The sequence below is a fragment of the Protopterus annectens genome, chromosome 8.part0, assembly GCF_019279795.1.
Source record: "Protopterus annectens isolate FY-2018-M chromosome 8.part0, PAN1.0, whole genome shotgun sequence".
Classification (NCBI taxonomy): domain Eukaryota; kingdom Metazoa; phylum Chordata; order Ceratodontiformes; family Protopteridae; genus Protopterus; species Protopterus annectens.
Genome location: NC_056741.1, coordinates 1,503,536,048 through 1,503,824,405, shown reverse-complemented (window position 1 = coordinate 1,503,824,405; position 288,358 = coordinate 1,503,536,048). Strand labels below are relative to the sequence as shown.

Here is a 288,358-nt window from a genome sequence, read left to right as displayed (position 1 = left end):
AAAAGAGTGAAAGATAGAGAGAGAGTCAAGACCCTCTAACTTAAACGGGTACTTGACCCAAGAAATTACACAAGCAGCAAAATAACAGGGGAAGGCCCCTCTAACTAAAACGGGAAACCTTCCCTGACTAAAAAAATCACGAATTTACTAACACAAATTCACCAAACACACTAATATAACAACAATAGCTGTTAAAACAGCTTTTGGGTTCAAAGAAAGGAAATTTGTGACAGGAAAAGCCTAATAACTAGTACTTAGCCCAGCCAATGTTGAGACCACGTCTAAGCTTGATAGCGGCAAACGAGATCTGGGGGATTAGTGGTGGTGGTGCATCCTGGGATAAAGATAGCTCAGCCAATTAGAGGCCTCGCTCTATAGCATAAGCGTGCTGAGTCGGAGCCGAGGGATCGGCTCAGAACCCATCAGTTCAGAATGTAGGCGAGACAGGATCACATAACATCTCACTCCCACCCACAATTACCTCCGTACCATCATGCACCAACTTCAAAACTTTATTAAAAGCGCACCTAAAAACATGCTGGCTATGCCCTTGCAACTCCCACACTAATATCATCCACCCCATTCAACTACTACCTTTCTTTCCACTCCACTAACTACCTTGAATATAGCAAGCTCAGATGCTCATAAGCCTAGTACTTATTATACAGCAGGAACTTCTCATTGTTACATTTGTTAATGCCTGTTATGTACTTCACAGATAAAGATTCTAGTTGTCTACTGATGTACTATGTTCTTCATCTGTAAATATGTTGTAGGTAATTTCTATGTTAAATTGTTAATCGCTATGTAATCCAATGTAACTACTGTCTGTTTATTTTACTGTGGAGCTTTTCTCCCCGGGCCTCCGCTGAAAATGGACCCACATCCAGTCGGACACTCCCGGTCAACAAATTTAAATAAATAAATAAATAAAAACTAACAACGGGCAAAACTGCTATTCAAATTATAGCTTGCTACAGATCACCCACCATGTCCCAGGACCCCCACTCCACATTCCTGGAAACACTGGGAAACATAAAGGTCCTACCAAATACCCTGATATTGGGTGATTTCAATTATCCAAACATTAACTGGGAGAACTACTCAAGTATGAACTCCCTGGCCCAACATTTCCTAGAATTTATAAACTCAAACACCCTGGATCAACTGGTTAACACCCCCACCAGAGGTGACAACATATTGGACCTGCTCATCACCAACATGGGCGACCAGTGTTCCACACCGGAGGTCAACTTCTCACTGGTTAGATCTGACCATAAACTAATCACTCTGGATATCCACATTCCGCCACCACCCCCGGTCAAAGAAACCACCGTGAAAAACTTTTCAAAAGCAAACTTCACATTACTTAAGACCGAGGTGGGAAGTTTCAAAGCCCCCATGCTAAAGGATAACGCTGTCCAAGCTGCAAAATCCTTTACTAATGCACTCTAGGGGCACCTACAAGAAAGCATGGATTGTGCTATCACAAGCAAAACCAAGACTCACTCCTCCAAGAAAAGGAAACCAGTCTGGTGGACCCCTGCCATAAACAAGCTATACAATAGAAGGAGGAAACTAGTACAGAAAAGAGCAAAATCTCAAGAAGGGAAGACATCCCTAATCAGTATCAGCAAGAAACTACATTCCCTTATAAAATCATCCAAGGCTAGCTTTGAAAGAAAAATTGCCATGGACTCCAAAAATAACCACAAGGCATTCTTTAGCTATGTCAAGAATCTAAGTGGCAATTCTCAGATCTGTTCGGAGTTAGTGCAGAATGGCACAAAATACACTGAACCAACCAATATAGCCAACATCCTGACAGACCGGTTCAGTGCAAACTTCACCCCCCTCTCACCCCCAAAAGGACCCATAACTATATCAGAAGAATGTAGTGCCCCTGAAATCACAAACACTCAGGTTAAAACAGCCCTTTCCAAAGCCAAAAAACACAGCATCAATGGGACTGGACGGTGTCCCAGGCTGTGTCCTACACGAGCTCAAAGATGAACTAACCCCTCACCTAAACACACTGTTTAAACTCTGCCTCTCCACAGGCTACGTGCCCACAGAGTGGCACACAGCAACGGTTATTCCGCTCCACAAAGGTGGAGCCACAATGAACCCTGGAAACTATTGCCCTATAAGCCTGACTAGCTTGGTCTGCAAAGCTATGGAGTGCATCATCATGGATCTCATTAACAGAGACATTGGAAACCTCCAAACACTGGACCCAACCCAGTTCAGCTTTGTTAAGGGCAGATCATACCTCCTAAACCTGGTGGACTTCTTTGAGACAGTTACCAAGGCTATAGACGAGGGAAAGGTGGTCCACACAGCCTACCTAGACCTCGCAAAGGCCTTTGACACTATTCCCCACTCAGGTATTATAGACAAGCTCACCAGCCTGAACATAAACCCCTACATCACGAGATGGGTTGCCAACTGGCTCATGGAGAGAACCCACATGGTAAGAGTTGCAGGAGCTAGGTCTGACTCTAAACCTGTTACAACTGTTATAAGTGGCATTCCCCAGGGCTCAGTCCTAGGACCCCTCCTGTTTGGCATATACTTTTCAGAGGTACAGGAAAGCACAGGAGGACTATGGCTCACCAAGTTTGCAGACGACTGCAAACTAGGAGCTATAATTGACTCTCCGGCTGACACAGACATCCTCCAAAAGGGTCTCACTGAGACAGATACCTGGTGTCAAAACCATGGTCTCAAGCTAAATGTCAAAAAGTGCATAGTCATCCCCTTTGGAAAAAACAAAGTACCCACAAACTACCACATGGGTGGTAGCCCCCTAAATACGGAAGACGTAACAAGGGATCTGGGGACACAAGTAGACAGTAACCTCTCCTTTGATAATCACATTGCCAAAGTGGTTAGAAAATCCTTCTATGTGGCCCACCTGATCATAAAAGGGTTTGCATCCAGATTGAAAGAGGTCATTGGACCCCTCTACACATCACTCAACAGACCCATCATAGAGTACAATGCCCCATTTGGGATGTACCTTACGTAAGACACCTGCAACAACTGGAAAGACCACAGAAGTTCCTCACCAAGAGAATCACTGGCCTCAAGCAGATGCCCTATGCAGCTCGACTGAAGAAACTCCAGCTGTACTTGGTTGCATACTGCCTACTCAGAGGTGATCTCTGCCTGACATACAAGGCCATGTCCAACCCAGAACTGATGGACATGCTCCACCTAAAGAAAACCATATTCCCTCGAGCCACACGCTCTAGGGATCTAAACCTCACCACAACAATAAATAGTACATGCTGGAGGGATAGATTTCTGTCCCAGAGACTTCCCATGCTCTGGAACAAGATTCCAATCTACATTAAGCAGAGCTCCTCACTAACACTCTTCAAGAGAAACCTTGACGAGTGGATGGGAAACAGAAAGTTTACCCCAGGGATCACTTCAATGGCTCTGCTGGACAGAGGCACAGGGAACTAATCTATAAGGGGTGGCAAAAGCCAACACATTCCGGCTAGGCTTATAAATACTTTCGGGCAGATAGCCTAGTATCTACCTATGAACCTATATCAAATGCCACCATCTAGTGGCTAAATACTATAACTCTTGTACTAAATCACACAGTGATAACACAAACTCAATAATATGTACATATCCTAATACATGCATAACTCTCAAAATTATCTAAAATATCTACAGTTTATAAATACTTAAAAAAAAAAAAAATATATATATATATATATATATATATATATATATATATATATATATATATATATATATATATATATATACCATAAAATACATACAAACAAACAGAATAAAACCAAAACTAGAAAACATTTCAATTTTGCTGACCTTAATTTAAAAACTGGTTTTAGGGAAACCGAGCCATTAAGCCCAGGGGGCGTTGTGGCTTCCAATTACAATTGCCAATAGAGTTCTTTATACTCAAGTCGGGGTTCCCATGGGCCACCCCTAATATCCTTGAGTACCACTTCCAAGACATAAAAAAAAAATTTGGCTTCTTGGCATTGTAAAGTATGCCTATACAGCGCATTATTTTTACAGTTATTCCTAATGTCATAATAATGTTCATACATTCTACTTTTTAACTTCCTCTCTGATTTTCCTACATAGAATGAATCACATTTATTGCAGGTAGCCAAGTATACTATCCCGTTTGTTTCACAGTTTGCAAAACTCTTATTAACAGCCTATCCCTGCTTTTAAGATAAACTATATCTGTTTTATTAATCCATGCACGTTGAGAACAACATCTACATTTAAAAGTACCAACTTTGTCTTTTCTACAAAGTGCACATTTTTATTTTGCTCAAGAATATTTTTAATACTCCTTCCCTTATGGTAAGTGCATTTAAAAGGTTTGTTAAAAATAATAAAAACGAGGAGGAATAGATGTCCAAAAAGTATTTAATGTCAACAGCAGCAAACCAAGTAAAACAGTTTAACACAATATTATAAAATTCTGTCCGGTGGTTAACCTGGTTAACCCAGGTTTTGTCCTTTCAATAAGGACTTCTTCAGAACAATGAACAAACCAAACTTTTTCATTTAAATATCCTTCTAATACATCACTTATTGATACAATTATTTAATTAACTGATTAAAACCTGTTATTTGATTTTAAAAATAGTTTTAAAAACCTCTTAAAGGAGCCACATTGTAATATCACAATATAATACAATACTCTACTTCCCTCCATTTAATTACTACCCATGTAATATTTGTATAAACTATATACAAACTTGTACAAACTTATTACTATAATAATTAGTTTAGTATCAAAAATGTCCATTAATATGATATCAATGAATGTATGGGTAAACAGGTAATTATATACAGTACATGAAATACTATTGATAAATAACTACTGTATGAATAAATATAAAAATAGATAAATTATCCTAAAATATGTTTTAACTTTAAAATGGGTGCTATACTAATACTTTCGTTGATGCCCGGATATTTTTGGGCATCTAACCGCAATTGCCACCTTACAAAAAGACGTATTGGTTATTTCAAATGCTGACACTATGGATGTAAATGTTACTATTAATGGCACTAATAGTGCAACAGGTTATAACTGTATACCATGCAAATATAGTGATAGAAATTGATTAGTTACTATTGAAAACAGTTCTAACTGAAATGCACAACAGGAAGTTATGGCAGCATTGGTTTACAACAGTATGTATGAAAAAAGCTTGGAAGGAATTTTTTCTGATGGTTTGGTGAAGTATGCTGGTTTAGAAAATCAAAATGTTAATCGGGAAAATGTTGTTTTAAATAACACTCAGGATCCTTGCATGGATTTAAGTGTGTATTCAATCAATGATAACAACGGTAATCCGTTTTTGTATGGTAAGAATCTTGATGGTATTTCTGAATTTAGTAGGGACAATTATTATAATGCGCAATTAATGAACAAGGAAATGTATTTTAATTATTGAGGAAATAATGAAGTTAGTATGACAGTTGAATTACTGTGTAATCAATTGGAAGGAATCTTAAAATCAAATGCACTCAGTGACCCTAAAGTGTTTCAAAATGTATACGGTGATTTCAAAGTTTATAATTATTCCAAATGTGAATTTAACATAGAACACACTAATTTATTATTTAAAGGGTTCACATTTGTTCCTTGTAGGAAAGGTAACATCACTAACATGTTAATAGATTTAAAAACTTTTGTCCGAAAAATGAATTTAAGAATGTAGTTCACAGAGAGGATGGAAAATAATGGATGCGGGGAGTTAACAAAACCGAGTCAATTTAATCCCCCTACTAACCAGACAGTTGCTCTACTTGAAAAAGCACGTGAAATGGATATCGGAGCACACATGAATAAGTCTGGTAAATGGGGATATACTAACTTGACAAAAGAAGAGAGTGACTTGCTGAGTCTGTTAGTGAGTAATAAAGAAATACGAATAATGTGACCGGATAAAGGGAATGGGGTAGCAATAGTTGAAAAGAATGATTATATCAATGCCATGATGGATATGTTAATGAAAGACAGTTACACCGAGAGTAGTATAAATTAAATTAATATTAGTCATCAAAAAATAGATCTGCTCTTGGATGATATGTTATACCAAGGACAGCTTAATAAAAAAGAACACGAATACATGAAAAATTATTTTCCAGTAGTGAGTAGTATATTTGGGATCCCAAAATTAAATAAAGGCCTAAATAATATAAAATTTAGGCCAATAGTGGATGGAAAAAGGAGTAAGACATGTTTTAGCAGTCAATTTTTAGATCATCACATGCAAAGGGGATTGACTTCTTTTATATACATTACAAGAGATTTGTGGAATTTTTTGGAAAAATTAAAAACAATTAATATGAATGATAATAATATATTTCTCATGATTGATGTATGTAATTTATTTACTGTAATTCCCCACGATATGGGTCTAAGTTGGGTGGAAACACAACTGGCAAAACAGGACTATATAATCAAGATCAAGTCAATATATATATTACACTCATGGAAGCTGTCCTGTACAACAACTGAATATACTTTGAGGGTCATTTCTTCAAACAGTTAACAGGAGTTGCTATGGGGGCAGCATGTGCCTCCATTTATGCAAACTACATCATGGCATATTGGGAGCAGGAATATGTGTTCCTGACCATCTATTTCAAGTACATTAAACAATACACACGTTATTTGGACAACATTTTTATCATATGGGATGGTAGTTCAGAACAACTTGAAACATTTATTAGGTATATAAACAACACTGTAGAATTTTTAAAATTCACTCATCATTTTAGTAAGGAGACAATATCTTATTTAGACGTAAAATTAACTATTGACAAGAAAAATAAATGTATAAAATCAGATATATTTAGAAAGAGTACATTTTCCAACTCCTATTTGGATTTTAATAGTTGGCATCCTTACCATCAAAAAAGAAGCACAATAAAAGGTCAAATGGTAATAGCAGCAAGAATGGTGTGTGATAGCGATGCATTTATACAGGAATTAGATTTTATGATTACCATGTTTAAAAGAAGGGGTAACCCTGATGATTTATGTAACAATGTAAAGAAAGAAGTGGTGCATAAAAGAGAAATAGGTTTTTATCAAGCCATAATCAAGATGAATGCAAGCACTGATGAAAGTTAAAGTTTGAGAATTAATCAAGATGCTAGTAGAATGAACAAAAATATGAATCGAATATACATAACTACCTATAATCAGGATGTGAAATGGTATATAGGGAGGGTCAAGAAAAATTGGGGCTTCCTACAATTAGATAAACAAGTTAACCTAAAAATAGGGGGAATCCCTAAGTTTGTATTTTGGAAAGACCAATCCTTTAAAGAACTGTTACAGACGAATGTACAGTTAAACACAGTCACAATAGGAAGGAAGTTTGGAAATTACAAATGTGTTAGATGTTCCACATGTAAATTTATTATGGTAATGGGAATATATTAGGGTAAACCATAATATTATCCCCATTGTAGAACATCACGACTGTTACATGCAAAACGTGGTATATATTGCACAATGTAAAAAATGCCCCGTATTTTACGTGGGCAAGACATCTAGACATTTTAGGGAAAGAATAAGGGAACACTTATTGGATATAAAACACAGTAAAGTCACTAATGCTTTAACCAGACATTTAATGGCTAATTCTGACCACGATTTTAAGTTTTGTGTGATACAGCATATTAAAAAAGATATTCAAGGAAAAATTTTAGACATACATCTTGATATAAGTGAGTTAAGGTGGCAATTGCAGTTAGATTCCCAAAAATATCCGGGCATCAACAAAAGTATTAGTATAGCACCTATTTTAAAGTTAAAACATATTTTAGGATAATTTATCTATTTTTATATTTATTCATACAGTGGTTATTTATCAATAGTATTTCATGTACTGTATCTAATTACCTGTTTACCCATACATTCATTGATATCATATTAATGGACATTTTTGATACTAAACTAATTATTGTAGCAATAAGTTTGTACAAGTTCATATATAGTTTGTACAAATATTACATGGGTAGTAATTAAATGGAGGGAAGTAGAGTAATGGAGGGAAGTAGAGTATTGTATTATATTGTGATATTACAATGTGGCTCCTTTAAGAGGTTTTTAAAACTATTTTTAAAATCAAATAACAGGCTTTAATGAGTTAATTAAATAATTGAATCAATTAGTGATGTATTAGAAGAATATTTAAATGAAAAAGTTTGGTTTGTTCATTGTTCTGAAGAAGTCCTTATTGAAAGGACGAAACCTGGGTTAACCACCAGACAGAATTTTATAATATTGTGTTAAACTGTTTTACTTGGTTTGCTGCTGTTGACATTAAATATTTTTTTGACATCTATTCCTCCTCGTTTTTATCTTGTTTGTGGAACGGTTACAAGTTGGTTGTTAAAAATAATCCCTAAATCTGATGTGGCACTAAACCTGGCCCATTCCTTTTTTAATATTATTCTAATTGTGTTCAAGTCAGCATTAAAGTCAGTTAAAAAATTACTAACCAATTGACCATTGTCCTTATTCAAGAAATCTTGTTCCTCCACTTCACTACTAGGGAGGCCATCACCCAAGATGGGCTTACATTTTTCCTTTCTTCCTTCTCTTACTACTTGTTCCACATTCTTAATCAGATCCACAGCTTAGCCTCTTTCATAAAACATACCAAATAATTTTCTATATTCGTCCTCAAAATCTGCATCATTTGATGTCATCCTACTCCCTCTTAAGTATTGTCCCTTAATTATTCCTTTCTTCTGATAAAAGAGGTATGCACTATCAAATGCTAGGTAGGAGTTGGTACATGTCTCCTTTCTAAATACCTTCAAACTGAAACTACCCATCTGTTCAGTAATAGAGATATCTAAATATCCAAGCTTGTTTGTATCAATTTTGCATGCAAATCTTAAAAATTTAGTTGAATCTGATAAAGAATAAATTCTAAAAATCTTTCCACGGTATCCACCCATAAAAACACATATCATCCAGGTATCTTTTATACAGTTTCCAACAGTTAGTATACCTGGAACCTAAGATGAATTTATCTTCCCAAAAAGACAAAATAATATTTGCATATATGGGGGCACATCTACCCCTCATTGCCACACCTTGCTGTTGCTGGAAGAATTCACCTTCATAATGGATAAAGTTATTTTTTAACACAATTTCCATTAACGTTAAAATCAAATAAAACTCCTTGTTACTAACTTTTCCGTATTTCACTAGTGCTTCTTCAAACAATTTTATCCCTTCTATATGTGGAATAGAAGTAAATAAGTCTACTATGTCCATTGTAATAAATATCATCCCCTCCTCAAACATACTCTCTTTAATATTTCCTAATAAATCCCATGAGTCCTTAACAACTCCTTGCCCACGCATTGACATTTTCTTTAGTTTATTATCTAAAAACTTGGTCAAAGGGGCAGTTATTGACCCCTCAGAGGTAACAATTGGTCTCAATGGTGGATTTTGGACACTTTTGTGGACATTTGGGATTCCAAATATGGTGGGGGTGACAGGCTTATCTACATGCAAAAAATTATAAGCATTTATATCAATGGTGCCTTCTAAAAATAAATCATTCAATACTAATTCTACTTTTTTGTTCGCTGTATTAATTTAATTTATGGAAACTCTTCTATATTTTAAAGTGTCTTCTAAAATATCCATCATCTTTGTTTCATAAGTTAAATTATCCATGAGTATAGCACCCCCACCCTTATCTGGCCTCATTACCCTCACTGTTTTGTCCTGACTCAATTCCTTTAATAGTGTATTTTCTTCTCTCGAAAGGTTGAAACCGGTTTTATGTTTATTGATTTCAACCCTTAATTCCTTTTCCCTCAGGGCCTCAAAAAATTTTAGCTGAGGGTGTAAGGGTGGGTTAAAGATGCTTCTTCTTTTTAGTTCTGTGTCCATTTTTTAATTCAATTCCTGACCAAAAAAGAGTTCCAAGTTTTTCTTTCTAAAAATAATTTTAAGTCAATAAGCACTTTGCTAATATTAGCTTTATTCTTATTTATAAACTTAAAAGATGTTGATAATAAATTGAAATATGTCTCATCTACTTCTCTACTATTATAATTATAGATTTCAAACCCTTTAAAACTGCATACACTACCATCTTGCTCTGTAATGTTAGCTGGTAAGGGTTCTGTCTGTTCTGATGGGAAAATCTCCTGCCCCCCATTCAATCCTGACATCAGTTTAGCCAACCCCTCTCCTACTCCTAAAGACATAAAATCTTGAATAAAAATGTGAAAAACATGAATGTGGATGATTTGTTTTCACATTTTTATTCCAGATTTTACGTCTTTAGGAGTAGGAGAGGGGTTAACTAACTAACATCAGGAGAACAGTCATATGATGTATTCGCTGGTTATTTAAACCTGGATATTTTTAAACTGTTAACTGATGAAGTTCATGGTTACACTTTATGAACAAAAGTGCTAATGTTTCTAATAAAATACTTGAAATGAATTATTAGTGGAGGTGGATTCTTCTCATCACCATAATGTCTGTTATTATTTTTTCTGGGTTTTAAGAAAAATTAGATATGGGGCCTCATAGACAAGGCTTGAATTTCAGAAACTCATCTGGCAGAAGTAATGGCCAACAAAAAAGAAGAAGTTATGTACTTACCATAATGTTTCATCTGTGCTGTTGATCTTCCTTCATTGTCAACAAGTGTTTCGGATCCGATCCATCGGATCAAACTCGGCCAATGCTAAAGCTCACAGCCACCAAATCTCTTGAGCTTTTCCCTTACTCACAATACACCTACCCAATTACTTTAAATCTTGCTTTCTGCTACATTAGCATAGGAAGATTAAGAGAGTTATGGAAAAAGCCATATCCAGGAGTCATATATAAAAATAAATGTACATAGATACTGTGCAAATACTAGTTCCTCCAGAAACCATAGAATGGGGATTGGTGGGAGGGGAGTTGAGGAAGAATGAAGATTGATAACACAGATGAAATGTTAATGTAAGTACATAACTTCTTTATCTGATGTTGGCAATCTTCATTTTATCCTCAACAAGTGGGACAATGTCCCTAGCTACCTGTATATGGGGTGGACTCAAGGAAAGATATTCCTGAGCATCATAGAACCAAATGACGTCCTATCTCTGGATACCAGATCCAATTTGTAATGAATGGCAAAGGTATGGGGAGTAGCCCAAGTTGCTGCTGTACAAATATGATCCATGGACATTCTTGATTGAAAAACTGTGGAAGTAGCCATGGATCTGGTGGAGTACATTCTCAAGGAATGTGTAGAGAAATGCTCAGTTTAGCACAGACAAAGGAAATAATATTTGGCAACCACTTTGATAGGGTAACTTTGGAAACTGGTTTTCCCAATGTCGGTTCAGAGAAAGAAATAAGCAGTTGGTCAGCTTTCCTGATTTTTTTCTGTTCTATGCAAACAGAATCACAATTGCCTACTAACAGCCAGTAAAATGTAAGATATATTCTCCTTTGTTGGTAAACATGGGGAAAAAGCACTGGCAGATTGATAGCTCTATTGATGTTGGATTCTGACACCACCTTTGGAAGAAAGGATGGATTGGTATGTAAGATCACTCTGTCTTTGTGGAAAACCAAGTATGGAGGTTTAGAAGATAATGCTTGGATCTCAGAAATTTTTTTTGCGGAAATAATAGCAACCAAGAAAATTGTCTTCCATGTAAGATATTTAAGGTCACATGTAGCTGCTGGTTCAAATGGAGGTTGTGTGAGAGACTGAAGCATTAAATTTAAATCCCATGGAGGAGTAGGACCTTTAAAAGGAGGCCTTAGAAGAAGGGTAACTTTTAAGAAGGCCTTGCCCAATTTGTGAGAAGTTATGGGTGCACCATTAAAACTTTTAGTTATGTACTTACCATAACTTCGGATGTATGGGATCCATCTCGCCTACATTCATGACAGATGGGTTCGGAGCCGATCCATCGGCTCCGACTCGGCAACTAATACACTAGCACGAAGTCTCTCATTGGCTGGGCTACTCCCTATCCCAGGATGCACTACACCTGCTTCCCCAGATCTTGTTTGTTCGCTTTCATACACCCATGTAAACACAGAAAAAACTAGTAGTCACTATAACCAACTAAAGTTCTTCAAGAAAGAACGCCAAGAAAAAAGGTGACTACAGCTCCTCTAAATCCAAATGGAAGGGGGAAGGAGGGTGGGTACTTATGAATGTAGGCGAGATGGATCCCATACATCCGAAGTTATGGTAAGTACATAACTAAAAGATGTAATGGGATCCTATCTCGCCTACATTCATGACAGATGGGACAGCGTCCTAGCACCTACATCCCGGGTGGCTCATTGGAACACACTCCTGAGAACTGTGGAACCAAAGGAAGCTCTGCCTCGAGAAACCACATCCAATTTGTAATGAGAAATAAAAGTGTGCGGAGAAGTCCAGGTTGCCGCAGCACAAATATCATCTATTGATAACTTGGAGTGAAAAGCTACGGAAGTAGCCATTGCCCTGGTAGAATGAGCCTTGACTGGAAAGGGAAGGTCTTTATTAGCCTGTGAATAAATAAAAATGATACAATCTTTAATCCATTTAGATATGGAGGCTTTTGTTACTGAATGACCCAATTTGTTCACTGCAAAGGAAACAAACAATTGATTTGATTTCCGCGTTTGAGCGGTTCTATTCAAATAAAAACGTAGTTGTCTATGTACGTCCAATTGATGCAAAGTATATTCTGCGTTATTGGAGAATTCTGGGAAAAAGACAGGGAGTTCTATAGTTTGTTGCATACAGAAAGAGGAGGCCACTTTTGGTATAAATGCAGGGTTTAATTTCAATGAAACTCTATGCTTGTGAAAAATCAAATAGGGAGGATCAGAACAAAGAGCTTGAAGTTCTGAAACTCGCCTAGCAGATGTTATGGCTACTAAAAAGGCCGTTTTCCAAGACAGAAATTTTAAATCACAAGTAGCAGCTGGTTCAAAGGACGGGCAGTTAGGGCAGCAAGAACTATATTCAAATCCCAAGGGGACAGGCTGAGATAAAGGAGGCCTAAGGAGCCAAGCCCCTTTAAGGAAAGCCTTACAAAGTTTGTGAGACATCAATGAAGGTTCAAAAGAAGCATGAAAATTAGAGATCGCTGCTAACTGAACCTTAATGGTAGAAACTGAAGAGCCCGACTGAAAAAGGGAGGCCAGAAAATTCAGAACCTCCGATACTGGTGCAGTGAGAGGATCTATACCCCGTTCTTGAGCCCAGAAGGCAAACCTTTTCCATTTACTGGAATAAAGTTTGATGGTGGAAGGTTTATGAGAAGAAGACAGTATGTGGACCACGTCCGGCGAAAGAGCATTGTCTCGAACTAAGGATGGAAGTGGAGTAACCATGCTGCCAACTTCAAGGACCTGAGAAACGGATGACGCCGTCCTGACTGGTGAGTCAACAGGTCTGGCACCGGATCCAGAAACCATGGACCTTCTATCGCATGCCTCTGTAGGAAGGGAAACCAAACTTGACGAGGCCAGTGCGGGGCAATCAAAATCATCTTGCTCTCCAAGTAAATGGCCTTCTGTATCACCCTCGGTAGGAGGGGGAACGGAGGGAAGGCGTAGAGAAGACCGGGGGGCCAAATGTGAGTCAGAGTGTCCCTGGGAATCTGTCCCTGAGAAGGAAACAGTGTGAAGAACTCTCTGCATTTCGTATTGTGAGGGCTGGCAAACAGGTCGCAGCAAGGAAGACCCCATCTGTCGAAGATCTTCGCAGCTATACTCTGTTTGAAGGACCACTCGTGGGGTAAAAGAATGGTCCTGCTTAATCTGTCCGCAATCACATTGGACTTCCCCGGTATGTGCGTTGCCATTAGAAAGCGGTTGGTAGCTACCGCCCAGTGCCAAAGTCTCATGGCTTCTCTGCATAGTGGGTAAGACCTGGTTCCACCTTGCTTGTTTATGTACCACACCACCGACATGTTGTCGGATAGGATAGTAATTGGGCCCTGTGGGAGAGCGTGATGGAGAGCTTGGAGTACCAATAGTACCGCTCTCATCTCCAGGACATTGATATGCAAATGCGTTTCCTGGATCTGCCATGTGCCTTGGACCGACCTGTCCAGGTAATGACCCCCCCACCCTACCTGGGAGGCGTCCGTAGTCACAGTGGCAATGGGACGTTGAGGTATAAAGGGTCGCCCCTGGTCGAGATTTGATTGGAGAAGCCACCAATGTAGATCTCGACGGCAACTTTCCGTGATTATGATTAAGTGGTTCAAGGGAAGTTCCTGATAGGACCATTGAACCGACAGTAGCCATTGTAAAATTCGCATGTGAAGTCTGGCCAAGGGAACTAAAAGTATGGTCGATGCCATCGAGCCCAACAGTTGTAGGATCCGATGGGCCGGGGCTCTTTGTAGGGGGAGACAGGATTTGACTTGATCTTGTAAGACCTGAATTCTTGCTGCTGGTAAATAGGCGCGCGTTCTTTTTGTGTCTAAGTCTGCGCCTATGAAAGTAATACGCTGAGATGGCAGTAGTACAGATTTTTGCAAATTGAACGTGATCCCCAAGAAACGGCCCAAGGTGAACGTGGCTCTGAGCGCTTGGAGTAGTAGATGCTCGGAGGTGGCAGTAAGGAGCCAGTCGTCTAGATAAGGAAACACCTGGAATCCCAGACTTCTCAGGTGAGCAGTTACCACTGCCAGACATTTGGTGAACACCCTGGGGGCTGTGGTGAGACCAAAGGGCTGTGCTCGGAATTGAAAATGTCTGGCTCCAGGTATGAAGCGTAAATGTCTCCTGGACTCTTGAGCTATGGGAATGTGATAGTAAGCGTCCTGGAGATCTATGGAGCACATCCATGCATCTTTTTCCAGCAAAGGAAGAATAGATTGAAGAGTGACCATTCGGAATTTGGACTTCTTTGAAATGATTCAATGAACTGAGGTCCAAAATGGGCCTGAAGTCCCCTGTCTTTTTTGGTACCAAAAATAATTTTGAGTAAGTTCCTGATCCGATCTGGTCGATGGGGACAGGCTGGATGGCTTTTTTCTAGCAGCTTTGAAACCTCTAATGCTGCCTGATCCCGCTGACTGGGTGGTACGTCCGGGATTTCCCTTAAAGAAAGGGGGTTTGTTGAAGGGGATGATATATCCTCCGGTAATACGAAGCACCCACCGATCGCTTGTTATGGATTCCCAAGCTTGTGGGTGCGCCAAAGCGACCCCGACTGGCTCGGAGTTGCACAGTCGGGCAACAACTCAGGAACGGCTGGTTGTATGAAGAACCACAAAAGGAATCGCGGTCTCCAGAGTTACGGGGCCTCTGCCACCTCTGGGCGGCGTCTTCCAAAATCCCCGCCTCTGGAGGGAATCACTGGGTGGAGTAGAGAAAGACTTTTGGGATTTTTAAACCACATTTTCCTCCTCTCCCAGCCTTGGGATAAGGCCTGGAAGGAGCGGAAAAACGGGCCCCAACGGCAGTCAAAGTCTTGCCCTCCTGCTCGCACCGAGTTAGTGTGTCCTTCACCTTGGGTCCAAACAAAGATGACCCATCAAAGGGGCGAAGGAAGACTTGAAGGCCTCCGTGAGCGAACACAAGCGTAACCAGGCTTGCCTCCTGAGGGCAACGCCTGTTCCAGCTCTACTCGCCCCTTCGGCCGCATACGAAATGAGCCTCATGGACGAGTTAACAATAGAAAAGAGGGTAGTCATCTGTGCGCCAACAGTCAGGCCAGCGCCTCAGGTAGATTACCAACAAGAGAGTCATTTAGCTCTTTGAGAAGATCCCTTTGGAGCCTCGTAAAATGACATAAGTAGTTCAGCGACCGTAAGGTAAAGGCCGCTGAGGACAGGGTACGCTTCCCGTACCTATCCATACTCCTAGAATCCTTATTAGGAGGATGAATAGACGTCGAAGCCACTGCCACGTCCTGCTGTGTGGCAGAAGCCACCACCAAAGCATCTACAGGCACACCCTTTGTGAGAAATTCTTTCTGGGGGGGGGCTGACAAAAATTTATTGGGCCTCGCAGGCACCGGTTCCACAGAATCAGGGTGTTCCCACACCCTTCAAGAAACCAAATCAAGGAGTTCATCGAAGGGCGGAGACATCCAGGAGGCGGAGGGCTGGGCCCCAAAGGCCTTGAGGAAGACTGACTCCTCAGCTGAAGGGGTTTTGGCTTGCCAGTCACCTCTCTGTCTCAGAATCTCCAAGATATCTGAGAAGGAGATATCATCCGAAGATGATTTGGGGGACCCTTCTGCGTCATCGAGGTCAGTATCCGATGTAATAGACTCATCTTGGGAGTCTACGTGCTTCCTCTTACACAATTTCTTCCGTGGGGGTTCGTCCGAAGCAGTTTTGGAAGGACCACCCAGAAGAAGGGAACCCCCGATGGGGGTATCCTCAGGCCCTGGGGCCCCGCTGCCGGGGGGCTGCAACACAACAGAGGCACCAGTCTCCAAATCTAGGGACGGTGAGGTAGAATCTAGTTGAACCGGCAAAGGCATGGCCAGCGCGCTCCTCATGGCCTCAAAGGCCGGACCTCCAGAATCCAAGGAGGTCACTGGTCTAGAGGCCACGATGGCACTGGGAATTCCAGCAGCCGATGCTCTGAGAGGAAGACTAGGCACCGAAGCACCTAATCCCAAAGAATTCCCCTCGGGCCCGGCTGAAGAGGTCGCAGTACCAAACCCTGAACCGGAGGACAGGGTAGGAAGCATAGTCGGAGCCGAAAGGCCTGTAAGGGGTCTCTGCTCCAACCGTATGGCTCCACATTGCTCCACCACCACCGGCTCCAACGGCTCCAAAGAGGTTGGAGGAGGAATCAAATGTGTTGGAGGGGGGATCGGCTCCGAAGCAAACTGTGCTGGAGCCGAGACCATTTTAGTAAACACTGGAGATTGGAAAAGCCTCTGTAAAACCCTATCCAGGTCCGAATCTGACAGTCTCGAGGATTTAGAGGAGGTAGACACTCGAGAAGACTTTCCTCTCGGCTCCGAAGGGGACCGGCTCCAAAACGGCTCCAATACTGTCGGCGCCGACTCCACCACAGCATGGACCACCATCGGCACCGAAGGAGCCTTCTGAGCAGAGGGGGAAGAGTCTGAGCTGCACACTTCCACGGGCTGCGAAGCCATTGGAACGGATGGAGGTGATTCACCTCGATACTCCAACTTGCGGCTCCGAAGGCAATGGAGCCGAAGTAGGAGGTACCGAGGCAGACCCTTCGACCCTCGGCCCCGAAGTCAGTGGAGCCGAGGAAGAAGAGGTCAATTTAGTCTTTTTTGAAGTCGGCTCCGACGGACTTGTCGGTGCCAACGATCTTTTCTTTTTGGAAGCAACAGGAGGATTTAAGGCTTCCTCAAACGAAGGTTTTATAAGTCCTTTCAAAATCAACTTGTTCTTGCGTTCTTGAAGAACTCTAGCAGAGAAAGCATGACATACGCTACAAGTCTCTTGTAGATGTTTCGGCCCCAAACAATAAATGCAGACTGAATGACTGTCTGTGATGGACATTTTATAACTGCACCGAGTGCATTTTTTAAAACCTGACTTGTGTTCCTTGAACATAGTACAGCCCCAAACAAGTATGACTTTACCACAATTAGTAAGCACTATCACAAAAATGCGCCAACTGACAAGCGCGAGACACACTGGCGCGAGTACTTAAGAAAAAAATTTTTACCTCACAAACAAACAGACAAAGCAAGTCCAACGGCCCAAAGCCCTCTAATTTAAACGGGCTTGGCCCAAAAACAATTAACCACAAAAGGTAATAAAGTTAAATAGCACACAAAGGTAGGGCAAAGGCCCTCTAACTTAAACGGGCCTTGCCCGACTGAAAAAATAAAGTACCAGAAGACACTCAAACACTCAAAAGTAGCAAATAGTAAGGAATAACAAGGAATAGCTGTTAAAACAGCTGTTTGGTTAATATATGACAAAAAACCCCAAGGTCAAAGACCAATAAAGGTAAAAAGAACCACTTAGCTCCAGCCAAGTCGAGACCACGTCCAGCTTGTAAAGCGGCAAACGAGATCTGGGGAAGCAGGTGTAGTGCATCCTGGGATAGGGAGTAGCCCAGCCAATGAGAGACTTCGTGCTACTGTATTAGTTGCCGAGTCGGAGCCGATGGATCGGCTCCGAACCCATCTATCATGAATGTAGGTGAGATAGGATCCCATTACATCTTGTATGGTAATTTGAAATTGCTGCTAGTTGCACTTTAATGGTTGAAGAACCAGTACCATTTTGAAATACATGTGGAAGGAAATCTAAAATGTGATCGATAGGAACTGAACAGGGATCAAGATTGTGTTGCTGAATCCAAAGGGCAAATCTTTTCCATTTACTGGAATATGCTGTTCTTCTTCAGGGTTTATGTGAAGATAAAATTATGTGCCAGACATATGATGAGAGCATAGATTGTCTGGCTACTAAGGGAACTGGAGAAGCCAAGCAGTCAGCTTGAAGTTTGTAATGTCTGGGTGTGGCATGCCCACTGGGTGAGGGAGGAGATCCGCAGTCAGATCTAGGTTTCATGGTGGTTGAACCAGGTGAGGCCATAGGAAGGGAAAACAAATTTGTTGAGGCCAATAGGGGGCAATGAGGATCGTTGTGCTCTTTGACTTGGCAGCTTTCTGCAGTAATGCTGGAATCAATGAGGTTGGTGGGAAGCCATAAAGAAGAGCGGAGGGGCCAATCATGAAGTAGAGCATCCCTCAGTGATTGTTCCTATGGGGGAATCAGGGCAAAGTAGAAGCTGCACTTGTTGTTTAGGGAAGAAGCAAAATGACTGTAGCATGGCTGGCCCCACTTGATGGAAAATCTTGTCTGCCACTCTCTCACTGAGGGATCACTTGTGTGGAAAAAGAATGCACCTGCTCAGTTTATCTGCAATCACATTGGCTCTCCCCAGAATGTGCATTACTAAAAGAAAGCGATTGGAAGAGATTGTCCACTGCCAGACCCTGACCTTGAAAGCTTCTTAACACAATGGATAAGATTTGGTTCCCCTTGTTTATTGATGTACTAGACAACAGACATGTTGTCTGTTTGAATTCCCATCATCCTAGATGGAAGAACATTTTGAAATGCAACACCAAAAGCACTGCTCTCATTTCTAGGACATTTATATGCAAATTGGCCTCTTCAGGGGACCAAGTACCCTAGACTGTCTTCCCCTAGATTATGCCCTCCCCACCCTATCTGGGAAGCATCCTTGGTCACTATGGTCTTGGGCTGTTGGGGAATGAAGGGATGACTATGGTGCAATTGGTCAGATTGGATCCACCAATACAGATCTCTTTCGCAAGTGTTAGTAATCCTTATCTGGTAAGACATTGTCTGATTGAAGATTGACCATTGAGTAGCCAGCATCCATTGAAGGATCTGGATGTAAAACCTGGCCAACAGAACTAAGGTTATCACTGCCACCATGAGGCCTAGAGTTCAGAGAACTGTGCAGGCTGAAATTGAAGTGTTCTCTATAACCTTCTTGACCTGTGACCTCATTGTTTGAACTCAGTGAGGAGGAAGGGAAGCAATGGCAGTCTTCGTCTTGAGAAGTGCTCCAATAAATTCCAATGTCTGAGTTGGTTAAAGTTGTGATTTGCTGCAGTTTATGGTTATTCCTAGGACAGTATAGGTGTGGAGAACCTGATCCCTTACATGTGTGAGTTGATGCTTGGTTGGAGCGGTAATGAGCCAGTCAGACAGATAGGGAAACACCCAGAATCCCTGCAGTCTGAGGTAAGCTGCTACTACTGCCATGAATTTGATGACCACCCTGGAGGCTGTGGTGATTCCAAAGGGCAGTACTCTGAATTCATAGTGACTGACTCCCAGCCAGAAACATAGGTATTTTCTGGATTGCCTGTTCATTTTTATGTGATAATAGGCATCCTGAAGATCTATCGAGCACATCCAGTCATCCTTGCCAAAAAAAGGGAGAAAGGACTGAACCTTCATCATCTGGAACTTGGTTCAGTGAACAGATTTGTTTAGCTTTGTGAGAGCCAAAATTGATTTCCAGTTCCCTGTTTTCTTTGGCACTAAAAAGAACCTTGAGTAAGTTCTAGATCCTATCTGGTCTGATGGGAGCTCTTGGATGGCTCTTTTTTTTTCTAGCAGCTTTTGAATCTGAATTGCTGCTTGATCCCTCTGACTGGGTGGAACACTGAGGATTTTTCTTGGAATTGGTGGTGGTAGGGAAAATGGTATTATATAATCTCTGGATATCATCCTCTGCACCCAAGTATATTTTGTTAAGTCTAGCCAGGCTATCTGGTACAGGGATAACTGTCTCCCAACTGTTTCCAAAGGTGGACAGTCGGGCCTCCATTAAGGAGCACTGGTAGGGTTTATCAATGAAAGATTCTCATGAACCCTGGTTTTGCACCCCACCTCTGCCTCAAGGGTGATTACGTCTATTAGAGTTCCCCCTTGCCCCTGTGGAAACCTCATCCACACATGTCATGGAAATGACCTTGGGACTTTTTGAACAACATGTTTTGACCACTCCGCTGAGCCCTGGAGTAGGATCTTTGGGGGGGATGTATGCCCATGGCAGACAAGGTCTTCCCATCCTTCCCACACCTGGACAGCATTTCCTTTACTTTAGAGTAGTTCCGTCAAAGTGGGCATTGACAAAATTGGTCTTAAATGGCTCTGCAAAATTGCACAAGTGCATCCAGGCATGCCTCCTCATGGAAATGCCTGAATCTGCAGCTCTTGGGGTCCCTTCCACTATGTTGGAAACTAACCTTATAGAGCTATTGGATATAGACAGTAGCATTACCAACTGAGAAGTTACCAAGCTTTGAACCTCTGCAGAAATAGCTCCTGAGGGAGTATTTGATACTTTCCTGGTCAAATCTCTCTGAAGTCTGATAAAGTGTGCTAAATAGTTCAGAGACCATAAGGCAAAATTCTCTTAAGCATAGAAATGCTTCTCCAGTCTGTCCATCACCCATGACTCCCTGTTCAAGGGATGGACAGTAGAACTTTCATAAGTTACCAAGCTTTGAACCTCTGCAGAAATAGCTCCTGAGGGAGTATTTGATACTTTCCTGGTCAAATCTCTCTGAAGTCTGATAAAGTGTGCTAAATAGTTCAGAGACCATAAGGCAAAATTCTCTTAAGCATAGAAATGCTTCTCCAGTCTGTCCATCACCCATGACTCCCTGTTCAAGGGATGGACAGTAGAACTTTCATCAGTTAGTTCCTTTTTTGTGGCCACCACAATGACCATGGCATCAACTGGAACCCCTTTCTCCTAAAAGTGCCCATCCACAGGTGGTGCCATTATCCTGTCCAGTCTCCCAAGGTATGGGTTGTATGGAGTCAGGTTCCTTCCACACCCACCTAGAGATCATGTCAATGAGTTCATCAGTGGGTAGAGTCACCCAGGAGATAGAGGGTCCTGCAACAAAAGCCTCCAGGAGAACAGATTCCTCCAGCATAGAGTTGGAGGGATCCTAGCCACCTCTCTGTTTAAGGATTTCTAGGATGTCTCCAAAGGGGACATCTTCAGGAGGTGACCTTAGGAACCCTTTCCCCTTATCAAAATCAGTGTCTTCAATGAAGGACTCCTGTGCGAAGTCTAGGTGCATCCTCTTGCACATTCTCTTCCTGGGCACTTCCTCAGTGGGATGCTCTGGGGGAAGTCTTGGAAGAAGAAATCAAAATTCCCTGAGAGGGAACCTGAGGCTTCAGTACTGGATGCCCCTGTGTACAAGGGTGGTGAGGATCTAGATGCTGATACATGATGCTTGAATATCTAGGATCTGAGGGGGAAGGCTCTATTAGGTCTGCCAAAGCAGAAAACACTCTCTTTGCAGCCTCAAAGGCAGAGATCAAAGGAGGCAGAGAGAGGCTCTGATCTGAGAGAGCAAGTTTCTGAATCATCCCCTCTCTCAGTTCCATTGACGTCACCCCTGAGAAGGAAGCTGGAGCTGAACTGTCCAGTGCTGAGGCTCTAAGGAACAGGGATGGCTCCAAAACCTTCAGAGTAGAATGCTGTACCTTGGATCTGGCAGGCAGGCTTTGGGTCTGAGAGCTCTCCAAATCCGAATGGATCAGAGATCTCAGAGATAATGTTGGATCCAAGAATACAATGATCCATGGATCCCAGACTGATGGATTTGGACAGCTAAGATCCTATGACTCTAAAACAACAGAAGGTGTTACAGGAGGAACTTACAGGGGGGGTGTGGTGGAAGGTCAGGTAACCTGACCCAGAGGGTTTGGCGCTGAGGGAAAATTAGAAGTTATGTACTTACCACAACATTCCATCTGAGTAGGTGTATTCATTTGTCTGCAACCTGTGGGGTATGGATCCGATATCGGATCCGAACCAGCAGGGTTTATCCAGCTACGGATCCGAGCTCCTAGCTCCTTCCCTCACCCATAATGCCCTGCTCTCCCTACATGACCTCAGATCGAGTTTGCCCTGTATCAAATACCCTAATAAAGGGTAACACACTCTATGCAGGAAACTGACAAGGCCAGGGGGATAGGAGGGAGGGATGGTTGCAGACAAATGAATACATCTACTCAGATGGAACGTTATGGTAAGTACATAACTTCTAAATCTGAAGTAGGAGATTCATTTGTCAGCAACCTGTGGGACAGAGTCCCCAGCTACCTGAATCTTGGGCGGCCATCATGGAAGGATATTCCGGAGCACCGCGGAGCCAAAGGATGCTCTACCTCTAGATGTGATATCCAGCTTGTAATGAGAAATAAAGGTATGAGATGAAGCCCAAGTGGCCGCTGAACAAATGTCATCCAGAGGTATCCTAGCCTTAAAGGCTGCTCTGGTAGAAAGGGACCGGGTTGAATGAGCATGAACTCCATCCAGTGCGGGCCTCCCAGAAGCTTGGTAAGCTAATAAAATACACTGGGAAATCCATCGTGACAAGGAGACTTTTGAAATTGGTTTACCCAGATTAAATTTGGCAAAGGAAACGAACAACTGATTGGATTGCCTGTGACCAGCTGTTCTGTTAAGATAAAAACGAAGCTGCCTGTGAACATCCAATGAATGCAGCTTGTACTCGCCTTTGTTCTGATAGTTAGGAAAGAAAACAGGGAGGTTGATGGACTGATTAATGTTTGCTTCTGAAGCTACCTTAGGGAGAAAAGAGGGATTGATCCTGAGGTACACACGGTCCGGATGGAAGATCAAGTAAGGCGGCTTTATGGAAAGGGCTTGAAGTTCCGAAACTCTTTTGGCTGAAGTAATGGCTACTAAAAATGCAGTCTTAAGAGATAAGAATTTTAGATCTACAGTGGCCGCAGGCTCGAAGGGGGGAGCGGTCAAGGCCTGAAGAACCAAAGAAAGATCCCATGGTGGGACTGCCTGTTTGACAGGGGGTCTAAGCAGAAAGGTGCCTTTTAGGAAGATTTTACATAACTTGGCAGACATAAGAGGTCCAGAGTCATGACCAACATGATAATGAGAAATGGCTGCTAGCTGAACTTTGACCGTGGAACTACTGGCACCATCATTAAAAAGAGTGATAAGGAAATCTAGGACCACGGGAAGGGGTACCGGGAAGGGATCTAGACCTTGCCGCTCCGCCCAGATGGAGAATCACTTCCACTTACTGCGGTAAGTTTTTCTGGTAGAGGGTTTGTGCACCTCTACCAGGATAGCCTTAACAGGAGATGAAATACCAGGAGTCCTAATTAGGAGTGGAACTGGAGCAGCCAAGCAGTTAACTTCAGGTTGTCCAGGTTCGGAGATGGTAGGTTCGATGGGTGTGTTATCAGATCCGGGATGGGATCTAGAATCCAAGGTGGATTCACTGAGTGAGACCTCAGGTAAGGGAACCAGATCTGCCGAGGCCAGAATGGGGCTATGAGGCTCATTCTGCACCCCAACCGAGAGGCTTTCTGAAGAACCTGGAGCATCAGAGGAAGAGGGGGGTATGCATACAGAAAACCGGGAGGCCAAGCATGCACCAGAGCATCCCTCGGGGAATCCCCTGGAGGAGGGATTAGAGCAAAAAAACTGTCGCACTTGATGTTTAAGGGAGATGCAAAGAGATCGCAACAAGGAGTTCCCCACCGTGCGAAGATACGTTTCGCTACTTGAGCATTGAGAGACCACTCGTACGGGGAGAGAATGGTGCGACTGAGTTTGTCCGCAAGGATGTTGGACCGACCCGGAATATGCGTTGCGATGAGAAAGCGGTTGGTGGAGATCACCCATTCCCACACTCTCATGGCTTCCCGACATAAAGGGTAAGACCTGGTTCCCCCCTGTTTGTTGATGTACCAGACCACTGACATATTGTCCGATTGAATCGCAATTGTTCCCAGGGGAAGAAAGGCCTGCAGTGCTTGCAACGCCAAGAGCACGGCCCTCATCTCCAGAACATTGATATGCAGGGAGGTCTCTGAGTCATTCCACGTGCCTTGGACTGTCCCGAGGCGGGATGCGTCCGTGGTCACTGTGGCAAGGGGGGGAGATGCACAAAAGGGGCGGCCTCCTAGGAGATCCTCTGAATGGAGCCACCACAAAAGAGACCGCTTGCAAGCCTTGCTGATTGCAACGGGATGATGCAGAGGAAGAGAAAGGTAAGACCATTGTACTTGAAGTGTCCACTGAAGTACCCGCATGTTCAAGCGGGCAAGCGGGAGAAGAGAAATCGCTGCCGCCATGGACCCTAGTGCCCTCAGGACCAATTCCACTGGAACTGAGCTGGAGTGGAGGATGGCCCGCACCTGGAGTCGAAGATTCCGAATTCTGTCGGTTGTGAGGAAGGCTCTTAACTTCCTTGTGTCTAACCTGGCACCTATGAAATCTATCAGCTGAGTAGGGGCCAGGTTGGACTTTGCTATGTTTATTGTGATACCTAGCCAGGGAGCTAGTTGAAGAAAGGAGTCCCTTGCTAAAGATAGTAGATGCCTTGTTGGGGCGGTGAGAAGCCAGTCATCCAGGTACGGAAAGACCTGCACCCCCTGAAGCCTCAGGTGGGCCGCAACCACTACTAGTACTTTGGTGAACACCCTGGGGGCTGTGGTGAGACCAAAGGGAAGGACCCTGAACTGGTAGTGACTGGCTCCCAGAAGGAAGCGAAGAAACCTCCTGGACCGTCTGTCCATTGGTATGTGGTAGTACGCGTCCTTGAGGTCTATGGAGCACATCCAGTGATTCTCTCCCAGAAGGGGGAGGATAGATTGTAAAGTGACCATCCGGAACTTCTCCTTGGGAACTGCCAGGTTTAATAGGGACAGATCTAAAATGGGTCTTAGGTCCCCCATCTTTTTTGGCACTAAAAAGAACCTGGAGTAGAACCCTGATCCAATCTGGTCTGGGGGGACGGGCTGGATGGCTCTTTTCCTCAGTAGATAGCCAATTTCTGCTGAAGTGGCCTCCCTCTGATCAGGTGGAACGTCGGGGAGGGATTTTGGTTTTGGGACACGAAGAAAGGGGATTTTGTATCCTCTGGATATAATACGGAGGACCCAGTGGTCTGTTGTTATGGACTCCCATGCTGCTAGGTGCTCTGAAAAACGCCCCCCGACTGCCTCCAGAGTGGAGCAGTTGGGCAACCCCTCAGGGTTGCTGCGCGGGCCGCTCAGAGAAAGGTTCTCTGGACCCGAAATTCCTGTGAGCCCCTCTGCCCCTGGGGCGGCGTCCGCCCTGTCCTCCTCTGCCACAGAAGGACTGGTTGTCCGGAGCGGGTTGGGATTGCTGCGACTTCCGGAACCACATCTTCTTCTGGCCCTTTTGGTTCCTAGAGTAGGACCTCTGGGGCACAGAGAAGTGGACTCCGATGGCAGACAGCGTCTTCCCGTCCTTCTCGCTCTGGACCAAGGTGTCGCGAACCGTCTTGCCAAAAAGAGCAGAACCATCAAATGGGGCGTTCACGAAAGACGCCTTGAAGGGCTCCGTGAAATTGCAATGGCGGAGCCAGGCCTGATGTCTCGTGACTAGGCCTACTCCTGCAGCTCTAGCGGCTCCCTCAGTAGCATGGGAAAGCAACCACATAGAGGTATTTGTAACAGACCGAAGAGTGGCCATACGGGTGGAGTGCAACACTTTGTCCTCCTCTGACATGGACTCTGGGGGGGGATGCAGCGTATTCTTTAATAAGATCGCGCTGCATCCTAATAACATGTGCCAGATAGTTGAGCGCCCTCACTGAGAAGGTCGCTGAACTAAACATTCGCTTCCCCAAGCGGTCCATCATCCGAGACTCCTTGCTCGGAGGATGGACTGAGGGACTCTCCTGGGCGAGTTCTCTCTTGGTGGCTGCTGCCATCAACATGGCATCTACCGGAGGACCCTTACTACAGTGGGCATGGTCAGCAGGGGGGCTGAGAATCCTGTCTGGCCTTTTGGGAATTGGCTCCTTCCACGCCCTGGTGGTAATGATGATGGAAGCCTGACCCAGAGCAGATGGAGTGCGGGATGGAGCCGAAGCAAGTGCTGGGGGTCCGGATGCCCTCAACAGAGCCCTCTCCACTACATCAAAAGCCGAAGGGGAGCCGGCCTCGACCAAAGGATCCGACAGTCGGCTCCTCCTTGGATCCAAGGAGTGGATCGGAGCCGGCGCCGAGCCCCTCGGATCCGAGGGGCCAGTGCGCTCCGACACGGACAGCGCCGAAGGCACACTGAGTCCCTCGGATCCGAAACTCGGGCCAAGGCTCTGAGAGGTCGGATCCGACACACTCGAGGGCAGGGTCGGATCTGAAGTAGCCAGTACTATCGGAGCCGACCCACCCCTGGCTCCAAAGCTGCCCGGCTCCGAGCGCTCCGAACCCGGGTAGCGGGTCGGAGAAGAAGCAATGGGCTTGAAAAAGGGGGTTGAGCTCCCCCCGGGGGGGGGAGGAGCACTCCCATCTGCATCTGGGCCTGGATGAACCTTCGCATCATCCGGTCCAGATCGACGTCTGAAAGACTATATGTGGACCTCGAAGAGGCTACCGAGGTAGGCCTAGAGTACCGCCTCGATAGCCTCAAAGGAGGTCGGGTCTCCTCCTCCTCAGGTCCCGGTGAAAAGGTCGGGGACCGGAGCCGAGGAGTAGGAGAACCAGTAGCTAGAGAGGCCGGAGGAGAAGCCCGCTTAGCCGGCGGGGCCGAGACGGAGGTCTCGGCCCGCTGCTTGTCGTGCTTCTCTCTCCGGTCCTTCTTCCTAGCTTCCCTGTCCTCTGAACCCGTAGAGGGAGTTTGAGTCCTGGGAGGAGGAGCGGGAGCAGGTAGGGCAGGTACCGCAGGAGCGGTAACTACCAACGGGGCGGAGGCCGAAGCCGAGTCTGGGGGCAAAAGTCCCGCCAGGACCAGCTTCGACCTCTGCTCCTTCAATGCCCTGGGGTTGAACCCTGCACAGATTGAACATCCAGAAGTGAGGTGTTCAACCCCAAGGCATCGAATGCACTGAGTGTGGCCATCAGCAGGGGACAGCTTATGGCCACACTCGGAGCATTTTGAGAATATCACCTTTGGGGCTTCTGACATTTTTTTTTTTTTTTTTTTTTAACAGAAGAAAAAAATTAAAAACTAACAAGTTAACAAAGTTAACGACTCAGACACACTACAGGCCCCAAAGACCATGCACACACAACTATGCTACCAGCGAGGGGAGGGAGTTACACAAAAATTTTTTTTTGTAAATTAACCAAAAACAGTTTAAAAGGATGAGGAACCTATAACTTTCACACAAAGATACTATTTAAAGATCGAAAAAACCCTTATTAAAAAACAAATTTCCACTTAGCTGTAGGAGCTCAAAGACCAAGCTGTCACCATGAACACGGCAAACTAGATCTGAGGTCATGTAGGGAGAGCAGGGCATTATGGGTGAGGGGAGGAGCTAGGAGCTCGGATCCATAGCTGGATAAACCATGCCGGTTCGGATCCGATATCGGATCCATACCCCACAGGTTGCTGACAAATGAATCTCCTACTTCAGATCCAATCTTCCCTGTGCCAAGAGGATCTTCCTCACCACTCCATCCACATCTTCTTCTGTGACGATTTTAAAGGAATGAGTAGAGTAAATGGAGGGGGATGCCAGTCTCTGTAAAATAGTGATGCAAGTCTGTCAGGAACTGGGGCCACTGACAGACATTACCTGGTCCGAGGACAATACAGAGTCTCCGAGAGTTTTGTCTGATCTGGTTAAGATAGAATCCAAAGGTTTTGAGGTCTTCTAATCTGACTTAGCCAGTGTTGGGTTTGTAATGTTTTGATTGGACTTAGGATCTGAGGAAGTAGTCAGGATCTGTACTCTTTGTTTCTTCTGACCTGGAGTTGAGACCAGTTTTTTTTAACTTCTCTTCCTTGAAGAGTCTGACGAAGATTTTGATGAGGTAGAAGGCTTCGACTTTGGAGACTGGGATATGGCTTCCCCAAAAGAGGATGGAATCAGGCCTTTCAGAATCAGTTTAGTTTTGCATTCAGTAAGAGCTCATGGATTAAATTCATGGCAACTAGAGCAGTCCTCTTGTAAATGTAGAGTGCCCAAGCATTACACACAGAGAGTGTGTACATCCAAAAGTGGCAATTTATTCCTGCACTTTGAGCACTTTTTAAAACCTGCAGGCTTGTCAGCCATCATGCAGTATCTAGTTAGAGAAAATAACAGATATACTAGAGAAAAAACATACTAGAGAAAAAAGGCAATCCACTACAATAAGCAAAATTTTTTTAGGTACGAAAAAGGGAAAGGAACAACAAGGACAGCCGCAAATATAAAAAACTTATAATTATAACACAATAAAAGTATTAGTTATGAGAAGAAGAATAGCAAGGGAATGCCAACAATGGTATGAAAGAGATTACGAGAAAGTCGTAAGGGCAAGGGAAAGCAAATAGAAAAGGGAAGAATAACAATAAAGATATTAGTCACAAAACACTGAAAAACTGTTTAACGGAAAAACAGAGAAGTTTTGCTTATTGAACACAGCTTGAAAGAGATTGGTAGACCATGTCCAATAGCTAGAAGTGGCCAACGAGATCTGAGGTAATTGGGTAGGTGCAATGTGGGTAAGGGAGAAGCTCGAGAGATTTGGTGGCTGCAAGCTTTAGCATTGCCTGAGTTGTATCCGATGGATTAGATCCAAACCACTCGTTGAGGATAGAATGAAGACTGACAACATCAGATCAAAGTTTTCCAAGAAAGAAATTTAAGATCACAATCATTTGCAGGTTCAAATGGTAGATGGATCAAGGCTTCCAGTACCAAATTTAGATCCCATAGAGGAGTAGAATCTTTAAACAGAGGTCTTAAAAGGAGTGTGCCTTGCAAAAAACGTTTTACAAAGTTTATGAGAAATGAGTGAAGAAACATCAAATCCAGTATGGAAATAAGAAATTGCTGCCAACTGAACTTTAACTATTGAAGAACTGGCTCCTTGATTAAAAAGTAGCATCAAGAAATTCAAGAATGCAATGAATCAGGGCAGAAAAGGGTTCTATATGATTTTGAAGCAACCAGTGTGCACATCTCTTCTATTTACTAGCATAAAGTTTCCTTGTAGGTGGTTTAAGGGAAGATAACAAAATGTGGTGAACAGAAAACAAGTGCATATGTTGTCTGGCCATTATTGGAAATGGAGAAACCAAGACATCAGCTTGAGATTGGGGGAGGTTTGGATGAATCATGCCTGTCAGGTGAGACAGCAGATCTGGAGCTGGGTCCAGAATCCAGGGTTGATAAATTAAATAAGCCCATAGAAAGGGGAACCAAATCTGCTGAGGCCAATAAAGTGCAATGAGGATGACTTTGCTCTTCAACCTGGCAGCTCTCTGTAGCAACTTTGGAATCAAAGGAATTGGGGGATAAGCATAAAGTAGACCAGGGGGCAGTCATGGAGAACAGCATTCATCTGTGATTCCCTCCTAGGGGTATTAGGGCAAAGTAGCTGCTGCACTTGTTTTTCAGGGGCAATGTGAAGAGATTGCAGCAAGGCTGGCCCCATTGTTGGAAAATCAATTCCACCACATTCTTGTTATGGAACCACTAATGAGGTAGTAGGATGTAACTGTTCAATTTGTCTGATAAGACGTTGGACTTCCCCAGAATATGCATTGCTATAAGAAAGTGGTTGGAAGAGATCGCCCATTGCCAAACCCTGAGCACTTCTCAACACAAGGGGTAAGATCTGGTTCCCCCTTGTTTGTTGATGTACCAAACCACTGACATGTTGGCTGTTTGAATCACTATCATTCCTGAAGGGAGAGCATTCTGAAAGGCTTGCTAAGTTAAAAGCACTTCTCTCAACTCTAGGACATTGATATGCAACTTGGCCTCTTTGGGGGACCATATGCCTTGGACTGTTTTTCCCATGTAATGCCCCCTCCACCCCAGCTGGGAAGCGTCTGTGGTTGCAATGGCCTTGGGCTGAAAAAGGATGAATAAACAGCCTTGTAGAACTTCTTCTGACTGAATCCACCACATTAGATCTTTCTTGCATATATTGGTAATTCGCATCAGAGTAGATAAAGAAAGATGAAGTATTGACCATTGTGAGGCCAGAATCCATTGAAGAATTCTCATATGAAATCTGGCTAAGGGTAGTAATGTTATTGCTGCTGCTATTGACCCAAAATCCTGAAGGACCAAGTGGGCCAAGATTCTAGTACTGCAAATTATATTTTTTGCTTTTGATTTTATTGTCCGAACTCTGGAGAGGGGAAATAAGGTTATTGTCAATGTTGTATTGAGCAGTGCTCCTATGAACTCTAGACCTTGACTTGGTTCTAGATGAGACTTTTTGGAGTTTATGGTTATTCCTAGTAGGGCACATGTCTGGACCACTTTTTCTCTTGCCATAATGAGCTGATGCCTGGTTGGGGCAGAAATGAGCCAGTTGTCTAAGTATGGAAACACTTGGAATCCCTGCAGTTTCAAGTGAGCTGCTACTACTGCCATGCATTCGGTAAACACCCTGAGGGCTGTGGTGAGCCAAAGAACAGAACCCTGAACTGGTAGTGACTGGCTCCCAGCCAGAAGTGTAAAATCTTCTGGATCACCTGTTCATCTTTATAGGATAGTACACATCCTGAAGATCTACTGACCACATCCAACTGTCCTTTTCCAAAAATGGAAGAATGGACTGAACTATGACCACCCAGAACTTGGTCTTTTGAATGGATTTGTTTAAGATGCTGAGTTCCAGAACTGGTCTCCAGTCCCCTGCTTTCTTTGTCACAAAAAATAACCTTGAGTAAGTTCCAGATTCTATCTGGTCTGGGGGGACCTCTTGGATGACTCCATTTTTCTAGCAGCTCTTGACTTTGAATTGCTGCTTGTTCCCTCTGATTGGGTGGAACATTGGCGGATTTTCCTGAATTGGGCGGATAAAGGGAAAATGGCATTATATAACCTCTTGGAATGATCATCTGCATCTGTTGTTATTCCTAGCCAGGGTCTCTACTGCAGGGACAAATGACCCCCAATTGCCTCCAGAGGGGAACAATTGGGCCTCTTTTCAGGAGCTCTGAAAGGGTTTACCAACAAACAATTCTCTGGACCCTTGGTTCTTTGGGCACCCTCTGCCATGAGGTCTGCATCAACTGTTAGAGTCCCCCCCCCCGCCTCTGTGCAGGCTTACTCCACGTGTCCTGGAAAGATCCTTGAGATTTTTTGAACCACATTTTACCACTGCCTCGATGATTCCTTGAAAAGAATCTTTGAAGGGTGGAAAAATGTATGCCCACAGCAGAAAGGGTCTTTCCATCCTTCTCACACCTGGACAATGTGTCTTTTATGTTGGAGCCACAAAGAGACATGCCATCAAAAGCAGCATTGATGAACAAAGACTTAAAGAGCTCGACAAAATTACATAAGTGCATCCAGGTGTGTCTCCTAATGGCAACATCTGAAGCTGCTGCCCTTGAGGTTCCTTCTGCTACATTAGAAATGAGTCTCATGGAGGAGTTTGATATCAAATGCAGGGTAGCCAACTGAGAGGTGACAGATGCTTTCACCTCTTCAGAAGCAGATCCTGAGTGGGTGCCTGGTAGCTCCTTAATCAGGTCCCTCTGTAGCCTTGTGAAGTATGCCAAATAGTTCATGACCTTAAGGCAAAGATCGCTGAAGCATAGACATGCTTCCTGAATCTGTCCATCACCTGAGACTCTTTGCTGGGGAAATGAACAGAAGAACTTTCTTCTGCAAGTTCCTTCTTAGTGGCTGACCCTATTACCATGGCATCAACAGGCACACCCTTGGACCAAAACTGTTTATCTTCTGGAGCTATCATGCTTTAATTGGACTTCCTGGGAATTGGCTCAATGGTGTCTTGATCCTATCATATCCGCCAAGAGATCAAGATAATGAGCTCATTGACAAGCATGGTCACCCAAGAGGTAGATGGGTCAGTACTAAACACATCCAGAAGTACAGATTCCTCTGACGAAAGGTTACTGGGCTCCCAGCCACCTCTCTGTTTCAGTATATTTCTAGATGTCTCCTAATGAGACATCATCAGGAGGTGATCATGGGGACCCTTCACCCTCATCAACATCTGTATCTTCAGTGACGTATTCATGGGAATCTAAATGCTTCCTCTTGCATGTTTTCTTCTTAGGGACCTCCTCAGTAGGGTATTCTGGGGCGGTGTTAGAAGAAGTGGGGATACCCTGATGGGAAGCCTGGGGTTTCGGTACAGGCTATCCTTGTGGACAGGATATTTGAGATTCCAGATCCAGAGACAGAACAAATACAGAAAGAGGATCTGAGGGGTAGGCATCTTCTGAGTCAGGGGTGCAGACAAGGCTCTCTCCATGGCCACAAAGACAGACCCCCCCCCAGTGAGGGATAGGATCCCAGATCCGAGACAGGAAGTCTCTGATCCATGATCCCACCATGCCTCGATGACAGTCCACCCAAGGCTGAAGTTGGAGCTGAGCTAACCATTGCTGAGGCTGTATAGTCTAGAGGTGGCTCTAAAAACCTCAGAGTGGAATGAAGCCCCTCTGACCTGACAGGGTAGAATCGTCTCCAAGAGCTCTCTGGATCCAACTGAACTGAAGAGCTCAGAGCAAGCCTCAGATCCGAGGATAAAATTATTCTCAGATCTGAATTCGATGGGCCTGGGTGACTTGGATCCAAGGGCTCTGAGACCTTGAAAGGAGTTAGAGGAGGAACTGACAAAGGTGGAATAGTGGATGTACAGCTCTCCTGACCCAATGGGGTAGGAGCCGAAAGGCTAACTGGCTGGATCTGTGCTGAGAGAATTTTTTCTCACTAACCTCTCCACATCCTCTTCTGTAAGGCTTCTAGAAGAGTGAGTGAACATCCCTGAAGGAGATTTTGTTCTCTTTAAAAAAAGGGAAAGGGACCCTGGAGGGAATTGGATCCACTGAGGGTGAGTGTCTAGTCCTGGGTAAAATTACCACATCAGCAGTTCTTTGTGTCAGATCTGAGGGGGTCCGATCCAATGTGTCTTTAAATTTTGAAGATTTTGGAGCTGAGGATTGTTTCTTGATATATTTCTGATCTGAAGGAGAAATGTAGGTCTTTTCTTTTTCAGATCCGAGGTAACTGATGGATCTGAAAAAGATGTTTTTAAGTCTTAGAAAAGGCAGTTGAGATGCTTGGAGAAATGGGAGACATTTTGCAAGTTTTTTGTGAAGAAGCTCCAGATAGTGCCTCATTAAAGGAAGACAGAAGTAATTTCGGACTACCTTATCCTTTTCAATGTTCCTGTTCCTAAAGTCATTCCTAAAAGCCAAGCATTTTTACTATGGTCTATCCTCTCTATAGCAAGGAAAATTGTTACTAAAAATTGGAAATCCCAATCTACTTCTGTCTTTAAAGTTGAGTATATGAATATTGTGAAATACATTTATAAGAATGAGATTGCTACTATAAAATCAAAGACTAACAACACAATTCATCATTTAATTGCTTGGACAAACACAAGAAATATTAAGTGTTCTCCTGTGTATATTGCTTTTTTATTTGTTATGGACATTATATATAGTTTATTTGCTTTTTTCTTGTTACTATACTGTTACGTTATGGTGTTATAAAATGAATAAAAATATTTTGGAAAAAAAAAAGAAGTAATCCCTTCAATATTAATTTGTTCTTGCATTCAACCAGGGCCCTTGGTTGAACGCATGACAAATGGAACAGTTTTCTCGGAGATGAAGGGGTCCAAGACAGTATACACTAAGATGTATGCACATCAGAAAGAGGAATTTTCTGACCACATGTACCACATTTTTAAAGTCTGCTAGGCTTTTCTGTTTTTCAGACATCTTTAAAAAACATCAACAGCAAGAAACACTCCAAAAAACTGTAACTATAAGATTAACTTATTATGGTCCAGTTAAAAGCAAACTATTCAGAAAAAAACTATAAGGATTTTTTAAGGGAAAGAAGAAAGAGGAAAAGCTACTTACAAAGGGAGCTAAGAACTATGATGAGCATAGGAGACAGGAAAAAAGGTAAAAGGGAGAAAAATTACTAACAATAGTAATTCACAGAGTACTCTAGTACAAGACAAGAGAAAAGACACTCAGGAAAAAACAAGAAAACAAGAGATTATTAATGAGAAAAAAGCATTTATCTAAACTTTAACCTTGAGAATCTAACTACGTCTTTCACTGTGAGGCGGCAAACAAGATCTGAGGTAACTGGGGTCAGTGCTTTCTTGTTAAGAGAGAAGCTTGAGAGTTCTAGGTTGCTAGAAACTTTTGCAATGGCCGTGTCAGATCCCATGGTTCAAATCCGAACCCATCAATTGAGGACAGAATGAAAACTGACAACATCAGATCAATTTTTGACATGAAAAAAGGATTAGTGCCTAAAACAATACTGTCCTTGTGAAAAATCAGAAAAGGTTGTCCCATCATGACAGCTTACAACTCACTCACCTTTCATATATTAGAGCAATTAGCAAAACAGTTTTCCAAGTGATGAACCTCAAATCAGGTGGAATGGCAGGTTCAAAAAGAGATAAGATCAATGTTTCAAGAACAAAGTTGAGATCCTCTAGTGCAAGACACCTTTCATAAACCATTTGACCACAGGAAAAAATGAAAAGATGAACTCCATGGGCAGACAGCTGAGATGGCTACAAGGTGCACCTTTATAGACGCATAAGATAAGCCATCACTGAGTAGCTGACAGAAATATTTCAAAACCTGTGGGGTAGACATCATACTGGGCCCACTGATATCAGTTAGACTGACACCACCTACAAAATCTCTTCCACTTGTAAACATAATATTTTCTAGTGCAGGTTTTCTTGTCTCCTTCATTACCCGATGGAAATCCTCATGGAACAAGTGTCTAAAATTTATCAAGATAGAATCATCCAGGCTGTCAGTACCAATTGCTATAAGCTGGATTGCAGCAGTTGCCCCTAACACTATGAGAGCAGATCCAGAGTGTGAGGAAGCTTGTGGCAATTGTCCTTGGCCATTTCCATTAAAAGGGAGAGACAACTTTGCCTGGGTCAAAAAGGGGTCACCATAATGATCTTTAGTAGTTCTTTCTGACTTTTCAGAAGTACCTTTGGTATGGGTGGAAATGCATAAAAGAACATTCCCATCCAAGGGAATGAGAATGCTTCTGCCCTCCAAGCAAGATTGCAAGGATGTCTCAAAATAGAATTTTTCCAACTGACAGTTTTGAAAGGAAGCAAACAGATCTATCTGAATTGTGCTCCACATCTGAACCAAATCCAGGCAGACCTCTGTCCCAAGTTTCCACTCATGAAGGTCCATCTGGGATCTGCATAGTCTGTATGCCACAATGTTTTTCTCTGGCAAGATGCATGAGGCCTGAAGCATCACATAATGCTGTAAGGTTAAGCTACCAGGCAATCACTGCCAACCAGCAAAGAAGTTGAACTCATACCCTCTTGTTTTGTTCCAGTACCACATAATTGTGGTGCTGTCTCTGACCAATGAAAGGGACCTGCAGACTGTAAGTGGTAAAGACCTTTTAAGGTCTGAGTCACTGCTAAAATTTCTTTGGTAATTATGTGCATTGTATCGCACAACAGACTCATTCAGTTTGCTGTTGAACTCCCCTGTACATTTTTTCCCATGCAAAATCTGGCAAGTCCATCTGAACTTGTTGAACTGGGATCTGAAGGGAGAATGGTAGGTCTAGACTGAGAGGCATTTGATTTCTCCGCCAGTTTAACTCTCATTTTGTGAAATCCAGCACTTATACCTGGAACTCCAAGGGAAGCTGATGCTGGGTCCAGCAATTTCTTACCCTTGAATCTTTCTCATGTGGAGTCTGGCCCATAGCGTCATGAGGATCATTGATGCCATGAGGCCTAGAATTTTGAGAAAAACTCTTGTGGAGGCAGCTTCTTGAATAGAGTAATCCCTGAAAATGTTCTGGACAGTCAGGACTATGTCTTCTGATAGGAAGGCCATACTTTTTTCTATGTCTGTCACATACCCCAAGAAGAAAATTATTTGTCAGGGTATCAGACAAGACATTTGTAGGTTCAGCTTGAAGCAGGGAGCAATTGGAATGTGATGATAAGCAGCCTTCAGATGTAAAGTCATTATGAATCAGTGGTCTAGAAAAGGGATAGGACCGTTTGCAGGGTGAGTATTTTGAATTTGGGTACTTTAAGAATGGCATTTCGGTACACCAAATCAAACACTAGGTACCAAAAATATTCTGGTGTAAAATTGGTTTCCTATTTAAAGTGCTGGAAGTGGTTCAATAACACCTGCTTGCAACTTGTGAAGGAGTACCATAGTATAACAGGTGTGTTTGGTCTGAAGGATGTGGCGGGGAGGTCTCCTTGAAGGAAAGAGGATTTTCTGTCCACTGCCAAGAGTAACCTCACCGAATTATTCTCAGCACCCACCTGTCTGAGACTACTTGTGGCCAGGCTAAGGGAAGATGAAAGGGGAAGAGGAATAGGAGGAAGGGACTGGATTCCCCTGAGTCTTGACATAGCCATTCTTTAGCAGGGGAAATATCTTTTTTTTTGGCAAAGGACCCTTTTTTATTTATTTGGAAGCATTATCCTCCTGCCATTTCCTCTTGGTACCCTTATTCTTGCTAGGCTGGGATTTTTGTTTGTTTGTTCTGCCTTTGAAGTTGGATGACTTGTTAGGGAACAGTCTGGGAATATGAAGCATTCTAGATACCACTTGAATCAATTTACCTCTGTCATCCCATTGTTTTAGAAACTGGGTAGCAGCAGGACCAAACACAATTTCAGAACTTAAAGGAGCATTCAAAATCTGATTTTTAAATGCCCAGAAAAATTCTGGTTATGTAACCAAGCAAACCTTCTCAGTACAACAGAAACAGCTGCATTACTAGAAACAATGTCCACACCTTCCAAAACACTCCAAACATATTTCAAAACCTGAGTCACATTAGAAACAATTTAATTCATATAACCCTTCTGTTTAGAAGGCAGAGCACTAAACCAACCTTCCTCCCAAAGGTGGCATCAAAGGGGAATCTGAACCAGACTATAAATTTATCAGTCTTCTTACCAAAATTTTTTGGTAAAGGCGAGTATACTTTATACTTACTAGATGTTCATAACTTAGATTTTATCTGCACTGGACCAAAGATATTAGGAAATCTGATAAACTCTTTGTTGCCTTTTCCAAAGTTAAGTTGGGCTACAGTGTATCTAAGGTCACACACTCTAAATGACATTCTGTTTGTATAATCTTTGTCTACAACACGCTGGGACCAGCCTTACACAAGAACCCTAAAGCTCATTCAGCAAGTGCGATACCTACCTCTACTGCTTTTATGTGGAGAGTTCCTATTAATGAGATTTGTGCTGCAGTGACTTGGGGTATTGTTCACATCTTTGTGTCCCACTACAAGCTGGATATACAGTTCAGATCCCAAACATCTTTTGGCACCACCATTCTCAGGAATATCCTTCCACTTCAGATCCACTTCCTCACTGAAGAGTCACTCATGAAGCAGAAGAATGAACCTGTTCAGCTTGTCCACTAGAACACTGTAAGTCCATGGGTCCTAGGGCCCCATGGTGGTAGTGGGGGAGTGGCAGCCACAGCCACAGCATTAAATTTAAAAAAGTAAAGTTTTCTTACTATTTGAGTGACTGTGTACTGCCTGCTTTTGGCCAATGAAACAGGAGCAAGCAAAACAAGCAGAAAGTATTTGGATTTCTGGTAACTTTTTAAGTGATTTAGAGTAGACTGCCAGAGAAAACCTAGGCAGGTCAAAAATGAGATGCAGATGTCCTTCAAGTATGTAACTCTTAACACAAAACATAAATTCATGCTATATGCATTAATATTTCTGATTTGTGTATGACTTGTGGATTGTTGAACAAAAGGTACTGTCACAGAATTTATATTGTCTGTAATTGTTTTGCTTTATTCACTGCACTAAGGAATGAATTAATTCATTAATAGGCCTGGATTGAGTAATACAGTCTAAACAAGTTGCATTTTGGGAATATATTTTTGCAGCACCTTCTTTACAGCCTCCATCAAATGCAAAGGGTTTTACATTTGTCAGGTCATATAGCCTGCATTGTTTAGTGATGATCAGAAATGTATGATCTTCAGTATTCCTTATGTAGCCATTGTTGTATATTATTTTGATGCCATCTTCTGTACAAGATCAGATTGTAAAGGATTTCTGCATTTAGTTAAAAACTGTTAGTCTGGCAGTTAGCACCAAGGACTAAATCTCCAACTTGTTAATGAGCTGCTTCCTGTGGCAATGGTGCAGGGTTTAAATCTTTCTGCCATCGTTTACCTACTGTGTGACATTGAACATGTCATTTAACCAGACAATGCTCTGGAGCAATTGGGAATTTGTGCTAGGCTCCTTAATGATCTCCAAGACTACATGCATAGCAACCATGAATGTGTTCTCATTGTTTGCCAGACATTTACTATTGCAAAACTGACCTAGTTCAGGAAATGTTTGGGCAATATCACTGGCATACTATGTTGTAATGCAACACAGGCAATTTATTCTTCAAGGGCAACAGGCACCGCATTTATTGATGAAACACTTAAATGCAAAGTTGTTTGCCAGTAGCAATCTCTGCATTAGTAATAGCACTCTTCAGATGAATTTTACTTCTGCAGAGATTGTGTATATTGACTTAGCATACGTTAGTTATTAGGTGGTGGTTATTTCTTATGTTCTTATAAATACTCATATTTAAAATGCATTACACATGGCTGGATCTTATGGTATAATGCTAGTGCTCCTTAATGTGTGTGGGGGTGAGAGAGAGGGAGAATTAAGCTGGAATACTTTGGCTACTGTGTGTTTATGTGAAACAAATTTGAAATGTGTGACACTGGTCATTATTATTAATTTTTCTGACAATGGCATCTGGGAAGATGTACTCAACAATGTAGCTATAATTGCTGGGTTTGGAGGTGTCTGTGGATGTAAATGTATGGCTTCACTTTATATACTCGAAATACTGAAATGTCAAAATTCAGTATTTAGAAGCTATAAACTCGAAAATTTAAAACCACGAAAACTCAGAATCGTGAAATTCAAAATCTCATACACTGGAGATTCTGAATTTTGCGCTTCTACTCCACACACACACAAACACACACCTCCCTCCCCACAAACAAACACAAGCTCTACTACATAAAATCAGGGGGGCAAGCCCCCCTGCACCCCCCACAGCTCCCCACTTAAATATTCTCACTCCGAGGTCGCACTACATGCAAACACACACAAAACACCACCACACAAGTTACATTCTCCACGCACAAACACATCACAGCAACAAAACACACTGACACACACCACAGCCTCTACCCAAAACCCTTAACACACACACACACACACACTTACCTGAATCCATAACCATAGCGAAACCTCAAAAGCGCGAAATTCAAAACCTCCGGTATTTGAGGTTTTGAATTTTGCGCTTCTGAGCTTTTGCTCTTCTCAGGATTCCACTTAATGGGCTCAAAATACTGAATTTCGATATTTCAGTATTTCGAGCTTCTAAACTGAATCCAAAAGTCCACATAATCTGTCACGCCAGATGCATTTTCAATCAATGTGAGTTTCAAGGGAAGAGAAGTTTACTGTTGCTCATGCTAAATCTGTTTTCAATGTGAGACTATTTAGTTTTGTTTTCCTTAGCAAAAAGCAAAAGTGTTTATGCTATAACATTTGAAAAAAAAAAACATTTGAAATCAAATCTCTGTAAGCACTGTAAAAGTAAAGAATAAAACAGTATGCACACTGAGATTTTGAACAGTGTTTATGGTAACTGAGGAGAGACAGCCAAATAATAGTTCACTGAATTAGTTGCAGAGGGAGAGGTGAACCCTGGTTCATTATTCTGCCTAGCTCCATATTTGACCATGACCTAGGTCTACTGGGATACACGTTGACATGAGAAAGATGCAGGAAGATACCACTCATTGCCACACTCTCATGACCTCACGGCAAAGTGGATAAGAGCGGGTCACCCCTTGCTTGCTGATACACCAGATTACTGCCATGTTGTCTGTCTGTATGGAAATCACACTCCTGAGGAGAAAGTCCTGAAAAAGCCTACAACACTAGGAGAAGACTGGCCTCTATGTGTGACCAAGACCCTTGGACCATCTTCCATTTGAAATGCACCTCCCACCCCAGGAGGGAAGCATCTGTGGTTGCTGTGGCAATAGCAGTAGACAGGACAAATGGTCAACCCTCCATGACTACTGAGGAGGTTAACCACCACCTGATGTTATTTTTGCAAATCTGAATACATAGAGGATGTGTCCATTGTACTTATAGGTCCATTGAAGAACTCTCAAGTATTACTTGGCTAGGAGAACTTAGGTGATTGCTGAAGCAATTAACTCTAACAGCCGGAAGATGAGTCTCATGGAAGAGAGGGATGCTGAAGAACTAGAACAGCTACCTAATGTAGGAATGAAACTCTAAAGTGGGGAGTTTGGCTATTTGAGTAATCATATTGAGGAGGCATTTGATGAACTCAGTCTCTTGTGTAGGTGTCAAATGACTCTGCATAATTGACTGTAAATCTCAATTTCTCTGCAAGTTGTAGCAAGAAATTCTATTGCTGGACTGAAAGATACTTGGTTGAAGGGTGAGGAACCATTCATATAGGTATGGGAACACCTGGAACCCTAGCAACATCATATCTGCCATGACTTTGTGGACACCCAGGGGAGCTGTAGCGATACCAAATGGCAGTGCTCTGAACTGGAAATGATTGGCTTCCAGCTGGAAAATGAGACATCTTCTGGAATGCCTTGCTATCTTGGCATGATAGTAGGAATCCAGGAGATCAATAGAGCACATCCAAACATCCTTCCTTGACAGAAGTAGAATGGACTGCACCATGACCATCCAGAACTTCATCTGTTTTCCAAACTGATTTAGGTGGCTTAAGTCCAAAATTGTCCTGAAGTATTTCTGGAACTAAAAAGAACCAGGGATAGACTGCAGATTCTATTTGGTCTGGGAGGACACACTGGACAACTCTTTTTTCCAGCAGATTAGATACTTTTACTGTTGTGGATTCCATTCGACTGGGTAGTACGTCAAGAATCTTCCTCCTTTTTCTTAAGAGATAAAGAAAATGGAATAGTGTACTCTATGCTGACTACCTTCAGCACTCATGTGTCTTGTGTGATGGCCTGCTAGACTTGAGGGTGCAGTGATAATCCCCCCCCCTCCAACTGACTCTAGAGTGCAACACTGGGCAACCCCTCAGAAGAGCTGATAGAATGTCTCAGTGAAGGGACCATGAAATCCCTGATTCTGTGACCTGCCTCTGCCTCTAGGGCCACATTCCATTGAAGTCCCCCCACTGCCTCAGAAGGGTCTGTTCCCAGGACTGTCTTTGTAAAAACCCTAAGATTTTCTGAACCACATCTTCTCCCCCTGCCTCTGGTTCCTGGAAAAGGTCCTCTGCAGGGTGGTGAAGTTGATTCCAGTGGCAGACAAGGTTTTGTCATCTTGCTCATTCCTGGTGAGGGTCTCCTTAACTTTGGTCCAAAAAGTGTCAAATCATCAAAAGGGGTACTAAGGAAGGTCATCTTGTAGCCTTCCACAAAGTCACATAATTGCTTTCAAACAATTCCGCTGGTTGCTATGTTGATGCCTGCCTGCTGCTCTGGCCGTCAGCTACATTTAAAAGCAGACACGTGGGTACAGTGGACACTGACTGGAGGATAAATGGGACTACACTATTTTCTGGATGCCTGATGGTAGGTTACCTGCAAGAGAATTGGAGAGCTCCTTGGTCAAGTCCCTCTGGAAATGTGTGATATGGGCAAGGTAGTTCAGCTCTGTAAGTGCAAAATGTCATTGATGCATATGTCTGTTTCACAAACCTGTCCAATGCCTAGGACTCCCTGTTAGAGGGTAGACAGATGTACCTACTTCCCAGAGTTCATTCTTTGTGGCCACCACCACAACCATGGATTCTACTGGGGGACCCTTGCTCCCATGTCCTCTGTCCACTGTGGTGACCAAGATTTTATCTGATTTCTTAGGAATTGGCTCCACCACATCAGGATCTTTACAAGCCTACTGAGCTGCCAGGTCTATGAGTGCATCAGAGGGCAGTACCACCCATGAAGTAGAAGAACCAGCCCCAAAAAGTCTTGAGAAATACAGACTCCTCAGGGAAGGATGCATCAGTGGACCAGTCCCCTGCCTGTTTCATCAACTTCAGAATGTCACCAAAGATGACATCTTCCAGAGGATCATGTGGACCCTTTACTATCATCCAAGTATGTGTATTCTGTGACTGACACTGGGGAGGAGTCCAAATGTCTCATCTTACACATATGTTTCCTAGCACCCTGTGTCATTTGGGCTTCTGGGAGGGTCAGAATGAGACAGGTAACTCAAGTGGTGAGTAAACCCAGGGCTGTATGAAGCTGACTGTCCCTGCCAATCTGGATGTGTGAAGTCAGAAGCTGTATCCAACAAGGGTTGGGATGGAACTGAGCACTGGACAGACACCTCTTCTCTTGCCCTGGAGAGAACCTATTCAAATGCATTAAAGGCTGAGGCCACAACTGAAGCTGAAGAACCACTCCTCCAATCTAAACAAGAAATAAATGGAATATCCTTCAGTCTAATCCAACTCGTCTCCAAGGCTGACAATGGGTCAGCACTAGGTAAACTATCTACCACATAAAGAGTGGTTTCTGGCCCAGAAATTGTAGTTATTGGCCATTTGGGCAATTTTTTCCATCTCTTTCAACTTTCTGATTTAAAAGCCTGCATTTGCACTTGTTCTTTCCTGTAACTAGTCTAGTTCAGATACAGATTCTTAGTTTTAGCACTTGAATTTGCTTATTCGTGTTCAGCACTTGTTCAGAACTTGTTGTAAGCACTAAATAAGCTACAAATTACCATAGCACTCAGCCTTCCTCGTTACCTAGAGGAAAACAGTTCTTGTACTTTCCTCACTTGCTTAGGGAAAAAACAGCTCTTGTACTCACTTGTCTAGAGGAAAATATTTTTTTATTCCGGCATGTCCAAGGGTCGGCTCCCAGTGTTCTCTCCTGTCTATCTGATGAATCTGGGCATCTTGGGGCAATGCAGCAATTGCCTCATGTACACAGACAACCCTTTCCTCCTACCACCCAACACTACAACCTGTAAGAGATGCACTTATCTAGCCAAACTGGAGGTAAAGCTCTTTCCAGCCAAGACTGAACTTGACAGCCAAGAGGAGAAGGTAAACAGTTTCACCACACCACACTCATCACATAGTTCTACTAAACCTACACCACCAAAATCTATACATAGAAACACAAAAACATTCATGGAGACTCTCAATAATAATCTGCTCAAGCAACAGAGACCTCCAAAGCAGAAATGCAAGCAACCTCCACCCCCCAACACAACCCAAATGACACATAGCCCACAGACTCAGCGTGCCACTCAACCACAGCCCATAAGGCAAAACAATGTACCCAACACACTACTCATAGGTGACTCTATAGTCAGGCACACTGATGTCCCACTCACCAGGCTAAACAAGGAGAAGGTTACCGTCAGCTGCCTGTTGGGTGCCAGGATCCGTCACATAACCCACGCACTCAGGTCACTCCACAACAACTACAAATATGACTCTGTCATTGTCCATGTTGGTGTGAATGACCTGAGACGTACTTCCCTGGACTACATGAAAAGAGACATGGAAGAGCTCTCCGAACTTGCAGCCCAGGCAGGTATGACCCTAGCCCTGAGTATCATCCTGCCATCACCAGAATGATGCCACAGTACAAGGACAAAATGATTGACTTCAACAATTGGCTAAGCTTCTGGTGTCATTCTAAGGGAATCCAGTATTTGTATGCCTGGGACGACATGATCAACAGACCACGATGCTTTGCCAGAGATGGCCTGCACCTGTCACCCCTGGGATTCCGGATACTGGCTAAGGCTCTTGCCACCCCTATAGTGCATTTTGCAGGCAAGGTTCAAATGACAAATTCACCACCATAACAGGAACAGGCAAGCAAAAACTGAGAGTAATGCTACTCAAGGCGAGAAGTCTAAATCTCTAAATGCACTCCCTCGAGGCACTCCTTAAAATGGAGAACATCGATATCTGTGCAGTGACTGAGACCTGGTTCATGGCTCCAGACAGCACCCCTGCATTACCAGGCTATCACTCATGCCACACTTTTCGGCCATGTAACCTGGACTGGAACACCAAAGGCAGAGGTGTATCCATATTCATTAAGGATATCCACACCCCCAGGCTAGTTGCTCAGCATAATGTATCCAAGGTTAACCAGTTTCAACTAACTCTGGGCAAAACTGCAATCCAAACTGTAGCTTGCTACAGATCCCCCACCATGCCCCAGGATTTCCACTCCTCTTTTCTTGATATACTGGAAAATATTAGGGTTCAACCAAACACCCTAATAATGGGTGATTTCAACTACCCCACCATTAACTGGGAAAACTACTCATGGACCCACTCCTTTGCTCAACGCTTTCTGGAATTCATAAATTCCAATGCCCTGGATCAACTTATCCACACCCCAACCAGGGACAACAATATCCTAGACCTAGTCATTACCAGCATGAGTGACTGGTGTTCCACACCTGAAGTCAACTCCTCACTGGTCAGATCCGACCATAAGCTAATCACCCTAGATATCCACATCCCACCCCCACCCCCAATTAAGGAAACCATGGTAAAAAAATTTCTACAAAGCCAACGTCATGCTTCTTAAGACAGAAGTGGGGAACTTCATGACACTCATGCAGATGGACAATACAGTTAAGACTGCTGAATCCTACATAAATGCCCTCTATAAGCACTTACACGAGTGTATGGATCGTGCTATCCCAAACAGAACTAAGATGCTATCCTCCAAAAAAAGGAAGCTAGTCTGGTGGTCCCCTGCCATAAACAAACTCTACAACAGAAGGAAAAACCTGTTGCAAAAGAGTAAAATCCCATGAGTGGAGGAGCTCACTGGTCAGCCTCAGTAAGAAGCTGACATCCCTTATAAGATCTTCCCAAAGCAAGCTATGAAAACAAAATTGTCACTGATTCTAGGGAAAACCACAAAACATTCTATAGCTATGTCACGAATCTCAATGGCAGCACTCAGATCTGCTCTGAGTTACAGCACAATGGCAGAAAAATGACAAAACCAACTGATATTGCCAACATCCTGGCAGATAGGTTCAGTGCTAACTTTACCCCCCTCTCATCCTCTAAAGGCCCCTTATCTATACAGGAAAAATGCAGAGCCCCTGTAATCCCAACTACGCAGGTAAAAGCTGCACTCTCTAAAGCCAAAAACCCAGCATCCATAGGACCAGACAACATCCCAGGCTGTGTTTTACACGAACTTTAGAACGAACTGGGTCCCCAACTAAGCACCATGTTCAATCATAGCCTCACATCAGGCTGTGTGCCCACTGAATGGTGCACAGCAACAGTTATCCCACTCCACAAAGGGGGAGCCACCACTGATCCCGGGAACTATCGCCCTATTAGCCTGACGAGCCTGGTCTGTAAGGCCATGGAACATATCATTACGGAACTCATAAACAAAGACATTGGTAACCTCCAAACTCTGGACTCCACCCAGTTTGGATTTGTGAAAGGCAGATCATATCTCCTGAACCTGATCGACTTCTTTGAGGCAATCACCAAAGCCATAGACGAGGGTAAGGTGGTTCACAAAGCCTATCTTGACCTCACCAAGGCTTTCAACACCATCCGCCATTCTGGAATTATAGCTAAACTCACTAAACTAGGTATAAATCCCTATGTCACAACATGGGTTGCCAAATGGCTCACTGACAGACCCCACACTGTAAAAGTTGCATACTCCAAATCTGACTTCAAATCAGTGACAAGTGGAGTACCACAGGGTGCAGTCCTGAGACCTCTCCTGTTTGGTATCTACTTCTCTGAAGTACAGGCTAACACTGAAGGCCTTTGGCTAATGAAGTTCACAGATAACTGCAAATTAGGAGCCATAGTTGAGTTCCCAAATGATGTGGACATCCTACAGAAGGGCCTCACTCAGACAGATGCCTGGTGTCAGAGCCATGGCCTCAAGCTCAGTGCCAAAATGTGCATGGTCATCCCCTTTGGTAAAAACTCTGTACCCATGAACTACCACATAGGTGGCAGTCTACTTAATGCCAAATATGTGATGAGACCTTGGGACCCAGTTGACAGTAGTCTCTCCTTTGATAATTATATCATCACAGTAGTCAGGAAATCCTTCTACATGGCACACCTCACTGATTGTCAGTGAGATCCATCCCCCATTGCCTCCTCCTCAACACTCCTTAGACCCCCTCCCCTTTTGGAATGTACTTCGCAAGACCTCTGCAGCAGCTGGAAAGGCCACAGACGTATCTCACAAAGAGGATTACTGGCCTCGAACAGATGCCCTACACTGACCATCTCAAAAAAACCTCCAGCTTTACTCCATAGCATATCGCCTACTCCAAGGTGATCTCTGCTTAACATATAAAGCTATGTCAAAGCCAGAGCTGTTGGACATGCTACACCTAAAGAAATCCCAATCCCTCTGAGCTACACGCTCTAGGGACCTAAAACTTTTCACCACAACAAACAGGACATGCTGGAGGGATAGATTCCTGTCCCAGAGACTTCCCATACTCTGGAACAAGCTACTCATCTATGTCAAGCAAAGTTACTCCTTAGCACTCTTCTAGAAAAATATTGATGAGTGGATGGGAAATAGGAAATACACCCAGGGGATTACTTCTGCGGCTCTGCTTGACAGGAGCACAGGAAAATAACTTTCTTGGGTGGCGTAAGCCAGGGAACCTTGTTGGCTAGGCTTACTTAGGCCCTTGGGCCGATAGCCTAGTACCTACCTATGAACCTATGAACCTATGGTGCAATCTGCTGAGTGCTGAAGATCTGAGGGAAAGGGATGGATCCAATAATTTCAGAGTTGACTCAATCCTCCAAGTCCTGACACAGAGGCTTCAGCTCCAAGACTCATCCTGATTGGGTAAAACTGGACTCAAGTGTATGGGATACAGTCAAAGTCAATATGATTGTCAGTTCCAAAGGGGGTGTATTGGGGGGGTTTAGTCCCATGGGCATCAGATCCAAAGTTCAGACCAGAATAGGAGAAAGCAGTGGAGGGCTAGCTGGACCTGTACCTGGGGTGCTCAATGGGGATGGCACTGGGAGAACTCCTTGTTGGATCTGCCTCTGGAGGAACCTTTGTATCATCCTGACATAATCTTCTACAGTAAGGATTCTTGATGACCAAAAAGACCTCAAGCCACTGATGGTGGTCTTGAAGAACACCTGTAGAAATGGGCAATGGAGTGAAGGGTTCACCAGTTCCAGTGAGAATCGAGAAGGAGGCAATGGGGGATGGATCTCACTGACAATCAGATCTTCCTGTCTCCAAATTATAGGTGTTGGACTATAAGCTGAATTGTTTTCCTTGTACTTTTCCCTCTCTTTTAACTTTTCTCTCCCTCTCTGACTCTCTCTCTCTCTCTCTCTCTCTGGGGGCTTTCAGTTTATCCAGTCTTTTTGCTAGAGAAGCAGAAGGAGATGGTTGCAGAAGCAATGGTAGCAAAGGGGTTCCCACTTGGGTAAAAGTTATACCTTTAAGTACCAGCTTGTCCCTGTGCCCTTACAACGCTCTTCCACTAAAAAAGGCAAAGGCCTCACACTCTACTTGCAAATAGGAGGCTCCAAAGCAGTAAAAACAAAAAGAAGTTGGGGTCCTGCAGTGCAATCTTATGGCCGCAGGCCATACACTTGAAGCCTTGAACCTTGTCAGCCATGACAAAAGTCCTATCCTCCAAATCCAAGAAAGATCAACCAGATACAACAAGGTTAACTACACTAACATAAAGGGCAGAAAATACCCTATTTATGAAAAACAACAAAAGAAGACATGAATGGTAAACAGCAACAACAGAAGACAGATAACTAATTTTTTTTTACTCAGGGAGGGATATAAAAGGAAGGGAAAATCATACAGAAAACAAAAAACTGTATAGACAAAGCTATTACAGGAAAAATACGGAAATAATAAAATGCTTAGTTCTAGTCAGAGCCCTCGAAAACACATCCTTCTGATCAGGGGGTAAATGAGACGAGAGGTAATTTGGGGAAATACAGGGAATTATGTGTATGGGAGGAGTCAGAGCACTGGATCCACAGCTTTTAAAAGATGCCAAAATTGGATCTGATCAGATCTGATAACCCAAAGGTTGAATCAGATGAAAAAGGACAATATTGGATACTAAATTATTTAAGACAGATTTTTTTCTCATAAGAGGAAAGTACAGACAAAACATTCTTCATGTTTTCACAATTAGTCAGAATAAACTTTAATATATAAGCCTGATTATTCAAAATTCTGTAAATGAAAGTTGCAGAAACATACACTTTGTACTTGAGTATTGATTAATTTGTACATAGTATTTTAAGTGCCTTGTCGTTTAAAAAATGCAAAGTTATGTTTTTGATTTTTAAAGGGCTTGTGGCTGGAGCACTAAATTTGCTGGATCAGAGCCAAGCAGTGGATTGCAGAGTTGGATTGGATGGACTGAATGAATAGGATCTGGTTAAGAAAGAAAATTTAACTATTCACAGAATGTAATACTAACAAGAAAGGAAAGTACAGTTGTATAAATTAACTTAGCATAACAGTAGATATTTGAATAGATCACTGTTGCAGGAGCCTTAACCATATAGGACATATCCTGCCAAGGATATTGGATGTCCAACCAGTCTGCAAAGCTTTGGGTGCCTTCCTCATACACCATACATCTGCTCTAAGGATGAGATTATGTGGTAGTGAAAGAGGGACATACTGACATGCTAAAAATAACAGCACTCTTGCCTAAAAGGAATGATAAAGCCTGAAGCTCTACAACAATTTAGTCAAATCCAGTAGAGAATGTCATGTCAGAAAAAAACAAGGTTACCCCATCTCAGCCTGGGAAGAATACAAAGGAAAGAAAAGGGGATGGTGGGAAGGTACTAATACTGCAACAGTGATCTATATGAACATCTACTCTTACAGCAAGTTAATTTATGCAACTGTACTATGTTCTTCATTAGATCACTGTGCAGTATAGTCATAACTGTATGGAAAAGTTTGTGCTGTGCTTTTGTGGATTTCTTAGGAAACCATGTCCATTTTGGCACCTTACTTTTGATGTAGTTCACCAAATCTAACTTTTCTCCTGCTTCCAAAACACCATATATTTTCCTGTTCACCATTCTCATTTTGTTCTTTATTGTAATCGAATTCTGTTTTATTTTGTCAGACCGTGTTGATTTGCTTTTCTTTGATATTCATTAAGTGGCGCTGAATAGAACACGTGGCTTTTTGCTATTGCTGCAGATTTTTTCTTCATCACCTATGGCCACATCTGAAAAACCCATTAAACAGGCATTCATGGTTCAACTTTTGTCACTTTTAAGTTGTCTGTAACCTTCTTAACATCCAGTTGCAAAACCATTTAGGTTATTTTGACAGAGGAAATCTCATGTGTAGTCCCTCTTGACTTATATGCCACCACATCTTTGTATCTGTCTACTTTTTAATCACCACCTGTTTCACAGTATCATTGAAAAGACTGCACTGTCACTCATCCTCATGCTAGAATTCACATTCCATTTTGCTAATATGTTTTCAGTGAATGTTTAATTTTATCTTGTTGAGCAAATCAAAGAGACAGCCTTCGTCGGTCAAGTGTATTGATTGCCTAACTGTTAACTGCTTCCAGATGTCTAAATGCAGTTCTAACAAATCACTTGTACTGTCTCCAAATAATACAGTTTGTGGCATTTCATACTGCCTTGTGGTTGTGCAGTTAAGTAAGGCACATGGGGTGGAGGGGATGGAGGGAGCATAGCCATTTGCAAAAGTACATTTTAGTGATTTCACTTTGTTTTATCTAGTACAACCTGCCACAGTGTTTTGTGATCATTTTCCAGTTTCCCACTTTGTAGCCTGCTTGCTGGCTTTTGTGTTCTAGGACTTTCTCTTATTCAGATGCATTGATGTATGATGTCCAAGATATTTGATGTGCCCAAAACTGTAGTGACATGAATCTCGTATGCACGCTATATATATATATATATATATATATATATATATATATATATATATATATATATATATATATCTATATATATATATATATATATATATATATATATATATATATATATATATATATATATATATATATATATATATATATATATATATATATTTATATATATGGGTCTACCTGATAACACCGACATGCCAAAACACCGACAACGAAATCACTGACACCACAAAACCGAAAGTTCAAAAATACGAAACTTCACATGCCCAACAAACCATAATCCCGACAATCAACGAAACAAATACCTGTTCTGAAAAACACACACACAACACAAGCACACCAACAACCTTACAAACCTACACTAAACCTTACATACACAACTATCTATGCACTAACCTTAACCCAAACCCTAACTCTAAGGTCTGTCACTATCGCACACTTACCTTACCCCACACCCTAACCCTAACTCACTTAATCCGCCCCTAACCCTTAAGTCTGTCACTATTGCACACTTACCTTACCCGCACCCTAAACCTAACTCACTTAATCCGCCCCTAACCCTTAAGTCTGTCACTATCACACACTTACCTTACCCGCACCCTGACCCTAACGTCCGTCCCTATCACACACTTGCCTTAACATGTCGGTGTTCTCAGCGTCAGGATTTTCAACTTTTGGTCTTCTCCATTGTTGATCTTCCGGTGTCGGTTATCTCGTTGTCATTCTTCTCAGCTTTCGGCGTTATCAGGTAGACTCATGCATATATATATATATATATATATATATATATATATATACATACACACACACACACACACACACACACACACACACACACACACACACACACACACACACACACACACACACACACACACACACACACACACACACACACACACACACACACACACACACACACACACACACACACACATTCTATACATAGGTTAGAGGGCTTTAAAGAGGATTGCCTCAGCAGCTTGGAACCGACTTCCAGAGGTTGTAATAAATGTGAAGTACTGTGCTGCATTCAGGGAAGAATTAAAATAACACTTGATTGAAGAAAATAAGTATACATTGTTATATATAAGACTGGATAAATTCACTAATTTTTTCTTAACGACAGTACCACAATAGTGACTTTACCAATGCATCTCTGCCAACGTAGACTTAACTTCTGCAGTAGTGTAAGAAGCTCTTATAAATCAAATTTGCATCATACATTTAATAAATTGTAGTAGTCACCCTGCTTGTTCACATATTTAAAGCAAATTGAACATTATAGCATGCCCACATAAAAGTGCAAATTATTATAGAATTTAAGCTATCAGCTCAAAATTATAAAATCAAAACAGTATGTCTTTGCATGAGTGGGATGTACATATCTCACAGTAGTTGACTGACTTAAATACTTATCTCTAAGTATCCTAATGAGCACTGTATACATGTGATCCTATCCTGCCAAGTTCCTTCTCTGTAAAATATCACCATAAATATTTAAAGATACTTGCAGTGTTGTGATATTCATTTTACTGTGTGTACCTAAGGAACATGTAAACGTTGTTATGCTAGATGAATGTTCATTATAATAGTATGTTAATATTGTATGCATTGTCACTGTGGCTGTCTTTGATTTGGTTCACAGCTGAAAAGGTTTTGTGTATCATATAACTGATTTGTTTGCAGTTAAAAGTGTTTGCCTTACAGCAAGAGGTTCTTTGGTTCGATCCTTGGCTGGGGTGCCTTCTGTGCGGAGTCGGCATGTCCTCCCTCTGGTAGTGTGGGCTTCCTCTGGGTGCTACGGTTTCCTCCCACATCCCAAAGACATGCTGTAAATGGATTGGACACTCTAAATCAGCCCTAGGCATGAGTGCGTGCATATGTGTGCCTTCTGTGGAAGGTTGGGTGCGGGGCTGGCAACTTGACACTGTAAAAACTCCACTGCCAATCATGAGCGGATAGGTGATCCGCTGTGGCAACCCCTAACCAGGAAAAGTTGAAAGAAGAAGAAGAAGAAGGAAGAAAGGGTGGATGGAGAAGAATCAGAATTTAGAAGACCTTGTAGAATAATTTTAGCAAAACTTGTTCTAATTCTGGAAACCGAGTCTAACTTACAGTGCCTGGAAAAAGTGTGCACTGAGGACAGACAAAGTAGCTGCCTCTAGGATAGACCTAGAATTCACCATTTTACAACCAGTTTCAGAAGCAGTCAACCTGCTGGTAGAATTAAATTTGACTTTCTGAAGAAGGCTTTTGTCATGGTGATAATAACAACATTGAATAGCCTAAGACAGCCATCTGGAAATGATTTGTTTAGATATTGACTGTCCCTTTAGCTTTCCATTAAAGGAAAAAAAGAAGTTATGTACCTATCATAACGTTCCATGTCAGTTGTCTTCATCTCACCTTCTTTCTTGCTGGTTGGGATCGGAGCCAATCCTTGGCTCAGACTCCGCCATCTTCTATAGCTCGAGAGCCGTTTACTGGCTCGAGGCTACCCCTTATCCCATGATGCCTAGCGCTAGCTACCCAGATCTCGTTTGTAATAGCTAACCCCAGACCCTAGACATAGCCAGAGAAACAAACTGTCCAAACAAACAGGTTGAGCATACCTGTCATACTCTCTAAGTCAGTAGAGGAAACAAACCAGAGAACACTCAGCCAGTGAAACCAAAACTCCTCTCGATCCAATAGGACAAGGGGACGGAGGGTGGGACGCAAGAAAGAAGGCGAGATGAAGACAACTAACATGGAACGTTATGGTAGGTACATAACTTCTTTATGTTAAGTTGTCTATCTCACCTTTGTTCTTGCTGGTTGGGACAGCGTCCCTAGCACCTACAATCCTGGGTGGCTCATTGAAACAGACTCTTCAGAACAGTGGAACCAAAGTCAGCTCTGCTCCTGGAGACCATATCTAGCTTGTAATGAGAAATAAAGGTATGAGTATTTGCCCATGTAGCAGCTGCACAGATAGAATCCATGGGCAACCTAGATTGGAAGGCTACAGAGGTGGCCAAAGCCCTAGTAGAATGACCTTTTGCTTTGATAGGCAACTCTTTGTTCCTCAATTGATAAATGAAAGTAATAACGTGAGACAACCACCTGGATAAGGTCACTTTGGAAACTGGGAGATCTTGTTTGCCTAGAGCGTATGAAAGGAATAGTTGGTCCGACTTCCTTATATTCTTAGTCATATGCATGTAAAAACACAATTGTCTATGAGCATCCAATTGGTGTAATTTGTATTCTGCCTTGTTGGTGTGGTTAGGGAAAAACACAGGAAGGTCTATAGATTGGTTTAAATTGTTTTCTGAACAGACTTTCGGAAGGAACAAGGGATTAGTCCTCAGAGCAACCCTGTCCTTATGAAAAACCAAGTATGGAGGACGAACACATAGTGCTTGAAGTTCAGAGACGTGTCTCACTGAAGTAATAGCTAGCAGAAAAAGTGTTTTCCAAGATAGAAACTTAATGGAGCAGGATGCTGCAGGTTCAAAGGGGGGCATAATTAAGAAGGTTAGTACCAAATTAAGGTCCCAAGGAGAAGGGGGGTCTCTCACTGGAGTTCTAAGGAGAGTAGTCCCTCTTAAAAAGGCTTTACAGAGCTTATGAGACATAATGTTTGAATTAGACAACCCAACATGAAAGTTAGAAATGGCCACCAATTGAACCCCGATTGTAGCAGAAGCGGACCCAGAATGAAAAAGTTGTGCTAGGAACTCCAAAATTTCATGGACTGGGGCTGAAAAAGGATCTACGTTCCTAGCCTCTGCCCAACAAGAAAAACGTTTCCATTTGCTAGCATAAGTCTTTCTAGTTGTGGACTTGTGGAGGAGACAATAATCTCACGCACGGCCAGGGAAATGCTGGGAAGCCTGGCTAAGGTTGGAAGTGGAGCAACCAAGCTGTGAGCTGTAGTGTTTGGAGAGATTGATGCAGCCCGCCTGATTGATGAATCAGTAGGTCTGGAATCGGATGCAGAGTTCAGGGCTGATCGAGAAGGTAATGGTGCAGGAACGGAAACCATATCTGTCGAGGCCAGTAGGGGGGCAATGAGTATAATTTTGCAACCCAACGATATTGCTTTCTGTATGAGTTTCGGTATCAGGGGGAATGGAGGGAAGGCATAAAGAAGTCCCTGAGGCCAATCGTGGGCTAGAGTGTCTCTGGGTGTGTGACCTGGAAGTGGAAGAAGGGATAAGTATTTGCTGCATTTGCTGTTGAAGGGGGTGGCAAAAAGATCGCAGCAAGGCTCTCCCCATTTGCGGAAGATCAGATCCGCAACTACCTGATTCAGAGACCACTCATGAGGCATGAGAATAGCTCTGCTGAGCCTGTCTGCTATGACGTTGGACCTCCCAGGGATGTGCGTCGCAATCAGAAATCGTTGGGAGGAAATCACCCTCTGCCAGAGTCTGAGTGCTTCTCGACATAGGGGGTAGGACCTGGTTCCGCCCTGCTTGTTGATGTACCACACCACTGACATGTTGTCTGTTTGAATTGCAATGGTCCCAGAAGGGAGAGAGTCTTGAAGAGCTTGCAACGCTAGGAGCACGGCTCTCATTTCCAGGACGTTTATATGCAGGTGGTACTCGTGAGGCTGCCAAGTGCCTTGGACTGTCCTGTTCTGATAATTCCCCCCCCCCACCCTATCAGGGAGGCGTCTGTGGTCACTGTGGCAACCAGAGGGGGCTGAATGAAGGGTCTGCCCTGAGTCACTAGTGGGGAGAACATCCACCAGGAAAGGTGCTTTTTGCATGCTTCTGTAATCATGATCATGTGAGACATGGGCAGCTGTTGGAAAGATCACTGTGTGAACAGAAGCCATTGAAGGATCCTTATGTGAAAGCGGGCCAGTGGGATTAGAAGAATTGATGCTGCCATGGAACCCAGAGTTTGAAGGATGAACCTGACTTGGATCCTCTTGCTCTGCATTATAATTTGTATTTGCTGGCGAATTGTAGACAACCTTTCTGGAGGTAGCCTTGTGGACATGTTCCTTGTGTCTAAGTCTGCTCCTATATAGGTGATAGATTGACAGGGCAACAAGGCAGATTTTTCGAAGTTTATTGTAATGCCTAGCTGGGAGCAGATTGTGTAGTCCTTGGCTTGCAGAAGTTGATGCCTGGTAGTAGCAGTGAGGAGCCAGTCATCTAGATATGGAAACACCTGGAATCCTTGACGTCTCAGGTGAGCTGTGACCACTGCCATACATTTGGTGAACCCCCTGGGGGCTGTGGTGAGACCAAAGAGCAGAGCTCTGAACTGGTAATGACTGGCTCCCAGCCAGAAGTGAAGGAATCTCCTGGAGCGCCTGTCCATTTTGATGTGGTAGTACGCATCCTGAAGATCTATGGAGCACATCCAATTCTCCTGACCCAGAAAGGGTAGAATGGACTGTAGTGTGACCATCTGAAACTTTGTTCTTTGAACAGACTTGTTTAGTCTGCTGAGATGCAGAACTGGTCTCCAGTCCCCTGTCTTTTTGGGTACCAAAAAGAACCTTGAGTAAGTTCCGGATCCATGTTGGTCTGCCGGGACGTCTTGAATGACTCTTTTTTCTAGCAGTTTTGAAACTTCTATGACTGCTTGGTCCCTCAGATTGAGTGGAACATCTGGAAGGGATTTGCTTGATGGTAAGGGGGGTAGAGAGAAGGGAATTTTGTAACCTCCGGATATAATTGGCCGTACCCATTTGTCTTGTGTTAAATTTTGCCAGGCTTTTGGGTACAGTGAAAGTCTTCCCCCGACTGCCTCCAGAGGCAGGCAGCCAGGCAACCCTTCAGGGATGCTGAAAGGGCTTCTCAGAGAAGGATTCTCTGTTGCCCTGGTTCTGCGGACCCTCTCTGTCATGAGGGCAGCATCTGTTGCTGTTGTTTTCCCCTCTGCCCCTGGAGGAAAAATTGCTACATGTGTCAGGCGAGGCTCCCTGGGGTTTCCGGAACCACATTTTGCCACTCTTCTGACCCTTGGGTTATGGTCTAGAAGGAGTGGAAAAATGGACTCCCACGGCAGAGAGAGTCTTGCCTTCTTGCTCACACCTAATCAAAGTGTCTTTCACCTGTGGTCCAAAAAGAAAGGAACCATCAAAGGAGGTGTTGGTGAATGGTGCTCAAAAGGATTCCGCAAAATTACACAGCCGCATCCATGCATGCCTGCTAAGGGCCACACCCATACCTGCAGCTCTACTCTAACCATCAGCTGCATAGGAAATGAGCCTCATGGAGGAGCTGACTACAGAATTAAGGGTAGCCAGCTGGGAAGCCACTTTAGCTTGAGCCCCCTCAGCTGATGATCTTGAAGGGTATCTCCAAACTCTTTAAGGAGATCCCTCTGAAGCCGGGTAAAATGGCATAAGTAGTTCAGTGACCTCATAGAAAAGGTCGCTGAAGCAAACATTCACTTCCCGTATCTGTCCATGGTCCTAGACTCCTTGTTAGGAGGATGGAGTGATGAAGAGGTTTCCGCTAACTCTTTTTTGGTGGCTGCTGCTACCACCATGGCATCAACAGGAACACCTTTGGTAAGGAACTGCTTATCATGGGGTGCTGTGATGAACTTGCCAGGTCTCCTCGGAGTTGGTTCCACTGTATCCGAGGCTGACCAAGCCTTTCGAGCTACCACTGACATAAGTGGATCAAAAGGCAGAGAAACCCTGGAGGTGGAAGGTCGGGAACCAAACGCATCCAGGAATACAGACTCATCCTCTGTAGGGGCTAGGGGATTCCAGTTCCCCCTCTGCTTAAGCATTTCTAGGATGTCCGAAAAGGAAACATCTTCAGAGGGGGATCTCGGGGACCCTTCCAAATTATCTAAGTCTGTATCAGAAGTGACAGACTCAGGGGAGTTAATGTGCTTCCTCTTGCACTTCTTCTTATGAGGGGGCTCCTCTGAATGATCAGGGGAGGCCTTGGAAGAAGAGGAAACACCCAATGTGGTGCCCTGGAGTGCTGGTTCCCCACGCCTGAGGTCTGGAGGAGGAGCAGAGGTTGGCACAGGCACTACAGGGGATGGAGCCGATGGGGCCGATAGTGGAGCTGACGGTGGCCAGTACACTCCTCATGACATCGAAGGTGTCCCTGCCATGATGCAGAGAAGGCTCCGGTTCTGAGGAAATCAGAATCCTTCTCCACACTGAAGGAGACTGCTTCGAGGCCGATGTAGGAGCTGAGCTCACCTGCGCCGAAGCTCTGAGAGGGAGAACGGGGTCGGACAAGGGTCAGATGCCACTCGCCCCCCCTCGAAGCCAACGAGGGAGCCCCGGCGCCCAGATCCCTCGATGGACAGCACCATCGAGGGAATCGGAGCCGAAGATGGAACCAAAGGAGATAGAGTTATCGGAGCAGACGGTTCCACTACTCGAACCCCAATGAACTCCGGCTCTGAGCTCAATGGAGTCGGAGAAGGAACATCGATAGAAGTTGACAGAGCTGACACCTGTCGAGGAGGGCTGGACAACATTTTTGCAAGTGCGTGCGACTTTAGCAACCTACTGACTACTCTCTCCACGTTGTGATCCGAGAGCCTAGAAGATCGAGAGGAGTGAGAAGATCTGTGACTGCGCTCACTCTGGAGCAGAGGAGACCAAGGAGCCCAATGTATCGATTCCAGAGATGGGGACCTCAGCCTCTTGTGGCTCCGCGAAGGCTCCGAAGTTTCTGATGGAGCCGACGAGGAGACAGTCTTATTGGTTCCAGCCAGAACCAAAGTAGCAGGTAGAGTCTGAATCAAAGACAGCTCTGAACTTGAAGCCGACGATTTGGTAGATTTGGGGGATTTCACAGGCTGAGTCTTGGCCGGTGAATCCTGGGGCTTTAAAAGACCCTTAAGAATAAGCTTATTCTTACGCTCCTGCAGAACTCTTAGACTACATGCATGGCATATAGAACAAGAGTCCTTCAGGTGCACGGTGCCTAAACAATAGATGCAAGAAGTGTGCCCATCTGTCAGAGACATTTTGACAGCATGAGTCACACTTCTTGAACCCAGACACCTTGGATTCTTTTGATATCCTGTAACAAAAAATACAACAATAGCTAACAAATCAAATACAGTCTACAGAAAAAAACACAATACTACAAACTAAAGCTACACAATAAATACAAGACTAAAAGTTAACAAAAACCCCTAGGAAAGGACTATTTCTAGTAAAAAAGTTCTATAAGGAAACTTTATACAAGCCTGAGCCAGAAAAACGACACCTCGCAGCTGAAGCGGCAAATGAGATCTGGGTAGCTAACATTAGGCATCATGGGATAAGGGGTAGCCTCAGTAAACAGCTCTCGAGCTATAGAAGATGGCTGAGTCGGAGCCGAGGATCAGCTCCGATCCCAACCAGCAAGAACAAAGGTGAGATAGACAACTTAACATCATGTAGTTGCTTTAGATTTCCCAAAATATTTAGTCTTGTCCAGATAAAAAATTAACTGTTTGTGGACATCAAAAGTATAAAAGATTCTTTCTCCTCTGTTTTTTGTGTTCAGGAAAGAAAGTACAGTTGCGTAAGAGCTTAATATAACAGTACATGACCAACTGATCAGTGCTGCAGTATTACTAACAGTTTGGAAGTCCTGCCAGGAATACCTGTACATCCGGTAAGGATATCATAGCCTAGGCATATTCCTCTCTTGTACATCTGACATATGGCCTAAGCATGCCAAAGCTATAAGAAATATAAGGGACATATGGGCATGAACTCAAAAGACAACAAAGACAAGAAGTCACAAAAAACAAATATCAAACAAGAAAAGGGAGAAGGGCAGGATACCATCTTGGCCCAAACAAACAATGGGACAAAATAGGGAGAAAGAAAGAGGGAGGAATGTAATACTGCAACAATGATTGGTCTGACATCTACTGTTAAGGTAAGTACTTACACAGTTGCACTATGCCCTTCATATACTCACTGTTGCAGTATTACTAACAGGTGGGAAGAGTGCCAAAGCTTTCTAAGAGTCTAGAGAGGAGGAATGAGGTAGAGAGCTGGAGACCAAGATTCTTGGCGTGATGAACCTAGCAAATCCTGACCTATCCCTGGCCCTAGAAATGGTATAAGTCTTGTAAAGCTTTGCAAAGGTACACATATGACCAAGAAGCAACTCTGCCATAAAAGGAGTAATAAAACAAAATAGTGAAGGAGATCCAATTGGAAATGGTTTGTGTGGAAAGAGGAAAGCCCAACTTTTTATCCTGAAAGGAAATGAAATGCTGGTCAGACTTTCTAATATATTTAGTTTTGTCAAGATAATACCTCAGTTACCTGTGAACATCTGAAGAGTGCAGTATCTGTCTATCTTATTTTGAGTTGAGGGGGGAAGGTAGGGAGAACAACAGTCTCATTCAAAGACATCTCATTGACAACTTTAGGCATAAAAGAAGGGCTAGTTCCTAGTATAACCCTATCTTTATGAAAAATAGGAGGTAAGGCCAAGAGAGGTTGCAGCTCAGAAACCTTTTTTGGCAGATGTAAGGGCGACTGGTAGGACTGTTTTCCATATGGAAAACTGTAAAATAAAGCAGTAGAGTTAGGCACAAAACAGAGGGCAGTCAACTTTTCCAAGACATAAATCAGGACCCAAAGAGGAGGCATGGATTTTCTACACAGTCTAAGGTGAAGAACACCTTTTGAAAACTGTTTGACCTCAAAACATAAAGAAAAAGGTGGACCTAAAGGCATGCAGTCAGAAATGTATGTCAGATATGACAACCCTGAATTGAGTAAGTCACATAATTACGACAGAAGAAGAGGGATACCCACTAGATAAGCATCCTGATTCTTCTTGTCGCACCAAATAGAAAATCTTTACCATTAAGAAACATTAGGTTTTCTTGCATCAGGTTTCCGAGATTCCTGTAATACTTGTAGCAAGTCCTCTGAAAATTGGTGCCTAAAGGATATTAAAACCTGATTATTCAGAAGGTTAGGTTCAGAGTGTGGAGATTCAGATATACTAGAGCCCTTTTGCTGAGAAAGTAAGTCCATCCTGTGAGGTAACTTGTGGTGATTGCCCTAGACCAGATGAAAGAGAAGGGGAATCGATATCTGGACCAGAAGGAAATCACCAGCAAGATTTTCGGCTTGTCCTTTTAGATTTTCAAGAGATTCCTGAAACTCAGAGGAAGGGGAGAGGAGAGACTTAAAGAAGTTTTCCCTTCCAAGAAAAATACTTGCTGTCCATTTTCCAAGCTTCTGAGCATAGAAATCTTGAAAAAAAAAAAAAAACAGCCTGATACTCCAATCAGAAGAGCATCTCATTGATGAACAATCCATGGGAAGACCTCCATGTTCAGCATCCATTCATGTGGATCTTCCTGGAATCTACTCACAGAATATTCTACTAAATTGTTCTCCAAAGAAATGTAAACAGCTTGAAGAAAGTACAGTTGTGTAAGTCCTACTTACCTGTGACAGATGTTTGTAGAGCACACTGCCTTACTGGCATATGGGTAGTAGTGCCTTACTACCCTATCTCTGGCAGTCTACCAAAGTTCAGATCTCCTCCCTCTGCCTGTCTGTGGGTCTGATGGACCAATCACCTGAGAGTATAGGGACTACCTTTCATCCCTCAGCTCTTATTTACAACTTGAGAGAGAGAGAGAGAGAGAGAGAGTCAGAACTATAAAAGAATTGCCATAAATGGAGTTCACCAAAAGGGACACATGTTGTCCTTGGGGATTTTCAAGATCTCATTCCTCCAGAAGTCGTTTGTGAGAAAAGCAGGGGAATGGAAGGTGGGGAGTTGAAGAATGAAAATGGACAACATAAATGGAACTTTATGGTAAGTATATAATTTCTTTGATGATGTCAATTTTCATTCATTCCTCAACATATGAGACAGAGTCCCCAGCTACCAAAATTCCTGGGTGGACTCTTAGGAAGGATATTCCTGAGTACAATTAAGCCAAATGCCACTCTTCCCCTCGAGACTAGATCTAGTTTGTAATGAATGATAAAGGTATGAGGATTTGACCAAGTAGCCGCCGCACAAATATCGTGCATGGATGTACTGGACTGGAATACTTTGGAAGTAGCCATTGATCTAGTTGAATGAGCCTTTAATGGTTTTGGTAGTGGAAGATTCAATTTAGTGCAGACAAATAAGATGCATTCCATCAACCATCAGGCCATAGTTACCTTTATGAATGATTTGTCCATCTTGTGATCTGCAAAGGAAATGTCTTTCTAATTTGTTTTTCTCTGTGCAGGTAGAAATGCAATCGTCTATGAACATTCATTAAGTGCAGCATATATTCTCCTTTATTTGAAAAATTTGGGAAGACCACCGGCAGGTTAATGGCTTGGTTAATGTTGGATTCTGATACCACCTTACGTAGGAAGGAAGCATTGGTACGTATGGTGACCCTGTCCTTGTGAAAAATCAAATATGGGGGCTAAGACGATAATGCTTGAAATTCTGAAACTCTTCTAGCAGATGTAACTGCAACTAAAAATAGGGTCTATATTATTTCTTCGACAGCTTAGGTTGTCAAATGCATAATGATCGACACCTAAGCATCGAAGTTTCAAAATCGCAAATGGCCATATAAGAGAATTCTTTCCTCGAGAAAGAATTCTCTAGGCTGTCCAGAAATAAAATTAACTTTTCAACCTAAATATAGTGGGGGACTTCACCCCCCACACACCCTGATGTGCGGGGCTGTGCCCTCCACACCCCCCCCCAACTAAATATACCAACTCTGAGATCGCTCTACATTGGGGAAAGGGCAAATCTCCGATAACAGCCAAGCGAATTCTTTCCCGAGGAAAGAATTCATTTATATGGCCATTCGTGACTTTGAAACTTCGACGCTTAGGTGTCAATCATTGAGCATTTGACAGCCTAAGCTGTTGAAGAAATAATATAGACCCCAAAAATATAGTCTTCCAGGTTAAGAATTTTAAATCACATTTAGCTGCAGGTTCAATGGGAGACTGTGTTAAGACTTGCAACACCACATTTAAATAGCATGGTGATATAGGATCTTTGTAAGGAGGTCTAAGTAGAAGAATAACTTTCAAAAAAGCTTTGTATAGTTTAGAGGAAGCCAGGCAGTATTCTGAAATCCCACATGGAAATTTGAAATGGCTGTGAGTTGGACTTTAATAGTAAATGAACTAGCACATTCATTAAATAAGCTTGCAAAAAAATCAAGAACAGTATGTAGCAGGGCTGAGAAAGGTTTTACCTGATTCTACTCTGCCCAGTAAACAAATCTTCTCTATTTATGTCTGTAGAGTTTTCTCATAGATGGTTTATGGCAATATAACAGAAAGGAACAGAGAGGCAAAGACAGAATAGGTTGCCTGGCTATTAATGGAATTAGAGAAATCATGCAGTCATTTTGACATTTGAGATGTCTGGGTGAATCATGCCGGTCGAGTGAGAGAGAAAGTCTGGAGTCAGATCCAGAATCTAAGGTGGGTATAGAAGATGAGGCCAAAGGAAGGGGAACCAAATTTGTTGAGGCCAATAAGGTGCAATGAGAATGACATTGCTCTTCAACTTGGCTGCTTACTGGAGGAATTTGGGAATTAAAAGAGTTTAGAGATAAGCTTATAGAAGATCGGGGGGGGGGCAATCGTGGAGTACAGCATCCCTCAGTGACTCCCCCGGAGGGGGGATCTTGGCAAAAAAGCTGTTGCACTTGTTGTTTAGGGGAGATGCAAAGAGATGACAGCAAGACTGGCCCCACTGATGGAAAATTATGTTCGTCACTTTGTTGCTGAGAGACTACTCATGAGATAGTTAGATGGACCTGCTCAGTTTGTCTGCTATCAAATTGGACTTCCCCGGAATATCCATGGCAGTTGGAAGAACTCACCCATTGCCATACCCTCAGGGCTTCTCAACACAAGGAGGTATGATCTGGTTCTTCTTTGTTTGTTTATGTACCAACTACTGACATATTGTCCATTTGAATTGCAATTGTCCCCAAGGAGAGAGCATCTTGGAGGGCCTGCGATGCTAAAAGCGCTGCTCTCATCTCTAGGACATTGACATGTGAGTTGGCCTCTTTGAGAGACCAAATGCCTTAGATTGTTTTCCCCAGATAATGCCCCCCACCCCATTACCATGGCCTTGGGTTGAGGGAGAATGAATGGATGGCCTTGTAGGACCTGATCCAACTGAACTCATCACCTGAGATCTCTCTTGCATGTGCAGGTAATTCATATTGGAGTTGACATTGGCTGGTAGAGTATTGACCATTGTCTTGCTAGTATCCACTGTAAAATTGTCATATGAAATTTGATTAATGGTACTAGAGTTATAGCTGCTGCCACTGAAGCCAGAATTTGAAGAGCCAAATGGGCTGAATTCCTGGTACTGCAGATTATTTTTCTGACCTGTGATCTTATTGTCTGAACTACTGAAGAGGGTACTGAAGCTATGGTTGATTTTGTGTTGAGAAGTGCTCCTATGAATTCTAAATTGTGAGTTGACTCTAGTTGAGATTTTTCATAATTTATGGTTATCCCCAGAAAAGAACATGTCTGGAAAACTTGGCATTTTTCCTTTAACAGCTGATGCCTAGTTGGGGCAGAAATGAGACAGTCATCTAGATATTGAAACACCCAGAATCCCTGCAGTCTCAAGTGAGCTGCAACCACTGCCATGTACTTGGTAAACACTCTGTGGGCTGTGGTGAGACCAAAGTGCAGAACTCTGAACTGGAAATGACTGGCTCCCAGCTGGAAGCGTAAGTACATCTGTTCATCTTTATGTGATAGTACACATCCTGAAGGTCTATCAAGCACATCCAGTCATCCTTGCCCAAAAAAGGGGAATGGACAGAATTGTGACCACCTGGAACTTGGCATGTTGAACTGACTTGTTGAAGTTGCTGAGATACAAAATTGGTCTCCAGTCCCCTGTTTTCTTTGACACTAAAAATAATCTTGAGTAAGTTCTGGATCCTATCTGGTCTGGCAGGACCTCTTCAATGATTCTTTTTCTAGTAGCCTTTGTACTTGAATTGTTACTTGTTCCATCAGACTGGGTGGAACATTGGGTATTTTTCTTGAAGTTGGAGAAGGAAAGGAAAGTGGTATTATATAACCCCTGGAAATGATCCTCTGCACCCAAGCATCTGTTGTTATTTCTAGCCAGACTTTCTGGTGCAGGGATAGTTGACCCCCAATTGCCTGCAGAAGAGAGCCACCAGGCTTCCTTTCTGGAATGCTGGAAGGGTCTGCCAAAGAATGAATCTCTGGATCCTTGGTTTTGCAGGCCACCACTGCCACGGGGGCAGTCTCTCCCATTAGAGATCCCCCCTCTACCATTAGGGGAACTAGATCCACATGTGTCCTGGAAAAGTCCCTGAGACTTTTTTGAACCACATTTTTCCACTACCTTGTTGATTCCTGGAAAAGGATCTTTGATGGGTGGAAAATGTACACCCACGGCAGACAGTCTTTTTGTCTTTTTCACACCTGGATAATGTGTCTTTTACCTTGGGCCCAAACAAAAACGTGCCATCAAAAGGAGCATTGATGAATGAAGACTTGCAGACTCCACAAAATCAAATAAGCACATCAAGGCGTGCCTCCTTATGGAAACAGCCTGAACCCCTTGTCCTTGAGGTTCCATTGGCTGTGTACAAAATGAACCTCATGGAAGAATTGGAAATCGATTGCAAGGTAGCCACCTGAGAAGTCACAGATGCTTGGTCTTCTTCAGAACTGGATCCTGATAGTGTCTGAAAGTTCCTTAACCAGGTCTCTCTGTAAGCCAGATAGTTCAGTGACCTCAAGGCAAAGGTTGCTGAAGCATAGACATGTTTTTCAAACCTGTCCATTGCCTGAGACTCCTTGTTGGGGGGATGAACAGTGGAACTCTCCTCAGTAAGTTCCTTCTTAGTGGCTGCTGCCACAGCCATGGCATTAACAGGCACCCCTTTAGCAAAAAACAGCTTGTCTTCTGATGCTGCCATAAATTTGTTAGGTCTTCAAGGTATTGGTTGAATGGTATCAGGATCATTCCATGCCCACTGAGAGATCAACTCAATGAGCTCGTCTGTGGGTGGCGTCACCCAGGAGGTAGACAGGCCAATACTAAAATCTTCCAAGAATACAGACTCCTCAGATGAAGGGTTACTAGACTCCAAATGAGACATCTTCAGGAGGTGACCATGGAGACCTTTCAGCTTCATCAAAGTCTGTCTCTTCTGTGATAGACTCCTCTGGGGAGTCCACCTGCTTCCTCTTGTATGTCTTCTTCTTAGGAGCCTCTTCATTGGGATGCTCTGGGGAGGTATCAGACAAAGTCAGGACATCCTCTTGGGAAGCCTTGGGTTTCATTATCAGCTGTCCCTGTGGAAAAGAAGGTTGAGACTCTGAGGGCAGAGATTTTAAAGCTGCAGATTGAGGATCCAAGGGGGTAGGAATCATCTGTGTTGCTGAGATAGACAATGCTCTTTCCATGGCCTCAAAGACAGACCTCCCCAGAGAGGAAAAGGACCCTGGATTGAAAAAAGCAAGCTTTTGGACCAATGTCCCTCCCTGCTCTGAGGACAATCCCCCTGAGGTCAAAGCAGGAGCCAAACTAACCCATGCTGAGCCTCCAAGGTGCAGGGACAACTCCGACAACTTTGGAGTTGACTCCAGTACCTTGGACCCAATGGAGCAGCTTCAGCTCCAAGAGCTCTCTGGATTTGACTGAATTGAAATGCTCAGAGCAAACCTCAGATCTGAGGATGAGTATCCTTGGATCTGAGACAGACAGAGCTGGGTGGACTCTGAGATTGTGGAGGGAGTCAGAGGAGGATCTGGTAGTTGGGGTGTAGTGGAAGATCAGCATTCCTGACCAAAAGGGGTAGGAGATGAAGAAACAGCCATGAGACTCTGCACCAAGAGAATTCTTCTCACCAATCTCTCAACTTCTTATTCCATTAGACTCCTGGAAGAGCAAGTGGAAATTACCAAGAGGGACCTTGGTCTCTCCAAAAAAGGAGCAGGAACCCTGGAAGGAACTTTGTCCACTGAAGGAGAGTATCTGGTCCTTGGGAAGTAAGAGATACTAGAGAAGTTGGAGCCAACAAATCTTTTTTCTTTAGTTTCAGATCCAATGTTAAGGTCAGATCTGATGAATCTCTTCTTTTGCTTCAGATCCAAGGTTGAAGTCTAATCCAATTGTTTAGATTTTTTCTTGCAGGATCCAAAGGGGAGGTTGGATCAGAAGGAGGTCTTTTTCTCAACTGCTCCAAAACCTTGAAAGAGGATGTAAAAGGGCTCAGAGAAGATTTAGGCTTTCTTGATTTCTCAATGGGAGCTCCAGATAATGCCTCTCCAGAATACCCTTTTAAAATCAACTATTCTTGTGTCCAGCCAGGGCTCTAGTGTTAAAAGCATAACAAATGAAGCAGTCTTCTTGTAGACAAAGTGGTCCTAAGCAGTACACGCATAATGTGTGTGCATCAGGAAAAGGTATCTTGTGACCACACTTAAGACATTAATTAAACCTAGCCAGGTTTTTCTCTTTTTCTGCCACTTTAGAATAATTAGCAGGAAAACACCAGATAGTAAACAAAGTAATAGTAAAGGATTTATTTTTTTGTTAGAAAACAAGTAAAATTATGGAAAATTACCAGCAATGGTAAAAAAAAAGAGCTACACAGAGTGTAGAAAAAGAGAAAGAATACTACCTATAGTATTCAAGGTACAGAACTCTATGCAAAAAAGAAAGAGGGACAGATTATATTTTAAACAGGAAAACACTTTAAGTGGAAGAATTAAAGAATCCTAAAAATTTTATTTTTTTTTCACAAAAAAGGAGATAAAATCAGAAAAATAAATCTGCTTGAGAGCAACAGTCATCGTGTATTTCACGCACAGTGGCAAATGATATCTGAGGTACTTGGGTTTGCTGCATTGTGGGTAAGAGTTTCTAGGGTCCACAAGCTTTAGCAATGGCTGAGTCAGATCCAAGGGATTGGATCCGAACCCATATGGTGAGGACAGAACGAAAACTGATAACATCAGATATTAGGTTTTCCATGATAAAAATGTTAGGTCTGCAGAAGAAGCTGGCTTAAAGGAAGGTTTTGTTAGAACTTCCAAAACCTGACTGAGGTCTTATGGAGGATAAGGATCCTTTATTGGTGGATGGAGAAGAAATATTCCTCTGAGAAAGGCTTTGCACAATTTACATGATTCCAAAGTGGTGTTTTAGTATCCAGGGTGAAAATTCAAAATAGGAAGTTAACTGTACCTTGATGGTAGAGTAATTGGAACCTGCATTGTACAGTAATGAATGAAATTATAGTACATCCACAACAGAGGTAGAATAAGGGTCCAATTCTTGGCATGTGACCCAGATAGTAAAATGCTTCCAATTACTTTTATAGACCTTTTGGGCAGATTGTTTCTGAGAAGTGGATAATACCTTTTTTTGATAAGGAGGGATATTTGGCCATTAAAGGAATTGGAGAAACCATGCTGTCAATGTGAGATTGGGAAGTTCCAGCTGAAACTGTTTGGATGAGTAAGAGAAGATCAGGCTGTGGATTTAGAAGCTATAGAGACTTTTTCAAATAAGTCCTGAGCAGGGCAAACCATATCTTCCTAGGCCTGTATGGATAATAAAGGATTGCTTCTGTTTTACAAGTTGAGGCTTTCTACAGAAACTTTGAGCTCATGGAATTGGATGGAAGGCATAAAGAAAGCCAGAAATTAGTGTCCCTTGGTGACTGCTCCTCTGGAGGAATTAGGGTGAAGTAGCTTCTGCTCCTGGTACTGGTGGCTGAAGCAAACAAGTCATAATAAAGCTGGCTCTAGTGACTGAAATTCTCTTGAGTCACTATCAAATTGAGGGACTACTTGTGAGGCATTAGGATATACCTTTTGAACCTGTTCACTAGTCAGCTGACTTTCATCAGTATGTGCGTTGCCGCCAGAAAGCTTCCTGAATCTAATGCTCATTGCCACACTTCATGGCCTCTGTGCAGAGAAGATAGGACTTGGCTCCCCCATTTGTTATTCAACTGTATGGCTATCACTCATAGAGACAGGAGGTTCTGAAATTCCTGCAGCAGTAGGATAACTGCTCTCATCATCCAAGATGATGATGATAAGATAGGCTTCTGACAGTCTCAGAGTTCCTTAGACCATCCTTCCCTTGAAATGCCAACCACCTCAGAGAGAATGCATTCATGATGACTGTTGTCGAAGGAGAGGTGATGCAACTCCTCATCCTGTGTGATTATCTGGGAAAGTCAATCAGTTTAATTGATTCCTTCAAGTCTGAGTTAAGTGGCTTAGGTTCAAAGTAGGATCTGATAGTTGTGACTGCTGAGTGGAAAGCATCTACTGATGAATCCACATGTGGAATTAGGCATATCAGAACATGAGGATGGAGGCTGCCATCAAACCCAGAGCTTTGACAACCAATGATGATGGAGGGGGACTGATGCTGGGACAGTATATGAATTGTAGAATAAAGGGATAATAATCTTTCATGTGTTTGTGTCCAGACAGTACCTGATGAAGGTGATCTGATGAGCAGGCTGTAGCTGTAATATTTCTGGTGATTTATGGAGTTGCCTAAAGATAGGCAGAGCTGAAAAAGTAGTCTCTAGCTGACAGTAAATATTCTTTGGTTGGTGCAGTGAGGAACCAGTCATCTAGATAAAGGAGGATGCACATCCCTTTGAGTCATGCACTTGATGAGACCAAAGGGCATGTCCTTGAACTGATAGTCACTGGTTCCTAGGTAAAAGTGCAAAAACCTTTTCTGCTCCTTTGAAATGTTTATGTGGAGGTAAGCATCCTGAAGGTTTAGAGAGCACATTCAGTTGTTTGCCCTGAGACTGGTCAGGCTCACTGACACCATAGCCATTCTGAAGGGGATGTCTTCTTTATGTATTGGTTTAGGTTGCTGACAGCAAAAATTGGCCCAAGGTCCTTGTTTTTTTTCTTGGAACTAAAAAGAATGTTTAATAGATTCCTGACCCTCTGTGGTCTGGTGGGATATCCTGGAAGGCTCTTTTTGAAGGAGGATGGGCACCCATTGATGGGCTACCTGCAGCTGGAGGGATGGCACATTTGATAATATCAATCTTTGCTATGGTGGTTTCGAGAAAAATGGCATAGTATAGTCTCTGGATATGATATTTTGAACCTAATTATCCTGTGTGATGGCTATCCATGCAGTAGAGTGGAGAGATAAATACCTCCCTGACTGCTGCCAGAGATGGACAGTCAGGCAATCCTTCAAGGGTGCTGGTTCTGTTTTCTGGAAAAGGGGCCCTTATATTCCTGGTTTTGTGGACCCCCTTGACCACAGGGTTGACATCCATTAAAGCGTCCTCTTCTACCACAATCACCCCCATTTGAGGAGGAATCAAAGGGTTGATGCAGGGACATATTTAAACCAAAGAGATATGGAACCCTTCTAATTTCTGCTGAAGGATCAGTGAGGATTCTTATATCTAATGCCCATGGCAGACATTGTCTTCCCTTCCTATTTGTACTGCATTTACTTTTTTTGTCACCGTAGGGTCAAAAAGTGCAGATGCATAAAAGGGGGCATTATTTATGATGCCTTAAAGGTATCCACAAAAAATACAGACAGAGCCATCCATGATGTCTGAGGGTTATGCCTGTGTCTGCTGCTTTTGCTCCTCCATCAGTTCCTTTGTGATATAGGCACATGGCGATATTAGTTATAATGACTCTGGTCTTTACTGTCATCTACAGTGTTTATTAGTATCTGTAGGCTGTTTCAAAGTATCCATAGTTTGTTGTACTAGCAGTATGAAAGTGATTCATATAGGTCAAGTAGTTTAACACTCAAGGCAAAAGTTCCAGAGGTGTAACTACATCCTGTCAGTTATCCTAGATTCCTTATTCAGGCAGTGAACATCTGTAGACTTGCCTGTGAGTTCTGTAGTTGCTGCAACAATCATAGAATCCACCAGAAGACCTTTTGAATAATACTGCCTATTTTTATGTGGACATAAAACCCTTTCAGGCATGCAAGTAATCACTTCGATACTGTCAGGTTCCTACCGTGCCCTCCTGGTAACCAAATCTATAAGATGGTCTGCAGGAGGGACCACCAAAGAAATGGAGGGTGCAGAGCTGCACACTTTGAACAGCCCTTCCATGTTCTGAGGGGATGGTTCTGATGGCCAACGTCCCATCTGTGATCAATTCCAGGACTTCACTAATGGCAATGTCTTTAGGAAGGGGTTATGGGGAGTTGTCTCTCTCATCCAAGTCCATGTCTTATTAAATAGACTCTGAAGGGGAGTTTACATGTTTCGTTTTATACAATCTTTTTCAGGGAATCTCTAGCTGTGACTGGTCAGAGTCTCCAGAAGATTTGACATGTAATTATGGCCCCGCTCTGTCTCTGGGAGCTCTGATGAACAGACTGAAGAGCCAATAGAATGGTATCAAGGAGTAGAGAATGTATTGATGGAGGTCCTGCCAAGGACAGAACATCATCTTCTCCATTTTCTCAAAGGCAGATCTGGAATCCAACAGCAGTAAAGAACCACCCCTTGGAACTGTTCACTCCCCCACTGAAGAAGAGATAAGAGGTGCTGATTAAGGAAGCCTCAATACCGAGGATCTCAAAGGCCCAGAGATGGAGACCTAAACAAATGGATTGGATACCAAGGATTCATGCATCCAAAATGGATCAAAATGAGTTGTCACTGATGATGGTGCCAAGACCTGGACATCCTACACTCAAGCCAGAAAGCCACTTGACACAGAAGGTGTCGGATTCAAGTATATGAGATGTGTGACTATCAACACTGAGGTAGGAACACCTATTCATGCCAAATTGATGGGATCTGTCTGGATAGTTGGCTCCAGGGCCACAGGTGCAGACTCTGGCACTGGGTGAAGCGCTAAAAGTGGTGAAAGGAACCAAACTGATCCACCCTCGAAATAAACATGCATGGGATGATACCCAGTTCTATTTGCAACTTCAAGAATACCTCATCATGGGCTACAAATCTGTGGTAATTTGAAATGACAGCACTGATTTCACAGAAATAGTAGAAGGTGTAGTCAAAAAATGTGATAGCTCTCTTTCAGAGGAATGCCTGCCTGCAAGTCTAGGAGGCGATTTATTCCTAATCAGTATAGTTTCCAAGACTGGAGACTTGCATGTCAATGCTGGAGTGAGAGAAGATTCTTTTCTCTGTGCTTAGGGATGGAGGAAGGACCCATCTCATCAGCTGTTTTTTACTGTCCTTCTCCCTATCTTTTTCTTTTCTTTTTTTCTATCTTATCTGAATAACTTTCATGAAGCAAGCCTTTAATTTGCTTCACCTGTCTGCAACGTAGCTAGTCCCAAACTTTTTACAAATAGAGAAGTCAACTTTTAAATGTTTTTTCACAGGCAAGCCATGCATAAATTATGGCTGACCTGAGGGGGGATTTTATGCCCACATTTAGTGTATTTCATAAATATTTTGTCCATAGCTATATGAGTAAGAACTAAAATAAGCTAAAGAAAGCTTTTTTCATATATTAACAAGAAGATGTTAGGCAAACTGCTTAGATGCCATGAAGAAGCTGAGGCAAATAACATCAAAGGAAAAGTTGAAGTAATTACTTAAAGAACTGGGTGACAGTGGCCTACTAGTTACTAGGCTACTGGCCAGGAGGCCCTTATAAGCTTAGCCAATAAATTAGCCCATGTTCTCACAAGTCAGCACCTGATGCCTGGTCCAGCAGAGACACAGGTGGAATCTCAGGAGTGTATTTTCTATTTCCTATCCAGTCATCCAGGTTCCTCTTAAAGAGGGATAATAACATACTCTGCTTGATGTGGAAAGGGAGTCTATTCCACAGATGGGGGGAGTCTCTGGGAGATAAATCTGCCCCACCAGCAAGTCCTATTGATGTCACAGACCAAGTTGAGGTTTTGTGTGCAGGTCACGTGAGCAGAGTTTTGCTTGTGGATATGCAGCAATTTTATCAAGGTGGGGTCAGAGATTGCTCTGCATGCCAGATATAGATCACCTCTGAGGAGTCTGTCTGAGATGGTGTAGAGGGACAGGCCTTTTAGCCTATCCATGTAGGACAGATTGTGAAACCCTGGATTCTCCTGGTCAGGAACCTCTGTGGTCACTCCAGCTGCTGTATGTGCTTCACGAGGTACATCCAAAAAGGGGCGTTATACTTGATGATGGGCCTGATAAGGGAGGATACAGGGAAGGTATAACCTCCTTGCTCCTGGAAGAAACACCCTTACTAATGAGGTGAGCCATGTAGATAGTTCTCTGTACAATGGAGGCAACATGGTTTTGGCTTGCACCTCAGAGAAGTATATCTCAAACAGCAGGAGCCACAAGACCAATTCCTGGGGTACGCCACTCATTACAGGTCTACTATGCAAGGTAGTTTCTCCTATTCTGACTGAATGAGTTCTATCAGTGAGCCAGTTAACTACCCATCTGGTCACATACGTATTTACTTCAAGCTGGGATAGTTTATCTATTATGCCCGAGTGCGAAATAGTGTCAACGGCCTTGGCCAGGTCAAAGTAAGCAGCGTTCACTGTCTTCCCCTCATCCATGGCTTTGGTGACTGACTCAAAGAAGTCTACCAGATTTAACAGACATGATCTCCCATTGACAAAACCAAACTGAGTGGGATCAAGTGTTTGGAGGTTGTTGATGTCCTTGTTAATGTGGTCCATGATACTGTGTTCCATGGCCTTGTAAATCAGACTAGTTAGGCTGATGGGTGTATAACTGCCTGGATTGGTGCCACTGGATGCTCCACCTTTGTGCAGAGGGATGACAGTGGCCATCCTCCACTTGGCTTGGATGAAACCAGTACTCAGGCTTAGGTTGAATAGGGTGCCTAATGGTGCTGTGAGTTCCTGCCTGGGTTGATGCAGGATGCAGCCTTGGATGTTATCAGGTCCCATGGAAGTTGTGTTTTTAGCCTTTGAGAGGGTGGTAATGACTTGTTCCCTAGAGAAAAGGGGTGGGGGGCAGGTGCTGGGAATATCCTGGATTACTGATGGGGGACAGAAGGGTGAAGTTTTCACTGAACCTGTCTGCCAGCAGGTTGGCTATATCCATGGCATTTGTGTACATGGTGTCCTTGACCATCAGTTCTGAGCAAATTTGGGTGTTTCCCCTTAGACTGCGGATGTACGTGAAGAAGGCCTTAGTAGATGTCTTAGTTCTTAGTAGCAGTCTTTAGTAGATGTGGCCAATTTGAACTCGAAGTTAGCTTTGGAGGACTTCACTAATAACCTTTTTTGCCTTTTTAGGCCAAGGAGAGACTGCTTCCAATTTGGCACCTGTTCCTTCTTGGTCCTGAACAGCAATTTTTTTCCTTTTGTTGTAGGGTTTATTTATCGCCGATATCCACCAGACAGGTTTAATCTTCCTTGAGGAGAAGAATTTTGTTCTGTCATGTATTGCTGAATCCATGAATTAATATAAATGGTCATATAGTACTTTGATCACCATGTGTTCATAGTGCTGATCCATGGTTCAACCTGTAAGTAAGAGCATGAGTTCTAGACCTAATGACATCATAGTCCCACATATATGGTATACCTAAATTACATAAATCTCTCATTGAACCCCCATGAGACCAATCATATCAAGTAGGGGATGGGTCACTGAACCTTTGTCTATACATGTGCAGGATGTCTTGAAACAGTATTTACCATTATGTTCAAGTTATGTTAAAGATACAAATGATTATTTGAAAAAGCTTTATCAATGGTATAAATATAAGAAGACTAATGACACTTATTTTTTGGTGATGTTAGATATAAATTTGTTATTTACAGTAATACCTAATGGGCATGGTATAGAAGCAATATATGAATTTCTATGTGCAAAGACAGGAATGAATGGAACTAGCATAGAAACTATATGTAGTATGATAGAGACGGTTCTAACAAATAATGTATTTCTATTTAATGGTAACCCATATTTGCAAATTTCAGGTGTGGCCATGGGAACTCCCATGGCCAATACCTATGCTAATATTGCTCTGAATCAATGGGAAGATGAATATATCTATGGTGAAAAGAAATATGTATAAGAAAAATGTGCAATTTTACCACCATTTTGTGGGTGACTGCTTTTTAATATGGGATGGAGATGTTAGAAATTTGTTAGATTTTGCTGAATGTTTAAATAATAGCACAGCATTTTTTAAATTTAAGATGAGCTATTCTGCAGAGAAAATAAGTTATTTAGATGTATTATTGTACAGAGAAGGGACAAAATTAGAAACAACAGTATACAGAAAGGATGTACAAGTTAATAGATATATTCGTGCTAGGAGTATGCATTCTAAACATGTATTTCATAGAATAGTAAAAAGTCAGTTATTGAAAATAAGCAGGTCGAATACAAATGTGGAAAAATGCAAGGAACAAATGAAAATATTAGCTGCAGAATTTAAGGAAAGGGGTTATAATGAAGCCCTTGTGTATAGGAATATACAAGAAATATTGGAAGAAAGGGATAGAATGGCATCCCCTGTATTTAGTGACATCCCGCAAATATATATGGGTACAAATGAAAATAAAAGTCAACTAAGATATATTACATCTCAGAATGATTTAAGTAAGAAAAAGGAAAATATTATAGAAAAAAAATTGGCGTATATTATTATCTATGCCAGAGTTGAGGGCCATTGTAGGTGAAAAGCCAATATTTGCACACAGAAACTTTGAATTTAAAGAGAGATTTATGTTATAAAAACTTTAATTTAAATAATAGGGAAAGGATATTGAGTAATAAGAAGGACACAATGTCATGCTATAATTGTAGTTGTTGCACAGATATATGTAGTAAATTGGAATTTGAACATCCTATAAGTAAGGGAATATATAAGGTGGATTGTTATGCAACATGCAACACAGAATTAATAATATACTTAGCTATTTGCACAGTGTGTACTGGATTTTGTGTAGGAAAATATTCTAGGCGGTTGAAAGACAGTATAATTGAACATAAATCAGAAATTAGAAGGATGGTAATGACCAATGCACTAGCTAAGCACCTTAAGGAAAAGGGATTAACACATAAGTTTAATTTTAAAGTGTTACAAGTATTGTATGTAAACATGAGAGGTGGGGATATTGTAAATAAGTTGGATATAGCTGAATATAGATGGTTAACCATGTTAGAGGCAGATAAATATCCAGGCCTGAATAATATGGTCAGTTTAAAACCTATATTAGTAGCTAGACAAAAGGAATATAAATGAATGTCATGCACAAACATATTGAATACTAGAATGTTCATGTAAATATTTTATTTTAGTAATATGACTTTAAAGCCTTGTTAATTTGCTTAATTGATAATTTTTTTATTGGTTGGTTGTATCATGTGTTTCTAGAAACTAAGGCTATTTATACTGTGAATAAGATGCTTAATTCATACTGATGAAGGGTGTTACCCAAAAGCTTTATTCTGTTACTATTGAATAAAAGAGAGTGCTGCTTTACTGCTTTTCGTTTTGTTTGAAATCATAGCCCCACTATACTCAGCCCTCATTATACCAATAAAAAGTTCAAAGCACCTTCCTGCATGTACCTTACCAGGCATCTGCAACAGCTGGTGTGGCCACAGAGATTTCTTACTAAAAAGAATACAGGCTGTAAATAATGTCCTATTCAGACTGCCTCAAAGCCTTAACCCTGTACTCATTCTCCTACAGACATCTGAGGGGTGATTCATGCCTAACCTACAAGGCATTCTCCGATCCAGTTCTGATGGATCTGCTACATATTCACAAAACAAACAGGACTAGAATTACTTGATCTAGATATCTAACCTTTGTATGTGACATAAACAAAACATGTTGGAGGAACAGGTATGTATCGCAGAGATCACCCCTTTGCTGGAACAGACTCCCCATTCATATGAATCAGAGCTCTTCCCTAAGCCTATTTAAATGCAATTTGAACAAATGAATGAGAAATCACAAATTCACCCCTGGGTTGTTGCCTGTCCCTTAGGCATATACCAAAGTCATTCTAGTCCTTGGGCACTGATTTGGGAAAATTGGGGCATGCATGACTAGGCTTAAAAAGGCTCTAGGGCCATTAGCCTATTAACCTCCTGTTGTCCCATGATTCTATGATACACAGAAAAGGCCTATATATACACTAACTACAGAATAATTATTTAGAAGTTATGTACTTAACATAACTTGGCATCTGTGTTGTCCATCTTCATTTTTCTTCACAGATGGGTTTGGATCAGACTCTCGGATCTGACTCAGAACAAAAGACTTCGGATCCAGTTCTTGAGCTCCTCTCTCTACCCACAATGCTCTATTCTCTCTCTAAATCCACAGATCGAGTTTGCTGCCCAATATACCAATTTATAAAAAAGATAGAAACAACATAAGAAAAGGTTAGGTCTCAAAACTGGAACTGAAATGTTCCAATACCATCTAACAGGTACTTCCAAAACAGATAAGGCTAAGGGATGGATGGAGGCGAAAGTGAGGAAGAATGAAAATGGACATCACAGATGCCAAGTTATGGTAACTAAATAACTTATAAATCTGATGCTGTCCCTTTTCATTCTTCCTCACAGATGGGAACAGAATCCCCAGCTACATGGCCCTTGGGAGGCCCTCGTGGAAGGACATGCCGGAACACTGATGAACCAAAGGAAGCTCTACTTCTAGAGACAATGCTCAGTTTGTAACATGTAACAAAGATGTGAGTCTTAGACTAAGTGGCTGCAGCACAAATATCATCAGTAGATGTCCTTGATGAGAAGGCAGATGATGTAGCCATAGATTGAGTGGAGTGAGCTTTAGGGGGTCATGGTAAATCTAATCCTTTTTGAGAATAAAACAATGAAATGCAATCAGTAATCTATTTGGCTAGAGTAAGCTTAGACACTGTCTGGCCCAGGAGACTAGAGCAGAAGGATACAAACAGCTGATCAGATTTCCTGAGCTGCTTTGCTCTGTGAAGGTAAAAAAGTAATTGTCTGTGCATATCAAAGGATAAAGTATGTACTTCCCCTTATTCGAAAACTTTGGAAAAAAGACTGGTAATTGTGTGGATTGGTTAATATTACTCTCCATAGCCACTTTAGGAAGAAAGGAAGGATTGATCCATAGAGCTACTCTTTTCTTATGAAAGATAATGTAAGGAGGCTTAGCTGATAAGGCCTGAAGCTCAGAAATTCTTTTTGCAGAAGTGATTGCTACTAAAAAAATTGTCTACTAAGACAAAAACTTCATATGACATTTGCCTGCTGGTTCAAACTTTTCTGAGTTAATGCCTGAAGAACCACATTAAGGTCCCAAGGAAGAGAGGGGTCTTTTATTGGGGGGGTCTAAGAAGAAAGAGTCCCTTCTTGAAGGCTTTACACAACCTTGACGTAGCCAGAGAAAGGGATTTGTTTCCAGAATGGAAGTTAGAGATTGTTGCCAACTGAAGTTTAATAGTAGAAAAAAAAATAGCTCCTTTCTTTAAAAAGAATTGTTAGGAAGAGAAAAATGGTCAAAATAAGTGTTGAAAAAGGGCTGATATTCTGGTTGGAAGCCCAAATAGAAAATCTTTTCCATTTGTTTCTTTAGAATTTATTGGTAGAAGCTTTCTGGGAGGCCAAGATGATCTCACAAACTAGGCAAGCAAGCCTGGGCTGTCTACTACCAGAAGTGGAGGAATGAAGCAAAGTTTCTGGAGTGCTGATAGGGCCTATCACAGAAGGAATCTCTGAAGCCTTGATTCTGCAGACCCCCCTCTGCCTCTAGGACATCTTCCATTAATGTTTCCTCCTCTACCTCTGAATGAATTATCCCTGCACAAGTCCTAGAAAGGACCCTGAAATTTGCAGAATTACATCTTCTTACCACCTCACTGGTTCCTAGAGAGAGTCTGTTGAGGAGTAGAAAATGGGATTCCTATGGCAGACAACCTTTCCTTCTTGTTCACTGCAGGTAACTGTGTCTTTAACTGATGGTTTGAACAAGGATGAAACATCAAAGGGGGCACAGACAAAGGACGTCCTGAAGGATTCCACAAAATCACGTAACCTCATCTGAGCATGTCTCCTAAAGGCTATGCCTGAACTGCTGGCTCATGAGGCACCCTCTGCTGCATGGGAGATCAGCCTCATGGATGCATTAAAAATGGGCAGAACAGTGGCCAGTTATGAAGAAATCTTTTTTATATCCTCCACAGACGTGGACTCCAAGAAAGTATTTGATAATTCCTTCATCAAATCTTTCTGTGAGTAAATTGTGCCAAATAGTTTAATGACCTAAGATTAAACATAGCTGAGGCATACACTTACTTTCCAAATCTGTCCATCGCTCCAGACTCCCTGTTCAGTGGATGCACAGAGGAGCTTTGTTCAGCTAGCTCCTTCTTGATGGCTGCTGCCACCACTATTGCATCAACTGGGACTCCCTTGCTCCAGTGGGGATCTATCAGAAGAAGGGTCCAAAAATGTGTCCAGGCACTTGGGGACAGGATTGACAGTGTCCAGTTCCTTCCATGCCCTTCAGAAAACCAAGTCAATGTTCAATATTCATCCACTGGGGGGGGGGGGAGGTCACCAAAGACATAGATGGTCCATCACCAAAAGCCTCCAAAAACACTGATTCCAAAGGAGAATGAGGCTGGGAAGACCAGCCACCTTTCCATTTGAGGATCTCAAGGATATCGCCAAAGGAGATGTCATTGGGTGACAATCTGGGGGATCCTTCTTCCTCATCAAAATTAATGTGTTTTGTAAGAGACTCCATGAGTGAGTATATGTGTCTTTTTTTACATGTCCTCTTCCAAGGTACCTCTTCTGTGGGGTGCTCTTGAGAGGTATCAGAAGAGGTGGAAAATTCCTCTAGAGAACCTGTTTGGAGACTTCCCTGAATTGGTTGTCCCTGTAGAACAGTTCTGATGGGCTTAGCACTCAGACCCAGTGAGGAAAGATGACTAGGATCAGAGATGAGAGGACAGTTCTTTATGCAAACAGAAAGCCCTTTCTATCACCTTAAAAGCTGATGGATGAGGTGAACCTCTCTCCACCTCCTTGGAGCTGAAGTCTCTGAGGAAGTAAGGTTGGGGTTGCCCCCAGATCTGAGCCTCTTGGGGAAAATTGGATCCGAGCTGTCCAGGGCTGAGGGTCTGAGGGAAAGGGACAGATTTTATAAAGTTAGGGCTGAACTGAACCCCTCTGACCTGGAGCCAACCTCTCAGATCTGAGACCCACTCTGATCTGAGGGTATTGGAGTAAAACAGGATACTGTCGGAGTCAAACAGGTTACTTTCCTTGAATCTCACTCCAAACCTTTCATGGATCTCATATCCTGGGGCTCCAAAATCACTGGTTGGGTTAGAGAAGGAGAAAGAGTGTGTTTGGCAGGTGCTCTCATGGATCCATGAGGGGACAGAGCTGGCAGGACCCCCATCTGGATCTGAGCCCTGAGGAATTCCCACATCATCCTGTCCACTTCTGCCTCTGTCAAACTCCTCAATGACTTGGAAGATGCAGTAGACACTGGTCTGGAGTGTTTCCTTGGTGTTTGGAAGAGTTGAAATGGTAGAGCTGAAAGACAGGTTTCAAAATGTATTCCGGGGTATGGCTTCCACCTGTCGGATCTGATGGCTTAGGATCCAAAAAGGAGGTAGAATGTAAAGGAGAGACTACAACAGGGACCAAGCCTGTTGGATCTGAGGAGGACTGAGGATCTGTGGGCGGGCCAAAATACTTTGGATCTGAAGAGGTCAGATCCAAAATATTCCTCACTTTCTCTATTGGCTCTGAAGAACCCCTCAGGGACTTCTGAAGAGCCTGCTTTCTGGAGTCCAAGGAAACTGAAGGTGTTTTGGAGGATGTTTGAGCCCCAGAAGAAGCAGGGAGCAAGTATTTTAGTATTAATTTATTGCGCCTATCCAAAACAGGCCTTGGGTTGAAGGTGGCGCAAATGGTGCAAAAAGAATTAAGATGGTCAGCTCCCAAGCAGTAGACGCACTTCTTGAGGGCATTAGAATTAGGGATCTTATACCCACAAAAAGTGCACTTCTTGAAACCACTAGGCTTCTCAGACACAAGCAGTTACCGCTAAGGAGAAAAAGTCAACAATGTACGAAATAACAATTTTTTATGTATATATAAAGAGCCTAGGAGAGAAAGAAACACCTAAAAGGGAGTAAGAAGCAAGAAAAGGAAAGTACCAACAATGGTACCAAGAGTATGAGGAAAAAACAAACCCTGATGCCAGCAACAACTAGAGGGAGGAAAGAAGCAGTTAGTAACTCTAACAGAAGAAGAGGAAAAAGTTTAGCCAAACATTCGAGAGAAACTATACAAAAGGAAATCCCCTACAAGCTTGAGAATGAACCTCCATCTTAGCACAATGGCAGAAAATGAGATCTGAGGAGTTAGGGAGAGAACAGACCATTATGGGTAGAGGGAGGAGCTTGAGAATTGGATCCAAAGTCTTTTGCTTGCGTCCGAGTTAGATCTGACAGTTGGATCTGAACCCATCTGTGGGGGAGAATGAAAAGGGGCATCAGATAACACCAATAAAGAATAATTAGATAATAATTATAGTGGACTATTTAGCTGCTAGCTGAAAAACAACCATTCACAATAGCAAATAATGAGATCTGAAGGAAGAGAACCATGGGGGAATTATTCTGGATTATTTTTAGAACCCAGGCATTGTACAGTTGGATAAGTAAACTTACTATAACAGTAAATGTTTGAATAATCACTGCTGCAGTGTTTTCCTGCCATTGATGAGCACTCCTCTTGCAAACTTTTAAGAGTTTATGGTCAGCCAATGCTTTTCCATTGATGGCCAAATAAGCTTCTTTCAGGGAAAAAAACTTCTACATCTTATTTGGTTGTATAAAGTAAACTTTTTTCATGTAAAAGTAGTATTTTTGCTCTAGGAAAAAAATGTTTTTATAGACTGTCATGTGACTAAGTCACTTTCTACTTTTGAAGAAAAAAGTTGGTAAAATAACAATTAAAACTTCTTTTTTGTATCTGAAACTTGCGGTAATTCACATTTATAGGCTGGGGAATGAGTTTAAAGTGCTTTTCTCTGCGTTATTTGGTGGAAATTTGATTTTGTTTTTATCTTTCATGTTTCACTGATTACTAATATCAGACTACCCACAGATCCAGGCAGCTTTTTCAGCCCCACCATGGAATAATCTACTGGTTCCAAAGTCCTTCCTTTTTCCAGTCGCAAAAAGAAAAAAAATCCACTCAGCCTTTGCCCCTTCAGCAAGACACAAAATTGCCTCAGCAGCAGGTATGACTCTGATGTGGCCATTTCTGGTTCCTCAGACCATTCACCTTTTTCCTTGGCTCCATCTGGTATAGTCCCTGAAGCTGCTGGAGTGTCCTTGGAGGGCAAGGGAAAATCACTGTTGTTGGCCATGGAGGAAAGAGAAGGGGATACCTCTCTGCCTACCCAACCTGGGATGCCTATCCCTAGGGAGGTTTTGCCTGTCAAAAGCAGGTCTGCTTCTTTAGAAATTCCTGCAAAAAAGAAGCACAAAATTAGACATATTTATTTGCCTGTCTCATTTACTTTGGGCAGGAGTGATTTATTTGACCTAGCTCAGACTCTTGACCCTACCACCTTAAGTGTTATAAGTTACTAGTAAGAAAAAATGAATTCTTCACTGTATGACAATATTCAGGTTATTGAACAGGAAAATGATTGTTAAGGTAACAACTTCTGTTTTCTCTTCTCAGGTTTCTGATTCTAAGTAGACTGCTTCTTCTTATAGTCCATTGAAAGGATTTTCTTTTTCCTGAAACCATACTTAGAGTGAATCAGTTGTTTCAGAGGGAAGATAATAAACTTCGATTGTAATTAAAGAAATATCATGATTTATTACAACTGGAATTTCCTGACTCTACTCCAGTTCTTTCTTTTCTTCCATCACTGGAGGATGCATTTATTACAGCCTGTAGCTTGCCTGATAGCCATCCTGCTGCTCACAAGAAAGCAGATAGATTGTAGAGACTTTCCTCAAGCTTATAAGTTTTTTTATGTTCTAGCCCCAGATGTGACCCAGCAGTCATTTCTTTGGAAAATCTTGCTTTTGCCAAATATCTGGCAAATTCCATTCCCTCTCCTGATATAGGTGAAAAATATTTTGAAAGATTTGGAAAAATTGCATTCTTCTGCAAAAAAAGAAGTTATGTCTTACCATAAAGTTCCATCTGTGTTGTTGATCTTAATCCATTCATCAGGTTTCGGTTCCGTCCTCGAAACTGAGTCAGCCTTATACCAAGCTCGTGCCAGTCAAAACTCTCAAGCTAAGCTTTTACCCAAAACCCCCTTCTCCCTGTTACCTCAGATCGAGTATGCCCTAATAAGTAAAGCAGAGGCTGACTCCGAGCAGAAACCTTAATCCAGGAAATGGACCAGAAACTAAGAGTAATGCTACTCAACGCCAGAAGTCTAAACCTCAAGATGCACGCACTCGAAACTCTCCTTAGCATGGAGAACATTGATATCTGTGCAGTAACAGAAACCTGGTTCAGGGCTCCCGAGAGCATCCCAGCACTACCAGGTTATCCCTCATACCATGCTTTTCGGCCCCAACACTTGGACCGAACCACAAAAGGAGGGGGAGTATCGATATTCAAAGATACCCACACCTCCAGGTTGGTGGCAAAGCACGAAGCATCAGAGACTATCCATGTGCAACTAACAGTGGGTAAAACTGCCTTCCAGTTTATAGCCTGCTACAGACCACCCTCCCAAACCCAGGAACCCCACTAGGCCTTCCTGAGAACACTGGAAAATATGAAGGTCTCTCCAAACACCATTATATTGGGCGACTTCAACTACCCAAACATAGACTGGGAGCATTACTCTAGCTCCAACACCCTAGCCCAAAGGTTCCTAGAATTTATAAACTCAAATGCTATGGAACAACTTGTTACCGCTCCCACAAGAGGGGAAAACATACTGGACCTGATCATCACCAACATGGAGACTCTATGCTCCAGACCAGAAGTGTATCCCTCACTGGTAAGATCAGACCATAAACTAATCTCACTGGATATTCACATCCCGACCCCACCCCCTGCCCAGAAAACCACAGTGAAAAAATTCTCTAAAGCAAATTTCACACTCCTCAAAACTGAGGTGGAATCCTTCAAAGCCCCCGGGCCTGTGGAAAATACGGCCCAGACCGCAGAATCCTTTATAAACGCATTCTATGAACACCTTCAGGAATGCATGGATCATGCGATCCCAAATAAAACCAAGACCCAATCCTCCAAAGGCAGACGTCCTGTCTGGTGGACCCCAGCCAATAACAAACTATACAATAGAAGGAGGAAGCTACTAAATGATAGAGCAAAATCCCAAAAAGGGAAGGCATCACTGATCAGTATTAGCAAAAACTACGGGCACTCATAAAATTGTCTAAGGCCAGCTTCGAGAGAAAAATTACACAGGACACTAAGGATAATCACAAGGCTTTCTTTAGTTATGTTAGGAACCTGGGTGGTAATTCCCAGATATGCTCAGAATTAGTCCAAAATGACAAAAAATACACTGAGCCCACAGACATTGCCAACATCCTAGCTGACAGGTTCAGCGCAAAATTCTCCCCTCCCTCCCCACCAAAAGGGCAAATATCTATCCCAGCAGAGTGCTGCCCCCCTGACAGCTCAGATGCTCAGGTAACAGCCGCCCTCTCCAAAGCAAAAAACACAGCATCAATGGGACCAGACAGTGTCCCGGGCTGCATCCTACATGAACTCCAAGAAGAGCTAAACCCAAACATAAAACTACTGTTCAATCTCAGCCTTACTACAGGATATGTGCCCAAAGAGTGGCGTACAGCAACAGTGGTCCCTCTCCATAAAGGTGGTGCCTCAACGGATCCTGGAAACTATTGCCCCATAAGCCTGACTAGCTTGGTCTGCAAAGCTATGGAAAGGATCATCATGGACCTCATAAATAAAGATATTAGGGACCTACAGACACTGGATCCTACCCAGTTCGGCTTTGTTAAGGGCAGATCCTGCCTCTTAAACCTGGTTGATTTCTTTGAAACAGTCACCAAGGCCATTGATGAGGGGAAGGTGGTCCACACAGCCTACCTGGACCTTGCAAAAGCCTTCGATACAATACCCCACTCGGGCATTATAGATAAGCTCACCAGCTTAAATATAAACCCCTATGTCACTAGATGGATTGCAAACTGGCTCAAGGACAGAACCCACATGGTTAGAATTGCTGGAGCCATGTCAGACTCCAAACCAGTTACAAGTGGTGTCCCACAAGGCTCAGTCCTGGGACCTCTCTTGTTCGGTATATATTTCTCGGAGGTACAGGCCAACATGGAAGGACTGTGGCTGCCCATGTTCGCAGATGACTGCAAACTGGGCGCCATAATCGACTCTCCAGCCGACACAAGCATCCTCCAAAAGGGCCTCATAGAAACAGACAACTGGTGCCAGAGCCATGGCCTCAAGCTAAATGCCAAAAAGTGTATAGTCATCCCCTTTGGCAAAAACAAAGTGCCCACAAATTACCACATAGGTGGTAATCCATTAAGTACAGAAGACATAATTAGGGACCTGGGGACCCAAGTTGATAGCAATCTCTCATTTGACAACCACGTGGCCAAAGTGGTTAGAAAAACATTTTATATTGCCCACCTAATCATGAAGGGATTCACATCTAGATCAGGGGAGGTCATCGTGCCTCTTTACTCATCCCTCATCATGCCCATAATTGAGTACAATGCCCCTTTTGGGATGTACCTTACCAGACACCTGCAGCAACTGGAAAGACCCCAAAAGTACCTCACCAAGAGGATCAAAGGGCTCAAACAGATGCCATATGCTGCCCAGTTAAAGAAACTCCAGCTCTTCTCAGTGGCATACTGCCTGTTCAGAGGCAATCTGTGCCTGATGTATAAAGCCATGTCCAACCCGGAATTAATGGACATGCTGCACCTCAGAAAATCCAAATCCCATCGAGCTACGCGCTCGAGAGACTTGAACCTCAGCACTGAAATAAATAGGACATGCTGGAGGGACAGATTCATAACACAGAGGCTCCCTTCACTCTGGAATAAAATCCCAGTCCAGGTTAGGCAGAGTCCCTCATTGACTCTCTTCAAGAGGAATCTTGATGAGTGGATGGGAGATCGTAGGTTTACCCCGGTTATCACTTCTGTGTCACTGTTAGACAGAGGCACAGTATACTAACCTCAAAAAAGGGCATAGCAAAATAAATTTAAAATGGGTGATGAAAGCCAAACACATTCTGGCTAGGCTTATAAATGCCCTAGGGCAGATAGCCTAGGATGAACCTATGAACCTATGAACCCCAGGAACCTCTAGGAGGGGAGAAGGAGGGTGGGACATGATGAATGGATGAAGATCAACAACACAGATGAAACATTATGGCAAGACATAACTTCTTTATCTAATGTTGTTAATCTTCATTCCATTCATCACTGATGGGACAGAGTCCCCACCTATCTTATATCATTTGGGTGGCCCTATGGAAGAACATTCCGGAGTACCATTGAACCAAAAGATGCTCTTTTCCTGGAGACCAGATCCAACTTGTAATGAGTGATAAAGGTATGGGGGGAAGCCCATGTAGCTGCTGCACAGATGTTGTCCATCGAAGCTCTGGAGTGGAAAGCCACAGATGTTGCCATTGTTCTGGTGGAGTCAACTCTGATGTTTGGTGGAACAGACTTTCTTTCTTGGTTATAAATGAAAATTATACAGTCTCTCAGCCATTTGGATCGGGTAACTTGAGAGACTGACTTTCCTATTTTTTGGACCAGAAAAGGATATAAATAACTGGTCTGATTTTCAGATTGTTTTTGTCCTGCCTAAGTAAAATTTCAATTGTCTGCAGACATCAAGTAAATGTAAACAATACTCTCCCTTGTTTGAAAAATTAGGAAAAAATACTGGCAGATCAATAGTCTGATTAATAGAAAGTTCATAGATTACTTTGGGCAGGAAGGAAGGGTTGGGTCCATAGTGATACTCTATCCTTATGGAAAATCAAATAAGGACGCTTGGTACAAAGAACCTGGAGCTCGGAAATGCATCTGGCCGAAGTAATAGCCACCAGAAAAAGAGATTTCCAAGACAGAAACTTGATGGCACACGTGGCTGCTGGCTCAAAAGGAGGCCATGTCAAAGATTGTAAGACAAGTGTGAGACTCCAGGGTTCTCTGGGCTGCATAATTGGAGGTCTGGATTGATAGACTCCTTTCAAAAAGTTTTGCTCAGACGATGAGAAATTAAAGAGGTATCACAAAAAACATTATGAAAATTCAAAATGGCAGCTAAATGAACTCATAGTAGATGCTGTGATGCCCTCTTCAAAGAAGTTAGATAAGTACTGGAGTACAGTAGAGACTGGTGCAGAAAATTGATCTAGTTTTCTCTGTCTAGACCAAATAGAAAATATTTTTCAATTTGTCAGCATAATTTTTTCTGGTGGATGGTTTATGCAAAGCCAGAATAATGTCACATACCGGACAGGGAAGATTACAATGCCTGGCGATCATCAGAAGTGGAGAAGCCAAGCTGTGAGCTTGAGACTGGTTAAGTTTGGGTGGCTCAAACCTTATGGGTGAGAAATCAGATCTGTAGTTGGATCCAAGGTCCATGGTCTACAAAGTAGATGAGCCCAGAGAAAGGGGAACCATACCTGTTGAGGCCAATATGGTGCTATGAGGATCATTTTGCTTTTCAACCAAAGAGCTTTCTTCAGAACTAGAGGATCAAAGGAATGGGAGAATAAGCATAAAGCAGTCCCATGGGCCATTTGTGGATAAGAGCATCCCTCAGGGACTCTCCCTGCGGGGGAATTAGGGTGAAGTAGTTGCTACATTTATGGTTAGATGGGGAGGAGAATAGGTTACAGCAAGGCTGACCCCAACGGCTGAAAATCTTTGCCGCTAAGTAAAGGTTGAAGGACCACTTGTGAGGCAGGAGAATGCATCTGCTCAATTTGTCTGTGATCACGTTGGAATTCCCTGGGATATGCATTGCTGTTAGAAAGCGGTTGGAAGCTAACACCCATTGCCAAACTCTTATGGCCTCTCGACATGGGGGATAGGACTTGGTTCCTCCTTGTTTGCTGATATACCAAATGACCAACATGTTGTCCGATTGGAGAGCAATTGTTCCCAAAGGAAGGGCAGACTGAAATGCTTGCAACACCAAAAGCACTGCTCTCAGTTTTAGAACATTTATAAGCAGATTGGCCTCTAAATTGGACCATGTGCCTTGGGCAGTCTTTCCCTGAAAATGCCCCCCTAACGTATCAGGGAAGCATCCATGGTCACAATGGCACTGGGCTGAGGGAGGGTAGAAGGATCGGCTCTAAAGTTCTGTCTCTGGCTTCATCCACCAAGGAAGATCTAGTTTGCATCGATTTGTAATTCGAATCTGGAAGGACAATGGGTGGCGATTCAGATACCATTGGGTTAACAGAAGCCACTGTAGGAGTCTCATGTGAAGCCTTGTTAGGGGTATTATTGATATAGATGCTGCCATTGACCCTAACAGCTGCAGGACCTGTCGAGACAGAACCAAGTTATGGCAGAGTATCACTTGGAGCTGGATCCTTAGTCTTTGAAGCCTGTGATCTGGGAGAAAGATTAAGCAAGAGCACGTATTGAATGTCACCCCTATAAATTCCAAGGTTTGGGTTGGAGTTAGATTGGATTTCTCCCAGTTTATAAAGATTCCCAGGCGATTTGCCAAAGAGAGGGTGCAGTGCAAGGTTGTTACCAGTAGATGCTTGGTGGGGGCGATGAGGAGCCAATCGTCCAGATATGGAAACACCTGGAATCCTTGTAGTCTCAAGTGAGCTGTCACTGCTGCCATGCATTTGGTGAACACTCTGGGGGCTGTAGAGTGTCCAAAGGGCAGGGCTCCCAGTTGGAAGTGAAGGAACTTTCTGGTGCATTTGTCCATCTTGATGTGGTAATATGCATCCTGAAGTCTATCGAGCACATCCAATTGCCTTCCTCCAGAAAGGGGAGAATGGACTGAATTGTGACCATCTGGAATTTTGTCTGGCTGATGAATTTGTTTAAACAGCTGAGATCCAAAACTGGTCTCCAGTCCCCTGTCTTCTTTGGCACCAAAAAAACCTCGAGTAAAATCTGGATCTTATCTGGTCTGGTGGGACTTTATGGATGACTCTTTTTAAGTACAGCTTTTGTAGAGCTGCTTCTTCCCTTAAACTGGGTGGAACATCTGGAATTCGTGTTGGTGGTTTTGGTTAGGAGTCAAATGGGATTTGGTAACCTCTGGTTATTATCTTCTGCACCCAAGAATCGGTGGTAATTGATAGCCAGGCATTGGGGTGCAGAGAAAGATGTCCCCTGACTGCTTCCAGCAGAAAGCAATCGGGTTGCTCTTCAGGTGCGCTGATAGTGGTGTCTTCTGGAAGAGTTGTCCCCTCTGCCTCTGGGGGTGAACTTGCCATGTGTGTCACAAAAAGGACCTCGAGACTTTTTGTGTCACAATTTCCCACTTCTCTGGTTCCTGAAAAAGGAATGCTGAGGAGTGGAGAAATGTACACCAACTGCAGACAGGGTCTTACCATCCTGCTCACACCTGGCTAGCGTGTCCTTCACTTTAGGGCCAAACAGGGAAGATGGCTCTACTGGAGCATTAAGGAAGGAAGACTTAAAAGGATCCGTGAAGTCACATAGGTGCATCCAGGCATGACTTCTCATAACTACACTTGAACCCGCAGCTCTAGCTGCCCCTTCAGTCGCATGTGAAATTAACCTCATGGACAAATTAGAAATTGATTCTAAAGTCGCTACCTGTGAGGCTACCTTGTCTTTAACCTTGTCAGACACCTTTCCTGATAGAGTACCAGAGAGCTTGGAGATGAGGTCTCTCTGGAGTCTGGTGAAATGTGCCAGGTAGTTCAAGGACCGAATTGCAAAGGTCGATGAAGCAAATACTCACTTCCCCAGTCTGTCCACTGCTTGGGACTCCCTGTTAGGCAGGTGAACAGTATGGCTCTCCTCAGTGAGCTCTTTCTTGGTGGCTACCACCACCACCATAACATCTACTGGTAAACCTTTTGATCAATGTGGATTTTCTTTAGGGGGGGAGAGGATCTTGTCTGGTCTCCTGAGGATTGCTTCAAGAGCATCAGATTTCTTCCAGGTGTGCTGCACTACAAGGTGAACCAACTTGTCTGCAGGCGGGGTCATCCAAGAAGTAGATGGTCGAGCACAAAAAGCCTGCAGAAAAGCGGATTCCTCAGAGGAAGAGTTTTTGGGCTTCCAATCACCCTTCTGTTTCAAAATCTCAAGGATGTCTCCAAAGAAGATATCTTCAGAGGGTAATCATGGGGTCCCTTCCTCTTCATCGTAATCCATATCCTCGGTGAGGGACTCCTCAAGGGAGTCCACATGCTTCCTCTTGCACAATTTCTTCCTAGGAACTTCCCCAGTGAGAGCTTCTGAGGAACTGAAGGAAAGGGCACCCTGCAATAGGGTATCCTATGACTCCTGTGCCCAATCTGAGATGGTGGCCTGAGACAGCTGCAGCTCAGGGGGAGGACATGGAGGTTCCAATGCCGAAGGCCTGCCTACAGAGACAACAACCCTCTCCAACTCCTGGAAGGCAGGGCCGCCCAAAGAGGAATGGGAGCCCGGAACCAAGAAAGTCAACCTTGGAACTGGGGTCACACCCTGCTCCTTTGAGCCCGGTCCCAGGAATGGAGCCTCAAGCTGGATCGGTACCGACAGGGCTCCTGGTATCGTAGGTGGTACCATAGAAAGGGTCGGTGCTGAACCCAGAACTGAGGAGCTTGTAGTCCATTCCCAGGACTGAGGAAGACTGGGTTCCAATGGAACTGAAGGCCAAGGGGTCAGCTCTGGGGCCAAAGTGAGATCCACTATGGGCACCAAAGCCGAGGGTGCCAAAGGCTTTGAACCCTGCAAGGATGACAAAGGAGAAGAGTAAGATGGAGTAATTGAAGCAGAAATCCCAAGGTCTAAAAGGGATTGGGTTTTTGAATCAGAAGGGAGCCCCTGGCTGTTAGCAGCTGGTCCACAAGGCGCACCACATCTAGTTCAGAGAGGCTCCTGGTGGATCTAATGGATATCCCCGAAGGGGGACTCTGGATGCCCTAAGAAGGGACTATAAGCCTGTCCCAAGATGGGGTCCACAAACAGGGAATATCAGGTTCATGCTTCCACGTCTAATGGCACCACTGTCTCCAATTTTGAGATGATAGGGGCAGTAGTGTCCATCTGAGCTAGTGGAACCTTGGGAAGGCTCAGAGCCATAATTGGGGTTGAGGTCAAAATAAGAAGTTATGTACCTACCATAACGTTCCATGTTAGTTGTCTTCTTTGATGGCTAAGCTCGAGAGTCACTTTTACCAGCTCGAGGCAGCCCCATATCCCATGATGCAAGGAGATCTCGTTTGTTGACAAAGGGCAATAGCACCAAGCATAAAATACTTCCCAAAGGAAGAAGAAACTTACAGATGGAAAAAGGACCAGGTCTGAATGGTCTTTAGCATAATAGTTTCTTATACAAGGTCTGTCCAGGCCAGGGGAAGGAGGGAGGGTCGCAAGAAAGAAGGCGAGAGAAGACAACTAACATGGAAGTTGTCAATCTCGCCTTCATTCTTGCTTGATGGGACCGGCCCCTAGCACCTCTATCCTGGGTGGCTCAATGGAACAAACTCTTGAGGACTGTAGAGCCAAAACTGGCTCTGTCCCTGGAGGCCAAGTCCAATTTGTAATGGGAAACAAAAGTGTGAGGAGTAGCCCAAATAGTGTCCAAAGGAAGTCTAGCTTGAAAAGCTGTAGAAGTAGCTAAGCTCCTAGTTGAATGTGCTTTAGGTTTTGAGCACAGCTGTTTTCCCATAAATTTCAGAGATGACAAGAAAGCCATCTGGACAAAGTCACTTTAGAAACAGGAAGGCCTTTTTATTATCCTCATAGGAAACAAAAAGTTGATCAGATTTTCTAAATTTTTGTTCTGTCCAAATAATATCTAAGTTGACGATGGACATCAAGATAATGTAGCTTTTGTTCAGCTCTGTCTGAATAGTTAGGAAAAATACCGGAGATCAATGGATTGATTCAAATTGTTCTTTACCTTAGGTAAAAAGGTTGGGTTAGTTCTCAAAGATACTCTGTCTTTGTGAAAACCAAATAGGGGTCGAACCGAAAGAGCATGAAGTTCAGACACCCTCCTGGCAGATGTAATAGCCACTAGAAATAACGTTTTCCAAGAAAGATATTTCAGGGAACAAGAAACAGCTGGCTCGAAGGCCGGAAGAATCAAGGATCTCAGCACTAAATTTAGATCCCACTGAGGAGGAGGATTCCTGATTGGAGGTTTTAGTAGGAAAATTCCTTTCAAGAAGGCCCTGCAGAGCCTATGGGACATAATATTATGATCTGCTATCCGACATGAAAATTGGAAATAGCAGCCAATTGAACTCTGACTGTGGAAGAAGAGGAGCCTGCATGAAAAATCTCTGCTAAGAAGTCCAGAACTGCCTGAACAGGGGCAGTAAAAGGATCAATATTTTGGGCCTTAGCCCAATAAGAGAAACGCCATTAGCTTGTGTAAATCCTCCTGGTAGAGGATTTTAGTGAAGCTACTATGATGTCTCTAACTGGGTTAGAGATCAAAGGAAGCCTGGCTAAGGAAGGAAGTGGAGCAACCATGCTGTGAGGTTGAGAGAAGGGATTGACCGGTGCAGCTGACCGGATTGGTGAATCAGAAGATCTGGCACTGGGTCCAGATGCCACGGCTGCACCAAAAGGTGATGATGGAGGAACGGGAACCAAACTTGTCGAGGCCAGTAGGGGCAATGAAAATCAATTTGGCTCTCAAACGGTAGCTTTCTGGATCACCTGAGGGATCAGAGGAAATGGAGGGAAGGCATAAAGAAGTCCCTGGGGCCAATCCTGGGTCAGAGCGTCTCTGGGATGGCCTGATAGAGGGAAGAGGCTGAAGAAGTCTGGACATTTGCTGTTTTGGGGAGTAGCAAAAGATCGCAACATGGATTCCAGAAAAATCTCTTCCGCTATAGATTGCTTGAGAGACCACTCGTGAGGCATGAGGATAGCTCTGCTCAATCTGTCCGCTATAATGTTGGTTTTCCCAGGGATATGCGTTGCTACCAGAAACCGATGAGAGGAGATCGCCCATTGCCAAAGTCTGAACACAAGGGGTAGGACTTGGTTCCGCCCTGTTTGTTGATATACCAAACTACAGACATGTTGTCTGTGTGGACTGCAATTGTCCCTACGGGAAGAAAGTCGTTGAGGGCACTGCTCTCATCTCCAGGACATTTATGTGCAGATGGTACTCGAACGGTTGCCACGTCCCATGAACCATCCTGCCCTGATAATGACCCCCACCCGATCAGGGAGGCATCCGTGGTGACAGTGGCTATCGGGACGGAGGTACAAAGCACCTGCCTTGGTGAACCTGAGACGATGTGATCCACCAAGCAAGATGCTCTTTAGATGTCTGTGTCACCAGAATCTGGAAGTTGCTGGTATGACCACTGTGTGAACAGCATCCACTGAAGAAGGCGCATGTAGAATCGAGCCAGGGAAGAAGAGTAATGGCCGCAGCCATGAGACCTATTTAGAACCATTCTGGCCTGTATTTTCTTGCTGGCCAGAATGATCCTGACATGAGTCCGAATGTCTGAAACTCTTTGTTCTGTAAGGGTAGCTGACATCAACAGTGTTTAAGTTTATGAAGGTAATAGACTGGCAGGGCGATAAGGATGACTTTGTTGATTGAGATGCCCAAATGAGAACAAAGGTCTATTGTGTAATCCCTGGCTTGTATAAGCTGATGCCTGGTGGTGGCTGACAGGAGCCAGTCGGAAACACCTGGAATCCTTGACGTCTCAGGTGAGCCGTGACCACTGCCATGCATTTGGTGAACACTCTGGGGCTGTAGTGAGACCAAAGGGCAGGGCTCTGAACTGGAAATGACTGGACCCCAGCGCGGAGAAATCTCCTGGAGCGTCTGTGAATTTTGATGTGATAGTACGCATCCTGAAGATCTATTGAGCACATCCAGTTGTCCTTCTGTAAGAAGGGCAGAATTGACTGAAGAGTGACCATTCGAATCTTGTCTTCCTGACAGACTTGTTGAGTCTGCTGAGATCCAATATTGGTCTCCAGTCTCCCGTCTTTTGGGGACCAAAAGAACCTTGAGTAGATTCCGGCTCTGAATGGTCTATTGTAACTGGCTGAATGGCTCTTTTGCAGTAGTTTTGATTTCTGACTCTGCAATGCCCTTAGACCGGGTGGTACATCTGGAAGGGAATTTGAGGGAAAGGACTTTCCTCGAAAGGAATTATGTAACCCTTGGATATGATCGACTGTACCCATCTGTCTTGAGTGAGGGAATGCCAGGCTTCTGGGTACAGTGATAATCTTCCCCGACTGCCTCCAAGGAGGGACAGCCGGGCAACACCTCAGGGATGCTGAAAGGGCTTGTCAGAGAGAGGCTCCCTGTTTCCCTGGTTCTTCGACCCCTCTGCCTCTAGAGCTGTTATTGTTACCCCTCTGCCTCTAGGGGTAAACTGACCACGACTCCTTGGGATTTTCCCACCCTTCTGTCCTTTGGGATAAGGCCTAGAAGGGGTGGAAAACGGACTCCAACAGCAGAAAGAGTCTTGCCGTCCTGCTCGCACCTGGTCAAGGTTTTCACCTGAGGGCCAAACAAAGCTGACCCATCAAAGGGAGAATTTGTGAAGGACGCCTTAAAGGGATCCAAAATCACATAGCCGCATCCAGGCTTGGCGCCTAAGAGCCACACCTGTGCCGCCCATCCGCAGCATAAGATATTAGCATGGAGGAGTTTGCAATGGAATTGAGGGTTCCTAGCTGAGAAGCAATTTTTCTTGAGCCCCTGCAGCTGTAGGATCCTGAACTACTTCTCCCAGCTCCTTCAGGATATCCCTCTGGAGTCTGGTGAAGTGACATAGGTAATTCAGCGAGCATAGCAAAGGTCGCTGAGGAAAACATCCATCCATGGTCCTAGAGTCCTTATTAGGAGGATGGACGGGCACGGAAGGATCTGCAAGTTCAGCCACCACCATGGCATCAGCGGGGACACCCTTAGTAAGGAATTGTTTGTCACTGGGCAGTGATAAATTTTGAAGGCCTCCTAGGGACTGGCTCTACAGAGTCAGGAGCTGCCCAATCACCTGCATAAGGGGTCAGACACCCAGGAGGTGGAGGGCCGAGATCCAAATGCCTCTAGGTATACTGACTCATCCTCAGAGGGATTGTTGGTGGGCCAGTTTCCCTCTGTTTCAGAGTTCTAGGATGTCTGAGAAGGAGACATCCTCAGAGGGGATCTAGGGATCCCTCTGACTCATCAAAGTCAGTATCCGGGTGACAGACCGGGGAGTCTACATGCTTCCTCTTACAAGTCCTCTTCCTAGGAGGATCTCCAAACATCAGGAGAATCCTCGGAAGAGGGGAAATTCCCAATGGGGAAACCTGAGGCGGAGGATCTCTGGGTCCTGTAGCAAGAGAAGTGGCAGAGATGTCAACAGGTACTATAGAGGGAGGAGCTACGGGAACAGACTGCTGACTGATACCAGTGGCCAGTACACTCTTCATCACAATGCTCCCTCCCAGGCAGGTCCGAGAGAACCCGCCCCAAGAGCTAGGAACCCAGGGACCACCGAAGGGAAGTCTCCGAGGCAGATGTCGGAGCCGAGCTCACCAAGGCCGAGGCTCCAAGGGGAAGAGCGGTTCGGACAAGGGTCCGATGCCACTCACCCCTCGGAGGAGACCATGGAAGCCCGACCACCGAATCCCTCTAAGGAAGGTCTCGAAGAGGAGATAAGAGTAGAGGCTGAAGGAACAGAAGGGGGTATCCGCCCTCCAGCCGTAGCAGTAACCATTCCCGAAGACTCCAACTCCAAGCTCTGGGGTAGGGTTGAGGGAGGAACTGTAACGGGTGTGGACCAACAGTCGCCTGTTGAGACGGACTGTGTAACATTTGGGCCAGTACCTGTGACTTGAGTAATCTACTGACCACTCTCTAGGTCATGATCTGACAACCTGGATGACCTTGAAGATCGGCTCCGATGGCTCCGTTCCGATAGAATAGGTGAAGCCGGGGCGAAAGTATCGGCTCCAAGGAAGGAGACCTCGACCTCTTCCTGGATTGAGCCATCGGAGCCGATACTATAGATCCTGTCGGAGCCGACTTCGGAGCCGACAGGAAGCTCGATGTATCGGCTCCAGCCGGAGCCGATACAGCCACCAAAGTAACGGTGTCGGAGCCGATCGTACATGGGTGTCGGAACCGATCGGAGCCGACATCGGCGGTCAAAACAGATTCGCACCGCAGAATCGGCTCCAGCCGAGCCGATCTCGACTCAGTGGAGCCGAGGCCGCAGGCTTAGATACAGAAGCCTGGGCCTTGGAAGGTTTTGCTGATTTTGGTGGAGCTGACTTAGCCAGAGAGCCCTCCGGCTTAAGAAGGCCCCTAAGAATCAGCTTATTCTCTCCTGCAGGACTCTCTGGCTGAAGGAGTGACAAATAGCACAGGAGTCCTGCAGGTGAAGAGGGCCCAGACAAGGCAAGTGTGACCGCCTGTCAGAGACATCTTCTGACAGCACGAGTCACACTTCTTAAAACCTGAGACCTCTCCTTTGACATGGTGCTGAAAAACACACACACACACACACCAGTCAAAATTAATTAAATAAAATACCAAAAGGTATTCTATAAAACCAACACACACACCCTAACAGGGGGATGGGATAGGAAAAGATTGACTAACAAAAATTAAAGTAGACAGGGAATTTCTGTCAGAAAAGGTACAAAATAAACTTAAAACTATCAATAAAGGTTTTTACTAAAAGGGGCTTAAATATCACAAAGTGAACAACTTACCAGGAGCTGGTAAAAGAAGACCTCCGAGATCTGGGTACTTACCACCTTGCATCATGGGATATGGGGCTGCCTCGAGCTGGTAAAAGTGACTCTCGAGCTTAGCAAGGGATCGGCTCCGAACCCATCAAGCAAGAATGAAGGCGAGATTGACAACTTAACATTCTTAGTTTCAGCCAAAGTCAGTGCCATAGACGTTGTCGGTGCCGACACAACTAACGTAGATGGTACTTAAATCGGTGCCATAGATGAAGACTTCTGGTCCGAAGCAGAAAGTTTTGGAAGTTTTGGTTTCGGTGGTCTTTCTTTCTCATCAGAGGGTGAGGAAGGAACGGAATGTGGCCTCTTTTTCTCTTTTCTAGGAGGGGTTGAACCCTCTGACACAAAGAGAGTCTCTGAAAAGGGCAATTTAAGAGGTTACCTATTACAACCGCGAAACCGCAGTTGCGCGAATACGGAAACATCGACACATATTGAGCAGACCGCAAAAACACTGAACATCCTGAAGCACAAAATTTGAAATGTCGAACTGTCATAGTTGGCCCTTCTTTGGTATAGCTCCTTAAGGTAAGTGTGTAATACTTACGGACCTTAGGGTTAGAGTGCAGGTTAAGGTAAGTGCATACATAGTAATATATGTAAGCTTTAGTTTAGGGTTAGAAGTAGCGTTTTGTTAAGTGTATGTATGTGGATTATTTATTTTGTTTGGGTATAGCTCCTTAACGTAGTTGTGCAATAGTTACGGACCTTAGGGTTAGGGTGCGGGTTAAGGTAAGTGCATACATAGTAATATATGTAAGCTTTAGTTTAGGATTAGTAGTACGGTTTTGTTAAGTGTATGTATGTGGATTATTTATTTTGTTTGGGTAGGTAGTACATAGCAGGTGGTGGGGTTGGCCAACTATGCCGATTCGACATTTTGAATTTCTCAGTCCGGGACGTTCGGTGTTTTTGCAGTTCATTCAATATGTGTCAATGTTTCCGTATTCACATATGTGAGGTTTCGTGGTTATAATATAGACACGATTTAATAAGGCCCTTTAAAAATCAGTTTATTCTTGCGCTCATTCAAGGTACGTGAACTAAAACCTTGACAGATTGAGCAAGGCGGTTGTACAGAGAGGTGAGGCACTCCCAAACAATAAACACAGTCATCATGAGTGTCACTATTCGAAATTTTTCTCCCACACTTCAGGCATTGTTTGAAGCCTGAAGTTTCCTTTTTTTCAGACATGTTAACACCAATACAAATAATACAGTACCAGAAAAAACAGACTACAACAACAAAAACAATATTACAATCACAGCTTAGTTAGAAATCACAGAAGAAAATGCCAACAATGATATTGGAAGATTACCACAGCGGGTAGAGAAAAGGGAGTGTACCAGCAATGGTACAGCGATTACCAACAGGTAGTTGACAGAAATCCATTAGTGTTGAATGGAATGAAGATTAACAACATCAAATCTTATTTTTAAAACTTTTAACTGTCAAGCTCACGTGTTAAGGTTTATGTTTTTTTAAGAATATGAGGAACATTATAGCATCTTGTCCCTCTTCTGAGGAAAAATCATATTTTTTTAATCTTATTGCTCGTGTGTCTCAAGAGATTAACACTCCTTGAAGTATGATTATGATTCAGCTGACGCCACTACCAGAGCTCTGCTAAGGGAACTGTTTTGAGAAAGTTTGCTTGGTTGTATTCACAAAACCTTCCTGAAGATGGTAAAGCTGAAAATTTAAATTCTCCCTTGAGTAGAGGAGTGATGTTTGGACCATTTCCTGCAGAGGTCCTTAAAAGTATGATTAGAAAATGGGAGTTGTTCAGGGAGTTTGTCAGATTTTTCTGCCTTCCTTTTCTAAATATGTCAAGGCTTTACAGTTACCTCTCCATCATTTTACAAAAACAAAATAAGCAGACACAGCAAGCTGCTAGTAAGCAGTGGAAAGGGACTCCAAAAAGAAAGAAAGATCCCCAAAACAAGGATAGTCTAACAAGTCTAAATGAGTATCTACAGAATGTCACCCTCTTCCCACCCTAGCAAGCCAACAGTTCTTCTCCAAAATCTGATGCTCTGTTTCGCTCTTTGGCATCATATAGTTTCCAACAAAGTGGTTCTGAGAGTGATGGCAGTGGGAAACCCTCTACTTTTCAGGGGATTTCTCCTCCTCCACCTGATCAAACTTCTTTTTTCCCTTCTGTCAATCAGTATCTGCTAACTTGGGGAGGGGGTGATAAAAGGTGTTCTTCCTTATTAGAAAGGGGAAAGTCTTTATTCAAGAATGTTTCTAGTACCAAAGAAAGAAACTTAATCCAGACCAGTCCTAGATCTTTTCTTTCAAAAACAGATTGTGAAAGTTCCAAATTTCAAAATGTTATCAGTTCATTCCCATTTAAGTTTTTTAGTAACACTAGATTAAAAAGAAGCTTATCATCACATTCCTGTAGGACCAGATTTTAAATGTTTCTTAAGGTTTTCTTGTGTCTGGATCACACTTTCAGTTCCCTGCATTAAGCTTGTTTTATCCACTCCTCCAAGGCTATTCACAAAGTATCTATCCTACTGCAGACTTAAAGGTATTCACATTTGTCCTTATTTAGATGACTTGATTATCTTTGTAGCGTCTTTTTCAAAGTGCCAAGAATATCTCAGACGGGCGAGAGATCTCCTGTACACACTAGGGTTTCAGGAGAACACCGAAAAGTCTTTCTTGACTCTTTCTCATAGGATTGTTTTCCAGGGGTGTCTCCTAGATTCCTCAGTTCAAAGAGGTATTTTTCCACAGGAAAAAGTGGATCCATATTTCATTATATTCCTGAGGTTCCCCTCAAACCAAGGCCTCAGCAAGGGAACTTCTCAGGATACTAGGATTCATGATAGCAAAATTGTCCTGATTTCTCTAGCCAGAATCCATATGAGACAAATTCAGCATTACCTAAAATCAGAATGGTCCTAACATCAACATCCATTGACATACAAGGTTCCATTTTTGGATTTTTGTAAAGCGAACTTCTTTGGTGAAGAGGCTAGTTTTATCTGAATCATGGTATCCCATTTTCCCTTCCAGCTCCAGCACAGTCTGTAAATACAAATGACTCAGACTTTGCTTGGGAAGCAGTGTCTATGAAAGTAATAGTGCAGGGTCTTTAGAACAAAAAAAAAAAACATATAAACATAAAAGAGATGTTAGCAGTGATATATGTTTTCAACTGTCAATCATTAATGGGTCCGAGGACCATTACAAGTGGTTACAAACAACACCACAATAATGTGGTGCATAAACAGGTGGTAACCAAATCTTATCCCTGCACAGACTAGCCATGGTAGCCCGGAATATAGCTTTTCAGCACAATCTCACTCTACAGGCATCTTACATCCCATAAGAGCAGAATCAAGTGGCAGACAAACTGAGCAGGACCAGGGAAAACCCTCAAGAATGGTAACCGAATCAGAGACCTTCCAGGAATTCATCCAGCTGTGGGGAACACCTCAGAATGATCTACTTGTCTTCATTCACAGGACTGCATGCAAGAAGATCCAGAAAACAGATGCATTCTCATTTTCTTGGACATGAATGTTGTTGCATGCTTTTCTACCCTTTCCACTGATATCGAGGGTCACTCTAAAGATTCAGAAGGACTCTCCAAAGATCATTCTGATGACTCCCTTCTGGTCCAGGAAACAGTGATTCTCCCTTCCTTTGGAAATTGCCAGAACCAATAATCACAATCTTCCTCACAGACTAGACCTATTCACACAAGACAAGGGGAGCATTTGATACATCCCAGTTTAAACTTCAACTTCACCTAACTGCCTGTACAATATAGTTTTATGGCTTTTAGGCTCCTGTTTTCAGGACAAATCTTGCTTGAATTCTCTTTTGTGTGAACATCATGACAACTTGGCGACAGATCATTAATACTCTTTCTTGATGCAGCTTTGCTATCATGGCCCTTGTGTCTAAATCTGCCCCTATGAAGGTAATATACTGACAAGGCAACAAGGCAGATTTTTCATAAATTATGGTGATCCCAAGTTGAGAACAAGACCGAATTGTGGCTTCCCTTGCCCAGATTAGTTGATGCTCAGTGGTGGCAGTAAGGAGCCAGTCATCTAGATATGGAAACACTCGGAATCACTGACGCCTCAGGTGAGCCATAACTACTGCCACGCATTTGGTGAACACCCTGGGGGCTGTGGTGAGACCAAAGGGCAGCGTTCTGAACTGATAGTGACTGGCTCCCAGCCAGAAGCGTAGATATCTTCTTGACCGTCTGTCCATTTGTATGTGGTAGTATGCATCCTAGAGATCGATAGGGCACATCCAATTGTCCTGTCCCAGAAAGGGAAGAATAGACTGCAGTGTTACCATCCGGAACTTTGTTTTCTTGACTGACTTGTTCAGCCTGATGAGAATCAAAATGGGTCTCCAGTCCACTGTTTTCTTTAGAACTAAAAAGAACCTAGAGTAAGTTTGGGATCCGATTTGGTCTGCGGGGACTTCCTGGATGTCTATTTTTCTTAGCAACCATTGAACCTCTAGGTTTGCTTGATCCTGAAGACTGGGTGGACCATCTGGGATAGTGTTGTCTTTTTGACAGGGGAAGTTGGGAGAAGGGGATATTGTGACCTCCGGATATTATCGATAGTACCCATGTATCTTCTGTGAATCTCTGCCAGGCTTTTGGGTACAAGGATAATCTCCCCCCGACTGTTTCCAGAGTCAGACAGTTGGGCCTCCCTTCAGGAGCACTGGAAGGGCCTATCAGAGAAGGTATCTCTGTCACCCTGATTCTGCAGACCCTCCCCTGCTGCGAGGTCGGCGTCTTCCGTTATTATTTCCCCCTCTGCCCCTGGGAGAAAAATCTCCACATGTGTCAGGCGAAGCTCCCTGGGATTTCCAGAACCACATTTTCCCACTCTTCTGGCCTTTAGGATAGGGCCTAGATGGTGCAGAAAAATGTACTTCCACGGCAGAGAGAGTTTTACCATCCTGTTCACACTGGGTTAGAGACTCTTTTACCTGAGGCACAAACAAGGATGAGCCATCAAAGGCGGCAATGGTAAAGGAAGACTTGATGGGCTCCACAAAATGACAAAGGTGCATCCAGGAGTGTCTGCATAAGGCTACTGCTGTGCCTGCCACCCTGTTCACCCCATCGGCTGTGTAAGAAATTAGCTGCATGGAGGAGTTAACCACCGAAGTCAAGGTCGCAAGCTGAGAAGCCGCCTTGTCTGAGGCTCCCGCAGCTGTAGGATCCTGTAAAGTATCTCCTAACTCTTTGAGGAGATCCCTTTGAAGCCTTGTAAAGTGGGACAAATAGTTCAGCGACCTGAGTGTAAAGGTCGCTGAAGAAAACATTCGCTTCCCATATCTGTCCATCGTACGAGACTCTTTATTCGGCGGATGGACAGATGAAGTTTCCACTAATTCCTTCTTGGTGGCTGCTGCCACCACCATAGCATCAATGGGAACACCTTTAGATGAGAAGAGTCTGTCTTCAGGGGCTGTAATGAATTTACTGGGCCTCTGTGAAACTGGTTCCATCGTGTCTGGAGAGCTCCAAGTCTTCTGACTCACCACGTGCAATAGTGGGTCAAAAGGAGGAGATACCCAAGAGGTGGAGGATCGGGACCTGACCCACCAAAGAGGTGGAAGGTTGGGAACTGAATGCATCCAGGTACACTGACTCATCTTCATAAGGGGCAAGGAACTTCCAGTCACCCCTCTGTCTAAGGATTTCTAAGATGTCTGAAAAGGAGACATCTTCAGAGGGGGACCGTGGGGACCCTTCTGAGTCATCCAAGTCTGTGTCTGATGTCAAGAGCTCAGGAGAATTCACATGCTTCCTCTTGCAAGTCCTTTTCTGAGGGACCTCCTCCAAGGTATGCTCAAGGGGAGGTTTTGGAAGAGGTGGGATCGCCCAATGGGGCATCCTGGAGCATGAGTTCCCTATGCTTGAGGCGGAGGGGAGGTTTGAAAGTGAACACCAGCACCGAAGGCAAAGAAGCAAATGGAGCAGAGGGTGGAGCTGTCTCAGCAGACAGCATGCTCCTCATCACCTCAAAGGCATCACGGTCTCTACCTAGAAAGAATCTTCAGTGCCGGAGACTTCTTCCAAACCAAGGGTGAAGGCGCCGAGGCCAATGTAGGAGCCAAGCTGACCTGCATCAAAGCTCTGAGAGGGAGAGTAGGATCGGACAAAGGTCCAATGCTACTCCCCCCCCCCCCAGAGCCGACGAGGGAGTGTCGGCTCCCAGATCCCTCAATAGAAGGAGGTATCGAGGAGATTGGAGCAGTAGTCAGAACCAAAAGACCGGAGGGGGGGGGTGCTGGAACAAACGGTTCTACCACTATGACTTTCATACACTCTGGCTCTGATCCAGAGGCATCAGAGGAGGAATCAAGACAGGTGTTGTTTGGGCTGTCAGCATCATTTCCGTTTGGGATGGGCCCGAAAGTATTTTGGCTAATGCTGGTGTCCTAAGAAGCCTCTTTACCACCCTCTAAACATCATCATCCAAGAAGCTCCTGGATGACCAAGAGGAATGGCTTTAAGACCGGTGACTGACCGCAACAGATTGTAGTAATGGAGACTGTGGAGCAGACTGCACCAGTTCCAAGGCAGGAGACCTGGAACACTTGTGGGACCTTACTGACTACGAAAACACAGATGGAGCCATAGGTGAAAGTGTCTTGTTGGAACCAACAGTTGGGTCTGATTTAGCTTGTGGCTTGCCCTTCTCTTTAGATGGGTCTGAACTCAGAGTTGAAGAGGATTAAGGCTTGACTTTTTCCGATTTTTTTGCTGGTTGAGTCCCCTCCATAGCAGCATCAAAGGGGCCCTTCAGTAAACCTCTTAAGATTAATTTGTTTCTTCTCTCCTGCAGGACTCGTGAACTAAAAGCATGGCAGATAGTGCTCAAATCCTGCAGGTGAACAGGTGCTAAACAATATACACAATTCGTGTGCCTGTCCATAAGGGACTTCTTTTGGCAGCACGAGTCGCACTTTTTGAAACCCGAAGGTTTTGATGCCTTGGCAGTATCTTTGGACATAACACAGAACAGCACTATGTAAAGACAAGATAACTATCCAAAAACATACAAAAAAAAAGAAGAAAAAACAGGAAAGCAGAGAAGGGGGGGGACAGCCTGTAAGTCAAATGGCAAACTCCCCACCTAAGGAGAGCCGCTAACTTAAAGGCAACTCCTTAAAAGTTAAAGAAGGCAGAAAAAAAACAAAGGACCCTCTAAGTTAAATGGGTCTAGAAGAGGGAAAAGGGCCAGAGAAAAAAACAGTTAGTCTCTAACAAACGCAAGTCACTTGGACGGATAGAGAAGGTATAAGAACGAAAGGACAGGTACTGATAACTAGTTAGAGAGATAAATAAGATTTATTTCAACAAGAATAACAAATAGAAAAAAAACACTTAGCCTGAGCCAGTATCTGCAATCTTGACGCTCCAAGAGACAAACGAGATCTGGGTAACTACTGCTAGGTATGCTGGGATAGGGTCTAGCCTCGAGTCAGTAAAAGCTCTCGAGCTATAGTATACGGCTGAGTCAGAGCTGAGGATTAGCTCCGAACCCAAACAGCAAAAGCAAAGGCACAATATGGACAACATACCATCTAATACTTTCAGAAACTCTAATCAGCTATTCATTTCTTATGAAGGAAAGAAAAAGGACAACTTGTGTCATAAGAGAGTATCTCCAAATGGTTATCTTATGTTATTATCTATTGTTATACCCACCACAGTAAAGCAATTCCAGGCAGGGTTAAAGCTCACTCTAACAGGGCCTTGGCTTCATCTGTGGCTTTTTGGAAAGGGTTGAATTTTAGAAGTATTCTAGAAGCAGGAACTTGGCCCTCTGTGCCCATCTTTACAAATCACAACAAAGATTCTTTCTCCATGTCTAGAGCAGGATTTGCTAAGACTTTTCCACAGGGGCTCCTGGACATCCCTCCTCCTATCAGTTTGTATAAGCTGTAGCAGTATATCTATATAACTAAGGTTATTGCAGCAATGAACAAATGCTGAACATAGTACAGTTGTGTAAGTAAAGTTAGCATAACAGTAGATGCTCACTCCCTCCATTCCCCCATTGTTTTCATGTGTTTTTTTATGTCAGGGTGTAGGCATTTTTTTTTTAGTTAATAGCAATGTCCTTTCAAGGCATAGTCTCCTTCTCATAGTTGACATGAAAGCTCTGAAGGGCATGCCACAAAAACCACTCTTTTTATTCATCTCTACTCAAGCTGGTAACAATTTGGCTGCTTACAGGATGCCGTTAAATTTTGGAAGCTAGCCAGTTGTTATATCCTCAGCAGGATATAACCATATAGTTAAGACTACTGCAGCAGAGACCAAGTGACAATTATCTGAAGTTATCGGTTTCCAGAGATGAAGGCAGCATGAGAGAGACAAAGAGTGACTATAATTTGGGAAGAGTGGTTTTGAGGGAGGGGGAGTTAAACAGGCATAGGTACTCATACAGATTTCTTTTGAAAGGAAGGTTCTTGACATCTGTCTCCTTTCCTTTTTTGAAATTTCTGCCATTTTTTTTAATTTGTTTTTGTTAGGCTTTTGCTGGGAGGATTTAAAAGAATTTTGAAAAAAAATGGACAAGAGGAACAAGAGAAACTCCTTTGGTGTTTTGGGATAGGAGACATAGAGTCATTTGACTCCTTGCATCAGCCTTCCCTAGTTTTCTGGTTTCTTTAGTACTTCAGCATAAGAATTCCCGAACAAATGATCCATGGCAAGTGGTATGTATGACATCCAGGTCTTGACATTTTCAGGGAAATTCTATAATCTTGCCCATGCTTTCCTGCACATTGCACTACCTGCAGTAGCAACTCCAGGCACAGCATACACTGCATCACAGACACACTTAATAGAATGCTGAGTGATCTGTGAAGCAAAGTTTAACATGGCCAAAAGACAAGATGCATCATCTGAGTAACACAAGCAACTTAAAGTTGGATGCACTTTTGCACAGATAATATATATTTAGATATGTGAAGTTGGCAATTGATTGCTGTAAACACCAGAGTGGAGGACATATAGACCCTTTCCCAAAACAGTTAAATGCATGTCTGTCTATGTTATTTGGTGCAGGGTTAGAAGCATAAATGGCCTTAGAAATTATATCCCCATCCATAAAAATAATAGTAGGGTCTGCCACAAGATTTTCATAAAGGAAATAGTGTGTGTCAAATACCCTGCAAAATCTGTCAAATTTCTAGAGAGAAGGGGTTAAGAATCTGGGGAAAAAGAGGCAGAAGCAAAAGCATCTTCCAAGGCGCATAACACTGAGGATATAGCCACTAGATCTGAGGAATCCATACTCAACAATTCATAATATCTCTTCTGAGATTCTGAAACCTGCTTACCCTCCAATTAAAAAAAATCTTTCATTTTTTGAAATTGTATTCTCAAAAGATATTTCTTAATTGGAGGAGTCAGAAGACACTGTACCTTCATATCCAGAATCACAAGTAGTTGGGAGGATAGCTGTGAGGCATAGTCCAGACTCTCAACATCAGATTCAGAAAGATCCTCATCTTCTGACAAAGATGGGAATATCTTTTTCCTAAATGGGGTAGAAACTGGAAAAGAAGGCTTGGGAGACTAGACTGCCTTAAACAGGCCTTCAGCAAAATTATACAAATCTCCTTGTGAAGTTTTCTGCATGGAAGGCGTAGAAGGAATGGGCAAATATTTAGTTTTTTGTGTCCTCTTTTAGGGGTGTCAAGCCTTAATGTTTGTTGCAGAATCCAAAGGCTTGACCTCCACTAGTGATGTGGAAATATCCTCTCACCAGAACTTGGGGATTACCTCCCTACCCTCAGAAAGAATAGTGCTAGGTTTCCCTAATCTGCATCAGATGATATATGGTTCGAAAGGACTTACTAAGATCCTGGGCCTTAGCAGTCTCAGATGGTTCATGCCAGATGGTCCAGAAGAGTCAGACTGACAGTCTTAGTGCTGTGAAAGCACCTAAGCAGAGACATCAGACCCAGACTGCAGAAATTAGAAGGATGTCTGAATTTTTTCAGAAACCTCTTTCTAAACATCTTTTCTTCTTCTGGAAGGGGTGCTGAAGTAGGATCAGTCTCAACAGTTACTCAAAACAGCTTCTTAAGGTGTTTATCCTCAAGAAAATTTTTGAAAGAATTTACCCTACTCCTTATGGTTTGGAGAGTAACTGAAAGGCAAATCTGCCAAGATTTTACAATGTGATTATCCTCTATGTAAAACCACAGAAAGAATGGGTGCCCTTTTAGCGAATCTGTCTATTGCATAAGGTGATTTTACATAAACTTTTCCAGAAAAAAGGAAAGTTCCCCAATGGGGTACTTACCTGCTCAAAACTAAAACTTTCCAGCAGATAAGCTGATGAAAAACATATATAAGCATACATATGGCAAGAAAGTTTTGATTTTGGTGCACCATACATCCCTCTTAAACTAACACATAATCTTGTGCATAAAGCAAACATATAGTGGGCAAGAAAGTTGCACAAAGCTTTGTAGACTGGTCGAACATCTGATATATTTGGTAGGATATGTGCCATATAGTTCGGCTACTGCAACAGTGATCCAATGAAAAACATCAGCATATATCTACAAACTAACTGCATCAGAAATGTTACCATCATGCAAACCAACAACACAACAGATGTGAAATGAGAGTGGTACATATCTGTGCCAATGGCTAGCAGCTATATACATTTATATGTGTTTTTATTCCACAGCAATTAATTCTGATTAAAAATCATTTATAAATACAATACTTTATACAAACAAGACCAAAAACATTATAAATAAGTTGCAGGTTCATATTTACTTGCCTTAACATTTGAGCATATGTGGATAACAATTGGTTAACCTGTTTATTCATATCTGGTGATAAAAAAAAGATTTTTCCATTCAATATATTCAATATAATTTATGCTTATCTAATAACATAAATACTATTACATGTACAATTTATTTACAGTATACCATTTAAAATCTTTTCCATGGCTTCCACATTATAAAATGAAACGGACTTCTCAGACTGAATAGCTGAATCTTTAGCCTCTGAAGGTGTTGCATCAGAAACTTCAGATACATTCTGTTAAGAAAAATAATGAAAAAATCAGTTGTTTCATGCTATACTGACTTGTATTACAGAAAAAGATGCAGAAGGATCTTAATGCTTTATTAATGGGGTGTGCCATCATTTAGCTGAGAAATTAAAATGTGGCACAAAACTAGTGCATTCAATTTCTTGTCCATATGTGGGTCGTGGAGTGCATACTGGCTTCTGCCACACAAGCAGTCACCTTACTATCAGCCTCCAGCACTGTGTGTAAAACATTTCTTTGAAGTATGAAAAGTGGTGCATAAGTAAACATTTTTAACAGATCTACAATCAGTTTATCTGGTGATTAAATATTCATCTTCTTGCTCTGTACATGTCTTTTACCGTAGACAAAACTTGATTGATATTCACTATTGAGTCTATGTGAGACCCAAATGTTTATGCATATGTACACACACACATGTATATATATATATATATATATATATATATATATATATATATATATATATATATATATACACACACATATATATACATACATACATATATATATATATATATATATATATATATATATATACACACACACACACACACACACACACACACACACACACACACACAAATATATATATATATATATATATATATATATATATATATATATATATATATATAAAATGCTGTACAAGGAGACCTGGGTGCAGTTCATTACATACAGCACCCTGAAACTACTTGCCCCAAACAATTTAGTGCATATTCCGAATATGTTAAAACCAAAGCAAACCCACACATGAAAAAAAACTTATGTACTTACCATAACGTTCCATGTGAGTTGTTCATTTCGCCTTCATTCTTTACTGATGGGAGGAACAGTTATAGCTGGTGTAAGGGTCTTCTGCTAAAAAGCCATTTGGGTTGGAGCTGATAACATTTTTGCAAAGGCCGGTGCCTGTAACAGCTTCTGCACCACACGATCCACATCCAGATCTGAAAGACTGATAGAGGACCGAGATGAACAGACCGAAGGTGGTACCGACTGTAATAATGGACTCTTAGGAATTTCGGATATCAGTTCCAAGACTGGGGACCGGCTCCGAAAAGAAAAGACTGTCGGCTTTGATGTCTGTGGAGCCAAAATCGAAGATTTTTTTTATTTCTTTGATTCAGAAGTCTTAGAAGACTTTGAGGACTTGCTGGATCCATCTTGGTCACTCAAAGCTTCTTGGAAGGAGGGTTTCAACAAAGCTCTGTCTATTAATTTCCTTTTTCTTTCCTGTAGAACTCTGGAGGAGAAGGAATGGCATATGGAGCAGCTATCCTGTAAATGCAGGGCTCCTAGACAGTACACACAATTTACATGGTTGTCTGTTACAGACATCTTCTGGCCACATTTAGGGCACTTTTTGAAACCTAACTTGGGGTGCATCTCTTGGTCAGCCATTATAACCTCAGACAGAAAATTACTGTCTACTACAAAAGAAAATTCTTAACAGTAATTATTAACAAAGACCCTATATAAATTCAGGCTGAGTCAGACACACACAGAGTAATAATATTAAAGTGACAGAAAAAAAAGTCTGTCTAAAGCACACAATAATAAATATAAGCAGACTATACAATGAAAAAGAGAATAGCTGCTATAAAGACACACTAAGCCTTATCTAAGATATTAAATATATTCTAAACAATAACTATATCAGACAAAAATTACTGTCAACTGCAAAAATCTTCAACAGTAATTATCAAATCCAAGCCTTTTAGAAAATTAAGGCTAATCACACTACACAGCAAATAACTATACACTAAGGGAAGGGATACAATATAGGTAAACACACCAAAAAGCTATAAGAGCTATCTAAACTACCTAAAACTACCTCAATATCAATATATGTAAGAAAAAAATGAAAAGAAAAACAGTTTTACTGGCCCAAGCTAATGCAGAACCTCTGATATGTTGCAGTGGCAAACTAGATCTGGGGTAACTCTAGGTGCTTCATGGGATAGGGACTTGGCCTCGAGCTATTTGAAGACCTGGAGCTTTGCAATTGGCCGACTCGGAGCCGAAGGATCGGCTCTGAACCCATCAGTAAAGAATGAACGGCGAGATAGAACAACTTCACATTCTAATTTAACTTTTTTTCAGAACATTAAAAAAAAACAGGTTCCTTACACTTACTACTTCTTTTTCTTTACAACTTTTTTTTCTGTTTAACTCAGTGACCTAAATCTAACAGAAATTATGTTCCAGAACCACACAACATAGTACTGAGTATTCTCACAGGTCCACTGTTGCAGTAAGTGCACCTTACATCTGTATCTAACCTTAACTACAATGACAAAGTCTAAAACAGAATAGATCTCTTAGGAGGGAGTAAATATGACAACATATGTTTGATACCAGTGCTTCCAAAGGAGATTCTGGCTCTTGAAATCATGTCTAGCTTATAATGCTTTCCAAATATAAACACATAAGACAGAGTAGCAGCTACACAAACACCTTCTGCAGAATTATTTCAAAACAAAAAATGCTGATGTAGCTGATGTTCTAGTAGAATGACCTTTAAGTGTATTTTGGAAGTGTTTGTCATACTTATTGGAGCACAACAGAATAGAACTGGAAAGCACTTAGAATGATGCAATTTAGTAACATTTTTGTCTTCTTGACATTCGGCAAAGGGAAAAAACAACCAGTTAACTTTGCAAAAAAAAAGAAGCTGTTGTGTACAAATAATTTGTCATTGGACTATGAACATCCAAGAAATGTCAAAAACCTCTCCCATTGGTTTGAACTTTTGGGAAGAAAGCCAAACAAATGAATATATTAAGATTTGACTTGATAAAGTACAATTGGGTAGGTAACTTATGTTAGATCACTGTTGCAGTATTCTTAACATCTGGGATTTTCCCCATAAAAATCTTGTCTGCTCAGCTAGCCTTCTAAAGCTCAGGGTCCTTCACCCATGAGGTATATGGTTGCCCTAGGCATGCACACACTGGTAGAAGAAGAATGTAATGTACATTTGTGATATTTTCAGAGTTTTCTTGCCTTTATAAAGAATAAGTAGGAGATGAAAATAACTTCCAAAGGAAAAGTCAGAACCCTAAGATAAAAATATTAAAGCAAAAGTGAATTTTGAAAAAAAACAGGAACTTGTAAGGAGGGGAAAGGAAAGAAGTTAATGAATAATACCCTGGCCACAAGATAAAATTTCAGAAGTATACCCTCTAGGATGGAGGTAGGGTATAGCTACTGCAACAGTGATTTATTTGAACGTGTGTTACACTAAGCTACTCACATGATTGTAATATGCTCTTCATTAAATCACGGTATTCTTAACATATGAGATCATTCCCAGGGCCTGAACAGATTAAGTGGAAGAAGAGGGAACTCCCTCCAAATTTAGGATGCTATAGTATACCCAGTTCTGGCTCTAGACTAACATCCTGTTTGTAATGTTTAATGAAGACATGGATTCAGGACAAAATGCTTGCTTTGAAAATGGTTTTATAGTATACCCTTTGCATGAAAACCCCTGAAATAGCTGCTAGCATGGTAGTGTGGGCTTTAACTATTCCTGGTAACCACTTGCCATGATTTGTGCAAAGTACAGTTGTGTAAGTTGAACTTTGCCATAACAGTATATGTTAGAATAATCACTGCTGCAGTAGTCTTAGCTATATGGTGGTTATGTACTGCAAAGGATATAACAGCTGGCCAGCTTCCAAAATTTCAGGGCACCTTCCATTTACCCAAACTGCTCAACAGCTCAAGCTAAAATGACTAAAAAAAGAAGTTATGTACTCACCATAACATTCCATGTTTGTTGTCCATCTCACCCTTCATTCTTACTGGATAGGTTGGAGCCGATCCCCAGCTCTGACTCGGCCAAATACATTAGCTCGAAGTCTTTCACTTGGCTCATGGATTAATAGCTATCCCATCATGCAGTGGTGTAATTCCCCAGATCTTGTTTGCTGCTAATCATAGCAATGTGTCTACATCCGTCATGCAGCATCAGGTATAGAAGTAACAAGGAAATTCAGTGGAGCTCCTTCACTAAGGAAGAAAGATCTCTCATCTAAGTCCTCTAGGAGCCCTGGGCTGGGGGAAAGGTGGGAGGGTCGTAAGAATGAAGAGCAAGATGGACAACAAACATGGAACGTTATGGTGAGCACATAACTTCTTTATGTTATGTTGTTCTATCTCGCCTTCCTTCTTACTGAATGGGACAGCATGCATAGCACCATTTTCCTGGGTGGCTCACAAGAGTATACCTTTGAGCACAGTGGAACCAAAGGAAGCCCTGTCCCTGGAGGCCAAATCAACTTTGTAAAGAGTAATAAAAGTATGGGGTCTTGCCCACGTAGCAGTGGCACAAATACTGTCCATTGATAAGCTGGCTAGGTCAGCAGAGGATGTTGCTAAGGCTCTAGTTGAGTGGTCTCTAACTTTGAATGGTAATTTCCTGTAGTTTGAGGCGTATATAAAGGTAATGCAATTTGAGAGCCAATTTGAAAGAGTAACTTTTGAAACTAGCATGCCCTTTTTAGCTTCTGAAAAGGAGAAGAACAATTGTTCTGTTTTCTTAAAATCTTTAGTTCTATTCAGATAAAACCTAAGTTGCCTATGCACATCCAATTGGTGAAGTTTGTATTCTGCCTTGTTCGTATGATTAGGAAAAAACACTGCAAGCTCAATTGATTGATTCAGATTGGTCGGAGAACAGACTTTTGGCACAAAGGATGGATTAGTTTGCAGAGATACTCTGTCCTTATGGAAAATCAAGTATGGTGGCTTGATTGATAGATCTTGCAATTCCGGGACTCTTCTTGCAGATGTAATGGCTGCTGACAAAATAGTTTTCCAAGAGAGAAATTTGAGATCACATGCTGATAAAGGTTCAAAGGGAGGGAAGGTTAGGTAAGTCAGGACAAAATTCAGATCCCATGGTGAGAGAGGTTCTTTTATGGGAGGTCTCAATAAGCAGGTACCTTTTAAAAATGCTGGCACTTGCGTATTATCCCAACCAGATTTTTGTGTTAACACTGGTTGCTTCCCATTGTGTAAACTACTATCAGAAAGTATTGAGAAGCACAGAAACCATGTTTTCTATAAGATTTTGTGTGTTTAGGCAGGTGTATGACTTAAATACATGAGAAAGTAATGTTTCATTGCAGATACCCCCTTTAGCGCCACCATCTCATGTCACCATTTACAATAATACTTAGTGGAACATTGTAAAAGATACCTTAAAAATACAGTTTGTACAGCTATGATGAATAAACAGTTTACCAGAAATTTGTGCAAACTCCTACATACTGTTTCTGAAACTGGTGCTGGCTGCTATGTGAATGCAAGTTGTTATAAACATTTGTGTATTTGAATAAAGCATATGTGTATGGCTGTACTTTGTGCGGTGCTCGTCGAACATTTACATGAGCAGAAAACGCTGCCTTGCAATTTGACATTGCTTGTTAGCCATGTTTTTAAAACTGCTGTTGTCTGGAATGTCAGTTTCAGTGATTAGAAACCTTTCTGTATGTATGTAAACCGTTATGTGTAGGGCTGTACTTCATGTAGTTAAGTGCAACACTTTCATCAGCAGTATATGCTGCCTTGGAATATCACACCAGTTGTTAGCCATTTCAAGTGGAAGGGTACGAAATAAAACATTTAAAGTCATTACCAATGCAGTGCATCTTTTTAAAGATCGCATAAAAGTATGTCTAAAAAATAACCAAAGGTTTACCAATAACCCTTTCTGTGTGCCTGTCTTCTCCTTCGCAGCAGAATGCCTTTCACCAGTTGAAAGTAATGCAAGTGACAAATTGATAGCACCCATTACAACTGCAGCGTGTGTGTGTAACACACGCAAAACAGGAAGTGGTTTTCGGTACTTGTTTCTGTTCCTAAAAAGTTGTGGGAAGTTTCATGCCACTACTAAGGAGTTCCCCTGACACTTTGAAATGTTTCATGCGGTTCTATCTGTGCAGGTATGCGTGAACGCAACCGTGAAAATCTGGTTGCGATAATACGTAAGTACCAAAATGCTTTACACAATTTGTGTGACATCAGGTTAGGAGTGTATTCACCTATGTGAAAATTAGAAATTACAGCCAGCTGAACTCTAATTGTAGCTGTGGTGGAACCTTGCTGGAAAACTTCTGCAAGAAACTGTAAAATTGAACTAATTGGGGCAGAAAAGGGATCAATGTTTTTTCCTTTGCCCAGTAGGAGAACCTCTTCCATTTACTAGAATATAACTTCCTGGTAGAAGCCTTGTAAGAAGATATCAAAATGTGTTTTACTGCTGGTGTGAAGTCTTGAAGCCTGACTAAGTTTGAAAGTGGAACAGCCAAGCTGTCAAATTTAGGGTTTGGAGAGAAGGATGAAATTTTCCTGACATATGGGTCAAAAGGTCTGGAACTGGGTCCAGAATCCACGGTTTCTCCTGTAGGTGAGGCCAGAGAACGGGGAATCAAATTTGATGAGGCCAATATGGAGCAATGAGAATTAGCCTGCTTCCCAAGCATTTTGCTTTCTGAATGACTTTGGGTATCAGGGGAAAGTGGGGAAAGGCATACAGTAGTCCTGATGGCAAATCGTGAACAAATGTATCTTACAGTGTCTCCCCCATAGAGGGGATTAGGGCAAAGTAGCTGCTGCATTTGGTATTCATGGTGGTGGCAAATAGGTCATAGCAAGGCTGGCCCCATTTTTGGAAAATCTTCTCCGCTATGTTTTGGTTTAGAGACCACCACGCCCTATACAAACACACTAAAGTTAGCCATGCTGACCATTTTTTTAGATTTGGTATTTTGGAAATTGTAGGTAAGAACTTTAGGGGGGGGGGTGACTGGGGAAACCAGTTACTTTGGGCTGAGGTTAGATGGCCGTTGAGGTTAAATACAACAGTTTCCCCAGGTTTAAACGAACACGTCAGCTTAAAACCTGAATTGAGATATCGAGCAACACAGTTTTGATACTGGTTTTAACTTTTCATTTAACCTTGACAACCTCAGTTTTTCAAAACTTCATTTTTTAGAATAATACATTTTTTATTAGAAAGATTATTTTATTAAAAAGATTTTTACAATTGAATGAATGTTTTATAAGATAAATAGTTTTGTTTGGGTAGTTTAAGTTTTTAAGGTTGAAAACACACTGTCACTTTAATTTTGAATTGGTTCTTTTCAATTGATGGTACTAGGTGCATATAAAAATGGTGTTAGTACCTACTATTAATTGTTCTGATGAAGTCTATCGACGAAAGCGCTTGACCTATCCTGTGGATTATTTTACCATTTTGGATTGTTGGATTGCTGACTCGTTTTGTGTACAGTGGATCATTTTATGTGGCCTGAATAAAGGTGTTTGTTATACGGTGGTCGTAGGTTTTTGGCTCAAGGAGTGGTTCATTGGATGTTATTAGTGGTTGTTGCCACTCTTTTACACACCTTTTTGGTTTACTAGTTACAGTTTGGTGTGTTGTTGAGCTACCTAGACCTACTATGGAGGAAAACGGACTTTCCCCTGTGTTCGAAGATGAACTTGACAATTTTCCTTTTCCCTGCGGACAGCAGATGAACGATGGAGGGGATCGTATTTTGGATCTTATTCTGAACCTTACGAATAAGGTTTCAGAGTTGCAGGAAGCTGTTAAACTACAAAACCCATCATTTCCGGTTAAAAGTGTTTCTGACGTCAGTGTCAACCCGGAAGGAAGGGAATTACCACCTAGGACTGTTAGTAGGCTACACCAGGGGGCTCGGAACAAAAAGAATATTGTGGAGCCTTCTAGCAATGATGCGGAGGTCAGAATAAGTTGTCAAGGGACTAAACAAACACACAATCGCCTAAAAGAGTGGATTAAAAACGACCATTTCTTTTTTCGGGAAGGCAATAGGGTTGAAAAAATGAACTATATAGACTCCAGGTTAGTTGACCTTGAGATGAAACTTTTAAAAGTACGCGGACTTCAGTGTGACAATGCGTATCTTAACGAATGTGTAGATAAAAAGAGAGTCCCTAAGGGACTCAGAGTTTTTAGGTCCCTAATGGCATTAAAAAGGGACAACCCGAATGTTTGGAGCTTTTACAAATGTTTGACAGACACAGGTTGGAACGAATTGAGTTTATTATAAAAATTAACAACAAGCGAATTTCTGAGTATTTAAAAGATGTTGATGAATTGAATAGTTTGATTTTAATGGATAATGATTTTGATAGATATAACCATAAATTAGAAGTTAAGTACCTACCATAACGTTCCATGTTAGTTGTCTTCTTCTCGCCTTCTTTCTTGCTGGATGGGTTCGGAGCCGAACCTCGGCTCCGACTCGGCCACTCTAAAAGCTCGAGAGCTAGTTCCACCGGCTCGAGGCTCCCCTATATCCCACAATGCTAGGCGGTAACTCCTCAGATCTCGTTTGAAAGCTAAGCCCAGCAAGAAAATTCCAAAAGGAACAAAAGAAAAACTCCTCTAGGTCTGTCCTGGCTAGGGGGAAGGAGGGTGGGACGCAAGAAAGAAGGCGAGAAGAAGACAACTAACATGGAACGTTATGGTAGGTACATAACTTCTAAATGTTAAGTTGTCTATCTCGCCTTCATTCTTGCTGGATGGGACCGCGTCCCTAGCACCTTGTCCTGGGTGGCCTATCGGAACAGACTCTTGAGTACAGTGGAACCAAAGTTGGCTCGGTCTCTAGAGGCCAAATCCAACTTATAATGAGAAATGAAGGTATGGGGAGAAGCCCAAGTAGCTGCAGAAGAAATCGAATCAATAAGCAGCCTATCTTGGAAAGCTATAGAAGTTGCTAAAGCTCTAGTTGAATGAGCCCTGGGTTTGGATGGCAACTGTTGATGTCTGATCTCATACACAAGGGTAATCAATGAAGTAAGCCATCTGGAGAGAGATACTTTAGAAACTGGACGGCCCATTCTACCTTCTGCATAACAAACAAACAGTTGATCAGACTTCCTGAACTGTTTGGTCCTGTCTAAATAGTACCTAAGTTGGCGATGGACATCTAAACAGTGTAACTTTTGTTCTGACCTATTAGAATAATTAGGGAAGAAGATAGGAAGCTCAATGGTTTGATTCAAATTTGCCAGTGAAGCCACCTTGGGCAAAAAAGACGGGTTAGTACGTAAGGACACCCTATCCTTATGAAACACAAGATAAGGGGGTCGACTACACAGAGCATGGAGTTCAGAGACTCTTCTAGCTGAGGTGATAGCTACTAAAAAGAGTGTTTTCCAAGATAGTAACTTTATTGAATATGAAGCTGCAGGTTCAAAGGGGGAAAGAATTAAGGAAGCCAGAACCAAGTTGAGATCCCATTGAGGAGGAGGATCCCTGATTGGAGGTTTGAGGAGAAAAACTCCCTTTAAAAAGGCTTTGCAGAGTTTGTGAGACATAATGGAGGACTCTGAGACTCCAACATGAAAGTTCGATATTGCTGCCAATTGAACTCTGATGGTAGACGGAGATGAACCTGAGTGGAAAAGTTCAGCTAGAAAGTCTAGAACTGATTGAATGGAAGCAGTGAAAGGATCTATATTCTTTGACTGCGCCCAATAGGAAAAACGTTTCCACTTGTTATGATAAATCTTCCTAGTGGAAGATTTATGAGAGGCTATCAAAATATCTCTAACTGAGCGAGATATCAGAGGAAGCCTGGCTAGAGTTGGAATTGGAGGAACCACGCTGTGAGGTTCAGAGAGGGAAGGGAGTGGTGCAACTGACCCGACTGATGGGTCAAGAGGTCTGGAACTGGGTCCAGATGCCAAGGTTGCTCCAACAGATAACGATGGAGAAACGGGAACCAAACCTGTCGAGGCCAGTATGTGGCAATAAGGATCATGGAAGCTTTCTGAGCGATGGCTTTCTGTATTAGCTGAGATATCAGTGGGAAGGGAGGAAAAGCATACAGAAGTCCCCGGGGCCAATCGTGTACTACAGCATCTCTGCTGGGGTGGCCTGGTTGGGGAAAGAGGGTGAAAAAATCATCGCACTTGCTGTTTTGGGGAGTAGCGAAAAGGTCGCAGCAAGGCCGGCCCCACTTTCGAAAAACTTTCTCCAACACTGAATTCTTCAGAGACCACTCGTGAGGCATGAGAATAGCTCTGCTCAATTTGTCTGCAATCACATTGGACTTCCCGGGAATGTGCGTTGCTAACAGAAACCGCTGAGAAGAAATCGCCCATTGCCACAGTCTGAGTGCCTCTCGACATAGGGGGTAAGATCTGGTTCCACCTTGTTTGTTGATGTACCACACTACAGACATGTCTGTCTGAATTGCTATAGTTCCCTTGGGAAGAGAGTCTTGTAAGGCTTGCAACGCTAGAAGCACTGCTCTCATCTCTAGGACATTTATGTGCAAGTGGCACTCGAAGGGTTGCCACATGCCTTGGACTGTCCTGCCCTGGTAATGCCCCCCCCACCTGATCAGGGAGGCGTCCATTGTCACTGTAGCAACTGGAGGGGAGGGGACGAAAGGTCTCCCTAGGTGGAGCTGGGGAGATGTGATCCACCAAGAGAGATGATTCTTGCACGATTGAGTTATCCGAATAGGATGGGACATTGGAAGTCATTGGAAAGACCATTGTGTGAAAAGCATCCATTGTAAAATTCTCATATGGAAGTGAGCTAATGGTAGAAGAGGGATGGCCGCCGCCATAATCCCTAAGACTTTCAGGATCAATCTGGCTTTGACTTTGTTGCTCTGCAAGACAAGAGAGACCTGTTTGTGTATGTCTGCTATTCTCTGCTTTGTGAGTCTGGCTGACATGTTGACTGTGTCTAGATTTGCGCCTATAAAGGTAATAACATGACAAGGCAACACGACAGACTTTTCGTAATTTATTGAAATGCCTAGTGCCTGACATGTGTGGAAGGTATAGTCTCTGGCGAGAAGCAAAAGATGCTTGGTGGGGGCTGTAAGGAGCCAGTCGTCTAAATAAGGAAACACCTGGAATCCTTGTCATCTCAGGTGAGAGGCTACCACTGCCATGCATTTGGTAAATACTCGGGAGGGGCTGTAGTGAGACCAAAGGGCAGGGCTCTGAATTGGAAATGACTGGTTCCCAGCCTGAAGCGGAGGAATCTCCTGGAGCGTTGACTCATCCTGATGTGATAGTACGCATCCTGGAGATCTATTGAGCACATCCAGTTGTCCCGCCCCAAAAGGGGTAGAATGGACTGCAGCGTGACCATCCGGAACTTTGTTTTCTTGACAAACTTGTTCAAGTTGCTGAGATCCAAAATGGGTCTCCAGTCCCCTGTTTTCTTTGGAACCAAAAAGAATTTGGAGTAGATTCCGGATCCTGTTTGGTCTGCTGGAACTGGTTGAATGGCTCTTTTTGTGAGCAGCTTTGAAATTTCTAATGCTGCTTGCTCCCTTTGACTGGGTGGAATGTCTGGAAGGGATTTTTTGGATTGCTTCGGAATGAAAAGGAATGGGATTCTGTAGCCTTTGGAAATGATAGACTGTACCCACTTGTCTTCAGTTAGGGATAGCCAGGCTTCTGGGTACAGCGATAATCTTCCCCCGACTGCCTCTGAAGGTGGACAGTTGGGCAACACCTCAGGGATGCTGAAAGGGCTTGTCGGAAAAGGATTCTCGACTGCCCTGATTTTGCGGGCCCCCTCTGACTCTAGGACGGCGTATTATTGTTCCCCCCTCTGCCTCTAGAGGGGAAGCGACTCTGTGCATCAGGCAAATCTCCCTGGGATTGTTTGTGGAACCACATCTTTCCCCCCTTCTGGCCTTTGGGGTAAGGCCTACAAGGAGTAGAAAAACGGAATCCGATGGCAGAGAGAGTTTTGCCATCAGTCTCGCACCTAGTCAGGGTTTCCTTCACTTGAGGACCAAAGAGGGATGATCCATCAAAGGGGGAATTAGTGAAGGACGCCTTGAAAGGGTCCACAAAGTTGCATAGCCGCATCCAGGCATGCCGACGCAAGGCTACACCTGTACCTGCCGCTCTACTTGCTCCATCTGCCGCATATGAAAGGAGGCGCATGGAGGAGTTAGTTATAGAATTAAGGGTTGCCAGCTGAGAGTTCATTCTATCCTGAAAACCCGCAGCTGTTGGGTCCTTTAACATTTCGCTCGCTTCCTTGAGCAGATCCCTCTGAAGATGAGTGAAATGGCACAGGTAATTCAGTGATCTCATGGTAAAAGTCGCTGATGAGAACATCTGCTTCCAGTACCTGTCCATCGACCTAGACTCCTTGTTAGGAGGATGAACAGGCACCGAAGGATCAGCTAACTCCTTCTTGGTGGCCACAGCCACCACCATATCATCAACAGAGACACCCTTGGTTAAAAATTCTTTGTCCTTGGGGGCGGTGATGAATTTTGATGGTCTCCTGGGGGTGGGTTCCACTGAATCAGGAGCCGCCCAGGCCTTCTTTGCCACCACTTGCATAAGGGGGTCAAAGGAAGGGGACACCCAGGAGATGGAAGGGCGAGAGCCAAACGCCTCAAGATACACTGATTCATCCTCTAAAGGGTTGAGGGCTGGCCAATTCCCCCTCTGTTTTAAGATTTCGAGGATGTCTGCAAAGGAGACATCTTCAGAGGGGGAATGAGGGGAACCTTCAGAATCCTCTAAATCAGTGTCAGAGGTGACAGACTCAGGGGAGTCAATGTGCTTCCTCTTGCACTGCCTCTTCCTAAGGGGCTCTCCTACCGGGTCAGGAGAGGCCTCGGAAGAGGAGGAGATCCCCACTGGGGAAACTTGAGGAGCTGGCTCTCTGCGGTCAGGGATGAGAGAGTGAGCAGAAATCACCGGAGGCACCGTGAAGGGAGGGGCAGAAGGAGCCGACTGTGGAGTTGAACCTGGTTCCATCACGCTCCTCATGACCTCGAAGGCACCCCTGTCAGGCAGAGCCAGAGGTCTCCACTCCGGAAAGCTGAAAACCTCCCCCGGCACTGACAGTGATGGCTCCGAGGCCGATGTCAGAGCTGAACTCACCAGCGCCGAAGCACCGAGAGGGAGAGCGGGGTCGGACAAGGGTCCGATGCCACTCGCTCCCTCGGAGCTGACGAGGGAAGTCCGGCGCCGAGATTCTTCCAAGGAAGACATCGGAGCAGACGACGGCACCGAAGACAAAGGTATTGGTTCCGACGCCACCACAGTCTCGGGTCCGAGCCGCCCCGGCTCCGAACTCAAAAGAGTCAGAGGAGGAACATTTTGAGTAATGGGAATAGTTCTTGACTGTTGAGTCGGACTTTGAAGCATCTGGGCTAGTGCCTCGGACTTAAGAAGTCGACTCACTACTCTCTGAAGGTCATGATCCGATAGTCTGGAAGACCTAGAGGAGTGAGATCTATGGCTCCATTCAGACAGCAAAGGTGATGCTGGAGCCGAATGAATGGAGCCGATAGATGGAGATCGGGACCTTTTCCTAGATGTCGGTTCCGACAACTTGATCGAAGCCGACTCAGTTATGTCTTCCTCGGCTCCGGCCGGAGCCGAAAAAATAGTAGGGGCATGTGTTCGAGATTCATCGGCTCCGGCTGGAGCCGATGTTCGAACAGCCTTAGGACCCCCAGAAGACGGCTCAGATACTGGAGCCGAAGGTCTGGAAGGCTTGGAGGGTTTCCCCGAGGATTGAGTCGAGGGACCCTCAGGCTTCAATAAGCCTCTTAGTATTAGTTTATTTTTTCGCTCCTGCAGGACTCTAGGGCTGAAGTCATGGCAAACAGCACATGAGTCCTGCAGGTGCAAAGGCCCCAGGCAGTATACACAAGAAGTGTGACCGTCTGTCAGAGACATCTTCTGACAGCACGAGTCACACTTCTTGAAGCCTGAGACCTTCGATTCTTTGGACATGTCCAAGGAAGAGTCCAAGTGTAACCACAAGCACACACACACACACACACACACACACACACACTGATTACACTTGTAAAAATTTTAAATTAAAATTAAAATCAACTTATAAATTAAATCCCTGCCAACACAATCACTCCAACAATTAAGGAAGGGAGGGACTGGGCCTAAAGCCCAAGGGAATAAAATTAGGAAATTTAGGAGGAAAAACTGGGGAAAAACTGACTATAAAGGGGAGTAAACTATTTAACTATTAAAACTATGAAGAAAACACTAACTTAAAAGGGGTCTATCTAGTGATGAAACCAAGTATTTCAACTAACCTGGCGAGCCGGTTGAAAAAGCACCTCGATTGCGTAGCGGCAAACGAGATCTGGGGAGTTACCGCCTAGCATTGTGGGATATAGGGGAGCCTCGAGCCGGTGGAACTAGCTCTCGAGCTTTTAGAGTGGCCGAGTCGGAGCCGAGGTTCGGCTCTGAACCCATCCAGCAAGAATGAAGGCGAGATAAACAACTTAACATTATAATGTTTTATTCGATAAAGTAGAAAATGAAGTGAATGTTAACATAGAGAGGAAAAAGAAGAAGTTGTCAAGGGATGAATATGAGTATAAAAACCACCTGGCATACGCTCTCCCTAAAGCATATTTGGAAGGAGAAGAACTACTTGATAGACAACTTGATAATGAAGGGAGCCATTACAGGGCTATGCAAGGTGGTAGATTAAACAATATTAATAATACATATGATTCTGACTACCCACCCCTTAGAAGATCAGCAAGGCTCCAGGACAAATACAAACATAGGGAAGACAATAGTAGTTTTTTAGGGGCAACAGGCAGGGGTGGGAGACGGAACAGCTACAGAAATCAAAACGTGTGGAGAAAGAACAGTTACCATCAGGTTTAGATAATGTTAATTGCTGTGACCCAGGAACAGATGAAACAATTGTTGTTCAAACCAACGGTATAGTTTACGCCTATAGGGGATTTAACATTTTTAACTACTCTGAGGTTGAAATAAATAGAGACCTGTTTCATTTGCTTATGAAGGGGGTTAAATTTAAGGAAAATATTTGTGACACATTAATTGAATTAAAATTGTTTGTGAGGAAGTTAAATTTAAAACTCTTATTTAAAGACTCACAATACACTAAGGAAAGAACAAATGTTTGTGTTAAGAAAAAGAGTTGTTTCAACCCTTCACTACACCCTCTATTAAATTCTTTTGAAAATGTATGCTCTCAAGAGATTTATCGTAAGATTAGTGAGCACAAGTCAAAAGTTTTCAATTTAAGTAAGACAGAGAAGTGTCTTTTGGATAGGTTCAGAGGTAACACCGATATCAGGTTCATGAAACCGGATAAGGGAGGGGGCATGGTAATAGCAAACACAGAGGATTATAACAATAGAATCTTTAGCATGTTGCAAGATGAAACAAAATATGAATGTGTTTCTAGGAATGAAATTAACATTTCTTACAGAAAGATTAGATTACTGTTGGAGGATTCACTATACCAAGGTGCAATTAATGAGGAGGTATTCAATTTTTTGAATGTTGAACATCCTACTATCCCCATAGCCTTGGGTATTCCTAAAACACATAAGGATGTTTATGACTCCCCTTACAGGCTCATAATTTCTGGCCCAAACAGTATTACCTACCCACTAGGAGTATTTATTGACCGTATGGTCAGAGAGGCATTGGCACCTATTGACCATATTTTAATTGACTCATGGGATTTTCTCAGGAGGATTAAGGGACAGTACTACAACAAAAATGTTAGTTTTTCCATCATAGATGTGGTTGACCTTTTTACCTCAATACCACATGACAAGGGGCTTGAGTTCTTTTATGATGTTTTGGTGGAAAAAACTAGTTTGAGTCACAGTATGATCAACTTCATTTTGGAATTGATGGAAGTGATTCTTAAAAACAACTTTTTTTGTTTTGATGGTGAGTTTGTCCGACAAACAAGGGGTGTAGCTATGGGAAACAGTTGTGCCCCACTGTTTGCCAACCTTGTAATGTTTAAATGGGAAACAGAGTACATTTTTGGGTCACCTTACAATGGAAATTGGTCAATTTACCTCAGATTTTTGGATGATGTTTTTATTTTATGGAAGGGTGGTGACTTACACGATACATTCTTGGACTATTTGAATGGAATTTGTGATTACTTTAAATTCACTGGTGACAGTGGAAATTCTTCCATCAATTATTTAGATGTGAAACTAATGAAAGAAGAGAGTATTAATAGTTTCACTTCATGTGTATATTGAAAACCAACATTTTCCAATGACTACTTGGAATTTTCAAGTAGCCACCCCATATTTGTGAAGAGGAACATAGTAAAAGGGCAAATGGTGCGAGTTGCCCGTATGTGTTCAAATTTTGATCTATTCAAACTAGAGGTGGAAAAACTGGTCAACATGTTTGGGGCTCGAGGTTACCCATTGAGTTTTATTAACAACATAAAGGACCAGGTGTGTTTCGAATGGAGTACTAGATTTAAACCACTATTAGGTGAAGATGAGGAGAAGGTTAGTCAAGATATATGTGTAGATACAGATTTTACACAAACTATGGTATTAACCTATGGTGAGACATCACAGTATGTTAAAAATATAATTAAAAACAACTGGACGATGTTTAAAGGGAATACGGAGTTGCTTAAAAATATCGGTGATAGCCCTCAATTTACATATCGGGTGAATAGGTACCTAAAGAACCTTTTAGAAAATCCAACATCTGATAAAAGAAGTTTTAGAAGAGATACTCACAAATATGGGGCCTGTGATTATTGTAAATTTATTATTGACACCCCCTCTGTTTTACTTGGACCTAACCAAATAATAGTCAACTTTGTGGCAGGTACATGTACCTCTCAGGGCTTAGTATATTTAGCCGTTTGTCAGACCTGTGGTCACTTTTATGTTGGAAAAACAGAAAGGCGTTTGAGTAGGAGAATATACGAGCACATGTATAGTATTTTGAAAAAGGATGACAACAACGCCCTATACAAACACACTAAAGTTAGCCATGCTGACCATTTTTTTAGATTTGGTATTTTGGAAATTGTAGGTAAGAACTTTAGGGGGGGTGACTGGGGAAACCAGTTACTTCGGGCTGAGATTAGATGGCAGTTGAGGTTAAATGCAACAGTTCCCCCAGGTTTAAATGAACACGTCAGCTTAAAACCTGAATTGAGATATCGAGCAACACAGTTTTGATACTGGTTTTAACTTTTCATTTAACCTTGACAACCTCAGTTTTTCAAAACTTCATTTTTTAGAATAATAAATTTTTTATTAGAAAGACTCTTTTATTAAAAAGATTTTTACAATTGAATGAATGTTTTATAAGATAAATAGTTTTGTTTGGGTAGTTTAAGTTTTTAAGGTTGAAAACACACTGTCACTTTAATTTTGAATTGGTTCTTTTCAATTGATGGTACTAGGTGCATATAAAAATGGTGTTAGTACCTACTATTAATTGTTCTGATGAAGTCTATCGACGAAAGCGCTTGACCTATCCTGTGGATTATTTTACCATTTTGGATTGTTGGATTGCTGACTCGTTTTGTGTACAGTGGATCATTTTATGTGGCCTGAATAAAGGTGTTTGTTATATGGTGGTCGTAGGTTTTTGGCTCAAGGAGTGGTTCATTGGATGTTATTAGTGGTTGTTGCCACTCTTTTACACACCTTTTTGGTTTACAAGATATCAAAATGTGTTTTACTGCTGGTCTGAAGTCTTGAAGCCTGACTAAGTTTTGAAAGTGGAACAGCCAAGCTGTCAAATTTAGGGTTTGGAGAGAAGGATGAAATTTTCCTGACATATGGGTCAAAAGGTCTGGAACTGGGTCCAGAATCCATGGTTTCTCCTGTAGGTGAGGCCAGAGAATGGGGAACCAAATCTGATAAGCATTTTGCTTTCTGAATGACTTTGGATATCAGGGGAAAGTGGGGAAAGGCATACAGTAGTCCTGACGGCAAATCATGAACAAATGTATCTTACAGTGTCTCCCCCATAGAGGGGATTAGGGCAAAGTAGCTGCTGCATTTGGTATTCATGGTGGTGGCAAATAGGTCGTAGCAAGGCTGGCCCCATTTTTGGAAAATCTTCTCCGCTATGTTTTGGTTTCGAGACCACTTGTGAGGCATTAATATCGCCCTGCTGAGTTTGTCCGCTATCACGTTGGATTTCCCCAGGATATGCGTTGCTACCAGAAAACACTGGGAAGAGATTGCTCATTGCCATACTCTCAGTGCCTCTTGACAAAGGGGCTATGATCTGGTTCCTCCTTATTTGTTTATGTACCAGACTACCAACATGTTGTATGACTGGATTGCAATCGTTCCTAATGGAAGAGAGTCCTGGAGTACTTGCAACGCCAGAAGCACTACTCTCATCTCTAGAACACTGATCTGCAAATGGGCCTCGTGTTCTTGTCATGTACCTTGGACTGTTCTTCCCAGACAATGACCCCCCCCCTAATCTGGGAGGTGTCCGTGGTCACTGTAGCTACAGGTTGTTGTGGCACAAAAGGTCGTCCGGTAGTCACGTGGCTGGACGGTAGCCACCAAAGAAAATTTCTCTTGCATGACTCTGTAATTCTGATCTGGCGAGACATGGGAAGTTCTTGTAATGACCACTGAGCAAAAAGAAGCCACTGAAAAATTCTCATATGCATCCTGGCTTGACGAACTAGGGTGATAGTTAATGCCATGTTTCCTAGGACTTTCAAAATTGCTTTTGCTTTCACCTTGTTTCTGCGTAGAAGGTCAGCTATTTGCTGTCTGAGAACAGAGACTCTGTTGGGAGGCAGATGTGCCATCATGGAAATGGTGTTGAGATCTGCACCTATGAATGCGATATGCTGACAGGGCAAGGAGGCAGATTTTTCTAAATTCACTGTTATGCCTAACTGAGAGCAGGTTTGTAATGTGGTGTCTCTAGCCTGTTGAAGTAGATGCTTGGTGGTAATAGTAAGGAATCAGTCATCTAGATATGGAAACACTTGGTATCCTAGACATCTCAAGTGAGCCATGACTACTGCCATGTATTTGGCGAACACTCTGGGGGCTGTAGTGAGACCAAAGGGCAGAGCTCGAAACTGCTGATGACTGCTTCCCAGTTGGAAATGGAAATGACTCCCTGATGCTCTGTCCATTTTTATGTGGTAGTACACATCTTTGAGGTCTATAGAGCACATCCAGTCGTCTTTCCCTAAAAACGGAAGAATTGATTGCAGTGTCACCACTCAGAACTTGGACTTCTTCGTGGATTTGTTTATTTTGCTAAGATCCAGTATGGATCTCCAGTCCCCTGTTCATTTTGGCACTAAAAAGAATCTTGAGTAAGTTCCAAATCCTTTTTGGTCTGTGGGGACTTTTTGGATGACTCCTTTTTCTAGCAACTTTTTAATTTCTATAGTTGTCTTTTCCCTTTGACTGGGTGGAACAGCTGGAATTGTTCTGCTCTGAGGCAGGATGGCAAAAGTAATGGAATAGCCTATGGATATTATACTTTGTACCCACTTGTCTCTTGTGACATCTCCCCAGGCTTCTGGGTACAAAGTTAACCACTCCCAACTGCCTCCAGAGTAGAGCAGATGGGCCTCCTTTCAGGAGCGCTGGTAGGGCTGGCTGCGAAAGGATTCATGGTCACCCTGGTTTTGTGGACCCCCTCTGCCTCATGGACGATGTCTACATTATTGCCTTCCCCTCTGCCCCCGGGGAAGGGTTTACCTCATGAGTCCTGAAAAACTCCCTGGGATCTTTTGAACCACATTTTCCCACTCTTCTGACCATTAGGATAAGGTCTTGAAGGTACGGAAAAATGTACTCCAACAGCAGAGAGAGTTTTTCCTTCCTGCTCGCATCTGGTGAGCGTGTCCTTGACTTTGGGTCCAAAGAGTGAGGAACCATCAAAAGGGAATTTGACAAAGGTAGACTTGAAAGGTTCCATAAAGTTACACAAGCGCATCCAGGAGTGTCTCCTCAGGCAAACTCCTGAACCTGCTGCCATGCTCGTTCCATCTGCTACATAGGATATCAATCTCATGGAGGAGTTAACTATGGAATTTAAGGTGGATAGCTGAGAGGTCACCTTGTCTGAGACCCCCGCAGATAACAAACCTTGGAAAGCATCTCCTAACACCTTCAGGAGATCTCTTTGTAGTCTTGTAAAGTGCATAAGGTAGTTCAGCGATCTAAGGGTAAAAGTCGCTGATGAAAAAACACGCTTCCCATATCTGTCCATTGTTCGAGAGTCCTTGTTCAGTGGATGGACAGATGAGGACATTTCAGAAAGTTCCTTCTTGGTAGCTGCTGCCACCACCATAGCATATACAGGGATGCCTTTTGTGAGAAAATCTTTTTCAGATGGAGCTGATAAGAACTTATTTGGCCTCCGAGGGACTGGTTCCATAGTGTCTGGTGACGCCCACACCTTTTGACTAACCAACTCCAATAGCTCGTCAAAAGGTGGAGACACCCAGAGAGCTGAAGGCTGAGCTCCAAAAGCCTTCAGGTACACCGACTCCTCATCAGAAGGGTTGATGGACTTTCAGCTGCCTCTCTGTTTCAGGATTTCTAAGATATCTGCAAAGGAGATATGTTCAGAGGATGACCATGGGGCCCCTTCTGACCCCTCAAGGTCAGTGTCAGAGGTGATGGACTCATGAGGGGAGTCTATATGCTTCCTCTTGCATGTTCTCTTTCGAGGGCCCTCCTCAGAAGGGCATTCTGGGGAGGTCTTGGAAGAGTGGGGTTTGCCCAATGGGGTTCCCTGAGGCTCTGAATCTCTGCTGTCCTGTGGATGGGGTGGTGCCGAGACAGAAGCCGGTGCCTTGTGGAGAAGAATACCAGTATCCTTGTGTAGAGCTGTAGGTGGGGACAGCACACTCCTCATCAGCTCAAAAGCAGATCCCCCGGCTGCGAGGAAAACTCTGGTTCCGAGGAAACAGAGGGAATCCCCGCCTCCAAGGACACCGGCTCTGAGGCTGATGTAGGAACCAAGCTCAGCCATGCAAAATCCCCAAGAGGTAAACTTGGAACCAAAGAAACTTGAGTCCGAGTGCCCCCCCCCCCGGAGCCGACTGGAGAAATTTGGCTCCTAGACACCCAGGACGACACTGAGAGTGTCAGAGCAGGAATCAGTTCAATAATCTGCTGGAACCGAAAAGTCTACAGAAAGTGGTATCTGGCATTCTGGCTCTGAAGATCCAGCTTGGCTCAGAGGAGGAATAGTCATGGATGTAATAGACTTGGATGGCTCCAAAACCGGTTGGGTCAGAGCCGAAAACAATTTAGCCAGTGCCGGCGACTTCAAAAGTCTACGCACCACCCTGTCCACGTCATCATTCAACAAGCTCCTATCAGACCTGGAGGAGAGGGCTGGTGAGCGAGATCTCTGCAATATGGGAGATCTCAAGGTAGAGGAGATCAATACTAGTTCAGTGGACTGGCTCTGAAAGGTAGTCTCTTTTGGGTCTGAAGGCCATGAAGCCAAAGGACTTGATTTGTCTACTTCAATGATCTCTCTCAGTTCCGAGGGCTGTGGAGCCAAAGAGATTGATGTTTCTAAAGTTTTGGCTAGTTTTTGAAGTGGCTCTGAATGAGTCAATGAAGAGGAAGAGGAAGATGGCCTTTTTGTAGGCTTGTCACCTTTAGAGGAGGGGAACTTACTTCTAAAAGAGGTACTCTGTAAAACCTCCTCAAAAGGAGGTTTCAGGGGTCCTTTGAGAATTAACTTGTTCCTTCTTTCCTGTAAGACACAGGAGCTAAAAGAGTGACAGAAAGTACATGTCTCTTGAAGGTGAATGGCCCCCAAACAATAAACACAAATATTATGCCCATCAGTGATTGACATCTTTTGTGAACATTTCTGACACTTTTTGAAGCCTGATGGCTTAGGTTCCTTCTCTCTGCTTTCCTTAGACATCATGAGAAGGAAACACAACTACCAATACTGAAAAAAGAAAAAGTTAAGCACTAACTACACCTCTATAGAAAAATTAACACATGCAAAATTTAAGTATACTAATAACACACTATAATAAAGCACAGCAAATCTATTGAAGAAAAAAGGGAAAAAAACAGCTCTGCCCTCTAAGTTAAATGGGCACTAGGCCTTCTAACTTAAACAGACCTAGTAGAGCTATAACAAGGGGACATAACAGACAAACCCTCTAACTTAAGCGGGTACTTAGCTCTCTAATTAAAACAAGCTAATAAATACAGACAAGGGAATACACACAATAACTTTTAGTTATGTACTTACCATAACTTTAGATGTTTGGGATCCATCTCGCCTACATTCTGTACTGATGGGTTCGGAGCCGATCCTCGGCTCCGACTCGGCACGCTATACTATAGAGCGAAGTCTCTAATTGGCTGAGCTATTCTACATCCCAGGATGCACCACCACTACTTCCCCAGATCTTGTTTGTCCGCACACATGCACACAGTCATAGACAGTTGAAATAACATTGCCAGGTGTTTCAAGATGAAACGGCTAAACCGAACCGTCCGGTCTCTTCTGATCTCCAAGGCAGGGGGAAGGAGGGTGGGATATTAGGAATGTAGGCGAGATGGATCCCAAACATCTAAAGTTATGGTAAGTACATAACTAAAAGATGTTATGTGATCCTATCTCGCCTACATTCTGTACTGATGGGACAGCGTCCCTAGCACCTGATTCCTGTGTGGCTCACTGGAAAACACTCCTGAGAACTGTGGAACCGAAGGAAGCTCACCCCTGAGATGCCACATCCAATTTGTAATGAGAAATGAAGGTGTGAGGAGAAGACCAGGTAGCCGAAGCACAGATGTCACTAATGGCAAGCTTGGAATGAAAGGCTGTCGAAGTAGCCATAGCCCTTGTAGAATGAGCTTTCACAGTGGTTGTAAGCTCTCTATTAGAAAGAAAGTAAGTATGACTGATACAGTCTCTGATCCACTTGGCAATAGTGACCTTCGTGATGGCTTTGCCCAATTTATTGTCCGAAAAGGACATAAACAACTGATCTGTTTTCCGTGATTGGTGCGTCCTATCTAAGTAGAAACGCAATTGCCTGTGAACATCCAATGAATGGAAGATATATTCCGCTCTGTCTGAGTAGTTGGGGAAGAAAACTGGGAGTTCCAATGACTGTTGAAGACAAAAACTAGAACAAACTTTGGGAACAAAGGATGGATTAGGCCTGAGGGATACTCTATCCTTATGAAAAACCAGGTACGGTGGTTTGACACATAGGGCTTGAAGTTCCGAAACTCTTCTGGCTGATGTAATTGCCACCAAAAAGGCAGTCTTCCAAGAAAGAAATTTCAAGTCACAAGTTGCTGCCGGTTGCAAGGGGGAAGAGGTCAAAGCACCTAACACGAAATTAAGATCCCACGGTGGAGCTGGATGAGAAATCGGAGGTCGTAGCAGCCCAGCACCTTTCATGAAGGCTTTACACAACTTATTGCTCATCAAAGGTGGGTCTATACTTTCATGAAAATTAGAAATAGCTGCTAATTGAACTTTGATGGTAGAGACTGAAGAACCTTGATTGAATAAGGAAGCTAAAAATTTTAAAACTTCTGACACCGGGGCAGTAATGGGATCCAATCCCCGGAGCTGGGCCCAAATGGCGAATCTCTTCCATTTGCTGTTATACATTTTCTTAGTGGAATTCTTGTGGGCCGAGGACAAGATATGTATAACTTCTGAGTCCAAAACCTGGTTCCTGACTATGGTCGGAAGTGGAGGAGCCAAGCTGTTAACCTCAATGAGTGAAGGGACTGATGCAGCTGTCCCGACTGGTGAATCAAGAGATCTGGAACCTGGTCCAGGAATCATGGACCGTCCAGTGCATATTTCTGAAGAAAGGGCAGCCAAACTTGATGAGGCCAGTATGGGGCAACTAAAATCATCTTGCACTGCAAGTGAATCACCTTCTGGATCACCCTGGGAAGTAGGGGAACCGGTGGAAAGGCGTACAGTAGGCCGTTGGGCCAAGCTTGGACTAGGGAGTCCTTGGGAAACCCCCCCGGAACTGGGGTGAGAGAAAAAAACTGTAGACATTTCGTGTTGAGGGGAGTTGCAAAGAGGTCACAACAAGGAGTTCCCCATCTTCTGAAGATCTGAGCTGCCACTCTGTTGTTCAGAGACCACTCGTGCGGGGAGAGAATAGTTCTGCTCAGCCTGCCGGCTATCACATTGGATTTCCCCGGAATGTGTGTTGCTACCAAGAAACGGTTGGTTGCAACAGCCCAATCCCATACTTTCATGCGTCTCTGCAAAGGGGGTAGGACCTGGTCCCTCCCTGCTTGTTCAGGTACCAGACTACTGACATGTTGTCGGACTGAACGGAAATCATGCCCTGGGGGAGGTAACTGTGTAGTGCTAGTAGCGATAGAAGCACCGCCCTCATTTCCAGTATGTTGATGTGTAGGGAACACTCGTCGGGGTGCCACTTGCCTTGGACTGACCTGCCCAGGTAATGTCCCCCCCACCTCATCTGGGAGGCGTCCGTAGTCAAAGTGGCCACTGGAGGTGGAGGAACAAAGGGTTGCCCCTGATCTAGGTTGGAGGACAGAAGCCACCAACGGAGGTCCTGTCTGCACGTCTCCGTGATTATAATGAGGTGACTGAGAGGGAGATCCTGATATGACCACTGGACTGACAGGAGCCACTGGAGAATCCTCATGTGCAATCTTGCTAAGGGAACTAGGAGAACGGTAGCCGACATGGAACCCAACAGTTGTAGGACCATCCTTGCTGGGGCTCGGCGTTTGAAGAGCAATGCTCGGACCTGAGATTGTAACGTTTCTATCCTCTCTGTAGGAAGATAGACCCGCATTTGCTTTGAGTCTATCTCTACTCCGATAAACCGTATGCGCTGAGATGGCAGCAACACAGACTTTGCCCAACTGAAGGTGATTCCTAGGGAATTGCCTAGAGAAATAGTGGCTGCTAGGTTTTGTAAGAGTAGACGCCTGGAGGTGGCAGTTAGGAGCCAGTCGTCTAGGTATGGAAACACCTGGAATCCTAGACTTCTCAGGTGAGCAGTCACCACCGCCAAACATTTGGTGAACACCCTGGGGGGCTGTGGTGAGACCAAAGGGCAGTGCACAGAACTGGTAATGACTGTCTCCCAGGCTGAAGCGCAAGTGTCTCCTGGACGCCTGATCTATCAGGATGTGATAATAGGCGTCCTTGAGATCTATGGAACACATCCAAACACCTTTCTCCAGCAGGGGGAGAATGGATTGTAAGGTGACCATCCGGAACTTGGACTTCTTGACAGAACGGTTGAGCTTGCTGAGATCCAAGATGGGCCTCATGTCCCCGGTCTTTTTTGGCACCAAAAAGAATCTTGAGTAAGTCCCTAATCCGGTCTGGTCTTCGGGGACCAGTTGGATGACTCCTTTTTGAAGCAGCTTTGAAATTTCGATGGCTGCGAAATCCCGTTGACTGGGTGGCGGGTCCGGGATTTTCCGGGATGGTGGGGGGGCTGAGAAAAGGGGATGTTGTAACCTCCGGCAATGATCCGGAGCACCCATCGGTCCTGGGTGATATTCTCGCAGGCCTTTAGGTGCCTCGAAAAATGACCCCCGACTGGCTCTGGAGCGGCACAGTCAGGCAATCCTTCAGGGATGCTGGAAGGTTGAGGAGCCACGAAAGGACTCGCAGTCTCCAGTGTTGCGGGGACCCCTGCCGCCTCTGGGATGGCATCTTCCTGAAAAATTCCCCCCCCCCTGCCTCTAGAAGGGGGATCATCCTGCTGTGAGGGGTAAGTCTTCTGAGATTTGTGGAACCACATTTTCCCCCCTCTTCTAGCCTTGGGATAAGGCCAGAAGGGAGTGGAAAACCGTGCCCCTACGGCAGTCAAAGTCTTACCCTCTTGTTCACAGCGGGTCAAGGTGTCCTTTACCTTGGGTCCAAACAAGGAGGACCCATCAAAGGGAGCGTCGGCAAAGGAAGACTTGAAGGCCTCCGCAAAATGACACAGGCGGAGCCAGGCCTGTCTCTGTAGAGCAACACCTGTACCCGCCGCTCTACTCGCCCCCTCGGCCGCATATGAAATGAGCCTCATGGACGAGTTCAAGATAGATGACAGGGTAGCCAACTGAGAGCTAACCGTCTGGGCCAACTGCTCAGGTAGGTTACCAGAGAGGGTATCTGAAAGCTCCTTGACCAGATCCCTCTGAAGTCTAGTGAAGTGCGTCAGGTAATTTAGAGACCTTAAAGTAAAGGCTGCTGAAGTAAGGGTGCGCTTGCCGTACCGATCCATACTCCTGGACTCTTTATTAGGAGGATGGACGGACATCGAAGCCTCTGCCACATCTTGCTGGGTAGCAGATGCCACCACCAGGGCATCTACGGCCACACCTTTAGATAAAAATTCCTTTTCAGGGGGGGCTGACAGAAATTTATTCGGGCGAGCTGGCACCGGTTCCACAGAATCCGGGTGCTCCCACGCCCTTCAAGAGACCAAATCCAGGAGCTCATCAAAGGGCGGAGACACCCAGGAGGTGGAAGGCTGAGCCCCGAAGGCCTTGAGGAAGACCGACTCCTCAGCAGAAGGGGGTTTGGACTGCCAGTCGCCTCATTGCTTGAGGATTTCTAAGATGTCCACAAAGGAGACATCATCCGAGGACGACTTGGGGGACCCCTCTGCATCATCAAGGTCGGTGTCCGATGTGAGAGACTCATCAGGCGAGTTGACGTGCTTCCTCTTACACTGTCTCTTCCTGGGAGGTTCCTCCGAGGAAGCCTCGGAAGGAACCCCAGGAAGGGAGGAATCCCCAATGGGGGTGACCTCAGGCCCCAGGCTCCGCTGTCTTGAGACAGGGGGACAACAAAGGAACTAGTCTCCATGCCAAGGGAAGGTGCTGGAGAGATGGTGGAGGTAACCAAGGAAGATTTGGCCAAAGCACTCCTCATGGCCCTGAAGGCCGGACCCCCCGAGTCCTGGGAAGGTCCGATCCCCGAGGCCACAACAGTAGACGGCACTCCCGCAGCTGACGCACTGAGAGGGAGGCTCGGGACCGAAAGCATCGGACCCGAAAAGTCACCCCCGGGGCCGACCGAGGAGGTCCGTGTACCGAACTCCGACCCGAAGGTCGGGGTTGGAGTAAGGGTCGGAGCCGACCCGAGAACCTCCACTGGCTCCACTAGCACCGACTCCAATGGCGCCGAGGCTGTTGGAGGAGGAACCAATACCACAGGATGGACGATCGGCTCCGAAGCCGACTGGGCTGGAGCCGAGACTAATTTTTGGAAAACTGGAGACTGGAACAGCCTTTGCAGCACCCTGTCTATATCCGAATCGGACATCCTCGAAGACCGAGAAGAGACCGATCGGGCCCGAGTTGACTTCTCTGCCAGTTCCGAAAGACTGGGGGACCGGCTCCGAATAGTCTCGAGTAATATCGGCGCCGAGGGAGATTCCACCAGTACAGCAATTTCCCTCGGAGCCGACAGGGACTTCGGCGCCGAGGTAGAAGAGTCTGAGCGAGCGACCTTTCTCGGCTCCGAAACCAATGGAGCCGGAGAAAGTGACCCACCTCTCGATGCTCGAGCACTCGGCTCCGAAGACAGAGGAGTCGAGGCTGGAGGCATCGAGGCAGACCGTTCCGACCTCGGCTCCGAAGTCCGTGGAGCCGACGGAGAAGCCTGCCTTGATTTCTTTGCTGTCAGCTCCGACGGACTGGTCGGAGCCGAAGACCTCTTCTTTTTGGAAGGAGAGGGAGAAGATAATAAAGCCTCTTCAAAAGAAGGGGTGATAAGCCCTTTCAATATTAATTTGTTTTTCCTCTCTTGCAGGACACGTGAAGAAAAAGTGTGGCATACACTGCACGACTCTTGAAGGTGTTTGGGGCCTAAACAATAAACACACAGAGAGTGATCATCCGTGATTGACATTTTGTACCCACACTTGGTACACTTCTTAAAGCCCGAAGGCCTATGTTCCTTCGACATATCACAAATACACACACAAAAATCAAGGTAACTGAGAACACAGAAAAGCCTAATCCTTCTAACTTAAACAGGATAGGCCAACAACTCACACAGGCGAAAAAAGTTGTAACACAGCTCTAGCAGAGCGCGAGGGCAAGGCCCCTCTAACTAAAACGGAACCTCGATGTGTAGACAAATACCAGACACAAAAAATTTTGTAACAAACAATTTTGTGACAAAAAGGACCTTAAGAATGTCCAAAATAGAGCGTGAGGGAATCCCTACTAAATTAAGCGGGAACCTAACGCTAACAACAATCCACACAAACTCAAACTCACACAAACTCTACAAAAACATTTAGTAGCTGTTAAAACAGCTTTTGGTTGAAAAATTATCAAAGTTCTGACAGGAAATTAGTCAGTAAAGAGTACTTAGCCCAGCCAAGTCGAGACCATGTCTATTGCTGTCAAGCGGCAAACGAGATCTGGGGAAGTAGTGGTAGTGCATCCTGGGATGTAGAATAGCTCAGCCAATTAGAGACTTCACTCTATAGTATAGCGTGCCGAGTCAGAGCCGAGGATCGGCTCCGAACCCATCAGTACAGAATGTAGGCGAGATAGGATCACATAACATCTAATCAGAAGTTATGTCCTTACCATAACGTTCCATGTGGAGTGTTCATCTCGCCTTTGTTCTTACACCAGGGTTCGGAGCCGATCCTCGGCTCCATGTCAGCCGCTTGCAAGCTCTGCATCGAGAAGAAGCTCGAGACCAACCTAACTCCCACAATCCCCCTCTGCCTTTACCTCAGATCTAGTTTGCAACCAAACCAGAAGTCAGAGAGAGAAACATACTCATGCAAAAACTACATAACTGCAAGAACACTTATACCTATATATACATATGTACATACATATATACACAACAACTGCGAATGCAGAAGCAGAATAAACCAGACCAGGCACCAAACTGTACGTTCTTCCTGAGGGTGGGAGGGTGGGAATGTAAGAACAAAGGCGAGATGAACACTCCACATGGAACGTTATGGTAAGGACATAACTTCTAAATGTGAGAGTGTTCGATCTCGCCGTTTGTTCTTACACCTGGGTAGCGTCCCTAGCTCCATATTCCTGAGGAAATCATGGGAGAACGTTCTTGAGCACAGTGGAAACAAAGGTTGCCCTATCCCTAGAAACCTTGTCCACCTTGTAATGAGAAATGAATGTATGTGGTTTAGACCAAGTGGCAGCTGCACAAATAGTGTCTAATGGTAAACGAGCTGCATGAGCCAGGGATGTAGATACTGATCTTGTAGAGTGTCCTTTGGGTTTGAAAGGTAAGGTTTGTTCCGAAGTAGCATAAACAAATATAATGCAATCAGTTAGCCATTTGGAAAGGGTTCGTTTGGTAACTGCTACACCTTTCCTGCTGTCAGCAAAGACTATAAAAAGTTGATCTGATTTCCTGTGATCCTTTGTTCTATCCAAGTAAAATCTAAGTTGTCTATGAACATCCAACTTGTGTAACATATACTCCAACTTATTGGAGTGATTTTTGAAAAAGGTAGGGAGTTCAATGGATTGATTAATGTTATTAATAGAACAGACTTTGGGGAGAAAGGATGGATTAGTGCGAAGAGATACTCTGTCAGAGTGAAAAATCAGATAAGGGTGCTTAATAGAAAGAGCCTGAAGCTCTGACACCCACCTAGCCGATGTAATGGTCACCAAGAATAGGGTCTTCCACGACAAATACTTCAATGGACAAGAGGAAGCCGGTTCAAATGGAAGCAACATCAATTTAGACAATAAAAGGTTCAGATTCCAAGGAGATGTAGGAGTTCTAACTGGTGGTCTAATATGGAAAGATCCTTTTAAAAAGGCCTTACAAAGTCTGTGGGCCATAATAGGTGCCCCACCTTCTTCCACATGAAAATTGTAAATGGCAGCCAATTGCACTCTTAAAGTGGCAGGAGAAGCTCCTTGGTGGAACAACTCTGTTAAAAACTCCAAGATCTTGTTTAAGGGAGCCATAACAGGATCCAAATGCTGTGTATTTGCCCAAAAAACAAAGCTTCCATTTACTAGTGTAGGTCTTTGTAGTGGAAGCTTTATGAGAAGCCACTAGTATATTCTGAACTGCAGGTGAAAGAAGATCAGACCTGGCTAAGTAGGGAAGCGGAGCAGCCAAGCTGCTAGATGGAGTGAGAAGAGCGAGGGGTGGGGAGCCCCTGATGAGTGGGTCAGTAGATCTGGCTCCGGGTCCAGGATCCAGGGTCCCCGAATGCGGTGTGCCCGAAGAAAGGGAATCCAAATTTGACGAGGCCAGAATGGGGCAATGAGGATAATCGTCCTTTGCAGGTTGTTGGCTTTCTGCAGAAACTTCGCAATCAGGGGAAAGGGAGGAAAAGCGTACAGGAGACCCGGGGGCCAATCGGGAACCAGCGCGTCCCTGGGGACTTCCCCTGGAGCGGGTAATAGGGCAAAGTAGCTCCTGCATTTGGCATTCATTGGAGACGCAAAAAGATTGCAGGACGGCTGGCCCCACTTGCGAAAAATCTTCTTCGCAACTGACTGTTTTAGGGACCACTCGTGAGGCAGCAGGATTGCTCTGCTCAGCCTGTTGGCTATGACGTTGGATGACCCAAGGATGTGCGTTGCAATCAGAAAGCGACCCGTGGACTCCGCCCATTGCCAGATTCTCATGGCCTCTCTGCATAGCTGATAAGACTTGGTTCCCCCTTGTTTGTTTATGTACCAGACTACGGACATGTTGTCCGTCTGAACTGCAATAGTCCCTAGAGGAAGAAGGGGAGCAAAGTGTTGCAATGCTAGAAACACTGCCCTCAACTCTAGGACATTGATGTGCAGATTGTACTCTAAATTGGTCCATTCGCCTTGGACTGTCTGTCCCTGAAAGATGCCCCCCCACCCTATCAGGGAAGTGTCCGTGGTCACCGTAGCTGTCGGTGGGTAGCACAAATGGTCTTCACCGGAAAGGTTGCAAGTCTGAAGCCACCAGTCTAGGTGTGATTTGCATGTGTTTGTGATCAGAATTTCGTGTGTCAGAGGTAGCTGTTGGAACGACCATTGTGCAAACAGTAGCCATTGTAGAACTCTCATGTGCAGTCTTCCTAATGGTATCGCAATGAGAGAAGCTGCCATGAGACCCAAAACCTTCAGAACCAGTTTTGCTGGGGACTTTCTGGATGACAGAAGGAGAGAAATGTGGCTTTGTAGTGAGGCTATCCTTTCTGGAGGAAGTCTTAGAATTAAATGATGCGTATCCAATTCTGCTCCTATGAATGAGATATGCTGTGATGGCTGTAGTGATGATTTTTCGAAATTTACAGAAATTCCGAGATGAACACAAAGCCGTAGTGTGTAATCCCTGGCCTGAACTAGTTGACGCTGGGTGGTGGCAGAAAGGAGCCAGTCGTCCAGATACGGAAACACCTGGAATCCCAGGCATCTCAGGTGTGACGCCACCACTGCCATGCATTTGGTGAAAACCCTGGGGGCTGAGGTCAGACCAAAGGGCAGGGCTCGAAACTGAAAGTGGCTGGCTCCCAGCCGGAAGCGCAAGTGATCCCTGGACGCCCTGGCCATTTTGATGTCGTAGTATGCGTCCTTCAGATCTATTGAGCACATCCAGTCGTCCTTCTGTAAAAATGGAAGGATCAATTGAAGCGTGACCATTCGGAACTTTTCTTTCTTGACGAAGGTATTGAGGTTGCTTAGGTCCAGAATCGGCCTCCAGTCCCCTGTCTTCTTTGGAACTAAAAAGAACCTTGAGTAAGTTTTGAATCCTCTTTGGTCCGCTGGGACTGGTTGGATGACTCTTTTTTTCTAGCAGCTTTGAAATTTCTATAGCTGCAGGGTCTCGCAGATGAGGAGGTACATCTGGGAGTCTTCTCTTCGGAATTGGGGGCAATAGGAAGGGTATTCTGTAGCCTCTGGTAACAACGCTTTTTACCCAGTTGTCTGATGTAAAATTTTTCCAGGCCTGAGGGTATAAAGCTAAGCGACCCCCGACTGCCTCCAGAGCAGGACAGTCGGGCCTCCTCTCAGGAGTGCTGGAAAGGTTTTCCAGGGGGTGTATCCCTGTCACCTTGGTTTTGCGGACCCCCTCTGCCGCCAGGGCGGCGTCTTCCACCTCTGCCCCTCCTCTGCCTCTAGAGGGGGCATCACCCTGGGTGGCTGGGAAAGATCCTTGGGGTTTTCGAAACCACATTTTTCCACCACGTTGCCCTTTGGGGTACGGTCTGGATGGGGTGGAAAAACGGACTCCAACAGCAGACAGAGTCTTTCCCTCCTGCTCACACCGGGTAAGGGTCTCCTTTACTTTGGGGCCAAAGAGAGTGGCACCATGAAATGGGGCGTTAGTAAAGGAAGACTTGAAGGCTTCCACAAAAGAACATAAGCGCATCCAGGATTGTCTGCGAAGAGCAATCGCTGAAGCTGCTGCCCTACTCGATCCTTCGGCTGCGTATGAGATCAGCCTCATGGACGAGTTTACAATGGATGTAAGGGTATTGAGATGTGCTGTAACTTTTTCTGAAATAGCAGCATCTGTAGTACCCTGGAGGGTATCTCCCAACTCTTTGATTAGATCCCTCTGTAGCCGTGTGAAGTGGGTCAAGTAGTTCAGGGATCGCATAGAAAAAGCCGCTGAACTAAAAATGTGCTTCCCATACCTGTCCATAGTCCTAGAATCTCTGTTAGGCGGATGGACAGATGAGGAAGATTCAGACATCTCCTTTTTCGTGGCTGCCGCTACCACCATAGTGTCCACTGGCACTCCCTTTGTCAGATAAGCCTTATCCTGAGGGGCAGTAATATATTTGTTAGGCTTTCTAGGGACTGGCTCCACCGTGTCAGGCGTCTCCCACGCCCTTCGAGCAATCAGCTCCATCAACTCATCGAAGGGCGGAGTGACCCAGGAGGAGGAAGGGCGAGCACCGAATGCCTTCAGCAAAACTGACTCATCCTCAGAAGGGGGGAGGGCTTGCCAATCACCTCTCTGCTTTAGGATCTCCAGGATGTCAGAAAAAGAGACATCCTCTGAGGGTGACTTTGGGGACCCTTCTGACTCATCTAAGTCAGTGTCCGATGTCAATGATTCTTGTGGAGAATCTAAGTGTCTCCTCTTACACAATCTTTTCCTCGGAACTTCTTCGGTGGGAGCATCCGAAGAAGCCTCCGAGGAAGAGCACCCTCCAGGGGTGGCTGAGACACAGGTGCTGGGCAGCTTAGATGTAGCCGTGGGTGCAGAGGAGGATAACGGTCCTTTATGGGGAGGAGAAGCTGTTTCTGCTGATGTGGTTGTCTGGGTAGACAACACCTTCCTCATGAGGTCGAAGGCCCCGGGTCCCGAGTGAGGTATCTCCCGGTTCGAGGAAATGGGAAGAATCCCGAGACAGGCACGAAGGCATCGACCCGAGCGGAGCCGAGTCGATCCGAGCAGAGGCCCGAGAGGAGAGTCGGAACTGAAACATCGGTCTGACTCTCGGTCCTGGAACCAAGGATGGATCTTCGCTCCGAGACTCGGTACGGATCCGGCGGAGTCGAGGTGAGCAGCGCCGACCGAGAGAAGGGCGGTTCTGGCACCGAGGGCTCCACAATCAGCAGATCAGCCTCTTCCGGCTCCAAAGACTGGATAGGTTTCGGAGGAGGAACAGATGGAGATAAGGGTAGGCCTTGAGTCTCAACACCAACTGGGGAGACAGAGATGAGTTTGGATAAGGCCGTATTCTCCATTAGTTTCTGCACCACGGTCTACATCGGTGTCGGAGAGGGTCTGGAAGAGCGTCGAAGGAATCAAGACGGAGCTGACCTCAACAGTGTCGGTGGAGGAGCTCCGTCACGGTTCAAGACTCGAGGCTCGGATACTGACAAAAGTTCAATACTCGGCCCGAAGTCTGTGGAACCGGTGATCGAACTTTAACTGAAGAGCTCGGAGCCGATGACCTGGGCTCCGGCGTCTTGATTCCTTGAGGATTTGGATGCCTGGTCTGATGCATCCAGAGCCTCTTGAAAGGTAGGTTTTAAAGACCCCTATCCATAAGTTTCCTGCGCCTATCTGTCATGACCCTTCCACTGAAAGAATGACAAATTGAACAGTCTTCTTGCAAATGGAGAGGGCCAAGACAGTAGACGCAGGAACTATGGTTATCAGTCACTGACATCTTTTGCCCACATTGGCAACGTTTAAAGCCAGACTTAGCTTTCTCAGACATCTTATTAAAGTAACAAGGTTAAATTTAATAAAAGTCAAATCCAGTAGTATGTCTAATCCAGTAAGTTTAGTCAAATCCGGTAAAAAGGTCAATCCAATAGTCAATCCAGTAAAAGGGATGTCCAATCCAATAACTTTAGTGGGGTTAGGCCCCAAGGGAAAACTCTAACAAAGTTAAAATAACTTTATATTGTTAAAATTCATTGGTTGTGAGCATCTTCTTATTTGTATTTAAACACCAGGTTTCTCGGTTTATTCAGGCGAAAGCGCTGAAGGCAGGGATGTTTTGAATTGTTGATTGTTTTGTTTTTTACGTGGCGTTTTTGTTCGGAGTATTGTGGACCCTTTTGTTTCTGTGTTTGTTTAAAGTTGTGACTGCGTTTTCTGTTGACTACTTGTGTTTTGGGTGCTCCTTCCAGCCTTCCTTTCCCACTTTCACTTTTGTTTGGTAGACAGCACGACGACAGCGAAAGACAAGAAGGTGAGGGCAGGAGAAATGAGATTGAGGAAGCACGAAAGCTCATGGACAACACTCAGCTTGTCAGTCTGCTGACACACCTGTTAGCCAGGGCTACATTTCTTAGCTTCTAGCTCTCTCTCTGCTAGGGGAACTATGAAGCTATGGCGTATAGCTTGAGATGAAGACAGTTGAACGCAAACAACACGGACAATGGATCCATGATGGATGATGAGGAAACTACCAACGCGTTGATTTATTTTCTTTTTTTTTTTTTTGCAGACAGTCAGATTAGAGCGCCCTTTACCAGCGCGGGGCCAGCCAGCAAAGGCAAGGACTCCACCCGTGAGGTCCAAACACACAATTGAGAGACTTTTTTTTTAGTGACAGTCAATCAAATTTGATTTTCCAACAAAAAAACAAAGAATGGTCACCAACAAAGGAGGAATTATTCAAAATGATTTAAAATTTTTTAATTTAAACAAATATAAAATATTTATAATAGAATACCTATCTTAAACACTGTTTGAAATTAGAAATTGTACCCACCCAAGGGTTTGAGGTACAATGTTACCTAACAATGTGAATTTAGGACTGAATTTCACAACAATTTGTTAAAAGGCTTTTTTTAAATGTAATTTGCTATCATAGGAAGCTAAAATTAGGGGTGAACAATGAAAACTGAAATGTTAATCCTATCAAAAACAAAAAAAAACTTAGCATTAAGTAATTTATTATCTTTGGTTTAAAATAGAGGAAAGTATAAGAAATAAGAAATTACTATTGAAAATTGATTGTTTTTGTTTTAAAAACAAAAAAGAAAATTTGGTGAATTGATAGATATATGAGAATAAAAAAATAAGATACAATACCCCAAACCCAGGTTTTCTAACAGGAGAATGAATTCAGTCAGTTACAATTCAAAAACTTCACGAGGGGGGACAACAAGTTTGGGACCCTTTTTTCCAAGGGTGGTTTTTTCATTCCACAAAGTGTTAACCAATGTGTTTAAACTACTGTTAGACATCAAACTATTTATCAGGAAGAAAACCTTGAAATATCTCTTTTCAGGCAAGGGGTACACAGATGTTTACAATAAACTTTAGACGCAGAGTATTCATGTTTTCAGAGGGATCAATTACTTCACCCCTTGCAAGTATATATTGATGTCAAGAAAAAACTTAGTAAATGACAACGAGAACATCTTAAAAGATTCTAAAACTACCTTACATACAGAAACTGCAGGTTTTTTTGGCTTATGTCATAGATCTTTTTACAAGTATCCCACACGACACTGGATTGAAGACAATTTTTATTTTTTGAAGGAGAATATACAGGCAGGACTAGTGGCCATGGGTGGTGCCCATTGTGCACCGGCGTATGCAATGAATTTGATGTTTTGTGGAATACATCAATGGGACAAGATGATGAAGTTTTCAACAAAGAATGGAGAAAAATTTTTGAAAATGAATGGTGATGTTGGAAAAAGTGAGAGAAAATCAAACAAAGAAATTACGAACACTCATATGACATCAGAAAAGGGGGAAGGGGAAGAGGGGAACATTAGAAGAGAATACAGAGAGTTATATTGGCAATAACATTAGAATCTAATAAATATCCTGGAAAAAAATGACATGATTTTAACTCTCTATATTGAAACCAAGAGCAGCAAAATTGAAGAGAAGGATATGATATCATTTTTTTTTACAGTTTTTTTTTTGAAAAAAATTCATATAGTTGCACTATCATTTGCTACCAGCAGAGGGAGTAGTGATTCTAATTACAGTACTTTTATATACTTTATCATATATTTTTGTATTTAATTCAAGGACATCAGATCTATTTTTTTTTTCATTTTTTTTTAATTTTTTTACTTTTTACAACCAGTGTATTTTTTTCAACATTTGTGTTTTTTTTTGTGAACAACATTGTTTTGAATCATCATTTAGGTGGTGGTTAATTAATAATTAATTAACTTTTAATGCTGAAGAGAAGGATAGATGATGTTGATGTGTGGATTGTTTTTTGTTTTTTTATTGTGATTGTCTGGAGTATTTTTTGTTCTATGCCCAATTAAACCTTTTACCTTGTTTCTGTGTTGTTTGTTGACTGGGTGCTTTCATTTTGGTTACTTGTTCAGCCGGCACCTTCCTTTCCTACTTGGTTAACTTTATATGGAACCGAGGATTCCTCGAAACACTATAAACACACACACACACACAGTCACTAGATAATATTTTGAAGAAAATTTCTTAAGAAATATAAGAAAAAATATAAATCTTAGCTTAAGGCTGCTCGAGCTCATCAAACTGATGCGAACGCTGCAGCGGCAAACTAGATCTGAGGTAAAGGCAGAGGGGGATTGTGGGAGTTAGGTTGGTCTCGAGCTTCTTCTCGATGCAGAGCTTGCAAGCGGCCGACATGGAGCCGAGGATCGGCTCCGAACCCAGGTGTAAGAACAAACGGCGAGATCGAACACTCTCACATCTATTCTACAGAAAAAAATTTGTCAGGATAGAGAGAAACGGCCTTCCGACTAAATGATGGCCAACAAAGCAATAGCACAGTAGCAAGATTAAATAACACACGCAGCATTACAGCAGAGAAAAACTATCTATAATACTAGAACTAGACCAATAATTATATCAAAAAGCAAGAAAATATAAAGTTTTTAAACAAACTTAGCCATGGCCAAGATGAGAGCATCTGAACTTTTAAAGCGGCAAACGAGTTCTGGGGAATTACACGACTGCATTATGGGATAGCTATTCAGCCACGAGCCCAGTGAAAGACTTTGAGCTAGTGTATTCGGCCGAGTCGGAGCCGAGGATCGGCTCCAAAACCCATCCAGTAAGAATGAAGGCGAGATAGGACAGCATAACCTCACAAGTTTCGGCATGAAGCCCTTCAGAGCTTTCCTGCCAGCAGACAGGGGGAGGCTAAGCACTGAAAGGACAATTCTAGGAATAACAAAAATAAATGACCACAGTCTGGCATTAAAAAAAATAAAGTGGGGGGGTTGGAGGAAAGGAGTGGCTACTTCAGCAGTGATCATTCAAAAACTGATGAGTTATGTTCATCATATATATGTATAACTCGGCATCTTTGTTGTCCATTTTCATTCTTCTTCACTGATGGTTCTCAGATCTGACCCTCGGATTTGATTGGGCTGCAGTTCCAAGACTTTGGATCCCAGTCTGGAGCTCCTCTCTCTTCCCATAATGCACTACACCATCCCTAAACTCCTCAGATCGAGTTTTCTGCATACTGCTTACTGATTTATAAAGACAGGACAAATAAGGAAAAGGTTCAAATTAGGAACGTGAAAGTTCCTATATCATCCAAGATCCTTCTAAGAATCTTAGGCCAGGGGATGGCTGGGAGGGAAAGTGAGGAAGAATGAAAATGGACAACACATATGCTAAATTATGGTAAGTACATAACTCCTAAATCTGATCTTTCCTTTTCATTCTTCCTCACTGATGGGTCAGAGTCACCAGCAACATAACTCCTGGGAGACCTTGAAAAAAGGATGTCTGATCCCTGCTGAACCAAACCCAACTTGTAATGTGCCACACAGGTATGCCTTAAACCAAATAGCTACAACACATATAGCATTTTTAAGGATTCCCTGCGGGATGCACTGTTGGAGATGCTGGGTAAGCAGATTGGTCTGATGAGGGAGATGATTTTTCTGAGCTTTGATACAGAATTGGGATTGCCTAGCCATGGTAAGGCCTTTCTGTCTCTAATTCTTGTGGCTGCCAAAAAAAGCAAATACTAGAAAATGGAAATTAAAATCTAAACCAACTATATTAGAAATAGTGAATATAGTAACAGAGATAAAACAACTGGAATTAAGATCTTTAGGAAAAAGGTAAGAGCAAACTACACAGGAAAAAATGGGAATTGTATGAACAATACATACTGGGGAGGAATGAGGTTTAAAAGAAGGCAGGGCTTAAATGAGCTATGTAATGTTTGACTGAAAACAACTGGGCAGATTATAAGTGATGTACAATGTGTGCAACTGGGAGTGTGTCAGCATGGTTTGCGGTGTAAAATGCTTGCAACTAGGATTGTGTTGGTGTGGTTTGTTTTCATTTATATAAATGTATGATTGCTTATGTCATAAGTGATGGTTTAATAATGATGTTTCTTGTTTAAAAAAGGGAGATAGAAATTGAATAATTTATGTAATGTTGCTTAGGTTATATGATACATAGTAATATATGTGAAGCATAATGCTTGTTAATTTTAACTTGTTAATACAGTTTGATTACTTTTATATAAATGTAAATGTGCCTATGTCACAAGTGATAATTCTGACAATTCAATAAAGGTGTTTAAAAAATAGATGTTCTGGGAGAAAAAAAGTAGATGAGATAGCCATAGATCTGGTAGAATGGTCTCTAGGATGATGAGGTAACTCCAAATAATTTGGGTAATAAATTAATGAAATACCATGAATAATCTATATGGCCAGGGTAATTTTGGAGACCATTTGACCTAAGAGGTTAGTAGAAAAAAAAAACAGCTGGTCAGACTTTCTGTACTGAATGGTCCTGTGAAGTAGAAATGTAATTGTATATGAACATCAAAAAAAGGTGTAACGTGTTTGCCGTAATCAAAGTAATTGGGAACGATAACTGGCAACTGTATGGATTGATTCATGTTCACCTATGTTGCTACTTTGTTCATAAATGAAATACTAGTCAGGAGGGACACCCTGTCTTTATGGAAAATAATGTAAGGCTTGGCAAACAAGGCCTGAAGCTCTGAAATACATTTTGTCGATGTAATTACTACCAAAGAGAAAGTATTCCATGAAAGAAATCTCATAACACAATTGCTCGCTGGTTCACATTTTTTTTGTGTGTCATTTCCTGAATTATAACTGTGAGATCCAAAGGAGAAGAGGAGTCTTTCATGGAAGGTCTAAGCAGAAAGATTCCTTTCAGGAAACCTTTACACAATCTGGAAGTCATCAAAGGAAGGAATATGTTTCCAGATTGAAAAATCGATATAGTTGCTAACTGATGTGTAACAGTAGAAAGAAATTAGAAGTTATGTACTTACCATAACGTTCCATCTGAGTAGGTGGATTCATTTGTCTGCAACCTGTGGGTATGGATCCGATATCGGATCCGAACCGGCATGGTTTATCCAGCTATGGATCCGAGCTCCTAGCTCCTCCCCTCACCCATAATGCCCTGCTCTCCCTACATGACCTCAGATCGAGTTTGCCCTGCACCAACTACCCTAGCTAAAGGGTAACACATCCAATGCAGGAACTGACAAGGCCAGGGGGATAGGAGGGCGGGATGGTTGCAGACAAATGAATCCACCTACTCAGATGGAACATTATGGTAAGTACATAACTTCTAAATCTGAAGTAGGAGATTCATTTGTCAGCAACCTGTGGGACAGAGTCCCCAGCTACCTGAATCTTGGGTGGCCATCATGGAAGGATATTCCGGAGCACCACGGAGCCAAAGGATGCTCTACCTCTAGACGTGATGTCCAGCTTGTAATGAGAAATAAAGGTATGAGATGAAGCCCAAGTGGCTGCTGAACAAATGTCATCCAGAGGAACCCTAGACTTAAAGGCCGATGGAGTAGAGACAGACCGGGTCGAATGAGCATGGACTCCCTCTGATGCGGGCCTCCCAGAAGCTTGGTACGCTAATAGAATACACTGAGAAATCCAGCGTGACAAAGAAACTTTGGAAATTGGTTTACCCAGATTGGATTTGGCAAAGGAAATGAACAATTGGTCGGATTGCCTATGACCAGCTGTTCTGTGAAGATAAAAATGAAGCTGCCTGTGAACATCCAAGGAATGCAGCTAGTATTCACCTTTGTTTTGATACTTAGGAAAGAAAACAGGGAGGCTGATGGACTGATTAATGTTAGCTTCCGAAGCTACCTTAGGAAGAAAGGAGGGATTGATCCTGAGGCACACCCGGTCCGGATGGAAGATCAAATAAGGCGGTTTCATGGACAGGGCCTGAAGTTCAGAAACTCTCTTAGCCGAAGTAATGGCTACTAAAAAAGCAGTCTTAAGAGACAAGAATTTAAGATCTACTGTGGCCGCAGGCTCGAAGGGGGGAGCGGTCAAGGCCTGAAGTACCAAGGAAAGATCCCACGGGGGAACCGTTTCTTTGACAGGGGGTCTGAGCAAAAAGGTGCCTTTTAGGAAGATTTTGCATAACTTAGCTGACATAAGAGGCCCAGAGTCATGACCAACATGGTAATGAGAAATGGCCACTAGCTGAACTTTGACCGTGGAACTACTGGCGCCATCATTAAAGAGAGTAGTAAGGAAGTCTAGAACCAAAGGAAGGGGAACTGTGAAGGGATCTAGACCTTGCTGCTCCACCCAAATGGAGAAACGCTTCCATTTACTGCGGTAAATTTTCCTGGTAGAGGGCTTGTGGGCTGCTACCAGAATGGCCTTAACTGGGGACGAGATACTGGGAGTCCTGATTAGGAGTGGAACTGGAGCAGCCAAGCAGTTAACTTCAGGTTGTCCAGGTTCGGAGTTGGTAGGTTCGATGGGTGTGATATCAGATCCGGAATGGGATCTAGAATCCAAGGTGGATTCACTGAATGAGACCTTAGGTAAGGGAACCAGATCTGTCGAGGCCAGAATGGGGCAATGAGGATCATTCTGCACCCCAACCGAGAGGCTTTCTGAAGTACTTGGAGCATCAGAGGCAGAGGGGGGTATGCGTAAAGAAGTCCGGGAGGCCAAGCATGCACCAGAGCGTCTCTCGGGGAATCCTCTGGAGGGGGGATTAGAGCAAAAAAACTGTCGCACTTGGTGTTTAAGGGAGAAGCAAAGAGATCGCAACAGGGAGTCTCCCACTGTGCGAAGATACGTTTCGCTACTTGAGCATTGAGAGACCACTCGTACGGGGAGAGAATGGTACGACTGAGCTTGTCCGCTAGGATGTTGGATCGACCCGGAATATGCGTTGCGATGAGAAAGCGGTTGGTGGAGATCGCCCATTCCCACACTCTCATGGCTTCTCGACATAAAGGGTAAGACCTGGTTCCCCCCTGTTTGTTGATGTACCAGACCACAGACATGTTGTCTGACTGAATCGCAATTGTTCCCAGGGGAAGGAGGGCTTGAAGTGCTTGCAACACCAAGAGCACCGCCCTCATTTCCAGAACATTGATATGCAGGGAGGTCTCTGAATCGCTCCATGTGCCTTGGACCATCCGGCCCGCAAAATGCCCCCCCCACCCGAGGCGGGAAGCATCCGTGGTCACTGTGGCGAGAGGGGGAGATGCACAAAAAGGGCGGCCTCTGTGGAGATCCGGGGAATGGAGCCACCACAAGAGAGACCACTTGCAAGCCTTGCTGATTGCAATGGGGTGATGTAGGGGGAGAGAGAGAGAAATGACCATTGCACCTGAAGTGTCCACTGAAGCACCCGCATGTTCAAGCGGGCGAGCGGAAGAAGAGTAATCGCTGCCGCCATAGACCCTAGTGCCCTCAGGACCAATTCCGCAGGAGCTGAGCTGGAGTGAAGGATGGCCCGCACCTGGAGTCGCAGATTCCAAACTCTGTCGGTTGTGAGAAAGGCTCTTAAATTTCTCGTGTCTAACCTGGCCCCTATAAATTCTATTATCTGAGTAGGGACCAGGTTGGACTTTTCTATGTTTACCGTGATGTCTAGCCGGGGAGCTAGACGAAGAAAAGAGTCTCTTGCCAAGGATAGTAGATGCCTTGTTGGGGCGGTGAGAAGCCAGTCGTCCAGGTACGGAAAGACATGCACCCCCTGAAGCCTCAGGTGGGCCGCAACCACTGCTAATACTTTGGTGAACACCCTGGGGGCTGTGGTGAGACCAAAGTGAAGGACTCTGAACTGGTAGTGACTGGCTCCCAGCCAGAAGCGAAGAAACCTCCTGGATCGTCTGTCCATTAGAATGTGGTAGTACGCATCCTTGAAGTCTATAGAGCACATCCAGTGATTCTCCCCTAGAAGGGGGAGGATGGATTGTAGAGTGACCATCCGGAACTTCTCCTTGGGAACTGCCAGGTTCAATAGGGACAGCTCCAGAATGGGTCTTAGGTCCCCCGTCTTTTTTGGCACTAAAAAGAACCTGGAGTAGAACCCTGATACGATCTGGTCTGGGGGGACGGGCTGGATGGCTCTTTTTCTCAGCAGATGGCCAATTTCTGCTGAAGCGGCCTCCCTTTGATAGGGTGGAACATCGGGGAGGATTTTGAATCTTGGGACATGAAGAAAGGGGATTTTGTAACCTCTGGATATGATCTGGAGTACCCAGCGGTCCGATGTAATGGACTCCCATGCCACTAGGTGCTCCAAAAAACGTCCCCTGACTGCCTCCAGAGTGGAGCAGTCGGGCAACCCCTCAGGGTTGCTGCGTGGGCCGTTCAGAGAAAGGTTCTCTGGACCCAAAGTTCCTGGGAGCCCCTCTGCCCCTAGGGCGGCATCCTCCCTGTCCTCCTCTGCCACAGAAGGACTGGTTGTCCGGAGCGGATTGGGATTGCTGCGACTTCCAGAACCACATCTTCTTCTGGCCCTTTTGGTTCCTAGAGTAGGACCTCTGGGGCACAGAGAAACGGACTCTGATGGCAGACAGCGTCTTCCCATCCTTCTCGCTCTGAACCAAGGTGTCGCGAACCATCTTGCCAAAAAGGGCAGAACCGTCAAAGGGGGAGTTCGTGAATGACGCCTTGAAGGGCTCTGTGAAATCGCAGTGGCGGAGCCAGGCCTGACGTCTTGTGACTAGGCCCACTCCTGCAGCTCTAGCGGCTCCCTCGGTAGCATGGGAAAGTAAACGCATAGAGGTGTTGGTCACGGAACGAAGAGTGGCCATACGGGTGGAGTGCAAAAGTTTGTCCTCCTCTGACATGGACTCTGGGGGGGATGCAGCATATTCCTTGATAAGATCGCGCTGCATCCTAATGACATGTGCCAAATAGTTGAGCGCCCTCTCTGAGAAGGTCGCTGAACTAAACATTCGCTTCCCCAAATGGTCCATCATCTGAGACTCCTTGCACGGGGGATGGACTGAGGGACTCTCCTGAGCGAGTTCCCTCTTAGTGGCTGCTGCCGACAACATGGCATCTACCGGGGGTCCCTTGCTCCAGTGGGCACGGTCAGCAGGGGGGCTAAGGATCCTGTCTGGCCTCTTGGGGATTGGCTCCACAGTGTCCGGTTCCTTCCACGCCCTGGTGGTAATAAGGTCCACCAGGGGGTCGGCAGGAGGGGACACCCAAGAGGTAGACGGGCCCGCTTCAAATGCCTCCAAGAACATGGACTCGTCCGAGGAAGACTTTGGGGCAGACCACCCACCTCTTATTCGTAACATTTCCATGATGTCTCCAAAGGAGACATCCTCAGGGGGTGATCTTGGGGAGCCTTCCCCTTCCTCCAAGTCATTGTCTTCAGTTAAAGACTCGGGGGAGTCTATGTGCCTCCTCTTACACGTATGCTTGCGAGGTGCTTCCTCGGGGGGGCTGTCCGAGGAGCCCTCGCCAGCGATGTCCAGATCCAAGGGAACTGCTTGGGGCAGTGAAGCGGGCTGTCCCAGTGGCTGGGTGACGGAAGCCTGGCCCAGAGCAGATGGAGTGCAGGGGCCGGGCAGTAAGGACCGGGGGTCCGGATGCCCTCAACAGAGCCCTCTCCACTACATCAAAAGCAGAGGGGGAGCCAGCCTCGACTATAGGATCCGAAAGTCGGCTCCCCCTTGGATCCGATGAGTGGATCGGAGCTGGCGCCGAGCCCCTCAGATCCGAGGGAACAGTGCGCTCCGACAGGGACGGCGCCGAAGGCACACTGAGTCCCTCAGATCCGAAGCTCGGATCAAGGCTCCGAGAGGTCGGATCCGACAAACTCGAGGGCAGGGTCGGATCCGAAGTACCCAGTACTGTCGGCGCCGACCCACCCCCGGCTCCGAAGCTGCCCGGCTCTGAACGCTCCGAGCCCAGGTAGCGGGTCGGAGAAGGAGCTATGGGCTTGAAAAATGGGGTCGAGCTCCCCCCCAGAGGGGGGGGGGAGGCAGGAGCACTCCCATCTGCATCTGGGCCTGAATGAACCTTCGCATCATCCGGTCCAGATCAGCGTCGGAGAGGCTGTAGGTAGACCTCGACGAGGCTACCAAGGTAGGCCTTGAGTGCCGCCTCGATAGCCTCGAAGGAGGTCGGGTCTCCTCATCCTCAGGCCCCAGCGAAAAACAAGGGGACCGGAGCCAAGGAGGAGGAGAGCCAGCAGCCGGAGAGGCCGGAGGAGAAGCCCGCTTAGCCGGCGGGGCCGAGACGGAAGTCTCGGCCCGCCGCTTGTGGTGCTTCTCTCTCTGGTCCTTCTTCCTGGCTTCCCTCTCCTCCGAACCCATAGAGGGAGTTTGAATCCCGGCTGGAGGAGGGGGAGCAGGCAAGGCAGGAACCGCCGGAGCAGTAACTACCAACGGGGCGGGGGCCGAAGCCGAGTCCGGGGGCAAGAGTCCCGCCAGGGCCAGCTTCGACCTCCGTTCCTTCAATGCCCTGGGGTTGAACCCTGCACAGATTGAACATCCAGAGGTGAGGTGTTCAACCCCAAGGCATCAAACGCACTGAGTGTGGCCATCAGCAGGGGATAGCTTATGGCCAAACTTGGAGCATTTTGAAAATATTGCCTTTGGGGCCTCAGACATTTTTTTTTTTTTTTTAACAAAAAAAAGGTTAAATTTAAATTAAAGTTAAATTAATTAAGCACACACACACAAGGCCCCAAAGAAACCACAAGCACACAGCTACGCACCAGCGAGGGGAGGGTACAATAAAGTTAACAAATTAACCAAAAACTATCTCAAAAGAGGGAAAACCTACAACTTTCACACAAAAATTAACTTTTCTGACAGGAAAAATGTTAAGAAACACCAAAAAACCACTTAGCTGACAGGAGCTCAAAATCCAGCTGTCACCATGAACGCGGCAAACTAGATCTGAGGCCATGTAGGGAGAGCAGGGCATTATGGGTGAGGGGAGGAGCTAGGAGCTCGGATCCATAGCTGGATAAACCATGCCGGTTCGGATCCGATATCGGATCCATAACCCACAGGTTGCTGACAAATGAATCTCCTACTTCAGATAATTAGATTAAAAGAGGGAAAACCTAAAACTTTCACACAAATTATGAATTTTTTGACAGAAAAACCCTTCTTAAAACACCAAAAAAATCACTTAGCTGACAGGAGCTCAAAATCCAGCTGTCACCATGAACGCGGCAAACTAGATCTGGGGTCATGTAGGGAGAGCAGGGCATTATGGGTGAGGGGAGGAGCTAGGAGCTCGGATCCATAGCTGGATAAACCATGCCGGTTCGGATCCGATATCGGATCCATACCCACAGGTTGCTGACAAATGAATCTCCTACTTCAGATCTAGTCTTTTCCTTAAAAGGGTTTGCCAAATAAAGGAAGGATGGTAGAAGTAGGAGCTGAGAAGGGGCCAATGTTATTTTTGAAAGCCCTTATGGATTATCTCTTCCATTTGCTTCTATAGACTTATTGGTATAGTTCTGGGAAGTGAAAAGATGTCATGGACAGGAGGAACAAGGTTGGACCATCGTACTATCACTGGAATTGGAGAAACCATGTGTTTAGCTAGAGGGTATGGAAATTGAGATACTCGATCTATGATGGGTGCAATAGATCCAGATTGGGCACCAGAAACCCTGGAGGACAGTACAGTCAAGACTACAGAGAGAGAGAGAGAGACACCATACCTGATGAGAGCAGAAGGGGGAAAGAGGATAACTGAGATCCTCAGTGCCTACTGGCTTTCTGCAAAATTTTAGGGATTGATGATATATGGGGGATTCCCGGAAGGCTAGTGAGGTTAGAAGAACCTCTGTACTGTCTGGGACAATGACAAGTGATTTGGTCTCTGAGGGGGAATCAAGTGGTTGGACCATCTTTCACTTAATATGTGCCCCCACCATAGTTGGGAAGCATCTGTGGTTACTGTAGGTGGTAGAAGAAGAAAAAAAGGAGAACAGTTTGCCCAAAAAGCATGACCTCTGACTGGGTCCGCCCAGCAAACATGTTTACAAATTCATGAGTGTTATTTATAGGAGAATATAGAGGTTGATAAAGAATAGACCATTATACTATCAAAGTCTATATAAGGCTTCACATGAAAAAATGTAGCTAGAAGAGTGGGTACAGGACGTTTTGACCCCAGACAGTTTGACTCCATTGAAATGGCAAGGCAAGAAAAAAATAAACCACATATATTTTGACATAGGTTCATAGGTTGGTACTAGGCTATCAGCCCTAGGGCCTATACAAGCCTAGTCATAACAATTTCCTGGCTATTTCTTCCCACACTATTTACTTCCCTGGACCCCTGTCTAGTAGGGTGACTGACTAGATCCCCGGGGTGAATTTCCTTTCTCCCATCCAATCATCAAGGTTCCTTTTGAAGAGGGCCAAAGAGGCACTCTGCTTGACATGTATGGGCAAACTATTCCAGAGTCTGGGGAGTCTCTGGGTCAGGAACCTATCCCTCCAGCATGTTTTGTTTATTGTGATGACAAGGTTTAGATCCCTGGAGCGTGTGGCTCTGAGGGATTGAGATTTCTTTAAGTGTAGCATGTCCAACAGCTCGGGGTTTGACATGGCCTTGTATGTTAAGCAGAGATCGCCTCTGAGTAGACAATATGCGACAGAGTATAGCTGGAGTTTTTAAGGCGGTCAGCATAGGGCATCTGCTTTAGGCCTGTGATTCTTTTAGTGAGGTATTTCTGTGGCCTTTCCAGTTGTTGCAGATGTCTTGAGAGGTAAATACCAAACGGGGCATTGTATTCTATAATGGGTCTAATGAGGGATGAGTACAGTGGGACAATGACCTCCTTTTTTCTGGATGAAAAGCCCTTAGTGATGAGGTGTGCCACATAGAAGGATTTCCTGACTGTTGTGGTGATGTGGTTATCGAAGGTGAGACCACTGTCTACCTGTGTCCCTAAGTCTCTTATCACACTTTTGCTGTTTAGTGTACTGCCACCTATATGGTAATTCATGGATACATGTTTTTTCCCAAGGGGATAACTATACATTTCTTGGCATTGAGCTTGAGCCCATGGCTCTGGCACCAAGCATCTGTTTCTGTAAGGCCCTTTTGTAGAGTATCTACACCATTTGGGGATTCAGTAATGGCTCCCAGTTTGCAGTCATCTGCAAACTTTGTTAGCCAGAGTCCCTTAGTGTTGGCCTGTACTTCAGAGAAGTAGATGCCAAACAAGAGCGATCCCAGGACTGAACCCTGAGGTACTCCACTTGTCTGGAGCTGGATTTGGAGTCTGCTACTTTTACAGTGTGGGTTCTATCAGTAAGCCAGTTAGCAACCCATTGGGTAACGTAGGGATTAATGCCCAGCTTAGTAAGTTTAGCTATGATTCCAGAGTGGGGGGTGGTGTCAAAGGCCTTGGCAAAGTCTAGATAGGCTGTGTGGACCCCCTTACCATTGTCCATGGCTCTGGAGACTGATTCGAAGAGGTCAGTCAGGTTCAGGAGACAAGATCAGTCCTTCACGAACCCAAACTGGGTGGGGTCCAGTGTTTGAAGGTTGCCATTGTCTTTGTTTATAAGTTCCATGATAATACTCTCCATGGCCTTGCAGATAAGGCTTGTCAGACTGATGGGACGGTAGTTTCCAGGATCCAAGGTGGATCCCCCCTTGTGGAGTGGGATAACTGTAACTCTGTGCCACACAGTGGGCATGAAACCTGAGGTGAGGCTATGATTAAACATGACACTTAGGTGAGGTGCCAGTTCATATTGTAGTTCATGTAGTACACAGCCCAGGATGTCATCTGGTCCCATGGATGCTGCATTCTTAGCTTTGGAGAGTGCGTTTTTTACCTGTGTGGCCGTTATTACTGGAAATTGGCAATCTTCCAGTATTGAGATTGGCCATTTAGGAGGTGAGAGGGGGGTGAAGTTGGCACTGAATCGATCTGCCAGGATATTGGCAATATCCTTGGGATCAGTATATTTAATGCCATTCTGTTTTAGCTCAGAGCAGATCTGAGCATTGCCATTTAGATTCTTGACATAGTTATAGAATGCCTTGTGGTTGTCTTTGGAATCTTTGGCAATTTTATTTTCGTAACTAGCTTTGGAGGATTTTATGAGGGATCTCAGTTTCCTACTGAGGCTGGTAAGGGAGTTTTTTGCATCCTGGGATTTTCCTCTTTTCTGCAACAGTTTCTTCCTTTTGTTGTAAAGTTTGTTTATGGCAGGGGACCACCAGATTGGCTTCCTTTTTTGGATGAGAGCATCTTGGTTCTATTTGGGATGGCACAAAAGGTTATATACAGCTCCTGCATCCACACAGTTACTGAGAAAGTGTCAAGGATTACCTCAAAAAACAAAAGAACAAGAAAAAAAGAAGTCATAAGGATATATAACTGTTTAAAACATTTCCATTTGAAATACATATAATAAAATTATTAATGTTAATTTAAAATAATATTAATGTTTGCAATGTTAAATAATATTGATTTTAAAGTTAAGTTAAAAACTGTTATTAATTAAAATAATTATATTTACAAATTAAATAAAATGTTAAATAAATTAACATTTACATATAAAAAAACTAAATAATATATTAAATTCCAGTGAAAAAATCATGATTGAAATATTAAGCAATAAAATGCATTTATAAAACTTTAAAAACATTTTTTTATATAATTTGGGTGAAATAGTCCAGGGTCAAACTGTCCACTAGCTACTCCCATAGACAATAAATGTAAATCTAAACATGAATGTGTATACAATTGCACTGGGGTTGAATCGTCCGCGGTCAAGTCGTCCTGCTTCCAGAAGAGTTAGAGTAATGGAAAAACTGACATTGACTCTCAGTCGTTAACAACTGTGGTTTTGCTGAATACAACATAAGAAAACAGTAAATCATAGATTCTGTTTTCATTTGGCTATATTGTCAGTAATGTCCAGGGATTTGGAAGGTGTACCAAGCAAAGTAAACTTTGGCTTGTAGAAGTAGATGTCTTGTTAGGGCAGTGAGTAGCCAGTCATTCATATATGAAAAACAGCTGGAATCCTACTAGTCTCATGTAAGCTGCCACAACTGCCCAGCATTAGGTAAACACTCTGTGGGCTGAGAGTAAAGGTTGATGATCTGAATGGGTAGTGACTGGCTCCCAGTCAAAAACACAGATGACTCCCAGAATGCCTATCTATTTCAATGTGGTAGTGTGCATCCTGGAGATGAATGGTGTACTTTCAATTGACCTTATGCATACAAAACAGGATGGACTGTAAAGCATCCTGAACTTTTGCTCCTGACATAGTGACTGGGATTATTTAGATTTAGGATTGGTGCCAGGATCCCCACCTTTTTTTTTTTTTTGTTGTTTAGGGGTTTTAGTTTATTGAACTGCATGGGCTTTCTGAGGAGATAAACGTTGAGAATAAGGGAATGTAGAAACCCCTGATATTAGCATTCCAGACATAGTTTGAAATATAGTCCAGGAGTCCAAATAGAAGAAAACATGGCCCCCAAACGTGTTGATAGGTGGACAGTCGGGTTTTGCTTCAGGAGGCTAATAGGGCCTATCAAAAATGGAATATTTACAGCGCTAGTTCTGCAATCCACCTCTGCCTCTGTGGGGAACCCTATAGTTAAGAAGTTCTCCCTTGCTCTTCCATGAAGTGTTCTCTTATAAATCCTAAAGGACACAAAAGGTCTTTAGCCACATTTTCTTAACACCTCTGTGTTTCCTGGAAAAGAACGTCAAGGGCAGAAGAAAGGTTTGATTCAGGCAGTACCTAGGGTTTTGCCAATCTGTTTGTAAACGGCAGGAAAGCACATCCTTCACTGATGCCCTGGACAAAGAGGAGCCATCAAGGGGCAGTAAACAATAATGCATTGAGAAGTTACTCGACTTAAAATAGTGTCATGTAGAGACATCTAATAACAATTTAGTCAGGGCCGATTGGTTGAAAAGCACACTCTGCTGAAATTTTTGAGATCTTCCGCAGACACAGAGTTTGGGAGAGTATTAAGTTCCATCTCACAGCCCTCTAAGGTCTAGAGGAATGTGTGCGTAATAGATGACCTCAACACATTAGCATCTGAGGTGAACTCGTCAAAATTATCCATAGTGCCAGAATACTGTAGAGAGGATTATAGGATCTTTGAACACTAGCTCCTGCTTAGTGACATAGTTACTGCCGCTACACTCAGCAGAACATCTGCACTCTACAGGGGACCAAGGGAAGGGGACACAGAAGTGGAAAGCCAGGGGAATCCTCTTCTCCTCTCCTCCATGAGAGATCACATGGAGGAGCCAGAATGCCAGCTCTCAGCAACTGCACCCCCAGGGGGAAATTCCCCTTGGAAAACAACCACCTTGGAGGAAAAGAGGCAAAATCAGAATAACGGAGATAATGGCCATGCCAGCACAAGACAAGTTATTGCCGTTAAAATTCAAAAAGGGAACCAAAAGAAACCTGCACAGGGAACAGAGATCCAGCCTCCGAAGCAAGATTCCAAGCAAACAACTAAACATTGGGGCAGACGAGGTAGACTCGGTGAACGCCTCCACGCATTTACCATAGAGTGGAACAGACAAAATCCCCATGCAAGGCAAAGAGCACACCTCTCAACCTCTCAAGGCAAGCCCCTCTAGAGAAAGCCTGACAGAACAGGGGGAGCAAAGGTGCAAAGACATGGAAACATCTACAAGGATGGTCCCATAAACTTAAAAGACTGTTAGTATAGAGGATTGTCCTCGTCTGTATTCCTGCAAAAGATATAAAGTCTGGAAGTCAAATGCATATCATAGTTAAACATACCTCTCGACCTATTAGATTATGAAATCTGGACAAGGTCACAAATAATGTGGGAACAAGGGCAGAGAAATAGGGCACTTCTTAAATATTGCTCTTACAAACTTAGAAAGTTGATAGATCAACAGTTTTTACATTAGCATGAATTTTCTGAAAGATATGAAGTTTGAAATTCAAATATCTACCGTTTTCTGACTTGTCCTCAATGATGTGTCAGTGATTTGCCAGAAAACCACAATTTTATGAAAAAACAGGCCAAAATACAAGGTAAAAATCTGGACATTCTGCATAGATCCATTAGCCAACAGGCATTGCAAGGAATTGGCTGCAGAAACAACAAATAATGAAGCCGTTGGATCTAAGGAGCACCTTGGATCTGAAGAAAACAACACCGGTACAGTAGTTCCAGAGCCAAAGGAGCTGGTTTGAGAACCACACAGCTCTCCATGGGTACCTGACTCATAGTCTTAGGATCTGAGGAAGGGGAAGATAAAAAATGGTTGGACTGATCAGCTCCATATGAGTCTGCATACATGTCTGCTCCTAGGAGTTTGCTCCACAGCAACAGTCACAGACAGTCAGATCTGAAGACCTAGGATCCAGTGATGATAGGAAGACAAGTGGAAACACCCCAGTGGACCAAACCTGTTAGGTCTGAGAATAACCTGGTATCCGACATAAGCTCTAGTGACCTTGGATCCAAGGGACTGGATCTGAGATCCTTGTTACATTATTTGAATGTTTCTTTCTTTTATGGGGGAGTTGAGTCCAGAAAGAAACTAGGAAAAGAAAAGGCTCTAAGGTGCAGAAAGCCAAAGTGCCCAAACCCTCTACCTCCAGCAGACGAAGTAACCTACCAATGACTTGGATCTCCAGTCCTTCATGCCAACTGAAGACCCTCATTCTCGACTAGCCAAGTACAATGAAGCCATCGAGGACCACACAAGCCACCAGCAGTCCATGACATGGCTAAGCCCACAGCGCAAAAGCCAAAAAAAAATACTTGGCAGTCTGCTGTTGCCATTCTCAAATTTCCTGCATCTAAAAAGCACACAGCTGTCTTGCACTTCACCTAAACAAACAACCACAGATGCACTTGGAAAGGCATGAAGTCTGAAACTCAAAGTTAGTCACTAACCACTTCAAAACCTCAATGATCATCACAAAAAAGTCAGAAACTAAGACCCATGAGTCAAGAAACTCTCAACAAAGGCATAAACAGGAGAAAGGCAGCCCTGCCAATTCAACTGCCATTCAGTGTTCCACACCACAGACATCACACAAACCTAAAAACAGCCATACCAGATCAACAGAGTTTAAGTAAGTGTCAGCATGAAAACTTTGGAGGACATGATATCAGAACACTGCAAGTCCTCATTCAAAGATTTTTTTTTAACTGAAGATAAAAAAAAAGTAAACCACTTACAGACAAAAACAGGCTCTCTCTTCTCCCAGCTACAAACCAAATGGAGTAGGGCTTTGCTGTGAAGCTTTAACTACCAGAAGAATGGAGCGAAAAACAAGACATGAGAAAAGAAGGAAAAAGAGAAAAGCCCTGCAAGTAGGATCCAAGTGCAAGGCAAAACAAACTATCAGTAACTGAAAAAATGCCAGCACAAAACTCAGTATATATCAGCAAGAAAACTACAGCAACACTAAGGTAAAACTTAATGTTTTAATACATATGGAACAATTTAATAATCCAGACTGGTTTCAGCCTAACATGGCTTTCCTCAGTGGAACAAGAAAAGTACTTTTCTTGTTCCACTGAGGAAAGCCGTGTTAGGCTGAAACCGGTGTAGATTATTAAATTGTTCCATATGTATTAAAACACTTAAGTTTTACCTTAGTGTTGCTGTAGTTTTCTTGCTGATATATACTGAGTTTTGTGCTAGCATTTTTTCAGTTACTGATGAGAAAAGAAGGAACCAGACACGATGCAAGATGTCCAGACAGTAAATAGGTGAGGCTTGAGACTGGAGACAGAGAAAGAGGTATCCAGCAGCTAACAAGCATTACTAAACTTAGATGCAGTACGTCATCAAAGCATGAATAAAAGTATTGCAACAACCTATGTTTGCAAAGTTAAAAAACAGTATCTCTAGCTGCAGGTGGCTACAGAGAAAGGAATGAAAGAAAGTAGAAAAAAACTATACATATTAACCAATATCAAGCAAAAATATGTAAATAAATATTCCTTGCTACTTGAGACTTAGGAATCTTCCATCTTACCACATTAACGGCAAACAAGATCTGAGAAGTATGGGGATGGTGTAGTGCATTATGGGAAGAGGGAGGAGCTCGAGACTGGGATCCAAAGTCTTGGAAATGTGGTCATTAGAATACCTCATGGCAACCAAAAAGCTCTTGTGCACCTCCCCTTACCCATTATGCATCCCTCTCTGTTACTTCAGATCTCATTTGCCACTTTAGTCCTGTAGTTTTTGGGCAGATAAGTGATATTTTTCAATATTCACAGTTCCTCTCCTACTTATTCTATTTTTATTAGTCTAACTTAACCACTTTTCCCCTTTCTCTTTTAAACTTCTGTCCCATAAAGTAAACATTTTTTATTAGGGTACTTTCCTTTAGTATCTTTTCTGTTCTTTCCCTTTCACCTTCCAAAAAAAAAAAACACTTCTATACATACTTCTTAACCTTCCTCCTCACAGTTTATCTTTGTGCATGTGTGTGAGAGTGCCTGTTCTTGGGTGTTCTCTGCTTTTCTTTTCAATGGCTGAGAAATCTGAAACGGGCTGACTTCAAAACTTGTTCAAAGTGTGGGCACAAGATCCCTTTTATTGACTTGCACAGTTTATATGTCTACTGTTTGGGGCTCCTCCATTTACAGGAGGATTGTTCCATTTGTTATTCTTTTAATCACAGGGCCCTGGTTGAAAGGTAAAACAAGCTGTTTTTGAGAGGCATGTTGCCATCTTCATTTGGAGAGGCCACCTCTAAAGAGACCTTCCTCGGCTCCAAAAGACCCCTCAGAGCTGAGAACAAAAGTGACTAAGATTAGAGATAAGACAACACGGTCAAACCCCTTGCCCCCAACCATATCTGTTTTGGATCCGATTTCTCTGGCTACAAGTTTATTGGGCAAGGATAGGTCAACGCCATTGCACTCAGATCAGACCAGCCCCTCCGGGGGAAGTAGGGAGAAATAGTTGCTGCACTTGTTGTTCAACAGGGAGGCAAAAAGATCACAGCAAGGCTGGCCCCAGTGACTGAAGATTTCTGTCGCCACCTCGGGGTTGAGAGACCACTCATGAGGCATGAGGATGCATCTGCTCAGTTTGTCCGCAATCACATTAGAGCTCCCAGGTTATGTGTTGCTATCAGAAAGCGGTTGGAAGCTATCTCCCACTGCAAAATTCTTGTGGCTTCTCGACATAGGGGGTAGGACTTGGTTCCTCCTTGCTTGTTGATATACCAGTCCACTGACATATTGTTTGATTGAAATGTAATTTACATTTTTGTGAAGTGAAGTGTTGTTTTTTTGGTTATTACGTTCAATATTGTCTGATTGAATTGCAATTGTCCTGGAAGGAAGAGCCGAATAAAAGGCCTGCATCGCTAACAGCACAGCTCTCAGTACCAGAACATTGATATGCAGGTGGGCCTCTAAGGTGGACCATGTTGCTTGGACAGTCTTTCCCTGGAAATGACCCCCCCACACCTGATCAGGGAAGCATTAGTGGTCACAATGGCTGTGGGCTGAGGGGACTGAAATGGGCGACTCCAAAGTTCTGCATCTGGCCTCATCCACCAAAGGAAGTCTTGTTTGCAGGAAATGGTTTCACGAATCTGGTAACCGAGGGGTGGTAGTTTGGGAACCACTGACAAAGAAACAGCCATTGCAGGATCCGCATATGCAGCTTTGCTAGAGGCACTATTGGGATTGAAACTGCCATATATCCTAGAGACTGAAGAACTTCCCTTGCTGAGACTTTTGTTTGGGAGAGTATCACTTGGAGTTGAAGCCTCAAGTCGATGGAGTCTGTGAATTGGGAGTGATACCAGACAGGACTGAGTATTGAAAACTGCTCCAAAGAACTCTATCTGTTGTGTAGGAGGTAAGGTTTGATTTCTCCCAATGTATCATTATTCCCAATAATTTTGCCAGAGAGAGACTATAATGTAGTGCTTTTACCAGAAGATGCTCGGTGGGGGTGGTAAGGAGTCAGCCATCCAGATATGGAAACACCCAGAATCCTTTTAGTCTCAAGTGAGCAGTCACCACTGCCATGCATTTCATGAACACTCTGGGTGCTGTAGAAAGACTGAACGGCAGGGCACAGAATTGATAATGACTGGCTCCTAGCCAGAAGTGAAGCAGACTCCTTGAGCATTTGTCCATCTTAATGCAGTAATACACATCCAGGAGATCTATAGAGCACATCCAATTGCCTTCTCTTAAAAAGGGGAGAATGGACTGGACCATGACCATCAGGAATTTGATTTGGGTGGCAGACTTTTTTAAGCTGCTGAGATCCAAAATGGGTCTCCAGTCCCCTGTCTTTTTTGGCACCAAAAAGAATCTCAAGTAAAATCCGGATCCATGCTGGTCTGGTGGGAATGGTTGGATGACTCTTTTGAGACAGCTTTGCAATCTCTGAAACTGCTTCTTCCCTTTGACTGGGTGGAATGTCAGGAAGTTTTCTTGGAAAATTTGGCTGACAAGAAAGGGGAATGGTGTAACCTCTGGTGATGATACTCTGCATCCAACGATCAGTGGTGATAGATTGCCAGGCAGCTTGGTGCAGAGAGAAATTACCCCCGACTGCTTCCAGAGGTAATTAATTGGGCTGCTCCTCAGGAGCGCTGATAAGGCTGTCCAGAGTAAGAGTTCCTGGAGCCTTGGTTATAAGGACCCCCTCTGCCTATATAGGGGTGTCTTCTGAAATTGTTACCCTCTCTGCCCCTGGGGATATCATCACCACGTGCAGCACGGAAATGACCTGAGATTTCTTATGCCACATTTTCCCACTCCTCTGATTTCTACAGTAGTAGGTATGTTGAGGGTTGGAAAACTGTAGGCCTATGGCAGACAGGGTATTTCCATCTTGCTTGCACCTGGCAAGCATGTCCTTCACTTTGGAGCCAAAAAGGGATGAAGCTTTGATGGAAAAATTCAGAAAGGAAGACTTGAAGGGATCCGCTAGGTCACAAATGCTCATCCAGGCATGATGCCTCAAAACAATGCCCAAACCCACTGCTCTAGCCACCCCTTCAGCAGTTACATGTGATAGCAACCTCATGGATGAGTTGGATATTGATTCCAGGATTGCGAGCTGTGAGGCCACCTTGCCCCTGACCTTGTCAGACAGCTGTCCTGCAAGCATCCCAGAGAGTTCAGAGATCAATTCCCTCTGGAGCCTTGTAAAATGTGCCAAATAATTCAGGGACCATATAGCAAAGGTTTCTAATGCAAAAACATGCTTCCCAAGTCTGTCCACTGCCTGAGGATCACTGTTGAGTGGGTGGACAGTGGGACTTTCCTCAAGCAAGTCCTTTTTTGTGGCCACCACCACCACCATAGCATCAACTGGTAACCCTTTGGACCAATGCGGGTTCTCCTCGGGATGGGAAAAAATTTTGTCTGGGTGTCCAATGGATCACCTCAATGGAATCAGGGTTCTTCTAAGCATGCTGCACGATGAGTTGGATGAGCTCTTTGGCAGGTGGGGTCACCCAAGAGGTGGAAGGCTGGGTGCAAAAAGCCTGCAGGAACACAGACGCCTCAAACAAAGGGTTGGAGGGATTCCAGTCACCTCTCTGCTTTAACATTTCCAGGATGTCTCCGAAGGAGACATCATCAGGAGGTGACCATGGGGACCCTTCACCATCATCATAATCCATGTCTTCCATTAAGGACTCCTCAGGTGAGTCCATGTGCTTCCTCTTGCACATCTTCTTTGAAGGGGGCTCTTCAGTGAGGGTCTCTAAGGAGGACTCGGAAAAGCGGGGATCCTGAACAGGGGTGTACTGCGGCTTCTCTGTATGGTGTCCTGGGGGGGTGGTCTGTGACAGCTGTAGCTCGGGGGGTGAAAATGGCCAGCATGGAGCCATGACCTCGGAGTAAGAGAGATCACGCTAGAAAGCTCGAGAGTTGGTCTCACCCAACAGAGGTCACCCCTTATATCCAGAAAGACTAACGGCTCAAGGAGATTCCTAAGAAAAGCCAACCCAGAGAGTTACAACAGTATAACTGTAAACAATCCACTTAACAGCGTACAGAAAAGGGGTGAAACAACATCCTGAAACAAGAAATAGAAGAAGTATGACTACAACAAACAGGGGAAAGAAATGGGAATAAACAGAGAAGAAATCATAACAAGAATCTCAACAGAAGGACTTATCTTAAGAAGCCCAGCAGCTGGAAGGTGGTGTCAAGGCCTGGTCTGTCTGAAGAAGGCTAAAGAGTAAGAGTTGCCATAAGAGGAGAACCTGAGAAGAGGTCCTCCTCACAGTTTGGTCATCCTTACTAGAAGGAATAATGTAAGTATCCCTATCGTGGGTGGGACGATAGACATATGTGTGAAAGCTAGCACCTTATAATGGGAAATAAAAGTGGCAAGCTAGCCCAAGATTTTCACAAAGTTATTGTAGTGGCTGTAGAATGTCTTAAGCACAAGGAAGAGCCAAAGCTCATCTGGAATGGGAATTAGGTAATTAGGCAGTTTAGGTGTCTGTCTTAGAAAACAAGGGTAATATTGGCTTTTTGATTTCTTTTCTGTTTTATTAGGAACTGGAAGTTGTTCTAAAGGATTAACAGGGATACACAACAGCTGTACTCATTTTGCAACTTGTTTCGGCAACTTCTTGAAAAGACAGGAGGGAGATAACTTGTTCCAGGATGATTACAGCTTCAATATTAGGACCTAGAGTTTTTTGTCTCCTTAATAATTAGGTCAATGATGAACTGATGAAGAGATGGAGACTCTCACTCAGGCAAAAAGAGAAGGTCTATTTTTTAAGCCTGAGTAGAAGCCCAGAACAAGAGAGGAGGAGTGAGATGATATAATAATTTCAAGAAAGCACAAAAGATGATAAGGATTCATTAGAAGTAGCTGCCAAAAAAAGAAAATCTTCTCTAGGGATAGCCAGAAGAAAGAGAAGGTGCAGGTCTGAAAAAGGAAAGAAAAAAGAAAAAGGCAAAAGAAAAGTCCAAACAGAAAAACCATAAGGCGCAGAAAGGAAAGGCCAGGAAGGAAAGAAACTTATATGCAAAGTAGAAATTACTCCTTTCAAATGGACGCCCACATAGTGGAGGATTTATAACTAGAAAATCAAAAGAGAAAGGATAGACAGAACTGCATTAGGGAGTGTGTCTGAAAAGATGGATCAGTTGATGGAGCAGTGAGTTGATCCTTAAGGGAGGGCTGGGAATGGCAGGAGGATAAAGGTGGATTCTCCTTCTTATAAATTATGAGTGAAGGTTATGACGCTATCAACAACTGATCAAGAAGAGGAGACAATTGAGCGAGGAGGGTCACGGAGAGGACTGGAGAGATGAGTGGTGAGGTTCATCACATCAGAGCGAGAACTTGAACGATAGTGAGAAAGAAAAAAGAGAGGAGGGGGGTGGAGACTCACGGAGGAGTGTAGAGAAAACGAGACTGTGAAAGGGGATAGACTGGTGTTCTCTCAAGATAAGGACAATGTGTACCCAATGAGGCCTCTGGCAAAAAGTGCTTTCTATTTCAGAGATCATTCTCAAAAGGAAATCTTTCAAGACTACAGGATCAAAAACTGAGTATAGCTCTGGCTTTGGGGGGGGTCAAAGGGAACAGGCAAGAAGGCTGGGTTCTGCATCATCTCTGCTGAGAAGAGTGAGGCTGATCGCCACAAGGAAGGGTACCACTCTATAAGATGATGACCATCGCTGAGAGTCTTGATATCACCACCGCTTACAGACAGTATAGCTCTACTATAGCTCTGAGGTTCCCTCTACCAGAGTCTGAGAGACTATCCAGAAATCCGTGACCTCATCTCAGAACGTTGCTTAGCGCTATTGTCCGACATGGCCACCATTGTCCCTCTTCTGTTTTGCCCAACAGGTGCCACTTGTTGAGAATTGTTCCATTCGGATTGCCCACATCTCAAGGGAAGATGTCTGTGTGTGGCTTGCAACCGCCAGGACTGCTCTCATTCCAGACATTGCCCCTGCTATTACACCGCTTCAATCAGGGCATGATGTGACCAAGTGGCAGAAAGCACTGGTAGTGGAACAAATGGAGCTCATGACCTGAAGGAAGACATCAGAGGATGAGATACTTTTACGTCCTTGCGTGATCCATGGGGAAGTGATCCAAAATGGTCTTCTGGTATGGGCTCCAGGAAAACATCACCAAGAAAGGATCCGCACCCTGTACATAGGCAATGGAGAGAGCAGTTGGTGAAGGATCCTACGTGACATCTGGCCAAATATAAACTTCGCTTATCATTGCATGAGTTTGGGAAAGTGACACCAATTTGTGAATGTGTTTGATCCAAAACGTTGACGTTTAGACACCACCTTGTTTTAGTCTATCTAAATTTAGTACAAGTAATGCTATGAAATGTTTCTATAGTATTATTTTTTTTTTCAATTAGGTACAAGCACAACAAGTATGCATCTAAATCCTTTTCTATATTATTCAAATACACATTTTTTGACAAAACGCCGAGAAGAGCAGACTCAAGCTTTGGAAACACCTGGAATCCTTGTCTGCTGTGAGAAAAGGAGGTCTGCCAAGTGGGAGCTGTTCATTGGAATCCTTTGGTGCCTATGAAAAGAAGCTGGCCCCTGACATATAAATGATTGGGGCAGTGGTGGACATTTCTTGGTAGCCTGAACCAAAAATCCATGGCAGACAATCAATGAACTTTCTCTGAGCCGCCTGTTCAGAAATATGATAGTAGTCTTTTCATTATTCTATGATCCACATCCAGAGTTGTGAGTAGAAAGGGATTGTCCTTGACACTGTTGCACTTCCGAAGAAGTGTCATTTTTTGATTTGGTTTTTGAACTGGAGATTTTTTCCTGAACCCAAAAGGAAAAATCAGTAGTGGAACTACTCTTTTGATTGGGATTTTGATTTTTTGAAACGAAAGATAGGGATGAGAATTGCTCCTCTTGTGTGCCTTACTATTTTTGACTTGTCTTAGCTCCGTTGTAGGGAGTTTTATCCTTACAGTTCTGCTAGCTCCCGGAAAACGAATGAAGGGGATGCAGGAGCTCTTCGGAATGATGAAAGGTATATATCCCGAAAGCCTCGTGATTTGATCAGGCTTGTTTTGACTGATTCCTAGAGGTCTCAGGAGGGGCAGTCGGGCAACACCTCAGACCAGTGGGGGCCCACCTGGGCGTCAACTCCTACAGCCTGGCACCTGAAGCTCTGCCCCAGGAAAAGCTCCCCTGTCCTGCGTTTCTCCCCAACCCTGCCAGAAGAGAAACATCTCTGTGTCCCAGGAAAGCTCTTGGTGAGGTTCATCAGTCCTCATCTGAAGTCCCTCAGAGGTTGCCTTTGGGGTAAGGACTCAAGTATGGCTGGCCTGGCCGGCCGGCCTAGAGGGTCAAGCCATCAGTCTCGCACTAGTTGGGGAGACATAGCATCTTGAAAAGGAAATTTGCATCCCATCCAAAGGGGTCCAAGACTGCCTGAAAGGTTCAAAGTGACAGTCGTGAAAGGGCCAGGCTCAGCCCAGGTAGTAGCAGGCCCGCCTAAGGCTCGCCTATGGAAACCGCAGGCTGTAGGAGCCTACGGAGGCTTTGGACATGGAAGGCAGCAGGGAGGCGCCAAGCAGCATTTTCTCTCTTGATCAAGTCCTGTGAATTTGAATCTTGAATAAATGCGCTTTTCTGCATCCGTCCTGGTAAATGTCGCTGGAAGAGGCATTGAAATCCCACTGCTTCGTTAATGCTGAAGCTTTGAAAGTAAATGTGAGGAGGGCAGAAGCTATACCTAGATTTCGCACCCGTAGGCGGCATACTACAGGACTGGCCAGTTCTTCCTTTGTATGTAGTTGTTTGTCTCATGGGAGTGTGCAGAACCCTTTCTTTGGGTTACCATTGATGTCTTTGTCATGAATTGCCATGTCTGTGGATTTGCTTGGGGGTTGGAGGATGAAGTTGACAGGAGCCTTCCCAGTGGGGATACACATCCATGCAAGCAATACCACAGATTACCGAACCCAATTTGAGGTGGAAGCCAGGACAAGATTCACCTCTGTCTCCCCTCCACAGTTGAGGGAGAGGCAGGCAGATTTCCCTTAGGTTCATCAGGAGCCTCCAAATTCAAGGGCTAGAATGTCTGGAACGGGGAACCCCCAGAGTCATCCACAGGAGGTGTCCCCGATCTGTGATCTGTGGGGAGGCCTCTTCCTGCTATCTTCCCTCTTCCGGAAGAGACTCTTCTCCTAAACTCTCTCCTGAGATCAGGAGGAGCGGATGAAGACCAGGGGAGGGGGCTGATGAGGAGCTGCTCTTGGTCGGCGGGATGAGGGGGGCGAGACTTGCCCTGAGGCAGCATAGAAAGGAGGGCTGACGGGGCCAGGGTGAGTGAGCCAGGGGCACTCCACCCCCTCGACCGTCCCGGGCCACCCCTGTCAGAGCCAGAGGTCCTCCGAGCGAGTCCGAGGCTACCCCCCCCTGGGCGTGAGACAGGCCGGAGGAGGGGAGAGGAGCCGACGAAACTGGCCCCGGCGAGGGAGAGGGAGGAGGGAGGGAGGAAGGCCAGGCCCGGCTCGGAGCGCCGACGAGCGGGTCCAGCGCCAGGGTTCAAGACAGTCGGCTCCGACGGAGGGGCCGCACCGCCGTCAACCACGTTGTTCCTGAACTCAACTCCAGTCGAGGTTCGCCGGCTCCGAACGGAGACGTCGAAGAGAGGAGAAGAGAAGTGAGTCCGGGGACCGCAGGCATGAGACTGACCTATCGGGAACCTGAAGGATTCGGGCGGACGCCGACAGTCGTCGTTTCACTACCTGCTCTGAAGGTCAGAGAGGAAAGCCTGGCCGAGTAGATAGATGAGGGGGAGAGAATGCAGCCAGAGCAAGGGAGGAAGGAGTAGGCCCGGGAGAAGTTTGTCGAACCCGACAGAGACAAGATTCTGGTTGTAACCTCGGCTCCTTCGGGCGAGACGAACACGGGTACTACCTCAACTCGCCCGGTCAGCCGAGGAAGCCACACTGAGATACAGGCGGTCAAAGGAACCCGGAACAGTCTGGGCATAAAAGGTTGGACAACCTGAGCTCGTCTTATGGGGCTTCCCTGTTGAATGCCTTAGGAGGCTGTCCTGTTGAAACTCCTCTCAGAATCAAATGGTTTCCAACAAGCCTCTCACCCTCAATCACCTTTTGGCTGGGACCCTGGGGCTGCTGGCCTGGCACAGCACAACAAATAGACAAAACTGGCAAGACATAAAGACACCGCACAAGAGCGAGACATCAGACTTCATTTCTGACAGCATCACACTTCACAACCTACAAGACCTTACATTTTCTACACATTCCTAACTGACAGGTGTACACTAACACACACAAAACACATACAGTTATACAGTAAAATACTAAAAGTAAAACAAAAAATATAATAAAAAAGTAGTAAATAAATAACTAGGTAAGAAAAAAAGTAAAAAAGGGAACAGCCCTAGGGAAGCCAGGCTCAAGCTCCAAGAAGGGAAAGAATTTTCTTTAGTAAGAAAACGAAAAAATTTAGGGTCGGGAAGGGGAATATGTTGTACAAACTAATTAAATAAGAGGTAAAGAAGTTAAAGAGGCTAAAAAGTAACTTTTTGAAAAGCTAGGAACCGGAGGCAACCAACCAACAGCAACCTACAGCGGCCAAGCGGCTCAGGGTAACGGTATCTGGGGTAACTCATTATAAGGGGATATAAGGGGCCTCGAGGCGGTGGAACCAACTCTTAGCTTTTTTAGTGGTGGCGGGCTGAGGTCGGCTCCCATCCCCCAGCAATGAAGAAGCTGAGATAGACAACTTAACATCTGGGGTTCTGACATCAAAGGAGTCCTGCCAGAAGCAAGAGCTCTGTCCATCACGTGGAAGGCAAACCGCCAAAGAGGGATGGAGCCCAGAACTGAGAAAGACAACCTCAGTACTGGGGTCACACACTGCCCCAATGAACCCACCCCCACAGATGCAGCCTCAAGCAGGATCAGCGCAAACATGGCTATCAGTGCCGAGAATGGAACCAAGGAGGGAGGCAGCTCCATACCCCAGGCTGATGCACCTATCCCCCAATCCCCAGATTGAGGAAAGACCAGTTCAGTGGGAACCGAAGACCAAAGGGACAAACTCGGAGCTGGAGTGAAATGCACTGTTAGGCACCGAGGTGATGGGTTCTAAGAAGGATGTTGGAGGAGAAAGCTTCAGAACCAAGATGGCCAAAGGAGGAGTGTAAGATACAGTCTGTGGATAAGACAACTCAAATCCTGCAGGTGGATGGGGTCTTAGAAAGTGAGGGGATCCCACTGACTAAAAACAGATGGTCTACATGACGCACCATGTCGTGTTCCAACAAGCTCCTGGTGGATCTAGTGGATATGCCGGATGGAGAGTCAGGACGTTTGATGAAGGGGCTATATGCTTGGCCCAGAAATGGATCTACAGAAGGGGAGTATCAGATCCATGGTGCAAGGTCTGCCAGCACCAAAGTCTCTAGTTTTGAGACCGGAAGTAAAGGGGTCAAATCCAGTGAGGTCGGTATAACGCTCGGTGCCAAAGTAACACTCGGAGCCGAAACTGTTGGTTCCAAAATGGAAGCTAATGGAGTGGTCGAAGGTGTGCCCTAAGCCAAAGTGGCCACAGGTGCAGAAGTCGAAATAGGTGAAATAAGGCCTATGATCAGTGCCAGAGGCAAGACCGGTGCCAAAACAGGCACCGGTGTCGAAGTTTTCCAGATGGTCAGAGCCGAGGATGATGGAGCTGTAGAGGCAGATTTATGCTCCGAAGATAACTTTGGGACCTTTGATTTCCTAGGCTTGCTGTGATCACTCAATGGTGAATAAGGAACAGAGTGGGATCTCTTTTTGTCCTTAGCAGGAGGGGTTGAGATCTCCATCGCAGAAATGGTCTCTGAGAAGGGAGACTTGAGTAACCCCTTTCAGAATGAGTTTACTTTTGTGCTCATTAAGAGTGCATTGACTGAAACTCTGACAAATGTCACATGGAGGCTGAACCAAAAGGTGGGGCACTCCCAAACAGTATACACAGTCATCATGAGAATCACTATTAGGTAACTTGCCCTTACATGAAGTACAATGCTTAAAACCTGAAGTACCCTTCTTATCCGACATCTTGATAGAAAAGACACCACAGGCCAACTGTATAATCCTGCTAGAATAAAATCAACTCTTTTCAAAAGGTCACAAAAATAACAATACACTGGTATGGAGAAAAAAGAAGGGAAACACCTGAATAAAAGTCAAAGCTAATAGGTTAAACAGGAGAGACAATACCCACTATGGTATTGAAGAAATACCACAAGGGTAAGGGAGGAAAGGCCGTACCAACAATGGTACCAGAAAGTTTACCCACAGTAACAATGGGTAGAGAGGATAAAACAAGGTTAGATAGAAGAAAAGACACTAGAAATACTAATAGCTTAATAAAATTTGACGTTATCCAAAATTTTTCACACAAATATCAAAAAAGTTCCACTTAGCTGAGAGCTCGGCTGAAATGCGCCTTAACAGCTACGTAGCAAACGAGATCTGAGGTAACAGGGAGAAGGGCATTCTTGGTAGAGACTTATCTCAAGAGTTTTTTTGGCTGGCACGAGCTTGGTAAAAAGGCTGACTCAGTTCCAAGGGCTCAGAACCAAAACCCATCAGTGGTGAATGGAAAGAAGATTAACAACATCAGGTGAAATATTAACAGTCATGCCATGAACAGACTATACCTGGAGCCCAATGTCAGGGAAGTGATGTCTCCTAACCACTCACTCTTCCAGTAGTTTCAAGGATGGGGGTTGGAGGGTTGGGAGCTGAGGAATGAAAATGAACAATACAGATGGCACATTATAGTGAGTACATAACTTCTTTATCTGATGTTGTCAATCAATTTTCATCCTGTCCTCAACTTATGGGACAGGCTCCCTAACTACTTAAAATCCTGGGTGGACTCAAGGAAGGAATATCCTGAGCACCACTGAACCAAATGATGGTCTACCTCTAGACAGCAGATCCTATTTGTAATGAGTAACAAAGGTATGCGGAGTAGCCCAAGTTGCTGCTGCACATATGTCATCCATGGAAGCTCTAGATTGGAAAGCTAATGAAGTTGCCATGGATCTAATTGAATTGTAGTGGTTTTGATAAGACAGTGCCCAATTTCAGTCAGCCAGATGGCTAAAGGTACTTTGGCAACTGGTTTCCCCAACTTTATATCTGAAAATGAAACAAATAACTGGTCAGTTTTCCTAATGTTTTTCATTCTACGTAGGTAAAAACATAATTGTCTGTGAACATCCAATAAGTGTAACATGTATTCACCCTTGTAAGCAAATTTAGGAGAGAATACTGGCAAATTAATGGACTGATTAATATTAGTCTGATACCACTCGTAATGTAACTCTATCCTTGTGAAAGATCAAGTATTGTAGTTTTGAAGACAAGGCTTGAACCTCTGAAATTCATCTGGCAGAAGTAATAGCTACTAGAGATATCATTTTCCAAGAAAGATATTTAAGGTCACACCTAGCTGCTGGTTCAAAGGGGAGATGGATAAGTGTTTGCAGTACTAGATTTAGATCCCATGGTGGCATAGGGTGTTTAACAGGAGGTCTTAAAAGAAGAGTTCCTTGAAAAAAGGGTTTGCCGAGCTTATGAGAGGCTACATAAGAACCTTCAAATCCAATGTGAAAATTTGATATTGCTGCTAATTGGACCTTAACTGTCAAGGAACTAGCTCTTTCTTTAAAAGGTAGGATCAAAATTCAAACTTTATGTATAGGAGCTGAAAAAGGATCAGCATTACTTTAATGTGCCCAATAAACAAATCTTCTCCATTTACTGGAGTAGAGTTTATGTGTAGAAGGTTTATGGGAGGATAAAAGTATGTGTCAGACAGAGGAAGACAGCATAGGTTGTCTGGCTATTAATGGAACTGGAGAAGCCAGTCAGCCTGAGGCTTAGGATATCTGGATGGATCATGCCTGTCAGGTGAAACAGCTAGTCTGGAGTCAGATACAGAATCCAAGGTTCAAGAAGTCAGTGAGACCAAAGGAAGGGGAACAAAATCTGTTGAGGCCAGTAAGGTGTAATAAGGATGACTTTGATCTTCAATATGGCAGCTTTCTGAAGGAATTTTGGAATTAGTAGAATTGGCGGATATGTGTAAAGTAAACTGGGGGCAGCAATCGTGAAGTAGAGCATCCCTCGGTGATATCCCCCTGTGTGGGGATTAGGGCATAGTAGCTGCTGCATTTTGTTGTTTAGTGGAGATGCAAAAAGATCACAGCAAGACTGGCCCCACTGATAGAATATAATTTCTGTCATGTTCTTGTTGAGAGACCACTCATGAGATAGAAGAATGCATCTGCTCAACTTGTCTGCGATCACATTGGACTTCCTTGGAATATGCTTTGCTATAAGAAAGCAATTAGATGAGATTGCCAATTGCCACACCCTGAGTGCATCTCTGCACAAAGGGTAAGATCTGGTCCATCCTTGTTTGTTGATGTACCAAATTACTCTCATATTGTCCATTTGAATTGCAATTGTCCTCAAAGGGAGAGCATCTTGAAGGGCCTGAAATGCTAAAAGCACTGTTCTCATCTCTAGGACATTCATATGTGAGTTGGCCTCATTGGGGGATCAAGTGTATTGGATGGTTTTCCACAGATAATGCCCCCCCCCAACTGGGAAGCATCCATGGTGACTATGGACTTGGTTTGAGGGAGAATGAACAGATGGCCTTGTAGGACCTGATCCAACTGAACCCACCACCTGAGATCTCTCTTACATGTATGGGCAATTCGTATTGGAGTTGACATGGATTGGTGGACTATCGACCATTGTTTTACTAGAATCTACTGTAAAATCCTCATGTAAAATCTGGCTTGGTACTGCAGATTATTTTTCTGACCAGTGATCTTATTGTCTGAATTATTGTAGAGGGTAGTGAAGCTATGGCTGATTTTGTGTTGAGAAGTACTCCTATAAATTCTAATCTTTGAGTTGGCTCTAGTTGAGATTTTACGTAATTTATGGTTATCCCCAAAAGAGACCGTCTGGAGAACCTGGTCTTGTGCCTTTAATTGCTGATGCCTGGTCAGAGCAGAAAGGATCCAGTCATCTAGATATGGAAACACCTGGAATCCCTGCAGTCTCAAGTGTGCTGCAACCACTGCCATGCACTTGCTAAACATCTTTGGGATTGTGGTGACACCAAAGGGCAGAAATCTGAACTGGTAATGACTGGCTCCCAGTCAGAAGAGTAAGTACTTTCAGGATCATCTGTTCATCGTTATGTGATACTATGAATCATGAAGGTCTATCAAGCACATCCAGTTATCCTTGCCCTAAAAGAAGAGAATGGACTGAACTGTGACCATGCAGAACTTGGCACTTCGAACTGAATTATTTAAGTTGCTGAAATCCAAAACTGGTCTCCAGTCTCCTGTTTTCTTTGGCACTAAAAAGAATATGGAGTAAGTACTGGATCCTATCTGGTCTAGCGGGACCTCTTGGATGGCTCATTTTTTTCTAGCAGCCTTTGTACCTGAATTGCTGCTTGTTCCATCTAACTGGGTGGAACACTGGGGATTTTTCTTAGAGTTAGAGGAGGAAGGGAAAATTGTATTATATAACCTCTTGAAATGATCCTGTCCATCCAAGTATCTGTTTCTTATTTCTAGCCAGGTTCTCAGATGCAGGGATAGTTGACCCTTGATTGTCTCCAGAGGGTGGCAACCGGGCTTCCTTTCAGGAATGCTGGAAGGGTCTGCCAAAGAAATAATCCCTTGACCCTTGGTTTTGTGAGCCACAGGGTCAGCGTCTACAATTGGGAGTTCCCCCTTTTACCCCCAGGGGAACTACCTCCACATGTGCCCTGGAATGGTCCCTAGGACTTTTTGAATCACATTTTTCCACTACCTTTTGATTCCTGGAAAAGGATCTTTGAGGGGTGGAAAAATGTACACCCACAGCAGACAGAGTCTTTCCATCCTTTTTACAGCTGGATAATGTGTCTTTTACCTTGGGGCCAAACAAAGACATGCCATCAAAAGAAGCATTGATGAATGAAGACTTGAATGTCTCTGCAAAATCACATAAGTACATCCTTATGGTTCTTTCAGTTCCGTGCGAAATGAGTCTCATGGAAGAATTGGAAATCAATTGCAGGATAGCCAACTGAGAAGTCACAGATGCTTGGACTTCTTCAAAAATGAATCCTGAGATGGTGTCAGAAATTTTCTTAATCAGGTCTCTCTGTAACCTGAAAAAATGCACCAGATAGTTCAGTGAACATGAGGTGAAGGTCACTGAAGCATAGACATGCTTCCCAAACCTGTCCATCACCCAAGACTCCTTGTTGGGGTATGGACAGTAAAACTCTCCTCAGCAAGTTCCTTCTTCATGGTTGCCACCATGTCCATGGCATCAACAGGCACCCCTTTTGCCCAAAACTGCTTGTCTTGTCATGCTGCCATAATTTTGCCAGGTCTCCAAGGTATTGGTTCAGTGGTATCAGGATCCTTCCATGCCTGCTGAGAGATCAACTCAATGAGCTTGTCAGCAGACGGCATCATCCAGGAGGTAAACAGGCCAGTACCGAAATCCTCCAGGAATACAGACTCCTCAGATGAAGGATTGCTGGACTTCCAGACATCTCTTTGTTTTAGGATTTCAAGGACATCTCCAAATGATACATCTTCAGGAGGTGACTGTGAGGACGCTTCCCCTTCATCAAAGTCTGTATCTTCTGTGATAGACTCCTCTGGGGCATCCAAGTGCTTCCTCGTGCACATCTTCTTTTTAGGAACCTCCTCAGTGGGATGCTGTGGGAGGTATCAGAAGAAGTCAGGACAGACTGGTGGGAATCCTGCGGTTTCTGTACCAACTCTTCCTGTGGAAAAGAAGGATGAGACTCCAAGTGCAGAGACATCAGAGCTGAAGATTGAGGATCCAAGGGAGTAGGAACCATCTGTGTTGCTGAAGCAGACAATGCTATTTCTATGGCTTCAAAGGCAGACTTACCTAGAGAGGGATAGGACCCCAGATCTGAAAAACCAAGCTTTTGGACCAATGTCCCTCCCTGCTCTGAGGACAATCCCCCCAAGGCAGAAGCCAGAGATGGAGTGAACAAACTTGTGCCAAGGTTCTGAGGTGCAGGGACAACTCTGACAACTTCAGACTCAACTCCAGCACCTCGGACCCAACAGGGCAACTTCGTCTCTGACTGATCCATTGGATCTGACTCGGCCATTACTAAATTTGTGGCAACCTAAAAGCTCTTGGACACCTCCCCTTAACTACAATGCACCTCTCCCTGTTACCTCAGATCCTGTTTGCTAGGATTATCCCCAGAAAGAAAGGAAAGGAAATGTATATGCGAAGATTGTAAGGAGACTACTTCTGGACTATGGAGAAAAATAAAGGTGGCATAAATTATGCTTCATGTCCTACCAGAAACCAAAAGTAGGGGACTTGGAGGAAGGGAATGTAGGGACAGATAAAAAATCGACAATACAGATGGAACATTATGGTGAATACATAACTTCTTTATCTGATATTGTCAATTTTTCATCTTGTCCTCACATATGGAACCAAGTCCTCAGCTACCTTTATCCCAAGCAGATTCATGGGAGGATGTTTCTCAGAACCATCGAACCAAAAAAGGCTCTTCCCCTGGAGACCAAATCCAACTTGTAATGAGTGATAAAGGTATGATGATTAGCCCATGTGGTTGCTGCACAATTCTCATCAATGGAGGCATTAGACTGGAAAACTGCAGATGTGGCCATGGCCCTGGCTGAGTGAGTTTGAACAGGTTTGGGAGGATCTATACTTTGTGTGGTGTATATGAAAGAAATGCAATCAGTCAGTCATTTTTCTAAGGTAACTTTGTATACTGTTAGGGCTTTCCTATGGTCTGCAAAGGAGATAAACAACTGACTTGCTTTCTGAAAATTGTTAGTCCGATGTGAATAGAAACATAATTGCCTGTGGGCATCTAACAAATGTAGGACATATTTACCTTTGTTGCTGAAATTAGGAAAGAAAACAGGCAAATGTATGATCTGATTGATATTAGTCAGTGAAACAACTTAGGCAGAAAGGAGGGGTTGGTACACAAGGAGACTCTGTCTTTATGAAAAAATCAGATGTGTAGATTGGGAGGATAGGCCCTGAATTTCTGATATTTGTCTTGCATATGTAATGGGCACTAGGAAGATGGTTTTCCAGGATACAAATTTTATATCACAAGTCACTGCAGGTTCAAACAGGGGCTGAACAATAAGACATAGTACCAAGTTTAGGTCTCATGCAGGAGAGGGATCTTTGTGAGTTGGCCTTAATAATAGGGTCCCTTTTAAGAAGGCTTTGCAAAGTTTGTGGGAAATCAGAGACGAGTTATGTTTCACAATGTGAAAATTTGAGATAGCTGCTAATTGTACTTTAATTGTAAGGGCAGCTACCCCCTTATCATAGAGGTGAGACAAATATTCTAGAACAGAGTGGACAGGTGTTGTGAAGGGATCTACAGTATATTCTTGAGCCCAGATTACAAACCTCTTCCATTTACTCCTATAAAGCTTTTGAGTGGACAGTTTGGCTATCCTTTAGAAACACATGGTTGTCATACCCAGCTGATGTCCATGACCACCCAAATGGTTAAGGACATCAGCTGGGTATGACAACCCTGTGTTTCTAAGAGTTAGCCAAACAGTCCATTTATGCCGTGCTGATGAAGCCATAAGAAGACTGAAACATGCATGTCCACACCTAGTGGGGTTTGGCTTTATTGGTCTGAATTTGTCTATAACAGACTTGAAAAAAAGTCACGGGCATTCAGAACTGCTATATAGATGAAACACCTGATGTCCTTAAAGGGTAATTTGCATATTTCACATGAGGTTCTAATACAAGAGGTTTAAGGAATCACACAGTGGAAACTCTAGCTTGGCTAGATTTGTCTTTTAGTTTTTACTGACTGGTTTGTCTGTGTGACCTTTTTACTAATTGTTTTAATTTCTTGAAGTTCTAATATCAAGTGTAGGTTAGGAATTTCAGGCATCTTCTGCCCCATATTGTCTAATATAGCTAAAATTAATGTAATCATACATCTGACAACTGGCAGCATTACATAATGATGTTGGTCATGCATAAAAAGAAGTTATGTAATCACCATAACGTTCCATCTTTGTTGTCCATTTTTATTCAGCCTCAACGTATGGGACTCAGATCCGACTCAGCAGTTACTACAGCTCATGGAAGCCTACAAACTCTCAACCTCTTCCCCACCCACAATGCTCTGGTCCCCTCTCACCTTAGATAACACATATAGCTTGAGAGAAGAAAAAGAAGAATTATAAACAAGGAACTATGCAAAATGCCATCACTGGAGTTTAAATCCAAGGGAGCAAGGGATGCTGAATGTGTCCTCACAAATATATTTCTTGACAGAAGGAATTTGAACCAAAAAATACCAGGGGTTGGAGGGTGAGGAGTTGAGACTGAATGAAAATAGACAACACAGATGGAATGTTATAGTAAGTAAATAACTTCTTTATCTGATGTTGTCAATTTTCATTCATCCTCAAAGTATGGACAGAGTCCCCAGCTAGCTGAGTCCTGGGTGGACCCAATAGATGGATGTTCCTCAGAACAGTCGAGCCAAACACTATTCTTCTCCTTTATACCAGATCTAGTTTGTAGTGGTTGATAAAGGTATGTAGATTTGACCATGTATAAGTAGCGCAAATATCATCCATGGAAGCTCTAGAATGAAAAAACGTGGAAGTTGCCACAGATCTGGTAGAATGAGTTCTTACAGGTTTATGGAGGGGCACATTCAATTTTGCATACACCAGAGAAATACATTCTGTTATTCATTTGTCTATAGTTACTTTCTTGATAGGTTGCCCCAACCTATGGTGTGCAAAGTAAACAAAATGTCTGTCTGATTTCCTGAAATCCTTTGTATGATGCAAATAGTAGTGCAAGCTGAACTTTAATGGTAGTTGTGCTTGCTCCTTTGTTAAACAATTCCACTAGAAATTTAAGGACTGTATATTTAAAAGCTATAAAGGGTTATATGTGATTTTTTCCACCCAATAAACAAATCTTTTCCGCTTGCTTTTGTACAATATCCTAGTAGGTTTATGGGATGATAAGAGAATATAATGGACTGGGGAAGAAGCATAGGTTACCAGGCCATCAACAGAACTGGAGAAACCCTGTGGCCAATCTGAGGTTAGGAAGATCTGGGTGAATCAGTCCTGTAGGATGGGACAAAAGGTCTGGAGTCAGATTCAGCATCCAACATGGAGATAGTAAGTGAGGCTAAAGAAAGGGAAATCAGACTTGTCGATGCCAGTAAGGTGCAATGAGGATTACTCTGCTCTTAAGTGTGACAGCCTTCTGTAAGAATCTGGGGATCAAGGGAGTTGGGGATAGACATATAACAGACTAGGGGCCAATCTTTGAGAAGAGCATCCCTTGGTGACTCTCCCACCAGGGAGATTAGGGCAAAGAAGCTGCTGCATTTTTTTGTTTAGGGGAGATGCAAGAAGATTGCAGCAAAGCTGACCCCATTGACAAAAAATCATTTTTGCCACTTTTTGGTTGAGGGACCACTCATGGAAAATAGAATGGACCTGCTGAGTTTGTCTGCTATCAAATTGGACTTCCTCAGAATGTGAATTGCTATCCAGAAAGCGATTGGAAGCTATTACCCACTGTCACACTCTTCTTGACACAAGGTGTGAGATCTGGTTCCTCTTTGTTTGCTGATATACCAAACTACCAACATACTGTCTGTTTGAATTGCAAATATCCCGAGAGGGAAAGTATCTTGGAATGCTTGCAATGCCAAAACCACAACTCTCATCGCCAGAACACTGATATGCAGGTTGGACCCTCTTCTCCAGATAATGCCCCCCAACCCAATCTGAGAAGTGTCTGTGGTCACTATAGCCTTGGGCTGAGGAGGTATGAAAGGGCAAACTTGTTGGGGCTGGCATGATTGTGTCCACCATGAGAAGAAATATTTGCATATTTGAGTCATTCTAAAAAAGACCATTGGGTTTGTAGCATCCATTGTTAAACTCTCATGTGATACCTTGCTAGGGTTACTAAAGTTATGGTTGCTGTCATCGAGCCTAGAGCCTGCAGGACTTTTCTGGCCGATATCTTTGTACTACAAATGATTCTCCTGACTTGGCTTCTGATGTTCTGTACTTATAGAAATGGGATGTATGCAAGCATGGATTGAGTGTTGAAGATTGTGCCTATGAATTCCAGTTTCTTGGTGGAGTGCAAGTGTGATTTGTCATGATTTACTGTGATCACTAGAGTTAAGCAACTTTTTACTACCTGGTCTCTCAACTGTACCAATTGATGCCTGGTTGGGGCAGTGATGAGACAGTTGTCCAAATATGGGAACACTTAGATTGCAGCCTCAGATGGGCTGCTACCACTGCCATACATTTGATAAATGCTCTGGGACCTGTGGTGAGGCCAAAGGGCAGTGCTCTGAACTTGTAGTGACTGGCTCCCACTAGGAAGCGCAAGTACTTCCCGGACCATCTGTTCACCTTTATGTGATAGTATGTGTCCTGGAGGTCTACTGAGCACATCCAGTCATCCTTCCCTAAAAAGGGTAGAATGGGCTGTACAGTGACCATCCAGAACTTGGTGTGTGTGACTGAGTTGCTCAATATGCTGAGATCCAATACTGGTCTCCAGTCCCCTGCCTTTTATTTGGAACCAAAATGAAGCTTGAGTAAGTTCTGGATCCTATCTGGTCTGGTGGAATCTCTAGGATGACTCTTTTTGTGAGAAACATCTGAACTTGCTAAGTTGCTGGCTCCCTATGACTGGGTGGAACATTGGGAGGCTTTGTTATTGGTGGGGATGGAAGGAAAAAGGGTATGGTATAACCTCTGGTAATAATTCTCTGCACCCAAATATTGTTTGTTATACTTAGCCAGGCTGTTTGGTGCAGGGAAAAACAACCATCGACTGCCTCCAGAGAAAGGCAATCAGGCCTCCTTTCAGGAGTGATGACAGGGCCTATTAAAAAAAGTATCTCTGGACCCTGTATTCTGTGGGCCTCCTTTGCCACAAGAGCATCTTCTGTTGTTACCATTTCCCCCTCTGCCTCTGGGAGAACCAGTTCCACTTGAGTTTTTTTTTAACCACATTTTATGGCCCCCACACTGATTCCTAGAAAAGGCTCATGGGGGGGGTCAAAAATATACGCCAATGGCAGATGAAGCCTTCACATCTTCTTCACATCTGGAGAGATTTTCCTTTACAGAAGAACCAAAAAGTAAAGATGCGTCAAATGGAGTGCTGACGAAGGAAGACTTAAAAGGCTCCACAAAGTCATACAGATGCATCCAGGCTTGTCTCCTCATGGATAAGTCTGAATCTGCTGCCCATGAGGTGCCTTCTATTGCACTGGTGATAAGCCTCATGGATGAGTTCACAACCAATTGTAAGGTAGTCAACTGATGGGCCACAGAACTCTGGGGATCCTCTGTAGTGATCCTTGCTAACGAGCTGGAAAGTTCTTTACGTAAGTCCCACTGCAGTCTCGTGAAGTGGTCTAGGTAATTCAGTGAATGTATGGCAAATATGTTGCTGAAGCATATACCCGTTTCCCCAGTCTGTCCATTGCCCTAGACTTTCTGTTAGGGGGAAAAATGGACAAACTCTCTTCAGCGAGTTCCTTTTTAGTGGCCACCACCACCACAACCCTGGCATCAATCGGTATGCTCTTACTCCAATACTGCCTTTCTACTGGAGGTGCCATAATTTTATCTAGCCTCTTGAGGATGGGTTCGGTCATATCAGGTTCCTTCTATGCCTTCCGACAAATTAAATCCACCAATTCGTTGGGAGGAAAGGCCACCCAGGAGGTAGGCAGGCCAGTCCTGAAAGCTTCCAGGTATACAGACTCCTCATGAGATGGGTTGTGGGCAGAACAACTACCCTTTGTTTTAGGAGTCCTACTGTATTGTCCTTAGGGGTGAACTAATTGCTACCCTGGAAGGGTGGAAGTTTTGGAAATGGTTTTATAGCTTCCAGATGCTGTAACACATCTTAGCAAAGCTTTATGTGTGTGTATGATGACACATATGTACTAGATTCTGGTTCAGTTTCTAGTAAAGGGGGTAGTGAGGGAACCAGAGTCAGATGACTGTATGTATGTGATGTCATTCTGTAATCCAGCATGGAAATGATGCTTTAATACTAGATGAGACAGAAGTCTCAGGGTACTCTATTTTGGAAATGACAAGACCACTCACCCACTTCATCTTACCTTACTTTAGTAAGTAACCAGGGAATAGTAATTTATTAATTAATTTATTTTATTTTATTTTACATTTGTTGACCGGGATAGTCTGACTGGATATATGTCCATTTTCAGTGGAGACTCGGGGAGAAAAGCTCCACATGTCAAAAAAGAGACAGTACATACATCACTGAGTGATAAACTCAGGCAGACATGTTTAGAAAAATATAGACAAAGATTACAGGCAGATATCAATATACACAATGTGCAGACTTACATCTGTTTGGCAAAGATGAATCAGAAAATGTGAACACAGAATATAATCAGATCTCATAATTCACAATGCTTAGACATTCAAATGCTATGAGGCATAGATACTTGGCTAAACAGCAGGTTGGGTAGCAAGACATGTATTAGTGAAGTTGTTAGTCAGGTTTAGAACATGAGCACAGCCAATGGGATGTGAGGTACTTTTTGAGTTCTCTTTTAAATAGGGGTAGTGAGGTTTCCTTGGTAATGGTAGCAGGGAGTAGATTCCAGATTTACTGGTTTAGTTGGTAAATATAGCATCGCCTGCAGAGTTGTTGGATTTTTGGGTCAGTATCATTAGTTTATCAGCTATGCGTAAAGGCCTGGGGGCACTATGAGGGGTGAGAATATTTTTGAGGGCAGGGGTGTTATCAGGTTGATGGAGTATTTTATGCACTACTATAAGCTGGCTGAACTGTAGAAGGGTAGGATACTCTAGACATCCCAGTGCTTTGAGGTTCTGGCGATGGTGGGTCCTAAAAGCATGCCTGTAGCGAATCTGGCTATATGATTGTAACATGCTGATAATTTGTTGAGATTGGTTTTGAATAGGTTGGTGAGTACAGGAAAGGCATACATAAGGGTAGAGAGGAGGTGTGATCTTGCAATAGCTACCCTAGCTAGGGGGGTGAGGAAAGGTTTGGTTCTGTACAAGGAGCCAGGTTTTTTGTTGACAGACTTAATAGTGTGATTGACATGTTTATCAAATTTAAGGTTGTTGTCTATTATTACACCTAGAAGCTTTGTATGGTCATCAGGGGAGATAATGGTGTCATTGCTAAATTTGATTTTGAAGGAAGGAGTAGGAATTCTATGGTTAGGGGAGAAAAGTAGTAGCTTGGTTTTGTTAGGATTTAGAAGCAGGCGGCAATTAGCTAGCCATGTTTCTACCATGCTGAAAGTAGTCTGGGTGAGGGTTAGAAGTTGTGTAGGAGAGGAGGCGGAGCATATTAGTGTTGAGTCATCTGCATATTGGATGCAGGTAGCTCCTGGGATCGTGGTGTGCAGATCATTGATAAAACTAGAGAAAAGAAGGGGACCTAGAATGGACCCTTGTGGGACACTTAGGGTTAGTGGAAGTTGGGATGACAGCTTGCTCTGCCATAAGACAGCCTGGTGTCTACTGTTTAGGTAGGAGTGAAACCATTGCATTGCATGTTGGTCTAAACCAATGGTTTGTAGGGTATTGAGCAGTAGCTGATGGCTGACCATATTGAAAGCTATGGAGAGATCTAGGAAGAGTGCTGATGATAGTTTGTTGTTGTTACGATGAAGATTGATGACATAAGAGAAAGATAGAAGGAGCCGTGGTGGTACTGTGGCATGGCCTAAAGCCGTGCTGAAAGTCGGCGAGCTTTCCATTTTGAATAAGAAAGTGCATGATTTGTTTGTGTATGTATCTTTCCATGATTTTAGCTAGTGGTGAAAAAATGGCTATAGGTCTAAAGTTATATAATTCTGTAAAACTTCCTCCTTTATGGAGAGGTATAACATGTGATATTTTCCATATTAATGGGATGGATCCTTCTCAGATGGATCAGTTGATCAGAATAGAAATGGGAAGTGCTATGGCATCAGCTGCTTTTTGAAGATATTCAACTGGGAAATGATCAGCAGCTAGTGTAGTAGGTTTTAGTTTTTTGAGTAAGATCCAGATCAGGTTGGTAGGTACAGTTTGAAAGGTAAAGGTGGGTTGGGTGCTGGGTGGATCAGGGCTAGATGTGCCAGAGCTGGTGTTTGTGTCTGATGGAGTGAGATGGGTAGCTAGAGACTGGATAGTTTCAGTAAAGAAGGAGTTGAAGCTGTTTGCAATTTGAACAGAGTATTTATCAAGAGCAGCTGATGGGGTAGGAGTGGCAGAACGGCCTGGGTGGAGAAGATTGTTAATACCAGCCCAGAACTTTTGAGGTTTTAGCTGATATTTTTGTTGTAGGAGGGTGTAGTGATTTTTTTTTGTCTAGAATGACAGATTTTTTGGTTTGGTTCCTTAGCTGCCGGTATCTTACTTGGTCCATAGGGGCTTTGGTAACATGCCACCTGGCCCAGGCATTGTTTCTTAGTTTAATTTTGGTTTTTGTTTCTTTAGATAGCCATTGTGCAACCGTAATTCTTTAGATCAGTCAGGAAAATACAGTGAGATTAGATAAGTACTGTTTTTCTGTATCTATGTGATCGTGATTGACACTCTGGTGTTTATTGTAAATAGATATTTGGCATTTTCATGTTCTTTTATTATTTATTATTAAATATATTTAAACTTTTCATTGTGGCTAGCCTCAGAGAATATTTTAACATTTGAGAGAACTTATTTTTATTTGGTGAAACTGTAGCTGCTCCTGAAAGCCTTGCTGCATTGGTCAAACACTACCATTTGTATTAGTATTAATTTATTCAGTATAATTGAGTACCCTTGTAAGAGCCTTAACGTAGCTAGCTTTGGAGTGTTCTAGTGGCAGTATCTACTTTATAGTCTGGGCAGAGGGGATGTACCTGGTAAATCTGTACCAACCTTTCCCAGGTGTGTGTGTGTGTGTGTGTGTGTGTGTGTGTGTGTGTGTGTGTGTGTGTGTGTGTGTGTGTGTGTGTGTGTGTGTGTGTGTGTGTGTGTGTGTGTGTGTGTGTGTGTGTGTGTGTGTGTCAGCTACTTGGAGCAGGGACACAGAGCACTGGCTTCACAGAGAGGGTGGTGGAGGACTTGGCTTGGAATGCTCGGCTGAGGACTCAAGTTTACAGCTGTGACAGTGGAGAATCTTATTTGGGGGCCTGAAGAGAGAGACAAGGAAACCCAGACCCAGGACTGAGCGCAATCCCTGTGTGCTCCTATGGGAATTTGTGCTTGGTGCAGAGAACTGCATCTGAAAATACTGTGTGTATGAATTTTTATTACAAGTGAACATCCCTCACCAGTGTCCATGGTGAGGATTGAGACTCCTTGATCACTGGCCCTGAGTAGGGACATCAGAGCTACATTCCATATTCAGATGTTCTGGGCCTAAACAATAGACACAGAGGTCATGAGCATCAGAACAAGGTAGCCTATGGCCACATTTCCTGCATTTTTTAAATACTTTTTCAGACATGACGGAGAAGCAAAGATAGTGATAAAAAAGGTATGTGAATATACAAATATGTACTGAATAAACAACAAGAAACCAGGAACAAAACCAGCAGTGCAGTTACCAGGACACCTCGGACTAAAAATACTTAAAAACTTTTCATTGTTAACAAAGATTGGCTTTGTTAACAATAAAAAGTTTTTAAGTATTTTTGGTCTGAGGTGTCCTGGTAACTGCACTGCTGGTTTTGTGTTTTGTTCCATGTATGTGTGTGCATATATATATATATATATATATATATATATATATATATATATATATATATATATATATATATATATGGGTCTACCTGATAATATCAAAATCCCACATGATTGAAGAGGAAAACATCAAGATGAAAATGAATCTTCAGTTCACTGACTCTTTATAACGCCAAGAATTTACCTAAGAAAAGTAACTGGTCGGCCAGTATATGGGAGTTTGCCCTTTTCTCCACTATAGTGCAGTTTTGGAGTTGGTATAATTAGGGGTGTGGGGAGGGGGGCACAGCCCTCCACATTGGGGGTGAGTGGCATAGCCCCCCACTTCTGTGGGTTTGAATTGATTTCCTGTGGCTTATTGTGCTTGTTGGTTGACTAGTTACTTTCCTTGGGTAAATTCTGGGTGTTATGAAGAGTCAATGAACTGAAGATTCGTTGTTTTCATCTCAATGTTCTTGCTTTCGATCATGTGGGATTTTTATATTACAGGTAGACCAATACATATAGATGTTATTTTTTTAAAGTTATTTAAAAAGGGTAAGGAGGAATGAAAAATAGAAAAACAAAGGGAGTACTAATGATGGTATGAAGGAATATACCAAACAATGTAAGAGAAAGGTTTTAGATGTGTGTGTGTGTGTGTGTGTGTGTGTGTGTGTGTGTGTGTGTGTGTATATGTGTGTGTGTGTGTGTGTGTGTGTGTGTGTGTGTGTGTGTGTGTGTGTATATATATATATATATATATATATATATATATATATATATATATATATATATTTACATTAAGATGGTTTGTGGTCTGCACTGTAGTGGCAGAACAGGTAGCTTACATCCTTCTAAGTTGGGAACTGCTGCTTGAGGGCTCAGTGTCTGTTATTCTAAAAGTGTATTAATTCTTGTTTAAGCACTTGGGCTTCAGGCCAGTTATTTTTCATTAAGAGGGTTCGTGGTCTGCACTCTTGTGGGAGAAGAAGCTGGATTCTGCCCTTTTGAGCTGGGAATTTCTGCTTAAAGGCTTATAGTGCCTGCATATTTGAACTGCTTCTTACTGAAATTGGTACACCTTGTTTGCTGTAGCATAGACTAGATCCAGGCCTGCTGAATCTAGCTTTATTTGTATAACTTGAGCACTAATCCAGGCATTCTTTAAAGTATTCAATTGTATTTATTACTGCTTGGTAGTAACTTGATTAAAGTGTAGCTATCATTCTAAGTCTTTTGGATTAAGCACTTGGGCTTCAGATCAGCTGTTTTACATTAGGAATGTTTGTGGCCTGCACTGTGGTGGCAGGACAGGTAGCTTACATCCTTCTAAGTTGGGAACTGCTGACTGAGGGCTCAGTGTCTGTTATTCTAAAAGTGTATTAGTTCTGGTTTAAGCACTTGGGCTTCAGGACAGTTATTTTACATTAAGGTACGTGGTCTGCACTCTTGTGGGAGGAGAGGCTGGACTCTGCCCTTCTAAACTGGGAATTTCTGGCTAAAGGCTTATATTGCCTGCATATTTGAACTGTTTCTTACTGAAATTGGTACACCTTGTTTGCTGTAGCATAGACTAGATCAAGGCCTGCTGAATCTAGCTTTGCTTGTATGCTTGTTGTTTGTTTGCTTGTTATTTCCCTGAAACGCTAATTCCACCTAAAACGCGGCTTTTCAGCACTTCTGTGGATCCCTAGTGATATCTGAATTACTTACTGCACTTATTTCCTTGTTTCACTTGAAAGAAAGTTACTGTTTGTTGTTTTTGCATTTAAGTTACCTGCAACACATTGCATTTAAGTTACCTGGCACTTGCTCACTAAAGCAATTATATAAGTGAGCACTAAAAAATTAAAAGCACTACACCCTTACAAACTCCCCTTGAGTACCTTGCTCCCCATTGGCCCTTTTTTTCAATTATAAAGGAATTCCCAATACTATTCTAGCATGTCCAAAGGACAGTGGCCAATCTCCTCTCCGGTCCAGCTGGTGAATCTGGGAATCTTGAGGCAATGTTACAACTGCCTCATGTACACAGACAACTTTCTCCTCCTCCCAACAAATTCCAACACATGTGAGAGATGCAACCATATAGCCAAACTGGAGGCTAAGCTCCTTCAACTCAGTACTGGCATAACCAGTCAGGAGGAGAAGGAAACCACACTCACTACAATTCCAGTCTCACATAGACCTACCACGACAGCAAACCAAATGCATAAACACACAAAAACATACTCGGAGGCTCTAAATAAAATTCTGCCTAAGCAGCAGACCTCCAAAGCAGACACCCAGGCAACCGCTACCCTAAAACAAAATACGTGCAACACATAGCTCACAAAGCCAGTGTGCCAAACAGTCACAGCCCTTAAGGCTAAACAACACACCTGATACACTTGTAATAGGTGACTCTATCGTCAGGCACACTGACATCCTGCTCACCAGGCTGAACTAGGAGAAGGTCACGGTGAGCTGCCTGTCGGGCGCTCGATCCGCCACATAACACAAGCATTCAGGTCACTCCAAGGCAAGTACAAATATGACTCAGTAATTGTCCATGCTGGTGTGAATGACCTGAGATGTACCTCCCTGGACTACATGAAAAGAGACATAGAGGAGCTCTCTGAGCATGTAGCCCAGGCCGGTATGACCCTGACCTTGAGAAGCATCTTACCCTCACCAAGAATGATGCCACAATATGAAGACAAGATGATCAATTTCGACAATTGGCTTAAGTATTGGTGTCATTCAAAAGGGATCCAATGCCTGTCAGCCTGGGATGACATGCTCGACAAGCCACGATGCTTTGCTAGGGACGGCTTGCACCTGTCACCCCTGGGCTTTCGGATATTGGCAAAGGATCTTGCTACCCCCATAATGCCTTTTTTAGGCAAGGCTAAAAAGACAAACCCACTTCCATAGGTATCACAAGGGATAAGAAACTAAGAGTAATGCTACTCAACACCAGAAGTCTAAACCTCAAGATGCACGCACTCGAAACTCTCCTTAGCAAGGGGAACATCGATATCTATGCAGTAACAGAAACCTGGTTCAAGGCTCCCTAGAGCACCCCAGCACTAACAGGTTATACCTCATACCATGCTTTTTTTCGGCCCCAAAACTTGGACCGAACCACAAAAGGAGGGGGAGTATCAATAATCATCAAAGATACCCACAACTCCAGGTTGGTGGCACAGCACGAAGCATCAAAGACTATCCATGTGCAACTAACAGTGGGTAAAACTGCCTTCCAGTTTATAGTCTACTACAGACCACCCTCCCAAACCCAGGAACCCCACTCGGCCTTCCTGAGAACACTGGAAAATATGAAGGTCTTTCCAAACACCATTATATTGGGCGACTTCAACTACCCAAACATAGACTGGGAGCATTACTCTAGCTCCAACACCCTATCCCAAAGGTTCCTAGAATTTATAAACTCAAATGCTATGGAACAACTTGTTACCACTCCCACAGGAGGGGAAAACATACTGGACCTGATCATCACCAACATGGGGACTCTATGCTCCAGACCAGAAGTGTATCCCTCACTGGTAAGATCAGACCACAAACTAATCTCACTGGATATTCACATCCCGACCCCACCCCCTGCCCAGAAAACCACAGTGAAAAACTTCTCTAAAGCAAATTTCACACTCCTCAAAACCAAGGTGGAATCCTTCAAAGCCCCCGGGCCTGCGGAAAATATGGCCCAGACTGCAGAATCCTTTATAAACGCATTCTATGAACACCTTCAGGAATGCATGGATCATGCAATCCCAAATAAAACCAAGAACCAATGCTCCAAAGGCAGACATCCTGTCTGGTGGACCGCAGCCATAAACAAACTATACAATAGACGGAGGAAGCTAATACATGATAGAGCAAAATCCCAAAAAGGGAAGGCATCTCTGATCAGTATTAGCAAAAAACTACGGGCACTCATAAAATCATCTAAGGCCAACTTCGAGAGAAAAATTGCACAGGACACTAAGGATAATCACAAGGCTTTCTTTAGTTATGTTAGGAACCTGGGTGGGAATTCCCAGATATGCTCAGAATTAGTCCAAAATGACAAAAAATACACCAAACCCACAGACATTGCCAACATCCTAGCTGACAGGTTCAGCGAACCCCCTCCCCACCAAAAGGGCAAATATCTATCCCAGCAGAGTGCTGCCCCCCTGACATCTCAGATGCTCAGATAAGAGCCGCCCTCTCCAAAGCAAAAAACACAGCATCAATGGGACCAGACGGTGTACCGGGCTGTGTCCTACATGAACTCCAAGAAGAGCTAAACCCAAACATAAAACTACTGTTCAATCTCAGCCTTACTACAGGATATGTACCCAAAGAGTGGCGTACAGCAACAGTGGTCCCTCTCCACAAAGCTGGTGCCTCAACGGATCCTGGAAACTATCGCCCCATAAGCCTGACTAGCTTGGTCTGCAAAGCTATAGAAAGGATCATCATGGACCTCATAAATAAAGATATTGGGGAACTACAGACACTGACTGGATCCTACCCGGTTCGGCTTTGTTAAGGGCAGATCCTGCTTCTTAAACCTGGTTGATTTCTTTGAACCAGTCACCAAGGTCATTGACGAGGGGAAGGTGGTCCACACAGCCTACCTGGACCTCGCAAAAGCCTTCGATACAATACCCGACTCAGGCATTATAGATAAGCTCACCAGCTTAAATATAAACCCCTATGTCACTAGAAGGGTTGCAAACTGGCTCAAGGACAGAACCCACATGGTTAGAATTGCTGGAGCCATGTCAGACTCCAAACCAGTTACAAGTGGCATCCCACAAGGCTCAGTCCTGGGACCTCTCTTGTTCGGTATATATTTCTCGGTGGTACAGGCCAACACAGAAGGACTGTGGCTGACCAAGTTTGCAGATGACTGCAAACTGGGCACCATAATCGACTCTCCAGCTGACACAAGCATCCTCCAAAAGGGCCTCATAGAAACAGACAACTGGTGCCAGAGCCATGGCCTCAAGCTTAACGCCAAAAAGTGTATAGTCATCCCCTTTGGCAAAAACAAAGTACCCACAAATTACCACATAGGTGGTAATCCATTAAGTACAGAAGAAGTAATTAGGGACCTGGGGACCCAAGTTGATAAGCAATCTCTCATTTGACAACCACGTGGTAAAAGCGGTTAGAAAAACATAGCCCACCTAATCATGAAGGGATTCACATCTAGATCAGGGGAGGTCATCGTGCCTCTTTACTCATCCCTCATCATGCCCATAATTGAGTACAATACCCCTTTTGGGATGTACCTTACCAGACACCTGCAGCAACTGGAAAGACCCCAAAAGTACCTCACCAAGAGGATCAAAGGGCTCAAACAGATGCCATATGCTGCCCGGTTAAAGAAAGTCCAGCTCTACTCAGTAGCATACCGCCTGCTCAGAGGCGATCTGTGCCTGACGTATAAAGCCATGTCCAACCCGGAATTAATGGACATGCTGCACCTCAGAAAATCCAAATCCCATCGAGCTACACACTCGAGACTTGAACCTCAGCACTGAAATAAATAGGACATGCTGGAGGGACAGATTCATAACCCAGAGGCTCCCTTCACTCTGGAATAAAATCCCAGTCCAGGTTAGGCAGAGTCCCTCATTGACTCTCTTCAAGAGGAATCTTGATGAGTGGATGGGAGATCGTAGGTTTACCCCAGGTATCACTTCTGTGTCACTGTTAGACAGAGGCACAGTATACTAACCTCAAAAAAGGGCATAGCAAAATTAATTTAAAATGGGTGGCAAAAGCCAAACACACTCTGGCTAGGCTTATAAATGTCCTAGAGCAGATAAACTAGTATGAACCTACGAATTCGATATTTCAGTATTTCAAGATTATAAAGTGAAACTATTCTCTCTTTCGGCTTTTCCTGTTAGGGGTCGCCACAGCGGATCATCTCTTTCCATTTCTTCCTATCCTCTGCATCTTGCTCTGTCACACCAACCGCCTGCATGTCCTCTCTCACCACATCCATAAACCTTATCTTAGGCCTTCCTCTATTCCTCTTACCTGGCAGCTCCATCCTTAGCATCTTTTTCCCAATATACCCATCATCCCTCCTCAGCACATGTCCAAACCAACGCAATCTCGTCTCTCTTGCTTTGTCTCCAAACTGTCCAACATGAGCTGACCCTCTAATATACTGATTCCTAATCCTATCCATCCTAGTCACACCGAGTGCAAATCTTAACATCTTTAACTCTGCCACATCCAGCTCTGACTCCTGCCTTTTTGTCAATGCCACTGTCTCCAACCCATATAACATAGCTGGTCTCTCTACCGTCTTGTAGACCTTCCTTTCACTCTTACTGGTACCCGTCTGTCACAAATCACTCCTGACACTCTTCTCCACCCATTCCACCCTGCCTGTACTCTCTTCTTCACCTCTCTTCCACATTCACCATTACTCTGAACTGTTGATCCCAAGTACTTAAACTCGTCCACCTTTACCAACTCTACTCCCTGCATCCTCACCATTCCTCTACCCTCCCTCTCATTTACACACATATATTCTGTCTTAGCCCTGCTGACCTTCATTCCTCTGCTCTCTAGAGCATATCTCCACCTCTCCAGAGTCTCCTCAACCTGATTCCTACTCTCACTACAGATCACAATGTCATCTGCAAACATCATAGTCCACGGGGCCTCCTGTCTGTTCTCATCTGTCAACCTGTCCATCACCACTGCAAATAAGAAAGGTCTCAGAGCTGATCCTTGATGTAATCCCACCTCCACCTTAAACGTATCTGTCACTCCCACTACAGTCCTCACCACTGTCACACTACCCTCGTACATATCCTGTACCACTCTTATGTACTTCTCTGCCACTCCCGACTTCCTCATACAATACCACAACTCTTCTCTAGGCACCCTGTCATATGCTTTCTCCAAGTCTACAAAGACACAATGCAACTCCTTCTGACCTTCTCTGTATTTCTCCAACAACACTCTCAGAGCAAACATTGCATCTGTAGTGCTCTTTCCTGGTATGAAACCATACTGCTGATCACTAATCATCACCTCCCTTCTTAACCTTGCTTCCACTACTCTTTCCCATAACTTCAAGCTGTGACTAATCAGTTTTATCCCTCTGTAGTTAGTGCAGCTCTGCACATCACCCTTATTCTTAAAGATAGATAAGATAAAGTGAAGCTATATATATATATATATATATATATATATATATATATATATATATATATGTGTGTGTGTGTGTGTGTGTGTGTGTACATATATATCTACATACACACACACGTATATATATATATATATATATATATATATATATATATATATATATATATATATAAAGTTTCACTTTATAATCTCGAAATACTGAAATATCGAATTTTCAAAAGACCGAAACCCCAAGAGCACAAAATTCTAAATTGCGAACATAAACACCACACAACACATACACCATCCTTCCCACACTACAACAAACAAACAAAACACACACAAACACAAATACACAAACCTACCCTACAAATAAGCAAGAGGGCAACCCCTGCACCCCCCATGTGGGGTCTGTGCCCCCCACACCCGTGCTACTTATATATACTAATGCAGATAAAACAAGGAACGTTCCACCACAGTGAAATAAATGTAAAACTTATACCCTCAAAACCAGGACAAGCGCTTTCGGCAATATGCCTTCTTCATATTGTGAGTAACTAGTCCTGAGTATCCTATTTTAAAAAAAAATAAACATCCAATCATGATCCCAACATTTGAATCAGGTGACACATTAAAATAAAATGCTAATAGTTATAATTCGCCAACTACTGAGGCTAACCAATCAGTCTTTATAGACAGAAAAACTTGACTTTTCAACCAATTAAATAATTTCTTTGGTCTCTTCCTCCATATTTTCTCCAACAGAAAAGAGTTTACTCAGACCAAGTCTTTCACAATGTTAGACATAGGCTTGCCGAGCCCCTCATTACCATCCAACACAGAGCAAAATCTTCACTGAAACCAAACAATGAGGTTTGGTTCTACCTATAGGTCAGTCAGCAAATGTAATTCCAGAAAAAGCAGAAGAAATTAATTCCCTCAAGTAGGAATACTTCTATCTTTCGCATACTTTAAAAATCACTTAATAGTTATTGTTTGAGGCCAACTTCAAAATATATTTACTAATAGAACTTTCCTTGTCAAGGAACTTTGTATAGTGTTTTGTTTTTGTACTTACATATCTCTGAAAAAACGGCAAGCTCAAAATGCCATCTACAGGGTTATAATTAATTCATAAATTTATGCTACATTCAGATACATTTTTATTTTGATTTTATTCAAGAGAATGCTCTGAAAGTTTATACTTTATCTTCCACAAAGCGCCGTGATCCACAATACGATTTAAAATAGCATGGTTATTGCAGTTCATTTCCTAGCCAATCGGCATAAATAATTCGCATTTATAACCAATAGAAACCATTTATAGGCACAATATGATTTAAAGTAACATGGTTATTGCTGTTCATTTACTGGCCAATCCACATAGAAGATTCACATTTATAACCAATAAAAACCTTTCAAAGGCAAAAGATAGTATCATAATTTGCAAGTTGAAAAATTGTTTGATAGCTACTATTTTAGTCAGACTTCAAATTAACTTTGTAAATAAGACTTCCCTTGCTAGGGACTTTATATAGCACTTCACTTATATGCATACATATCCCTGAGAAAGCGGCAAGTTAATAATGGCTTCTACAAGGTTATAATTCTTTCGTAAGCTTTATGCTGTATTTTGATACATTTTTAATTACATTTTTAATTTGATTTTACCCAAAAGAATACTCTTGCAAAAGCTCTTATAATTTGTAATTATACCTCCACAAAGCGTCTCAACTCATAATACGATTTAGGAAAGCGTGGCTATTGCTATTCATTTTCTGGCCAGTTGGCATGTCAGATTCACAATTATAACCAACAGAAACCATCCACAGGCAAGAAAACTTTGTATACTTCTTCGCTTTTGTGCATACACATCTCTGAGAAAGCGGCAAGTTAACAATACCACTAAGATTCCCCTTTTCACAAAATGAATTAAAATAGCATGGTCACCATTTGTTCATTTCCTAGCCAATTGGCACAAAAGACTCGCATCCACAACCAATAGAAACCATTTACAAACACAGTATGATCCAAAACAACATGGCTATTGTTGTTCATTTCCTAGCCAACTGGCATAGACGTTTCGCATTTATAAACAATAAAAACCTTTCACAGGCAAAAGATAGTATCAGGCTCTCAGTAAAAATCTGCCCAAACAACCGATACCTCCAAAGCAGAAATGCAAGCAACCTCCACCCCACAACACAATCCAAATGACACATAGCTCACATACTCAGTGTGCCACTCAACTACAGCCCATAAGGCATAAAGTACCCAACACTCTAGTCGTAGGTGACTCTATAGTCAGGCACACTGATGTTCCACTCACCAGGCTAAACAAGGAGAAAGTTACTGTCAGCTGCCTGTCAGGTGCCAGGATCCACCACATAACGCACGCACTCAGGTCACTCCACAACTACAAATATGACTCTGTCATTGTCCATGTTGGTGTGAATGACCTGAGATGTACCTCTCTGGACTACATGAAAAGAGACATGGAGGAGCTCTCTGATCTTGTAGCCCAGGTAGGTATGACCCTAGCCCTGAGTAGCATCCTGCCATCACCCAGAATGATACCACAATACAAGGACAAAATGATTGACTTCAACAATTGGCTAAGTTTCTGGTGTCATTCTAGGGAATCCAGTATCTGTCTGCCTGGGATGACATGATCGACAGACCATGCTGCTTTGCCAGAGATTGCCTGCACCTGTCACCCTTGGGATTCCAGATACTGGCAAAGGCTCTTGTCACCACTATAGTGCCTTTTTTAGGCAAGGTTCAAATGACAAATTCACCACCATAACAGGTACAAGCAAGCAAAATCTGAGAGTAATGCTACTCCATGCTAGCAATCTAAACCTCAAAATGTACTCACTCGAGGCACTCCTTAAAATGGAGAACATCGACATCTGTGCAGTGACAGAGACCTGGTTCAAAGCTCCAGAGAGCACTCCTGCATTACCAGGCTATAATTCATACCACACCTTTCGGCCACCAAACCCGGATCGAAACACTAAAGGTGGAGGCATGTCCATATTCATTAAGGATATCCACACCTCCAAGCTAGTTGCTCAGCATAATGCATCTTAGATTATCCAAGTTCAACTAACTCTGGGCAGAAGAGCAATCCATATTGTAGCTTGCTACAGACCCCCACCATGCCCCAGGATTCTCACTCCTCTTTTCTTGATACACTGAAAAATATTAAGGTACAACCCAACACCCTAATAATTGGTGATTTCAACTACCTCACCATTCACTGGGAAAACTACTCGTGTACCAACTCATTTGCTCAACGTTTTCTGGAATACATCAATTCCAGCACCTTGGATCAACTTATCCACACCGCCACCAGGGGCAGCAATATCCTAGACCTGGTCATCACCAACATGGACGACCGGTGTTCCACACCAGAGGTCAGCTCCTAGTTGGTCAGATCCCACCAAAACCTAATTACCCTAGACATCCACATCCTGCTCCCACCCCCCCCATTAGGAAAACAACTGTAAAAAAATTCTCCAAAGCCAACTTCACGCTTCTTAAGACAGAAGTGGCAAACTTCACGACACCCATGCAGATGGACAATGGAGGTACGACTGCTGAATCCTACACAAATGCACTTTATAAGCACTTACACGAGTGCATGGATTGTGCTATCCCTAACAGAACCAAGATGCTATCCTCCAAAAAAAGGAAGCCAATCTGGTGGTCTTCTGCCATAAACAAACTCTACAGCAGAAGAAAGAAACTGTTGCAAAAAAGAGTAAAATCCCATGATTGGAGGAACTCCCTGGTCAGCCTCAGTAAGAAGCTGAGATCCCTCATAAAATCCTCCAAAGTTAGTTATGAAAACAACATTGCCACTGATTCTAAAGACAACCACAAAGCATTCTATAGCTGTGTCAAGAATCTCAATGGCAACACTCAGATCTGCTCTGAGTTACAGCACAATGACACTAAATATACAGAACCAACTGATATTGCCAACATCCTGGCAGATATGTTCAGTGCTAATTTTACCCTCCTCTCACCCCCTAAAGGGCCCATCTTTATAACCGGAAGAATGCAAAGTTCCTGTAATCACAGCTGCACAGGTAAAAACCTCACTCTCCAAAGCCAAGAACACAGCATCCATGGTACCTGACAACATCCCAGGCTGCCTTCTACATGAATTACAGAATGAACTGGCACCCCACCTAAGTACCATGTTCAAGCATAGCCTCACCTCAGGCTCTGTGCCCATTGAATGGTGCACAGCGACAGTTATCCCACTCCACAAAGGGGGGGCACAACACACCCCGGGAACTACCGCCCCATTAGCATGATGAGCCTGGTCTGCAAGGCCATGGAACGTATCATCATGGAACTCATAAACAAAGGCATTGGAGATCTCCAAACTCTGGACCCCACACACTTCGGTTTTATAAAAGGCAGATAATGTCTCCTAAACCTGATAGACTTCTTTGAAGCAGTCACCAAAGCCATAGATGAGGGTAAGGTGGTTCATACAGCCTATCTTGATCTTGCCAAGGCGTTCAACACCATCACCCACTCTGGAATTATAGATAAACTCACTAAACTAGGTATAAATCCCTATGTCACAAGATGGGTTGCCAACTAGCTTACTGACAGACCCACACTGTGAAAGTAGCAGACTCCAAATCAGACTTCAGACCAGTGACAAGTGGAGTACCACAGGGTTCATTCCTGGGTCCTCTCCTGTTTGGTATCTACTTCTCTGAAGAACAGGCTAACACAGAAGGTCTTTGGCTAACTAAATTCGCAGATGACTGCAAACTAGGAGCCATAATCGAAACTCCTAATGATGAGGACAGATGCCTGGTGTCAAAGCCATGGTCTCAAGCTCAATGCCAAAAAGTGCATTGTCATCCCCTTTGGTAAAAACTCTGTAACAATGAACTACCACACAGGTGGTAGTCTACTTAACACCAAAAGTGTGATAAGAGACCTTGGGACACAGGTGGACAGTAGTCTCTCCTTTGATAATCACATCACCACAGTGGTCAGGAAATCCTTCTACATGGCACACCTCATCACAAAAGATTTCTCATCCAGAAAAAAAGAGGTCATTGTTCCCCTCTACTCATCACTCATTCGAACCATTATAGAGTACAACGCCCCTTTTGGTATGTACCTCACGACATCTACAACAACTGGAAAGGCCACAGAAATATCTCACAAAGAGGATTACTGGCCTCAAACTGATGCCCTACACAGACCGACTCAAAAAACTCCAGCTTTACTCCGTCGCATATCGCCTACTCAGAGGTGATCTCTGCCTAACATACAAAGCTATGTCAAACCCAGAGCTGTTGGACATGCTCCACTTAAAGAAATCCCCATCCCTCCGAGCTACATGCTCTAGGGACCTAAACCTTGTCACCACAATAAATAGAACATGCTGGAGGGATAGATTCCTGTCCCAGAGACTTCCCATACTCTGGAACAGACTAACTATCTATGTCAAACAGAGCTCCTCATTAGCACTCTTTAAGAAAAATCTTGATGATTGGATGGGTAATAAGAAATTCACCCTGGGGATCACTTTTGTGGTACTGCTTGACAGGGGCACAGGAAAATAATTTTCTTGGGTGTGAAAGCCAGGGTATCTTTTTGGCTAGGTTTGTATAGACCCTTGGGCCAATAGCCTAGTACCTACCTATGAACCTATGAATCTATGAACCATAATTTGCAATTTGAAAAATAACTTGATGACTACTATTTTAGTCAGACTTCAAATTATCCTTGCAAATGAGACTTCCCTTGTCTAAGGACTTTATATAATGCTTCGCTTGTATGCATACATATCTCCGAGAAAGCGGCAAATTAATAATGCCATCTGCAAGGTTATAATTCTTTCATGAGCTTTATGCTGCATTTTGATGCATTTTTAATTTGGTTGTACCCAAGAGAATGCTTTTGTTAAAACTCCTACAATTTGTAATTATACTTCCACGAAGCGCCTTAACTCACAATACAATTTAAGATAGCGTGGTTATTTCTATTCATTTTCTGGTCAATCAGCATATCAGATTCACATTTATGACCAATAGAAACCATCCACAGACAAGAGGACTTTATATAGTACTTAACTTATGTGCTTGCATGTCTCTGAAAAAGCAGCAAGTTAATACTCAGGACTAGCTAATCAGGATCTGAAGAAGGCATATTGCCAAAAGCGCTTGTCCTGGTTCTGAGGGTATAAGTTTATTTTATCCATTAAAGTTTTACATTTATTTCACTGTGGTGGAACGTTCCTTGTTTTATCTGCATTTTCCTGCTTTTCCTGGAACTTCCTTTGGTAGTGTATACTACCAAAGTAAGTTCCAGGAAAAGCAGGAAAATGCAGATAAAACAAGGAACGTATAGTATGCAGTGGTGGTATGGCGGTAGCGTTGTTACCTCACAGCAAGAGATTCTCCCTTTCGATTCTCGGCTTGGCTTGGGAGTGCTTTCTGTGTGGAGTCTGCATGTCCTCCCCATGGTTGGGTAGCATTCAAAAGACATGCGTGCGTAAATGGGCGTGCCGTCATTGAAGGTTGGGCATCGAGCTGGCACCTCAGCGTTTCATAAAAATCTACTGCCAATCATTAGTGGACCAGAGTTCCGCTGTGGCGACCCCTTACCAGGAAAAAGCCGAAAGACAAACAAACAAACAATAACTTTGGTAGTGTATACCTGATTTTTTCCTTGACTTATATATACTAACTCTGAGGTCGCAGCAAACAGAAAAACTCAGTAAATTCACCACTATGCACTCTACAGTCCCCTTGCACACACACACATCATATATAAACAAACACCATCATTTTCAACACTGAAACAATCATACATTTACCTATATACCCTAACCCACACCTAAAATTTCTGAACACACTCACATACACTCAAATACCTACCAAAAACCCTTAAAAAAATATTCACTTACCTTAATCTCCAGCCAAATCCCCACACCAAACCGTACATCAGACATGCAGTACATCCCATGTCACGTACCGGAGTTATGAAGTTTTGCTACCTTAAAAATTCGACTTTATGGTCTCGAAATACTGAAATTCGATATTTCAGTATTTTGAGATTCTAAAGTGAAACTATATATATATATATATATATATATATATATATATATATATATATATATATATATATATATATATATATATATATATCTATATATATATATATATATATATATATATATATATATATATATATATATCCATACACAGTGGATATAAAAAGTGTACACACCCCTGTTAAAATGCTAGGTTTCTGTGATATAAAAAATGAGACCACAATAAATCATTTCAAAACTTCTCCCAACATTAATATGACCTATAACCTGTAAAATTCAATTGAAAAGCAAACAAATTTGTTAGGGGCAAAAACAAAAAATATACAATAAGCTGTCTGCATAAGCGTGCACACCCTTAAACTAATACTTTGTTGAAGCACCTATTGATTTAATTACAGCATTCAGTCTTCTTGGGTATGAGTCTTATCAGCATGGCACATTTTGACTTGGCAATATTTGCCTACTCTTCCTTGCAAAAGCGCTCCAAATCTGTCAGATTGTGAGGGCATCTCTTGTGCACAGCCCTCTTCGGCTCACCCCACAGATTTTCTATTGGATTTAGGTATGGGCTGTGGCTGGGCCATTCCAAAACTTTAAATCTGAAGTAGTTAACTTCATTTGTGCATCAACCTATGGGTCGTCAGATCCATATCGGATCCGAGCCGGCAGTTTCCAACAGCATAGATCCGAGCTCCAAGCTCCTCCCCCTACCCATAATCCCCTGCCAACCCTACCTGACCGCAGATCTAGTTTGCTGCGGTTTCATCCAGCAGCTCGATCACTGAGTTCCAGGCTTGGCGTCTTTTTGTGAGAAAATTTTACCCTTTTTTCTCTCCTTTTTTTTGTAAATTTAGTGTGCGTGTGTTGTGTACAAGTTTCCCTTTACCTGTTAATCTTCTTCATAGTTTTCCTTCCCCACCCTCATTAGTGCATTAGGGAGTGTGCTGTGTGCTGGGGCCTAGCGTGTGTGTTTTCCTTTCAGTATGTCAGAGGCCCCAAAAGCTGTTTTTTCCAAGTGTACTGAGTGTGGCCATAAGCTATCCCCAGCGGATGGCCACACTCGGTGCATGTTGTGCCTTGAGGTTGCTCCATATGCGGCTTTCAACCCCAAGGCACTTAAGGACTGGAGGACTAAGCTGGTTCTGGCGGGACTGCTGCCCCCAGACTCGGCTTCGGCCTCTGGTCCCACGGTGGCTCCTGCCGCGGCTGCGGCTACTGCCACTCCTGCCTCCCTTCCTCTGGCCAGGACTCAACCTTCCGCTTCAGGCCAGGAGGATAGGGAGTCCAGGAAAGAGAAGTGGAAGGAGAAGCACCAAGCGGCGGGCCGAGGCCTCTTCATCGGCCCCGCCGGCTAAGGGGTCTTCCCCCTCCAGGACTTCTGAGCCTTCCACCCCTCGCTCCAGTCTTCTTTTTCACCGGGATCAGAGGAGGAGGAGGAGGCCCGGCCCCCGTCGAGGTCATCGAGGCAGCACTCCCGTCCCACCTCGGTGGCCTCATCCAGATCCACCCGAATCCTGATGGACGCAGACTTGGACCAGATGATGAGAAGATTCCTCCAGGCCCAGCTGCAGATGGGAGTGCTCCTGCCTCCCCCCCCCCTCCGGGGGGGAGCTTGACACCTTTTTTTGCCCCAATTGCTCCTTCTCCGACCCGCTTCCTGGGTTCGGAGTTTTCAGAGCCAGGTAGCGTCGGCACCGGGGGGGTGTCGGCTCCGACAGTATCGGGTACTTCGGCGCCGACAATGTCCTCGAGTCTGTCGGGTCCCTTTTCTTCGGATCTGAACTCTCGGAGCCGAGAGCTGAGCTTCAGATCTGAGGGTCTCAGTGTGCCTTTGGCTCCGCCCAGGTCGGAGCATACTGTACCTTTGGATCCGACCGTGTCGGCTCCGGCCCCGATCCGTCCATCGGATCCAAGGGAGGGTCTGCTCTCGGATCAGAGAGAGAGCGGCTCTCCTTCGGCATTTGACATAGTGGAGAGGGTTCTGTTGAGGGATTCCAGACCCCCGGCCTTGGCTACGGCTCCACACTGCACCCCATCTCAGATGGGTCCGACTTCCGTCAGCCAGTCCCAGGGACAGCCTGCTCCTATGTCCCAGGTTGTTCCATTGGAACATGACGTTGCTGGTGAGGTCTCCTCAGACAGCCCCCCCCGAGGAGATTCCTCACAAACGCAAGTGCAAGAGGAGGCACTTGGACTCCCCTGAGTCCTTGACCGAGGACACAGATTTGGAGGAAGGGGAAGGTTCCCCAAGATCACCCCCCGAGGACGTCTCATTTGGAGACATCATGGAGATGCTCAGGATTAGGGGGGGTGGTCTGCCCCAAAACCTACCTCGGACAAATCTGTGTTCCTGGAGGTGTTTGAAGCAGGCCCATCTACCTCTTGGGTGTCCCCTCCAGCTGACCCCCTGGTAGATCTGATCACTACCAGGGCGTGGAAGGAGCCGGACACTGTGGAGCCAGTCCCAAAAAGACCTGACAAAATACTTAGTCCACCCTTTGACAGATCTCACTGGAGTAAGGGAACCCCTGTAGATGCCATGATGGTGGTGGCGGTCACTAAAAGGGAATTAGCCCAGGAGAGTCCCTCGGTCCATCCTCCAGACAAGGAGTCTCGGTCGATGGATCGATTAGGGAAGTGGGTTTTTAGTTCAGCTACTTTCTCAGTGAGGTCACTGAACTACATGGCACATGTCATACGACTGCAGCGAGACCTTATCAAAGAGTACGCCGCGTCGCCCCGGGAGTCCATGTCGACAGAGGACAAACAGCTGTACTCTTCCCGAATGGCCACTCTTAAGTCTATCTCAAACACCTCTATGTGGCTACTGTCCCACGCCATGGAAGGGGCCGCTAGAGCTAGTGGAGCAGGTGTCGTTATAAGGCAACAGGCCTGGTTCCACCACTGTGATTTCGCGGAACCCTTTAAGGCATCTTTCGCTAATGCCCCTTTCGATGGTTCTGCCCTTTTTGGCAAAACCGTAGGCGATGCCTTGGTCCAGAGCGAGAAGGATGGGAAGACGTTGTCTGCTGTTGGAGTCCGCTTCTCTGCTCCCCAGAGGTCCTTTTCCAAGAACCAAAATGGACAGAAGAAGATGTGGTTCTGGAAGTCGCAACAGCCCCGTTTCGCTTTGGACCCCCAGTCCTTCCACGGCAGAAAAGGACAGGGTGGACGCCACCCTAGAGGCAGAGGGGGCCCGAGGAACTTTGAGTCCAGAGAACCATTCTCTGACTGGCCCACGCAACAGCCCTGAAGGGTTACTCGACTGCTCCACTCTGGAGGCAGTCGGGGGGTGCTTCTCAAGACACCTAGCAGCTTGGGAGTCCATCACGACCGACCGCTGGGTGCTTCGTATCATATCCAGAGGTTATCAGATCCCTTTCTCCCATTTCCCTCACAATCCCAGACACCTCCCCGATGTCCCACCCAAGCAGAGGGAGGCCGCAGTTGCGGAAATCCAGCGGCTGCTAGAAAAAAGAGCCATCCAGCACATCCCCCCAGACCAGTATGGATCAGGCTTTTACTCCAGGTTCTTCTTGGTGCCAAAAAAGACGGGGGACTTCAGACTGATCCTCGACCTATCCCTCTTGAACCTGTCAGTAACCAAGGAAAAGTTCTGGATGGTCACTCTTCAATCCATTCTCTCCCTCCTGCGGGAGAACGACTGGATGTGTTCTATAGACCTCAAGGATGCATACTACCACATTCTGATGGACAGACGATCCAGGAGGTTTCTCCACTTCCGGCTAGGAGCCAGCCATTACCAGTTCAGGGCCCTTCCCTTTGGTCTCACCACAGCCCCCAGGGTGTTCACCAAAGTTCTGTCGGTGATAGCGGCCCACCTGCGACTGCAGGGCATTCAGGTTTTCCCATACCTAGACGACTGGCTCCTGACTGCCCCCACAAGGCATCTACTCTGCGCAGCCAGAAACTCCTTTCTTCACCTAGCGGCCTGGCTGGGGATTACTATCAACATAGAGAAATCTTCCCTTTCTCCAGCTCAAACCATAGATTTCATCGGAGCAAGGTTGGACACAAACAGGCGTCTAGCCCTCTTAACTCCAGACAGAGTGCAGACCTTAAGACTCCATGTGCAGGCCATCCTCCTACCCCAGGCACCCCCGGCGGAATTGGTCCTCAGGGCTTTGGGTTCGATGGCGGCCACCATCAACCTATTGCCGATGGCGCGTCTGAACATGAGAGTCCTGCAATGGACTCTCCAAGTTCAACGGTCTTTTCTGCAATTCCCTCTGTACCACTCTATTCCCCTCAGCAGGGTTTGCAAAGAGGCCCTCTTACGGTGGCTCCAATCCCCGGATATCCAGAAGGGGCGCCCCTTTTCTATGTCCCCTCCCCTAACCATGGTGACCAGGGACGCCTCTCGCCTTGGGTGGGGGGGGGCATTGTGCGGGCAGGACAGTCCAAGGCATGTGGAACAGCACGGAGACCTCTCTGCATATAAATGTCCTAGAGATGAGGGCGGTGCCTTTGGCGTTGCAAGCACTACAGAGCCTTCTTCCCGTAGGAACAATTGCAATCCAGACGGACAACATGGCAGTAGTCTGGTACATCAACAAACAGGGAGTAACCAGGTCTTATCCTCTTTGTCGAGAGGCCATGAGAGTGTGGGAATGGGTGATTTCCACCAACTGCTTTCTCATAGCGACGCACATTCCGGGACGGTCCAACATTTTAGCAGACAAGTTGAGTCGCACTATCCTCTCGCCATATGAGTGGTCTCTGAACCCAAAAGTAGCGAAGCAGATATTCTTCACTTGGGGTCAACCTTGTTGCGATCTTTTCACCTCTCCTTCAAATGCGAAATGCAACGACTTCTTCGCTCTAATTCCCCCACCCGAGGAATCCCCACGAGACGCTCTGGTGCATGCTTGGCCCCCCGGTCTCCTTTATGCTTATCCTCCTCTTCCGCTGATGTTGAAGTTTCTTCAGAAAGCCAGTCGGTTGCAGAACAAGATAATCCTCATTGCCCCATTCTGGCCTCGCCAGGCTTGGTTCCTGTATCTTTGGTCTCACCTAGTGAATCCTCCCTGGATTCTGGATCCCATTCCGGATCTCATAACCCATCCATTGGATCTTCCGACCCCGAATCTGGACAGCCTCAAGCTCACGGCTTGGTTGATCCAGTTCCAAGATTAGCTAGGACTCCCGGTATCTCTTCCCAGGTCAAAGCTATTCTGGTGGCGGCGCATAAGCCATCCACCAGAAAGGTCTATGATAGCAAATGGAAACGTTTTTCTATTTGGGCAGAGCACAGAGATCTAGATCCTTTCACAGCTCCGTTGCCTGCGGTGTTAGATTTCCTATCAGGACTCTTCGATCAGGGCACCAGCTCCTCTATAGTCAAGGTTCAGTTGGCAGCTATCTCTCACTATCACGTAGGAAGCAACCTTGGACCGTTGATCTCCTCCAAGTTATGCAAGGCCTTTCTCAAGGGTACCTTCTTACTCAGACCCCCGGTGAAGGAAGCAGTCCCTTCTTGGGACTTAACTTTGGTATGGCAGGCACTTACAGCCCCTCCCTTTGAACCTGCAGCTTCAGTAGATCTAAAATTCTTATCATGGAAAACTGCCTTTCTTGTAGCTATCACCTCAGCCCGAAGGGTTTCCGAAATTCAAGCCCTTTGTGCAAAACCACCTTATTTGTCCTTCCACAAAGACAGAGTCTACCTCAGGACCAATCCCTCCTTTCTTCCAAAAATTGCATCCGAATCGAATATTAATCAGTCCATTAACCTACCAGTTTTTTTTCCCAACTACCAAAACAAAGGGGAACATAAGTTACATCTGTTGGACCTGCACAGACAACTGCGCTTGTATTTACACAGAACAGCTGGTCATAGGCAATCAGATCAGCTGTTCATTTCCTTTGCCAAATTTAACTTAGGAAAGGCTGTTTCCAAAGTCACACTGTCCAGATGGATTTCTCAGTGTATTCTGTTGGCATATGAAAGTACTGGTCGGCCCGCACCTCTAGGAGTTCATGCCCACCCTACCTGGTCTATCTCTACCTCGGCGGCCTTTTGTTCTAGACTCTCGTTGGATGATATCTGCTCAGCAGCAACATGGGCTTCATCTCATACCTTCATTAATCACTACAAGCTGGATATTGTTTCCAGAGGTAGAGCATCCTTTGGCTCTGCAGTGCTCCGGAACATCCTTCCTTGAGGACCGCCCAAGATTTAGGTAGCTGGCGACTCTGTCCCATAGGTTGATGCACAAATGAAGTTAACTACTTCAGATTAAGAAGTTATGTACTCACCATAACGTTCCATCTGAGTAGGTAAACTTCATTTGTCAGCAACCGACACCCCCCCTCCGTCCCCCTGACCTTCGGATGTTCGAGATGTTACCTTCCTTATGGCAAGGGTATGTAGCTAGTTTTGCGGGTGATTTTTGTATGCTTATCTAGCTGTGGGCAAACTTGATCTGAGGTCAGGTAGGGTTGGCAGGGGATTATGGGTAGGGGAAGAGCTTGGAGCTTGGATCTATGCTGTTGGAAACTGCCGGCTTGGATCCGATATGGATCCGAAGACCCATAGGTTGCTGACAAATGAAGTTTACCTACTCAGATGGAACGTTATGGTGAGTACATAACTTCTTATTTTCTTCTGGTGAAGCCATTCTTTTGTTGATTTGGATGTATGTTTGGGGTCATTGTCGTGCTGAAAGGTGAAATTCCTCTTCATCTTCAGCTTTCTAGCAAACGCCTGAAGGTTTTGGGCCAAAAGTGACTGGTATTTGGAACTATTCATAATACCCTCCACCTTGGCTAAAGCCCCAGTTCCAGATGAAGAAAAGCAACCCCAAAGCATGATACTCCCATCACCATGCTTCACCGTGGGGATGGTATTCTTTTGGTGATGCAAAGTGTTGTTTTTCGCCAAATGTACCTTTTGGAATTGTGGCCAAAAAGTTAAATCTTGGTTTCATCAGACCATAACATATTTTCCCATATGCTTTTGGGAGACTATGTATTGTTTTGCAAATTTTAGCCAGGCCTGGATGTTTTTCTGTGCAAGAAAAGGCTTCTGTCTTGCAACCCTACCCCATAGGCCAGACATAATGAGAATACAGGAGATTGTTGTCAGATGTAGTACACAACCAGTACTTGCCAGAAATTCCTGCAGCTTCTTCAGTGCTGCTGTAGGTCTCTTGGCAGCCTCCGTGACCAGTTTTCATCTTGTCTTTTCATCAATTTCGGAGGGAAGTCCAGTCTTTGCAACGTCACTGTTGTCCTGTATTCTTTCCACTTTTTGAGGACTGTCTTCATTGTGTTCCATGATATATCCAATGCTGTGGAAATTTTTTGTACCCTTCTCCTGACTGATACCTTTCAACAATGAGATCCCTTTGATGCTTTGCAAGCTCTCTGTGAACCATAGCTTTTGCTGTAGCAGGCAACTGAGTAAATGTCAGGAAAATCCTACTAGGACAGCTGAACTTTATTTTGGGGTTAATCAGAGTCTCTTTAATTGATGGCAGGTGTGTACCCAAAAAGACTGAATGCTGTAATTAAAGCAAAAGGTGCTTCAACAAAGTATTAGTTTAAGGGTGTGCACACTTATGCAACCAGCTTATTGTACAGCTTTTATTTTTTATATTTTTCCCCTAACAGATTTGTTTGTTTTTCAATTGAAATGTACAAGTTATAAGTCACATTAAAGGTGGGAAAAGTTTTGAAATGATTTATTGTGGTCTCATTTTTTTATATCACAAAAACCTGGCATATTAACAAGGGCGTGTGGACTTTTTATATCCACTGTATATATATTTGTACACACACACACACACACACACACACACACACACATACACACACACACACACACACACACATATATATATATATATAAAGTTTTAAATTCTTACAAGGAATAGCAGCAATAGTATGAAAGAAATACATTAAGTGTACAAAGGGGTAAAGAAAAAGGAAAAAGAAAATTTAAATAGCACTTATCTCAAAATTTGCTCAAGAGCAAAGCTGACTACGTCTGTATGTGAAAAGCAGTAAACAATATCTGGGGTATGTTAGGGATTGGTGCATTATGGGTAAGGAGGAGGTCGAGAGTTTCAGTTGGCCACGTGCTAATAACGGCCGAGTCAGATTTGAGGTTTGGATCTAAACCCAATGGTTGAGGAATGAATGAAAATTTACATAATCAGATCAGATATTTCTAATTTCTAGCTCTAATAAATTTTATCCAGCTCCTGAAGGAAGATGTAACAGAAATGTGTATGTATATAAAATGGCCCACACTGGAGGTAGTAGTAGTTTAATATTTGGTCTCTAAACTGAAACCATTTCTTAATTAAAAGCTATTTAAATGCTAAACTTGTATAAATATAAATAGCTACCAACAATGGATGAATTCTACACAGATAATGTCTAAGCACCATTTGTCTATATCCAATTAGCTGTAGCTTTAAAACAAGTGCAGTTTCTATGGCAAAGTTGGATTATGCAATGCTTCTTTAATTTGAGGGTGGCTTCAAAACAAAGATATTCAGTGTTTGGGGTGGCAGCTGCTGGAAATATCCTTCTGAGAGAATTAAAAAATAAAATTCAGGGCAAATTTATTTATAGAATGGAGGAGAAAGAAAAGTGTTGTAAATATTCTGGATTTAGGTATTCCGGAGTAGAAGACAAGAAATTACTATTCAAGGAATATGCATGGCTGATAGATTTGGAGTTCAGATGAAAAGGTGGTACTTGTTATATATGAACTACCAGCAGCTGTTAACTCCTACTTGATTTAGTAGCAGAATTTGAATCCCATAGGGCAGCTTTAAATAGTCATTTACATTCAGAATTTTTAGAGGACTAAATAAATCAGTGTTTGTATAAAATTACAATTACAAAGAAAGAAAACCAAGTAGAATAACTTATAGAGCTGCAAGGAACCACCACGATCCACCATAAAAATGTATCAAAGGATTTTATTGAAGAGAGAACAAGCGCTTTCATGCACTATCCCAGTGCGCTTCCTCAGGTTACATTTTACAAAGCAATCTCCCATCTTTAAATATAAAACCATCAGCCCAATTAAACAATCAAATCAGTCAATTTAAACAGAATAATCAACATTTCAAAGGGTAAATGCATCTAAGATCTAACGGATTGACTTCAGGAGCTATGGAAAAGAATATTCCTTCTTAAAAGGGCACTAAATCACATACCAGTTCATACATTTAGTAACCATTTATAAGTATAAAAATACATATAAATATATGGTGAACAATAAATCTATCCAATAATGTTAATAAAAACGTATAAATAAAAATGAATAAATATAGATAAGACAATGCAAATCAAAAACCTACGTATAAATGTCAAAAATTAATGTGATACATACTTTACATTAAATGAATTAAAACAATTAATAAATGAACCAAGTAGAATGCAAAGCATGCTAGCTGTCATAAGGTAAGATTTAAACAATGGCTGCAGGCATAATTGCATTTTATCTTCCAGCTAAGTTCAGTGTTCTAATTTGTAAGACTTCTCTCAAGTCAGTGGAACAGAAAGGGAAGAAAATGGACAGTCACCATAAAGTGTGGAACACTTCCATATCAGTTAGAACCATAAGCTTCTATTTATTATTTATGATCAGGTAGAAGTCACTAAGATTTCCTGGACACAAGAACCAGTGAGTGGCTCATGTTCTGAGGTTTTGGACTAATCAGCATTACAAATTAAAGATGCTCGTCCCTTGCAATGTTATAGGATTATAGGATCTTAGGAAGTTACTAGGCTAATGGCCCTAGGGCCCTTACAAACCTAGCCAAGTTCTACCCTTATTTCCATGAGGAGCACCTATTGCCCCTGTCCAAAAGGGACACAAGTGGAACCCTCAGGGTGAATTTACAATTACCCATCCAGTTGTTCAGACTGCATTTGAAGAGGGCCAATGAGATGCTCTGTTTAACATGAAGTTGGAGTCTGTTCCAAAGGTGTGGTAACCTCTGGGAACAAATCTGTCCCTCAAGCAGGTTCTATTAATGTCACATACCAGGTTAAGGTGTTTAGAGTGAGTAACCTGTGTACCCATTTGACTTACGGAGATGCAGCATTTCCAATAAAGCAGGGTCAGATATTCCTTTTTATGTAAGGCAGAGATCACCTCTGAGTAGTCTGTATGAAACAGAATAAAGTGACAGTGATTTCAGATGATCCATATAGGACAGATGCTGAAGACCTAGAATTTTCCTCGTGAGGAACCTTTATGGTCTCTCCAATTGCTGCAGGTGCTTGAAAAGGTACATACCGAAAGGGGCGTTGTACTCAATTATTGGCCTGATGAGGGAAGAGTACAGGGAGGTTATAACTTCTTTTTTTCTGGAGGGGAATGGCCTTACTTATGAGATGAGCAATTTAGAAATGATATTCTTACCACTGTAAAATGCTTGATGGCAGTTCACTGCCTTAAATTGACAGTGGAGGGATTCGAACACACACCTCCAGAGAGACTGGAACCTGCATCCAGTCCCTTAGACCGCTCAGCCACACTACCTAGTGATGTTTTTCAATTTATTGTCCAGGTACATGTACTGACATTTGGGTATGCATTCAAAACACTTCAGGTAGACCTCTGTGCAAGTTTCCCTTATAGTCAAAAAATATGATTGAAAAGTGATCTGCAGTTGCTATGGGACTCTACAGACCTTACAGTTCAAGACTATGATAACAGCAAAAATGTAAGAGTATAAATTCAGGGAAAGAGGTGAAGAAAGAAGGGAGTCAAGAAGGATATGCCTTTTTGCAACTAGGGAGACAGAGGTTAAAATAGAATGAGATTTGATATTATAAAATACAGAACATAAGATAAATGAAGCTGTGAAGAAAATGAGGAGGAGATCGGAGGGGAAAAAGAGGATTACTTGTCTAGAATGGAGAGGATTATTAAGGCACTGACAGCATTAGGAATTGTGTGTATCCATAAATGAAAATAAAATATGAGTGGTATATGACAACAGTGATTCTAAAGAGGGAGATGGAAATAGAGGAAGGATAACTGTTGGAAGTCTAAAGAACAAGGGGCAAGAATATTGCACATGTTCTAGGGATGTGAGTGGAGTGGGGTGTGAGGGTGGAAGTGAATGAAGACAAGCTGCTCAGTCTGTATGTTTAGAATGAAGAGTGGGCAAGGAAGGAAGAGGCTACTTATGATATTGGTGCGATGGGTATTGACAGATTACTGTAGGAGAGACCCCCTCCCAAAATAAAACCACAGTATCTAATCATAATGAGGTGTATTTTGAGTCAGGTGGAGAAATTTTAGGAAGACAGAGAAACTATCACAAGGAAAGACAGAATTTTAAAAAGTGTAGTATATAAACAGTGACTAAAGGATGTGCCCTGAGGGAGTAAGAGCTGGTGAGGGTTCATCCAGGTCTCTGTTCTCTGCTTTCTATACTAATCTAGCCATATAAGGTTACAAGTAGGAGAAGAGAATGCATTGGTGATGGACAGGGGGCACTACAAGGGCATGTGAACAGTGAATCTAAGGGAATAATGTAAAGGGAAATTAAATGTATGGCTTAACCTGCATTAAATATTGACACATGGACTAAGTAATTTATGCTCAGACATGTAGGTGTTTTATTTTTCTTTCATATACACCAAAATGCTTAAGTTTCAATAGAGTAAAATAACATTTGTGCACTACAGATATCTGTATGTAATTTAATAAAATAAAAAAGATTAAAAGAGAGGCATCAAGGATAAAATATTTCAGATTCAAACCGAGTCATAAAATGACACTCTACCTGCCTTTGTGGCATACAGGGATAAAGCCCCGACTAGGTCCCAACCCACCTAAGTTTGACTAGTGACTCGATCACTGCACAGGTGGGGGAAAGGGGGTGGAAAGGAGTGGCTTTTTGCTGGTTCACTACTCTATGAAGGAGGGAAATATTTCTGCCCATGACTAAGCACATCTCTGGTGATGTGGAGGGTGCTAAAATCATGAAGTAGATTGTCATCAGCATTTCACCATTGAAAGGGGAGCCATAACTAATTGATATTCTCTGCAATGATGTACTTGACGTCAGTACCTCCACCCAGTTATGACAAACAAAAATTCGATGTATGTGATGTTACCAGATGCTCAGATCTGCCCCACCATCCATTCCAGACCAGCCAATGATGCATTCCTGTTTCTGGGTTATAGTATTGGGGACATTAAGATAAAAGCAGCTGGAGAAGCACACCTAGTGATCAACTAATGGTCAGCCAGAGGGTACACATAGGGGGCCAAAAAATGACCCTATAATTCAATGCACAAATGTTCAGGCAACCTGGTGTCTTTTATGGTTAAGTGAAGTTCCCAACAACTGCAACGATAATCAAAAGAGCAAATGCTGTTTTTATACTTCAGCTGATATATACTTTCAGTATACCTCACTACAATGTGTGCTTTGCTGCCAGTGTTTATGTGTCATCCACCATTGTAGGGCAGTAGCCAAACTACTAGCTAAGGTTAGTTGTCTGCCTAGCAGTCAGATTGTTTTACATGGATCATAAGCTCTATTCTTGCACAGGTATTCATGTAAATAAACATCTGGAATTTTAAAATGGCATGCACCAAGTACAGCTGCTGATTCTTTTATGTTATAAAATGCTTGAACTTCCCTCAAAAAATGGAGACCAGCTGCTCAGCAGATTCATTAAATAGAATTCACACATTTGGGATGATAGAAGTACTCAGTCTTGGCAGCATTCTGGTAACAAATTCCTATTTTTTAAATTGTTTTTAAAGGCAGAATACTCACTACTGTAACCTAATATGTTTACACAACCACAAACCTCATACTGCAGACGTTTCCCTGTTTTAGTCTACTACACACAGCTACTAAGGAACAGCCTTGCCTGCTATATGATATTATGGGTATAAGATATAACAGTAGCAATGATTCAGTAGGATACGTGTACTATGTAACATGAGCAATGACTATAGCACTGTAAGCCTAGCATAACTGCATACGCAGCCCTCACTTAAGACCACTTTCTGTTCTACTCCCACATTTACATACCTGCCATTGTTTAGCCTATCCTGTAACTACCAGACCCACTGGTCTCTGTTTTACTTTAATGTTTGAAATCAAACCCAACAAACCCTGTTACTACAAGTATAACTAAATTAATAATGTTGGTCCACATAAAGCAGTCTGATCTATTTAATATGTATCCAAGTGGAAACTACAACATAATGCGTACTGTATAGTTATACCTTAAAAATACTCATTTGCACTTGTTTTCATCATAAATGTAGACACTAACAATATAAATATTTATCTGTAAATAGCAACATATGTGTTCTATAGCTCTACATAAGAACTGTAGCTAGTCTGTATTTATTACTAAATACATTTATCAGTGTTGTGCATGTTTGTGGTAGTGGAGCTCTTCCTTTCAGAACTTCATTGAAGAAAGGCTTAATCAGCTGGAATTACCCAGTTAAAAAAGTACAGCCAATCAGTCAATCATTCAGTCAATTAATCAATAACCAAGCATCAAAGACAATCACTATAAAAATTATGATTTTGCTCTGACATAAAATACTAGGGAAGTTAGCTACCTACCTACAATTTTCTCTCACTTTCCTAAACTACCGAAGGACCTCTGAAATGTAAGCTCTGTTGCTAGGCTTACAGTGCTCGATCCTAGGCTTTTTATTGGCTATACTAAAAATAAAATATCATCACAATACATTTATCAACGTGTTCTTGCCTGCTTTCTTTTCTACCTTTATCTAATACCACATATTTTCCTTCTTTGTTACGTGTCTGAGTGCTCACTAGTGAACTGAACTGCTTAACACATAAGGACATCTTGAAATAGGTCCCATGGCACAGAGGGTTGAAACCTTGATTCCAGCTCAGGAGACCTGTGTTCAGCTAGCAGCATGAATGCTAGAGAGACCAGGCAGGGAAGGAAGGGAGTGCTCACCCAGTGGTGGCTCAGCTCTCTGCACTGGCAACACCTGCAAGAGTGCAGGTGTGTCACTTGCAGCAAGGAATCTAGCATGCACATGTTGCAAAATGGTGCGCAATTTGCCTAGAAGACTCAGTTATGCAGTAGACTGTATGTGTCTTGGAAAGTAGTCAATAGTAAAGTATGCAAGTTGTCACAGAGGTAGAATTAGGAGCATAATCAAAAAATCACCACCCTTCTGGCAGATGATAGTCACCCTCTTAGCAGCTGACTCTTGCATTGCAGGGTAATGATTGAGTTGATAGGTTCTCGTCTCTTGGGGAAACAAATTGGATTACTTGGTTCTGAGAGGATGGCTTGATAGTCATTGTGGGAGTGGGAGCCTCAAAAATTAAAAAAAAGATACCTTGAAATAAACATTCCTGAAGATCTATCAGGAGATATTCACACCATATTAAAAGCCAGTTTAAGCTGAAATATTAGTGTTGCAATAGTGGGAATTGCACAGTGATGCAAGTACCATGTTTCTTTCTTTCTTTCCTTCTCTGTTGATAGTTATAATCTTCTCAACATCTGTGATCACATCATTAGAGTTCCATGATCATAAAAAAGTAAACATCATAAAATGTAATTCCTTCTGGATTCTTTTATATTAACAAAAGAAAGTTTGAAAAAGAAAATTTTACTGTGACTGTTCACCTCATTTTCTTTTCTGCGTTTAAGACCTTTATTCTCAGGAATCTTGACACCAGCAGTAGCCATGAGTAACCTTTAGGAGAAACAACAAAATGCAGATAGAATGAAAATACTGCTATGTTTTAATGAAAGAGGTTCGATAAAAATCATATTCAGCTTTAGAAACTATGTCAAACCACATACTACTGTATCTAGAATGACAAGATATAAAACATTTATATCAGAATGAAATCTAAGAAAAGTACATTTGCTTAAGTCCTATTTACCTGTAAAAAAAAAGTTATGAACTCAGCATAATGTTCCATCTGTGTTGTCCATTTTTATTCTTCCTCAACTGTTGGGTTCAGATCAGACCCTCAGATCTGACTTGGCCGCTTCTACCAGTTCGTGGAACAACAAAACTATTAAGCTCCTCCCTTACTCGTAATGCTCTAGTCACTTAACTTATCTCAGATCTTGTTTGCTGCCCCTTACACCTGTAAGCATTAGGAAATGATAAAACAGAATCTGTAACTCATACAAAGAAACAGTAGTTCCTCCAGCATATTTCGATCCTTCGAAAAGTCAAAAAGAAGGGGGTTTGAGGGAGGGAAGCTGAGGAGGAATGAAAATGGACAACACAGATGGAACGTTATGTTGCGTACGTAACTTTTTTATCTGATGTTGTCATTTTCATTCATTCTTCAACAGTTGGGACCTCAGCTACCTAATTTCCAGGGTGGACTCAATGAAGGATATTCCTGAGCACCGCAGAACCAAAAAATGCTTTTCCTCTGGAAACCAGCTCTAACTTGTAATGAATAATAAATGTATAGGGAGCAGCCCAAGTACCTGCTGCACAATAATGTACATGGACATTCTGGAGTGAAATACTGAGGAAGTTGCCATAGATCTAGTAAAATGAGCATTTATGTTTTTTATCAGAGTCATGCCCAATTTGTTATACATAAAGGAAATGCAGCTTCTTATCCATTTAGATAGTGTAACTTTGGTAACTGGTTTACTCAATGTGGGTTCTGTAAATGAAACAAACAGCTGATCTGATTTTCTGATGTCCTTAGTCCTCTGTAAGTAAAAATGCCAATACCTGTGAACATCCAATAAATGTAGTGCATATTCATCTTTGTTAGAAAATAGGAAAATACAGGCAGATTAATAGACTGATTAATATTTGATTCTGACACCACCTTTGAAAGGAATGGTGCATTGGTATGTAAAGTCACCCTGTCCCTATGAGAAATCAAGTATGGAGTTTTTGAGGATAATGCTTGGATCTTGGAAATTCTTCTGGCCGAAGTAATGGCTACTAAGAAAATTGTATTCCATGAAAGATATTTAAGGTCACACATAGCTGCAGGCTCAAATGGGGGTTGAGTAAGGTACTGCAGCACTAAATTCAGGTCCCAAGGAAGAGTAGGATCTTTAAAGGGTGGTATTAAGAGCAGCATGCCTCTTAAAAATGGTTTGCTTAAAACTTATGATATGCTACTGAAGAACCATCTATTCCAACATGAAAATTTGATATTGCTGCTAACTGTACTTTAATTATGAAAGAGCTAGCTCCTTCATCAAACAGATGTGATAGAAATTCCATGATATGGTGTATGGGGGCTGTAAAGGGTTTAATGTTATGTTTTTGAGCCCAAAAAACAAATCTTTTTTTTCATTTTGTTGGAGTATAGTTTCCCGGTAGAAGGTTTATGAGAAGACAACAGAATATGCCGGACAGCAGAAGAGAAAAAGAAATTATGTCTTACCATAATGCTCCATCTGTATTGTTGATCCTCATTCAGTCATTACGTGTGGGTATCGGTTCCGACCTTGGAACCGAGCCAGCCATCTTCCAAGCTCACGTCAGCTACAAACTCTCGAGCTAAAACTCTTACCCAGAATTCTTCTCTCCCTGTTACCTCAGATTGAGTTTGCAAGTCAAAAGAAGGTAGAGGCTACCTCTGGTCAAATGACCTAATAGAACCAGATGGTGAGATCCACTAGAAGCCAAAGGAGGGGGAAGGAGGGAGGGTCGTAATGACTGAACAAGGGTCAACAATACAGATGGAACGTTATGGTAAGACATAACTTCTTTACCTGATATTGTTAATCCTCGTTCATTCCTTACATGTGGGACAGAGTCCCCAGCTACCTTTATTCCTGGGAGGCTCTCATGGAAAGACATTCCTGAGCACCACAGAACCAAAAGATGCTCTTTCCCTGGAGGTCAAATCCAATTTGTAATGATTGATGAAGGTATGAGGAGTAGCCCAAGTTGCAGATGCACAAATGTCATGGTAAAGAGGCTCTGGCATGGAAGGCAGCAGAAGTTGCCACCGACCTTGTAGAATGAGCCTTTATGGTAGTAGGTAATGGAATATTACGTTGTCTATAAATGAAGGTCATGCAGTCTTTCAACCATTTAATCAATGTGACCTTAACAACAGCACATCCTAATCTAGGTCCAGAATAGGCCAAAAATAACTGGTCTGATTTATGAGAGGCCTTAATCCTGTTCAAGTAGAAGTGAATTTGCCTGTGAATATCTAGGGTATGTAGGCAATACTCTCCTTTGTTTGAATGATTGGGGAAGAAAACTGGCAATTCAATGGTTTGATTAATGGACATTTCATAGATCGTTTTTGACAGAGAGGAAGGATTAGTTCTTAATGACACTCTATCTCTTTGAAAAATCAAATATGGACTCTTGATGCATAAGGCTTGAAGCTCAGAGATACGTCTGGAAAAAAATAATGGCGACCAAAAACAAGATTTTCCATGACAAATATTTGAGGTTGCAAGAAGAAGCTGGTTCGAAAGGTGGCATTGTCAAAGCTTGTAGGACTAATCACAGGTCCCATGGTTGAGTAGGTTCTCTAAAAGGGGGTTTTAGATGATTCACGCCTTTTATGAAAGTCTTGCATAATTTGTGTGACATAAGAGAGGAGTCTTGGACACCATCATGGAAATTAGATATTGCAGCCAAATGAACTCTAATGGTAGAGGCAGATAGACCAGATTGAAATAGGGTAGCTAAATACTTCAGTACTATCAACACTGGTGCTGAAAAAGGATCTACCTGTTTTTCTTTCAGCCAAAAGGTAAATCTTTTCCACTTGCTGAGATATGTAATTCTGGTGGAAGACTTATGAGATAAAATAAGAATGTCATGTACTGGCAAAGAAAGATCATTCTGCCTGGCAATCAAGGGAATTGGAGGAACCAAGCTGTGAGCTTCAGGCTGTTCAAGTTGGGGTGAAACAGATTCTGCAGATGGGAGATCAACCCTGGGGTTGGATGGAGAATCCATGGTTGATCTAGCAGGTGAGGCCAAAGGAAGGGGAACCAAATCTGACGAGGCCAATATGGTGCTATGAGGATTACTTTGCTCTTCAACTGGCGGGCTTTCTTCAGAAACTGGGAAATGAGGGGGAGAGGTGGAAATGCATAAAGTAGACCCGAGGGCCAATTGTGGACTACAGCATCCCTGGGTGACTGTCCCGGAGGAGGAATCAGGGCAAAATAGTTGCTGCATTTGTAGTTGTTTGGGGACACAAAGAGGTTGTAGCAAGGAAGACCCCAGCGGTTGAAAATTTCCGCCGCTATCAAGGGATTCAGGGACCACTCATGAGGTTGCAGTGTACACCTGCTGAGCTGTCTGCTATCACATTGGAACTCCCAGGAATGTGCGTTGCTAGAAGAAAACGGTTGGTAGCCATTGCCCAATGCCATATCCTCATGGCCTCTCGACAGAGTGGGTAAGATTTGGTCCCACCTTGTTTGTTGATGTACCAGACCACCACCATGTTGTCTGATTGTATCGCAATAGTCCCAGACAGAAGCAGGGGATGGAATGCTTGCAACGCCAGAAGCACCGCCCTCAACTCTAGAACATTTATATGTAGATGGGCCTCCATTTCGGACCAAGTACCTTGGACTGTCTGTCCATGACATAGCCCACCCCACCCCATCAGGGAGGTGTCCGTGGTCACTGTAGCCTTGGGCTATTGGGGGGGGAGAAGGGGCGAGACTATTGTGATGGGTTGTGGGCCATCCACCAATTTAAATCCTGTTTGCACCTGTGAGTTACCCGAATCTTGGCTGAAAGAGGGTACTGAAAGGGATACCATTGGGTGAGCAGTAGCCATTGTAGAAGCCTCATGTGAAACCTGGCCAGGGGGACAATGGTGATGGAGGCTGCCATGGAACCCAACAACTGTAGAACAGAGTGAGCTGTGGATTTCTCCCTTGAAAGGATTGGGATCAGTTATTGCTGTATCCTTAGAATTCTGTGCTCTGGAATGGATACTCTGCAATTCTTTGTATTCAAGATTACCCCTATGAATTTGTGGACTGAGATGGGGTGAGACTGAATTTTTGTTAGTTTATGGTTATGCCTAGCCTTTCTGTAGAGAGGAGAGAGTATGCCAGGGCTTCTTCCAATAGATGTCTGGTGGGGACGGAGATGAGACAGTCGTCTAGGTATGGAAACACCTGGAATCTTTGTAGTCGCAAGTGAGCTGTGACAACTACCATGCACTTTGTGAACACTCTGGGGGCTGTAGAGAGTCCGAAGGGCAGTACTCTGAACTGGTAGTGACTGGCTCCCACACAGAAGAAGCGAAGGAATCTTCTTGATGGTCTGTTCACTTTTATGTGGTAGTACGCATCTTGAAGATCTATCAAGCACATCCAATCATCTTTTTCCAAAAGCGGAAGGATAGACTGTATTGTGACCATCCAGAATTTTTGTACTTTTACAAACTTGTTCAATACACTGAGATCCAAAATTGGTCTCCAGTCCCCAATTTTCTTTGGCACCAAAAATAGTCTTGAGTAGAATCCGGATCCTATCTGGTCTGGAGGGACTATTTGGATTACTCTTTTTCTTAGCAGCTTTGAAATCTCTAATGCTGCTTCTTTCCTTTGACTGGGTGGAACGTCGGGTAAGTTTGTTAGGGGAGCGGGACAAAGGTCGACAGGAATATGATAATCTCTGGTTATTATCCTTTGTACCCAAGAATCGGTGGTGATTATTAGCCAGTCAGAAGGGTACAAAGAGAAACGACCCGAACCACTTCCAGAGGAAAGCAGTTGGGCTGCTCTTCAGGAGCGCTGGTAGGATTGGCCAGGGAAAGAGTCCCTGGAACCCTGGTTACATGGACCTTCTCTGCCCCAAAAAGGGCGTCTTCCCTGTGAGTTTCCCCCTCTGCCTTTAGAGGAGAACTCAGCCTGTGTGTCATGGAAAGGACCCTGAGACTTTCTGTGCCATATCTTCCCACTCTTCTGGTTTCTGGAGAAGCCCGTTGAGGGGAAAAATAATGGACACCCATGGCAGAAAGGGTCTTAACGTCCTGTTCGCATCTGGCCAGTGTACTTTTAACCTTGGGTTCAAACAATGAAGAGGCTTCGATGGAAGCATTGAGAAAGGAAGCCTTGAAGGGTTCTGTGAAATTACACAAGCACATCCAGGCATGTAGTCTCAGAACAATGCCTGAACTCACCGCTCTAGCTGCTCCTTCTGATGCGTGAGATATCAGGTGCATAGAGGAGTTAGATATCGATTCAATGGTGGCTAGCTGAGAGGCCACTTTGTCACGGACCTCATCAGACACATCTCCAGCCAAAGTTTCAGAGAGCTCAGAAATGAAATATCTTTGAAGCCTGGTAAAGTGTGCCATATAGTTCAGGGACCTGATTGCAAAGGTCGCTGATGGAAAAGTACACTTCCCTATTCTGTCCAGAGCTCAGTACTCTTTGTTGGATGGATGGACAGTCTGGATTTCATCTTCTGCCAGGTACTTTTTAGTTGCGGCCACCGCCACCAAAGCATCTACAGGAAAACCTTTGGACTAATGGGGATCAGTAGCAGGAGGGGACAAAATTTTATCTGGCCTCCGGGGAATGGCCTCAATGGTGTCAGGAGCCTTGCACGCACACTGCATGATGAGCCGGACCAGTTCGTTGGCAGGTGGAGTAACCCAGGAGGTAGGGGGCCGGGTGCAAAAGGCCTGCAGGAACACAGACTCTTCAGAGGTCAGGTTCGAGGGCTGCCAGTCACATCTCTGTTTAAGAATTTCAAGAATATCACCAAAGGGTGAGTGAGGGGACCCTTCCCCATCATCAAAGTCTGTGTCTTCAGTAAGGGACACCTCTGTGGAGTCCATGTGCTTCCTCTTGCATGAGCTCTTTTGATGAACTTCCTCAGAGGGAGAAGCTGGGGAAGACAGAGCAAAAGGGGTCTCCTGTGGGAGTATATCCTGAGGCCCTTGTGCTCAGTGTCCGCTAGGAGTGACTTGTGTACATTGTGATCCAGAGGAGGGTGGGGAGAGTGATAGCACAGGATCACCAACCAACATCAGAGCCTTCTCCATTAGCTGGAAGGCCGGTCCACCTGAAGAGGGGTGAGTGTCCAGGGCAGGAGTCACCCCTCTCCTAAGTGGCTCTGCCTATTGATTCGGAGTCCCTGGATGGCTGTGAAACACCAAATTATGTACGCCACAGCTGACATCCTGGGTCGTAACAAAACTCTCCTGCCACAAAGGCAACTGTGGCTCCTTAGTGAGGTCTATAAAGGGAACCATAGAGGGGGAAGACTGTGCTATAGCAAGGGGCTTCAAAGGCAATGAAGGAGGAGAATAAGTAGGGGTCTTTGATAAAGGGTGATCACCTCCCGAGGAAGGATAGGTCCTTAGGGGGGCAGGATACTTCTGGCCAAAAGCACTTGATCCACAAGACGCAACATGTCATGTTCAGAGAGGCTTCTAGTGGATTTCATGGACATGGCTGAGGGGGAGTCAGGTCTATTCACAGACGGAGCAAGCTCTGTGCCCACCTTGGAGGTCTGCACTGAAAACAATGGGGCTGTAAAGCAGTGGCAGCTGGTGACTTCAAATCAAAGGGGGGCTGCAGGGGATAGCTGAATGGGTGGGGCCAATAGGAAGAGGTGCGGCCAACTAGAAAGGGGAGGAGCTATGCTCAAAACCACAAAAACTAACTTTAATTAAATATGCTGCCATGGGTGCCAAACCCTCATTATGAGAGTCCAATCAAAACTAATGAAGTGTAAAAGAATAAAAATATTTAAATGCATTGGCTGCATGACAGCTTACTTAATATCTAGATAGAAACAAAAATGTTGTGAGGCATGAAAAAGTAAATTACTTTTTAAATACATTACGGGAATGCCAGTCAAAATCAAGTATAAGAAAAACAAGCAGCACTCAACTCAAACTACTTCTCCATGCACTGCAGTTCTAATTATAATTTATATTCAGCTTTATTAAAGCACCCAGTAACATGCTGAAAGTAGCAATCTCTGTGATGCCCCCACTTGTAAAAATGTTTCTTATCCAAAACAGACCTGCTGCCTGACAACTATCTACTTGTTTCATGGGGAAAACACGATCAAAGTAAAAATGAAAAGCAAACAAGAAACAAGCTCAAGATACATTGCTTAAATTATTACTGTACAGGTTATGGACCACACATGAATGGCAAATGAGCTTCTTAAAATAATGTAATCCTGTCCTTTACTACAAATACTGTCATATGCATTTCAATATCCAATGTTTATACATTATCTAGTTAAGTATTCTCTGCATGGCAACAACAGAAAGGCTTCAATGTTGGCAATTCTTTAACAGTATGCTTATTAAAGCTTACTTGCACGTTATGATCTCAGACAAGCTTACTTGATGGTCATTAAAGCATTGCTACTTAAAACACAGAGCAACAGGCACTTTGAGTAATAGCATAAATCAACAGTACAAAAATATGACAGAAACCAGACCATTCTGCAAAATCAAGAACAGATGAAAAGCCACTGTAGTACTTGTGTCTACCTTGTATGGGGGGGATACGCTGCACATTTACACTGCTTAACTGCTCCTTCCTTTGCTTGGACACATCTAGAGTCACTACATGGGGGAGTGGGGTGCAACAAGTATGTCACAATTTGAAATGTCTCTGGCTGACGGTGATTGGCACTAACACATTTGTCATACCTCTCACCCTCAGGGCAAGAAATCTGGGCAAAGCCATACATAGAAGTGGGACAAAGGCCCAAAAATAAGGACAATTTTAAATATTGTTCTTATAAACTTAGAAAGATAATAGAATAGTAGGTCTTGCATTAGTATGAATTTTCTGAAGGATATGAAATCTGAAACTCAAATGCCTGTCATTATTTTCTAACTTCAGTCTTTAATGATTTGCCACTAATTTGCCAAAAAACACAATTTTATGAAAAATGGACCAAAAATGTGATGCAACAATATAAAATAGCCACACAATACAGCTGGGAACCTGTCAAAGAAGGGACACTTTAATATTAGTACTGCTAACTTGAGTAGCTGACAACATAAAAGAGTCTACATGCATTTCTGAAATAATAGTAATCTATAACTCTAATTATTACAGTTATTTCTTAATTGTAAACCCTCCATGTTTTCTTCCAAAACTGCTATTTTGCAGAGGGATTATTAGGGGAAGAGCAACATTTTGAGCCAAATTCAGGGACAGTTGAGAGGTTTGGCTATGCCTAATTCTATAAAGCAATTTGCATGTACCTCTCGACCTGTTAATGTAATAAATCTGGACAAGGCCAAATATATTGGGGGAACATATAAACAGTACTAAAAATTGCTCTTGTATAAACTGGGACAGTTGATAGAACAGGTCTTTAGCATGCATTTTTCTGTAGGTTATGATGTCTGAAACTAGTGTGTCATTATTTAGTGACTTAATTCCTAAATGATTTGCCAGAAAACCACAAATTTTATGAGGAACAAACCAAAAATAAGAAGAAAAAAACCCATTCATTCTTTGAAAATCTGGACAGTTGGGAGATATAGTTCAGCTGGGGCTGTCTAAGTTTGCCGCCCTTCCCCCTCACAAAACCATGGTCGAATGGAGCCTTCCCCTGCAGCCATTCCAATGATTCATTACTTTGCTATTTCACTCCATTTACCATAAACACTAATGTGCATACTGATTTACTTCTATGATGATTTGAACTTCATTTGAAAGTTTTATTTTGCATTTTACAGCACAAACACTAAGACAACTGCTAAACAAACTTGGCATTAAAATTTCTCTGCCCTTGAAACTCACATTCATTGAAACAACATTAAAACCCACATTCAAAGAAAATACATTTTACCTGTGGCAGATAAAAATGAATTCTGGGCTGTTTTCAAATCATAGGCCCCTTGCATATGAAACATACATGTGCTCTTTGATACACCTTCCTATTGCTTTGAACATTTTTCCAGTAAACAATGAAACAAAACTGCCCAATTCAGAACATTTCCATCATAAAAGTCTACTCAAACTTCTACAGTCCACTATTATCAGTAAATATGCACAATTCTACAGTCCACCATTATCAGTAAATATGCACAATCTCTGAAGTAGTAAAAAAGTCATCTAAATAATTCCACGTTAAATAAATCTGTAATAAAGAGGTTGCTGCTAGCAGTCACCTTTATATTTCATCGAACAATAAAGTGTCTGATGCCCCTGAGGAATAAATTACCTAAATTACATTAAAAATAAGCTAGTAATATTGCAATAGGAAATGGATGGCAAATTGATAACAGGCTCATAATTAGTATCTTAACTTTCAGTACGGCAGCATTCACCCCTTATGGGAGTAGAACCAACAACCTTCTGCATCAAAAGCAAGTTTACAGCCTGTTGTGCTATTAGCACTAAACTTTTCTTCCCCTGCAGCTCTCAGCTCCTTGTAAAATCTACTCAATACTCAACTGCATCTCACCTTTGCAGCACAAGAAGTCTGGAAAAAGCCAAATTTATTGGGGTGGGTCAAAAGGGCAAAAACCAAGGACACATTAAACATTGCTTGCATAATCTTGGAAAGCTGCTAGAATAAAATGCTGTGTTACCACCATACATTTTACTGCCAAAGTCCCTGTGCAAAAAAGAGTCAGAACAACATACCACTATGCCAAATCACCTGCTTTGTGAAAGAAAAATGCTGAGTTACCACCACACATTTTACAGACAAGGTCCGTGTGCAAAACAGTCAAGAGCAACATACCACTACACCAAATCAGCTGTTTTGTGAACGAGAGGAAGACTGAAACTTAAATGGCTATCATTTAATGAATTCAGTTCTCACCATAGCTGTCAACCTCTTAGCACAAAACACCTGGACAAACCCAGTAATGAGGGAATACAGCCCTCAAACATATTCAGTGAATTCAGTTCTTGCCATAGCTGTCAACCTTAGCACAAAAAACCTGGACAAAGCCACTAACAGGGTATTACAGTCCCAAAAATAAGGAAAAATTTCAAATAGTCATCTTATAAACTTAAAAAATTGCTATAATAAAAGGTTGTGTTACTATATATTTATTGCTAGAATAAAAAGTTGTTTTACTATGTATTTTCTGAAGACACTGAAGTCTGAAATTCAAATGCCTGTCAATTTTACTTCTGATGAAACAAAAACAATTTTCAGCAGAGGCCCAGGGAGAAATACTGTAGACACGTCTTTGTAAAATGTCAGGACACCAGAATAAATTCACACAAACACAAAATGCAGACTCCACAAAGAAGGCACCCCAGCTAAGAATCAAACCACAAATCCTATAGCTGTGACGCTGAGGCAACAATACTGCCACTGCACCATCAAATAAGTAAGAAATTAAACATTCAGAAACCTGAAGTCTGAAATTCAAATGCCTGTCAATTTTATTTAACATTTGTTAATCAGGACAGTCTGACTTGGAACAAAAAAACAATTTTCAGCAGAGGCCCAGGAAGAAATAATGCAGACATGTCTTTGTAACATGGGAGGACACAAAAGCAAACCCACACAAACACAGGGAGAAGATACAGACCCCACAAAGAAGGAACCCCAGCCAAGAATCAAACCTGAGAACCTGCAGCTGTGAAGCAACAATGCTACCAGTGCAACATCAAATAAAAGCAAACCCACACAAACACAGGGAGAAGATAACAGACCCCACAAAGAAGGAACCCCGGCCAAGAATCAAACCTGAGAACCTGCAGTTGTGAGGCAACAATGCTACCAGTGCACCATCAAATAAAAGCAAACCCATACAAACACAGGGAGAAGATAACAGACCCCACAACGAAGGAACCCCAGCCAAGAATCAAACCTGAGAACCTGCAGCTGTGAGGCAACAATGCTACTACTTCACCATCAAATATCAAGCATTGCAACATTTACAAATCACAGATATTATGAGGAACAGATCAGATCAAATATGAGGCAAAAATCTGCAATTTTTTTTACAAATGGTGGTGGGTAGGGAACTCAAGTCTTTAACACCTGCATACAGGGTACAGGCTTCAAGCCTGAGGTATTCCCTACCACACCACCATGAGCACCTGGGGCATTTTCTCACACACACACACACACACACACACACACACACACACACACACACACCCGTAAAAGCAAGCACACACCCACCATAAATTCAAAGTAAAAGCAAGCACACACCCACCATAAATTCAAAGTAAAAGCAAGCACACACCCACCATAAATTCAAAGTAAAAGCAAGCACACACACACCATAACTTCAAATAAGTAAAACAGCAAGCACGCACCATAAATTCAAACAGTAAAAAAGCAAGCACCATACATTCAAACACACTTACCTGTCCGTTCTCCATAATAACCAATGTACATCCAAATACTGCTAGATCCAAACCCCTTCCCGCGCAATACTCCAAAGACCCGCGAGATTAAATCCAAACCCCTTCCTGACGAGACAGCAAGCAATTCCCGACTGCTGGTGTTGCAGTCCAGCCTCGAAGCATTATCCCAGCGAGTCTGTGCACTTTAAAAGTGCACAGACGTCTCCTCACGTTTCCCTATCAGGACTGCTGGACTGCCTTGAGCATGCGCATACAGTAGACCAGTAGTCTGGACTACTGCGCATGCGCGAAGTCCGCGAATTTTTAAAAACTTTTTTTTTCTATTTTTTATTTTTATTTTTAGTTCTTTTTGTTTTGAGGGTGCTGCAGTCCGGCAGTCCAATAGCACGGGCCGCCCCTGCTGTAAAGGACTGAACTACAGGTGTCTGCACCGAGGAAATCATCCGTGCCAAAGTCATGGTCTGCACTGACGATAAGGTCGGTACTGAAGTAGCTGTCGGCGCTAAGGCTGAAACCAAAAAACTCAGTGTCGATAACTGAATGGTCGGTGCTGAGAGTGTAGTCGGTCCTGGGTAAGTTGTCGGAGCTGAAAAAGCAATGGGCGTCGAAAAATCTATCGACGTCATAACAGTCTGCATCGACTGGTGCCGGTAAAGAAGTCTGAAGCAAGGAGCCCCTTGGTACCGATACGGTAAAGTATGTGCCAAAGTCACAGATGGCACCAATGGCCTCGGTGCCGAAGGTCTAGGTACCCAAGGTGCTGGAGCCAAAGAAGTCAAATCCGCAATAGAAAGCTTAGCTTTCTTGGGTCTCGGTTCCTGGGGGTCCCCAGCAGGGGACGAAGGAAGAGACTTGGCCTTTATATGTTCATCACTATTTTTCTTATGGGATCTTGGAGGGGTTGAAGCCGCCGACCCAGAAATAGCCTCTGAAAAAGGAGATTTAAGTAGCCCCTTCAATATTAATTTATTTTTTCTCTCAATCAACATCCTGTTAGAGAAATTCTTACAAATCCCACAGGGCGGGTAAACTGTTAAATGAGGTACATCCAAGCAATAGACACATGGGGAATGTGCATCTGAAGCAGGTAATTTATGGCCACAATCTAAACATCTTTTAAATCCTGGACTACCTTTTTTATCTGCCATTTTAGAAAGAAAGAAGGAAACCCAGAGAAAATGCCAGCAATGGTGCAAGAATTACCCGAAGGTTAGAAGGAAAGGGGGTTTACCAACGATAGTAAAAAAGAAATTACCTCACGGTAAAGGGGAGGAAAGTAATTGAAAAGACTGAAGAAAGGATAGCCGCTAAATACGATAAGGTAAGAGAAAACTATCTAATAACTTTTCTGTGAGAAAAGGCGGTTTTAGAATTTAGTATGAAGAAAAATATTGTACTTAGCTCAAGAGAAGTAAGTTGACACGACCGAATGGTGATGCGGCAAACGAAATCTGAGTTAACAGGGAGCGGGGAATTCTGGATAAGAGTTTTAGCTCGAGAGTTTGTAGCTGACGCGAGCTTGGAAGATGGCTGGTTGGAACCAATACCCACACGTAAGGAATGAATGAGGATTAACAATATCAGATCATAGGTTGTCTGGCTATAAATGGAATTTGAGAAACCAGGCAGGCAGCCTGAAGTTTATAATGTCTGGATGTATCATGCCTGTCAGATGAGACAGGAGGTCTGGAGTTGGATCCAGAACCCAAGGAGGTTGAATCAGACGAGACCAAAGGAAGGGAAACTAAATCTGTCAAGGCCAATAAGGAACCTTGTTCTTCAACCTAGTAGCTTTTGGAAGGAATTTGGGGATTAATGGAATGGGAGTATATGTGTATAGGAGTCCGGGGGGGCAGTCGTGAAGTAGAGCATGCTCTGGAGATTCCCCCTCTGGGGGGAATAGGGCAAAGTAGCTGCAGCATTTGTTGTTTAGGGGACAGTTGACTAGACCACAGCAAGGTTGGCCCCATTGACAGAAGATCTTGTCCACAATTTTCCTGTTGAGGGCAAATTCATGGGGTAGAAGAATGCACCTGCTCAATTTGTCTGCTATCACATTGGATTTCCCAGAATGTGCATTTCTAAGAGAAGGCGGTTGGAAGAGATTGCCCACTACCACACCCTGAGAGCTTTTCTACACAATGAGTAGGATTTAATTCCTCCTTGTTTGTTGATGTACCACACCACTAACATTTTGTCCATTTGTATTGCAATGGTCCCTAAGGGGAGAGCATTCTGAAATGCCTGCAACACTAAAAGCACTGCTCTCATCTCCAGGACATTTATATGCAATTTGGCCTCCTCGGGGGAACCAGGTGCCTTGGACTGTCTTCCCCAGATAGTCCTCCCCACCCTAACTGGGAAGCGTCTGTGGTCACTATAGCCTAGGGCTATAGGGGAATGAATGGAAGGCCTAGAAGAACTTGATCTGAATGAATCCACCATTCCAAGTCTCTCTTGCACGTCTGAGTGATTTTTATCTGGTAAGACATACACTGGTAAAGAACTGGCCATTGTGTAGCTAGCATCCATTAAAAATTTTATGTAAAATCTGGCTAGTGGTTCTAATGTCATTGGTGCCACCATTGATCCCAGGGTTTGAAGAACCAGATGGGCCGAAATCATGGTGTTGCAGATTATCATTTTGACTTGTGACCTTATTGTTTGAAATCTAAATAGTGACAAGGAGGCAATGGTTGTTTTTGTATTGAGAATTGTTCCTATACACTCTAGGCTCTGGGTAGGTTCTAGATGAGATTTCTCTCAGTTTATGGTTATCCCCTGAAGAGGGCAAGTCTGTAGAACCTGATCCTTTGCCAATATGAGTTGATGCCTGTTCCGATCAGATATGAGCCAGATGTCTAAGTATGGAAACACTTGGAATCCCTGCAGTCTGAGATGAGCTGCTACTACTGCCATGCATTTGGTAAACACCCTGGGGGTCATGGTGAGTCCAAAGGGCAGTACTCTACATTGGTAATGACTGGCTCCCAGCTGGAAGCATAAATACCTTCTGGATTGTCGGTTCATCTTTATATGATAGTACATGTCCTGAAGGTTTATTGAGCACATCCAGTCATCCTTGCCCAAAAAATGGAGAATGGACTGAACCATGACCATCCAAAATTTGGTCCTTTGACCTGTCTTGTTTAGTTTGGCACTAAAAATAACACTGAGTAAGTTCCAGATTCTATTTGGTCTGGTGGGACCTCTTGGATGACTCTTTTTCCTAGCAGCTTTTGTATTTGAATTGTTGCCTGTTCCCTCTGACTGGGTGAAACATCAGGGATTTTTCTCGAGATTGGAGGTGGAAGGGAAAAAGAGTATTATATAGCCTTTGGAAATAATTCTCTGCACCCAAGTAACTTTCGTTATATCTAGCCAGGCTCTCTGGTGCAGGGATAATCATCCCAAGATAGAAGTAACAGGGGATAGATATAAAGAAGACCAGGGGGCCAATCATGAAGTAGAGGGTCCCTTGGTGACTCCCCCGGTGGAGGGATCAGGGCAAAGAACCTGCTGCACTTGTTGAGGGGAGATGCAAAGAGATCACAGCATGGCTGCCCCCATCAATGGAAAATCCTTTATGCAACTTTCAGATTGAGGGACCACTCTTGAGGCATTAGAATGGACCTTCATAACCTGTCTGCAATCACATTGGATTTCCCCGGAATGTGTGTTGCTGTCAGAAATCGATTCTTCAATGGGATGCCCTGGAGAAGTATCAGAAGAAATTAGTATACCCTGCTGGGTATCCTGGTGAATAATCTAGGCTGATTGTCCCAGTGGCACAGTTGGTTGAGGCTCTATATGCAGAGATGAATGGAGTTGGGTAGGTGAGCCATAGAGAGAGAGAGCTCCAAACTCTAGGAACAGAGAAAGCTCTCTCCACTATGTTGATCACAGAATGCCTTGGAGAGAAGGAGACCAATAGCTCTGAGAAGATGTGTTTACAGACCATAGACTTCCTCCACCCCAAAAGCAGACTACTCAAGGAGGAAGTCAGAGATGAGCTATCTAGCACCAAAGCTCCAAGGGGCAGAGACATCTCTGACAACTTCACAGTTAACTCCAGCACCACAGATCCAGTGCTAATGCTACAGCTCCAAGAGTTGTCCAGCTCAGAAATGCTCAGCACCAATCCACTCAGAAATGCCACTAGAGTCAAAGATGCCAGTATCTTCAGATCTGATGCAGATGACTCTAGAATATTCAAATCCAATGGCTCTGAAACCAGTGGTCAGATCAGAGAAGAAGACAGTAAAGGGGGAGTTGTACTGATAAAGGTCTCCCGACCAGATGGCATTGGCACCAGAAGAACCCCTATTTGAATCTGCATTAAGAGGAACTTCCTCATCATCCAGTCCACATCAGCTTTGGTCAAACCCTTGGTAGATCTTACAGAGGATACTGTTGAATATGGTTGGGAGTGGTGACATTTCAGTGACCTTTCCAAAAAAGGATAAGGGAACTGAGAGAGAACAGGATCCAGGGCCAGTTGCTGTGATCAGATCTGAGGTGATTTTTTTATAGTTTAGGTGGTTTCAGATCTGAAGAGGTCAGATCAGACACTTTACTAGGAGGTTGCGATATTGGAGCCAAAGAAGATGTCAGATCTGGGGAACAGTTCCTACATTTTTTAATGAAGAGAATCTCCCTTCTTGTGAGGTTTTTGGGGATTTGAGCCCCAGATGATGTTGAAGCAGACTTAGAGGACATCAAACCTCTCAAAATTAACTTATTTTTTCTATCAGTTAAGGCTCTCAGGTTAAAGGTTTTACAGGTGTCACAATTAGTGTCAAGGTGTGCTGGGACTAAACAATACACGCACTTTAAATGTGTGTCTGATAACAGTATCTTTTGGTCATGAGCCACACACTTCTTGAAGCCAGAAGGATTCTCTGACACTGTTTCAAACAGAAAAGACGCAGCAGAAAATTAATAGTAAAGAGTTAATTTTTTTTTTTAATTAAGGAAAGAAAAGGGAAATAGCAACTACGGTAATTAAAAGTACTTTAAGTGCAATAAAAGAGGATACCAGCAATGGTAACTGAAAAAAGTACATGAGTAAAAAAGAAACAAATTAAATTTTAAGGGAGAGTAGCTTTGGAAAGGTTATAAATATTAGAAGGTTATAAAGGCTTTAAAGAGATAAGGATAATAAAGTTCTAACTCACAAGAATAATCTCTAATGCTCAAGAGTATGCAGTGACCAAGTCCATACTCTAAGGTGGCAAACGAGATCTGAGGTATGTTAGCTGACTAGGGTGTTGTGGGTAATGGAGGAGCTTGAGAGTTTCAGTTTTCCACAAGTTGGTAGAAGTGGATGAGCTGGATCTGAACCCAACAGTTGAGGAATGAATGAAAATGACATCAGATCAGTAGATGCTCAAATTCCTCACTGCCTCAGTGGCATTTTGTGTTATCTACAAAGGTAACACAATACAGGCCAGCTTTCAAAACTTCAAACTCCTGTCCCTCTCACATTTTGAGACAGCTGATTGGCTGAGCATATCCTAAGAGGGAAGCCTTCAGCTGTCACAGGAAAATAGAAGTTATGTCCTTACCATAACGTTCCATGTGGAGTGTTCATCTCGCCTTTGTTCTTACACATGGGTTCGGAGCCGATCCTCGGCTCTGCAAGCTCTGCATCGAGAAGAAGCTCGAGACAATCTAATACCCACAATCCCCCTCTGCCTTTACCTCAGATCTAGTTTGCAAGCAAACCAGTAGTCAGAGAGAGCACACTCATGCTTACATCACATATGCACAGAACTAAGAGTCTATATATATATATATATATATATATATACACATATACACATAACATGTCAATTATATACACAACAACTGCAATGCAGAAGCAGAATGCTCCAGGCCAGGCACCAAACTGAACGTTCTTCCTAAGGGTGGGAGGGAGGGAATGTAAGAACAAAGGCGAGATGAACACTCCACATGGAACGTTATGGTAAGGACATAACTTCTATATGTGACAGTGTTCAATCTCGCCTTGTTCCTGAGGAACTCACGGAAGGACGTTCTTGAGCACAGTGGAACCAAAGGTTGCCCTGTCCCTAGAAACCTTGTCTACCTTATAATGAGAAATGAATGTATGTGGCTTAGACCAAGTAGCAGCCGCACAAATAGCGTCTAGTGGTAGGCGGGCTGCATGAGCCAGGGATGTAGACACTGACCTTGTGGAATGTCCTTTGGGTTTGTGCAAAAGAGTTTGATTTGAAGAATCATAGACATAGATGATACAATCCGTTAACCACTTAGAAAGAGTTCTTTTGGTAACCGCTACTCCTTTCCTGTTATCAGCAAAGGCTACAAAAAGTTGATCAGTTTTTCTGTGATCTTTTGTTCTATCCAAGTAAAACCTTAGCTGTCTGTGAACATCTAATTTGTGCAACATATACTCCATTTTATTGGAGTGATTCTTGAAGAAAGTGGGTAATTCAATGGACTGATTAATATTATTAATAGAACAAACTTTAGGAAGGAAGGATGAATTAGTGCGAAGAGATACTCTGTCAGAGTGAAAGATCAAATAAGGGTGCTTAATGGAGAGAGCTTGAAGTTCAGATACTCGCCTAGCGGATGTAATGGCTACTAAAAAGAGAGTCTTCCATGACAAAAATTTCAATGGGCAAGAGGAGGCTGGTTCAAAGGGGGGCAACATTAACTTAGATAACAATAAGTTTAGACTCCAAGGTGACGTAGGAGATCTAATTGGTGGTCTAATATGAAAAACACCTTTTAAAAAGGCTTTACAAAGTCTGTGGGCCATAACAGGAGCCCCACATTCTTCCACATGGAAATTAGAAATGGCAGCCAATTGAACTCTTAATGTGGCAGGAGAAGCACCCTGATGGAACAAGTCTGTTAAAAAGTCTAAGATTTTATTCAAAGGAGCTATAACAGGATCCACTTGCTGTGTATTCGCCCAGAATACAAATCGCTTCCATTTACTAGTATATGTTTTAGTAGTGGAAGCTTTATGAGAAGCCACTAATATACTCTGAACTGCAGGCGAAAGAAAATCAGACCTGGCTAAGTTGGGAATTGGAGCAGCCAAGCTGCTAGATGGAGGGACAAGAGCTGGGGTGAGGAGCCCCTGATGAGTGAGTCAATAGATCTGGCTCTGGGTCCAGGATCCAGGGTCCCCGAATGCAGTGTGTCATCAGGAAGGGGAACCAAATTTGACGGGGCCAGAATGGGGCAATGAGGATTATTGTCCTGTGTAGGTTTTTGGCTTTCTGGAGAAACTTTGATATCAGGGGAAGGGAGGAAATGCGCACAGGAGTCCCGGGGCCAATCGTGAATCAGTGGTCCCCTGGGGACCCTGAGGGGTAATAGGCAAAGTAGCTCCTGCATTTGGCGTTCATTGGAGACGCAAACAGATCGCAGGAAGGCTGGCCCCACGTGCGAAAAATCTTTTTACTGACGCAACTGACTGTTTTAGGGACCACTCTGTGCGGTAACAGAATTGCTCTGCTCAGCCTGTCGGCTATGACGTTGGATGACCCTGGGATGTGCGTTGCTATTAGAAAGCGACCCGTGGACTCCGCCCATTGCCAAATTCTCATGGCCTCTCTGCATAGCTGATAGGACTTGGTTCCCCCTTGCTTGTTTATGTACCAGACTACCGACATGTTGTCCGTCTGAACTGCAATAGTTCCCAGAGGAAGAAGGGGAGCAAAGTGTTGCAACGCTAGAAACACTGCCCTCAACTCTAGAACATTGATGTGCAGATTGTACTCTAAATTGGTCCATTCGCCTTGGACTGTTTGTCCCTGAAAGATGCCCCCCCACCCTATCAGGGAAGCGTCCGTGGTCACAGTAACTGTAGGCGTGGGTAGCACAAATGGTCTCCCCTTGGAAAGGTTGCACGTTTGAAGCCACCAGTTTAGGTGTGTTTTGCATGTGTTCATTATAAGAATTTCGTGTGTTAGAGGTAGTTGTTGGAACGACCATTGTGCAAACAGTAGCCATTGTAGGACTCTCATGTGCAGTCTTCCCAAAGGTATTGCAATAAGAGAAGCTGACATGAGTCCCAAAACCTTCAGTACCAGTTTTGCTGGGGATTTCCTGGACAAGAGAAGAAGACGTATGTGAGTCTGAAGTGAAAGTATCCTTTCTGGAGGAAGTCTTAGAATTAACTGATGTGTATTTAATTCGCTCCTATGAATAAGATACTCTGTGATGGCTGTAGTAAGGATTTTCAAGTTTACGGAAATTCCTAGGTGAATACACAGTTGAAGAGTATAGTCTCTGGCCTGTACTAGTTGGCTGGGTGGTGGCAGAAAGGAGCCAGTCATCCAGATACGGAAACACCTGGAATCCTTGGCGTCTCAAGTGAGACGCTACCACTGCCATGCATTTGGTGAAGACCCTGGGGGCTGAGGTCAGACCAAAGTGCAGGGCTCGAAATTGAAAGTGACTGGCACCCAGCCGGAAGCGCAAATGATCTCTGGATGCCCTGGCCATTTTGATGTGGTAGTATGCATCCTTCAGATCTATTGAGCACATCCAGTCGTCCTTCTGTAAGAATGGAAGGATCGATTGAAGCGTGACCATTCGGAACTTTTCTTTCTTGACGAAGGTATTGAGGTCGCTTAGGTCCAGAATGGGCCTCCAGTCCCCTGTTTTCTTTGGAACTAAAAAGAACCTTGAGTAAGTCCCGAATCCTTTCTGGTCCGCTGGGACTGGTTGGATGACTTTTTTCTAGCAGCTTTGAAATTTCTATAGCTGCTGGCTCTCGCAGATGGGGCGGTACATCTGGGAGTCTTTTCTTTGGAATGGGATGGGATAGAAAAGGTATATTGTAACCTCTGGTAACCACGCTTTGTGCCCACTTGTCTGCAGTTATGTTTTGCCAGCCCTGAGGGTATAAAACTGCCTCCAGAGCAGGACAGTCGGGCCTCCTCTCAGGAGTGCTGGAAAGGTTTACCAGGAGTGTATCCCTGTCACCTTGATTCTGCGGACCCCTCTGCCGCCAGGGCGGCGTCTTCCACCTCTGCCCCTCCTCTGCCTCTAGAAGGGCATCACCCTGTGTGCCTGGGAAAGATCCTTGGGGTTTTCAAACCACATTTTTCCACCACGTTGCCCTTTGGGGTACGGTCTGGTTGGGGTGGAAAACGGACTCGACAGCAGACAGAGTCTTTCCCTCCTGCTCACACCGAGTAAGGGTCTCCTTTACTTTGGGGCCAAAGAGAGTGGCACCGTCAAATGGGGCGTTAGTAAAGGAAGACTTGAAGGCTTCCGCAAATGAACATAAGCGCATCCAGGATTGTCTGCGAAGAGCAATCGCTGAAGCTGCTGCCCTACTCGAACCTAAGAGATCAGCCTCATGGATGAGTTCACAATGGATGTAAGGGTATTAAGTTGCGCTGTCACTTTCTCTGAGACAGCAGCATCCGTAGTACCCTGGAGGGTATCTCCCAACTCTTTGACTAGATCCCTCTGTAGTCGTGTAAAGTGGGTCAAATAGTTCAGGGATCGCATGGAAAAGCTGAACTAAAATGCGCTTCCCATACCTGTCCATAGTCCTAGAATCTTTATTAGGGGGATGGACAGATGAGGAAGATTCCGACATCTCCTTTTTGCCACCACCATAGCGTCCACTGGAACTCCTTTTGTTAAGTAAGTCTTGTCCTGGGGTGCAGTGATATATTTATTGGGTTTCCTTGGGACTGGTTCCACTGTGTCAGGAGCGAGCAATAAGTTCCATTAATTCATCAAGGCGGAGTGACCCAGGAGGAAGAAGGGCGAGCACCGAATGCCTTCCGCAAGACTCACTCACCCTCAGACCAGGGCAGGGACTGCCAGTCACCTCTCTGTTTCAGGATCTCAATATGTCAGAAAAGAGACATCTTCTGAAGGTGACTTAGGGGACCCTTCTGACTCATCTAAGTCAGTATCGGATGTCAAGGATTCTTGTGGAGATTCTAAGTGTCTCCTCTTACACAATCTTTTCCTAGGGACTTCTTCGTGGGGAGCATCCGAAGAAGCCTCCGAGGAAGAGGGGCACCTCCAGGGTGGCTGAGACACCGGTGCTCGACGCTTGGATGTGGCCGTGGGTGCAGAGGAGGATAACGCCCTTTATGGGGAGGAGAGGTTGCTTCTACTGATGTGGTTGTCTGGGTAGACAACACCTTCCTCATTAGATCGAAGCCCCGGGTCCCGAGTCAAGAATCTCCGGTTCAAGAAATGGGAAGAATCCCAAACAGGCACAAGGCATCGACCCGAGGACGGAGCCGAATCGATCCGCCGAGGCCCGAGGGAAGAGTCGGAACCGAACGCCGGTTCGACTCTCGCCCCGAACCAAGGACAGATTGTCGGCCCGAGACTCCGGAGTCGAGGTGAGAGGAGCAGACCGAGAAAAGGACGGTTCTCGAGCCGAGGGCTCCACAATCAGAAGATCAACCTCTTCCGGCTCCAAAGACTGGACAGGTCTCGGAGGAGGAATGGATGGAGACAATGGGAGGCCTTCAAGTTTCGACACCAACTGGGTGGAAACTGAAATAAGTTTGGATAGGGCCGAATGCTCCAATAACTTCTGCACCACACGATCCACATCGACATCAGAGAGCTTAGAAGAAGAACGGGTCGAAGGAACCAAGACGGAGCGACCTCAATAAAGTCGAGGGAGGGAGCTCCATCACCAGTTCCAAGACTCGAGGCTCAGGAACCGACACCAGTTGAACACTCGGCCCAAGTCTGTGGAACCGGTGATCTAACTTTATCAAGAGCTCGGAGCCGATGACTTGGGCGATTCCTTCGAGGATTTGGATGCCTGGTCTGAAGCATCCAGAGCCTCCTGAAAGGAAGGTTTTAATAACCCTCTGTCCATGAGTTTCCTGCGCCTATCTGTCATGACCCTCCCACTAAAAGAGTGACAAATTGAACAGTCCTCTTGTAAGTGGAGAGGGCCAAGGCAGTAGACACAGGAACTATGGTTGTCAGTAACTGACATTTTTTGGCCACACTGACAACGTTTAAAGCCTGATTTAATTTTCTCAGACATTTTACAGGAAGAGAAAAGTCAAGTCCAGTATAAGAGACAAATCCAATAGAAAAAGTCAAATCCATGTATATGTCAGTCCGTTGTCAAATTTAAGAAAGGGGTGGTAGGCCCCGTAAAACCCTAACCAGTTAAATAAATTTAACGGTACCGAGAAATTCTACCTACACACACACATACACTAAGTATACCAAAAGGTACTTTTAGAACAAATTTTGTCTAAAATATAACAAAATAAAGTTATATCTTATCTCAAGATGCTCGAGCTAGCTCCCAGCGATCAGCAGCTGCAAACTAGATCTGAGGTAAAGGCAGAGGGGATTGTGGGTATTAGATTGTCTCGAGCTTCTTCTCGATGCAGAGCTTGCAAGCGGCCGATACGGAGCCGAGGATCGGCTCCGAACCCATGTGTAAGAACAAACGGCGAGATTGAACACTATCACATTGAGTGTTCAGGTTTTTTCACTTCCACAAAGAAGGACAGGAAAGTGCATGAAGCCAGAATCATCTAGCAAGCATAAATTTGCAGCCAATCACAATATTATATAAAAACCAAATCCAGCAACAACCAAATCAAAGAGGTTGAAACCTACCTCAACTATGCACAATCTGGGGAATGGTGAGTGGATGCTGCCACTGAAGTAGGGAGGAATTCAAACAACTACTGTAACAGGTAAATAGGACTTATGAAAGTGTACTAAGTTCATTCCCACTGCTGAGAGGTGGAAGAATAATAACCTGGTCTGCACCTTGAAAAAGGATCCAGTTTGTAGAGCTTTGTGAAGGTATGAACACAGGACCGGCTTGCTGTCCCTAGAATGTTTCTAGAGTCCATCCCTTTCCAATATGCCATCAAAGAGGATAGTTCAGTGAGCCTTAACCTTGCCTGGAAGATATTTACCATAATGGGAGTAACAGAAAACAATAGCAGAGGACAACCATTGTGCAATAGTTTGCTTAGAGACAGGTTGACCTTTTTTAGCCTCTGTATAGAAGACAAACAGATGTTCAGCATTCCTAAATGGATCTGTTCTGTCAAGGTAGTACCTGAGCTGTCTGTGCGCAATCTAAGTATGTAGAATCTTTCCTGCCTTGTTTTATGGATGCAGGTAGAACACCGGGAGACTGATACTTGATTCACTTTAAAATGCAGAAACAACTTTAGGCATGAATGATGGATTAATGCACAACACAACCCTGTCCTTGTGAAAAATTAAACAGGTTTGGCCCAACATGAGAACTTGCAGCTCAGAGACTCACCTTGCAGATGTTAGAGCAATGAGTAAAAAAAGTCTTCCAGGTAATGAACTGTAAATCAGCCCAGGGCTGGATCCATCACTAGGTGACCTAGACAGTTGCCTAGGGCCTCATGCTGGCAGGGGGCTCCAGCTACAGCATTAAATTAAAAAAAAAAAAAGAAAGAAAAAAATGTCTTACTTTTTTTGTGTCCTGCTTCTGTCACTTTAAGCAGTTTCCTGTTTTACCCATGTGAATGTCCTACTGCTACTTGCTTTCGACCAATGAAACAGGAGAAAGCAAAACTAGCAGAAAGTATTTGGACTTCTAGTAACTTTTTTAAGTGATTTAGAGTAGTCTGCCAAAGAAAACCTAGGCAAGTCAAAATGAAATAACCCATTCCCTCCCACCAAAAAGGAAACTGCGTGCTACATACAGTAATATTTTTGATCTGCATATAACTTGTGGATTGTTCAAAAGCTACTGCTACAGCATTAATATTGTCTGAAATTGTTTTGCTTTATTCATTGCACTAAGGAATTAATTCATTCATTAATAGGCCTGGATTATGTAGTATAGTCTAAACAAGTTGCATTTTAGAAATATTTATTACAGTCTCCAGAAATTGGAAAGGGTTTTGCATTTGTCAGGTCATATAATCCGCATTATCTAGTGATGACCAGAACCACCTGAACTTCAGTATCCCTTATGCAGCCATTGTATATTATCATGATACTGTCTTTACAAGATCAGATTGTGAAGAATTTCTGCATTTAGTTAAAAACTGTTAGTCTGACAATTAACATAGAGGACTAAAGCTCCAACTTGTTAAAGACCTGCTTCCTGTTGCAAGGATGCAAGGTTTGAATCTTTCCACCTTTGTTTACCTCCCGTGTGACATTGAGCAAGTCATTTAATCAGATAATATTTTGAAACAATTGGGAATTTGTGCTAGGCTCCTTAATGATCCCCAAGACTGCATGCCTAGTAACCCTGAACCTGTTGTCATTTTTTGCCAGACATTTCCTATTGCATAGCTGATCTAATTCAGGAAATGTCTGGGCAATGTCAGTGGCAAACTACTTTTTAATGCAACACAGGCAATTTATTCTTCAAGGGCAGGAGGTACCGTATTTATTGATGAAACACTTAAATGCAAAGTTATTTGCCAGCAGCAACCTCTGCATTAGTAATATCACTCTTTAGTGTAGCAATATTCAGATGACTTTTACTTCTGCAGAGATTGTGTATATTGACTTAGCATATGTTAGCCATTAGGTGCTTGATATTTTTTATGCTCTTACAAATTCTATTTAAAATGTGTTACATTTGGCTGGATCTTATGGTATGATGCTAACAATCTTCATAGAATTTCATGTAGTTCATCCAAAACTACCAATAAAGTAAATGTAATTTATATCTTCATAACAATGGGAGTACACAGTCAACAAAGTATTTATAACTGCCAGTTTGTGGGGGGTTCATGTGGATGAAAGTACATTATGCTCTTATCTGGTCATTTTTAATCAGTCGATAATCTGACAGCATTAGTGTGTGTGGGGAGGTGTATGTGTGTATATATGTGTGTGTGTGTGAATTAAGATGAAATAATGGGTGCTATGTGTTTGTGTGAAAAAAAAATGAAATATGTGACACTGATCATTATTATTATTTTTTACACTGAAATCTGGAAAAGATGCAGTCACACAATGTAGCTATAATTATTAGATTTGTAGGATGTCTGTGGATGTAAATGTACATATAATTCATCACTGGCTAGATTAATTTTCATTGACTATGAGTTTCGAGGAAAGGGAAGTTTATTGTTGCTCATGCTGTTTTCAATGTGAGCCTATTTTGTTTTGTTTTAATTAGCAAAAAGCCATCAGTGTTTGCGCTATAACATTTAAATAAGAAGTTATGTACTCACCATAACGTTCCATCTGAGTACGTAGCTTCATTTGTCTGCAACCTGTGGGTCTTGGATCCGATATCGGATCCGAGCCGGCAACTTGTTTCAAGCTAATGGATCCGAGCTCCTAGCTCCTCCCCTCACCCATAATCCCCTGCCAACCCTCCATGACCTCAGATCGAGTTTGCCCGTCAATATATATACCCAAAACGGGTATCCAACTAAGATAGATCCGAAGAAGGCCAGGGGGAAGTAGGGGGGGATGGTTGCAGACAAATGAAGCTACCTACTCAGATGGAACGTTATGGTGAGTACATAACTTCTTAATCTGAAGTAGGGAGTTCATTTGTCAGCAACCTGTGGGACACAGTCCCCAGCTACCTGAACCTTGGGTGGCCATCATGGAAGGATATTGCGAAGCACCGCAGAGCCAAAGGATGCTCTCCCTCTAGAAATCACGTCCAGTTTGTAGTGGTTAATAAAGGTATGAGATGAAGCCCAAGTGGCTGCCGAACAAATATCATCCAATGGAACTCTAGACTTGAAGGCCGCAGAAGTAGAGATGGAACGAGTGGAATGTGCGCGAACTCCTTCCGGTGCGGGTCTCCCAGAGGCTTGATACGCCAATAGGATACATTGAGAAATCCAGCGTGATAGAGATACTTTTGATATTGCTTTCCCTAAATTAAATTTGGCAAAGGAAACGAACAGCTGGTCGGATTGTCTATGACCAGCTGTTCTATGAATATAAAAGCGAAGCTGCCTATGAACATCTAATGAGTGCAGCTTGTACTCCCCTTGATTCTGAAATTTAGGGAAGAAAACCGGTAAATTTATGGATTGATTTATGTTGGTTTCTGATGCAATCTTGGGAAGAAAAGAGGGATTGATCCTGAGGTACACTCTGTCTGGGTGAAAGATCAAATAAGGAGGCTTCACAGAAAGAGCTTGAAGCTCCGAAACTCTTTTTGCTGAAGTGATGGTTACAAGGAATGCTGTTTTCCAGGACAAGAATTTGAGATCTACTGAAGCAGCGGGTTCAAAAGGTGGAGCAGTCAAGGCTTGAAGAACTAATGAAAGATCCCACGGTGGTACGGCTTCTTTTATAGGGGGTCTAAGCAAGAAGGTGCCCTTGAGAAAGGTTTTACACAACTTGGCCGACATCAAAGGCCCTGTATCATGTCCCACATGGTAATGTGAAATGGCTGCCAATTGCACTTTGACAGTTGAACAACTAGCGCCTTCCTGAAAAAGTTCGGTTAGGAAGTCTAATATGGACGGAAGAGGAGCCGTAAAGGGATCTAGATCATGATGCTCCGCCCAGGTGGAGAAATGTTTCCATTTACTGTGGCACACTTTCCTGGTGGAGGGCTTATGCGCTGCCACAAGGATGACTTTGACTGGTGAAGAGATACCGGGAGTCCTAACTAGGAGTGGAACTGGAGCAACCAAGCTGTCAGTTTCAGATTGTCCAGGTTTGGGGTCGGTAAGTTCAACGGATGGGAGATTAGATCCGGACTGGGATCCAGAATCCAAGGAGGTTTCACTAGGTGAGACCACAGGTAAGGGAACCAAATTTGCCGAGGCCAGAATGGGGCAATGAGGATCATCCTGCTCCCCAACTGCGAGGCTTTCTGTAAGAGTTGCAGCATCAGGGGTAGAGGAGGATAGGCATAAAGTAGACTGGGTGGCCAAGCATGCACCAGAGCCTCTCTTGGAGTTTCCCCTGGAGGGGGAATCAGAGCGAAGAAATTGCCGCATTTGGTGTTTGAGGGAGACGCAAAAAGATCGCAGCAGGGTTGCCCCCATATTGCGAATATCTGCTTCGCTACTTGTGGATTGAGAGACCACTCGTACAGGGTAAGAAGGGTGCGACTGAGTTTGTCCACTAGGATGTTGGTCTGTCCCGGAATGTGCGTTGCAATCAGAAAGCAGTTGGAGGAGATTGCCCATTCCCACACTCTCATGGCTTCGCGGCATAGAGGGTAAGATCTGGTTCCCCCCTGTTTGTTGATGTACCAGACAACCGACATGTTGTCCGACTGAATTGCAATCGTTCCTATGGGGAGGAGATCCTGAAGTGCTTGCAACGTGAACAGCACCGCTTTCATCTCCAGAACATTGATATGCAGGGAGGTCTCTGTGTCGTTCCACGTGCCTTGGACCGTCCTGCCTGAATAATGCCCCCACCTGAGGCGGGAGGTGTCTGTGGTCACCGTGGTAAGAGGGGGAGAAGTGCAGAAGGGACGGCCCGTATGGAGGTCCGAAGTTTGGAGCCACCATAATAGAGCCCTCCTGCAAGCCTTGCTGATAGCAATGGGGTGATGAAGAGGAAGGGATAGAAAGGACCATTGCACTAGAAGTGTCCATTGCAGTACCCGCATGTTCAGACGGGCACAAGGAAGGAGCGTAATTGCTGCCGCCATGGAGCCTAGTGCCCTCAGGACCAATTCCGCTGGTGAAGTCTCTGATTGGAGGATAGCCCGCACATGGAGTTGCAAATTCTGGATTCTCTCGGAAGTTAGAAAAGCTCGTAGCTCTCTGGTGCCTATTCTGGCTCCTATGAATTCTATGACTTGTGTCGGGGCCAGAAGGGATTTGTCGGCATTGATGGTGATGCTTAACTGTGGGGCTAGGCGGAGAAAGAAATCTCTGGCTGAGCAAAGTAGATGCCTTGTTGGGGCAGTCAGGAGCCAGTCGTCCAGGTATGGAAAGACCTGTATTTCCTGGAGTCTCAGGTGGGCTGCAATCACTGCTAATACCTTGGTGAACACCCTGGGGGCTGTGGTGAGGCCAAAGGGAAGGACCCTGAACTGGTAGTGACTGGCTCCCAGCCGGAAGCGGAGGAACCCCCTGGATCGTCTGTCCATTAGAATGTGGTAGTACGCATCCTTGAGGTCTCTAGAGCACATCCAATTGTTCTCCCTTAGAAGGGGGAGAATAGATTGAAGAGTGACCATTCGGAATTTTTCCTTGGTTACTGATAGGTTCAAGCGGGAAAGGTCTAGGATTGGTCTCAAGTCCCCCATCTTTTTTGGCACTAAAAAGAACCTAGAGTAGAACCCTAATCCGAACTGGTCTTGGGGGATGGGCTGGATAGCTCTTTTTCTTAACAGCTGCAAAATTTCTGCGGCTGCGGCCTCCCTCTGATCGGGTGGTACATCGGGGAGGTTCTTGAATTTGGGGACATGGAGTAATGGTATTTTGTACCCTCTGGATATAATGCGAAGCACCCAGCAGTCTGTCGTGATGGACTCCCATGCTGCTAGGTGCTCTGAGAAGCGCACCCTGACTGCCTCCAGAGTGGAGCAGCCGGACAACCCTTCAGGGCTGCTGCGTGGGCCATTCGGAGAAAGGTTCTCTGGACCCAAAGTTTCTCGGAGCCCCTCTGCCTCTGGGGCGGCGTCCTCCCTGTCCTCCTCTGCCACGGAAGGACTGGTTGTCCGGAGCGGGTTGGGAATGTTGTGATTTCCGGAACCACATCTTCTTCTGACCCTTTTGGTTCTTCGAAAAGGATCGCTGGGGAGCAGAGAAGCGGACTCCGACGGCAGACAACGTCTTCCCGACTTTCTCACTCTGGACAAGTGTCTCGCAAACCGTTTTGCCAAATAGGGCAGAACCATCGAAAGGGGCGTTCGCGAAAGACGCTTTAAAAGGCTCCGCAAAGTCACAATGATGGAGCCAGGCCTGACGTCTCATGACTAGGCCTGCTCCGCTAGCCCTAGCGGCTCCCTCTGTGGCGTGGGACAACAGCCACATAGAGGTATTTGAAATTGATCTCAGAGTGGCCATTCGGGTGGAGTACAATTGCTTGTCATCTGCCGACATGGACTCAGGAGGGGAGGCAGCGTATTCTTTGATAAGATCCCGCTGCATCCTGAAGACATGTTCCATATAGTTCAGAGACCTTACCGAGAAGGTCGCTGAACTAAAAACTCGCTTCCCTAAGCGGTCCATCGAGCGGGACTCCTTGCTCGGTGGATGGACTGAGGGGCTCTCCTGAGCCAGTTCCCTCTTCGTGGCTGCTGCCGTCAACATGGCATCTATGGGGGGGGCCCTTACTCCAGTGCGATCGGTCTGAGGGGGGGCTAAGGATCCTGTCCGGGCGTTTTGGTATTGGCTCCACGGTGTCCGGATCCTTCCACGCCCTGGTGGTAATGAGGTCCACCAAGGGGTTGGCCGGAGGGGACACCCAAGAGGTAGACGGGCCTGCTTCAAATGCCTCCAGAAACACGGACTCGTCGGAGGAAGACTTGGGGGCAGACCACCCACCTCTGATCCTCAGCATCTCCATGATGTCTCCAAAGGAGACATCCTCAGGGGGTGATCTTGGGGTGCCTTCCCCTTCCTCCAAGTCCGTGTCTTCAGTTAAGGACTCAGGGGAGTCCACGTGCCTCCTCTTGCACTTATGCTTGCGGGGCACTTCCTTGGGGGGGGCTGTCCGAGGAGGCCTCGCCAGCTACATCCTGTTCCAATGGAACCATCTGGGACATTGAAGCAGGTTGTCCCTTTGGCCGGGTGATGGAAGCCTGGCCCAGCAGAGAGGGAGTGCAGGGAGGAGCCGAGACAAGGACCGAGGGTCCGGATGCTCTCAACAGAGCCCTCTCCACAACATCAAAAGCCGAGGGGGAACCACTCTCTCTTGGATCCAAAAGTAGGTTCCCACTTGGATCCGATGAAGGGATCGGAACTGGTGCCGAGGCCATCGGATCTGAAGGACCAGTGCGCTCCAACCTTGACGGAGCCGAAGGCACACTGAATCCCTTGGATCCGAAGCTCGGGCCATGGCTCCGAGAGGTTGGATCTGACAGGCTCGAGGGCAGGGTCAGATCCGAAGTACCAAGTACTGTCGGCGCCGACCCACCCCCGGCTCCAACGCTGCTCGGCTCCGAACGCTCCGAACCTGGGTAGCGGGTCGGAGAAGGAGCAATAGGATGGAAAAAAGGTGTCGAGCTCCCCCCCAAAGGGGAGGGGGGAGGCAAGAGCACTCCCATCTGCAGCTGGGCCTGGATGAACCTTCGCATCATCCGGTCCAAGTCTGCATCGGACATACTAAAGGTCAATCTCGAGGAGGTCACCAAGGCAGGCCTGGAATGCCGCCTCAATGACCTCGATGGAGATCGGGCCTTCTCCTCCTTGGGTCCTGGGGAGAAACAAGGGAATCGGAGCCGAGGAGGAGGAGACCTAGAAGCAGTGGAGGGAGAAGCCTGCTTAGCTGGCGGGGCCGAAACAGAGGTCTTGGCCCGCCACTTGTGGTGCTTCTCCCTCCGTTTCTCCCTCCTGGCCTCCCTGTCCTCCAACAATTTAGCAGGAGTTTGAGTCTTGGACGGAGGAAGGGGGCAGGAATGGCAGCAACCACAGCCTGTGGTGGAGCCACGAGAGCAGCGGAGGCCGGAGCCGAGTCCGGGGGTAAAAGTCCCGCCAAGACCAGCTTCGACCTCCGCTCTTTCAGTACCCTGGGGTCGAACGCTGCACAAATGGTACAGCCTGAGGTGAGGTGTTCAACCCCAAGGCACTGAACGCACCGAGTGTGGCCATCAGCCGGGGAGAGCTTATGGCCACACTCGGTACATTTTGAAAAAATGGCTTTTGGGGCCTCAGCCATACTTAAAGAAAAATAATGTAACACACACACACAGGCCCCAAAACACAATACACAACACACACACTCTAATGACCAGCGAAGGGAGGGAAAACTACTTAAAAGAAAAAATTTTACTCTACAGGGTACCTAACATTTACACACTTAATATTTTTGAGAAAAAATAAGAAAGTTGACAGAAAAAATATCAAAATAACTGCCAAGTACTAGATGAGCTCTTTGGAATCCAGCTATCCACAAGCACGGCAAACTAGATCTGAGGTCATGGAGAGTTGGCAAGGGATTATGGGTGAGGGGAGGAGCTAGGAGCTCGGATCCATTAGCTTGAAACAAGTTGCCAGCTCGGATCCGATATCGGATTCAAGACCAACAGGTTGCTGACAAATGAACTCCCTACTTCAGATATAATGTTTCTTTTAATAAAATCTCTTTAAGTACTGTAAAAGTAAAGAAGAAAATAGTATGCTCACTGCCAGGTTTTGAACAGTGTTCATGGTAACTGACAAGAGACAGCCAAGTAATGGGACACTGGAATGGTTGCAGAGGAAGGGAGCCCTGGTCCATTACTCTGCCTAATGCCACATTTGACCATGAGCCGGCTCTGAAACAGCCTGAGGGGCAGGCTGAAAAGGAAGTAAGGTCAATCTTTCCAGAAAAAAGCTGAGATCCCATGAAGGAGAAATTTGCTTTCATGATGAATGTCTCATGGGCAACACTCCTTTTCACCACAGAAAAAGTTGAACAAGGGGGATTCATGGGCAGGGGAATCACATGCAGACAAGCTGATATGACTGCAAGATGCACTTTGATAGACGCACATGACACCACTTCTAGGTAGCTCACACAAATATTTTAAAAACAGAGGGATCAAAACTCTTTCAGAATCTCTGTTATTGGCTAGGCAGCACCTAGGAAAACCTCTTCCATTTGTAAACATTACATTTTCTAGCTTTCTTCCCTCCTTAAATACCTGCTCCAAATCCTCATGGAACAAGTGCCTAAAAGGCACATCCGGGCTGTCAGCTGCAGTTGTTCTAAGTTGGGGTGTACCATTTGCCCGTGATGCTGAGTAGGAAGAGCCAGTCTGTGAGGAAGATTGTGGTAGCTGCCCTTGGTAAATTTCATTAAAAGGGAACAACTTTGCCTGGGCCAAAAAGGGGTTACCGCAATGATCTTTGGTAATTCTTTCTGAATCTTTAGAAGTACCTTGGGAATCACTGGAAAGGGAGAAATTGCATAGAGGAACATTCCCAACCATAGGAATGATAAAAGCACCTGTCTTCTAAATGTGGCTGCAAGAATGTCTTGAACAGACGTTTTTCAGCTGTATGTTTTGAAAGGAGGTGGAAAGATCTACTTGAGGTGTTCCCCACATCTGGGTCAAATCCAGGAAGAACTCTACAGGAAGCTTCCACTTGTGAAGTTCTGTCCAGTATAATATAGTTATGTTAGTAAACATAACATAATAGTAGATGTTGAATGATCAAACTGCAGTAGCCTCTTAGTTATATGGGTTATATCTTGCCAAGAATATAACTGTCTGCCAACTTACAAAGATTCAGAGCATCTTCCATGCATCCAAACCATTAGTCAGCTGGAGCTGAGCTGACTAAAAAGACAAGTTTGGGTGCCAAGCCCTTCAGAGCTTTCATGCCAACAGACACAGGGAGGCTGAGCCATGAATGACCAATGCTAGGAACAAAAAAATAATTCATGTCCACATCCAGGTATAAACAACACACCAAAAAACAAGGGGATGGAGGGAGGGGAGGGAGGGAGTGGGCTTATTTACACAACTGTACTATGTTTCATCACTGCTACATGGGTAGATTACCCTAGCTTACTATATTGGGTCTCTATCACTTTGCTGAATCCCACATCATCGAATAACTCTTCATCGAACACCTATTTGTCGAAGCTCCTATTCAGCCAACAGACTTTTCAGAGGAAGTTTCCTAGGGCAAAACAATGGCCAGCCACTGTCTGGAATTTGTGTTTTTCCCCCTGTAGTGTGATCTCGGAGTTGGTTTATTTAGTTGGGGGGTGATTTTGTTCACATTGGCTTGTGTGGACTAACATTGGTTTTCCCTAGGAAAAATATTTGCTGAAATGTCTGGTCACTGAATAGCAGCTTTGATTAATAGGGGTTTGATAAAGAGATATTCACTGATGTGGTATTTGACAAAGTGATATAGACCCTACTACATTTGGGAGGTGGAAGGAGCAGGGTCCAAAGGCTCATGGAGAATGGTCCTTGCAAAACCTGATCTAGACCTAGAGAAAGAAGAAAGTTTGTGATACCTTGTAAATGTATGTAAAGATGATCAAGTTCCTGCGTCCACAATGCTTCTAAAATTAAACTCTTTCCAAAAAGCCATAGATGAAGCCAAAGTCCTAGTACAGTGGGCATTGACCCTGCCTTGAATAGTTTTGTTGTGGTGAGTATAACAGAAGGCAATAGCTTTTGACAACCATTAGGAAATAGTCTATTTTGATATAGGTTGCCCCTTCTTCTTACCTTCACAAGAAATGAACACTTGATCCAACATATGAAAGATTAATTTCTGTCAGTGTAGTAACCGAGTTGTTTGTGAACATCAAGGGTACGGAGTATCCTTTCTCCCTCATTTTTAGGTCCAGAAAAGAAAATGGGGTAATGGATACTTTGACTTATAGTAAATTCAGATACAACTTTAGGCATAAACAAAGTATTTGTTCTCAAAACTATCCTGTTTCTGTGGAACATGAGACAAGGTTGACTCAGCAAAAGAGCTTGCAACTCAAATACTCTTCTTGCAGAGGTCAGAACAATCAGAAAAACAGTTTCCATGTTAAAAAATCAAATAGGTACTCCGCTGTTCCACACTGAACAGCATTGACTGTGCTACACAGTTTTTGATTGGCTCACATTCTGCAATTACAGCCAATCACCATTGCAGTATACGAACCATTTAACTGTTCCTGAGGATGGGAGACAATGCAAGCTCCCAAATACATGACCATTTGTGTAGGAACAGTACAACGCAGGACATTTTAGTAAAGTTATAAGCATTCTATAATACCAACACCAGCTTTTTGACATCCGGTGTAATGTCTATTGGGGCTGGCTGGATAGATGATGGCACGAGACAGCACAGTTGCAAAAATTGGCAGTCCAAGACCTACTTAACTGGGGAAGCTTTGGAATGGAAATGGTTTGGGTACAGATGTTAATTTTTATTTGTTATGTAAGAATAAGCAGCATAAAATGGGACGATTTTGTGTGAGTTTGCTTTGTAGGGCGAGTTTTGGCTTACTTCTTTTGGTAGCTGAAAGGATGTCATATAAGTATTTTATTTTTTGTAAAGCTATCAGCAGCACCCTGCTTTTAGATGAGTTTCTACCTCCTCCTAGTTCACCCACTGGGGCTAAATGTCTGAGGTTTTTTTATTATTTTTAATTGTAAACCCTACTGGAATATACTGTTAATGCCTGTGGGCAATATAAAACTATGGACCTCTCAGACACCCCAACAAGCACGCATGCATATAATACATACACATATATATATATATATATATATATATACACACACACATATATATATATATATATATATATATATATATATATATATATATATATATATATATATATATATATATATACATATACATATACACGTACACACCAACACTTAAAAAGGTAATAAATGGATGTTCACAGCAAAAGAAAAAAAAATAGTTGCCCACTGTAACATAACCTCCAAAAACAAAACTTGACCCCCACTTTGTTGAATCTTTTGCACCTCCACTAAACAAACAGCAAAATAACTACTAGATCTAAAGAACTAAATTCTACTTGCAACACAAATAGGACATGTTGGAGAGGCAGATATGTATCTCTGAGAATTCCCATTCTCTGGAATAGGCTGTCCATCTATGTGAAACAATGCCCCTGTTCTGTCATTATCTTATCATTTCATTCCTCTCTGATTTGCCAGAAAACTACATATTTTATGAGGAACAGGCCAAAAATATTTGGCAAAATTTGGGCATTCTGCAAATTCTGGGCAGTTGAGAAGTATGACAAAGGTGAATGTGTGTGTGTGTGTGTGTGTGTGTGTGTGTGTGTGTGTGTGTGTGTGTGTGTGTGTGTGTGTGTGTGTGTGTGTGTGTGTTCATGCCTATATTTTGGTTGAAAGGCCATGGCCATGGTCAAGGTACGCTTTTCGCGCAATGCAAAAATAGGGTGTTCCACATTTTGACTGTTTGTCACACATTGCTATGGCCTGTGTTCCACACTGGCCTCTTAGCAGGTTGAGACCTATGTTAACATTTTACCATTTTTTTTAATATAACATAGGCAATTTATTCTTGAAGGGCAGCAGGCACTGAGTTTGTAGATGAAACACTGAAATGTAAAATTGTTTGCCAGCAGCAATCTTTTCATTACTTACAGATCTCTTTAATGTGGAATCATTCAGATGTCTTTTACTTCTGCAGATATTGGGCATATTAACTGATATTTGAAAACAGCCCAACGGTAAATTTAATCTGGCATTGGCCAGATGCATTTTCTTTGAATGTGGGTTTCAACGCTGTTTCAAGGGAGAGAAGTTTATTGTTCATGCTAAGTCTGTTTTCATTGTGAGACTGTATTGTTTTGTTTAGCAAACGGCTATCAGTGTTTGTGCTATAAAATTTGATATAACAGTTTTAAATTAAATCCAAATATCTATAATCATTGTAGAAGTAAATAAGAAAATGGTATGCATACTGACAGGTTTGAACAATGTTTATGGTAACTGTGTTGAAATGGCTAAGTAATGGGACACATGAATGGCTGTGGGGAGGGGGATCCATTACCTTGCCTAGGGCTCCATTTGACCATGATCAAGCTCTGCACAACAGTCACCCACCTGTGGCCAAGGCAAGTTACTAGCCTGCTGTGGTGGTAAAGGCTGTTTGCTTAACTTTTTTTCTTTTTGTGGCTGGAAGAAAGACTGACTTTGGGAGTAGTCATTTGATCCAAGGTCAAGCCAAAAATAGTGTGTTATTCTCAGAAAAAAACAAGCACCAAAAGCCAGTAAAAATGTAAAGTCTTTAAAAGTAATTTTTTCACTCAAAAACACCATAAAATCACTTTTAAACACTTTGCTAACCCCCAGAAGAAAAATAAACACAATTACTCATCAGAAAATTAGAAGTTATGTACCTACCATAACGTTCCATGTTAGTTGTCTTCTCTCGCCTTCTTTCTTGCTGGATGGGTTCGGAGCCGATCCTCGGCTCCGACTCGGCACTTGCTTTAGCTCGAGAACTCCTTTTACCAGCTCGAGGCAACCCTATATCCCATGATGCAAGGCGGAACTACCTCAGATCTCGTTTGGCAGCTAACTTACCCTGCTAAAGGTTATCCTAACCAAATTAGGAACAAAGTTTCCTAAAGAAGTCCTCATAACAAAGATCCAGAGGAAACAAACTAATAGGAACTCTTCAAGATCTGTCCAGGCCAGGGGGAAGGAGGGAGGGCCTTAAGAAAGAAGGAGAGAAGACAACTAACATGGAACGTTATGGTAGGTACATAACTTCTAAATGTTAAGTTGTCAATCTCGCCTTCATTCTTGCTGGATGGGACCGTCCTAGCACCTGTATCCCAGGTGGCTCAATGGAACAGACTCTTGAGAACTGTGGAACCAAAACTGGCCCTATCTCTGGAGGCCAAATCCAACTTGTAATGAGAAACAAAGGTATGAGGCGTGGCCCAAGTAGCTGCTGCACAAATGGTATCAATGGGAAGTCTATCCTGAAAGGCTGCAGAAGTGGATAGACTCCTGGTCGAGTGTGCTTTTGGCTTAGAAGATAGTTGTTTGCCTCTGAGAGAGTACACATAGGAAATGGTGGAAGTCAACCATCTGGATAAGGTCACTTTAGAAACTGGAAGACCTAACCTGTTTTCTGCATAAGAGACAAACAATTGGTCCGATTTTCTAATTTGTTTAGTCCTATGCAAGTAGTACCTGAGCTGACGATGGACATCCAAAAAATGCAATTTCTGTTCAGCTCTGTCAGAATAGTTAGGCACAAAGACTGGTAAATCTATAGATTGGTTAATATTGGTTTGAGATACAACCTTGGGAGAAAAGAAGGGTTAGTTCTTTACGATATCCTGTCCTTATGAAAAACCAAATAAGGTCAGCGAATACAGAGTGCTTGAATCTCGGAAACCCTTCTTGCAGAAGTGACAGCCAGTAAAATATAGTTTTCCACGTCAATAACTTCAAAGAACATGAAGCAGACGGTTCGAAGGAGGTAGTATCAAGGATGCTAACATTAAGTTTAGATCCCATTGCGGAGGAGGATGCTTTATAGGTGGTTTTAGGAGAAAAACTCCTCTCAAAAAGGCCTTGCATAATCTATGAGACATGATGTTATTGTCATGCAAGCCAACATGATACTTGGAAATGGCAGCCAGTTGTACTTTGACTGTAGATGACGAGGATCCCGAATGAAAAACCTCCGCTAGGAAATCTAAAACAGAATGTACAGGAGCAGTAAAGGATCAATATTTCTGGAGTTTGCCCAAATCGAAAACGCCGCCACTTGCTAGCATAAATAGTCCTAGTGGGCGACTTCAAAGAAGACACTAAAATGTCTCTGACTGAGTCAGAAATCATTGGTAGCCTGGCTAGGAAGGAAGTGGAGTAACCACGCAGTGAGGTTGAGAGAATGAATGGCCCGGTGCTGCTGACCCGACTGGTGGATCAAAAGATCCGGAACTGGGTCCAGATGCCAGGGCTGCACCAGAAGGTGACGATGCAGAGGCGGAAACCAAATTTGTCGAGGCCAAAAAGGAGCAATGAGGATCAATTTGGCTCTCAAAGCGGTGGCTTTCTGAATGACTTGTGGAATCAATGGAAAGGGAGGAAAAGCATAAAGAAGTCCCCGAGGCCAATCCTGGGTTAGAAGTCTCTCAGGGGTTGGCCTGGAAGGGAAATAGAGTGAAATAGTCTGGGCACTTGTTGTTTTGAGGGGTAGCAAAAGATCGCAACAAGGAGTGCCCCACTTCAGAAAAATCTGATCCACTACAGATTGATTGAGAGACCACTCGTGAGGCATCAGAATAGATCTGCTTAGCCTGTCCGCCAATAGGTTGGACCTGCCGGGATGTGCGTTGCTATCAGAAACCGCTGAGAAGAGATCGCCCATTGCCAAAGTCTGAGAGCTTCTCGACATAAGGGATAGGACCTGGTTCCGCCCTGTTTGTTGATGTACCAGACCACGGACATGTTGTCCGTCTGTACTGCAATAGTCCCCGTGGGAAGAAAGTCGTCGAGGGCTTGCAATGTTAAAAGCACTGCTCTCATCTCCAGGACATTTATGTGCAGATGGTATTCTATGGGTTGCCACGTCCGTGGACCATCCTGCCCTGATAATGCCCCCACCCGATTAGAGAGGCATCCGTGGTGACTGTGGCAACTGGAGGAGGGGAACAAAGGGTCGGCCCTGATGAAGAAGAGGGAAGATATCCACCAGCCCAGATGAGCCCTGCGACTGTGTTACTAAGATTTCGTGTCTCATCGGAAGATTGTGATCGACCACTGCATGAATAGCATCCACTGCAGGAGACGCATGTGAAAGCGAGCCAGTGGTAGAAGAACAATGGCCGCAGCCATTAGGCCTAGAACTTTCAGGACAAACCTGGCTTTGATCTTGTTGCTTTGTAACAGAAGCCGAACAAATTTTGGATGTCCAGAATTCTTTGATCTGTTAGTCTGGCTAACATTTTGACGGTATTTAACTCTGCCTATAAAGGTGATAGATTGGCAAGGCAGCAGAGAAGATTTTTTGAAATTTACTGAAATTCCCAGATTCTTGCAAAGCTGAAGGGTGTAGTCTCTGGACTGAAGAAGCTGACACTTGGTGGTGGCGGAGAGGAGCCAGTCGTCCAAATAAGGAAACACCTGGAATCCTAGACGTCTCAGGTGAGCTGTGACCACTGCCATGCATTTGGTAAACACTCTGGGGGCTGAAGTGAGGCCAAAGGGCAGGGCTCTGAATTGGTAATGACTGGTCCCTAGCCGAAAGCGGAGAAACCTCCTGGAGCGCCTGTGAATCTTTATGTGATAGTACGCATCCTGAAGGTCTATAGAGCACATCCAGTTGTCCTTGCCCAGAAAAGGCAGAATGGACTGAAGCGTGACCATCCGGAATCTTTCCTTTTTGACAAATCTGTTCAGATTGCTCAGGTCTAATATTGGTCTCCAATCTCCCGTCCTTTGGGGACCAAAAAGAATCTTGAGTAGACGCCGGATCCTACTTGGTCTGCCGGTACTGTCTGGATGGCTCTTTTTTCTAGGAGTTTTGAAACCTCCTGTTTTGCCAAATCCCTTTGACCGGGTGAGATGTCTGGAAGGGATTGTGGAGGTACGGGAAACCTTACGAAGGGGATCTTGTAACCCTCGGATATAATCGACTGTACCCACTTCTCTTGGGATAGGGATTGCCAGGCTACTGGGTACAGTGAAATCCTTCCCCGACTGCCTCCAAGGGTGGACAGTCGGGCAACACCTCAGGGATGCTGAAAGGGCTTCTCAGGAAGAGACTCCCTGTTGCCCTGGTTCTGAGGACCCCCCCCTGCCTCTAGGGCGTCTATTGTTACCCCTCTGCCTCTGGGGGTAAACTGACCACGTGTGTCCGGTGTAGCTCCTTGGGCTTTACGGAACCACATCTTCCCCTTTCTGACCCTTGGGATATGGTCTAGAAGGAGCGGAAAATTGGACTCCAACGGCAGAAAGAGTTTTACCGTCCTGCTCACACCTGGTCAAGGTATCCTTCACTTGAGGTCCGAACAAAGCCGAACCATCAAAGGGGTATTAGTGAAGGACGCCTTAAAGGGGTCCATAAAATTACACAGCCGCATCCAGGCTTGGCGTCTAAGAGCAACTCCTGTGCCTGCGGCCCTGCTCGCTCCATCGGCCGCATAAGATATGAGCCGCATGGAGGAGTTAGATATGGAATTCAGGATAGCAAGCTGTGAGGCAATCTTTTCCTGAGCCCCAGCAGCAGAAGGATCCTGGACTACTTCACCCAGTTCCTTGAGAATATCTCGTTGAAGCCTGGTGAAGTGACAAAGGTAATTCAGCGAACGCATAGCAAAGGTCGCTGAAGAAAACATCCACTTTCCATACCTGTCCATGGTCCTAGAATCCTTGTTAGAAGGATGGACAGGTACTGAAGGATCCGCCAGTTCCTTCTTAGTGGCCGCCACCACCATAGCATCCACAGAGACACCTTTGGAAAGGAACTGTTTATCCGATGGGGCCGTAATGAACTTGGATGGTCTTCTGGGGACAGGTTCCACAGAATCTGGAGCCACGCCTTCCGAGCCACTACCTGCATAAGTGGGTCGAAAGGCGGAGACACCCAGGAGGTGGAGGGTCGGGATCCAAAAGCCTCCAGGTATACCGACTCATCCTCGGAGGGATCAATGGCTGGCCAATTCCCCCTCTGTTTGAGGAGCTCAAGGATGTCTGAAAAAGAGACATCCTCAGAGGGGACCGTGGGAACCCTCCGACTCATCTAAGTCGGTATCAGATGTAGTAGACTCAGGGGAGTCTGTGTGTTTCCTCTTACACGTCCTCTTCCGAGGGGGTTCCCCTGCAGGGTCAGGAGAAACCTCGGAAGAGGAGGAAATTCCCAGTGGGGAAACCTGGGGCGATGGATCCCTGGGCCTGAGAGCAAGAGGCTGGCAAGAGGCATCTACAGGCACTGATGAGGGAGGAGCTAGAGGGATGGACCGTTGACCAGGCTCAGAGGCTAGGACACTCCTCATCACCTCAAAGGCTCCTCTCCCCGGGAGGCCAGAACATACCCGCTCCGAAGAGACAGGAATGGTCGGCTCCAAAGAGAGAAGGCTCCGAGGCGATGTCGGCGCCGAGCTTACCAAAGCCGAAGCCCGGAGAGGGAGAGCGGGGTCAGACAAGGGTCCGATGCCACTAGCCCCCTCGGAGCCGACAGTGGAAACCCGACGACCGGATCCCTCCAAGGAAGGTCTCAAGGAGGAGATCGGAGCCGAGGACGACGGAGCCGAAGGATGTATCGGTTCCGGCATCGAAACAGTCGCTGTCCCAAGAAGCTCCGGCTCCGAACTCTAGTGTGGAGTCGGAGGAGGAAGTTCAAGAATTGGGGTTATAGCCGAAGTCTGTTGAGACGGGCTATGGAGCATTTGGGCCAGTGCCTGAGACTTCAACAGCCTGCTTACCACCCTCTCCAAGTCGTGGTCAGACAGCCTGGAAGATCTCGAAGATCGGCTCCGATGGCTCCGCTCTGACAAAAGAGGAGATCCCGGAGCCGAGTGGATACTCAGAATAGAGGGGGACCAAGATCTCTTACGGGTCGAAGCCATCGGAGCCGAAGTCCCTTGAACTCCAGATGGAGCCGAGGATTTCTCGGCCCCGATGCTGGATACAGTGTCGGCTCCAGCCGGAGCCGACAAGGCCACAGCAGTCAGGGTATCGGAGCCAGCCGGCACCGAACCCACTACTTGAATCGAAGAAGTATCGACTCCAGCCAGAGCCGATATCAGCTCCGACGGAGCCAGAGCCACCGGAGGAGGCTTGGACACTGTAGCCTGAGCCTTCGGTGGCTTATGAGGTTTTCCTGACCCTGATTTAGGAGGAGAACCTTCAGGTTTAAGTAAACCTCGGAGGATGAGTTTATTCCTCCTTTCCTGCAGGACTCTCTGGCTAAAAGCATGACACAAAGCACAGGAGTCCTGCAGGTGCAAAGGCCCCAGGCAATAAACACAAGAAGTGTGACCGTCTGTCAGAGACATTTTCTGACAGCACTGGTCACACTTCTTGAAGCCTGAGACCTTGCCTTCTTTTGACATCCTTAGGGGGATAGACACAAACAGTCCCAAAAAACACACAAATTAATCCCTTACACAAACACACAGGAAGGGATAACCAAGGGGAACTAGGCCTGACTAAACTACTTTAGATTAAAACTTATAAAAGTTTATAAAAAGGTTGAAAAATAGGGAATAGGGTGGGCTGTAACTAATTACAGACTACACTAACACTAACAGGGAAAAATAAACCCCTAACTACACTTTTTCTTATTTGACTAAGAAAAAACTTACCTCAGCTGGCAAAGGAGACCTCTTTCGCTAAGCGGCAAACGAGATCTGAGGTAGTTCCGCCTTGCATCATGGGATATAGGGTTGCCTCGAGCTGGTAAAAGGAGTTCTCGAGCTAAAGCAAGTGCCGAGTCGGAGCCGAGGATCGGCTCCGAACCCATCCAGCAAGAATGAAGGCGAGATTGACAACTTAACATCAGTAATTTTTAAATCTGGGTATTCAGCAAAAATAAATACAGTTGAAAGCTATGCTACAGAGTAATGGTTGCATACTTGCTTTTATAGTTCAGATATGCATTCCGAAGTTCATACAACTGTATAATATAGCAACTAATCCATCTATAAGTGTTAAGGCTGCAATAACAGTGCTTTATATAATTATGCTTACTTACCACATACTTCTCACATCCCGGCTAATCGCTTCACATGGGACCTCATATTCAAGATCCTCTCTTCTTCAACTGTGTAAAAAGGGAAAAAGAAAAAAGCATTATGAATACCAGTTTTTACCATATTCAACTTGAATATTTAAGAGTACTAAATGAAATTCATACACACAATCACACATCTCTGGGGTGCTCCCTACCTGACCTCCCTGATCCACTGATCAAGGGTATCCCATTTTCTCCAGTGCAGGTCGTCAAAATGGTGATGACATTGCTCACCAATGCATGGGATACTGGTCACACTGGTAAGAGCCCTTGACAAACTATCCCAGGGTCTGGATTTATATTGCAAGCCTGCACAGTTTTCCTGTATCAGGCAGGTCCCATGATCCTTAACCAGGAACACAGTAAAGACCTTGGTCTCCTGGACATCCCAGCCCTGTGCTCTAAATTGCACACCCTCTACAACACATGACATGGCTGCACAAGTTCAAGCTCAATTTCTAAAGTGCAATTCCTGCCAATTCACCTTTAAATATCATGCTTTTCCACCAATTGCACTTATTGAGAATGCACACTGTCTGCATTTTGATACATTTGAAAAAGCTGCATGCCACTTACCATTGCACAAACAAGGTAAAACAAGTGCATTTCTATGGTTATTTCATTACAGTACCACTTTATTTGCATCAGCTGCACTGTCACAGCAGTATAAATAAGTTTTCATATCCTGGATTAAAACCCAGGACCACCTGCATTCCAGTCCAACACTCAATACATGTCACCACAGGATTTGTTACACGGGGGTCACGTATGTTACTATTCATTAAGTTGATGGTATGAGCGTAGCGCAGCCTCACTTACCAGGTTTGCAAGATGCACAGCAGTGCTCAGCAATAGCAATAGAAGGCATCCGGTTTCTATTTTTGGATGTCTGGGTCATGTCTGATACATGGGTGGCCCCGATGCACAAACAAGGTAAGCACAGACAAAATGCCACGACGCATCAAACAAACATGGCAAAAATAAAAAAAATAGGAGAAAAGCCAGACTATACAGCTATAACTAGTTCTGGCAGTTTTACCACCACTTATATTTTTGCAGTGTTCCACATAAAATTTGTGGCTTTGTAATAATCATTCAGGATGGAAGTCACTAAATAATGACAGACATTTTTGTTTCAGACTTCATAATCTTCAGAAGCTACATTCTAATGCATAGCCATTTATTCTGTCAACTTTCTCAGCCTTTGCCCCACTTTATTTAATAACTTTGTACAGACTTCATGCTCTAAGAGGTTGACAGGTATGCGGGGGGACCATCGGTGCTCTCCTGCACATGGATTCATTATCCGTGTTGCTCTATGAGGTTTTGCAGCCAGCCTTACTGGGATGCATCACAAAATTTCACTTAGGCATATCATGCATCATTAATATGCACTGCGTGTTGCCGAAAGCACATTGTGGCCATGTACATGGATACATTCTATGTAGGCTCTACACAGAGCCTACCTAGAGTTTATTAAATCCTTCCACATATTTTTACATTATGTGTTTTAAAACAATAGGCACAGGAAAATACAATATTTTGGAATAAGTATAACTAAATGTAACATGTCCCTCATTTTCTGATGGCAGACAAGGTTAGACTACTGCATAGCTTTCGGGTAAAATATATACAATAAACATCAGGATATTATTATTCCATAAATGCAATAGTATTCTAGTATTTACACATTTTCAATATAATTTCCTTTTACTAAAAAAGAAGTTATGTACTCACCATAACGTTCCATCTGAGTAGGTAACTTCATTTGGTCTGCAACCTGTGGGTATCGGATCCGTCCTCGGATCTGAGCCGGCAGCTTTACCTAGCTAAAAGATCCAAGCTCCTAGCTCCTCCCCTACCCATAATACCCTGCTACACACCCCCCATCCTCAGATCGAGTTTGCCTATAAAGACTCCACAAGACCCTCGAAAGAGGCCAGTAACCTAATGCCTAATAGAATGAGCAATCCTATCCCATGGTTAAGAAGCATGAGACTGGTTAGGGGGAATGGAGGGGGGGTTGGTTGCAGACAAATGAAGTTACCTACTCAGATGGAAAACTATGGTGAGTACATAACTTCTTTATCTGAAGTAGTTAACTTCATTTGGTCTGCAACCTGTGGGACAGAGTCCCCAGCAACCTAGAAACCTTGGGTGGCCCTCAAGGAAGAATATTCCGGAGCACTGTGGAGCCAAAGGAAGCCCTACTCCTGGATATCATATCCAATTTATAATGGGAAATGAATGTATGAGAGGAGGGCCAAGTAGCTGCTGAACATATGTCATCTATAGGGACTCTAGACCAGAACGATGCAGAGGTAGCTATGGATCGGGTTGAATGAGCATGGATTCCCAAAGGTACCGGTTTGTTTGAAGCTAAATAGGCTTGAATGATGCATTGTGAAATCCAGTTGGCTAATGTAAGTTTGGTAATAGGTTTACCTAAAGAAGACTTGGCAAAGGACACAAACAATTGATCAGACTTGTGGTTGGTTGAATGAGCATGGATTCCCAAAGGTACCGGTTTGTTTGAAGCTAAATAGGCTTGAATGATGCATTGTGAAATCCAGTTGGCTAATGTAAGTTTGGTAATAGGTTTACCTAAAGAAGACTTGGCAAAGGACACAAACAATTGATCAGACTTGTGGTTGGTTGCTGTCCTGTGCAAATAAAAACACAGTTATCTATGTACATCCAATTTGTGTAATGTGTATTCCCCTTTGTTCTGGAAATTGGGAAAAAGCACTGGCAGATTAATAGACTGATTAATATTCGACTCAGAAGCTACTTTGGGGAGGAAGGAAGGATTAGTTTTGAGAGAAACTCTGTCCTTATGAAATATCAGGTAAGGGGGTTTCATACAGAGGGCTTGAAGCTCAGACACTCTCCTGGCTGAAGTTATTGCAGTCAGGAAGGCTGTTTTCCAAGATAAAAATTTCAACTAAGCAGAAGCAGCCGGTTTGAAAGGAGGGCCCGTCAAAGCCTGTAGGACCAATGTTAAGTCCCATGGTGGGACCGCAGACTTAACTGGTGGTTTTAACAGAAAGGCGCCTTTTAAAAAGGTTTTGCAAATCCTGGTGGAAGCCAGTGATCCTACATCATCCCCAATGTGAAAATGAGAGATGGCTGCCAACTGTACTTTAACCGTAGATGCACTGGCTCCCTGATGAAAGATATGGGACAGAAAATCAAGAATCGTCGGAATAGGGACAGTAAAGGGGTCTAAGCCCCTGTCTTTGGCCCAGATGGAAAAACATTTCCATTTACTACTGTAGATTTTTCTGGTAGGTTTATGTGCTGCTACCAGAATAGCTTTCACTGGTGACGAGATACCAGGAGTCCTTGCAATCAGCGGAACTGGATCAACCAAGCCGTGAGCTTGAGGTCACCCAGGTTTGGGGGCTGTAATCCCGCAGGATGAGAAATTAGATCTGGAATGGGATCCAAGATCCAAGGAGGAACTACACTGTGAGACCGCAGGTAAGGGAACCAGATCTGGCGAGGCCAGAATAGGGCTATGAGGATTATCTTGCTCCCCAACCAATGGGCTTTTTGCAGGAACTTCGTCATGAGTGGAAGTGGGGGATTCGCATAAAGGAGACCGGTGGGCCAAGCATGAACCAGAGCATCTCTGGGGCTCTCCCCTATTGGGGGAATTAGAGCGAAAAATTCACTGCACTTTGTGTTTGACGGAGAAGCAAAAAGACCGCAGCAAGGTAGACCCCATTTGAGGAAGATTTGTTTTGCTACTAATGGGTTTAGAGACCACTCGTACGGTGTGAGGATCAAGTGACTTAGCTTGTCCGCTAGGATGTTGGTCCGGCCCAGAATGTGTGTTGCTACCAGAAAGTGGTTGGTGGAGATTGCCCATTCCCAAACTCTCATAGCCTCTCGGCAAAGGGGATAAGATCTGGTTCCTCCCTGTTTGTTGATGTACCAGACTACAGCCATGTTGTCTGTCTGAATTGTAATAGATCCCGGAGGAAGAAGGTCTTGTAGGGCTTGCAACGCCAGAAGCACCGCCCTCATCTCCAGAACATTGATATGCAGAACGGTCTCTGAGGGAGTCCATGTGCCTTGGACGGTTCTGCCCATAGCATGCCCCCCCCACCCAAGATGAGAAGCATCCGTGGTCAACGTGGCTTGGGGCTGAGGCATGACAAATGGTCTCCCCTCTCGCAACTCCTGAGAGTGAAGCCACCAGAGAAGGGAGTCCTTGCAAACCCTGCTCAAGGGAATTGGTGTGTTCAAGGGGTGCAGTAAAAGTGACCATTGGACCTGAAGAGTCCACTGAAGAATTATCATGCACAGTTGCGCAAAGGACGACAGACCGATGGATGCCACCATGGAGCCCAAAGCTCTCAGGACTAATTCCGCAGGTGGGGCTGGGGACTGGAGAATTGCCAAAACATGAAGAGACAAACTGCGCAACCTGTCTGTTGTTAGAAAGGCCTTGGAGTGGCGTGTATCTATCTTGGCCCCTATAAATTCCAGAACCTGCACAGGATGAAGGAACAATTTTTGAAGGTTTACAGTAATACCCAGATGCTGAGTAAGAGCCAGGGTATAATCCCTGGCAGAGCAGAGCTGATGCCTGGTGGAGGCCGTGAGGAGCCAGTCATCCAGGTACAGAAATACCCAAATGCCATGAAGTCTCAGGTGGACTGTGACCACTGCCATGACCTTGGTGAACACTCTGGGGGCTGAGGTGAGGCCGAACGGAAGAGCCCTGAACTGATAGTGACTGGCTCCCAGCTGAAAGTGGAGGAACCTCCTGGATCATCTGTCCATTAGAATGTGGTAGTACGCATCCTTGAGGTCTATGGAGCACATCCAGTCATTCTCCTGTAGGAAGGGGAGAATAGATTGCAGAGTGACCATCCAGAATTTCTCTTTGGGAATGAACAGGTTTAGAGATGAGAGGTCTAGGATAGGCCTCAGGTCCCCCATCTTTTTAGCACTAAAAAGAACCTGGAGTAATTTCCCAATCCGGACTGGCCTGGGGGGACATGCTGGATGGCTCTCTTTTCTAATAGGTTCGAAATTTCTGAAGCTGTCACCTCCCTTTGATCGAGTGGGACATCGGGGAGGCGTTTCATAGGAGGGGGAAGACACAGAAAAGGGATGGAATAACATCTGGATATAATTTGGAGCACCCACCGGTCCGTAGTAATGGAATCCCAAATTTGGAGATGCTCCAACAGATGCCCCCCGACTGCCTCCAGAGAGGGATAGTTGGGTAAGCCCTCAGGGCTGTTGCGCGGGCCTCTCCGAGAAAGGTTCTTGAGACCCAAGATTCCTTGGCCCCCCTCTGCCTCTGGGCCGGCGTCCACCTTGTCCTTCTCTGCCTCTGAAGGATGAGGGGTCCGAAGCGGGACGGGACTGCTGTGATTTCCAGAACCACATCTTCTTTTGTCCCCTCTGGTTCCTCGAGAAGGACTTTTGGGGATTAGAGAAGCAGATTTCAACGGCAGACAACATCTTCCCATCTTTCTTGCTTTGGACCAGCGTGTCATGGACGGTCTTGCCAAAGAGCATAGAACCGTCAAAGGGCGTGTTTGCGAAGGATGCCTTGAAGGGTTCCACAAAATCACAAAGGCGGAGCCAGGCATGGTACCGCAGAGCGATGTCTGCTCCGCTGGCTCTAGCCGTTCCCTCCGTGGCATGGGAGAGTAGCTGCATAGATGTGTTAGTAATAGATTTCAGAGTGGCCATGTGAGTCGAGAAGGTGCGTTTGTCCTCGGCCACCATGGACTCCGGGTGGGGCTCCAGTGTATTCCTTAATCAAGTCTCGCTGGAGTCTGATGATGTGTGCCATATAGTTCAGTGCCCTTACAGAGAAGATAGCTGAAGCAAACATCCGCTTTCCAATGCGGTCCAACGTCCGAGATTCCTTATCTGGAAGGTGGACCAAGGAACTCTCCCACGATAGTTCCTTCTTGGTGGCAGCCACCACCATCATGGCATCCACTGGAGAACCTTTAGACCATGCCAGCCTATCAGAAGGGGGACTAAGTATCTTGTCTGACCTTCTGGGAATTGGCTCCCCGGTGTCCGGCTCCTTCCAAGCCCTGGTGGTAATTAAGTCCACCAGGGGGTCAGCCGGGGGGGGACACCCAAGAAGTAGACGGGCCTGCATCAAACGCATCCAGGAACACAGCCTTGTCCGAGGAAGGTTTTTGGGCAGACCACCCTCCCCTGATTCGCAACATCTCCATGATGTCTCCAAAGGAGACATCCTCAGGGGATGACCTTGGGGAACCTTCCCCTTCCTCCAAGTCTGTGTCCTCTGTGAGGGAGTCAGGGGAGTCCAGGTGCCTCCTTTTGCACTTTCATTTTTGAGGAACCTCCTCAGTGGGGCTATCCAAGGAGGGCTCACCCACAGGGTCTTGTTCCTCTAAGGGAACCAACTGGAGCGCCGATGCAGTCTGTCCCTGTGGCCAGATGACGGAGGACAGGCCCAAATGCACAGGGGTGACAGATGGATCCACAGCCCGGACCGGGGATCTGGAAGTCCTCGACAGCACCCTCTCCACTACATCAAACGCCGAGGGCGAACCGCTCTCCCCTGGCTCTGAGAGCAGCCCTCTCGGCTCTGATGCAGGGATTGACATCAGAGCCGAAGCGGTTGGACCTGAGAGGGAAGTGTGCTCCGACCTAAATGGCGCCAAAGACACAGTTCCCCCCACAGATCCGACGCTCGGCTCTCGGCCCCAAGAGCTAGGATCCGACACGCTCGATAGTCGGCGTCGAAGTAATCAAGACTGTTGGTGCCGACGGTTCCCCGGGTCCGAAACGGCACGGATCCAAAGACTTCGAAACTATAAACCAGATCGGAGAAGGAGCAATCGGGGTAAAGAAAGGGGCCGAGCTCCCCCTGGAGGGGGCGAGGCTGAAGCACCCCCATCTGCATTTGAGCCTGCAGGAAACGACGCATCATCCGGTTCAACTCAGCATCGGACAAGCTTCTGGTGGATCTGGAGGAGGTCGTAGAGGCGAGCCTGGAGGGCCACCTCGAGGACATCGAGGGAGACCAGTACTCCTCTTCTGGCTCCGGGGAAAAGCAAGGAGAACAGAGCCGAGAATGAGGAGAACCAGAGGCCCTCTTAGCGGGACTAGCTACCTTTGCTGGCAGGGCTGAGGGATGAGACTCAGCCCGCCTTTTATGCCTGTGCCGGTCCTTATCTCTCCTTTTCACTTTAGAAGAGGAAGAAGAGTCCCCCTCACCCTGAAAAGCAGAGGGAGCTTGAGTCCCCAACAAGGAAGGGGGATTGGAATGCACTGAAGCAGCAGCCGCGACCAGTGCCTTAGAGCGAGAAGAGGAAGAAGAATCCGGGGGCAACAATCCCGCCAGGATTAGCTTGTTCCTCCTATCCCTGATAGCCCAGGGGTTGAAAGCCACACAAACCTGGCAGCTGGTGGATAAATGGGCCACCCCCAGGCAAATAACGCACTAAGTGTCGCCATCAGCTGGGGACAGCTTATCACCACACTCTGTGTATTTAGAAAAAATGGCTTTAGGCCCTTCAGCCATTACACCACACACTCACACACTAGGGGGAGGGGATGAAACAAATCTGGAGTAAATTTACCACAAAAAAATTAAACTAAATATACTAGTCGATAAAGGGGGCTAAACCATACACACACACCAAAGAAATTTTAGAAAAAAACTATTTTAAAAAGGTTTTTATAAAACTGGAAATTTCTCACCCACGCCTAAGAGCTCGTCTCCAGAAGCTGCTATAAGCCGCGGCAAACTAGATCTGAGGATGGGGGCTGTGTAGCAGGGGATTATGGGTAGGGGAGGAGCTAGGAGCTTGGATCTTTTAGCTAGGTAAAGCTGCCGGCTTGGATCCGAGGACGGATCCGATACCCACAGGTTGCAGACCAAATGAAGTTAACTACTTCAGATCATTGCATAAACCACCAACAAGAGGAAACAAAATCGAAACAGCTCACAATAAGGCTCCAAATTCCAAATTTTTTAAAGAAAATAAACTATTTACAGCTTTGGAATTTGGAGCTTTATTGTGAGCTGTTTCGATTTTGTTTCCTAGATGATGGTTTCTATTCTGACCTTTGTGCTTGAACTGGTGGTTGGTTTTGTGACATTTTCTTTCGTTACTTCAGATCATTAAATTAAATGACAGAAGGGCTTGCACAGATAAAACATTGACTGAACCAATGACTATCTCATATTTATTACTGCCAATAAATGAAATTACCTTATAATGTCGGTGAAACAAGGGGACAGGGTAGAAAAGGGTAGACCTGACCCGCACAGTACTCAGGAGTCAGTCTTAAATGTAGTTCATCTTTAATTTTTAATAAACAGCAGGCTTGCTCTGCAGAAAAAAAGTATGCTCTATTTATCACAATGATAATAAATGTCTTTTATGAGTCAAAACAGACTTGAAAAAAGTGTAGCCCATATAGAAGGATAAAGAGTTCCATGGAGAAAGAATCTGGCATGTTAATCTTTGTTCTGTAACTTTGAATTCATTGTTTCCTGGTATAATTTATGAACTTTTAGGAAGACATTGGCTTTCAAAAATATTGGCTTGTTTAAACAGTGTTTCCTGAATAGTAGGTAGTTCACTAGTGCTCTGCTTAGTGTTATTTTAAGTGATTGGTTCTCCAGTTCAGTTCTCAACTCGTGTGACTTCTGACTGAAGTCTTTGAGTCCAGGTTTTCTCCCACATCCCAAAGACATGCTGTTGTTGAAAATATGAGCCCACAAACTGACCACAAAGATGGATGTTCTGTTTGTTACTAATTTCTATCCACGTTGTTCCCACTCAGTGCCAGGGTAGGCTTCAGCCACCCCCATGGCCTAATCAGAAAGAAAGAATAAGTGAATGAATTCCCTAAGTAGTCTTCTCTGAAGGTATACACTACTGGCTGTCATTTACAAGATGAAAAAACAAAACTTTAAAGTACAGCATATGCAACAGCCAGTCTTATTCATAACCCTTTTAACTTTGGAAAATGTTTTTTAACCTTCTACATACTTCACTGCCCTGAACTGCAGGTGTGTGTGTGTGTGTGTGTGTGTGTGTGTGTATATATATATATATATATATATATATATATATATATATATATATATATATACATATATCAGTTTTGTGACCACTAGTTGCTGCACACATCTTAGCAAAATTAACTCACTGAAAGATATCTTCTCAAAAGATTGTTTTTGTTAAGTCAAAAAAAAATGTTTCCTGCAGGAGGTACACACCCCTACACACAGGCATTACCCTTTGCAGATCCGCAGTTTCATATAATCAAATCCAATGGTATTTTAGGACAAATGGCATTTCCCCATTGCAGCAATCTCACAGTACTAGAACAATCATAGTTGTACCATGAACACACACACAAGAAAGCAATGCTTTTCATAATTTTACAAATTAGAAAAAAAAAGTTATGCAGTTAACATGATGGTAGAGGTACAACAGGCAAGTTCATCCTCCTCAACAACAAGACTAATGCTGCAGGTTTGAGGACCACTCAGCAGGAAGAAAAGAATTCCCAGGCTGTATGATACCCCCCTCCTACAAACACACACACACACACACACACACACACACACACACACACACACACACACACACACACATACACACACACACACAACGCACCATGGTACCAATGTTCTCCAGAACATCAGCATAATGCACTGAAAAGTGTTTACAAATCTGAATGAAGAAGAGGTAATAAAACAAATAAACTAAAAAACTCTTGAGTAGCTATGGTAGAGGCAGGGGAAAGTGGGTGAATATTTTGTGGAGGATGGATTTATCTCTTAAGATCTATCAATATAGGAAGTATACAAATATCAGAGCTATGTCAGATGATGGAGTTTTCAGAAACTCGAAATTCATACGGATGAGACCATGTGATCAAATTTCCGAAAACCCGAACATAAAAAAACACTTATGCAGGAAGGCTTCACCCCCCACACCCCCCTGAAAATTATATTTACTAACTCCAAAATCGCACTACAGTAAAGAAAATGGTAAATTTCCCAATTCTTGGTGTACCACGATCCTCATTCAAAAGCTTCAAGTTTTCAAAAAGTCGATCATATGGTCTCGACGATATGAATTTTGAGTTTCTGAAAACTCGATCAACTGATAGGGATCCACAAATATCATATCTGATAAAAAGATGTCTATCATCTATAACATCAGGACAGAGTCAAAAACAAATCCTCTTAAGCATCCCCCAGATAACAGTGGCTCAAATGAAGACCTACACCTGGACATCACATCCAGCTTATAGTGTGGAGTAAGGCCTTAAGTAATCTAGTAAGAGACTTCCCATGCTTATCATGAGAAAAGTAGATGCATTTGGGCAACTTAAGTATACATATTTTTTGTCTAAGCTTAACAAGAGAAAATGAAACACATATGTCATTATGGATAACTATCATTTTCTCAAAATAAAAAAATTGTGTTGCCCGTGCACTTTCATAAAACAGAGCTGATATTCTTCCTTGATTAGTATACTCAGGGAGGAACACAGAAAACTGAGTGTGGTGGTTAGGGTGTGTCTCTGTGACTTCAGTAGATATGGATGGGGGGGTCAAGTTTCAGAATGACCCTATCCATATGGAATACTGAGTATGGAGAATCAACTGAAAGGGCATGTATCTCAGGCATACTTCTGGTAGCTGTGACTGCCACAAAAAGTAACAAATTTCAAGAAAAATACTTCAACTCAGATGAATCTGTGGGCTCAAATGAATAAATTGAGCTTCTCCACCATAATGTAAAAATCTCAAGGGGAAGATCATCCCAAACAAGAGGTTTTAGAATGAAAATTCCCTTTAAAAATAACGTGTGTACCTTGAGTGAAGAAAAGGAAAGAGTCTAGTCCCACATGGAAATTCAAAATGACCACAAGATAGACTTTGACAGAAGCGTATCTCAGTCCTCAATCAAAGATTTCAAAAAGGTAAACTAATAAAGAGGGGAAAGGAGCTGGAAAGGAATTTGTTCCTCTATCCACTGCTCACTGGAAGTAACTTATTTGCTTGCCTTTATATGTCTTTTAACTATATGGCCTGTGGAAAGATGAGATTAGATGAACTACTCAGGCACAAAAGGATAGGTTACTGGCAACTACTGAAACTGGAGAAGCCAAGCCATGAGACTGAAGGAATGAATGTCCAAGTATGATTTGCCTGAGGAATAGGTTAAAGGGGCTTTGTTGGGGAGTCACTATATAGACTTCTGTTGAAAGCAGAGTTAAATTAATGGGAGCAGTAACTACTAAGGCCATTTTGGAGCTATCAAATGTACTTGTTCCATATGTACCTTGGCTTTCTGCATAGATCACATGATAACAAGGAAATGGGGGTAATGTGCAGGGGGGCCATATCTGGATGAGGGTATCCTTGGAGCACCTTCCCAGTGAAAAAATCATGGGACATCATTGCTGCATTTGCTATTAGCTGGAGATGCAAAAAAAGTTGAGTGGAATAGTTTGTGACTCACCAAAAGGCTGAGGAACTACTTGTAGGGCCAGGTGTTGGAATCAAGAACCCTACTGACACTGAAGAAAAAACACCAGCTCCTTCAACATAAGAGGAATCACTGACTTTGAAAGCATTGACACTGTACTATACAGTGTCAAAATACCATAATATTCAGCAGTGAAACTGTCTCCAATATCAGGGGTGGCAGAGTAGGGATGAGGATAACAACATAGAGACAGGGACTGGCTTAAAATATGTGGCCAGGAAGAAAAGGGCATGCAATGCAGGTAGATCACTACCAAAGACAACCAAAAACAAATGTAAAATATCACTGTTAAGTGAAAACAAACTGTTTCACTTTGGGTGAAGTACAAATCACTCACTGTTAATGAACCAGGCTTTGTGAATGATTCACTGTTTAATAAAACAAACCATAAACACTTTTGTCTCAGATATAAAACCACAAGAATTCACGAGACACTGTGTAACAGAGAAACCAGGATTTAAAACCTACTAAAGATCATATGACCAAATTGTGCCAAAAAAATAAAAGAAACAGTCATTTTTAAAGTCACGTATATACAAATTTTAGACTGCAAGACCTTCCGGCTAATTAAAAGTATGGTGGTCAAAGTTCAGATTACTATCAGCCTGAGTACCCAGCTCACATACCACTAGGTCTACTCTTGCAGTTTCTGTCTATATTGTAATTAGCCAGGGTATTTGCGTTCCCAAAGGGAAAATTTATACATTTTTTTTTTTTTTGCATTTAGTTTCAATCCATGGCTCTGGCATCAGTCATTTGTCTGCATTAATCCTTTCTGCAGTATATCAGTATAATTTGGGAATTCATTGATTGGCCCCAGTTTGAATTCATCCACAAACTTAGTTAGCCAAAGACTGTCTATGTTTACCTTGACTTCTGAGAAATAAATACCAAACAGAAGAATGCCTAGTACAGAACCCTGTGGTACATCACTGGTGACTGGTTTCTTGTTAGATGTGAATTCACCCACGTTGACAGTATGTGTCCTGTCAGTGAGCCATTTGGCTACCCACCTGGTGGCACAGGAGTTTATGCCCAGTTGAGAGAGTTTCTCTATAATACTTGAGTGGAGAATTGTGTCAAATGCCTGGCCAGTTAAGGTAGGCTGTATACACAGTCTCTCCCTCATCCATGGCTTTGGTGACCTGCTAGAAGAAGTCAACTAAATTTAACAGATATGATCTACCCTTAATGAATCCAAACTGGATCAGGCCCAGAGTCTGGAGATTACCTATGTCCTTGCTGATAAGGTCCATGATGATTCTTTCCATGGCCTCACAGATGAGGCTAGTCAGGCTTATGAGTCTATAATTCCCTGGGTCGGTTGATGGCCCCACCTTAGTGCAGGGGATGACTGTTTCTGTCCTCCATTCTGACAGAACATAGCCTGACTGGAGGCTGTGGTTAAATAGGGATCTAAGTGGGTCTGCTAGGTCATGCTTTAAGTTATTTAAAAGGCAACCTGTGATGTTGTCAGGTCCCATTGATGCCATTTTTTTATCATTAGAAAACGCAGAGATGACCTGCTGTCTTGAGATTACAGGCTGAAGAATGGTGGCAGATACACTACAAGGGAAGACTGCTGGAGAGAGGAGGGTGAAGTTTGATCCAAATCTGTCAGCTAGCATGTTGGCTACTTCCTCCAGTTGAGTATGGGTAGTGCCATCCACAACCAGCTCTGCACATAGTTGGGTATTCCCCTTAAGATTTTGGACATAGTTAAAAAATGCTTTGTGATTTTCCTTGGCTAGGTAGGCTATTTTTGCTTCATAATTATCTTTTCAGGACTTCACCACATCTCTGATTTGTTTGTTTAGACTAGTGAGGGATTCCTTCTTCTGCTGAGCTTGTTCCCACTTATTTTTGGACAAGAGTTTCTTTCTTTTATTGTATAGCCTGTTTATAGAATCATAGGATCATAGGCTCATAGGAGATTACTTGGCTATCAACCAGGAGATAATTTCAAACCTAGCCATTTCATCCCAATGTAATGCCATACAAATGCTAGTTAATACCCAAGATTGCATTTAGTAATGATTGCCCATGTCCAGGAGGGTTGTGGGTGCTATTCCTAGTAAGAATTTACGGTGTCCCATCCACTCTTCCGGGTTCCTTTTGAACAGTGTCATAGAGGTAAACACTGGAGTGTGTGGGATTAGAACCTTGGCTCATATGTACTCTGACCATGAACTTGCACCTGATGCCACAGAAAAAGCTATTGCCACAGAAAAAGCTATACCAGGAGTCCACCAGGGTGGCTTGTTTTTCTCGCAAGACCTGGGTTTAAGCTGGTCCATTATTGCTAATTCTATACATCTGCTTAAGTGGCTATACAGGGAATTGGTGTACACCACTGCATAGGATTCTGTGTTTTCTGGATTCGGGGGAGCTTTGAAATTTCTTATGACATCGTTAATTTGCCTTGGAGAAATTCGTTAGCATTTTTGAGCTTAATGGGATATCTGGCCTTATATTTATTTCAAAGGAGACCATTTTGTGGTCCGATCTTACCAAGGAGGCCATAATACAGTGGGTCTGCAATGCTCTTGCATGTTAAAGATTAATATGTCTAGGATTTTTGAGCCCGTAGTGGGTGTGCCAACCAGCTATTCCACAGCATTTGTATTAACAAAGTCCAAGAACCTCTGTGACTGCATGTTGATGGTCATGTACGTTCACCACTCAATGGTAGGATAGTCAAAATCATCCATGAGTAAGGTATTGGGCTGCATGGTGAGTGACTCTATTAAGTCCAGGTATGCAGTATGTTTTTTTCTAATTCATGGTGGTGGACCTATAGCTAGCACTGATGTGGTAGGGGATTTTGATGTGGTGAGTTGGACATGGACTATCTCAAGAGAGTCATACCGTTTGACCAGTGTTGAGGTTTACTTATCCTCTATGAAGATGTATACGCCTCCTCCTTTGGTACTTTCTTGCTCAGTTGGTGGCCTGAACATATGGAAGGTGTTGTAGCCTTGCATGGCAAGGGTGCCTTCCATGGTTTTGCACCATGTCTCAGTGACTGCACAGATATCAGCAATTTCCAAGGTAAGAAGCGCTTCTAGAGAGTGCATCTTCTTGTTTAGACTCCTAGCATTAATCAGCAGTACCTTGAGCTTATCAAGAGAAGATTGTATTACATTTGGAGGTTGGTTGCTTTGCAACTACCTAAAAAGGTACTATAGGGGTGGCTAAAGCCTTTTCCAGTATCCAAAAGCCTAGTGGAGACAAGTGCAGACCATCTCTGGCAAAACAGCATGGCCTTTCAGTCATGTTCTCCCAAGCTGCTAAATATTGGATTCCTTTGGAATGACACCTAAAGTTAAGCCAATTGCTAAAGTCAATCATTTTTTGTTATTTTTATTGTGATATCATCCTTGGTGAAGGTAGACTGCTGCTCATGGCTATGCTTACACCTGCCTGTGACACATAATCTGAGAGCTCAATCATGTCTCTCTTCATATAGTCCAGGGAGGTACATCTCAGGCCATTCACATACAGATGGACTAATACAATCATACTGGTACTTGCGGTTGAGTGACTTGAGTGCTTGTGTGATCTGACGGATCCTGGCACCTGGCAGGAGGTAACTGTAACCTTCTCCTTATCCAGCCTGGTGATGAGGCCATCTGTGTGTCTCACTATAGAGTCTTTTATGACCAGTATGTTAGGTTTTGGGGTGTTTTGCCTTATGGGATTATTTGTTGAGACATTGGTGTGTCTATTATTATGTGTTGTGGCTGTTGTTTGATTTGTTGTGTGTATATGTGGTTTCTGAAGGCAGAGTTAGGGAGGCCTCTGAATTTTTGGTAAGTTACTAGTGAGTATCTCCACATATGTGGGCTTATGTGTCAAATCCTTATTTAGTGTGGGAAGTGATGTGTGTGTGCTGACAACCTGTTTGGCATTCAATTTGTTGGTCTATGAGTGTCTTGCCTCTATTTTCATAGTATAACTATGTCTGTCACATATATTTATTTCAGGATTAAGTGATTGTCAGTATACATAAGACAATTGCTATATTGCCTCAGGATGCCCATATCCATCAGGCTGGCCACAGAGATGGTAGGAAACTGCCCATCCATGATATCAGATTCTTACTGTGGGTTTTAACTGGGAAAGTAATGGGTTAATTACATTGGACTGTACTGGTTGCACAGACACTATGAGTGGGCATATACTTTGTGTAGATTAAGGTTAACCAACAGAGCGATGCTGTTCAGCACGCAATTTAGTTACTCCTAGAGCAGCAGGATACAAGGTATGGTCTCAGTGATAGTTATTCTAGGGAAATTTTATCTTCAAGGCGTTTGCATCTATATAGGTCACTAATAACTGCTGCTGCTTATATACAGGTGAAAAGGAACAGGTTTTACGCTAACTACCAATCAGTAAAGCACACAATAAGCCTTCCACCAGTAATTCCCGACTCAAGATAGGTTTATATCAGCATACTTCTGCCACAAAAGAAGAAAAACCTTCTTAATGTAAAATGGTTAGTTTGGAGCCCAAGTGTAAGAAGACCACACAATCTAGATACAACAGCCCTGACTACCTGATACAGTGTAATAAGTACTTAAAGCTGGAGTAGAGCAGTACATTTTTTTATATATTTTAAAGTGCAGCAAATACTGTAAATATCATAGGAAAGTAATTAAATGCAATCACAGTTATCAACAGAAATGCAAAATAATATTTATTTTCATATTTTAGTAGAGGATTGCCTTAGCTGTAAGCATATTTACTGGATCTTTCTGGCATAGTCGCCAAACTACGAGTAGCTCTGAGCAATTAAGCCAAAACTCACGCAAATGCAAGGCTTATATACAGGTAAAACGGAATAGGTTTTAAGCTAACTACCAATCAGGAAAGCACACAGTAAGCCCACAGTAGTAAATGACAGCACTGTGCAAACTCAGTCATACACAAGGGATTTTGTAGTTGCACTATATAGTAAGACAACCCCAACACCTTCTATAACGGTATTATTTAAAAACAGTAAGACAATTTTTAAATAATCTTCTTTCGGCTTTTCCCGGTTAGTGGTCGCCACAGCAGATCACCTGTCTGCTCATGATTGACAGTGGAGTTTTATGGTGTCGAGTTGCCAGCCCGGCATCCAACCTTCCACGGAAGGCACACTCATGCACGTACTCATGTCTAGGGCCAATTTGGAGTATCCAATCCACCTACAGCATGTCTTTGGGATGTGGGAGGAAACCGGAGGACCCAGAGAAAGCCCATGTGACCACAGGGAGGACATGCAAACTCCGCATAAAAGGCACCCCAGCCAAGAATTGAACTGGAGAACCTCTTGCTGTGAGGCGGCAATGCGAACCACTGCACCACCATAATGCTACTGCAAAAGTGAGGAAAAAAAATAACACTTCAATGCAGTAGCAATAAATATCCCTGAACACTCTAATCAGTAAAAAGAGTCTGAACAGCAAAGCAATTAAATAATATGGTGCCCTTATATAAAAAAGAAGTAATTTCTTTTTTTCTTAATAAAGCCAACGGATAATAGCAATATATCACATTCAGGTGTGGGTAATGTAGGTTTCCCCACAGCTGGGGCTCTGTCTGGTCACCCAGGCATTCACTTAGTGAACAAAGCACACTAGCCACAGATAAAAACCTGTATTACCCACAATATGATATATCACTGAACTGATTTACATAACGGATGATATAAATCGTGCATAATTAATGCGAATACAGAGTCCTCATTCAGTAACATGACATCCTTCTGGAAGCCTGCACAAAATGAAGTGCCTAAAATTATACATGGGTTTATTATATGAAGTCTTGTTTTATTAACTTGTTTTAATTATCATCAGTTTGAAGACTAAGGGGCAAACGCTCTACCCAGGGATTACTAGTAGCCAGTTCAGCGTCATTTATCAAATATAACCATCACCTACCACTACCACAGTTTATTTAAAACGCTGATAGCAGACTCTTTCAACCCGCCAATATCTGTCGGTCTCCCTACCCCTTATGCTGATATCGCTCTCGCTCACTGTCTCTACTTCTCTTCGTGAGCGCACACAGGTATATTATTATGCGGATGTATGTTAATAACTAGCTAGAGATATATCTAAGTTATATCTACATATGTGTGCGTTTAAAGTGGCCCAAATCATGTCAGGGAAAAAAGTTCCAGAAATAACAATTCACCTAGCGGCAAAATTTGTGTGTGTATGTATAAAGCAGAGCAAACTTTATTGTCATTCATCCATACAGAGTATAGCTGAACGAAATTTCGTTCCTCCAATAACCACTAATTAAATAACTACTAATACATTTATGACTGGCAGTGGATTTTTACGGTGTCGAGTTGCCAGCCCGGCGCCCAACCTTCAGAGAAGGCACACACGTATTCACGCACCTACCTGTATGTCTTTTTAACGTTTGGTCATTACTACTAGCAATTTACTTACTGTTTATACAGAATAGTAAAGCTCCGACAAGGCAAAAATAACTGTTAAACAGGCAAAAACATACAATTAAGACTACAATGATGCTACCAACAAACAACGCATTTAGCTATTAATCGTTGTTTCTAAAACCTAACAGTACTGTAAATTAATAAAGGAAAAACATTATAATCAAATGTAACTGCATAACCTCTTCTGTGCGCCCTACTGTACAAAGTACGACTTTCTGTTTCAAAAAGAAACGCAGTCTCGAGACTGCTTTATGATCTCATTTACGGCGGGAAAAAGTGAACTGACCAGAGTTGAAGCAGTAAACTGCTTTCTTTTTAGCACGAGGCCAGACCAAAACCAACATTTAGAACATAACTTAAACTCTTTTATTGTGTCAACATCTCATGTTAATACTACTAACATTTTTTAAAGTGTCACTGATTAGCCATGATTATTTTTGGATTTGTCCCTGATTCAGTAGGGATTTCTCACCGATTCACTGAGAGGTATGGTGTAAATTAATATACATTTTCTGAAACAAAAGAAATGTACACCTCTAATTAGTGTAATTATGCACTTAAGTATAATTCACCAACTTTCTCTGAAAATCACCAGTTTTACAAGGGATTAAAAGGGACAGAGCTAAAATTTGAATCAAAAGTAGTATGTCCCTGAAAATCAGGGACAGTTGCTAGATATAGAAAAAAGAAAAAAACACCAGCTAGTAGTCCAACGAGCTTTATTCTCTCTTCTCTTACGTTTACTCCTTGAAGACTGTCATAGTCGAGAACGGTAGAGAGAGAATAAAGCTCGTTGGACTACTAGCTGGTTGTGTTTTTCTTTGTTGCTAGCATTCTGGTGTTTTTGATAGATATGCCTGTCACACATGCAGTGTTAAGATTTTTTAAGTAATATCCATAGCAAATAATACTGTATCATATTAATTTATCTAAAGAACTTTTTAAAAGTATGAAGCAACACATCTTAACATCTTGTGAGCTTCCACGTTGAAGTTATTAGTATGCAGTACGCCTTCCACATTTTGTCCATTTGTTCAACATTATGAAAGATAATCATAGCTCTCAACCTCTCAGCGGAAAAAATCTGGACAAAGCCAAACATAATGAGGGGGAGGTGAAACGAAAGAAGTTACTTAATTCCAGCACAGCTAGCTGGAATTTTGTAAAGAAGTATTTGTCATTTCTGAATATCAAACTGGTTTATACCAGAATGCTGGTGGTACAAATGTATTAGAACTGTATGTCATGTTTATATCAAACTGATTTGTAGACATTTGTGTTGAAGAGGTATCAGGAGCGGCCTTAGGTCATCTGGTGCCCTAGGCAAAAGGGCTCCACAGTGCCCCCCCCCCCCACACCTGGTGCCACCATGCTAGTCTACTTACACCAAACAAATACTGGAAAAGTGCCCTGCCAGGGTGGCACCCTAGGCAGCCGCCTAGTTGGCCTATGCCTAAGGCCGGCTGTGAGAGGTATTTGCAAATTGCTTGCGTTTGAAATGTATCTGCAGTGTGCCCTACTGGAGAGAACAGAAATGTACATGCACTATTGTAACTTTAAATGTATATGTTTTAAAAGAGGAATCTGGAAAACAGGATGTTAACCTCAATCCAGCAAACTTTAAACTATATTTGACATTAAATCACTTTATGGACTAGGCTATAAAGATGCTATCTCACAGGTTTCAATGCAGCCAGAGACACAAAGTCTGTACTAGGAACCTTTCTGTACTGTCTGGAGTGAACTAATTACTACACTGAAAGTGTGGCGGTATGCAGTTGTTTTATGACTTCCAGCACCTGTCACAGATCTGAACAAAAGCCCCTGTGTGTGTATTTTTACAGGTAGGTGCTAAATCATGCCAGCTTCCAGCAGTGGGGGGTTTGCATGGAAACTAGAAGCTATCCCAGAAGTAATATTTTAGATATTATTTTGAGACGTCTCTTAGTGAGACTGAGAATTCTGTATTCTGTCTTGGACATGATAAGAAGGACCATTTATCACATCATCTGCTTTGCTCTATTAAGTAAGTAGAGAATAGTGATTCTCTTAGATTCAGTCAGGAATATAGTGAAATTTAGTTAAGATATTGTTTTTCTGTATTTGTCTGTGTCTGTCCTTCAATGTTATTTTAAAGATTTCATGTGGTTTTGAACGCTGGTGTCACTGTAAATAGATATTTAGAATCGTCTTGTTCTTTTATTATTTATTATTAAATATATTTAAAGATTTCGCTGTGGCTGATCTTTGTAGAGATATTTAAATTTTGAGAGTATTTGCATATTTATTTGGTGACACTGTGGGGGCCACTTCTAATAGCCTTGCTCTTGGTCAAACTATCATTTGTATTAATATTAATTTCACTCAGTAAAATTGGACACCCTTTGTTAAGGGCCTTAAGGTAGCTGCCAAGGGGTTCTGGTGGCAGTGATAACTACCTTAGAGTCTTGGCAAGAGGTGTGTGTGTGTGTGTGTGTGTGTGTGTGTGTGTGTGTGTGTGTGTGTGTGTGTGTGTGTGTGTGTGTGTGTGTGTGTGTGTGTGTGTCTATTGGGGAAAGGATTTTCAAAGGTAAGGTGTAAAGTTAGGGTTAGGGTTAACACATATTTGTAAGGTGGCCATCCCTGCTCCACCTTATTAATACCTGCTAACCCTGTCCCTGCCCCTAAACCCAACCCTACAGTTTAATATTAAATTAGGTACCTGTAATAAATCTTGTCTCAAAGATATACATGCAGAAAACTTTTTGCCTCAGTGATCACAAGGATCTCTGCTTGACATTCATTAAAAATATTGTTAGAGTTAGAGCATAAAAATAATATACATAAGCATTCATCCAATGAAATTAATGAAAAACATTTTTCTTCCATTATAGTATATATATCATATATTAAAATAAGCATTATTCATTCATATAATAATTACATGATTCTTGTTCATTTTAGAGTTGTACAGTCGCATAGTTCTGACTGTTTCTGCATCACATCACTTGGGTCTTCAGTTAAGTTATTGAATGGAGGTGCCTTTTGTGCAGAGTCTGCAGGTCTTCCCTATATCCATATCCATGTGAGCTTTTGCTGGTGCTCTAGTTACACCAAATGTTGCAAAAGATGTGTCAAATGTGAACTGTTGATCCTTCATATTGCCTGTAGGTGTGCTTGTACACACATCTTGTGACTGTCATTGGCTCACCCAGAATTAGTTTCTCTGCCTTCTGCCCATTGAGTGTTGAAATTGGCTCTGGCTTCCCTGTGGCCCTGAACTGGTTTCAATGTGTAATCAAGGAATCCATATTAATTTTAGGTATTATCAAGGGTAATCAGGCTCGATGACTTAGGCTACCATGATTTCTTTATAACTGAAAAGTGCCTATTGTAAGTAATGCACACTTTCCTTCAGTAGTAGCTTCCTAATACCTGAATTGGATTAAGTGGGTAATAAGATAATTAGTTTTATACATACATATATTATTACATACATTATTGAAATACATATATTAAATACATATATTATTACATACATTATTGAAAATAAACGAAAATGAGAAGAAAATGAAATGCAACATAAACATTTAACATTATTATTACCTTTATTTTTTGTTTTAGCAAATACAGATTCTACATCTCTTCTACTTCTTTGAGAGGAGAGCAGATTTTCTGTTCCTTTACATCTGAAATTCTACTTTTTCCAAAATTTGTAAAATCCGTTGCTATTTCTACTGAATGTAGTATTATGCACACTCTCTATTTTATAGGTTCATAGATATTTACTAGGCTATTGATAGTGAGGATCTTTAGAAGCCTAGCCAAACATTCCCATGCAATTTTAGCCCTTTTAAGTACAAATAGCCAAGAGATGAGGAGAACACTCACATATTGTCCCCATCAGTGAAAACAGGAGTACTAAACTAGGTGTGACATGTTAAATGTCTGAATAGTTACATACCAAAGAGGCATTATACTCAAATCATTGAAATGATGACTATAGAATGCAGTGGATAATCACATCCCTGGACTAGGATATCATGCTCTTAGTAATAAGGTGTGCAATGAAAAAGAACATCCTTAGCATACTGGATACATGATGACTGAAGGACAGTCCACCGTCTATATAGGTCCCCAAGTCCCTAACTACTGGATCAATTTTCAGGGTTGTATTATCAATGTGATGGTCACAAGGGATGTCTTGCTTGCAAAAGCATACTATTATACATATCATGGCATCGAGTTTTGGTCCATGGTTTAAATACCAACTATTGGTTTGGGAAAGTTCCTACTGCAGGACCTTGGCATCCTCTGGGGAGTTTATGACTGCACCAAATTTACAGTCATCTGCATACTTGATCAGCCATGAATATTTAGCAGTAACTTTAACCTCTGAGAAATAAATGCCAAAGGAGTAGCCTAAGGACTGAATTCTGGGGTACACTGCTAGTGGCAGGTCTTTTAGAGGAGGTAGACCCCCCATACCCTAATTTCCTGGGTTATATTTGTCAGCCAGTTTGATATCCAGTGAGTTACACAGGGATTAACATTTAGCTAAAATAGTTTATCTATGATACATGAGTTTTGGATGATGTCAAACATCTTCACAAGGTCTATATATGCAATGTATACTAATTTGCCCACATCTATTGCTTCTGTAACCTTCTCAAAGAAAGTCAACCAGGTTAAGTAGGTCTGCCCTTAAAAAATATGGACTGGCTTGGTTCACGAATTTACAGGTTATCTATGCCCTTATCTATTAATTCCATAATGATCCCTTCCATAGCCTTACAAATGAGGCTGGTCAGACTTATGGGTCGATAATTTCCTGGGTTTGTTGATGTCCCATTTCTGTGCAAGGGGATGACACAATGTCCTCCATTTCTCCAGCAGAAAGCCTACTTGCAGGCTGACAGGTCCTGTTTCAGGCTGGCCAATAAGCAGCCCTGTATGTTATCAAGATCAGGCCCCATAGAAGCAGTGTGTTTGGCCTTGGATAACACCTTGAGGATTTGTTCTTGGGAGATTAGAGGAGGTTGTAGGCGCAGGTATGAGATTTGGAAATAAAGAAAGGGAGAGGAGGGTGAAGGTAAAACTCAGTTTATCCTCTAGTAGATTAGCTATGTCCTCTGTATCCAAGTGTGGGATATTATTTAGTATAAGATCTGTAAAGTGTTGAGCATTGTTTCTAAGGTTTCTAATATAATTAAAGAAGGCTTTGTGGTTGTCCTTTGCCTGGATGTTTACTTCATATCTGTCTTTGGTTCATTTGATTAGGGTCCATATATCCCTGTTAAGTCTAGCAAGAGCTTTTTTTCCATCTTGAGAATTACATTTAATTTTACATGCATTGATTTTTTTTCTTTTATTGCAGAATCTTTTTATATTTGGGTTCCACTACAACAGTTTATTTTTGAACTTGGTATTGTAATTACTTCAGAGGGCAACAGATCCTTCTATACAGCTATTCACATCTACAAAGAATTTAATGGAAAAGGATTCCGCGTAAGTACTGGAGTGGAAGGGGATGATAAATTTAGCTAGGTCATCACTCATTTCAATAGACTGACCTTGGGATACTCTCCCAGTACTGATGTATGAGAAGATTCTTCTGGCTTCAGTCTTAAGGTGAATGTGACTAATTTGTGGTCTGATTTGACCAGGAAGGGAGTTACAATTGTCAGGTAGCAGAACGTATCCCATATTGGTGAGAACCAAGTCCAGCAGTTTATCACTCCAGGTCAGGGTGTGGACTATCTTGTCCGGAGAATTTATAGTGATAAAGTCCAGAAAACTCTGGGCATACATGTTAGAGTGTGTATATGTCTCCCAGTTAATGAAGGGGTAGTTGAAGTCCCCCAGGAGAATGGTGTTTATCTTAAGGTAGAAGGTCTCCATACTAGTTAGGTAGGAGTTATGGGCTAAGAGGGGTATAGAGGATTTCCTGTAGTTAGCCATTATGTGATATGGGGGTCTTGTTAATAGTAAGTTAGATGTGGAGGAGTTTCAAATCATTATTGTGTCTAACTCATCTGAACTTAAAGTGTTTTTTTACAAATATAACTCACTGCCACCTTTCATGTCTTCAACTAGTGTGGTTGGCCTGAATGTGTGGTAGGCATTGAAACCCTGCACTAATAGGGTGCTCTCATTGGCCTTGAACCAGGTTTCTTTGATGATGCATGCATCAATGCTTTCCAGGCTAAGGACTGTTTGTAAAGAGTGGAGTGTTTTTAAAAAAGCTCTTAGCATTGAGCAACAGTACCTTTGTTATTTGGATTCTGATTTGTTATGCTGAAAGCTTTTGAAGACTGACATTGCCACAGGAAGGGATTATTGGGGTGGACAATTGTTTAGTCAATATATGAAACCCTTAGGAGGATAGGTGCAGGCCATCTCTGTCAAAGCAGTTAGGACTGTCTACCATCTCCTCCCAAGCTGATATATATTGGATCTCTTTTGAATGATACCAGAAGCTAAGCCAGTTGTTGAAGTCAATAAACTTTTTTTGTCTTGTGACATAATTCTTGGTGATGATAAAATGCTGCTTAAGGCTAGATCCATGCCTCACTTGGACACATTCCCAGAGCTCCATCATGTGTGTGCCTTTCTCTCTCTCTCTGTCTCTCTCTCTCTGTCTTCATATAGTCTCAAGTCATTTACACCTATGTCTATTATGACTAAAGAATTGAGTGCCTGCATGATGTGGCAAATCCTGACACCTGATAGGCAACTAACAGTTACCTGTCCTAGGACAGCCTGGTGAGTGGTGCATTGCTGTGCTCACATTGGAGTCACCTATGACAAGCATGTTGGATTGTGTGGAGTTTTGCCTTATGGGCATTTGAAGTGAGGCATTTCAAGAGGGATAATGCCTGAGCAGTGTATTTATGAAGTTGCTGAAGCCACTTGTTTTTTTTAAGTTACATTTAGGAGGCCTTTGTGGTTTACGTGGGTTACATTTAAAGAACATCAGCATATGTAGGTCTATGTAATTGGTCTATTTGGCATAATGCTGTGTGGTGCTGACAGTTTGCTTTATTTGTTGTGCCTTCTTGTGAGAGATTTGCCTCCAACTGTATTAAATAACTGCATCTCACACACTGTGTCAGTTTAAGTAGCAAGTGGTTCTCAGTAAACATGAAACAATTGGTATATTGTCCTAGGATTCACATTTCAACCAAGCTGGCTACAGAGAGGTTTGGAAAGAACAAACCCTTGATTCCAGATGATTATTAATCTGGACTGAATAGTAGGGCCAGATTCAGCACAAGATGTACTAGGCAGCTTCTTATGGTCTGGTGCTGGCTGGGGGCCCGGCCATACATTAATTAAAAAAAGTTTAACTTTAACAGTACTGCCTTGTTCTTTCCTACTGCATCTTATTTTCTGCTGTATGTACCAGCCAGCTCCATGTTCATTGGCTTACAGCATCAGTCAACGAGACTGGAGCTGGCATGCAAAACAATTAAGAGACTTCCAGGAATTGGGACACTTGTATCGAGATGGAGTTTTTTAAGCACAAGCCAACAGCACAGGTTGACAACATAGATGCATTAACAGTGGATGAAGAATGGGCTGCAAGTAGATTAGCCAAGCCATTTATTGTGTGTGTATGTCTTGTGTGTGTGTGTGTGTGTGTGTGTGTGTGTGTGTGTGTGTGTGTGTGTGTGTGTGTGTGTGTGTGTGTGTGTGTGTGTGTGTGATATCCCACTTAGTTAAGTGGCTTTCTCAGAGTCAAACCCTATACCTTAGGTACAGGAGGCAAGAGTTTTAATCCAACTGCCAAACCCCTATTAAGTTGTTTCTTTCATAAATCACTTTGGATTACAGTCAGTCAATGACAGTCATTAGAGTTTTATAATTTTTGTGGTTCTCAAAAACATGTTGAAGCAAAGCCTGTTCTTCTGTTAACTTTTTAAGTGATTGAGCAGTCTGCTCTTATCTGTCTAAAATTCTGCAGAACATCTCTGATTCTGCCTCATATTTATTAAATGTCCTTGAGCAAGTCACTTAACCAGACAGTGCTTTGCTGCAATTAGAAAATTTGCCTAGGCTCCCCAGTGGTCCCATGGACTGTACACTTAGTAACTTCCTATGAAACAGAGTAGTTATAGTATAAAGGAAGGAAACTGATTGCAGTAAACAGAAGCATCATCATATGAACAATATTCTTTAAATGTGATCATTGGTTTTCCATAATGCTGACATTTTGTTTATTACTGAGTTGCAAATACATTGGGCAGTATGAAGTCAATGAGTTTAATATTAATATTTTAACTACGAATTCATAGTTAAAATATGAACTATGAATACATTTTTAATTTAGCTTGTTTTTTGCAGGCAGGCAGGTGTGAAATGCACTGTATGGTATACAACAGTTTGCCTAGCACTTAGTGTAGACATAGGATATTGGTGTGGCTAGCGGGGGTCTGATTTATTGCCCTGCATAAGACCTCATTTGGCCATGATCTGGCTGCATTGATTTTGGTGATATATGCTGCAACAAGACAGCATTATTTGCCATTCAATTAGGTCAAACCTGTACTGTGTGATGTCAGAGGGGATAGTTATTCTTGATGACAGAGAAGACATAAGGAGGTCAAAAATGGGGACGTCCTGCAAGGGTGTAAGACACCCCCCAAACCCCCAAAAAGTATGCTATGCCCAATAATATTTCTACTTTTTTGTATAACTTGTGGGTTGTTGGAAAAAGCTGCTGCAGCATTTATATTGCCTGTCATAATTTTGCTTTATTTATTGAATTAAAGAATTAATTAATTCCTTAATAAGCCTGTATTTGTTATATAGTCTCAACATGTTGCATTTTTGTAATACATTTTGTAGGACCTTCTTTAGAGATTCCAGCAACTGCAAAGGGGATGACATTTGTCAGGTCATATTGTCTGCATTATTTGGAGTGATGATCAGAACTGCCTGATCTTCATCACCCTTTGTTAGTCATTGCTGCTTATTACTGTGGTACAGTCTTCTCTATAAGTTTGGATTTTAAAGGATTCCTGCATTTAGTTAAAACTGTTAGTCTGGTGGTTAGCTCAGAGAACTAAAGCTCTGACTTGTTAGTGAGCTGCTTCGTGTGGCAAAGGTATAGAGTTTGAGTTTTTCCACCTTCAAGTACCTATTGCATGACACTGAGCAAGTTACTTAGCCAAATAATGCTTTGCTCTCATAAATGTATTCATGGATCGTAAGGCATGATGCTAGTGATTTTTATACAGTTTCACATAGTTCATCCAAAGCTACTAATAAGTACATGTATTTTTTTCATCATAATAATAAGGGGTGTAAATGCTGAGGTGGTGAAAAAGTCACAGTGGTGCCGCATTTAGCACTGTCGCCTCACAGCAAGAGGTTCTCCAATTCGATTCTCGGCTGGCCACCTTCTGTGCGGAGTCTGCATGTCCTCCCCACAGTCGAGTGAACGTTAAAGACATGCAGGTAGGTGTGTGTGTGTGTGTGTGTGTGTGTGGGTGTGTGTGTGTGTGTGTGTGTGTGTGTGTGTGTGTGTGTGTGTCTCTTCTTTGAAGGCTGGGCACTGGGCTGGCAACTCGATACCGCAAAAATCCACTGCCAATCATTAGTGGACCAGTTATCCACTGTGGTGACCGCTAACCAGGAAAAGCCAAAAGACAAGACAGTGAACAAAGTGGCTATAATTGCTGGTGGGGGGGTCTCTGTGCATGAAAGTACATTATGCCTTTATCATCAGGTCATTTTAAACAATCTTTCATCTGCCTTTGCAGGACTAGTGTGTGTGTGTGTGTGTGTGTGTGTGTGTGTGTGTGTGTGTGTGTGTGTGTGTGTGTGTGTGTGTGTGTGTGTGAATTATGTTTGGATACTTTGCCTACTGTGTGTTTATGTGAAACAAATTTTAAATATGTGACTTTGGTCATTATCATTGTTTACATTTTTTTTAACATATACATCTGAGAAGGATACAGTCAACAATGTAGGTTTAATTGTTGGGTCTGGGGAGTAATCTGTGGATAAAAATGACTGACCCTTCTGAGCTGATAAAGTTAAAAAGGCTTTAGTCTGTCTTTGAAGTAATAGTCTGCATTTATGTAAAGCAAATTTGAATACTTTACCATGGCCATTTTTAGCTCAATCAGACATGATGTGTACACAGTTATTAAAGTGGTCGTAACTGTTACATATGAATATTGGTGGATTATAATGACAACAGTCTGAGTGGCCTTTTATGATTGAAATGTTCTGATACGGGTACTTTTGTCATTATTAATTCATACATTTTGTTTTACTGCTTACTGGAAAAAATGTTTAAAACTTCAAATTTAAAACACACTCTAACAAATGTTGCTATATTAAACAAGAAATATAATTTAAAGCAAACAGGAAGGTGAATCAAAGAAAGTGTGCAGGGTATCTGTGATTTAAAAACAGCCCGGGACCCAAGGCCCACTTAAAGGAGTACCGCACCCACAGACTCAAAAAACATGTTTAAAACATCATGGCATGATGTTTCCTACACTTTAACAGCACTCTGGGATTATTTATAGGATTTTAAATATTTTTATATGTAATTCCAGACTCTGACCACCTGGAGGCTGGCATATTGACTTGGTTTGGATAAATCAGGTTGCCATCCAGTATCCCAGAAATCATTGTTTGGCTCAAAAATGTTACATCATGCAGGCCTTTGTTTGCCTAAAGTTCCTGTCATTTCATAGATGTTGCATGCATACAAAGTACTGAGTAAAATAGAACAGTGTAAGTAACATTCCCTGCTGCTGGATGACTACTTAAAACAGAAACAGTGCAAATGCCACAGAACACAATCAAAGTGCTGTTTACTGCTGCCTTTTTTTTCTAATTTAGTTTAAATGGCACTAATTTGTGAGACAATGAATTCTAGTCCATTTACTTCTCCCCTCCCCCATAACACTTAGCTTCCCTAGCTGTCAAAGTCCTGAGGGTAATTTGACCTGGTAATTCCATTGTTTGGCAGATCTCAGCAGGGTGCTTGACTCATGTAATTTAATCTTTGCTCTAGCATTTCCTTTGTTAGAGGAGACATTTTTTTTGCTGCACTATAGCCATGGCCTTACTTGACTGCAATCACATCCAGTAAGGTCTTGCACCAACGAGCTAAAGAATAAAACATTTATACTATTAACCAGTTTAGATCTTTATTAATTCAAGTGTTAATGTATCACTTCATACTTCCACCTTGTTAAAAATTGAGATTTACATGTGCAAAGTGTGTTGGTATGCAGTGTTTGCCTTCATATGTTTTTACTTCACTGGTTGGTTTGCAAAAAAAACCTTTTGCAGTGTCCCTGGATTTGTCTTTGTACATACAAACCACATTGCTATATATTCCCCTTCCTTTTTCTTGTGTCCAGAAGTCACTTATAACAAAGTAAATTTTTTATTGATTTTTTTTTAAATAAAGGACATCAAGGTTAACTTACCTTGAATCAGATAATGGATGCTACTGCAAAGAATCACTGTTGAAATATTTGTGCATGGACAAAATCCCTTACTAAATCTATTTGT

General features: G+C 43.5%; 1 protein-coding gene across 1 annotated transcript; it reads right to left on the bottom strand.

Annotated features, from left to right (window-relative positions):
* Positions 1-107,238: 107,238 nt before the first annotated feature.
* TEX12 (testis expressed 12) lies at positions 107,239-277,065 on the bottom strand. The gene is made up of 4 exons (XM_044079464.1): positions 277,015-277,065; positions 215,871-215,940; positions 107,469-107,580; positions 107,239-107,366 (listed from the first exon to the last, which is right to left on the bottom strand). Exons 2-4 carry the CDS (start codon positions 215,931-215,933, stop codon positions 107,239-107,241), a joined length of 303 nt encoding a protein of 100 aa, XP_043935399.1. The 5' UTR covers positions 215,934-215,940; positions 277,015-277,065.
* Between the last annotated feature and the right edge of the window lie 11,293 nt (positions 277,066-288,358).

Coding starts and splice junctions, on each gene's coding strand:
- TEX12 (XM_044079464.1), bottom strand. CDS start 215,933: ATGGCTACTGCTGGTGTCAAGATTCCTGAGAATAAAGGTCTTAAACGC. Junction 107,581..215,870: donor AACGCAGAAAAGAAAATGAG/GTGAACAGTCAC, acceptor TTTTCTTAACAG/AATGTATCTGAAGTTTCTGA. Junction 107,367..107,468: donor CATGGAAAAGATTTTAAATG/GTATACTGTAAA, acceptor TTTTATCACCAG/ATATGAATAAACAGGTTAAC.